At 45.9% G+C, this 262,808-nt stretch overlaps 2 protein-coding genes and 1 long non-coding RNA gene across 15 annotated transcripts; 1 reads left to right on the plus strand and 2 right to left on the minus strand.

The window, feature by feature from the left end:
• Positions 1 to 1,988: 1,988 nt before the first annotated feature.
• On the minus strand, positions 1,989 to 110,271 carry LOC143765743 (microtubule-associated protein tau-like). 11 transcript variants are annotated; one of them, XM_077252725.1, is made up of 15 exons: positions 97,186 to 97,390; positions 90,616 to 90,674; positions 55,845 to 56,015; positions 43,289 to 43,375; positions 40,140 to 40,205; positions 38,659 to 39,381; positions 30,391 to 30,437; positions 26,953 to 27,141; positions 25,290 to 25,398; positions 24,686 to 24,730; positions 23,955 to 24,226; positions 23,621 to 23,713; positions 21,474 to 21,555; positions 20,609 to 20,721; positions 1,989 to 3,504 (listed from the first exon to the last, which is right to left on the minus strand). In XM_077252725.1, the coding sequence occupies exons 3-15, from the start codon at positions 55,996 to 55,998 to the stop codon at positions 3,289 to 3,291; spliced, it is 2,196 nt and encodes a 731-aa protein (XP_077108840.1). In that variant the 5' UTR covers positions 55,999 to 56,015; positions 90,616 to 90,674; positions 97,186 to 97,390; the 3' UTR covers positions 1,989 to 3,288. The 11 variants fall into 11 exon arrangements, with proteins under 11 accessions (XP_077108840.1, XP_077108843.1, XP_077108842.1 ...); XM_077252730.1 differs by lacking the exon at positions 90,616 to 90,674 and adding an exon at positions 6,867 to 6,999 and having other exon boundaries at positions 3,367 to 3,504; positions 97,186 to 97,406; XM_077252728.1 differs by lacking the exons at positions 90,616 to 90,674; positions 97,186 to 97,390 and adding an exon at positions 110,154 to 110,271.
• LOC143765745 (uncharacterized) lies at positions 95,316 to 216,424 on the plus strand. 3 transcript variants are annotated; one of them, XR_013213454.1, is made up of 3 exons: positions 95,316 to 95,375; positions 215,837 to 215,976; positions 216,121 to 216,423. It is a non-coding gene; the product is annotated as an uncharacterized LOC143765745 (long non-coding RNA). The 3 variants fall into 3 exon arrangements; XR_013213453.1 differs by lacking the exon at positions 95,316 to 95,375 and adding an exon at positions 205,866 to 205,943 and having other exon boundaries at positions 216,121 to 216,422; XR_013213455.1 differs by lacking the exon at positions 95,316 to 95,375 and adding an exon at positions 213,958 to 213,987 and having other exon boundaries at positions 216,121 to 216,424.
• An 894-nt stretch (positions 216,425 to 217,318) lies between these two features.
• Positions 217,319 to 230,986, minus strand: MYL4 (myosin light chain 4). Its single transcript, XM_077252736.1, has 7 exons — positions 230,801 to 230,986; positions 226,401 to 226,428; positions 222,148 to 222,297; positions 218,346 to 218,519; positions 218,154 to 218,231; positions 217,846 to 217,884; positions 217,319 to 217,530 (listed from the first exon to the last, which is right to left on the minus strand). Exons 1-6 carry the CDS (start codon positions 230,918 to 230,920, stop codon positions 217,856 to 217,858), a joined length of 579 nt encoding a protein of 192 aa, XP_077108851.1. The 5' UTR covers positions 230,921 to 230,986; the 3' UTR covers positions 217,319 to 217,530; positions 217,846 to 217,855.
• Between the last annotated feature and the right edge of the window lie 31,822 nt (positions 230,987 to 262,808).

Genomic DNA, 262,808 nt, shown 5'->3' on the forward strand with positions numbered 1-262,808 from the left:
AGTGTATGGAGTGAGGCCACACCCATTAGATAGGCTCTGCCCGGGGAGTATGCATAAGGGCTTGTTTCCACTTGCGAGAAACACGTCCGTGTCTCGCATGTGGAAACCAAGCTCTGGCGCCGGCACTTTGGAGCGGAGCTGTGCAGCTCCATGTGTTCCTAAGCGGCCGCACGCTCCGCTCTGGAGTGTCGGCGCCACAGCTTGGTTTCCACATGCGAGACACGGACGTGTTTCTCGCAAGTGGAAACAAGCCCTAACCCATACGTACCTGCTGCTCTTTGGCTCAGAAACCGGCAAATCCTGGCAGCGCAGGCTGGGGGAACTCATAAGGCTGCAGTCACTCTGCAGTCACACAGACTTATCAGTTTACACAGGACAAACCCTTTTAACAGCAATAAATTTGCCCTAATAAATTGTATTTAATGTCTGTGCCCAAATGGAAGTAGGAGTCTAACAATAGCCCTAGTAGTCACCGTAAAAATGACAAGATCTTCAGTGGGTGATATATCACTAAAATCCCACATCCTAGATATCACTGAATAAAATATTCCAGGTGCAAATTTGTATTCGTTACATAGTGGAATGTGTTGAGAACAATAAAACATGAAATCATCATTATAAATCAAAATGAATATCCCATGGAGGTCTGGATTTGGAATGATACTCAAAATCAAAGTGTAAAATCAAATGACAGGCTGATCCAACTACAGTGGAAATGCCTCAAGACAAGGAAATGATGCTCAGTAGTGTGTGTGGCCTCCTTGTGCCTGTATGACCTCTCTACAACGCCTGAGCATGAGGAGGTGGTGGATGTTTTCCTGAAAGTGATCATGTTTTTCTAATCCTCTGCCTTCGGTCAGGCTGGAACTGTCTATATAGGAGAAAGGTTGTAGAGATAGATGGGGAGGAAAAAAAAAGTAGGTGGCAAGGTACACTGAACAGTTTGGCAACACAAACAGTGCATCAAACACAAATGTTTTGTTTGATCTGTCATTTGGTGCTGACAGACTCACTGAAGGTAATAGCTCTTTAAAATCTGCTACCAACTTCTTGGTGCCAGGTATCACAGGACACCTTCAGAAGACTTGTGGAGTTCCATGTCTTAACAGGTCAGAGCTGCTTTGACGACACATCGGGAACCTATGCCGTAACATGCATATAGTTTTAATATCGTCACTTATGAGGGTAAGTATATAGATAAACCAGAATAAAGGGAGTTTGTCATCTGAGAATGACCGTTCAAACCAAGCACCAACGCTTGGTCCAGCCTTGCCATGGCCAAGCATTTCACTGCACCTTCCTACAGTGTATACTTGTTTCCCATCTATTGTTATCCTCTGGCTCCTGTAAAGCCAGAGCTGTCAATCACGGAAGAAGAGGGTGGAGATAGATGGAAACTAAGTAGGTAGAAGGGTGCATGGCTGGCCTGTGCTTGGTTTGAAGAGTCATTTTCCAATGATGGACTTCTTTTCAGTAGCAGTACTATACTCCAGTTCCTGCTTTTGTCGACATCCAACGGGGTGGTCCCCAGCATTGCAAGGAACCATCAAACCGGCTGTGTTGATATGTTAAAGGCTATGTGCCCACATTGTGGATTCGTGTGCAGATTTTTCCACACCGTTTTTGAAAAATCCACAGGTAAAAAACATTTGCGGATTCCTATTGAGCAGGTGTAAAACGCTGCGGAATCTGCACAAAGAATTGGCATGCTGCGGAAAATACAACGCAACGTTTCCGCACAGTATTTTCCGCACCATGGCCACTGCGGATTTGGTTTTCCATAGGTTTACATGGTACTGTAAACCTGATGGAAAACTGCTGCGGATCCGAAGGCAAATCCGCAACGTGCTCACATAGCCAAAGGTTGTTTTTCCTAAAATGTGGAATTTCTGAAAATTCTGGAGATACCATATCTTTTTAGGCCAAGTCTATATGACTGTGAAGTGCCCTTTTCCTACCAGAATGAAAATGAAGCCCCGAGACCTATGTTGTATTAATAACTTTATTTCCAAATCCACTTATACAGCAACAGACCGTGCGAACCAGCTGGTCAGACACGACACAGAATATGGACAGCCACAGACACAATGGAGAGAAAAGGGGGTGTATATTGGGGGTCGTTACCGATGACGTTAACAGAGGGGAGAAAGGAAGGCAATACTGAAATTAGAAAGTGAAGGGGCTGCAGCGGAAGGACAGCATAAAAAACCCTCAAAAACCAGGATAGCAGCCACTGCGAATTCTTCAGTTCTGTTATAAATCACACATAAGAGTTCAGAGAGAACAAGCAAACTTCAGGGCAAGGTGGACGTGTATCGGAGGGATGGACAGAGGTCACCCGAAAAAGTGCACACAGGTTATAATGGTCTAAGGGTGGAATAACCTGTTCATTGCCGGAGGTGCTAAACACCTTATCATTCCTGCAGCATGCATGCCGGTGCTGGGGTGCTATCTTAAGGACATGAAACATGGGGAAGTCTTAAAGTCATACTACAGATTTGGCAGTGCTGACTATAAAAGGAAAAAGAAAAGCTTTTAGTACAGATTTGGCTTGTCCCTATAGTGTAAGTTGATTGAAGCCGAGACTATGGGAAAGCAAGTGTTTACTATAAACTGAACATTTCTATTTCATAGTCTGGGAGTTTGCAATCATGCAACCCATGTTCCCCTTAGATGAAAATTGTGTGTTAAAGCAATGTAATGTCTCGGAAACAATTATTATTTAAATGGGCTAATTCCAGAAATAGCGCCTCTCCGGTCTATTAGCTGGAATGAGCTGCAATACCAGACACAACCCATTTATAAGACTGGAGCTGTTTTTGTAAAAGCAGACCCTTTCTAATCCTGGACAACCCCCTAATGGTATTAGGAAGCAACTATTGCAGTGATGGCTCAAAATAATTAAAGACCCTCTAAGCCGGGGGGTGGTCTCTTCCTTATATGAACAGGATGGATGCTGAGTCCCCACCCATGCTTAAGACTCTGCTCTGTCCTAGGAACCCAATGTAAATGGCAGACAGATCTATATGGCACTCACCTTTATCGCCCCTTTGTGTCTTAGAATGAAAACCAAATATACATAACATCAATGAATACACCCGATTTCTCCCCTCTGCTACTAGTGAGTAGGTGGAGATGTTCCTCCAAAGATGGGACGTGTAATAAATAAGTATACAAGAGACAGTTTCATTATTCAATTGGGTGTGGGCAATTTTATGTAACTTTCCCTTTTTCTTAAATGTCGGCTACGTCTCTCGCACCAGCAGCTCCAATACAGAGATTAGCTCATCACAAGCCTTGCTTAGCGAGGGAGGCAGAGACTTGGTCAGCCAATGTGGAGAGTTGTGGGGAGTCAGACATGTTAATGCTGCCGGAAGAGGAGACATTGCTGAGACGCCGGGGGGACGTCTCTCCAGAACGGTCAGGAGACTTGTAAACAATCTCTGCTCCGTGGTCCGTCTTAGCTTTGGCATTCTCCCTGAAAGACAGTTTGTGGCTCTCAATCTGGAAAAGAGAGAGACAAATACAAATGAGTAAGTCATTTGTGTGATTGCAAGCTTTTGCTAACAGTCCAACTTTAGAAGTACATTGGGATAGAAAACCTTCTGATGAAGCCTGCCTGCGAAACGTCTCTCAAGTTTTGGTGGCTGCCTCAGCTCATACTCCTATTTGGTGATATACATTACTGTGAAATATTTAACTCTGTGTATATACATCCCTGCTAGTATTGGCGTGAATCGATTTGCAGGATCCGGTCCATTGGCTATGGCAGTAATCTGTGACAATTGCCATCTGTCTTCCTCCTGCCATCTGTGGCTCTTTATTTGATTAGCCGACCTGTCACAATGTAACATGTGCGTCATGCCACAATAATGACGTCATGCCAGGCCTGCAAATCAAAAGACGAGCTGGGATTCTTTTCGGTCAGCAGTAGTTCTCAGGAATCCTGTTCAGCGACCACAGATTACTAGCACCGTCAATGGAGTGGGTCCTATGAGTCGATTTGCACCAACTCGTATTTCTGTATTTGTGAGACGATGGTCACGATTCATCAAGACATGCATTTTTTATGCTGGTCTTGATGAGGGGGCAGGGTGGTGTGCAAGACTGGAGTAAGATCTGTGGTAAAAGAAACACCCCCACTCATGAATTTGACAAGTGGGTGTCGCCAAGCCTAATTCCTGCTCCGCTCACTTAGAGATAGGCAAAAATGGTGTGAAAATGCCAAGAGCCGTAAAATCTTTGCACAACGTCATCACCCACTTTTAAAGTGGTCTAAGAGGGGAGTAGAACATTTTTTTTTCCATAAACAGCATCACTCTTGTCCAGAGGTTGTATATGGTATTACAATTCCCATTCGCTTCAATAAGGCTGAGCTGCAATATCAGACACAACCCATTATTTCTTAAGTAACTGCACTTTATTTTTAGCTCCTCTTCACGCAAGGTACCAAAATTTTTACATATAAAAGTACATTCAAACTAACATATTTTTGGTCGGCATGGAGAATGGTTTGCACTCACCCCCAATGTCACCATATGTGCAACTGCATATGAACATTTTCCACACAGATCGCTGCCTGCATTAGTCTGGCCCAAATGTACAGACCAGACTAGTGCATGTACAGTGGGTATGGAAAGTATTCAAACCCCTTTAAATGTTTCACTCTGTTTTAATACAGCCATTTGGTAAATTCAAAAAAGTTAATTTTTTCTCATTAATGTACACTCTGCACCCCATCTTGACTGAAAGAAACAGAAATGTAGAACTTTTTGCAAATTTAATGAAAAAAGAAACTGAAATATCACATGGTCAATAGTGATGAGCGAGTGCACTCATTGCTCAGGTTTTCCCGAGCATGCTCGGGTGGTCTCTGAGTATTTATGACTGCTCGGAGATTTAGTTTTCCTCGCTACAGCTGGATGATTTGCGACTGTTAGTTTGATTACATGTGGGAATTCCCTAGCAACCAGGCAACCCCCACATGTACTCAGCCTAGCTAGTAGCTGTAAATCATTCAGCTGCGGCAAAGAAAAATAAATCTCCGAGCACTAAAAAATACTCAAGAGGTCACCCGAGAGTGCTTAGGAAAACCCGAGCAACGAGTACACTAATGGTCATAAGTATTCAGACCCTTTGCTCTGAGACTCATATTTAAGTCACATGCTGTCCATTTCCTTGTGATCCTCCTTGAGATGGTTTGAATCCTTCATTGGAGTCCAGCTGTGTTTAATTAAACTGATAGGACTTGATTTGGAAAGGCACACACCTGTCTATATAAGACCTCACATCTCACAGTGCATGTCAGACCAAATGAGAATCATGAGGTCAAAGGAACTGGCCAAGGAGCTCAGAGACAGAATTGTGGCAAGGCACAGATCTGGCCAAGGTTACAACAGAATTTCTGCAGTACTTAAGGTTCCTAAGAGCACAGTGGCCTCCATAATCCTTAACTGGAAGAAGTTTGGAAAAACCAGAAGTCTTCCTAGACCTGGCCGTCCAGTCAAACTGAGCAATTGTGGGAGAAAAGCCTTGGTGAGACACGTAAAGAAGAACCCCAAGATCACTGTGGCTGAGCTCCAGAGATGCAGTAGGGAGATGGGAAAAAGTTCCACAAAGTCAACTATCACTGCAGCCCTCCACCAGTCGGGTCTTTATGGCAGAGTGGCCCGACGGAAGCCTCTCCGCAGTGCAAGACATATGAAAGCCTGCACAGAGTTTGCTAAAAAAACACATGAAGGACTCCCAGACTATGAGAAATAAGATTCTCTGGTCTGATGAGATGAAGATAGACCTTTTTGGTGATAATTCTAAGCGATATGTGTGGAGAAAACCTCATCACCTACCCAATACAAACCCAACAGTGAAACAAGGTGGTGGCAGCATCATGCTATGGGGGTGTTTTTTAGCTGCAGGGACAAGACGACTGGTTGTCATTGAAGAAAATATGAATGCGGCCAAGTACAGAGATATCCTGGATGAAAACCTCTTCCAGAGTGCTTTGGACCTCAGACTTGGCCGAAGGTTCACCTTCCAACAAGACAATGACCCTAAGCTAAAGTAACAAAGGAGTGGCTTCAGAACAACTCTGTGACCATTCTTGACTGGCCCAGCCAGGGCCCTGACCTAAACCCAATTGAGCATCTCTGGAGAGGCCTGAAAATGGCTGTCCACCAACATTCACCATCCATCCTGACGGAACTGGAGAGGATCTGCAAGGAAGAATGGCAGAGGATCCCCAAATCTAGGTGTGAAAAACTTGTTCCATCATTCCCAAGAAGACTCATGGCTGTACTAGCTCAAAAGGGTGCTTCTACTCAATACTGAGCAAAGGGTCTGAATACTTATGACCATGTGATATTTCAGTTTGTCTTTTTTAATAAATTTGTAAAAATTACTACATTTCTGTTTTTTTTCAGTCAAGATGGGGTACAGAGTGTACATTAATGAGAAAAAATTAACTTTTTTGAATTTACCAAATGCCTGCAATGAAACAAAGAATGAAAAATGTAAAGGGGTCTAAAGACTTTCCGTACCCACTGTAAATGCAGGCAGCTCCGTGGTGACTGATCCAATAAATTCAGATGGTAGTGTGAAGGTAGCCCTATAAAGAGCCCAAACAAAGGCTGAAAGTACACAGTAACTCCACAAGGTGGCACTGTTTTAATTAACCATTTACTATTTATTTTACCTGGTTGGATGGATATACATGTAGATCATGTATTAGGTCTTATATGTAAGATGTATGCCAATATTTCACTTCCACATTTCCTTTATTGAATCATTCTCATATCTGAAGCATGTAGGGCGCTTGTAATATGTACACAGAGATACATTTACACCCCTCTCTGCTACATGGTACTTACCGCTCTTCAGCGCTTCACCCAATAAATCAGGCACCTCTAGTTCTTCTGGTGGAGGAGGAGGAGGAAGGCCCAGGTAGAGCCCATTTGTGGGGGAATCGCTTCCCCCTGACCTTTCATCGTTCCCTTTCTCTCTCTGAAGGTGATAAGATGATTTTGGGGAAGGATGAGGTGAGGACGGATTACATGTATATGAGGAGAGGAGGAGCAGTATGCCATGAGAAGTGCAGAGAAGGCAAAGGGTTAAGCGTGGAAGGCAGCAGGATAGGGACCTTAGAGATATGGAGGAATGTTGTGTGGCAGCAGTGATGGCCACATCCTGTTTATGATCCCAGACCTCCAGGGATGTGAGTATACAGCACAGTGGATATACACAAATGTGAAAGCGCGGACAGTGTGAAAGCGCGGACAGTGTGTAAGCACAACCACACGGTCCGGCCATCAGGCTTATGGATGTCTATAGCGAGCAGAACACAGATGAGATCTACAGCTGTGGATCAGCAGAGGCTTCTTCCCTCTGTTCCTAATGTAATGTTTTGTCTCAATGAAGTGAATGAAAAAATGTTATGGTTTTGATTTTTAAGTGACAATCAACCATTTAACCCCATTTGGTTATTAGTTCTAATGCTGATTAATTCCATTTTTATATGGGGTTGGAGTTTCAAATCCATTATAGCCCTAACTGTAGCTGCTCGTAGTGACCACTAGAGGGAGTGTAAGCACTCCACATACAGCGAGTTATTATACTCCCTCTAGTGGTGACAGTAGATAGTACCATCTGCGTTAGACAATGGGACTTGCTTCCCAAAATCCACAAATCTGGAAATCCAGGAAGACCAATTATTTCATGTGTGGGCACCCTTACTAAGCAGGTATCTGGATGGGTAGAGGGTATTATTAAACCACTGGTAAAGGATACACCCAGCTTCATTCAGGACACAACTGATAGCTTTTTGGACACCATCATTAAAGGGACTCTTGTCACCTGAATTTGGAGGGAACAATTTTAAGCCATAGGGGCAGTGTTTTCGGGTGTTTGATTCACCCTTTCCTTACCCGCTGGCTGCATGCTGGCTGCAATATTGGATTGAAGTTCATTCTCTGTCCTCCGTAGTATATGCCTGCACAAGGCAATCTTGCCTTACGCAGGCGTGTACTATGGAGGACAGAGAATGAACTTCAATCCAATATTGCAGCCAGCATGCAGCCAGCGGGTAAGGAAAGGGTGAATCAAACACCCGAAAACACCGCCCCTATGGCTTAAAATTGTTCCCTCCAAATTCAGGTGACAGAGTCCCTTTAAGCTGCAGAACAATGAAATAGAAACATCCCTGTATCCGAAGCCAATCGACCATCCAACATACCTTAAATGGGACACTTTCCATCCAAAACACAAACTCCATTGTCTACAGCCAAGCCATCAAATACAATCGTATATGTTCCAACCCCATGGATAGAGATGAACACCTTGGTCGCCTCAGAAAAACCTTTTTGAATCAGGGCTACCATCCAAGAACAATTCAAAACCAAATTACAAAAGCCACCAGAATATCAAGGAATCACCTACTACATTACAAAGCTAAAGAAGAAAACAACCGGGTGCCTCTAGTAGTTACCTACAATCCTAATCTGGAGGCACTAAGGGGAGCTGCACGGAAATTACAACCTTTACTACAAAAAGATGCCCGCTTACAATCCATTTTTCCAGATCCCCCACTACTGTGTTTTAGGCAGCCCCCAAATCTAAGAAGTATCATTGTCAAGAGCTCCCTGTCCTCTCCAACACCTGCAGGAACCTTTCCCTGCAATCAGAAAAAATGTAAAACCTGTCCATTTATAATGACCACGGACAAGATAAAGATCCCCAATTCACATCAGGACTACAAGATCCCAGGTACTTTCAGCTGCGTCACATCTAATGTGGTGTACCTAATCATTTGTACTAAATGTCCAACTGGGAGTCGGTATGTAGGGGAGACAGGGCAAAAGCTTAGAACAAGAATGAATTCTCACCGCCACACAATAAGAGAAAAAAGAATGGATCTACCTGTGGCAATACATTTCTGTCTCCCTGATCATAGCATTATGGACATGAAATTACTTGTATTTAAAGGTAACTTCAAAACTCAGAGAGACAGGAGAGTCTGGGAATATAAACTGATGACGACCTTTGACTGTCTTAGTGGTGGAATGAATGTGTCACATGGATTTATGACTTTTTACATCAATTAAGGAATTTGCCCCTCAGACCATGTGGGGTCATCACAACAGAACCAGACCCTAATCAGAGGACAATAAAACATTCTCACTCCTTATCTATGAACTGTTCCAATATTTATGAACACAACTGTTTATTACTTACATAATGGTAATTCTGCTTCACTTCACCGGTCTTATCTATAGCATTTTTCTGTGCTATGTTGTGCATAAATATGTGATTCTTCAGAATTTCTATTAGTCTATGCCTGATGAAGAGACCGGAGTAGTCTCGAAAGCTTGCAATTTGTTACCATCTTTTCAGATAGCCATTTAAAGGCATCAACCACTGAGGACTCTCAATATTTTTCTATCCACTGCTAACACAGTACCAAGATATATATCTTTCCTAGGTCACATACAGTGAGTTATTATACTCCCTCTAGTGGTGACTGTAGGTAAGTACCATCTGCATTAGACCATGTGTAGGTCACATACGGTGAGTTATTATACTCCCTCTAGTGGTGACTGTAGATAAGTACCATCTGCGTTAGACCATGTGTAGGTCACTTACAGTGAGTTATTATACTCCCTCTAGTGGTGATGACTGTAGATAAGTACCATCTGCGTTAGACCATGTGTAGGTCACATACGGTGAGTTATTATACTCCCTCTAGTGGTGACTGTAGATAAGTACCATCTGCATTAGACCATGTGTAGGTCACATACGGTGAGTTATTATACTCCCTCTAGTGGTGACTGTAGATAAGTACCATCTGCGTTAGACCATGTGTAGGTCACTTACAGTGAGTTATTATACTCCCTCTAGTGGTGATGACTGTAGATAAGTACCATCTGCGTTAGACCATGTATAGGTCACATACGGTGAGTTATTATACTCCCTCTAGTGGTGACTGTAGATAAGTACCATCTGTGTTAGACCATGTGTAGGTCACTTACAGTGAGTTATTATACTCCCTCTAGTGGTGATGACTGTAGATAAGTACCATCTGCGTTAGACCATGTGTAGGTCATATACGGTGAGTTATTATACTCCCTCTAGTGGTGACTGTAGATAAGTACCATCTGCATTAGACCATGTGTAGGTCATATACGGTGAGTTATTATACTCCCTCTAGTGGTGACTGTAGATAAGTACCATCTGCGTTAGACTATGTGTAGGTCATATACGGTGAGTTATTATACTCCCTCTAGTGGTGACTGTAGATAAGTACCATCTGCATTAGACCATGTGTAGGTCACATACGGTGAGTTATTATACTCCCTCTAGTGGTGACTGTAGATAAGTACCATCTGCGTTAGACTATGTGTAGGTCATATACGGTGAGTTATTATACTCCCTCTAGTGGTGACTGTAGATAAGTACCATCTGCATTAGACCATGTGTAGGTCACTTACAGTGAGTTATTATACTCCCTCTAGTGGTGACTGTAGATAAGTACCATCTGCGTTAGACCATGTGTAGGTCATATACGGTGAGTTATTATACTCCCTCTAGTGGTGACTGTAGATAAGTACCATCTGCATTAGACCATGTGTAGGTCATATACGGTGAGTTATTATACTCCCTCTAGTGGTGACTGTAGATAAGTACCATCTGCGTTAGACTATGTGTAGGTCATATACGGTGAGTTATTATACTCCCTCTAGTGGTGACTGTAGATAAGTACCATCTGCATTAGACCATGTGTAGGTCACATACGGTGAGTTATTATACTCCCTCTAGTGGTGACTGTAGATAAGTACCATCTGCATTAGACCATGTGTAGGTCACATACGGTGAGTTATTATACTCCCTCTAGTGGTGACTGTAGATAAGTACCATCTGCATTAGACCATGTGTAGGTCACATACGGTGAGTTATTATACTCCCTCTAGTGGTGACTGTAGATAAGTACCATCTGCGTTAGACCATGTGTAGGTCACTTACAGTGAGTTATTATACTCCCTCTAGTGGTGACTGTAGATAAGTACCATCTGCGTTAGACCATGTGTAGGTCACTTACAGTGAGTTATTATACTCCCTCTAGTGGTGACTGTAGATAAGTACCATCTGCGTTAGACCATGTGTAGGTCACTTACAGTGAGTTATTATACTCCCTCTAGTGGTGATGACTGTAGATAAGTACCATCTGCGTTAGACCATGTGTAGGTCACATACGGTGAGTTATTATACTCCCTCTAGTGGTGACTGTAGATAAGTACCATCTGCGTTAGACCATGTGTAGGTCACTTACAGTGAGTTATTATACTCCCTCTAGTGGTGATGACTGTAGATAAGTACCATCTGCGTTAGACCATGTGTAGGTCATATACGGTGAGTTATTATACTCCCTCTAGTGGTGACTGTAGATAAGTACCATCTGCATTAGACCATGTGTAGGTCACATACGGTGAGTTATTATACTCCCTCTAGTGGTGACTGTAGATAAGTACCATCTGTATTAGACCATGTGTAGGTCACATACGGTGAGTTATTATACTCCCTCTAGTGGTGACTGTAGATAAGTACCATCTGCGTTAGACTATGTGTAGGTCATATACGGTGAGTTATTATACTCCCTCTAGTGGTGACTGTAGATAAGTACCATCTGTATTAGACCATGTGTAGGTCACATACGGTGAGTTATTATACTCCCTCTAGTGGTGACTGTAGATAAGTACCATCTGCATTAGACCATGTGTAGGTCACATACGGTGAGTTATTATACTCCCTCTAGTGGTGACTGTAGATAAGTACCATCTGCATTAGACCATGTGTAGGTCACATACGGTGAGTTATTATACTCCCTCTAGTGGTGACTGTAGATAAGTACCATCTGCGTTAGACTATGTGTAGGTCATATACGGTGAGTTATTATTCTCCCTCTAGTGGTGACTGTAGATAAGTACCATCTGCGTTAGACCATGTGTAGGTCACATACGGTGAGTTATTATACTCCCTCTAGTGGTGACTGTAGATAAGTACCATCTGCATTAGACCATGTGTAGGTCACATACGGTGAGTTATTATACTCCCTCTAGTGGTGACTGTAGATAAGTACCATCTGCATTAGACCATGTGTAGGTCACATACGGTGAGTTATTATACTCCCTCTAGTGGTGACTGTAGATAAGTACCATCTGCATTAGACCATGTGTAGGTCACATACGGTGAGTTATTATTCTCCCTCTAGTGGTGACTGTAGATAAGTACCATCTGCGTTAGACTATGTGTAGGTCATATACGGTGAGTTATTATTCTCCCTCTAGTGGTGACTGTAGATAAGTACCATCTGCGTTAGACCATGTGTAGGTCACTTACAGTGAGTTATTATACTCCCTCTAGTGGTGACTGTAGATAAGTACCATCTGCGTTAGACCATGTGTAGGTCACTTACAGTGAGTTATTATACTCCCTCTAGTGGTGATGACTGTAGATAAGTACCATCTGCGTTAGACCATGTGTAGGTCACATACGGTGAGTTATTATACTCCCTCTAGTGGTGACTGTAGATAAGTACCATCTGCATTAGACCATGTGTAGGTCACTTACAGTGAGTTATTATACTCCCTCTAGTGGTGACTGTAGATAAGTACCATCTGCATTAGACCATGTGTAGGTCACATACGGTGAGTTATTATACTCCCTCTAGTGGTGACTGTAGATAAGTACCATCTGCGTTAGACCATGTGTAGGTCACTTACAGTGAGTTATTATACTCCCTCTAGTGGTGACTGTAGATAAGTACCATCTGCGTTAGACCATGTGTAGGTCACTTACAGTGAGTTATTATACTCCCTCTAGTGGTGATGACTGTAGATAAGTACCATCTGCGTTAGACCATGTGTAGGTCATATACGGTGAGTTATTATACTCCCTCTAGTGGTGACTGTAGATAAGTACCATCTGCATTAGACCATGTGTAGGTCACATACGGTGAGTTATTATACTCCCTCTAGTGGTGACTGTAGATAAGTACCATCTGCGTTAGACCATGTGTAGGTCACTTACAGTGAGTTATTATACTCCCTCTAGTGGTGATGACTGTAGATAAGTACCATCTGCGTTAGACCATGTGTAGGTCACATACGGTGAGTTATTATACTCCCTCTAGTGGTGACTGTAGATAAGTACCATCTGCGTTAGACCATGTGTAGGTCATATACGGTGAGTTATTATACTCCCTCTAGTGGTGACTGTAGATAAGTACCATCTGCATTAGACCATGTGTAGGTCACATACGGTGAGTTATTATACTCCCTCTAGTGGTGACTGTAGATAAGTACCATCTGCATTAGACCATGTGTAGGTCACATACGGTGAGTTATTATACTCCCTCTAGTGGTGACTGTAGATAAGTACCATCTGCGTTAGACCATGTGTAGGTCACATACGGTGAGTTATTATACTCCCTCTAGTGGTGACTGTAGATAAGTACCATCTGCGTTAGACCATGTGTAGGTCACTTACAGTGAGTTATTATACTCCCTCTAGTGGTGATGACTGTAGATAAGTACCATCTGCGTTAGACCATGTGTAGGTCATATACGGTGAGTTATTATACTCCCTCTAGTGGTGACTGTAGATAAGTACCATCTGCATTAGACCATGTGTAGGTCACATACGGTGAGTTATTATACTCCCTCTAGTGGTGACTGTAGATAAGTACCATCTGCATTAGACCATGTGTAGGTCACATACGGTGAGTTATTATACTCCCTCTAGTGGTGACTGTAGATAAGTACCATCTGCGTTAGACTATGTGTAGGTCATATACGGTGAGTTATTATACTCCCTCTAGTGGTGACTGTAGATAAGTACCATCTGCATTAGACCATGTGTAGGTCACTTACAGTGAGTTATTATACTCCCTCTAGTGGTGACTGTAGATAAGTACCATCTGCGTTAGACCATGTGTAGGTCACATACGGTGAGTTATTATACTCCCTCTAGTGGTGACTGTAGATAAGTACCATCTGCGTTAGACCATGTGTAGGTCACATACGGTGAGTTATTATACTCCCTCTAGTGGTGACTGTAGATAAGTACCATCTGCGTTAGACTATGTGTAGGTCACATACGGTGAGTTATTATACTCCCTCTAGTGGTGACTGTAGATAAGTACCATCTGCGTTAGACCATGTGTAGGTCACATACGGTGAGTTATTATACTCCCTCTAGTGGTGACTGTAGATAAGTACCATCTGCATTAGACCATGTGTAGGTCACATACGGTGAGTTATTATACTCCCTCTAGTGGTGACTGTAGATAAGTACCATCTGCATTAGACCATGTGTAGGTCACATACGGTGAGTTATTATACTCCCTCTAGTGGTGACTGTAGATAAGTACCATCTGCATTAGACCATGTGTAGGTCACATACGGTGAGTTATTATTCTCCCTCTAGTGGTGACTGTAGATAAGTACCATCTGCGTTAGACTATGTGTAGGTCATATACGGTGAGTTATTATTCTCCCTCTAGTGGTGACTGTAGATAAGTACCATCTGCGTTAGACCATGTGTAGGTCACTTACAGTGAGTTATTATACTCCCTCTAGTGGTGATGACTGTAGATAAGTACCATCTGCGTTAGACCATGTGTAGGTCACATACGGTGAGTTATTATACTCCCTCTAGTGGTGACTGTAGATAAGTACCATCTGCATTAGACCATGTGTAGGTCACATACGGTGAGTTATTATACTCCCTCTAGTGGTGACTGTAGATAAGTACCATCTGCGTTAGACCATGTGTAGGTCACTTACAGTGAGTTATTATACTCCCTCTAGTGGTGACTGTAGATAAGTACCATCTGCGTTAGACCATGTGTAGGTCACTTACAGTGAGTTATTATACTCCCTCTAGTGGTGATGACTGTAGATAAGTACCATCTGCGTTAGACCATGTGTAGGTCATATACGGTGAGTTATTATACTCCCTCTAGTGGTGACTGTAGATAAGTACCATCTGCATTAGACCATGTGTAGGTCACATACGGTGAGTTATTACACTCCCTCTAGTGGTGACTGTAGATAAGTACCATCTGCGTTAGACCATGTGTAGGTCACTTACAGTGAGTTATTATACTCCCTCTAGTGGTGATGACTGTAGATAAGTACCATCTGCGTTAGACCATGTGTAGGTCACATACGGTGAGTTATTATACTCCCTCTAGTGGTGACTGTAGATAAGTACCATCTGCGTTAGACCATGTGTAGGTCACTTACAGTGAGTTATTATACTCCCTCTAGTGGTGATGACTGTAGATAAGTACCATCTGCGTTAGACCATGTGTAGGTCATATACGGTGAGTTATTATACTCCCTCTAGTGGTGACTGTAGATAAGTACCATCTGCATTAGACCATGTGTAGGTCACATACGGTGAGTTATTATACTCCCTCTAGTGGTGACTGTAGATAAGTACCATCTGCATTAGACCATGTGTAGGTCACATACGGTGAGTTATTATACTCCCTCTAGTGGTGACTGTAGATAAGTACCATCTGCGTTAGACCATGTGTAGGTCACATACGGTGAGTTATTATACTCCCTCTAGTGGTGACTGTAGATAAGTACCATCTGCGTTAGACCATGTGTAGGTCACTTACAGTGAGTTATTATACTCCCTCTAGTGGTGATGACTGTAGATAAGTACCATCTGCGTTAGACCATGTGTAGGTCACATACGGTGAGTTATTATACTCCCTCTAGTGGTGACTGTAGATAAGTACCATCTGCATTAGACCATGTGTAGGTCACATACGGTGAGTTATTATACTCCCTCTAGTGGTGACTGTAGATAAGTACCATCTGCGTTAGACTATGTGTAGGTCACATACGGTGAGTTATTATACTCCCTCTAGTGGTGACTGTAGATAAGTACCATCTGCATTAGACCATGTGTAGGTCACTTACAGTGAGTTATTATACTCCCTCTAGTGGTGACTGTAGATAAGTACCATCTGCATTAGACCATGTGTAGGTCATATACGGTGAGTTATTATACTCCCTCTAGTGGTGACTGTAGATAAGTACCATCTGCATTAGACCATGTGTAGGTCACATACGGTGAGTTATTATACTCCCTCTAGTGGTGACTGTAGATAAGTACCATCTGCATTAGACCATGTGTAGGTCACATACGGTGAGTTATTATTCTCCCTCTAGTGGTGACTGTAGATAAGTACCATCTGCGTTAGACTATGTGTAGGTCATATACGGTGAGTTATTATTCTCCCTCTAGTGGTGACTGTAGATAAGTACCATCTGCGTTAGACCATGTGTAGGTCACTTACAGTGAGTTATTATACTCCCTCTAGTGGTGATGACTGTAGATAAGTACCATCTGCGTTAGACCATGTGTAGGTCACATACGGTGAGTTATTATACTCCCTCTAGTGGTGACTGTAGATAAGTACCATCTGCATTAGACCATGTGTAGGTCACATACGGTGAGTTATTATACTCCCTCTAGTGGTGACTGTAGATAAGTACCATCTGCGTTAGACCATGTGTAGGTCACTTACAGTGAGTTATTATACTCCCTCTAGTGGTGACTGTAGATAAGTACCATCTGCGTTAGACCATGTGTAGGTCACTTACAGTGAGTTATTATACTCCCTCTAGTGGTGACTGTAGATAAGTACCATCTGCGTTAGACCATGTGTAGGTCACTTACAGTGAGCTATTATACTCCCTCTAGTGGTGATGACTGTAGATAAGTACCATCTGCGTTAGACCATGTGTAGGTCATATACGGTGAGTTATTATACTCCCTCTAGTGGTGACTGTAGATAAGTACCATCTGCATTAGACCATGTGTAGGTCACATACGGTGAGTTATTATACTCCCTCTAGTGGTGACTGTAGATAAGTACCATCTGCATTAGACCATGTGTAGGTCACATACGGTGAGTTATTATACTCCCTCTAGTGGTGACTGTAGATAAGTACCATCTGCGTTAGACTATGTGTAGGTCACATACGGTGAGTCATTATACTCCCTCTAGTGGTGACTGTAGATAAGTACCATCTGCGTTAGACTATGTGTAGGTCACATACGGTGAGTTATTATACTCCCTCTAGTGGTGATGACTGTAGATAAGTACCATCTGCGTTAGACCATGTGTAGGTCACATACGGTGAGTTATTATACTCCCTCTAGTGGTGACTGTAGATAAGTACCATCTGCATTAGACCATGTGTAGGTCACATACGGTGAGTTATTATACTCCCTCTAGTGGTGACTGTAGATAAGTACCATCTGCGTTAGACCATGTGTAGGTCACTTACAGTGAGTTATTATACTCCCTCTAGTGGTGACTGTAGATAAGTACCATCTGCGTTAGACCATGTGTAGGTCACTTACAGTGAGTTATTATACTCCCTCTAGTGGTGATGACTGTAGATAAGTACCATCTGCGTTAGACCATGTGTAGGTCATATACGGTGAGTTATTATACTCCCTCTAGTGGTGACTGTAGATAAGTACCATCTGCATTAGACCATGTGTAGGTCACATACGGTGAGTTATTATACTCCCTCTAGTGGTGACTGTAGATAAGTACCATCTGCATTAGACCATGTGTAGGTCACATACGGTGAGTTATTATACTCCCTCTAGTGGTGACTGTAGATAAGTACCATCTGCGTTAGACCATGTGTAGGTCACTTACAGTGAGTTATTATACTCCCTCTAGTGGTGATGACTGTAGATAAGTACCATCTGCATTAGACCATGTGTAGGTCACATACGGTGAGTTATTATACTCCCTCTAGTGGTGACTGTAGATAAGTACCATCTGCGTTAGACCATGTGTAGGTCACATACGGTGAGTTATTATACTCCCTCTAGTGGTGACTGTAGATAAGTACCATCTGCGTTAGACCATGTGTAGGTCACTTACAGTGAGTTATTATACTCCCTCTAGTGGTGATGACTGTAGATAAGTACCATCTGCATTAGACCATGTGTAGGTCACATACGGTGAGTTATTATACTCCCTCTAGTGGTGACTGTAGATAAGTACCATCTGCATTAGACCATGTGTAGGTCACATACGGTGAGTTATTATACTCCCTCTAGTGGTGACTGTAGATAAGTACCATCTGCGTTAGACTATGTGTAGGTCACATACGGTGAGTTATTATACTCCCTCTAGTGGTGACTGTAGATAAGTACCATCTGCGTTAGACCATGTGTAGGTCACATACGGTGAGTTATTATACTCCCTCTAGTGGTGACTGTAGATAAGTACCATCTGCGTTAGACCATGTGTAGGTCACATACGGTCGGTGAGTTATTATACTCCCTCTAGTGGTGACTGTAGATAAGTACCATCTGCATTAGACCATGTGTAGGTCACATACGGTGAGTTATTATACTCCCTCTAGTGGTGACTGTAGATAAGTACTATCTGCGTTAGACCATGTGTAGGTCACATACGGTGAGTTATTATACTCCCTCTAGTGGTGACTGTAGATAAGTACCATCTGCGTTAGACCATGTGTAGGTCACTTACAGTGAGTTATTATACTCCCTCTAGTGGTGATGACTGTAGATAAGTACCATCTGCATTAGACCATGTGTAGGTCACATACGGTGAGTTATTATACTCCCTCTAGTGGTGACTGTAGATAAGTACCATCTGCATTAGACCATGTGTAGGTCACATACGGTGAGTTATTATACTCCCTCTAGTGGTGACTGTAGATAAGTACCATCTGCATTAGACCATGTGTAGGTCACATACGGTGAGTTATTATACTCCCTCTAGTGGTGACTGTAGATAAGTACCATCTGCATTAGACCATGTGTAGGTCACATACGGTGAGTTATTATACTCCCTCTAGTGGTGACTGTAGATAAGTACCATCTGCATTAGACCATGTGTAGGTCACATACGGTGAGTTATTATACTCCCTCTAGTGGTGACTGTAGATAAGTACCATCTGCGTTAGACCATGTGTAGGTCACATACGGTCGGTGAGTTATTATACTCCCTCTAGTGGTGACTGTAGATAAGTACCATCTGCATTAGACCATGTGTAGGTCACATACGGTGAGTTATTATACTCCCTCTAGTGGTGACTGTAGATAAGTACCATCTGCGTTAGACTATGTGTAGGTCACATACGGTGAGTTATTATACTCCCTCTAGTGGTGACTGTAGATAAGTACTATCTGCGTTAGACCATGTGTAGGTCACATACGGTGAGTTATTATACTCCCTCTAGTGGTGACTGTAGATAAGTACCATCTGCGTTAGACTATGTGTAGGTCACATACGGTGAGTTATTATACTCCCTCTAGTGGTGACTGTAGATAAGTACCATCTGCATTAGACCATGTGTAGGTCACATACGGTGAGTTATTATACTCCCTCTAGTGGTGACTGTAGATAAGTACCATCTGCGTTAGACTTGCCATCCATGAGGCAGTAAGAAGATCCCAAAAACTGACCATAAACTTGAAATGACCCAAATTAAGTTGATCTCACACAGTCAGCTCATAATCCTGCTGACCAATCAGTTCTGATCTGCTGAATCTTCACTGATCTGACAATTATTTATATCCTTAGGTAATATTTGATATTTATTTATCTTCGAAGAAATTGAAAATGATGGGAATGTTCTGGAGTGGTGCTATAATGGTGAGGGTAAAGGAGGACGGGTGTAAATGGGAGCGTCACTGCTTTTTACAAAGCAAAATATACTGCTGAGCTCAGTGCTTGAAAAATACATAGTCCCCACATGCCCCCATAGTTTGAAGGGTGGGGATAAGTGTGTGAGAGAGAAAGGCAACAGTCAGAAACGGGCTAAAGAATGGGAGGTCCAAGAAAAGTCCCACAGAGATGACAGGCTGAGGCAGCAGAAGTCCTGACTTGCAGGACATGTTGAAAATTGGAAAAAATGAAGCAGACACTCAGGAAATGTTCTCCAGAGAAAGTGCAGGAAACTGATCAGTGCGGTCGAGTGCGCAGCACACATCTGGCCGATCAATATTAAGAATAGGTGAAATAGGATCCAACTTATGGATCTAGAAGGAAAGCAGAGGTGTGGAGCAGAGCCGCAGGCCTGTACTTACAACAGCACAGCCTGCTCCACAAATCCAGAAGAAAACACTGGTAAGAAGCATTGGTGCCTGAAGAAGGGTTAGTCCTACAGAAACCTGGGCAGCAGCAAGAAGCGTCCATACCTGTCCCTCCAGTGACTACTTACCGAGTAACTCATCCATGGCACTATAAGAGATGCATTGTGAACCCGCTCCACCAGCACTGTCACAATACAATAATGGGGGTAGTGGTCTGCTCAGGCATTAGTGCACACAGTAATACGGTTCACATTTGGTGTAACCACCTAGGTTAGTGGTGGTGGTCATTGAGGCCCATAGGAGGCATACCTGTCTGCAAGGTGTGAGTTAACGCTCTGATTACCAGAGGGGGCAGCACGGAGTGCACAGTAGTCACAAATGGCCTGATATGGACATCCTTTTACTGCCCAGGTTTCCTAGTAAGCAGTATGAAGGTGACACTCTGTACCTTCTTGTTTCCTCCACCGGGTGTGTGAGTGACATTGTCCAGTGAGCCAATCTTGGATGAACCCTTTTCTTTAAAGTCCAGTTTTTCAGATTTCACTTCTACGTTTCCTCCACCTGTGTCAGAAAGAGGAAAGTCATTGGTTGGAAGATGCAATATGTATTAAAGGGAACCTGTCAGTAAATCTCAAACACAAGGAGCATGGATCAGACACAGGCTCCACGACTACAGCCATGTGTGTTTTACACTTCAGAGTAAATATATTTTGAAAAGTTGGCCAAGGACTATGCATCTCAGATGACTAGCTCAAGATAGGTCCCTGGCCAGCTTCTCCTCTTGCTGTTTATTTTGACTCCCAGGTATAGGCACACACATAGGGAGAGACCTGTCAGTCAACTGGAGCTGAGTGGAGTGAAACAGGCTGGGGTCCTGCCCATGGTTCATGGCAGCATGAATCTCATGACAGGATCCCTTTAACTTCCTTTTGGACTTGAACATATTAGTCAATCTAAACAAACAGATGTGCAGTGTAAGGATTGAGGGTGTGACAGAGTGGCAGCTTAGAGGACGTCTGTCTACACAGAATGATTGTTCAAACCAAGCACATGCACTCAGTGCACCCATGGTGTGCCCAAACCATTCAGTGCCCCTTTCCACCTACTTTTTTCCATCTATCTCCTCCCCTCTCATCCTTGATTGACAGTCCTGACCTTACAAGAGCGAGATAATGGTAGAGCTAGATGGGAAGGAACACTTAACTGTTTGGGCACACCAAAGGGGCACTGAGCGCCTGTGCTTGGCTTAGACAATCATTTTGTGCTGACAGAGTCCCTTTAAACTAGCATGCAGGTATTCCTGGGGGACGTACCTGGCCTGTGGTGGATGTTTTTCATGGATCCACATTTGGAAGTCACATGCTTGAGATCAACTGGCTTGTGTGTTATCAGCACCTGTAGAGTGGAAAACATGTCAGAGGCAGCAGTAGCACTTACACTTGTAGCAGTGGGTTAGGATTCAGCGGATAATGATTAAACAGCACATCAGGGGATGAAGTCATTTTTTAGAAAGAAGCAAAGGAAACGTAAGTACAGGAAGTTTTGTCGTTTAATTAGTATCCTAACAATCCATTACTTACAGTCCTGCATAAATGCAGAAATCAACTATATACAGCATTCTCCCTGTAAATCCCTATCAAGCGGTCTAATGGGAGGGTACAGACTAACCTTGGTGTTTGCCATGAGCCTTCTACCTCAGCCCATCAATTACAGGCAGAAGGATTGGGTTAGCATGCTCACAGCAGGCGCCGAGGTTGGTCCGTGCCTGCCCCATCGAGCCGTTCAGTGCTGATTACCAGGGAAAGGTTTACAGGAAGAGCAATGTATAAAGTTCATTAATACAGCTATGCATGGCTACAGGGCTGTAAGGAACGGATCGTTAGGCTCTGTCTATGCACTTAGCCTACAACAACATACAGTACATCAGGAGCATTTCCTGACGTATATCTTACGTAAGTTCTCATTCCCCAGGCAGAGGCCAATCAGATCTTTCGGTCTCCGACAGTGGACACAGATGTGGTGTGGACTGAGCCTAAGCAACGCAAAAGGTGGTGGCAGCAGTTTAAATCTGGGAAACTTCGCCACAGCTTCCCTTTCAACTGTATTTCAAAATCCATATTGGATGATGGTTAAAGATACCAGGACTACACACGTGGTCAAAATTGTTTGTACCCCTCGTTTAATGACAGAAAAACCCACAGTGGTCACAGAAATAACTTGAATCTGACAAAAGTAATAATAAATAAAAAAACTATGAAAATTAACAAATGAAAGTCAGACATTGCTCCAGGCAGGCTGGCTACAGTCCCATGGTTCTTACATTTCTGAATAATATGTGCAACTGTTGTCACAGGAACATCAAGCTGCTTGGAGATGGTCTTATAACTTTTACCTTTAAAGGGAACCTGTCACCCCCAAAATCGAGGGTGAGCTAAGCCCACCAGCATCAGGGGCTTATCTACAGCATTCTGGAATGCTGTGGAATGCTGTAGATGCAGTGCGCAGGCGCCGGGAAAGGTCAGAGAGGCCCGGCGCCTGTGCACTGCAGTACTTTGCTCTGCCCTCAACAGGGCAGACAAAGTACGCCTGCGCCGCAGCATGAAGACCAGAAGAGGACGTCATCTGATGAAGATGGGAGACGCCGGACCGGACCGCGACACCCATCGGACTGGACCGGGACCGCCCCTGGGTGAGTATAATATAACCTCTTTTTCTCATCTTTTAGGATACATCGAGGGCTTATCTACAGCATTACAGAATGCTGTAGATAAGCCCCTGATGCCGGTGGGCTTAGCTCACCCTCGATTTTGAGGGTGACAGGTTCCCTTTAACATGTTTGTCTATAATTTTCTTTCTAATCTCCTGAGACAACTCTTTCCTTCGCTTCCTCTGGTCCATGTTGAGTGTGATACACACCATGTCACCAAACAGCACAGTGAGTATCTGTAGCCCTATATACACAGGCCTGCTCACTGATTCCAAGATTGTAGACACCTGTGAGGCTAGTTAGTGGACACACCTTGGTTTAACGTGTCCCTTTTGTCACATTATTTTCAGGGGTACCATCATTTCTGTCCAGGCCTATTTCATGAATTTTATTCTTTTTTTTTAAATTCTGTGGAAGCATGGTTGAAAAGAAATGTCTGACTTTCATTTGATCATTTTCATAGATCTTATATTTATTATTACTTTTGTCAGATTCAAGTTATTTCTCTGACCATTGTGGGTTTTTCTGTCATTAAACGAGGGGTACCAACAATTTTGACCACGTGTGTATGTACTAGTGCTAATTTTCGGGAATTTATCAGCATAGTGTGAACATAGTCTTCACTGTGTGATGCGAGCAACTACATTGGGTAAATCAGTGTCCAGCGTGTGTTGTGCTCCGTCATAGGTGCTTGTATCTGGGTGTGTCCTTTATTGGGTGTTGGGGTCTTTGCACACAGAGGATGTCACTCACTGCGCCTCCCCCAGGAATATGCTTCATGTTGTCCTTGGATCCACACTTAGACTGGACATTGCTCAGATCCACTTTCTTGTGGACAATCTGCACCTGTGGGAGGAAAAAAAAGTGGGTCAGAAGATGAAATTTACCAGGTAAATGGACATATTTAATTAAGTGTTTGGAGAGGAGATGTAATTACAGATGTGGCACCATGAGACGTGGAGTCAGTGACAATCCTTGGCACATTGTATTTTTAATTCTCACCTGCCCCCTGTTTAATATTAATCTCCACCCTCATGCCCTTCCATGCTTCCACCCAACCCGCTTTCTTCTACTTTGATCAAGATACCTTGCCTCCTCCTGGCTGGTGCCGAATGTTGTCAATGGAACCAATCTTAGATTTTACGTTTTTCAGGTCCGGGATTGCTGCCGGGCTGGGGAGCGGCTGAAGACGGCTCTTGACCGAAGCAGGGGATTTGGGTGGTGTACGCACAACGGCAACCTTTTTGGGCTCCCGGTTGGGTGGCAAATTTGAAGAGGGTGTACGGGAACGGTTGGTTGGTGTACTTGGTGATCCAGGACTGCTGTATCCACTTCTTTCACCAGATTTTGGAGAGTCAGCTGGAAGTCAATTAAAAATCTTAAATAGGTTATCATTAAAAAGTGATCATAATGGTGGTGGATGGGAAAGATTTTAGCATTTTTATCCTTGCCAGCTGTCCCTGTTTTTCCCAGGACATGTGGGTCAAAACAGGAAAGGGTTCATCTAAACCTTACCCAAAAGTGGGCTGTCAAGGTAGGATCGGTTATACCAGGAGGGGTGGGGACATTACCATGAGGAACAGGAGCAGAGTTAGGAGAGGGCATAAACACCCAAAAAATGCAGGCAACTTGTGCTGAATGTATGGAACTGTATGCTGTCTAGGGAAAAGTGGTGAACCTGCAGGGACTTTTGGGGAAACAGGAGATGGGCGGTTATTGCTGGGAAAGTAATGGAAGGGCCTACTACGACTCCTAGGAAAGTGGACACGAGTCTGCACCATCACCTCTAATTAGTAATACCCATCATCATCCTCTTACCTCTATCACCTTTGTTTATAGACCTCTTCTGCTCCCTTCTCACTGCTGGGAAAAAAATGTTTCTTTTAATTTGAGAACAGTCAAACAATCAACAAATACCAAATGTAGTTTTTCATATGGGGGGGGGGAGAGAGTATTTGTGTCTATCCTTGTGGGGTGCACTTACAGTGGATGTAGAAAGTCAACACACCCCTGTTAAAATGGCAGGTTTTTGTTGAGTAAAGACTTTTTATATCCATTGTACATAGTTCTGGGCAGGCCACTTGATCTAATACTATGGCGTCACTAACAGGCTGTGAGCCGGCATGGTACACTACACGTATGTGTGTGACTGGCATCTTATACAAGCCTTATCTGTACTATAAAGTTCAGGACAAGTTCCATACCACTGGCCTGCATGTCTGTCAGCAGAATACAGGTCCCGCTCAATTGTCAGATCACACCATCTCACGTAGGTAGTGAAAACCAGATGTAAAGATTGTGCAGCACAGAATATCATTAAAAAAAATTTAATCAGTTTGTCTACTCCATTACTAAGCTATTCTGTGCAGAATAAGGCCATGTTACTGCGCACCGATTCTCACAAACAAATGAACTTCCTTACCACTAGGGGGAGTCTTAGGAACTGTGGGAGTCTTCGATGGGATTCTGGTTGTGTTGGCCGGGCTCCGGACTGGTGGCTGCTTAACCCCTGCACCATCATGAACTCCGTCCTGTTGTTATAAATAACACACAAAGCAATCAATGGCCGTAATCTATTTCTGACATTGTTCTACTGCTTGGTTTAGCTGGACGCCTCCATTCCCAATCAATATTTTACAGTTTTAACCCTTTCATTATAGACCTATCCATTTTGTTTTCCTTTTTCTAATTTTTACTTTTGTGCCCACTCATCTTCTCAGCACAACTGGACTAACAATTACTTTTTATGAAACGCCAAACTGCGCTGATCCAACTGCTCTGTAGTCGTGTCATAGAGCTGCAGATTGCAAGCTGGTCCTGACTCTAGGGTTAGGGTTCATACCAACCATAAAAATATATTCCAGTACCCAAAAACATAACAGAGAAGTGAAGATGATAGTGTTCATAAACTATATCTATTGTGGATTGAGCCCTAGTGATGTCTTGTCACCTTGCTGCTTTCCAAGAACCGTAAGAGGCCCACTTTATTAGTTAGAGTACGCAAGAATGATTGCCAAAACTTCCTTCACACCTACTATGTGAGCAAAATGATTTTTAGATACGTTTGTATACTTAACAAGATATATAATGTGTCTGATGTTTATAATGATCCATTTGTTTTGAAGACTTGATTCTCTGACATGTCTGCTTGTGCTTTGACAAGTTCAGAGCTCAGTGGGTGGTTCCTGCCAAACACTCTCCATCCCCTCTAAATACTGTCACTTGTGTTTCTCCTTCCTTCTGTTAGAGATAACAGTACAAGCAGTTATAGCTATCATGTTAATTACCTAATGGCTATGGGTCACGTAAGCCCAGTATGATTCTAGTATAATTCTACGACCGTCCTGTCTGACACCTGCTTTTTTTCTGATATGTCTGCTTGCGCTTTCACAAGTTCAGAGCTCAGTGGGTGTCGCCTCCTTTAAATTGTCACTTTAGTTTCTCCTTCCTTCTTTTAGAGATAAAAGTACAAGCAGAGATAGTTATCATGTTAATTACCTAGTGGCTATGGGTCATGTAAGCCCAGTATAATTCTACGACCATCTTGGCTGACGCCTGCTTTTGTCTGACATGTCTGCTTGTGCTTTGACAAGTTCAGAGCTCAGTGGATGGTTCCTGTAAAACACTCTTCCTTCTCTTAGAGATGACAGTACAAGCAGTGATATCAGCATGTGAATGACCTAGTCATGTAGGCCTACTGTAAGTCTATGACCCTTCTGTCAGACAACTGCATTTTTCTGACATGTTTGCTTGTGCATTTGCAAGTTCAGGGCTCAATTTATGTTAGGCATATTAACTCTCTCTACATTCTCAATATTGTAGCCTGGATTTCCGGCCACTTTGTTCTCTTAGACATGACTCAGAGATATTGGTCATGCAGGCCCCTAATCTATATAAAGTAAAATGTCTGATACTGTTCGTTCAATGCATCTGAAGACAATGAACTGAACAGAACCATAAAGAAGCTTTGATCTGGTCTTAATACTTTCCATTTATAAGGTAATATAGGTGGTCTCTGAATTGATGTAGACATTTACCAATGTGTTCCATAAAAACTAATGCACTTATTATGGTTTTCCCCTTACCTTAGCCCGTGGTGAAGGGCCCAGTGGGCGATACGTTGCAGGGGAAGGCCGCTGCGTAAGGCTCCGTGATGGAGGTACTGTCGGAGTGGAAGTTTTTTTCTGGGTGATTGTGCTAGCAGAAGGGGATCTTTTGGGGATAGTGGAAGTTCTGCTTGTTGTGAGTTTGACAATGGGTGGTGTAGAGGATTTCTTCCAAAAGTAAAACAAAATATTCAATGAACAGAAAAAGAAATTGTGGAAACGAAAATAAAAATGTTATGAAGAATGACACAGCTAGATGAATAATTAAAAGTGCAATCCTTGGGGTTTCATACAGTGACACCCTCCAGCCACCAAAAAAAAAAACAATGATTCAACAGATGGCAACAATCTGAATGCTTCTCGCCAATGGAAATCTGTTCTACCCATTAAAACATTCATGGGATGAGCCAGGAACCTAAGGGGTAACGTGTGGAGAGTGACAAGCCAGGCCTGGCATGTCAGAGTGAGGAGACTTTTACACCATGCATGCTCCTCTGGGAAATTAAATATACAAATTGCCTATTCAATTTGCCAGAAAGCCATTCTCACTATAACTACTGTAGCATCTATATCACTATGTGGTGCAAAACAAAGAAATGCCCCTTCACAATGGGCATACAAAATGTGCTTTTGCCTTTGTCTAAAGATAATGCGAAACTGTACTGGATTAACAATCTGCAAACAACTACTAATGAGACCATTATTAATAAGGCCACTGATATTCAGGAGTCCTTGCCCTTCCCTGTAGCCGGCTGGCATATGCACCCTGCCTGTGACATGCTATATCGGCACTGTGCACTGCCTCTCGCAGCAAATGCCAAGATTGGACCTGCATCTTTGGCACTGGTAGGGCATATCTACTGTAACACAACTGGACAGCAGAATCTACATTGCCAGCAATATTCAGATATACAAAAGAAGATGAACTTTGGCTTCCAGTATTGTTGATATCACTGGCTTAGACAAAGATACTATATACTAGTTCCTTCCACTTAATCACAACAAGGAGAAGTCCGGCTTTTGCTTTTGTAACCACAACTTTCCAGAAATTGAGCATTACAGCCATTATGTGAGGTATCTGCACATTCAGCCCCGTTCACACATTTGGATGCAGCTTCTGTTCCTATTTGTTTTGTGACCAACACAATAAGGGTATGTGCACACAGCGGCTTCCTAGTGCTTTTTCTGAAATGTCTTTTTGGGGGCAGCTTTTATTTTAACGGTGCATATAAACTGGTGAGCAGTCAGGTCACTTCTCTTAGCCGCTTCATGGCTTTTGAACATTGAAGTGGTTAAAAGAGGTCCAAAAAGACTAAACATGTGCAAATCAGGTCGTTTTTACATTGCAGTGTATATGTTAGTTTGTTTTAGCTGTTTTTAAGAGCTTTTTCAGGTGAAATCCACCTGAAAAAGATGTAGTGTGCACATACCCAAAGGGTGGAGTAGTGGATTTTTTCCCTGCTTTATGTCCAACACAGCATTAAACCAGGGAAAATAAAAATAAAAGGTTGATAGATCATGAAACTAAGCATAGTTATCTGGTTATTTTTTTTTATCTTCTGTGGATTGCAGTTTTAATATAAGTTCTAGCACAAATAAAGCAAGGAAGAAAAAAGCAAAAGTAAAGCAAAGTAAATGGAAAAAAATGTAATGAGTAGCGTAATCTGTGTTAGTAGGAATATTGTTATTGGGAATAATCTACAATCTATCAGCGGTCCTCAACAAGCTACTACAACGCCCAGCATAACCTAAGAGCTGCCGGTTGTAGAACACTGGTCGACCTCGATAACCCAAGATTTTCTTCTCCTTTGGCTCTTGCTAAACCATTATATTTCAGAAATTATACTTTCTGAGAGAATCAGGTCAATTTCAGACATGCATATTATTGGCACGTTTGTTTGTCCACATGATGGATGCAAGTCCTGGCCCAACCTCTACGATCCCTATTAAGCTGCCAGTTCAGGTTCTTAAATTATGCGGTCAGCCCAGGACCTGCACCCGTACGGGCACAGCCCTCCATTTGCCTCTGCTGTTGCTGCCTTATCACCTTCCAGACATATGAATTACCAGTATGTCCTACACTGGATGCGGTTAAATGTAATGTTTCAGCAGAAACTGAACTTGTCACCATTTGTAAGCTGTTTCCGACTGAGGAGCCATATTTTTTTTTAAATTCCTTCATTCATTTTATAGAGAGGAATCAGCAACTGAGCTTACTCCATACACAGCGGGTTTGCGCCGGTTATGTTAAACAGCCGGCACCTGTCTCCAACAGCAGCGATCGGAGATAGCTCTGATTGCTGCTGTTTAACCACCTAAATATCACTGTCAATCTCTGACACCTACATTTATGTGGTGTGGTGCAAGTAGGGACTCATTTGTGGCACCCATTAGTCTCCATGTGATGCAGTCAAGAGGTACCAATTGCTTCTCATGACAGCCCCGGACCTTCTGAGGTCCCTCATAGCCATAATCTTTGTACTCTCATTCATAGGACATTGTGATTTGTACTACATACTACAAAAATTAATTATTGCAGTATACAGTACAAGCAAACTAACAATTGCAGGTTCAAGTCTCCTTGGGTGACTAAACGATAAGTGAAAAGTAATTAAAAAAAATAATAATTTTCTTAACAAATTTGTTATTGAGGCATTCAAAGTCCAATCTATGAAAACATATTAAATAGCCCTTACAGTTAATGCTATAAAGAATAGGATCATAACACCACCCTCCAAAAACGCCATAAAAAGTGAACAAAATGCCATATGGTAACAATAAAACCTATAGCTTACCACGTAAAAATAAGACCTCATATATTGTCCGTCCATGGGAAAAATAAATCTTTTTTTACAAAATGAAAAATAAAAATGCTGACAAAATTTATTTAGAAAAGGTTCAGAATTTTTTTTTTCTACTAAATTACCCAAAGAATATTGAAAAATATGTATTGCCAGGTCAGTTTTACTGCATATGTTTCATCATAAAACATTGTGTTTTCCTTTTAACACCACTTGGAATTTTTTCCCATTTTTCATTACATTACTTCCTAAAATGAATGGAGTCATTTAAAACTAAAAATCTTCCCACAAAAAACACCCGTACAACAAAATAAAACAGTTCGGGGTCTTGGAAGAAGGCAAAGTAAAAACTAAAGCCCCAATATAAAAATTCACCCATTTGGGAAGGTTGTACAAAAGATGGCATGTTCTGTCCCTGCAGCAGCATTACAATATGGTAGGATAGGACTATGAGTGCAGAAAATACTAGATAGGCCGCTACAAAGGAAGATGCATGGGAGCCATGTGAGTAGTGTTAAAGGCTAAGAGGAGATAGTATATAAGTACTGTGCACAGAAGTAAGACTTTGTCTTCAAAAGAGTCCTCACAAAGTGGGAGTCAGGACTTTTACACTCACCTCTCCTTTCTCTGGGGCGTCACGTTCATGTTTCTCTTGATCATGTGCTGCAACAAAAAAAAATGTATTTGTATATATTTTATTTGGGGATTTCATACAGTACCAGTCCTCGGCCATGGTGGTGCGGCCATCTCCTACAGGCAGTGGTGGTAGTTCTTAAAAAATCAGCCTAAAACGCTTGGATCAAACCATATCCTGACAAGCAGACCTGCTCACTTTTCATGGGGTAAGCAGAAAGTCTTCTTTGACAGAGGTCCCTGCTGTACTTGTCCACAGCTTATTTGGTCCATCCTTCAAGTATGGCTAAAGGTTGCCTTCTGACCTCTCTTACACATATATACACAGTTTGGCCACTGATGAACTAACTTTTCTAATAACAAATGGATGGGATGTTAAGACTCAACATGCCCGATCCTTCTTTCTCCTGACACCATCTCTTTTGGTAGAGTCAGTAGACCTCTGTAGCTGGACAGTACCGTAAAGAAAAAAAGATGGTTCTGGCCGATTTTACTCTAATGGATATGTTAATAGGTATGATACTTTAGTCATCAACCCCCATACACAACTGTCAAAAATCAAAACCACCTTACCAAAGCTCCTTATCCATAAATATGATCCAGATCTGCTACTAAAACAATGCACAAGAAGGGTCCATGTGTGCCGTACCAGCCTTGTGAGTTGTACTATACGGCCGGGGTCACACTTGTGTGTGTAATGCGAGAAACTTGCACGTGTCTCTCGCATCAATACCTGGCACTGCCACCGGCACTAGTGACCGGAGCGTGAGGCTGTATGTATTTCTATGCAGCTGAATGCTCCGGGCGGCAGTGCCGGGTATTGATGCGAGAGACTCACGCGAGTTTCTCGCATTTCACATGCAAGTGTGACCCCGGCCTAACTCAGACATTTAGACACATAAGTCTTCAGAAAATTCACAGAAATCAATAATTTTTCTCAATAACTGAGTACTGGACTAATTAAAGAAGACCTCCATCAGATCAAACGTGACCAGTTTTTGCTCTTATTTTATTCCAGCTGCTCCCCTGAGTATGCAGTTTTGTTTTTTTTATTATTTTAATTCTCCAAAATGGTTCCAGAGATATTGGGTTTTTTTTTATTCGGTGCAAAATCTGGTCTTTATCAAATGGGCATGACTCACACGGTAACATTACATAGCAGCCTAAAACACACCCCTAGAGAATCCTGTGAGAAACGCCCCCTTGGTAAAGATAAAACAAATTAGCACTAAATGAAAAGGCCCATCCATTTGGAATCGTATAGGGATTTAAGAAAAAACAAACAAATGGACCATTCAATAAAATAAGAGCAAAAACTGGCTACTTTTGATGTGGTGAAGGGTTCTTTTTAATAATGTGAATGAATGTGTATGGTGTGTAGTGATGAGCGAGCATGCTCGCCACTTGAGTGAGCATCGGGGTGCTCGGGTACACATCGAATATTACTGGTGCTCGAGAGCCATGCTCAAGTCCCCATCCCAGGGACTGTTAGAGAGCCAAAAAAAAATGCAGGGATTGTCTGCCATACACAGGCAATCCCTACATGTTTATTGGCTGTCTAACAAACATGCAGGGCTGGGACTTGAGCATGGCGCTGAGCACCAGTGATATTCGATGAGTACCCGAGCACCTGGTGATCACTCAAGTGGCGTGTCGCTCATCACTAATGGCGAGGCCTGTCTATGGGATGTGGATGTGTTGGATAAGTGCTATGACTTGCTCCATTAATCCGTCTTACTGGAGTCTTGACATGACATAAGTGTCAACAGCAATATATAAATTTTAAAAAAATAGGAAGTCAATGCATTCGGAGCCTCAGAAAATAGGCACTCACACCAAAAAGACAAAGCCAGTGGGATCACTGCCAAAATAAAATAAAAGAAAGTTGCATTCTCCTCTGACATCACTACAAATGAGTCGACTTCAAAAACTGGAACAACGCAGGTGAATGCGCTTCCTCTTAACAGCACATTATGCGGTTTCTCGGATGCGCCTCATACAATTACCGTCATTGTCAATTGTCAATAGGATCTGTGCCTTCTGATACCAAGAATATGGCTCCAAGTACCAATCATTTTTCCATTTTTTATCATTGCATTTCAAGATTTTTTTTTCTTTCAATATAACTGTATGAGGACTTTTTTATTATTATACTTTTTCAGCAGTCGCCATTCATTTTGGCATCTAAGGCGTTACATGATCCTAGACCAACTTGGTCTCCCGATCATTGGTAATGCTCAAGGCTGCAAGCAACAGCCTGAGCAACTGTACAGTGCAGAACACAGCGCTGTAGTCTTCTTCTGAAGCATCATCCCGTAAAACTGGTGTGCTCATTAGAGGAACCCATATTGTTTTTACAGCAGTAATTAAGGGTCTAATGATCCTGAATTACAGCAAGTCTGGTTGTAGTACATTTCTGCTGATTGCCCCTAGAACAGCTTACAGTCTGTAGACAGACACATCCCTTGGTCCCTGGGTGGGCTAATCTAATGATGTCTTCTGCTCTGCATTCTGGGAGAGATTATGTCACGGGATGAAGACTAAACTGGGACATATATAAAACTTACCAGAAGGAGCTCGGTATTGACACAAGACAAGCAGATCTGAGCTAAGGAGAGTATATACAAGATATGCACATGATAAAATAATGTCCTTACAAGGTGACTTACAAGTGGGAATTTAGCATGAGATGAATTGAAGCTTGAAGTCAGTTTTTCTTCGAGCTGCATTATTGTCCTTTGCACCAAATTATCAGTGATGCACGAAACGCTACTAAATTGGTGATTTTTCTCTATGCCAGAAAACTGGAACAAAAGCCTCAATAAATTTCCAATGTTTCTTGTAAATTCTTTGTGTAAACTATAAAACTGTTCTTAAATGTGACCCTGCACTTGAGCTCAGTTTTAGGGCTATGTTAGCATCACGTTTGAGCCCTTCATTTAGTGTATAACCATTGGTATACTTTCATTTAACCTGTATAGAAAAGCAAAGTCAACTTCATTTTTCAATGCAGATGCATAACAATTAAAAAAATATATTTATTATGTGGATTAACTTTTATTTTTTTACATTAGCAGTCTAGTATGCTTTAAAGTTTATATTGGTCGACATCATCAGCAACTAGATGACCCATTAGAGACCATGCAAATGATCCACCTGACTTTGCAGCAAACTACCGTATATCTATAAACAGTCTTCATCTTAAAAGATAATTTTCCACAGGAGTGGTCATAACTTTGAGATTGGTGGGGGTCAGACAGATTGGATCCCTATAGATCTGGAGAACAGGACTCTGAAATGCCACGATGAAACAGTTGTGGCCTCCATCACGCAATTCTTTGCCTGGATGGCTGTAAAATGCATACAGCTGTATCTGGTTATCTGGCAATCCTATAGAGAATACAAGGAGCGATGGAACGCATGTACTGTCACCACTCCATTCTGATGGGTCATTGCAGAGCTCTGCTCTCAGTAGTCGGACCCCCACTGATCACAAAGTTATCATTAAGGGACACAAGTGGTCAAATGATAGCTTGAAGCGGTGGCGTACTGACCGTGCAGCCTCTATGGGACCCGCAAGTGTGGAGGGTAAGGGGTGTCAAGCAGCACTGCCCTCCCTGTGTTGGTTGTTAATTTTCAACAGTATCTGCATCAAAATCAAATACAGTTGAATTAAATTGTGGAATTGTTTTTCAGCCTGTGCACCTGAGTCTAGCGCAGAAGACACAATGATGAGAGTAGATGGCGCCTGCACAGACTGGTGCAGCGCATTGGGGGAATTGGGCTGAGAGAGAACATTTTTTTTAAACAATTTTGTCAGTCAATACTTTTGGAATGGAGCCAGCACACTGAGTGGGATCAATCATACTGTGTGTGCTGTGGAGGGATAGGTGGGGGTCATCATACTGTGTGCATAGTTATGGGGACATTATGCTGTGTTTGGGGGCCACAATTTTGTGGAGGGGACTGTGGGGTTAATCAAACTGTGTAGGGGACTGTAGGGGCCATCACACTGTATGTGAGAGGCAGTGGGGGGCCATCATACTATGTCTGGGACTTTGAGAGCCACCATACTGTGTATGGGGTACAATGGGGGCCTTCAGACTGTTTGTGGGGCTGTGGAGGCATCATACTGTGTAGGGGGGATGTAGAAGATTGTTATTGTGTAGGGGCCTCATAATGTATGTGGGTGAAGTCTGTTGGCATCATATGGTGTTGGGGAGCTGGGGTTTAATAATATTGTGTTAGGGGAAACATACCGTATTGGAGGGGGACTGTTGCAGTATCATAATGAATGGGGTATGCAGGGGTCACATTATACTGTGTTGGTGGCTGTGGGGACATCATACTTTGGTGTGGACACGGTTGCAGCATCATACTGTGTTGGTGTTTGTGGGGGCATCATTTATGGTGTGGACACAGCTGCAGCATCATATTGTGTTGGTGGCTGTGGGGGCATCATACTATGGTGTGGACATGGTTGCAGCATCATACTGTGTTGGTGGTTGTGGGTACATCATACTGTGGTGTGGACACGGTTGCAGCATCATACTGTGATGGTGGTTGTGGGGACATCATACTTTGGTGTGGACACGGTTGCAGCACCATACTGTGTTGGTGGCTGTGGGGGCATCATACTGTGGTGTGGACACAGTTGCAGCATCATACTGTGTTGGTGGCTGTGGGGACATCATACTTTGGTGTGGACACGGTTGCAGCATCATACTGTGTTGGTGGCTGTGGGGGCATCATACTGTGGTGTGGACACGGTTGCAGTATCGTATTGTGTTGGTGGTTGTGGGGACATCATACTGTGGTGTGGACACGGTTGCAGCATCATACTGTGATGGTGGTTGTGGGGACATCATACTTTGGTGTTGACACAGTTGCACCATCATACTGTGTTGGTGGCTGTGGGGGCATCATACTGTGGTGTGGACACGGTTGCAGCACCATACTGTGTTGGTGGCTGTGGGGGCATCATACTGTGGTGTGGACACGGTTGCAGCACCATACTGTGTTGGTGGCTGTGGGGACATCATACTTTGGTGTGGACACGGTTGCACCATCATACTGTGTTGGTGGCTGTGGGGGCATCATACTGTGGTGTGGACACGGTTGCAGCACCATACTGTGTTGGTGGCTGTGGGGGCATCATACTGTGGTGTGGACACGGTTGCAGCACCATACTGTGTTGGTGGCTGTGGGGACATCATACTTTGGTGTGGACACGGTTGCAGCACCATACTGTGTTGGTGGCTGTGGGGGCATCATACTATGGTGTGGACACGGTTGCAGCATCATACTGTGTTGGTGGTTGTGGGGACATCATACTTTGGTGTGGACACGGTTGCAGCATCATACTGTGTTGGTGGCTGTGGGGACATCATACTGTGGTGTGGACACGGTTGCAGCATCATACTGTGTTGGTGGTTGTGGGGACATCATACTGTGGTGTGGACACGGTTGCAGCATCATACTGTGTTGGTGGTTGTGGGGACATCATACTTTGGTGTGGACACAGTTGCAGCATCATACTGTGTTGGTGGTTGTGGGGACATCATACTGTGGTGTGGACACGGTTGCAGCATCATACTGTGTTGGTGGTTGTGGGGACATCATACTTTGGTGTGGACACAGTGGCAGCATCATACTGTGTTGGTGGCTGTGGAGGCATCATACTTTGGTGTGGACACTGTTGCAGCATCATACTGTGTTGGTGGTTGTGGGGACATCGTACTTTGGTGTGGACACAGTTGCTGCATCATACTGTGTTCGTGGTTGTGGGGGTATCATACTGTGGTGTGGACACAATTGTGGCATCATACGGTGTTGGTGATTGTGGAGGCATCATACTGTGGTGTGGACACGGTTGCAGAATCATATTGTGTTGGTGATTGTGGGGGCATCATACTGTGGTGTGGACACGGTTGCAGTATCGTATTGTGTTGGTGGCTGTGGGGGCATCATACTGTGGTGTGGACACAGTTGCAGCATCATGCTGTGTTAGGGACAATGCAGAGTCATGCTACTGTGCATGTGTTGGGTATTGTGGGGCCAAATTGTCTGAAGAGTTCCCTGAGGGGGAATTGTACTGTGTGGGGGGGAACAGGATTTTTGGGGAGAATTATACTCTATGTGGGCCATAGAAGGCACATTGTATGAATGAGAATAATAAAGGGCTACAGTAGGGGTACAATTTTTGTGTTTGTGTGAAATATATATCCCTTTCCCTGTTTTTAAAAGTTGAGAGGTATGCGCTCCTGCAACGGCACCTATAAGCTGGAACCCTTTTCATCAAATAGTTTTATTTTTTACAGACGAAGAAGGGGAACGCCCCTGTTAGAGCACACAACCTAGAAAATTGTGTCCAGACTTTGCCATCTGTACCCAAACACAAATGTGGGGGTGGCGCATGACACACAGACTCTGAGTACACCAAATGCTCTGCCTGCCCCTCAGCATAAAATAACACATATCAGTATCAGGTTTACTTGGCGTGTTCCCTTAACACATGTCAATAATCAGCTCTGTATACAGTACATCAGCGAGTGAGACAGAAGGGAAGCATCAGCATTATTGTGACTAAACTATTTGTGTATTCGGTCATTCAGGATTTCCATTCCTCGTGTTTATACCTAATGGCACGTCTACTTTCCCGACTGCTGGATATACGGTGCTGAAAATGCAGTGCAAAGGCGGCAGCCCCAAATGGCAAAAGTTTAAGTAGTGACATCATGGCAGAAGTCGGCATTAACCCACTCAGTACTGTACAGCTGCAACTACACATTTAATGCATGCAAACATAACAAAAAATGTGTACATTTGATATGAATATAGAGAGCAATATAAATAAATACCTATATGGATGTAGCAATTCAATAAACTAGTGTAACCCAAGAAAAACGAAAGTAAGTAGAGACATGACCACACGTATACGATCTAATAGAGCATGTGTCCACATAGTCCTTCTCCATGGGTAGTGTGGTCTCCTACTTTTCAGGTAAGGCATAATGTAATGTCTACAAAAAATACCATGTTCATGTGCACATGCAAAAAATTAAAATGTAAAGTGTTTGTGTAGTTCCTTTTATTTCTGCATTCTCCGTGGATGCTGCACGCAGGTAGTGACAGCTGCAGAGGCAACCGCCTGACACCCGACAGCCACCGTGCACATGTCCTAATAAGTTAGAATAGAACAGACCAATGCAAAATACGTGCAGCAAATCTCTGTGCCTATGGCAGAAATGAGGTATGCTGTACAACCACTTTAAAGGGAACCTATCAGGACGATTTTACTACTGTAACTAGTGGTATGACTGCCTAGCTCCTAATATAACAATAAAAATGATACCAGTCTTGTAGCAGTCCAATGTGTCAGTGCCAAGAAATCAAGCTTTGAAGCCACATGCAAATCACTGTTGAAGTGCATTGGGGGCGTGCCAGTGCATTGACACTCTAATGCACTTTCAGGCTAATTAACATATGGGTTCAAAGCTTGATTTCTAAGCACTGGCACATCGGATTACAACAAGACTGGTATCATTTTTATCATTGCTCTACAACCTATACAGTAATACCACTGGGTTCAGTTTTAAATTTGGCCCAATGGGTTCTCTTTAAAAGGTTTTAGTGTACCAACAAAAAAGCACCCGATCACCTGCACGCGAAATGTAGTATTACAAATAATTACATGGACAGGCTGAGTCTATCAGTGAAAGAAACATTCATTTATATAGCTACCTTCATAATGACCTCAGAGTCCAAATTTCTTTCCTCCACATGCTCCATTAGAACAATGAATCCAAAAGAAATCCTTATACAATTACCTTCAATGCAGTATTTTTCTGACATAATTTCTTTTACACATGAAATGTTGACGGCAACAAACAGAGATAAATATTAGACACAATTTCTGTATCCTTCTCACATCTTGGGTGTCCATCTTGTTGCTGTAAAGAATTTGTCATGCACATGTTTTCTAGGTGCCGCTTGCTGTTAGATGAGTATACGTGGAAAGACATGCAGTGAGGAGGGTGGAGATCATGCAAAGTGCGTCATGCGTTGGGAGACCACGGCAAACCAAACAATGATAACCATACGAGGAGGTGAAGAAAATTGGGACGGGTGATTGACGTGTGCTATTAATTATTTATGCCTCCTTCAAGCAAGTTAGGAAAGCAAAAGGCAGCCGAGGGAAATCGGAGACTTTAGTAGGCCGGTTACTAGTAGATAACAACTGGGAACACACCTTTCAGTACAGGAACCCTGCTGATGGGTATTCCAGATCCGAGTGGAGATACTCTTTTTTTAGGGATCCCACCAACCTCTCCAGGAGAAGGTAACTGTTTTTCTTCTGTGTCCTCACTCGGTGCATCAGCAGCTTCGGACGGTGACATCTGTTTGCCGTCTATTGGTTTGTTGGCATCAACCTCCACTTGGTAAACAGATACAGATGGACGTGGGCGAGGGAGCACTTCTTCCACAGACAACGAATCGGCTGCCATGTCATCATGGGGTTTCTGGTCATCATCTTCATGTTTGGAGATTGGTTCTGAGAAGACTGAGCCATCAAGGAGCTTGTCTGCCTCTTCTGCTCCCAACTCAAGACCATTTGTCTGGGGCTGTACACCAGGTGATGCTTCTGTAGATATTGTGCTATCATGCTCCACCTCCTCACCTTCATAACTGTGTTCTTCCAACCTATCATCATCATCATCGCGACTAACAATGCCGTTGGATTCTTGGGTAAAGACCTGTTTGCCTTGCAGATCAGATGGTTCTGTAAGTTCATTACTCAAAGTCGTCCATCCAGGGCTGACATCTTCGCATGTGTCTCCAGTGATGACACACAAATCATCCACGTCCCGTTCTGTTATAGATGTGTCTCCTTCCATACCCACTTCTGTTTCTGGTGTGCTACTTGAAGACTCCTGAATTTCCGTCTCTCCTGCGTTTGCCGGAAATCTTATCTCTAAGATTCAGGTGAAATTGTACAAATTTGGCATGAATAGATGAAATGAATATGCATTATCACAGAATACACAGAAAATGTGAGGCTAATACATGTAATAGAGAAAATGTACCCAACACAAAGAACGTCTTAACAGATGACATTGATATGTGTCATGGGGAAAAATGTAATGGCCAATTATATCTCCATATCCAAACTTTCATAATGGATGATCAATGGTTAGAATGTTTCTTTCAAGAATATTAACTTGTAAAACCCAATATACCGTAATGTTTTAATACACTTTTCTAATGACCACAGATCTTCTACCATCGCACATCAAAAGCCAAGCAAAGGCTGCTGACACGATTGAGCCCAGAGCAGATTTCTTACCACTGATAAACTATTAGGTTGCTCGAAGAACGCAATGGGTTGTATGGAGACCTTAGTGGAAACAAGTAGAAAAAAATACCACCTAAAGTCTTTTGTCAGTCTTTGAGGGGACCCACAAAATAGAAGGACAGTTCCAACCACAAAACCGTCTCTCTAAATGGAAAGGAATAGAGCAGGCATAAAAAGGGCATTTCAATAGAAGATTCCACCTTGGTCTACACAATTCACTTTTTTGCAATTTATTGGTGGGATAACCATTAGTGAATTGTTTGAAGGTGCTAGGTCTACCTCTGTACAGTAAAAAATGGCAAAATGCTCAGGAAAAGATTAGCATGCACTTAATAGTTTTTCTGTACATGTGCTGGGGTCTAAGAAGTGAGCTGTACCTTTCACTGCAATCTCTGCAGCCTGGTCCTCTTGATGGGGGGTATTACCGACGCCAGCTTCCTCGGCTGAAGGATATAAAGTAAAGATCAGTAAACAGTCGTCAGTAACTATGACTGACCTTGGACGTCCAAAAGGTAGCCAATGGGAAATGAGAACTAAGAGGGTGAAATTTCAGGTTCCTTTAGCCAACTGATTACATTTTGTTAGACCGATAGATCTAAGAAATAGTCACAAAATTGTCCATATTTTGCTCGATAATGTATGACCAGTTTGATCGAATTTAATGGACAATATGGACTAAAATGTGCATGGCTGTATCTGCATAATAATTGTTCACCAGACAATTACTTGGCAAATCGTTGTTTAACCATCAACCTACTTGTATCTAATGACTTCAGCCATCTTTACTATAGGAGAAGCGCAGAATGTGCAAAGTGCTTCATGATTGGTCTCTACATTAACTAAATGTGCCCATACACACTGGATGAAAATATGTTGTAAAGGACAATTTCATTGGTACCCTCCAATTATCTAATGTATATGGGGGTGTCCGGTCTCCCACAGTGGTATATGTCACAGGGATAAAGGATCAGACGTGTTCGAATTTAACATGCCCAATCTTCTGTTACCGTGGAGATATGCCACTGCCAGTCTGGTAGCGGCTTTCTCCCCTCTCCCATTCATGTATGTGGCGGAGTTCAGAGGAATAGCTGTCAAGTCAGATGGCTGACAACTATTTAAACAATACGTGTATTTTAATTAAAGGCATGTTGGCCTTAAATGGCAATAGACAATGATAGACACTGATGTTGGTGGGACTAACAGACCATCTGTTGTGTACAAGCCATTTTGCTACTCTTCCTTTTGGCAGAAGTAGGAGAGGAAAAGGATTGGACATGTTGAATTTTAACATGCCCGATCATGTTTTCTCATGGCAGGCAAGTCGTTGCCACAGATATCTAACAATGGCCTGTTATCCATTGACAATTTATGCACGCTCTGCAAAACCAAGTGTGTGTGTGAATGACGTAGCTGTGAGATAAAGCCTTCAGCCAGATGAGTGTTTGGCTGATGTCTATTGAATGTGCGTGACCGGGCTAATATTGCTTCTTATAATAAGGTACTGTTGGTTGTATCTTAGCTGCAGCTATTCTCGTATGGCTTCACGGTGTCATATTCAGATCTCAACCGGACAGAAATAAAACAGCAGCAGGCGAGAAAACCAAGAATAATAGCTGAAGAAGGAGACAGAAAGGGAAGACTACTTTCCAACAGCAAAAGTGCCAGAAAACACCACGAAGCGAACCAAACTGCAGAGCATGAGAAGAGTTAAAAGGTCCTCATGCTGAATAGAGGAGGGAAATACAGTTATAGATGAAGGGTTTCTCCACGTCTTATGTAAAATAATCACCTTGTAGAGGAAAGTTTTGCTACTTTCAAATATACTTTTTGATTTACTTCCTCATCAGTTTCTAAAATCTTTAATTGTTGTCAATGAATTAAAGATTGATGGGTTGGTGCAATTTAAATAATACATTTTACATAAAACCGAAACACCCTTTTAAAGGATTATTTGTCTGGTTTTTGCTAACCTATAGCAGCATAATGTAGGGGCAGAAACCCTGATTCCATCTAGATATTGCTTACTAAGCTGCTTGCTGTCATTTTGAAAAAAAATCCCTGTTTTCTGCTGCAGATCTAGCAGTTCTCTGAATGCTGAGCTGCGTATAACTCTGCCCACACCACAGATTGGCAGGTTCCTGTGTGGGGGAGGGGTTATAAAGAGCTCATGAATATGCAGGACTACCTGGCAGCAGGTTTACTAGTCCTCTAGTGATAATCTCCTGCTAATAAAAATGATTTATATTGAAACTACAGCAAGAAGTCCAGGAAATGACAGATTGCTAAAATTGGGGTCTCTGTGTCTACATCGTGCTGCTCTCAGATTAGGAGGCAAAAACCTGATGACAGATTCCCCCTTTAAGAAACTGTTAGCATCTAGTAAAAGGTACCAGTCAGCATAGTTAGTAGAAGCAGCAAGGCAAATGTGGTGTGTGATAAAAGAAGGTAATGGATCAAAATAGAATTGAAATTCCCGAAGTCATCTTTGCATCTGTATAAGTAAGGTGGCCATACCCTAGACATAGCTGTTCCTCCAGACCCCCTTCCCATACACATCCATGCTTGGCTTAACCCGGCCATGTGATCTGAATGTGGAAAGTGGGTGAAGGTGCTGTCACACACCTCTAACAGATGCTTATCTCCCATGGACAGGACATGTTGAAATTCAGAATACCTGACCCTTCCTCAGACATCTGCTGTCGAGGAAAGTTGAGACCCCCACAGACACAATTAGATGGTTGGCCATGTCAATAGGTAAAGTGGAGAAGTTTATCTACCCACCGTCTCTACAGCTAATTATACACGTTGGACTCATGTTGGCTGAACCTCTTGATTTCGACAGGGGCATACCAACATCGTCTGTCTGGGAAGGGAAGGATCAGGCAGTTGAATTTCAACATGCCCAAATCCTTTTATTGGGCATGCAAGGTCCCCGGACGGATTCTCAATGTATATTTTCTTAGAAACGCCAGGGAGTTTCAGATAATATGACAATTGGCTTTAAATGATGAAAAAGTGCAGCAGACTGTGTTTTCTGCATTGTGTAAAAATACGTATCGATACCAATATGTGTAAAAATGTATGTCAAACGCACAGCAATTTGACATATGTTTTCCCATTATATTCTATGGAAATACAAACGTATCTGTTTAAATATTTTGATACAATGCAAACGGATATGTCAAGTTACCCAGAAAAAACACGGCGTGATAGAGGCCCTATTGAGGGATGGTAATAAGATGTAATACCAGACACAGCCTATAGCCATAGTGGCGCTGTTGGTTTACTAAGAGAGCTCCTGTCACAGCCCCTGTCCTATATTTGAGTAGTAAACCCTTCTGGAGGCAAGGTTAATTGAATGATTTTGATCCAAAACCTACATCTATCACCCACACAAGGCACGCACTCCCTGCATCAAGAAACGCAAAATTCATGCATAGGCAAAAGGATGGCAGATGCAAAGGCAAAGCCGTACCAAGAGAAGTAGCGGCATGAGAGCGGTGAACCTGCCCATGTTCTGCCTTACCAGTGGTTGCCTCAGGGGTCTCTGTATGACCCTGTCCCTTTACTGCTTCACCATTAGTTAGATCGTCCTCTAGCACAGGGCTGCTGTCTGTAACAGGATGATAAAACAGTATGGGTTAAGCATGTGTAACGCCCGCACAGTAAAGATCTGGGGGGAATGTACTGTTCTCCGCCTCATTGCCACCATTGCCTCGTTCCCAGGGATATCGTACGCCAGGTTCTTTACTAACACGGAACCAATCTGTGGCGGGCGGCCCCGGGGCCAGAACATATAAAGACATTTAATGCTACTGGCATAACTGCGTGACATTACCTACGGCCTCCAACTGTCCACCTGGTGCGGATTACTGAGGATGTTAATGCCCCCATATGTCCATAAATAAAAAGCAAATGTAAGAGGAAAACAATGGAGGTGAATGAAGGCACATTATTGAGATTGCTAACAGTACCTAGAGGGGTCGTGCAGGGAGAGGCTTATGAGAGATCTTCACAGGCATGGTGGCTCAGTGGTTAGCACACTAAAGCCGCCCATAAATATGCAAGGTCCCCTGATTCCCCCATAAACAGGAACTTTCAGCTGAGCCGAGCGCTCCTGTGTTCTCAATGAGAGAGCCGCTACTAGATTCCATTAGCGGCAGCTTAACTCCCGGAAAACCAAAGGATCAGCAGTCTGAAATCTGACATCATTTGTCAGGGAAGGGTTAGGGGGCCCGATAGACCTTAGTCAAATATGTACGGGGGCTAAAAAGAGGTTTTCCGGTTTCAGAAAAAACACTGTGCCCTGGCTACAGTTTACTTTACATACATTAATGGGGTCCAGCGATGGCGTAACTGCCGATGCTTGCGGAGTCTGTTATTGTCTGCATCACGTCGACAGCGCTGCAGCCAATCAGTGACCTCAGCAGCTCTGCCAGAGTTGCCGCGCTGTCAACATGATGTCAGTGCTGCAGGCAATAAAAGACACCAGAGAATCAGCACTGGGCCTAAGGAGGGCGAGTAAAGAAAACTGCAGCCTGGGAAAAAGAATTTTTGAAAAACACAAAACCCACTTAGGGTATGTGACGTATGCAAACCCAACAACTTCTTCAGGAGGAAGACACTTCAGGCATGTTTTTCCTGAAGCAGCGTTTTCCAATGGATATGGAATAACTTTCAAATGTGAGACTACCCCTTTAAGAGATCAATTAGCTTCTAATGAAACTGACCCTAGTGTGTGACGTGTGGAGAGGGACTGATGTGAATGGTGACAATGTTTGTACAACACTGTGAATATGTTGGCGCTACAGGAAATCTGTGTATATTACTCTCTAAATCACCATACATCTGACCGTAGACCTATCTGTGCGATACTTACCAACACTAGACCAACACTGTAAGCCCCGACATAATTCAGCCTAGAACTCTTTCATACAGATTTTTTTTTTTTTTTATATAAATTCCATTAAAACTCCTTTTCCAACAATTTAGGCAATGGTTACTTTCTTTTAAAACAGCGCCACCTGTCGCAATAAATCATATTGCAACACAATCTATGAACAGGAGCGGTGCTGCCGCCTTGTTTGTCTAATCTTGGACCACCTAATTAAAGGGATTATATAAAGTTAAAAAAAAATGGCCGCTTTCCTCCTCAGCAACATTAATAGAACGTTCTCAATAAATTGGCCCCAATGTGTCAGTAGCAGATTGTCTTTCTCCAGGTAAACAGATTACTGTCCAGCAGCTCGCCTACATTCTGGCCCCTGTATGCATTCCTGATTGTCGGTCTGTAGTCTGCAGTGATCGCACGTGGAGGACTACAGTAAAGGGATCACGCTGCAATATTTGGATGACCAGGGAAGAGTCTCTAGAAGTTAACAATAAAGGTTGCCATCCAGAAATTGAGAAATTGATTCACTATTAAAATAAAAAGTCTAATGTTTTGATGAAACTTTGATTGTGGATATAGATTAAACGGAGACAGGATACGTCTGCCTTTGTCTGCAGCTGATTGTGAAGGGGCATTCATGCCGGAGCTGGGAACCTGGTTTTGGCATTCTGTGTCTTTCGATCTTCACGCCAGTCTCAAGCTGTGTCTTTCAGTATCCTAACAGAATGGGGTCAATCTAAAGAGAATCAATGGGGGCGAAATTCTCTGGATTTCCAACTTTTAGCAGTGTACTAGTGTTACACCGCCACCGGCCCTGGCTTTCTCATTAATATAGAGATGCTATAACTTATCTCCGCTACCTCTGGTTTGGGCATTGCTCAGTCCTAGTAATAAAAGTATTGAGGCAAGCATATTATATTTAGTACTAATCAGTAGCATGTCTCCCATATGGAGCCAAATCCAATATGCATAAAGGACTAATAAGGATCAGCTGCAATAATGCAACACAAAAGAACAAAGGAAAAACAGCCATAAAGATCCTATATGAATAATTTTATTACACAACCATAAAAAACCAGACATGAACAGGTAAAAGAGCATAGGGGAGGGGGGCACCCATTACACCATGACCAGGCTGAAACACAGGACCAGGTGTCCACTCACAACCGGATCACCAGCAGAGGTGCAACATTGCACCGGGTTGTTTAATGCAAATGCCCATTTAAATTAAGAGTCAATGCTTGTAGATAAATGTTTCTATCATGGGCAATGCAATACCAGAAAAAATCACCATGTCAGCATAGCTACATACCTAAACTGCAGGACCGGTGTGTGAATGGAACAGCTGGGCTGAACCCCAACGCGCGTTTCGGAGCCAACAAAACGCTCCTTCCTCAGGGGGTGAAAGAAACATCGACGAGGTGTGCTTTTTATATGTTGCCATAACAAGGCAAATAGTGTACGGGCTTGCCGCACCTGCGTATCCGCGGCACAGACGACATCCAACATGGCCGCCGGCAACAAGAGCACGCAGGGCCCCACGTGACTATGCGCCGGACGGCAAGTAGGAGCGTTCATACCGCAGAGCAACAGGCGCATGCGCATGAGCAAACTAGATATAAAGATGCCATATTGGAGAAGGGCAAGAATGAGAAAAGAACAAAACAAAAGGCAGGGGTATAATACAGGATGCTAAACAATAACAAAAGAATAACAAATAACAGATAATGACATTAATCAGTGCATGAACCCATGCCGGGGAGTTTACTAACACAGATAGAAAATCATACAGATGTAACGATATGCACAGACAGCACATATAAAATGCACATCAGAAATATAGAAATTATACATCATATGATATATACATTCATGTGGTAGAACACCCCAAAAAGAGCAAAATTATACACCGTACATAAAAATGTCCAATATAAACAATAACAGCAGCCAATGAAGATGTTGACACGTAGCCACGGAATCATACTTAATAGATGAATCCATAGATGTTCAGATGTTCAGAATGTTTCAATACTAGACAAGACAATATCATAAAATGAGCACAAAAAAAAGACACACACACACTATAAAAAACAAGACAATATAAAAACAATTAAAACCAAGAACCGGGACATGGCACAAGATGCCACATGATACACAGCAGAGTTATGGATCACAGAAATGGGGCAAAGGAGATGTTCTCATTCAGACCATCCGGATGGATGGTCCGTAGAGTCCACATCCACCTGGTTTCTAGTTGGGCAAGGCGTTTGGAGAGAGCACCCCCCCTGATATTAATATCAAGGAGGTCAATGCCTCTAACCCTCAGCAGTGCTGCATCGCATGAGTGGAAGTCCCTGAAATGCCTGGGCAATGTTTTTAGAGTGGTAATGTCTTCACATTCAATCACCGCCAGTATACCAAGAACGTGTTCTCTCACTCTAACTTTTAGCTGTCTCGTAGTTAGGCCAATGTATATCAGGCCACATGGGCACGTGGCATAATATATCACGTACCTAGAGGTACATGATATATATTTCTTAATAGTGTAGGTCTTAGTGCCATCAGAGCTAGAGAAAGAAGAGCATCGTTCAATATTGGGGCAGGCAACACACTTACCACAGGGGGAACATCCACTCCGCGTGGCAGCACTGCTGAGGAATGTAGTCAACGGCTGCCCAACATAGTGGCTACGTGTCAACATCTTCATTGGCTGCTGTTATTGTTTATATTGGACATTTTTATGTACGGTGTATAATTTTGCTCTTTTTGGGGTGTTCTACCACATGAATGTATATATCATATGATGTATAATTTCTGTATTTCTGATGTGCATTTTATATGTGCTGTCTGTGCATATCGTTACATCTGTATGATTTTCTATCTGTGTTAGTAAACTCCCCGGCATGGGTTCATGCACTGATTAATGTCATTATCTGTTATTTGTTATTCTTTTGTTATTGTTTAGCATCCTGTATTATACCCCTGCCTTTTGTTTTGTTCTTTTCTCATTCTTGCCCTTCTCCAATATGGCATCTTTATATCTAGTTTGCTCATGCGCATGCGCCTGTTGCTCTGCGGTATGAACGCTCCTACTTGCCGTCCGGCGCATAGTCACGTGGGGCCCTGCGTGCTCTTGTTGCCGGCGGCCATGTTGGATGTCGTCTGTGCCGCGGATACGCAGGTGCGGCAAGCCCGTACACTATTTGCCTTGTTATGGCAACATATAAAAAGCACACCTCGTCGATGTTTCTTTCACCCCCTGAGGAAGGAGCGTTTTGTTGGCTCCGAAACGCGCGTTGGGGTTCGGCCCAGCTGTTCCATTCACACACCGGTCCTGCAGTTTAGGTATGTAGCTATGCTGACATGGTAATTTTTTCTGGTATTGCATTGCCCATGATAGAAACATTTATCTACAAGCATTGACTCTTAATTTAAATGGGCATTTGCATTAAACAACCCGGTGCAATGTTGCACCTCTGCTGGTGATCCGGTTGTGAGTGGACACCTGGTCCTGTGTTTCAGCCTGGTCATGGTGTAATGGGTGCCCCCCTCCCCTATGCTCTTTTACCTGTTCATGTCTGGTTTTTTATGGTTGTGTAATAAAATTATTCATATAGGATCTTTATGGCTGTTTTTCCTTTGTTCTTTTCAGTCCTAGTAATGGAGAGTGCGACGAGAACATGGAATGTCAGTGCATCCGGTCAACTGCTGAAATGTGAACCTGATCCCCAAGGAAATGTGCTAGACCTGCGCTGGGGGGGGGATTCAGATTGGCATGAAGTCAGACAGGTCATGGTGAAAACAGAAAAAGAGGTTTATTTCTCTGAATATATTAATATTTAATACATTTAATAGGCCCTGTCTATATAGATCCTGTGCGTGCCGTTTTCCTTTGAATATAATTGGAATTATGTTGCGTTTTGGGGGTATAATATTTCAGAATTTTGGGGTGAATTTCTTTTATTAAGGCTTTTTTTAAGAATAACCATTGATAACTTATCGTTATAGGATATTGATATTTGCGCAGGGGGGTGAATCCTAATCAAGACCCTCCACAAATCAGCAGAATGAAGGTGCCATGGTACTCTCGAAAATGACGTTGTCCCTTCGATGCTTATCCAAGCCCTATTCACATTGCTCAGCTAATTCGGACGTTTGCCAAGCCTTAAAGATTTTGGATGGTTTACAACATCTTTTACTTTTTCTTAAACGAGTAGGCGTGACAGATGGGAGGTGTCAGTCGAAAAGAGGGATTTCTTGGTCAATGTTGGGTGTGTGAAAAGTGTCTCATCCCAAATGACCGATCTGCATCTGAGAAGTTCTGACCAAGCCACATATGGCAACAGAGATTGATCGGTGATTTGTCCTTTTAAAGGGGTATTCCCGTGTCATACGTTTATATGCCATCAACGTATAGTAGATGCAGATCACGCCACCAGGTCCTGCAACTATCTAAAAAACACGATGTTGCGCTGCTGTTAGGGGAGAGGTGGTGGAATTCCCATTCATTTGTATAGGAATTTTCCTGTACCTCTGTTGAACGCAGAGAACGATGAGGCCCTCAGAAATTATGTGGATTTTGCTGATGGGACCCACACCTTTTATCTTGAGGAACCTTGGATGACACCAACCATCACAGACCAACAAAGAGTCATTTGCAAGGGCATTAATATAGTAAGTGCACAGGTTGTAGTTGCACCCAGGCCCTGTAGCCTAGGAGGGCCCAAAAGGTCCCTGCATACCAATATTATTAAAGACCTGTGATAGTTGGGGGCCCCGCTAAAGATTTTGCACTGGGGCCCACAAGTATCAAGTTATGCCACTGGTCATTCAGTAAACATTTGTCTGAAATCCCTAATGCATGGCCAGCTTCTGGATAAACGATCATTGTAAACTCCCCCCCCCCCCCCCCGCCACCAAAAAAACCCAAAAACCTTTCATCTCTGAAAAATGAAAAGCTCTACAGCTTTTGAATACACCTCATGTATCAATACCTCACAGTCTGTGCGTGCAGTCAGTGAGTGGGGGATTAAAAGCTTATTTGACTATGTCCATCTGGCACACATATAGGGCTTGTTAGGGTGTAAAAAGTGCGCTACGCAGACAATAAATGGTTCAGTACGTTGCACAAGCCTCATGGGCAAAAAAAAAGAAAACATTCCCAAAACGTTGGCAATTTCCCATAAAATACTTTTTGCGCATTTATTGATCTCTAGGGGGCAAAGATTTTCTTAAAGTGTAAGGCTGCCGTCACACTATCAGTATTTGGTCAGTATTTTACCTCAGTATTTGTAAGCCAAAACCAGGAGTGGAACAATCAGAGGAAAAGTGTAATAGAAACACATCACCACTTCTGTATTTATCACCCACTCCTGGTTTTGGCTTACAAATACTGAGGTAAAATACTGACCAAATACTGAGGTAAAATACTGACCAAATACTGCCTTATTCTCACCTTCATAAATGAGCACTGTCGGATAATGCTTGTAAATACTAGCAATTTTGCAGTTTACTTCACATTAAATTTTCGGGCTGGTTTCTTTTTCTGCTTACAGCTCGTTGCCTTGAATACCGACCACCTCTGTTGGGACAGTGAAACGTGCGCTGTGCTCACAAGCTGTTTTCTACTGAGCTTGCAAACACTGTTTTAAAGCTGGTCAGGATCGCTGGAACAAGCCGTTACCTTTAGCGGCGGCGGTCGATCTCCTAGGCAATGAGCTGTATCCAATAGAAAAGTGCTAATTCCTTAAGAATGGCTGCAAACTTAAAGGGAACCTGTCACCCCCAAAATGGCTGGTGAGGTAAGCTCACCGGCATCAGGGGCTTATCTACAGCATTCTGTAATGCTGTAGATAAGCCCCCGATGTAACCTGGAAGATGAGAAAAAGACGTTAGATTATACTCACCCAGGGGCGGTCCTGCTGCGGTCCGGTCGGATGGGTGTCTCCGGTCCGCTCCGGCACCTCGCATCTTCATTCCATGACGTCCTCTTCGGGCCTTTACGCCGCGGCTCCGGCGCAGGCGTACTTTGTCTGCCCTGTTGAGGGCAGAGCAAAGTACTGCAGTGCGCAGGCGCCGGAAAGGTCAGAGAGGCTCGGCGCCTGCGCACTGCAGTACTTTGCTCTGCCCTCAACAGGGCAGACAAAGTACGCCTGCGCCGGAGCCGCGGCGTAAAGACCCGAAGAGGACGTCATCGTTTGAAGATGGGAGGCGCCGGAGCGGACCGGAGACACCCATCCGACCGGACCGCAGCGGGTCCGCCCCTGGGTGAGTATAATCTAACGTCTTGTTCTCCTCTTTCAGGTAACATCGGGGGCTTATCTACAGCACTACAGAATGCTGTAGATAAGCCCCTGATACCGGTGAGCTTACCTCACCAGCCATTTTGGGGGTGACAGGTTCCCTTTAATAAGCAGCAAACTGCAAAACCGCTTGCTTTTACAAGCACTATCTGACAATATCCATCTATGGAGATGGGAATAACCCTTTAAAAGAGACCTCCAAGCTGGCAAACGGAGACTTATAGGCCATGCAATGTTCCCTGGGAAATAAAATATGCAAATAGTCTCTTCATAGAGGAATAGAAACAGAATGTCTAATGCCACCTATTGGAAGCAGCAATCCTAGAAGTCAATATCAACCCTTTAAAGAGCCCAGAATCTCCATCTGCAGACAGAAGTTTCGGAGGTCTTGTCCCTCACCTGTTAGGGGATGACTTTGACTTGTAGTGTTGCTACTTCTAATAGGTGGCGCTAGAGATCTGGTTCTCTTACTTTGTGAACAGGTTGTTTGCATATTTTTTTGAATTGGCACAATACCTGCCTGCATGAATAAGCAAACTCTTGTACACTGAAGGAGACAATTATCAAGTCTATAGTGTAATATACACCTAATTCACCCCTTCATATTGGATTACTGAAGTGTAAATGAGGCCATATTGTGAAATCTTTGTGGCGCCTTCACACTGACTTTAGCGTCATGTCTACACAGAAACAGCAATTCTCCGATTCTCACCCAACCAAAAATATTTGTGTAACTTGCTGTGCGACAATTTTACACTTACAAAAAAAAATCATAGACAGGTTAATTATGAGTCATAAATCGCACACAATTTACTTGAGATCTGAAGGGTCAAAGCTGCATTTGTGTCTAGCAACTAAAAATCTTCGTGTTGGAATTTTTGCAATGATTGCATCACGGTACAACGCGACCACACTGACAATCGTTAGATGCAATGTCATAACGTGACACCGCCATCTGCATGTCACAAGACCAGTGTCGCCACTTAGCCTAGCCTACAACACCAGCAATCAGTGAGAGCTTGTCACAGTCAGGGAAGGCTGGGAGTTGTAGTTTCACAACAGCCAGAGCGCTGACGATTGCTGATCCCAGTCCTAGTTGGTTCAAACCAGCAGGCATACATAAGTGTCTTCTTGGTTTCCTCCGTCTGCAGTCCATAGTTGCAATCTCATATTAACCCCGCACTACAGTGCTATATGTGCCACACTATCAATATGCTATGCATCAAAAACTACATCCAGGTCATTGTCCAGCAATTCTTCATAAATACAGAGTAAATATGAACTTAATAAAGTAATAAAGAAATTAATATGCCTAAATTACAGTTGCGATCTAAGCTATTCACCCCCTATTGCAAGCTAGGTTTATTAGTAAAATTTATAAACGTTCTGCTGTTTGCAATAAATCAGTGAAATAGAACAATGTACTCTATATAGCTCAGCACAACTAATATAATAACGGTTTCTCCAAATTCAGCCCAAAATGTCACTTTTTCTGACTGCTGCAGCCTCATAATTATTCATCTCTTCATGATAAGTGTTTTTAGTACTTAGTAAAGCCCCTCTGGCTGTTAGGACATGCTGTGAACATAATGCATAGCCAGGCACCAGCTTCTGGCTGCATTTCCAAAGAATCTTAACTCATTTTTCATGGACAATGGTCTCCACATCACTAATATTCTTAGTTTGCGTCTTTCAACTGCAAAGCCAACCAAAGATTTTCTACAGATTTCAAGCCATGTGGCTGTGAGGGTCACTCCAGAATTTTTATTTTTTTTTTCCATTTGTTATATTTATTTCTTTTACATACATATATAGCACCATCATATTTCAGAGCGCTTTACAGACATTGTCATCACTGTTTTCATGGAGTCTCACAATTTAAATTCCCTATCAGTGTGGCTTGGAAAATCTTCCAGGACCTCTTTTGAAACCAAGCCTTATTAGACTTTGAGGTATGCTTGTGATCATTTTCCTGTAAGAAGGTCTAATGATGCCCAAGCTCCACTTTCCTCACAGAAGATAAGGTGTTTTCTCTCACGGTTTCCTGATTCTTGATTTACATTATCTTGTTCACCATATACTATAAGTTTCCAGTGCCAGTACAAGCACAATAGCCCAACAGAATCATTGAGCCACCACCATGCTTAATTGTAGGCATCATCGCAACACTACCGTGCTTCACTGTAGGCATCATCGAGCCACTGTAATACTTCATTGTAGGCATTGTCAAGCCACCACCATGCTTCACTGTAGGGATCTGGACGCCAACCCCATGTTTTTCAGAAGGCAGGGTGTTCTTTTAAGCATCTTATTTTTCCTCTTTCACACATACCAGTGATCCATGCATAAGAAAGGTTCATGTTTTCTTACATAACTACATTGAACAGAATCCTAAAACATCAGTGGCTTATTTATATGTTTTGAATATATTGGAGATGACTTTTCTTGGGTCATAAAGGTTTATGTCTTGGAGTTCGGACAAGGAGAACTTCAGTGTTTAATATGCACCTTATGGTGTGCTCACACTGAGTTTTTAGAGTGGAATCTCTCAAAGATCCTCCTCAAAAGACTCAGGGTGAGCACACCCTTAGGGTATGTTTCCACGTGCGGTGTTTGCTGCGGATTGGATGCTGGGTACAGCGGCAGCGTCCAATCCGCAGCGGCCAGATGTTACAGCATAATGGATGGGATTTTATGAAATCCCATCTCCACTATACGTGCAGGGATGCCACTGGCTTCCCTGCATAACTGGACATGGTGCGCGTCTTTCTAGACCACAGCGTCTCCGCAAAATAAATAACACAGTCCAATGTATAGGATGCATTGATTCCGTATGGTTCAATGAACACATGCGGAATCACTGCGCGTACAAAAGCCGGCAGCGCTTTGGACGGAGCTGCATCCAAAGCGCTTCCAATCCAGACCGTGGAAACATACCCTTAGAGTATGTGCATGCAGCATCTTCTAGACATAAGCACAGCTGATGAGTTTTCCCAGGGATAGTTGCTTTCCTGAGGCAATTTGCCACGGTTCTAGATGAGGGCGGGAGTAGGGCGTAGCTATACGAAAGCCCCCCATGACTGCGATTGGCTGGGGAGGTTTCAAACCTGGATGAGAAGGTGGACGTGATTGGTTGGGGGGATGGTAAGGGGAGGAGTTTTAAGGGGGGGCTGGAGGAGTAGTTGGCGGAAAGTGCGGGAAAACTGCCATTCCAGTCTGGGAACCAAGGCAAGAAGACCCACCCATCCTTCCCTTCCTGGTTTTGTATTTAGCGAGAGGGCACGGGTTAATTATAAAAAAAAAAATATTAGCATTGGGCATATATGCATTGCATATATATGTATATATTTGTGTTTCTCGTCACAGTGGCAAGGTTGGCGGTGGGTGGGGTTCTTGGAGTTGACGCTGATTGGTCGGGGGAAGGAATTGTAAATTAATTTCAGGCAGTTGGAAATTGTGTGGGGTTGATCTGACATTTGGTTATGGGCTCTGGACGGGATTTTACCCTGGGAGCTTTTGGTGGTTAGTCTTCCCGGAACGGGACATATGGTGCCCTCAAGATGGTGATGGACGGCTGAGAGTAACATGGTGGTCGAGGTTCGTTTGTGTTTTGCCAGATATAAAAGCCAGATCTTTTAGCTCCAAGAACTCTCCCCTCATATTTACATACAGATTGTATTAATATTTATGGTTATATGTTATTGTTTGTTAATCAAATTGTCCGCTGTGGCCAAAATGTATCCAAAGAATATAAATAGTAGTGTTTTTATTTAAAGTGGATGACATTTTAGAATGGATTGGTTTCAGGATGGGGGTTCCAGGGTAAGAAGCCGTATTCGCCATACGCAGTCATGCGACTGCTCTGCCACCACTGTCTGGACTCTGTACCGAGCAGTAAAGCAAATGAGCGGCTTCAGTGTGGAAACCGTCCAAAGAATAAGTACGTCACTTCACTTGCTGCAGTTCTTTTCCAGTAACTCACGGTTTTTAGACCACCTGCCTCCTCAGGATTTTGGTGACAGCCGGTGACCGCTTGCTCTTCTGCCACGTCCAGGTATTGTGGCCAATGTTCTTTTAGCTTTGAGCATGTGACACCTGCTTCTAACTACATCTCCAGGAATATTCAATGCCTTTTTGCATATTTTTCCTTGCTTGTGTAAAGCAATGGTCTCTTCTCTTAACTTTTTATTCCACTCTCTTGACATCCCAAGTATATTAGTGAAAGTTATTGGCCATGAGGCATGAGCTAAGATTCCTGGTATGTGAAGCTGGTGTGTGACTATGCCTCATGTTTGCATCAGGTCAAAATAGGTTGCTCTTCTGAGAACTGAACACTCTGATCATGAAAGAGCTGAATAACTTTGATTGCATCTGTGTATGACGTTATAAGCGTGTGTAAATTTCAGACTTCGTACAATGTTCTCTAAGATCTGGATACGTGTATATAAGCACATAATGAATCTAAGTCACCAGCAACACTGGAGGCCTTACCTGGAGCCCCACAAATATACTCCTCCCTGCCTTCAAAGGCATCAAAAACTTCTTCAATGCTGGAAAGAGGAGCCATTAGGATGTAGTTTAGTAAAAGGGGTATCAAGGTATCATTAGTAAGTGCTGCCATGAAACAGCAAGGGCGTCAGAAAAATCAAACTAGAAGGAGACATTCGTAAGGCTCAGAAGGATTATATATTAGGTTGGAAATGCAGAGTACCATTACAGTAAAACCCAAGAGATGTTGTAAGGATGCCTGTACACTAAACACACACAGGCGTTGACCAATTAGGTCACTGATATTAAAGGAGGAAACAAAGGCGATGTTCTCTTAGGTCTGCTTGTTTCCCCACAAGGATCACAAAAAAATCTATACATTGTGTAAATTCTCCACTTACCATCTCCATGTTGTGATGCAGTTGGCAGCCTGATGACACCCTCCTGTGTGTGACCGCCATCATTTCCACCAGTGCCTCCAGAATTGGTCTCGTGAGCGGAGCCATCACCGGCATGGTCCCCCAATGCATCATAGTCCTGATACTGATCAGTCATCCTGGATTATGATGAACCTAGGTAACACAAGAGGGTACACGTCAGACAAGTATCAGACAGCCACCAATGACGTGATGCAGTACTAACGCAGATGGAGTAATTGCTATAAAGCATTGAGCTTAAAACCTAGCTCTTATATTTTAGTTACAGAAGATGGCATCAGGAAAATCTCAAAGACCGTAATGTGCTTTTACAAGTTGGGCTCCAAACCCCTTAGGGGAACGTCAATTACTGTGCGGCTGCCAAGGACCAGAAGGAGCACAAGGGAGAAAGAGCAAAGACCGGATGCATTCCCAGTACCACCTAACACTGACATCAGGGTTGTTAATGAGGATACAGCAGCCAAATACACATATAAGTTATGCTGCTCTCATAGTCAATCAACACAGATGCAACTCCATGCTAAACCCCACTGCAAGCTATTCCCTAGACAATAATATGCAGATAAACTACAGTACCTATACCTGGCACCAGCCTAATATATGTGAATATTGCAAAAAGCAGCACTGCTTTACCCACATTGCACCTCATCAGCCAGGAATACAAAAAATGAAGGTTGCCATGGGATATAAAAGCATCATACTAGAAAGCCTATATCCTCCAACGTGTCCTCTGCAACCCCTTTGGTTGTTATGACAGTCCATTTACTGAGAAGAATGTATTTAATTACTGAGAATTTTTATTACTTTTTTCCTGCCTCAGGGATATCATATGCAATATACAATAACATAAGGGAACACAAGAGTGGAGGGGTGCAGTCTAGGGCCAGGAATGAAGTGTATCCACTCAATAGCAACATGTCTACACGGTCTGGCACAAGAATACACAATATTCAGACAAGATCAAGGCTTTCCGTACATTATTAAAACAAAATGAATACATTTAGGACTGCTCTACAAGTATAGCAGCTCCAGAAGGTTTCTGATAATGCAAGCTTCCTCCCACACTAAACATGACCCTTTTCTTATAGGGGTTTTCCCATGAACAAAGTACACTTTAATCAATAGATCTAGGTATAAAAATATGTTTCACAATTGGATGTGTTAAAAAAAAATGTATCCCTGTGCCGAGATAATCTTATAAATGTGCCCCTGCTGTGTACTGTGTAATGGCCGTGTCTGACCATTCAGGAACATGATCTGATCATACCACAGCTCCTGGGCAGTGGAGGAAGAAAAAGAGGATACAGACAGGACAGCACGGGATCACAGCTGTCGTTTTCTGTAAGGAAAAACATCTAAATGACTGTATAAAAACTTGTTTTATCTCACAGAAGGAATCAGCTGTGATCCCGTGCTGTCCTGTCTGTATACTCTCGTTTGCTTCCTTTTCTGCCCAGAAGCTGTGGTATCTCCATACATGTCCCTCCTCGGTCAGACACGGCCATTACACAGTATATAGCAGGGGCACATTTATAAGATTATCTTGGGACAGGATTTTTATTTTTAACACATCCAATTGTGGAACTTTTTTTTATTCTAAGGGTGCTTCACACTGTGTTCAGACACCAGTTCATGTGTCTCCGTCAGGGCTTACATCTGAAACCCTCACAAAATGGGATTCGGGGCCATAGACTATAATAGTGCCGACAGAGGGAACGTACATGAGGTGCATCATTTTCAGGCATGTACACCTACTGGAGACGGACACCTAGACACAATCTACCAAGTCTGCATGTCCGCCTCCTTTAAGTGTATTGTTTTATATGTTCTACCACTAGATGGGGATAAAAATGGCTTTATGCTAGCAAACATGTAGACAAGCTGAGGATTATAATTAAAGAAGTTGTCCACTACTTGGACAACTTCTTCTCATACCCCTTGCTTGGCCTCCATAAAATAATGAAACTTATACTCACCTCCTGTGCTGGTACCGTTCCCGCAGTGTTGCCACTCGTGGTCCCGAGCCTCCTGTGCTGTCACATCATGTGTCACAACCACCGCATGAGAGCCCCAGGACCACGAGTGCCAACAAAGTGGGAACAGCGCGGGAACATGTATAGCATCCGTTTTTATACATCAGTGGTTGACTATAAGACCAAATACTGTTTCCTATGTTAACAATGGCAATGCATCTATAAAAATCATGCTACACAGGTGACCCCATTTTTGTTTGTTTTTTGCTCACCAATACTTTAATAGGCGAGTCTTATCGAAAACACGGAAGAGAATAGTGCATGCTGATATTTTTTTCACATGGTCTATGTAAAAAAACTGTCCTCAGCACAGCCCTAATGAACAACATTGCTCCTAGTGCTGCCCCCGTGTGAGGTCAGGTTTTACATGGACAGCACTCAAATTTGTGGATAGCAGAAGATTGTCTTGCCGGAGACAAAAAGATTCACAATTTACAACAAAGGAATATTTGCATTAAAAAATTTGCTATTTTTTTGCACTGGGTCTGGCACTTTTCTAAAATGGGGCATGACCAACTACGAGCAATTAGCTATAAAGTGATGTAAATTGCAACCAAACTCTATGGTAAATCATCACTGCTGTAAATGACATTTTCTGATCCATGAACAGTCCAAAAAGGTGCCAGATGTATTAAAAGATATGTGTCTCATTAACATTTGGCACACCCCATTACAGTGGTCCAAGACTGTCATAAGAGAAGTCAACACCTCAGGTATTAGGTCGCACAACTCCTATGTTTGCTGCGGCTCACCTGACCACCATGAGTACCGTAAAGACCCTTTAAATACTTCAGGCTTCATTTTAAGGGTATATGCACACGTTGCGGATTCGTGTGCGGATTTTTCTTCGCAGATTCAGAAAAATTTGCAGGTAAAAATCCCTGCGGTTTTTGTATGGATTTCACCTGTGTTTTTACACCTGCGGATTCCTATTAAGGAATAGGTGTAAAACGCTGCGGAATCCGCACAAAGAATTTACATGCTGCAGAAAATAAACATCAGCAATTCTGCGCGGAATTTTCCGCAGCATGTGCACAGCGGATTTTGTTTTGCCATAGCTTTTCATGGTACTGTAAAACGCATGGAAACAGCTGCAGATCCACAGTGTCACATCCGCTGCGGATCCGCAGCCAAATCCGCAACGTGTGCACATACCCTTAGTATTTACGTAGGTCACGCTTGACACACTGAATGTAGTAGTATTCACACAACCATTTTCCTAGACCAGAAATATCCCAGATCTGCAGTCTGGCCATTATTCCCTTTCGATGCAGTAAAAAGCAAAGTTTTGCAGTCGCTGACAACATGGATCACTGATTCTGGTGAAAAATGTGCAAAATAAACAATAACATAAATAATAATGTTAAGATGATCCACAAACAGCATTAGTGCTGCAAATAACCAACTTTGTTAACCTATCAGTTACAGCCTGCCAAAAACTTATTAGGAGGCAGTGTGTATTTCTGAGCGGACTGACGCGACTCCCAGTAATCTGTGCAGTATTTATAGGCCCGAGAGAATTAAATACATTAGTCATGTGCTCCCAGCTTTTATGGGTTACATGGGGCTGTAAATATTATGTCTGCCGCTCCCGGTTATTGGATAGCTATTTTTATGAATGGCATTTTCTCAGAGAACAACATAAAAATGTGTGATGTCATCTGTTTGCGATGCCACTGCATGAAAGACTTTTCCCTCCAATGGACAAAACATGGATGGAGCAAGGCCTGGTATAGAAACTGAGGTAATAACACCCATGTGGCCACATGGTCTATTAAAAAGCACTTTATAATTTTGGATTTGGTGTGCTGCCTCAACTTTTTTGGATAAGTACGGTATTTACTAGGACTTGTATGTACCTGTGAGGCGTCTGCACCCTACCTCTTAACTGTGCTGTTTTTTTTCTATTTTTTTTTATTATCTATAGATATATCTATCTATCTATTATCTATCTTTCTATCTACGATCTATCTATCTATCTACAGATCTATCTATCTGTGTGTAAACATTCTTCAATGGAGTATGTAAATGAAGAGGTTGGACAAGAAATGACATCACAATTCTTTTTTTTTCTTCAATAAAAGATCTTTAGTTAGCTTTCAAAAACGCATACAAATCCACATGAAAAAAAAGCATAAAAAAGGCATCAAACCCGCACAAAAAAACGCATCAAAAACGCGCAGATTTTTGGCTGCGTTTTCTGGCAAGAGATGCAGATTCTGTGCTAAAAATCCACAGGCAAATCCGCAACGTGTGCACATAGCCTAAGCAATTTTTTTGTGGACGATTGGCTCACTTTTTTTTTTAAACTTCATAAAACAATGAATGCAATGCTAATGTTTGATGAGGTGAAATAACCTCAAAAAAGGTTGTATCCTTCCTGTTGATTTCTATTTTAAAGTAAGGAGGTGCTTTATAGCGAAAAATTCCTGAAAAATTGACAGGTCACTTCTTTTAAAGGCTTGGCGTCTTTGGAGACCTGAAGCTAATAAAAAGGAAAGATGAAAAGCCTGAATGTACGGAGAACAAAGTTGTTTTTCAATTTAAATGAATAAGTAGAGTCATTTACCGTAATTGTTTTTGAGTGCCTTTTCGGGCGTCTTTTGGAGCAGATCCACTCTAAAAGATTTCTCAAAAAAACAGTCTGAACATAAAAGATGCTGAGAAATCGCCTCAGTGGGAAATGGAGGAGAAGCAGCCATGATAGGACTGTATCACGGTTATTGCCATATTCCACTTTAGGGTATCAGAAAACCTGCGCCCGACAACGACATGTTCTGAGACTCCCATCACCAGCGGGGGACAGGCACAGAACGATGTATCTACCGCTGCTTTTCTTTGAAGTGCTAGAAACGCTTAAAGGGAAACTTTAGCTTTAGTTTATGACCCAGATTAGGTGAAATAGTGTACGGGGAGTGAGGTGTTTCAGTTTATTGGAGCACTTGCCTTCTCATAAGGAGTTAAGTGATACTTAGCCCAAATTGTGATTACCCTAGGGCTGGACTATGTCAAACATTGTAAAACAAGGACCCTGTCACCAGGGATCACTTTGGGTGGGTACTAACTACCACGTACCAGGAACACTCCACAAATCCCGCAGTTTTGGTAATGCTCTAACTCATACGTCAAACCATCAAGATTCATATATTTCTGGCTAAAAATCATTTTTGCTATTGGGTTGCCTTAAAAAATTGTCACCGTTTGGCTTTTACATGTTCTCTGATTCCCCGCACAGTCAACTTTATTCTGATCTGTGGTCATCAATCAGCTGAGAAGAGCTCGGAATAAGAGAGATAAAGGAGTTACAAACTCCCCATCAGACCATTATAGCTTGCTGACTGACAGGTTCTCAGTTAACTCATTCTAGACCCAGCAGCAGGCCGTACAACACTGACACCGCAGAAAACAAATGGTACAATTTTTAAAGACACTCAATGTCAAAAAATGATTTTCAGCCCCAGTTACATGCATTTGTATAAAAAAAAGTGGACAACCCCTTTAAGCTTGCCCATTTTTCTGCTTCCAACATATCAACTTACTTTTCACTAGCTGTTAAATATATACTACCCCTTCATATGTCTTCATTAGCTCTTTTGATACTGCAGGTGATCGATTTATTGCTAAATAAGTTGACAGAATATGTATGGATTGTAACTGGGGGCGCTGTTGCACTGGTTTCTATAGAAAACACCAGTTACTGATAATGGCTGTAAGTGGTACTGCAAGTGGCCTGCAGAGATAACGCACTACAAAGAGGACAGCTTAAATCAAAATGACCTAATGGAGAATATGTACAGTATAATAGCTAGAGAAAAGTGAATTTCATGGACTTGTGTCAGTTTTCAACCTACGTAACTATGATTGTAACAAAAATAACTATACTACATAATACCCGTCAGTCCACTCCAGCAGCAAACCCAACCTTCTAGTGATCCAGCAATAAGCACTTCTGTGGTCATTAACAGAATGCAACCCAAGCAGCAAGGATCCTGCGGCAAATCTCTGGCTCCTGAGAAATCTCCAGCCCTGAAGATATTACTCTGCATTTCAGAGTATGCGGACGACCAATTATACTATGTCAGATAAAGTGTATCGTCCATTATCAATTAGTCTGACAGATGCGGTGGAGTGATCACCGCTGCGGATCTGTGTATATGGTCATCTGTTATGCCACAACTTGGAAAACCAGAGTAAACAGTGCCAAATTCAAGTACGACCACATTTAAAGGGAATGTAATCACAGGCAAACCTTTAAAAGTATGTGTGTCTTTAAGACGAGCCTTCCCTGACGCCTTGTTCCTTATTCCAAGCAGATGCCACCCGCAGAATGGACTGGTCACCTCTTTTAGCCGCTTTGTGGCTTTTGTAGCCTGAACCGATCGAAAGAAGCAAAAAAAGACTAAACTTACGAACAACTTGCTATTCAGTTTTTGGCATGTGTTTTAAATACTTCAGGCTTACAAAAACGCCAAGCGTCTAAAAGAAGTGACGTCCATTCTGGCGTTTTCTGCTAAGAAGGCACTCCATACTTATAAAACAAGTTACCGGTAGTTAAGCTAAAAACAAATCTGTGCCTTTATTTTGTGTGTTTTTTAGCGCTTCTGCTAAAAACGTCAGCCTAACACGCTGCAGAAAAAAAAAACGCTTAGAAAACAACCAAGAACATGCTAGACATGTAGGGTCTTCTGCTTGGAGGATGGACACGCTGTGAACATACCCTAAGGCTTCAGTCAGACGTCCATGTTTCACATATCTAAGATTTCCACGGATAAAACATGCACCTAATATAAATATATGGGTGGGTTGATATGTCCATTTCTGGGGGGTGGACTGACCATCCCTAAAAAAAGACAGAAACAGGCCTGTTTTTATATCCAAATTCGCCCATTTAAGTGAATAGGTTTGTAAAAAAAAAAAAAAAAAACAGCAATCAGATGCCATCTCAATGTCATACGTTTTTTAACTTTTAATGGATGGGAACATTTTGGAAATGTTGTTTTTCTATTTGCATACATGAAAAACAGATGCTGCACTGATAGTAAGAACCAGACAGCCAAACCAAAAATGGATAAAGCTTGGATACGGTACACTCTTGCACGCAAACCAACCCCCCCTCAAAAAAAAAAAATAGGTGTCTGAAAGAGGCCTAATGCCCCAATACCTGTGTCAGGGGTGTCGCAGAGGCTTTGGTGTGGCAGGGTTTTCCCACTCTACAGTGTTTACACAACTCCCTACACTTCATAGTGGCCATGTTTGGTATTGCATCTCAATCACCTTCACTAACGCCAGGCATAGCTGCGACTGCAGGGCCCACTACTATGAGCCACTGCGAATAACGAAGAGGCCGCAGTGCTCTCCAATGCACCGTGACCCTTACAGCCACATAATTAGTAGAGGTACTGAGAGATGGAACCCCCCAGATACTAAGGGGAGTCCATCAATTTTAAAATCACCACCATAATAGCTGCTCTGTAGCATTTTTTTTTTTTGTCCTGCACCATTGAAAATAAAACGACCCATATCTAACCGGTTTTCGGGGCGCCATACAACTCCACATATCTCAGCTTCCAGGACCTATATTAGTGTGACCTAGCCATGCCCTTACCCTTGTAGTGATTCATTTTGCTGCCGAGCCCACCGTGAGAGATGCATACACTTTGCAGGACCTCCCTAAGAATGACTTAGCTCAAGTTTAACTTCATCAGCATTTATTTTTGTGCCAAGTAAATGTCAAACACCAGAAATAAAAGCCTCCAGTGGAGAATTTACAATAGGTGCCAGACCTAATATCAAATATTTGCTGCCTCAATACCAGCTACTACGCATCTTATACAGCCAAGATCATTACCCCCCCCCCAGTGCATTGCAATAGTAGCCCCCCCCCCAGTGCATTGCAATAGTAGCCCCCCCCCCCCCCCCCCCAGTGCATTGCAATAGTAGCCTGAAAGTGAAACCCGCAGACCTACCTTTTATATAGGGCCCCAGTGGAATTAGGCACTTGTGTGTCAATGGGCAATATCAGCCTGAGTGCAAAGGCTCGAGAAGAGACAGATAAATGCAAAGGGAGGACTCTGAAGTTTATCTCATCCAGCAGGGAATCCTCATGACATGGTGAATGCTTTATCTTCAGGCTGCAGACTCCCCCCTTCCCTGGAACACTTGAGAGAGTCAGCAGTTTATCTAGAGAAGCTGGCAGAATAGGGGCAATATGTACGAGCTCTGCCCGCGCAGCTCCTGGGTGTTTCATTTGGTCAGTGGCCGCAATTGAGGAATTGGAAACGCCATCAATGAAGGGGGGGGTATTACATCGAGACCCAATCTACATGCTAAAAACGCACAGGTAAAGAAACAGATAGTACTGGGATCTTATAACAGGCAATACTTCGCTATGGAAATAATTTAAAGATGAAACATCATTAGTACTGTTCTGTGTCTTCAGTTCCTGCAGATCTATGTGTCTCCATGGTAACAGACTACAAACAAACTGTTTATAATCTGACACTGCAGTCATACTCCTTTCTTCCATCTGTCCCGTACGTCTCGGCAAACTACCATATTGTACGCTAGCAATAAGCAGAAGCGGATGGAGAAGTAGTATTACAGCAAGGCCAGACTACACAGACTTTGTTTGTAGTCTGTAACCATGGATACGCATAGCTCTGCGTTGGAGCTGTAGAGACAAGTTGGTATTGGATTTTGCTAAAGTTGCAAAGTTGGTTCCTAATTAATTTAGATGATTTCATGAAGACAATACACACATAAATTGATTGCCTGTTAATATACACCAAGATTCTATTCTATTGAATTTTACTTTTCGCAACGCAGAGACTGAAAATTCCAAGAATGCCATATTCAAAAATCCATCCCTCTCAGAATATTCATCTGTGTTCTCTGCACAGCATTACCCATTGGCCATAGCTGATGGATGAGATGTGATCCATTCTTTGCCTCATTTGGCAGAGTCGTTTAGATGTTGTCTCAGTAACAGGATTTCATCTAATGCTAAGCACATAACAGGTTTCTCTAACACGCAGCTAGGGCCCAAACACAGAGGATGCTGCCAATTAGCTGGGAGCACAACGATCTATGAGGCAAGCGGGTTATAACTTCACCGCAAAGTGTCAAAACCAATTAAAATAGCAAGTCGGCAATTTTGGTTTCTTTTGCACATACAATGTATCTCCGCAGTAACAGTTTGGAGGTGTAATTGATTTTTTCCCAGTTCGATCATATCCATACACTCAATATTGTTTTATTATGAGCAGCTGTGTCATGTGATCTCCAGTCTGACTACCAGTCCAATACATGCTCTCCCGTGTAGACAGGAAGTCAGTCTCTGATTTCCTGTGAACAACTGGATGACATCATCACCTATGACAGCTCCCTATCCTGCTCCATCTTTGTTCCTCTGTATCTCCCTTATACACAGTCATGGCGACAACAATTCTATGTCACTGGTCTGTCACTGCTGTACTCAGATCATAGCAATTGCAAAGTGATGTGACTCCGCCCCCTTGGTAAAGTCAGAAGGGCCATGGAAAATGTAGTCTTCATTAGAGGAACCACATCAGGCCCGCACCCTAATTAATCATACCATATCTGCACAACCAAAAAACGTAACCAAGATTCCACCTGAGCTCTGCCTAATTCTTATTTATTCCAGGATCGCACGGCTTCTTACCTACTTGGGTACTCTCTACCATCAGAAAATAAATACAAAGCCTGCATTAAAAAAGGAACCTGGCTGTGGATACATGATTCTGGGAGCATGTATCAGACATTGGCAGTATGATTTCAGCCATATTTTGGAAGGGACCCATCACTCAAGGGCAGCAGGAAGAAAGAAGCCGTCATGGACCTGCCTTTTTGACTAGTCTCCTGTAGAGCTTGGTCTATGGCAGATTTCAAAGGCCGCAGCATTTCGGATTCCATCATACCTGGCTGAAATCATACCGCCATCGCCTGACACATGCTGCGCGCTGATCGGGCAGCATGTGTCAGCTGTCAGGTTCCCTTTAAACAGGCATAGGTTTGCCTCCAGATTTGTGGCATTTTCAGGCCTTCTTTTTATGAAACGTGAATACATCTTAGGAAACCACTGCCAATTTTCTTCTCCTTTTTCCAAGTTGGCTAGCAGCAAGAAAAGTCACCATATTTTACTACAGGTAATAAATAGACTGGTGTATATGTGTCAGGTGCCCACCTCCCAACCCCGGGTCATTTTGAGTTTCAGCATACTGTTCTGATTTATTTCTTATACAGCGATCTAAGTTCCATGCATAGTCATAGAACTAAATCATAAAGTTTGGGCTGCCAGCAGTCACCACTAGAGGGAGCTGTAATTATAGTAACATAATATGCAGTAGGATAAACTCCCTCTAGTGGCAGCAGTCATCAAAAAAAAAAAAGGTTATTTAAAGCGAACCTGTCGCTAGGTTTGATCTTTCTAAATAATTTTCACCATCCTTTTGGCTTGAAAATACCTTTCACATCTTTTAGTGCCTAGTAGTCGCACATTGCTTAAAAAATATAATCTGCAATTAGTTCACAATAGTTCAATGATTGAGTCTGGACAATGCAAGTCACCTCCTAGAGGGTTATTCCCAAGAAATTAAGGGATAGCTTAATGATCACTAATGGTCTAAACACTGGGAGCCCCAGACGACATGAAAATGGGACTCTGGACACCTGAGAAGGTGGCTCTGTAGAATCCCATCATGAATGGTGTAGAGGCACGCATGATCGACCTCTGCTCCATTCATTTTCTGTGGGACTGAACTGAAATAGCAGTATGCTTTACCTGGCTTTCTCCATTTGTGTTTCAAAAGACTGTTCTCGGAATCACTGGGGGTCCCCAGAGGTCAAACCCCCAGCGGCCACTGCGGATATTGCTCTGATGAAGGTGACAGGGAGAGGCACATTTCACCCTTAGCTTCTGCAAAAGGTGAAATTTGCACTGACGTCAGCAGCCTGATCAGGATCTAAAACCATAGCTCTTTCCACTTTACAGTATGCGTATTTTTCATAGCATGTGCATATTCTCTGAATATGTCGCTTTTTCGCAACGTACGACTGTACAATAAGATAGCGCCTCTTCTTTACAATGACGTGGATGATGTCCCCTTTGTCATCCCATGCTGCTGAAAACGCCTCAGCAAAGCATCGGACCGGCGCATGCGCAGTTTATTCTGCCCAGTTCTGTGCATGCGCCGCTCCTGATGTCACTAAGTTCCAGGTCATTATTTGCCTTATAAAGTGGTGCCCTCACTTTGGTGTGGATGCTGAAATACCATTGGAAGAGTGTAATACCTTTGGAAGTGTGTTTTTAAGCAAAAAAAGCGTGATACAAGGAATAAGGAAACCTGTACACATGCAGATATGAACAAAAAGGAGCGTCAGGGAAATGATTCTGCAACCAAAATAAGGCAAAAGTGAGAAGTACTGTGAGGAGGTATAATCTGAGTGAAGGGGTCTGTGAGGTTAATGTATATATAGGAGGGGGACACCACATGCATTTGGCACCAAGCTGTCTAGTCGTTTGCACTTTTCAAGCCTCATATAGAAAGCTGTAAACCGCACAGGATGCCCTTACCTGTCAGCTGCCCGGCTCCCTATACTCGCCTCAGCTATGGCTATGTGTATACTAGATGGCTCCCCACATGCAGGGCTCCCCGTGTTTTCTGTGTGTCATATGTGGGGTTACATGAGCCGGCGAGACGGCAGCTTGAGTTTCATCAATCCTTCCTGTGTCACATCTATAAATAACCATCAGCATGGAGGGGGGGAGACGACAAGCTTTACAGACAAGCCTACCAAACTGTCACTTCCTGAGGAGCAATACATGGCCTGCCAATCAGCCTAGTGCAGGCGAGACCAGGGGCGCAGCAGTGACAGCGAGGAGCTGTGACAAGCCGAGGTCACCATAAATCCATGGAGGATGAGCTCTGTCCTCCTGTCCTGGTCTGTACATGTCGCTCATTTCCTAGTGCTGCTATCTGGTAAAGAACCACTCTGCCCCCTACGGAGGAGGAGGAAAAACAGAAAAGGTCTGTAAGGCCTCATTCAGACATACGTGTTTTTCACATACCTGTCCTATCCATATTTTACATTAGTGCATTATCCGTATTTTGACATACCTTTTCTATCCGATTTTCACATACGTGTTCTGTGTATAACATGAGTGCATCATACGCATTTTTCACATGTGTTCCATCCATGTTGTTCACATACTTGTCCTATCTGCATTTCACAAACATGTGTCCTCTCTGTGTTTTCTTGTACAAGTTTTTGTGTTTCTCAGAGATTGAAAAAGTACTCATTATAAACAATATGGCTATTTACATGTACGTGTTGTTTTAGAACAATGTGTCTGCAAAAAATAGCGGAGACTTGTTTGTTTTTGCTCAGCATCACCAATCAAAATTACCCATAAAAGTCTATGGATCCATGAAAATCACAGACAGCAAACGGATGACAGTACATTTGCCTCTTTATCAATCCTACAAGCAGCTCTCACTGAAATTTTGCTTGGTCTTCCAAACCTTATCTTTACCTCCACTGTTTCTGTTAACTGTCATTTCTTAATTACATGTCAAACTGAGGAAAGGGCTTTGTTATCTTCTTGTAGCCATCTACTACTTTGTGGGCTTCCACCATTTTTATTTTCAGAGTGCTACGCAGCTGTTTAGAAGAACCCATGTCTAAGTTTTTTTGGCACGAAGTTGGAGGAGGCTGGGTTTTTATAAAACTGGGAAATTTGCATCACCTGGCCTTTCCTAACGCTGATAGTGAACAAGCCGTAACCCATCAGGCTAATTAAGGTCTGAAATCGTGGTCAAAGATATCTGAGCACACAAATCTCCAAAGGTGTCGAAACTTTTGCATTGACCCATTTTCCTTTTTGTAATTTTTAAAACATTTTAACATTTATAAAATGACAACATGTATATATTGGCCTAAAATACAAAGGAAATGTGTCATCTTTAACTTTAGCTCCTTTAGAGATCATTTTATGTTCAACTTGCTTAACTGTTCACAATAACAGTAATTTTGACTAGCTATGCGCAGGCGTTGAGAAAGGTCAGAGAGGCCCGGCACCTGCGCACTGCAGTACTTTGCTCTGCCCTCAACAGAACAGACAAAGTACGCCTGCGCCGGAGCTGCAGCGTGAAGACAAGAAGAGGACGTCATCGTAAGAAGATGGGAGGCCACGGACCAGACAGCGACACCCATCGGTCCAGAACCGGACCGGGACCGCCCCTGGGTGAGTATAATCTAACCTATTTTTCTCATTTTTCAGGATACATCGGGGGCTTATCCACAGCATTACAGAATGCTGTAGATAAGCCCCTGATGGAGGTGGGCTTAGCTCACCTTCGATTTTGGGGGTGACAGGTTCCCTTTAAAGTACCTATTTTTTCTTCATGACCTGTAGTTTTCAGTAGTATAATTTTGGGGTACAATTTTTACTTTTGGGTGCCAGCTATGTATGACAGACGACTCCAGCGTTTCACAGAGAAGGGCCAGCTCTTCAGGCCACTCCATATAAGCAGTGTGCACATGTACAGCACATATCTGTATGGGGTTAAAGGCGTTGTCCCATACACAACCTTCATCACGTTTCAAAAGGACATAATCGCTGGGTGTCTTATAGAAAACGAGGACAGTCCTGAAGTCCCCTGTGTGAATGGAGGTCACACTGGCCCACTTCTGCACTATTCACGCATGGGATTTTGGACTTCCTACTCCTAAGATCAGAGGGGGGAACCCCGGAGATCATGCTGCTTTCAGTCTATAGATAAAGAGGTTATCTGAAACCGATCTAAGTCAAACTGATTGTGGCGACAGGTTTTCTTTTAAAAACTCAAGAGTGATCTTTAGGACCACCGATGCACGTAAAGTAGTGCTTGCCAACCTTCTTTCTCACAAGGTCCTCAATGGACAAGAGGCATACAAGGATATGAAGTATGGGATAATGAACTGATAAAGGAATTTATCAGTGGTATCCATCAATAGTCTAGAATTCTGTGTACCTATGACCACCACTAGGGGGAGCTTAAGAGTTCACTGCATACTGGCTCACTAAACAGTTCAATATCAGTCGTACGTGCCCCCTTGTGGTGACTCCAGGATACTCAAGGCCAATAATATTAAAGTTGCTTTTGTTTTCTCGACAAAAAAAATGCAAAGAATAAAATGAGATATTAGATCATGTGTTATTTATAGACTCATCCTCCAGTATTGGTTCTCTGCATATGAAGCCTGATTTCCTTCTCAGGCCGGGTATGACATAATCTCATTCACCTTGTCTGTCCTAGGAAGTCAATCTGTCTCCACATCTGCTGAAGCTGGGCTGGCATTTATTACAGGCTGCGGTTGTATTTCATCACAAATGCATAATAACCACAGCAGAATATTTTTATGCAGCCCCTGCAGCGATTGTTTAAACTACCATTAAATCAGCAAAATGCAGCTGCCCAGCGGACGAAAATAATGTGGTGGTACTATCAATATTAATACACTGGTTTCATATAAAGTCATCATAAATCAATAATTCCATGCTGTGTGCCATCATTTTTTTAGCTAAATACAAATCTGTGCAATACCATCTGACCAATTTACAAAACCATAATTATTGAGGAGAGAGGCACAACTGCACCTCATAGTTCAGTGATGTTGATGCATGCTACGCACGCAAGTGTTGGCACCCTTGAAATTGTTCCAGAAAATGAAGTATTTTTCCCAGAACATTCTTGCAATTACACGTTTTGCTATACACATGTTCCCTTTGTGTGTATTGTAACACCACAAAAAATAAAAAATAAAAAAAAAATGAAAAAAAGGCAAATTGGATAGAATTTCACACAAAACCCCAAACATGGTCTGGACAAAATTGTTGGCACCCTCAACTTAATATTTGGTTGCACATCCTTTGTAATAAATAACTGCAATCCATCGCTTCCTATAACCATCAATAAGCTTCTTGTACCTCTCACCTGGAATTTTAGACCACTCTTCTTTTGCAAACTGTTCCACATCTCTCATATTTGAAAGGTGCCTTCTTCAAACAGCAAGTTTAAGATCTCTCCACAGGTGTTAAATGGTATTTAGATCTGGACTCAATTTTGGCCATTTCAGAACTCTGCAGTGCTTTGCTTCCATCCATTTCTGGGTGCTTATTGAAGTATGTTTTGGGGTCATTGCCCTGAGCTAGGACACAAACCCAGCTTTCTGACACTGGGCAGTACATTGCAATCCAAAATCAGTCAGCAGTCTTCAGATTTCATGATGCCTTACACACAGTCAAGGCACATAGTGCCAGAGGCAGCAGAACAACCCCAAAACATCTGTGAACCTCCACCATATTTTACTGTAAGTACTGTGTTCTTTCCTCTGTAGGCCTCATTCCATTTTCAGAAATGACGTGCTTTACCAAAAATCTCTATCTTGTCTCATCTGTCCACAAAATGCTTTCCCAGAAGGATTTTGGCTTACTCACATACGTTTCACTTAACTCAAATGTCGACAGATAGTTTGCGCTGACACTGATGCACCCTGAGCCTGCAGGACAGCTTGAATTTCTTTGGGACTTGATTGGGGCTACTTATCCACCATCCGGACTATCCTGCGTTGCAATCTTTCATCAATTTTTCTCTGCCGTCCATGTCTAGGGAGATTAGCTACAGTGCTATGGGTTGTAAACTTCTTGATTATGTTGTGCACCATGGACAAAGCAACATCAAGATCTCTGTAGATGGACTGGTAACCATGAGATTGTTGATATTGTTCAACAATTTTGGTTTTCAAGTCCTCAGACAGTTCTCTTCTTCTCTTTCTGTTCTCCATGCTTAGTGTGGCACACAAAAACCCAAAATGCAAAGATTGAGTCAACTTCTCCCCTTTTTATCTGGTTTCAGGTGATTTTTATAATGCCCACACCTGTTACTTGCTACAGGGGAGTTTGAACGAGCATCACATACTTTAAACAAAGTTGTTTACCCACAATTTTGGAAAGGTGCTAACAATTTTGTCTGAGGTTCTGTGTGAAATTATGTCCAATGTGCTTTTTTTCCTTTTGCATTTCTTTGTGTTGTTCAAAAAAAAAACAAAGGAAATAAACAGATGTATAACAAAACGTGATATTGCAATAATTTTCTGGGAAAAATACTTCAACTGACAGAACAATTTCAGGGTGACCACACTTTCGGCCATGTCTGGGTGTGTGTATGTATGTATGTATGTATGTGTGTACACATATATATATATATATATATATATATATATATATATATATATATATATACATGGAGCGGCCCCCAAACGCAGGGCAGCGGGGTACTCGGTACCGGGTCCCTCGGTCTCGGGGTGTCACAGTGGTCCGACCCGGTCCGTGGCCCTGCTAAGGCCCTGCTAAGGGGCGCCCAATTAAAGGTGTAGGTGAGAGCTTGTCAAGTGTTCGTGACGCCACCTGTGGTGTTCGGTCAGGGTGACCGACGCTGCTAGGGGTCCGCTGGGGTGATGCAATGGCAGCTAGATGGTGTAACTTCCCACAGGTGAAGTATGTCCTCAGGGCTTCCCTTGATGAGTAGATGGTGATGGTGTAGGTCGCAGTAAATGACGAGGACACAGAGTTGCAGTCTCTTTACCTTTTTACTGAAGGCTTCGGCATCCACAATCCAGAGCACTGCTAACAGGGCTGGCTGAGACCGGCCGGTCCGAAGGCACATCCAGATTTCCCTTTGCAGGTGGAAATCAGTGCCTACCTACTAGCGCCAGGGTGTTGTAGTACCTCCCTGCTGAGCACCACGGGATAGTCCTCACAACTGTCGTGTATGTTTCTGTTCTCTCTCTCCGTCCCCCAGATGGTATGGATAGGACGCACCCGTATGACGGGGTAGGCCTGGAGTTATTTTATAGGGACCCTAGAGATGCCCCTCTCCCACAATTGCCTCCATTGTCTTCATTAGGTGTAAAGGTGAGACAGCCAACCTAGAGTTAACTGCCCTGCTGTAGTTCAGAGTAATGCGTAGAGCCTATTACTTCCTCGGCGTTCCGGCCGCCGGCTACGCGCCTCAGAAGGATGTTGCCGATCTTGGGGCACGACTCCTCCTGGTTCTGTCTCCTTTGTGCTGTGATCTCGTTTCTCACTTCTCCACAATATACTTCGCTTCGTGGCCTTTCTTAGGATGCCGCCGCAATGAGGTGCAGGCACGGCTCCGTAACGATCTGTCTCGTGCTAGGCCACTGTCAGGATCCCACCCCTGACAGGGACCTCCCTGAGTCTTCCCAAGCAACGCTCTCTCTCACTAGATGTTACCTGGGCAAAACCCAGTCAGCTTCTCTCTCACTTCCTATCCGACTCCCAGTTTTACCAGAGTGTGAGGAGTGGCCTAATACATAGAACCTTTTGCTCCCCCTGGTGGCCGGAGTGTGAAGTGTAGTGTGTGACTGCGATACCTGGTCAGGTGAACTCCTATAGTGCCATCAGACGTACCATCACTCCCCCTTGTGGCAGAGTGACGTTACTGCAATGACCAGGTCTCTGGGGCGCTGCATATATATATTGTAAGATGTTGCTTACTGCATGTGTTGGGGGACACTCGCTTAGCAACGGGATTCAGTCACACAGGCACCTTTTTTTTTTTTCTTTTTTTTTTTTTACACAAATACAGTCCATGCGGTTTATTATAGCATCATACACCGGGTTATGCACAGTTCGTTATAAACTCCATAGAACACAACAAGGACCAATCGGTGACATTAAGTTGCAGCTTTGACTCAGATATTTCATGTACGGCTTTAACTCACAGTTCAGACACTACACCCGCCAGCCCTCCTTGACTAGTTCCCGGGGTTGTCCATACGCCGTCCGTGTCATATAGCACACACGACATTGGTTCGCCGTCTCTAAACACACTGGACGTCACTTCATCCAGTTACCGTGGGAAACCGCACAGTTCATCACTATCCATGGAACACAACAAGCACCAACCGTCTGTTCCACTGGCAGATACGTTTCTGCCGTTATGATAGCCCACCTTCCTGGGTGTTACCTTTCTGGAGTTCCTGCTCCACACGCTGACCTCCTGTCAGTCCTTTCTCTCTCTCAGGGAAGCTGCCTTACGGGGTTCACCAACTTGCCTGGTAGGCACACATCATTTAGTCCAGAGCCACCGAAGGTCGATAGCTTCCCCAACACAGACCGTCCAGGTCCACGGTCTCTCAGGTGCTCCAGGAAGACTCCACTCACAGGAGCTTTCAACACAGACCGTCCAGGACCACAGTCTCACTGTGCGCTATTCAAGACGTCCATCCCACCTGGGACCGTCTAACTCACTGGCATGTGCTCTTCAGGACTCCTACTCCCAGGACATCCAACACAGGTTGTGCTCTTCACGAAGCCTACTCCCAAGACTTCCAACACAGACTACTCAGTGTGCTATTCAGGACGTCCATCCCTACCGGGGACCGTCCAACACACAGGGTGTCCAACACCCCAGGCTAAAAGGTCCAAATCCCCACCACGTGCTCTTCAGGGAGACGACACTCCCAACACATAGGCTCTCCAGGACCTTCCAGCATAGACCATTCAGATTCACACTCAGAGACCATGTGACCCACACCCTGGTTACATTATGAAGCTGTAACCACTCCCACAGGTGGGAGTGTGTGTGTGGCTAGTTCAACCCGCCCATCTCTCATAACTAGCCCAGTAAGTCTCCCTTCACAACTATACAAACAACACAATTTACTTGTAGGGCTACAGGTCCCAGAACAACATTACTTCAGACTTACCGCGCAGACTCCCTCTGCGACACATATCGGCCACTTACAATTCTGCTAGTCGCTGTTTCACCACCATTATAACCACAGATACGCCTCCATGCATATCCCGAGGAGCACACACAGCACCCCCTAGCTGCCACAGGGGTCACTGCATCACAAATATATATATATATTTATATATATACATACACATGCACAAATATTCATAGCAACCAGAGTCTATGTAAAATCTTTCAACACATATAAAAGCTATTATTTCACTTCTGCCTCTTCCACTTCCAAAATTCAGCTTCTTGCCCTTTGATCGCCAACCCAGCTTGGATATTAAAGTGGATGCTCTGATGGGCCATTCAGGCACAAATTCAGCTCTACTACATGTGTAAATGGTAACTATTAGTCTACTGTAAAAGCAAGTGAGTAATAAAATTAGCTCCAGAGGCCCACTCTACTTACAGTCCTGGTTCATACATTTTTGATGAGCCTTTGCTCATAATAATCCATCCATTAAAGCATTAGCAAAGGGTTAACCAAGCTAAAAGTCATAATAAAAGTCATAATTCCAAGGACATACTGATAGGAAATTTAGATTGTGAGCCCAATTGGGGACAGCGATGATAATGTCTGTAAAGCGCTGCGGAATATGTTTGCGCTATATAAAAATAAAGATTATTATTATTATTATTAATCAGGATCCCAAATTGTTCATTTTAGGCAAAACTCACACATCTGTGAAAGACGGTCTGTGCTCTGATCGTGATACATGGGCCTGACCGGAGGGTCTCCTGATCTGAGCAAACTGTCCCAGATATTCCTATGAGACTGTTAACTGAGGTCATGAGATGCACCAGTCAGACCTGGTATTGCAATTGTATTATCTGGTCCATGCTACCTGGCCTGACCATGGATCTCTTAACCGAAAAGAACATCTCATATATGCCTATGAGGCTGTTAGGGCATGTCAGGATGACCACAGTTGGGCCGAGTATTATGGTCTAAGCACTGGCCTAAAGTGGGCTACAAAACGTGGTTGACTGTGTCTTGGAGTCTTCCTCAAATAGGCAGATACGGATGGAAATGATATCCAACAGAGCACACAGTGACTGCTTCATTACAGTCAATGGCCCTGTCAGCCCATACGACCGAATCCCGTTTTCACGAGCTTCAGACAAAGGCCCCAACGGAGCCACTGACATAGCAATATGAACATAACCTACATTGCTGTTTACACACAGTGCACATAGCTCCCAACCGTCCCTCATTGTGCGGGACTGTCCCGGTTTTGAGCCTTTGCCCCGCTATCCAGCACGGGACGCTCTGCTTCCCGCAGACAGCAGGACCGACACGCCCCCTTGTGTTAAGCCATGCCCCGGGCCCTTACCCTTCCGAATGGCTGCCTGCTTTCTGCGCACAGGATCTGTGATGAGGTCACAGGAGGGGAGGAGTCAGGGGTCACATGATCGGGACCTCCGTGGATTGCAGGACTCGGCTGTGCTAGTTGCCAACTTGCCACATGGTGCTGCAGGATGAGGTAAGTAATGCTTTGTGTGGGGTCAGGAGATGTACAGTGTGGATGTAGCAGAGCCATGTGTGTACAAGGTGTATGGAGGGGAGCCTTGTGTGTATGAGGTGTATGGAGCGGAGCCGTGTGTGCAAGGTGTATGGAGCAGAGCCGTGTGTGTATGAGGTGTATGGAGCGGAGCCGTGTGTGTACGAGGTGTATGGAGCGGAGCCGTGTGTGTACGAAGTGTATGGAGCGGAGCCATGTGTGTGCGAGGTGTATGGAGCGGAGCTGTGTGTGTATAAGGTGTATGGAGCGGAGCCGTATGTGTTAGAGGTGTATGGAGCGGAGCCGTGTGTGTATGAGGTGTATGGAGCGGAGCCGTGTGTGTATGAGGTGTATGGAGTGGAGCCGTGTGTGTATGAGGTGTATGGAGCGGAGCTAAATGTGTACGAGGTGTATGGAGCGGAGCTGAATGTGTACGAGGTGTATGGAGCAGAGCCGTGTGTGTATGAGGTGTATGGAGCGGAGCCGTGTGTGTATGAGGTGTATGGAGCGGAGCTAAATGTGTACGAGGTGTATGGAGCGGAGCCGCATGTGTACGAGGTGCATGGAGCGGAGCGCGTGTGTACGGAGCGGAGCCGTGTGTGCAAAGTGTACGGAGCGCAGCCGCGTGTGTAGGAGTAGCTATGTGTGGCCATTATATGGTACGAAGTATCATGTGCGGCCAATATACAGTATGGAGCATCATGTGCGGTCATTATACAGTAAGGAGCATCATGTGTGGTCATTATACAGAATGGAGCATCATGTGGGGCCATTATACAGTATGGAGCATCATGTGGGGTCATTATACAGTATGGAGCATCATGTGCGGTCATTACAGTATGGAGCATCATGTGGGGTCATTATACAGTATGGAACATCATGTGGGGCCATTATACAGTATGGAGCACTGTGTGGCCAATATACAGTATTGAGCATCATGTGGGGTCATTATACAGTATTGAGCATCATGTGGGGTCATTATACAGTATGGAGCATCATGTGCGGTCATTACAGTATGGAGCATCATGTGGGGTCATTATACAGTATTGAGCATCATGTGGGGTCATTACAGTATGGAGCATCATGTGCGGTCATTACAGTATGGAGCATCATGTGGGGTCATTATACAGTATGGAGCATCATGTGGGGCCATTATACAGTATGGAGCACTGTGTGGCCAATATACAGTATTGAGCATCATGAGGGGTCATTAGACAGTATGGAGCATCATGTGCGGTCATTACAGTATGGAGCATCATGTGGGGTCACTATACAGTATGGAGCATCATGTGGGGTCTTTATACAGTATGGAGCATCATGTGCAGCCAATATACAGTATGGAGCATCATGTGCAGTCATTATACAGTATGGAGCATCATGTGCGGTCATTATACAGTAAGGAGCATCATGTGCAGCCAGTATACAGTATGGAGCATCATGTGCAGTCATTATACAGTATGGAGCTTCATGTGCAGTCATTATACAGTATGGAGCATCATGTGCGGTCATCATACAGTATGGAGCATCATGTGCAGCCAGTATACAGTATGGAGCATCATGTGCAGTCATTATACAGTATGGAGCATCATGTGCGATCATTATACAGTATGGAGCATCATGTGTGGTCATTATACAGTATGGAGCATCATGTGCAGCCAGTATACAGCATGGAGCATCATGTGCCGTCATTATACAGTATGGAGCATCATGTGCCGTCATTATACAGTATGGAGCATCATGTGCGGTCATTATACAGTATGGAGCATCATGTGGGGTCATTATACAGTATGGAGCATCATGTGTGGTCATTATACAGTATGGAGAATCATGTGTGGTCATTATACAGTATGGAGCATCATGTGCAGCCAGTATACAGCATGGAGCATCATGTGCAGTCATTATACAGTATGGAGCATCATGTGCCGTCATTATACAGTATGGAGCATCATGTGCCGTCATTATACAGTATGGAGCATCATGTGGGGTCATTATACAGTATGGAGCATCATGTGCAGTCATTATACAGTATGGAGCATCATGTGTGGCCATTATACAGTATGGAGCATCATGTGTGGTCATCATACAGTATGGAGCATCATGTGTGGCCATTATACAGTATGGAGCACTGTGTGGCCATATTTTTTTGTTTATAATTATTATATATGAAACAGTGTGATCAGCAGTGCTAAATGGGTGTGGTTGGGACGTGGATATGGGTGTGACTAATTATGAACGGGTGTGGTCAGAGGTGTGGCCTAAAATTTGTGCGCCGCAAACTTTGTCCCTCTTTCCCATCTTCAAAAGTTGGGAGGTATGACAGTGCATCATATAGAAAAACTCCGCTTTGGAAATCCTTCAAACATGAAGGAGATGCTGTCGGCTCCCTCTTTCATCAGGATAACTGCCCTCGCAGTGCTACAAAAATCGCTCAGTAATGATGTGCGGAACATGAATACAACTTCAAGGTGATGACTTGTCCCTAAATTCCCCATATCTCAGTCTGACCAAGTAAGATTTGGAGAAAAAAAACATGTCCAATGCATGAAGACCGCACCTCACAACTTACAGGACATTATAAGATCTACTGCTCACATCCAAGTAGCAGATACCACAGGACACCATCAGAGATCCTGTGTGTTACCTCTCCCAACTGTTTTGGTGGCATGAGGAGAACTTACACAATATTAAGCAGGTGGTTTCAATGTTATGGCTGACTGGTGTTTGACAGGAATATAACATCCAGATTAATTTTTACAGACCCAGTTCTATATCGCAGGGTAAGGGTTAAGTGAACGTCTTATGAGGTTCGTGTGTCAGGATGTTTACGGTAAGTCATTCATGAAACACTAGTGAGAGTTTACTAATGGATCCTGATTTCCATAATGTGTCCTCTCTGAATGAACCGGATACATAAATCACACAATGGGCTCTGCTATTATACAAATTAGCACATGTGTTCAGTCCATGCAGAGAAGTATGGAATATATGACTAGGCTGACACCAGGGGAATAAATGTAGGCTTCTCACCAATATCTGAGGAAGCTCAGACTCAGGCCTCCATAATACAGAAGACATGGGGACTCCTCACGGCTCTGCTGAATTAAACAGAGATTGTCAAAGGCCTCTACAGTGATTTATGTTCTGTTCGGTGCCCATGATACAGCTACCTAAAATGTAGTCATATTAAATGAATTAAAAGGGTTGTCCACTACTTTTTTTGCTTAAAAAAATAGGCCAGCATGGTCTAAAAAGAAAAAATGATGTATATTTATCCACTTTTGGTGAAACCTAGGTCACCTGTAGATTTCCAAGCTTCATTTAGCCCTTCTACCTCACTTGCATATCAATTCAAACGCTGATTTCTCAGTATCAGAGGAATGGACTGACCATGTAAAAATATAGCTGGACTTGTCTTTGAAAGCGCTACAGGCACATATAAATAATTTGGGGTGTGAAATCCTGATGACAAAGTCGCTTTAGGCAGGATTTTATTGCTCTAATCCACGTTTCACTGCAGATATAATCTCTAAATCTAAATAACTGTCGAGATCACAATCATCATATCCGACCTGATGAAAATGTCTCGTTTTCCTGGAGTGGGCTGAAATCCTGATACAGTAATAGGTGCCCAAAATGTGACCCTAATACACAGTTTTAACAAATGCTTGAATTCTAAATAGTATTAATACAAATATAATGTACTGTGAAAATCTCATGTAAAAAAATGGAACAGCGATCCTGGCAGCCACACACTGCAGCCCATTACATTGGAGGCAAATAACCTACATTTATATTTCTGCCCTGGTCAGACAGACTCCAAGTCATTTCTGACTGGGTCAGCAGAATGTGCTATATTCGGCAGATTCTAATGTGCGGGTCTTCAGGGTATTAATAACTCAAATATATATATATATATATATATATATATATATATATATATATATATACATACATGAGATTCAAGACTCATATACATGGATGTATTATGGGTCTGTGTTTAAATGATACTCACTATAGATCCTGCACCTACTGTCCAAAATGTACCCTTCTGTACCTACTGTACCCCCAATGTACTCCCTACACCTACTGTTCCTCATGTAGCTACTGTACCCCAATGTAGTTCACCCCTGTACATACTGTACCCCTCTTTACCCCAATGTACCCCCTGTACACCAATATTCTTACTCTATGCGTGTACCTACTATGCCCAAATATACTTATTTTACTGTCTCCCAGCTCCTACAAATGTCCAGACCTGATTATCAAGTTGCTATTATTTTTCATTTTTGATTATTTTTTAATGATATTAAAAATGTAAACAAGATCTATCACTTGCCATAAATATGTAATTATTTTTTCCAAAGCGCTCTCGCTTATCTTTCAACCCTCCAGGTTTGTAGCTTTCATGTAAAATCCTCCTTTCTTCGAGTATCTTTCCATTAATATTTAATATCCTAGGACAGGCCTCGGAGGAATCTGATCACTTCCCGGAGGTGTGCAAACACTCACAGCCTCCAGCTAATAGCACAATTTATGGTGTAATTTGCCAGGGCCGATAAAGCTGCTGCTGAAGCATTACAGTATATACAGCATTCCCCTGCGTACAGGAAAACACTATAGCTTTTTTCATGCAATGGCCATCAAATGGACAAAAGAGAAGCACTAACTCAGCAAAAACCTGCAAAATAAGGGGCTCCTATGAGAAACAGCGCCACACTTGCCAGTGGTTCATGTCTGGTATTGCAGCTCAGCCCTATTTACTTAAAGTTATCCCATATGGAATATTTATCAACAGAGGGATCTATCTCGATCACGCTCTCAGGAATGGAGAGGTGAAAGCACACGTCTCTCTATTTCTATGGAAGCTTAGAAAAAATATTTCTGTGTGGGACAACCCAAGACTTCAATTACCTATCTGCAGTGGAGGTAGTAGGTGCCTAATTGTTGATGGTCCCCACCAATCACTAAAAAAAAAGGCCACATATCAGCACCTCCGCATCTATCCTTTTCTATGTAATTGACGGAGATAGCGGAGTACATAGACAGTGAATGGAGCTACGATTTCACCCAAATGGGGGGCAACGTACCACCCGCTCTACATGATCAGTATCGGACTCCTGTGGTTAGGTGATAAGTTGTGATCTTGAGATAACCCCTTTTATTGGCAATGAGTTGCAATTCTAAAAGCAACCAATGGCCTAGAGTGGCGCTGTTGATAGAAAAAACTCCTGCACAATTTCTTTATCAGACGTCCATTGCTTTTTTTAATCAATGTGCTGGATCTGATTTTCAAACTTATGTCCATCCATTTTTCTTGTATTAAAAAAAGAATTCCAAGGCCCTCCTGGAAAGTTAATATAAGAAAACCATGGACATGTGAACAGTCCCATAGACTATAATGCGTACGTGCTCTATCCATGGAAACCACAGATAGAACATGAAAGACGGATGTCTGAATGGGGACTAAGAAATGCCTTATGAAACGTCCCTACAATTGCAGGTAAAAAAATGTTCATGTTTCATACATACCCTTTACTATATGAAGGTGCTACCATTGAAAAGGGTATCGACATAAAACAGTGCCCACCACATTGCCCCCATTAATACCGCCTGCTTCTAATGAAAGTCCTATTCATCCTGCAGGTTCCCAGACAATCGGAGTGGCTTGGCAGAAAACTGTGCCAAGATCTAAAATCAAAAAAAAAAACTTGAGTTACAGCCGACATCAGCACTGCGGGGCACTACTAAATACATCTGACATTCAAGGTGACTGAATGTACAATAACAGCCTTACAATTGAACTAAGGAACAGATAAAAAACAAGGCACTTAGGGCCTGTTCACACATAGCGCTATTGCTATTATTCCAGATGGGGAAAAAAGCAGGAAAGCAATTGAATTATTTTTCTTCATCTGGCGAAAATTACCGTAATCTAACATTTTTTTTAGCGTTTTTAGTGTATGTGCACATGGCGGTGTTTTTCATGGAAGCATCTTCTTTGGACATTTTCTTGGCAGGTAGGCTGCCAACATTTTTTTTTCAACTGCATGTATAAAGTAGAGAGAAACTTCCAAATGGAAGAATGGACCGGCCTCTACTCTTAGCCGCTTTATGGCTTTCAAAGTCTGAAACGGTTAAAAGAAACTCAAATAAACGGAACACGTGCAAAGCAGTCATTTTGACGTTGCAATATATGTGTTCATTCTTTTTACAATTTTTTAAGCATTTTTTTTTTCATGAAGGTTCCTGAGCAGTCTCGCTTTAGGTCTCATTCACACTTCTGTGTTCTAAAATGTAGGAGAAAAAATTATACCGGTGTCACCAGTGTGGTTTTTACCATCAGTGTGTCATCCGGGTGACTGTTTTTACCATCAGTGCGTCATCGGTGTGACCGTTGTTACCATCAGTATGTCATCGGAGTGACCGTTTTCACCATCAATGTGTCATCCATGTGTCCGTTGTTACCATCGGTATGTCATCCGTGTGTCCGTTGTTACCATCGGTATGTCATCCGTGTGTCCGTTGTTACCATCGGTATGTCATCCGTGTGTCCGTTGTTACCATCAGTATGTCATCGGTGTGACCGTTGTTACCATCAGTATGTCATCGGTGTGACCGTTTTCACCATCAATGTGTCATCCGTGTGTCCGTTGTTACCATCGGTATGTCATCCGTGTGTCCATTGTTACCATCAGTGTCATCCGTGTGTCCGTTGTTACCATCGGTATGTCATCCGTGTGTCCGTTGTTACCATCAGTATGTCATCGGTGTGACCGTTGTTACCATCAGTATGTCATCGGAGTGACCGTTTTCACCATCAATGTATCATCCGTGTGTCCGTTGTTACCATCGGTATGTCATCCGTGTGTCCGTTGTTACCATCGGTATGTCATCCGTGTGTCCGTTGTTACCATCCGTATGTCATCCGTGTGTCCGTTGTTACCATCAGTATGTCATCGGTGTGACCGTTGTTACCATCAGTATGTCATCGGTGTGACCGTTTTTACCATCAGTATGTCATCGGAGTGACCGTTTTCACCATCAATGTGTCATCCATGTGTCCATTGTTACCATCGGTATGTCATCCGTGTGTCCGTTGTCACCATCGGTATGTCATCCGTGTGTCCGTTGTTACCATCAGTATGTCATCGGTGTGACCGTTGTTACCATCAGTATGTCATCGGTGTGACCGTTGTTACCATCAGTGTGTCATCCGTGTGTCCGTTGTTACCATCAGTGTGTCATCCGTGTGTCCGTTGTTACCATCAGTGTGTCATCCGTATGTCCGTTGTTACCATCAGTGTGTCATTCGTGTGTCCATTTTTACTATCAGTCATCAGTGTGTCATCCGTGTGTCCGTTGTTACCATCAGTGTGTCATCCGTGTGTCCGTTGTTACCATCAGTGTGTCATCCGTGTGTCCATTTTTACTATCAGTCATCAGTGTGTCATCCGCGTGTCCATTTTTACTATCAGTCATCAGTGTGTCATCCGTGTGTCCGTTGTTACTATCAGTGTGTCATCCATGTGTCCCTTTTTACCATCAGTCATCCGTGTGTCATCCGTGTGTCCGTTTTTACCATCAGTGTGTCATCCATGTAGCTGTTTTTACTATCAGCCATCAGTATTTTTATGGTATGGTTAAAGACATAAATAAAATTACAAAGCTTCTCCTATACTTTGTAATGTTTAACATGGATGGCAGACGGATTGTACACCGACGCATGTCTGTGTTATGTACGTGTTTTTCATGGACCCATAGACCCATAGACTTGTATTGGCCCTTTTCATCTTTTTCATCTGAGCTGCTGGTAAAAAATGGTTTGCGTAAATCATGGACATGTGAACAGCACTATACATTATAATGGGTGTGTGTTGTATCTGTGTAAAAAAAAACCCAGATACAACACATACGTGCAACATGGATGTCTGAATGAGGCCTTAGTAATGGTATGTCCACACAGCATCTCCATATGATAGCATTTTTACATACATCATTCACCAGACATAATCCTCATAAAAAATGCACTAAAAAAGTTTAATTTAAAGCAGAATTATTGAGATTTTCATTTTTTTGTTAATTGACCTGGAATGCTTTTTTTTTTTTAATCTTCATCTGCATGTCAATTCTTTTAGCAATTTTCCTCATGAGGTTTTCACATAGAAATGTGCAGTAAAAAAACATGATGAAGCAAGTTCATTTATATGAAGCGAAACGCGCGTAGAGGTCTCAAGATGGTTTCTTACAGGACTGCTCACCTTCAGCATTTATTACGTGGTATGTTTCACTGTGTTGAACCATGTCCCATCTACTTTGTGTAGACCTACCACATGTTGTGGCTGGAATACATGTATTTGATACATCTGATATTGCACATACAATTGCGCTCAAAAGTTTACATACCCTGGCAGAATTTTTGATTTCTTGGCCCTTTTTCAGAGAATATGAATGATAACACCAAAACTTTTTCTCCACTCATGGTTACTGGTTGGGTGAAGCCATTTATTTATTGTGTTTTCTCTTTTTAAATCATAATGGCAACCCAAAACATGCAAATGACCATGATCAAAAGTTTACATACCCCATTTCTTAATACCGTGTATTGCCCCCTCTAACATCAATGACAGCTTGAAGTTTTTTGTGGTAGTTGTGGATGAGGTTCTTTATTTTCTCAGATGGTAAAGCTGCCCACTCTTCTTGGCAAAAAGTCTCCAGTTCCTGTAAATTCCTGGGCAGTCTAGCATGAACGGTACGCTTGTGATCTCTGCAGAGTGGCTCAATGATATTGAGGTCAGGAGACTGAGATGGCCACTCCAGAACCTTCATTTTGTTCTGCTGTAGCCAATGACAGGTCGACTTGGCCTTCTGTTTTGGATCATTGTCATGTTGGAACGTCCAAGTTCGCCCCATGCGCAGCTTCCGTGTTGATGAGTGCAAATTTGCCTCCAGTATTTGCTGATAACATGCTGCATTCATCTTTCCTTCAAAGTCAACCAAGTTTCCTGTGCCTTTGTAGCTCACACATCCCCAAAACATCTGCAATTCACCTCCGTGCTTTACAGTAGGAATGGTGTTCCTTTCATCAAAGGCTTTGTTCACCTCTCTCCATATGTAACGTTTATGGTTGTGGCCAAAAATTACCTTGTTCCAGAAGTTTTGAGGCTTGTATCTGTGCTGTTTTGCGTATTGTAGGCGAGATACTTTGTGGCATTTACACAGTTATGGCTTTCTTCTGGCGACTCGACCATGCATCTTATTTTTCAAGTGCTAGCTACACCACTAGTTTTCAGTGAGTCCTGTATTTCAGCTGATGTTATTTGTGGGTTTTTCATTGCATCCCGAACAATTTTCCTGGCAGATGTGGATGACATTTTTGTTGGTCTACATGACAGTGGTTTTGTTTTTACAGAGCCCCTGATTTTCCATTTGTCAATCACAGTTTGAACACTGCTGACTGGCATTATCAATTCCTTGGATATCTTTTTCTATCCCTTTCCTGTTTTATACAGTTCAACTACCTTTTCCGTAGATCCGTTGACAATTCTTTTGCTTTCCCCATGACTCACAATCCAGAAATGTCAGTGGCTGGATGAAAGATGCAAGAGTCTGTCTGGATCCCAGAAACTCACTCAGCTTTTATGCACACACTGATTACAAGCAAACAGGTCACATGTGAGGATGTTACCTTTAGTAGCCATTCAAACCCATGTGTGTCAACTTCTGTGCAAGTTATCAGGCCAAAATCACCAGGGTATGTAAAATTTTTGTCAGGGTCATTTGGGTGTTTTGGGTTGTCATTATGATTTAAAAAGAGAAAACACAGTAGTTTGACAATAAATGGCTTCACCCACCACTAACCATGAGCGGAGAAAAAGTTTTGGTGTTATCATTCATATTCTGTGAAAAAAAGGCCAAGAAAGAAAAAATTCTGCTGGGGTATGTAAACTTTTGAGCACAACTGTATACATATAATACATATATTTAATAAAGTTTGTCATATTCTAAACTCCATGTGTTTTTTTCCCCCCAGTATCTAATATGTTTTTTTTAATGGAGTGGTTTTTCTGTGATCACTAAAGACACTACATTGACCTCTCCTGATCCAACTAATATGATTTGGTTGTACCTGGTGGATTTTGGTTAAAACATTACAACAATATGCGTGTCTTCAAGAAAGAACGTGGGCAGTATGTCCATCTCCTTACATACTTGTCCTTGGCCTTTATAAGCCTGTGAGCATGAGCCCCTATATTTACTGACGATGGTTTTATTTTAGGTGGCGATAATCTTGAATACATAGAACTTAGTTTTATCCTCTCACTCCGTTTATGACATAACCTCTATTATAGGCTCTTCTATCACACACTGGATAAAGCCGTAATCTTCAGCCCCATGAAATGAGGAGAATAAAGCTGCAAAAACTATAAAGCACAAGCTGTGCTGCTAAGGTCAGAGCCGTCCATCAGTCAGCGACAGCATTTTTAGGGTTGTGATTAGTCTAATTATCATATAATAAAGCAATTAATCCTTCCACATAAATCGCCAACACATGAATCACACTGAGCTCTTTTTTCCCCTCGCTGCGCTCTCCCGTGTCTATGAACGCCATTTATTTGCCATATGCAGACATACGCACAGAATACTGGAGCTGTCTTTGCACCATTTCTGATCTAGTAAACTAAACCATGTAATAAATGCTAACCAATAAATAACAATCTACAATTTGGCTAAATAGAACTAGCTAAGAGATTTTATTTCCATATTAGAGCATTTGACAGAATTAAGTGCTAAGAGTCTGTTGGCTGTCATGCATTAATTGGACTCCCTAACATCGGGCCTATGTGGGCTTATGATCTTTGCATTTCTGATGCTTCTCTTTAATGGCGGTCTGGTGCTTTTGCTGACCATTGGCGCCTAGGTAGCCCCAAGCATAGGGGGATGATTAGTATAAATAAGGCTAGGTACACATTCATGCACACATTGGTCTACAGCATTTGGGCTCACGCAGACATACGTGGATCTCGGACTGGTCACGGACCGCTATGCACAGACTGGCTGTGGGTCTCCCAACCAGAGCATGACAGTTTCATATATACCTACGTAAGTAGATAGACATACTGTCCACGTTCAACCTTGAATACATGAGTATTGTTATGATGTGTAATGTGTATTGTGACATGCGTTATTAGTGATTGTGTTGTGACTGACAGTAGGGAGAGTTAAGGTTAATGTTTTGAACTACCCCAGAGTAGGAGGGGGTAAGCGAAGGGACTGAGACAGTTTCCTCACAGGAAGTCAGATAGGGCCCAAAATGTAAGTGAAGCAGACCTATTGCCTGACTAGTTAGCAGAGCCACATGACGTGGGTGTCCTTGACGTGAGTGTAGACTGAGGCAGGAGATCCGAAATAGAAAAAGAAAAAGTGATAGAAGGACAGAACTGATGCACCGGAGACGGGTTCTGGGACAGGACGCCTAGCAGTACGGCCCTGAGTTTACAACTCAGAGAAGATATAGGCCAAGACGGGACAGGGAATGTGCGACAAAGAGAAATCACCGGTCTGGACCTCCAAGGCATCAGCAAGTAGAAAAGCTAAGTATCGGCCATATTAGCAAACTAGTTCCCCTAAGAGGAAAAGAGGACTCGGAACCACAGGTTGATGTATAGGACTCTCACTTACTATACTTACTAACATTGTGCTACGTTGTGATGAAGACAGAGGAACATGAGGCAGAAACAAGTAAGCTTGGAAGAAGTAGAGAGAGACTGTGTGTGAAGACGCTCCGTATTGTAAAGGAAATGTTCCTGAAGTTCTCCCCCCTATCTATTGTACATAGTTCCCACCAAGTTAATCTTAAGTAAAAGACTTTATTTTCAAGTGGTGGTCTCCCTCACTGAACTACTTAACATCCAGCGTCATGAGGTCTTGGAGGGAACAGCGCCCCCATTGACAAAGCCCACACACCCAATCATGACCCCCATCTTCATGTAACGTGCCGAGGCGTAAGACGAGGACCTCACCCATGGCTATCACCCCACGTTACGTTAGAGTCAGGAAAGCTGCAGGCAGTCCATGATCCAACCGAGATCCATGGATGTCTGCATGAGCCATAAGTCAGGAGCTGTAACACATATATACTTTAATGTGCCCTTAGGTGACATTCAACAGACGGGGGCCTATGTATATGGACCTGCATACTATTTGTTTAACAGTATAGGAAAGCGCAGAAGATTGTGCTTTCTTACACAGAGGGACATGGCAAAGAAACGTATACCAGTCGGTATTCGTGTCTTTACATTGGATCCCTATGGTCAACGGGTGCATGACTCTGCCCACTGTCGGGCACATACCTCATGAGAATATGCGCCTGACAGTGGGCACAAATGCAGTCTGGACCTAGATTAACAATGGCTTATTTCAGTTAAATTCTATTTGTATTCTTTTTTACTAGTAAAGGCAGGTTTCACAGGTCCATGGCCATATGTCTTCTGACTGGAGCTCAGCAGCCTCTGTGATGCAGTGACCCCTGTAACAGGTAGGGGGCGCTGCATGGTCTCCCCAGTATATGCACGGAGGCATGTTGAGGCCACAGGAATGCATGGCAATCGCAGGCATGACTGTGGTAATGTGACAGAGTCCGGCATTGTGGTGAATGGCCGATATGTGTGTCGCAGAGGAGAAGACTCTGCGTTGCCAGCCTGAAGCGATGTGGTGTTCTGGGACCTGTAGTCCTACAAGTAAATGTAGTTGTATAATAGTCATGGGAGGTTGGCAGGGCTAGTTATGTGAGATGGGCGGGACAAACTAGCCGCACACACACACTCCCACCTAGGGGAGTGGTTAAGATATATAATGTGACCAGGGTGTGGGTCACAGGTCCCTGTGTATGTTCCTCTGTGGTTCCAGTGTTTAGATCTGAAGGGTCCAAGTACAAGGTCCTGGAAGCCCATGTTGGAAGTCCTGGGAGTAGGATTCCTGAACAGCACGTGGTGGGGCTTTGGACTTGGTGGCCTGGGGTGTTGGACTAACGTCCTGAATAGCACCTGGACAGGCCACATGCTTGTGTGTTGGGAGGTCCTGGGAGTAGGACCGGATCCCTGAGCAGCGCACAGTGAAACTGTTGGGGAAGCTACCGTCCTTCGGTGGGTCTGGACCGACTAATGTGTGCCGCCCAGGCAAGTTGGTGATCCCCGTGAGGCAGCTTTCCCGGAAGAGAGGACTGACAAGGAGTCAGCAGGTGGAGCAGGAGCTCTCGAAAGGTACCTCAATAGACTGTTGGTGCTTATGGTGTTCCATGAACTGTGTGGTAACCCACGGCAACTGGTCAAAGGAGGACCAGCGTGTTTAGTTGCTGCAACCGTAATGTCGTATGTTGGTGCCTGTTGAGCTCCATGGGCGTTAATGAACTGTATGGCGTGCGGTCACCCACGATAACTGGACACAGTGGTTCAGCGTGTTTAGTGACCGTGTTTCAAAGCCATATACTATGATGTAAAGACTGTGTGCTTGCTGCTCATATTTCTGTGGCTTATGACTCCATAATAAACCACATGGACTGTTTAAGTGAAAATTTGTGCCCGTATGCTTGAATCCCGTGCCAAGCGAGCAATCCCCTACCCGTTAGTGAGTGCAATCTTACACCTCATATAAACCCATGAATTAAGATTCGGTCAGGAGACCCATGGCTGGACATCAAGGTCCGTACGCAGATCATGAATATTGGGCGTACAAAAACAGCCTAAACAGAAAACAGAAAGGGTTTTATCATGAAAGCAACATATATTTAAAAGGAAGTCGGTGTGGCTGCCAGCTTATTGAAGAACCCAATCCTGACCAAACTTTACAGGGAAAGTGGCCATTAAAAGGGTTGTCCAACATGTACATAATAAAATGACAACTGCAAGAAAGTCATGGAAATAATAAACAGAGCCATGCTACCTGCTCTGAGTCCAGATCGAGAGCAGGTGGTCCATCTGGTGCAAGCGCAGACCACCAAAGCGATTTGCCTTGGAGTCACATGTGTAAGACAAGGTAAGGATCGCTCAGTTTGCTACTTTAAAAGCGTCTCTGCGGTACAAATGTTCACCCAGCACCTGCGGCAACACCTACACGGGTACACCTCTGCCTATGGTTGACCCGGTATTTTACCATGTTGGACAACCCCTTTAATATAATCCATACATTGGATAGGGCAGCCAGACTGGATGAGCATCCAGAGTACATATGCATATATTAAGTAGTTAGAACTAGGCCTATCCTTTATTGGGGGGGGGGCGCAAAGATTCAGTTCACCGCCCTAGATGTGTATCTAAATTCCCTGGTCACGGCAGAATAGCTTATTACACCCCCCAGAAATTGGGCACATGCTCACCGTCTCCTCCTAGCTATGCACATTGGTTTCTCTTGCTCGCTTCTTTTCATCCTCTTGCTCTGGAAACAAATGAATGCAAACCTGAATGGTTAAGCAGAAGATTATGGCAGCATTTCTAATCCAGTGTGTGACCCCAGGGTACCTCGCTCTGAATACTCAGCCAATATCCTACATGTCTGGAAAAGCAGTGGCACGTAATCGGCCTCCAGAGCTGAGCTTGGGTTTTCCATGTTACCTTTCTCACTTAACATGCAGACCAGCCTGGCAATATCAGAAACGACATACACTAAAAGTCATAACGTCATTGCTGAAATGTCCTGATCTGACTCTCAATGAGGTCATCCACAAAAATCCTGTCTACGATTGATGGCTAAACCGGGGACTGAGCTTGCCATGTAGGCGCCTAGCGCTCACCAGTATCAGCACCTTGTCTGTCTGAAATGGGGCTGCCAGACATCACCCATGATCCCATTCTAAAAAGGTCTAGGGGTAATGTTCCTCCTTGTGGACACCTCTAAGCTAGCAATGCTCCCTGGGTAAAAGGTATGCAAATAAGCTCTCCTCCAAAAGGCTGATGAAAGACAAAGAGGATCAGGACTCGGCTAAGTACCCAAAATACGTGGCAAGAATTGTTAAAGTATTGAACACTGAAGTATAGGGTAGCTACCTCTAATGGGTGGCACTAGAAAGAGTGCTGTCTTCCTCTTGGGGAGAGCTAATTTGCATATCCTTTCTAATCAATGACAGCCTCCACAGAACGCAGGAGTATAAACAGTGATATACCCGCAGACCATTTTAATAAGGTATTGCGACTCCATTTCTGCAGTTCAGGAAGACAGCTAACAAGAAGCCACCCATGATCTCTCGCCAGGCTAGTAAAACGACCTAACGCTAACTTTGTCAAGGTTTATCAGACAAAAAGATGACGGGAGCAAAAGAGTTTCCCTGAGGGAAATCTAATGTACATAATGGAAATGATGTATTCCTGAATGTAAAACTGAGCGACAGTAACAAAGTAATGCAAAACAGAAGGCTTGGATAAGTGCCAGGCTGCAATTTGCCTGCAACATATTCCAGGGATAGACAGCATTCAGGAAAACAGGCTTCCTGTCCTCATTTACCATGCTTTGGCCACATGCCACTCTTCAAATCAGTAGTAGGAGAGTAAGAGGAGAAGATGGGTCCAAAAGCCCCTGTGCCAAGTGGTGAAGGCATGTGATGGCTGGTGGGGGACTTGCACCAATTTTTGTTGTAGCTCATAATGTCAAGGTGAGCCCCATAATGTACACAGGATAGAGAGGGCATCGTAAGGGCAATCAAAACGTGACGCCCTCTGCTGCCAAAAGGGCAGATAGTTGTTTGCTTCCTTACCCCCTTTCAATTCGTAGTTGTAGACAAGGGCAGTAGGGTCATCTGGATGGTTCTTCCCCCTTGTTAGACTCTTCTGCATAACCAATCTACGCAGGGCCCCAAAATAGCTGCATGGGCATCCTCTACGGTACCTTGGCTATGCCTTAAAGGGGTGTGTCAATGAAGAGAAGTTATAATACATCACTTATACATCAGTGGATGCCCAAACGCTCGGACCACTACCTATAAGCAGAACAAGGCACTTTTATCCCTGTTAGAATGGAGCAGAAGTTCGAATGTCATTCATTTTCTATGGGGCTGCCGGAAAATGCAGAGTGCCGTCCTCGACAGCCCCTTTGAGAATGAATAGAGTGGCATTTGGGCATGTGCACTGCGGCTCCATTCTAACGGGGATCAGAGTGCCTTGTTCTGACGATCTGTGGGGTCCCAGAGGTCTATAAGTTATCACCTATTCTGCAATAACTTCTCTTCATTAGACAACTCCTGCAAATATTGGTCATTTCCAGCATCATCCAACCAAAGCTTCACTTAGAATTAATGTCATGTTTTACATGACTTGGAAAATCACCAAAAATATTTAAGGAAAATCATCAAAAATATTTAACCAAACCATATTCTTTTTTTTTTAAAAAAAAGATGCCTGTTTTGGGTAAATAGTCTTGCTGATGGTACAAATCTCGTTTGAGGATGAGACACAGATAGGTGGCACCAGAGAGTCAGCTTCTTCCTGCTGCAGTAGAGCTAATTTGCATAACCCTTTCCCAGGAATCAATTGCTGATGCAGCCTGCACCTAGCAAAGGGGGTGGCACCGGCACAGGGAGCGGGTGCCATCTTGGATCCTGTGCTCCAGTGCGCACCTCCATTTGCCTCGGTTCAGCAACTTACAGCTGTTTGCCCTACCTAGACACCGTAGACACCCTCCAAGACACGAAGCTCGGTGCTAAAGGGGTGGAAGAGGCTGGCTATTATCTAACCTGGCACTAAAAGGACATCTTGGCCTTTTGCTGACCAAGTGGCGCACCATAACATCTCTGGTGGAACTATTTATCAGCACCCTATAAGGTACCTTCACCATGGAAGGTCGGCTGGGACTACTGCTATTCAAAGTGATAGAGGCACAGAGATCCGTCACCGATCTTTTTATATATTACATATTATTCACTTTTTCTTTGCTTTATGTGACAATTTCTGGCCAAAGGATTAAAAACTTAGCTACAATAAAAGAAAAGTGGAGTCCTCCAGCACTTATGAACAAGAACTAGTGCTTTCATCTCCATGGTTACGAAGCTGAGAACTTACACAGTGAGGAATAAGGGTGATCAATACTTCATTACTAACCTACACCGACAATCACAAAGACCACAATGGTGTACGGAGCCAACTATTAACCACAGCTATACCAAAGCGATGATTCTTACGTATGCAGCAAAAAAACGTCGTGACGTTGGCCCTAGCGACCTATCAGATTCTGTTTTTCATTTTCAAACCTGTACTACAAATATAAAAGCTGGAATCCGATTGGTTGCTATGGTGAATCCATCATACTTGAGGCCCAGTATATTCACATCCTTGTATAAATTAGAGAAATCTCACAAATGCTTGTTCTGCTCAGTCTTAGGCCTGATTTACTAGTCTGATACTCGATGTCTGAGTAAAGATGTCCGGTCTGGCTATGGGTCTCCAGACTCGATCTCAAAAGCCTCATGGCTGTTTAGAACTGTTCAGGTCAGGAGACCCACAGCCTATTCGCACAGTCCGCACACTGTGGTTCTCAAGTCTACCTATCCAATAATTATCGATTGATATCATATCTATTCATCTATCTCATATCTATACAGCTTAGCCCTCTCATCTCTATTAATCTATTTATCTACCTATCTCAGTGCTTGAGAAAGGTCCTCAATTGGACTGAAGCGTTGCCGTCACTATGGGCTATTACATTTTTTTTTCTCATTTTCTATTTTGCCTCTATCTATCTATCTATTATCTATTTATCATCTATATATCTGTCCATATCTATCTATCTTTTATCTGTCTATCTATCTATCAATCACATATCTATCAATCACATAGCTATCAATTTATCTATCCCATATCTATCAATTTATCTATCTATCCCATATCTATCTATCACATACAATGTCGGACTGGGGTGCCACCAGGGCCCACCAATAACATTGATTTTGGGGGCCCACTTTTCACCTGCACACAAATATTATACGACCCTGGTTCACAAATTTACCAATATCGCTATATAATAATAAACTGGGTAGTTTGGTTAATGAATGATGAGATGCTGCTTTTTTCTGTACAGAGTGAATCAAGAGAATTATGACAAGTACTGCACATACAATAAGGTTGGGGGCCCAGATCTGCACAGGGGCCCACCGATGGATTCCCCTGCTCCCCTGTGGGCCAGTCCAAGCCTGATCACATATATAGACATCTATATATCACACATCTATCTGTCTCATATCTATCTATCGATTATCTATCTATTGTCTATCATTATCTCTCTATCTATCAATCTCTCTAGCATTATCTCTCTATAATTATCTATCTATCTCATTGCTATCTATCATTATCTATCTATCATTATCTCTATCTATATATCTCATTGCTATCTATCATTATCTATCTATCATTATCTCTATCTATATATCTCATTTCTATCTATCATTATCTATCTATCATTATCTCTATCTATATATCTCATTTCTATCTATCATTATCTATCTATCTATCTATCTATCATCTATATATCATCTATCTATCTCATATCTATCTATCTATCTATCTATCTATCTATATATTTATCTATTATCTATCATTATCTCTCTATCTATCTACCATTATCTCTCTATCTTTCTATCATTATCTCTCTATCTTTCTATCATTATCTCTCTCTATTATCTATCAATCATATATCTATCCATTTATGCATTTATTTATCTATCTATCTAAAAACATAATATCTATCTATTTAATAATTTATTATCTATCTGCCTTTTTTCATACAGTTTTACCCTGATGAACAATGGCAAAATCTCCGCCAATAGGTCATTTTTAGCACATTCATTCAATTATTAAGCACGTTGAGTAAATGAAAATGAAAGAAAAAGAAATACTTTATATGCTGTGAATAATACCGTATGTCTAATACTACACTGTGTTCTTGGCCCCCCCTTGGTCACAGGGGCCTAAGGACCTTCACAGCAGCCCCTATAAGACTGCAGGCAGGGTACATCACTGCCATCCATCACCCAATATAAAATGATTGTTATAGATATAAATGACATCAGCTAAAACCGACACGTGTAACACAAGACGAGCGGCTGCAGGAAGCATGGGCAGAACAATGGGCTGCTACAAATGGCACGATGACCAGGTACGTTATGGGAAAACAGACACATAACATACAATCCAGCAATATCTAATATGTGACAGCAGGCCGTAATAATACAATGGAAATATTTAACAAAATGCATAATTTCTTTGCGGTTTTGTGTCATCCCAATGTCAATTTTACAGATTTTTTCAATCTGAGCTACAAATTACCATATTGAATTTCACTGCTTCTCCCGCAGCAAATCTGATGCTTTGATAACACGGATATAAAACCTATTATTAAACGCTTCGCCCGTTGTACTACACAAAGCCAGGCGAAAAAAAAAAAGGATAAGCATTGCCAAAGCTGGGGACAAGGAAGGAGACACAGACTGTCCCCTTGTGTATTCTCCGGAGGGGGGAGGGAGGCACAAAACACTACATGGGTAGGGAGAGTAAACTACCAACAGATGTGGCAGAGGGGGCTCTGTGGACCGAGCCTTTTGGGGCTGGGAGAGAAACAAAAGCCGGGATTGATAGAGCCAGGGAGGGCGCAGCCAGGGCTGATGTGTGGAGCGAGGGATGGAGGAACATCTGCAAAGCGTGGAGGACTGCGCTACCAGGGGTGTGACCAAGCCAGATGGAATGAGAAAATACCCCAAGAAAAACACGCCAGACCACCATTGTGTGTGTAATATGCCAGTAGTCATGATTCCGTAATGGGGGTGGGCACGGCGTGCATGGAAACCCATGGAGCAAGGAGCAGGATGGTGGCAATACATTCCCCTAATGTAGCCCTGGCACAAGGTTGGCATGTAGCATGCACAGCTCCATGTAAAATCCTTGTGTCCTACCTACTGCAGAGTGAGGGCATGCCATGCCAACGCCCCACGCTGATGCCAGATCATCAGGCATCTGCCTGCACCTCAGCCAAGGGATACCGGCGGCCATAGATGGCAGGGTATAATCCAGGCATTGTATGCTACACGTGAAAATCATGTGTGTGAGATCATTTTTCTGTTAGACCTCCGGTCACTCCCATAGCAGCAAAATGTGCAGACAATGCACAGGGTACAGCGGTATATGCAGGGAGAAGCCCCCTCCTGTCCATAGGATGCATCAGAGGGATGGACGTGCCACACCTCAGCCTGGCATGTGCCAGCAGCTCCATGCCCTATGCTGCCTTTATCACGGGCACTTCACTTGCTCCATGCCTCTATGGCAACAAAGAGGTTAATGCATGAGTCAGAAAAGACTCTCTAGTCTCTACCTTAAAATAATGCAGATGATGGGGAGGGGGGTGCACCACAGATCAGCCCTCTTTGTTCTGGCTCCCTGTACCTGCCTGCCAATTCATGAAATCCAACATTCTAGAAATAGATTAATATCGTATCCATAACCTATGAGGACAGATGATAGAGAGATGCAAAGCACATGGATGGAGATAGATAGATAGATAGATAGATAGATAGATAGATAGATAGATAGATAGATAGATAGATAGATAGATAGATGGATACGGGATACATAAAAGATAAATACATGGATAAAACAGAGGATTGATATATAGTATATATAGGGAAACTACCATAGAGACAATAGTATATATATATATATACACTATTACTATATACTATATATATATTGCTAGATATGGAACTATATACATAAATGTTTGGGGCGAGAGACATGCATGTATCTGCACACACGGATGGAGCATCCTCCTCCTGATGGTTTCCATAGGTGACATTATGCACATGTACAGTCATGCATACAGTGATGCAGGGTAATGAGAGCCGGCGCCGCGGGCTGCTACAGGGCGCAGTACACATGTCCCGGTATGCACAGTGCTGGGAGTGAGGGCTCGGTACCTGCCGGTGATATCCTGGCGCTGCTGGCCGGGCTGCTGTCTCCTTGGTCCGCAGAGCTAGAGGAAAGGGGACGAGCGCCGGCGGGGGCGAGCACAGGAGCTGTCAGGAGAGCTGGGTCACGTGAACAGAGATGGGGGGAGCGACTGTCACTAAGACCGGGGGAGAGGAGAATGAAGGGGCTGAGCCAGTGCAGGGATTACCGGACAGCTGGACACCTGCCAGGAGGAGGGAGAGGGGCTGTCACCATGTGCACACTACAGCCAGGAGGAGGGAGAGGGGCTGTCACCATGTGCACACTACAGCCAGGAGGAGGGAGAGGGGCTGTCACCATGTGCACACTGCAGCCAGGAGGAGGGAGAGAGGCTGTCACCATGTGCACACTACAGCCAGGAGGAGGGAGAGGGGCTGTCACCATGTGCACACTACAGCCAGGAGGAGGGAGAGGGGCTGTCACCATGTGCACACTGCTGCCAGGAGGAGGGAGAGGGGCTGTCACCATGTGCACACTGCTGCCAGGAGGAGGGAGAGGGGCTGTCACCATGTGCACACTACAGCCAGGAGGAGGGAGAGGGGCTGTCACCATGTGCACACTACAGCCAGGAGGAGGGAGAGGGGCTGTCACCATGTGCACCCTACAGCCAGGAGGAGGGAGAGGGGCTGTCACCATGTGCACACTTCTGCCAGGAGGAGGGAGAGGGGCTGTCACCATGTGCACACTACAGCTAGGAGGAGGGAGAGGGGCTGTCACCATGTGCACACTTCTGCCAGGAGGAGGGAGAGGGGCTGTCACCATGTGCACACTACAGCCAGGAGGAGGGAGAGGGGCTGTCACCATGTGCACACTGCTGCCAGGAGGAGGGAGAGGGGCTGTCACCATGTGCACACTACAGCCAGGAGGAGGGAGAGGGGCTGTCACCATGTGCACACTGCTGCCAGGAGGAGGGAGAGGGGCTGTCACCATGTGCACACTACAGCCAGGAGGAGGGAGAGGGGCTGTCACCATGTGCACACTGCTGCCAGGAGGAGGGAGAGGGGCTGTCACCATGTGCACACTACAGCCAGGAGGAGGGAGAGGGGCTGTCACCATGTGCACACTACAGCCAGGAGGAGGGAGAGGGGCTGTCACCATGTGCACACTGCTGCCAGGAGGAGGGAGAGAGGCTGTCACCATGTGCACACTTCTGCCAGGAGGAGGGAGAGGGGCTGTCACCATGTGCACACTACAGCCAGGAGGAGGGAGAGGGGCTGTCACCATGTGCACACTACAGCCAGGAGGAGGAGGGAGAGGGGCTGTCACCATGTGCACACTACTGACAGGAGGGAGAGGGGCTGTCACCATGTGCACACTGCTGCCAGGAGGAGGGAGAGGGGCTGTCACCATGTGCACACTGCTGCCAGGAGGAGGGACAGGGGCTGTCACCATGTGCACACTGCTGCCAGGAGGAGGGAGAGGGGCTGTCACCATGTGCACACTACAGCCAGGAGGAGGGAGAGGGGCTGTCACCATGTGCACACTGCTGCCAGGAGGAGGGAGAGGGGCTGTCACCATGTGCACACTACAGCCAGGAGGAGGGAGAGGGGCTGTCACCATGTGCACACTGCAGCCAGGAGGAGGGAGAGAGGCTGTCACCATGTGCACACTACAGCCAGGAGGAGGGAGAGGGGCTGTCACCATGTGCACACTGCTGCCAGGAGGAGGGAGAGGGGCTGTCACCATGTGCACACTGCTGCCAGGAGGAGGGAGAGGGGCTGTCACCATGTGCACACTACAGCCAGGAGGAGGGAGAGGGGCTGTCACCATGTGCACACTACAGCCAGGAGGAGGGAGAGGGGCTGTCACCATGTGCACCCTACAGCCAGGAGGAGGGAGAGGGGCTGTCACCATGTGCACACTTCTGCCAGGAGGAGGGAGAGGGGCTGTCACCATGTGCACACTACAGCTAGGAGGAGGGAGAGGGGCTGTCACCATGTGCACACTGCTGCCAGGAGGAGGGAGAGAGGCTGTCACCATGTGCACACTTCTGCCAGGAGGAGGGAGAGGGGCTGTCACCATGTGCACACTACAGCCAGGAGGAGGGAGAGGGGCTGTCACCATGTGCACACTGCTGCCAGGAGGAGGGAGAGGGGCTGTCACCATGTGCACACTACAGCCAGGAGGAGGGAGAGGGGCTGTCACCATGTGCACACTACAGCCAGGAGGAGGGAGAGGGGCTGCACACTACAGCCAGGAGGAGGGAGAGGGGCTGTCACCATGTGCACACTGCTGCCAGGAGGAGGGAGAGGGGCTGTCACCATGTGCACACTACAGCCAGGAGGAGGGAGAGGGGCTGTCACCATGTGCACACTGCTGCCAGGAGGAGGGAGAGGGGCTGTCACCATGTGCACACTACAGCCAGGAGGAGGGAGAGGGGCTGTCACCATGTGCACACTACAGCCAGGAGGAGGGAGAGGGGCTGTCACCATGTGCACACTGCTGCCAGGAGGAGGGAGAGGGGCTGTCACCATGTGCACACTACAGCCAGGAGGAGGGAGAGGGGCTGTCACCATGTGCACACTGCTGCCAGGAGGAGGGAGAGGGGCTGTCACCATGTGCACACTACAGCCAGGAGGAGGGAGAGGGGCTGTCACCATGTGCACACTACAGCCAGGAGGAGGGAGAGGGGCTGTCACCATGTGCACACTGCTGCCAGGAGGAGGGAGAGAGGCTGTCACCATGTGCACACTTCTGCCAGGAGGAGGGAGAGGGGCTGTCACCATGTGCACACTACAGCCAGGAGGAGGGAGAGGGGCTGTCACCATGTGCACACTACAGCAAGGAGGAGGGAGAGGGGCTGTCACCATGTGCACACTACAGCCAGGAGGAGGGAGAGGGGCTGTCACCATGTGCACACTGCTGCCAGGAGGAGGGAGAGGGGCTGTCACCATGTGCACACTACAGCCAGGAGGAGGGAGAGGGGCTGTCACCATGTGCACACTGCTGCCAGGAGGAGGGAGAGGGGCTGTCACCATGTGCACACTACAGCCAGGAGGAGGGAGAGGGGCTGTCACCATGTGCACACTACAGCCAGGAGGAGGGAGAGGGGATGTCACCATGTGCACACTGCTGCCAGGAGGAGGGAGAGGGGCTGTCACCATGTGCACACTGCTGCCAGGAGGAGGGAGAGGGGCTGTCACCATGTGCACACTACAGCCAGGAGGAGGGAGAGGGGCTGTCACCATGTGCACACTGCTGCCAGGAGGAGGGAGAGGGGCTATCACCATGTGCACCCTACAGCCAGGAGGAGGGAGAGGGGCTGTCACCATGTGCACACTACAGCCAGGAGGAGGGAGAGGGGCTGTCACCATGTGCACCCTACAGCCAGGAGGAGGGAGAGGGGCTGTCACCATGTGCACACTGCAGCCAGGAGGAGGGAGAGGGGCTGTCACCATGTGCACACTGCAGCCAGGAGGAGGGAGAGGGGCTGTCACCATGTGCACCCTACAGCCAGGAGGAGGGAGAGGGGCTGTCACCATGTGCACACTACAGCCAGGAGGAGGGAGAGGGGCTGTCACCATGTGCACCCTACAGCCAGGAGGAGGGAGAGGGGCTGTCACCATGTGCACACTACAGCCAGGAGGAGGGAGAGGGGCTGTCACCATGTGCACCCTACAGCCAGGAGGAGGGAGAGGGGCTGTCACCATGTGCACCCTACAGCCAGGAGGAGGGAGAGGGGCTGCACACTGCAGCCAGGAGGAGGGAGAGGGGCTGTCACCATGTGCACACTACAGCCAGGAGGAGGGAGAGGGGCTTTCACCTTCTGCACACTACAGCTAGGAGGAGGGAGAGGGGCTGTCACCATGTGCACACTGCTGCCAGGAGGAGGGAGAGAGGCTGTCACCATGTGCACACTTCTGCCAGGAGGAGGGAGAGGGGCTGTCACCATGTGCACACTACAGCCAGGAGGAGGGAGAGGGGCTGTCACCATGTGCACACTACAGCCAGGAGGAGGGAGAGGGGCTGTCACCATGTGCACCCTACAGCCAGGAGGAGGGAGAGGGGCTGTCACCATGTGCACACTACAGCCAGGAGGAGGGAGAGGGGCTGTCACCATGTGCACCCTACAGCCAGGAGGAGGGAGAGGGGCTGTCACCATGTGCACACTACAGCCAGGAGGAGGGAGAGGGGCTGTCACCATGTGCACACTGCTGCCAGGAGGAGGGAGAGGGGCTGTCACCATGTGCACACTGCTGCCAGGAGGAGGGAGAGGGGCTGTCACCATGTGCACACTACAGCCAGGAGGAGGGAGAGGGGCTGTCACCATGTGCACACTGCTGCCAGGAGGAGGGAGAGGGGCTGTCACCATGTGCACACTACAGCCAGGAGGAGGGAGAGGGGCTGTCACCATGTGCACACTGCTGCCAGGAGGAGGGAGAGGGGCTATCACCATGTGCACCCTACAGCCAGGAGGAGGGAGAGGGGCTGTCACCATGTGCACACTACAGCCAGGAGGAGGGAGAGGGGCTGTCACCATGTGCACCCTACAGCCAGGAGGAGGGAGAGGGGCTGTCACCATGTGCACACTGCAGCCAGGAGGAGGGAGAGGGGCTGTCACCATGTGCACCCTACAGCCAGGAGGAGGGAGAGGGGCTGTCACCATGTGCACACTACAGCCAGGAGGAGGGAGAGGGGCTGTCACCATGTGCACACTACAGCCAGGAGGAGGGAGAGGGGCTGTCACCATGTGCACCCTACAGCCAGGAGGAGGGAGAGGGGCTGTCACCATGTGCACACTTCTGCCAGGAGGAGGGAGAGGGGCTGTCACCATGTGCACACTACAGCCAGGAGGAGGGAGAGGGGCTGTCACCATGTGCACCCTACAGCCAGGAGGAGGGAGAGGGGCTGTCACCATGTGCACACTGCTGCCAGGAGGAGGGAGAGAGGCTGTCACCATGTGCACACTTCTGCCAGGAGGAGGGAGAGGGGCTGTCACCATGTGCACACTACAGCCAGGAGGAGGGAGAGGGGCTGTCACCATGTGCACACTACAGCCAGGAGGAGGGAGAGGGGCTGTCACCATGTGCACCCTACAGCCAGGAGGAGGGAGAGGGGCTGTCACCATGTGCACACTACAGCCAGGAGGAGGGAGAGGGGCTGTCACCATGTGCACACTGCTGCCAGGAGGAGGGAGAGGGGCTGTCACCATGTGCACACTGCTGCCAGGAGGAGGGAGAGGGGCTGTCACCATGTGCACACTACAGCCAGGAGGAGGGAGAGGGGCTGTCACCATGTGCACACTGCTGCCAGGAGGAGGGAGAGGGGCTGTCACCATGTGCACACTACAGCCAGGAGGAGGGAGAGGGGCTGTCACCATGTGCACACTACAGCCAGGAGGAGGGAGAGGGGCTGTCACCATGTGCACACTACAGCCAGGAGGAGGGAGAGGGGCTGTCACCATGTGCACCCTACAGCCAGGAGGAGGGAGAGGGGCTGTCACCATGTGCACACTACAGCCAGGAGGAGGGAGAGGGGCTGTCACCATGTGCACACTGCTGCCAGGAGGAGGGAGAGGGGCTATCACCATGTGCACACTACAGCCAGGAGGAGGGAGAGGGGCTGTCACCATGTGCACACTACAGCCAGGAGGAGGGAGAGGGGCTGTCACCATGTGCACCCTACAGCCAGGAGGAGGGAGAGGGGCTGTCACCATGTGCACACTACAGCCAGGAGGAGGGAGAGGGGCTGTCACCATGTGCACACTGCTGCCAGGAGGAGGGAGAGGGGCTGTCACTATGTGCACACTTCTGCCAGGAGGAGGGAGAGGGGCTGTCACCATGTGCACACTACAGCCAGGAGGAGGGAGAGGGGCTTTCACCTTCTGCACACTACAGCTAGGAGGAGGGAGAGGGGCTGTCACCATGTGCACACTGCTGCCAGGAGGAGGGAGAGAGGCTGTCACCATGTGCACACTTCTGCCAGGAGGAGGGAGAGGGGCTGTCACCATGTGCACACTACAGCCAGGAGGAGGGAGAGGGGCTGTCACCATGTGCACACTGCTGCCAGGAGGAGGGAGAGGGGCTGTCACCATGTGCACCCTACAGCCAGGAGGAGGGAGAGGGGCTTTCACCTTCTGCACACTACAGCTAGGAGGAGGGAGAGGGGCTGTCACCATGTGCACACTGCTGCCAGGAGGAGGGAGAGGGGCTGTCACCATGTGCACACTTCTGCCAGGAGGAGGGAGAGGGGCTGTCACCATGTGCACACTACAGCCAGGAGGAGGGAGAGGGGCTGTCACCATGTGCACACTGCTGCCAGGAGGAGGGAGAGAGGCTGTCACCATGTGCACACTTCTGCCAGGAGGAGGGAGAGGGGCTGTCACCATGTGCACACTTCTGCCAGGAGGAGGGAGAGGGGCTGTCACCATGTGCACACTACAGCCAGGAGGAGGGAGAGGGGCTGTCACCATGTGCACACTACAGCCAGGAGGAGGGAGAGGGGCTGTCACCATGTGCACACTACAGCCAGGAGGAGGGAGAGAGGGGCTGTCACCATGTGCACACTTCTGCCAGGAGGAGGGAGAGGGGCTGTCACCATGTGCATGCAGCGCCCCAGAGTCCTGGTCGTTGCAGTATCATGGCTCAGCCACTAAGGGGGGCCATGGTGCGTTCGATGGCACTGAAGGAGTTCTCTGAGCAGGTATCACAGTCACCAATACATTTCACAGCTGGGCCTCCGGGGGGAGCTAAGGGTGCTATTCATTAGGCCACTCCCCACCATAGTGGGTAAACTGGGGGTCAGGCAGGAAGTTAGAGAGAACGCTGACGGGATTGAACGGAGCAACACCCTGTGGCAGGGGGTGTTGTGAAGGGAGAGACTGTAGGGTCTCTGCCAGGGGTGGGATCCTGGCAGAGGCTTGGCATTGAAAGAACGTAACGGGTCCGCGCAGGCTCCTGGAAGCGGCGGGACTCAAGAAAGGACTAGAAGCGAGATAGATTGTGCTGAGTGAGAAACGAAGTCAAGCGAAAGGAGATACCAGTGAGGGTTGTGCTGAAAGAGGCAGCACCTTACTGAGGCGCACTACCGGTGGCCGGAACGCCGAGGAGGTAAAGAGTTTCAAGCCATACCTCAGACCTACGGCAGGGCAGTTAGCTTTAGGCGGACTGTCTCACGCATCACCCAGGAAGGCAAAGGGGGGTACCAACAGGAGAGGGGCGCAGATAGAGTCCCGGAAGATCTCCGAGCCTCCCCGTCATACGGGTGCGTTCCTACCATAGTATCTGGAGGGACGAGGAAGATCTTTGCGAATTAAGTTGTTGTGAGGGAACACGAGAAACAGACACAACAGTTGTGGGGTACTTTCCGTAAGCACAGCAGGGAAGGACTGCAACACATAGCGCTAGAAGGAAGGCACCGATTTCCACCTGCAAGGAGAGCTCTGGAAGTGCCATTGGACCGGCCGGACTTGCGCAGCCTGGTGAGCCGTATTCTGGACTGAGGACCCAGAGAGCTTCAGTAAAGAGGTAAAGAGACTGCAACCTGGTGTCCTCGTTATTTACCGCGACCTACACCCCACAACTGCACCGCTACACCGTTACTACACCACTTATTGCACCGGACGTCCCCCACTGACAGACAGGGCCACGGACCGGGTCTAGCCACCGTGACAACCCCAGGACTGAGACCTAGAGGCCCGGCTCCGGGTACCCCTCGGCCCTGCGGCGGTGTGGGGGCGCTCCAACTTGGCGTCACGAACAGGATCTACTTAAGCCTGAAGAATCAGGTCATGTGTGCCTAGAGACTGTGATTTGTTGTGCTTGGACTGTACTTTATTACAAAGACTGTGCTGCGCCATTAGCCGCCAAAAGTTCCCGCCAAAACCGCCGCCATTACAGCGCTGAGGAGAGCGCAGGAGAAGAAGAAGGGCGTGGAAGTGGGCGTGAACAAGCTGAAGAGCGCGAAAGACAATGGCCGCCCAGTCTAAATATCTCGGCCCCTTGAGGACGTGTCCGTCAGCAGCCGAGATCCGCCTCCTGATCCTTAATGGTGGGCAGAGACAGAGAAAGCGGAACCGCCCACGAAGGAGAGAGCGGGAAAAGGACCAGGAAGAAGAAGCGAGCAACATGGAGGACGCCATGGCCAGCCGCCCGGAGCCGGAGCGTGGGGTCGGAGCTGAGGACTCCCCCAGTTACCCGGAGAGGCACCGCAGCCAGACCTCCACAGTTGACGCTGACCTCCTGCAGACCGAAGCGGACGAGCTGATCCACCAACCCCGGCGGATGCAGCCGAGCACTGAGGCCGGGTGGAAGAAGACCATCATCGGGAGCCTTGTCAGACGTCTGTCGGCAGCCTCGCTTGGTCCGGAGCAGGGAAGAAGGACCGGCGCTCCGAAGCTGGAAAGCAAGGCCCTGCCGGAAAGTGAGGTGCTGCAAGCGGAGATGACAGCGTCGCAGCACAAGGCCCCGCAACCAGCGTTCCAGACCCCAGCGGAGACGGAGCAGACCGGCACCGGAGGAACCGCATCTGAAGCAGGTAGGAAGAACGACCCTGCCCTGATGATTGACACCACTCCGGTGACTGCTAGTGCCACCGCTACTGACTCCGTTCCAGTGACTGAACTTGCAGCAGCACTACCTGCTGCCCTGATTAAGACTACCTCTGAACCGACGAGTCCCAGCACTACTACTACAGAGTGCATTATCTCTATCACTGAATTTACTACCAAAATTGACATTCGAACCCAGATTATACCTGAAAGACCGATTAGTGACATTGATACCGCATCGGATGAGAAGTTGAACGCAGATCTTCCCAGGCCAGGAAGTGTTCACTACCAACTGATGCCTTGCAACCTACTACAAGAATAAACCTCGGAAACCTGAAAATGTAAATAGTTAACTGTTCATTCCTTTAACTGTTCCTGTTTGCTACTAAACCCGTCTAGGGTTAAAGGTGACCCCTTTGTTGACCCGGGGCCACTGTTGTTGTTCTCAAAGTTTTACACAAGTTTAAAGAACTGCAGAAATCATGGACTGTGCATGATTCAAACTCTCCCTTGTAAAAAGTTGCACCTTCTTAAGGGTGCTCCCTACTGGTTTTAGCCAAAGACACTTTGCGAAGATATTTGCCCTATTGGTTTGAGCCAAAAGACACTTTGCGAAGATTCCTTCTCTACTGGTTTTAGTTAAAGACACTTTGCGAAGAAACCTTTCCTACTAGTCCTAGTTAAAGACACTTTGTGAAGATCCCGGGCTGGAACTTTGCATAAGACTGGTAGGCTGAGAAGACGAGCTACCTCAGAAAGACTTGGTCCCCTCTTAAAGGGGATGTGACGAAGTAAATTTGAAAGAGATACTGTTACCGAACAGTAATGTGATAATGATGCCTTGAAAAAGAAAATGTAACTGTTTTACATGCCGAGTTATATGTGTTGAAGTTGTTGAAATGTGAAATCTGAATAATGTTTTGTAGAAAGGAAAGATGCAGAGAGCCCGTAGGGGTAGATGTAGAAGCCTGCATAGTTGAAAGAAAAAGAAGTAATAATGAAGGTGAGGATAGAAGGTAAACCCTGCGTCCCCATTGAAAAGTTACTTTGTTACTAAGGACAGAGAGTGAACCCGTAGGGGTTAGAGAGTGAGTCCTTAAAGGAGCCGAGTAGAGCGGGCTCAGAGTTCTTTAAATGAAAGGAATGTTATGTCTATACTGTGTATAGTAGCGAAAGGCAGTAGGCCCTGGCTGAACAGGGCGGTCCTGTAAAAGAAAGGAGAGGCAGTAGGCCTGGTGCCGTAGGGACAGGCGGTCCTGCAGGTTCACAAGAAGGAGAATGTAAAGTTGAAATGCCTTATAATGTGATTATAGGAAGGCCTTTGATAGACTAAGAGTGTGAGTTTCTTAAAGGCAATGTTAAGTTATTGTTCCAAAAATTGCACTAAGTAGAATACCCGGTTGGGTAACAGAAGTTATTTATGCTCTGTAATTTATAATGTTGATTATGTTTGTAACGTTAAAAGTGTCCTCACCTCCCATAAAGGGAAGCTTACTTAAGTATACTTACTGTTATTTGCACTCAACAAAATTGTATGTCTTTTTGCTAACCTGTATTGTTGTTTTTCTTCCCAGTCCCGGAGTACTGTGTTTAACCAGGGGGGAGTGCAGCGCCCCAGAGTCCTGGTCGTTGCAGTATCATGGCTCAGCCACTAAGGGGGGCCATGGTGCGTTCGATGGCACTGAAGGAGTTCTCTGAGCAGGTATCACAGTCACCAATACATTTCACAGCTGGGCCTCCGGGGGGAGCTAAGGGTGCTATTCATTAGGCCACTCCCCACCATAGTGGGTAAACTGGGGGTCAGGCAGGAAGTTAGAGAGAACGCTGACGGGATTGAACGGAGCAACACCCTGTGGCAGGGGGTGTTGTGAAGGGAGAGACTGTAGGGTCTCTGCCAGGGGTGGGATCCTGGCAGAGGCTTGGCATTGAAAGAACGTAACGGGTCCGCGCAGGCTCCTGGAAGCGGCGGGACTCAAGAAAGGACTAGAAGCGAGATAGATTGTGCTGAGTGAGAAACGAAGTCAAGCGAAAGGAGATACCAGTGAGGGTTGTGCTGAAAGAGGCAGCACCTTACTGAGGCGCACTACCGGTGGCCGGAACGCCGAGGAGGTAAAGAGTTTCAAGCCATACCTCAGACCTACGGCAGGGCAGTTAGCTTTAGGCGGACTGTCTCACGCATCACCCAGGAAGGCAAAGGGGGGTACCAACAGGAGAGGGGCGCAGATAGAGTCCCGGAAGATCTCCGAGCCTCCCCGTCATACGGGTGCGTTCCTACCATAGTATCTGGAGGGACGAGGAAGATCTTTGCGAATTAAGTTGTTGTGAGGGAACACGAGAAACAGACACAACAGTTGTGGGGTACTTTCCGTAAGCACAGCAGGGAAGGACTGCAACACATAGCGCTAGAAGGAAGGCACCGATTTCCACCTGCAAGGAGAGCTCTGGAAGTGCCATTGGACCGGCCGGACTTGCGCAGCCTGGTGAGCCGTATTCTGGACTGAGGACCCAGAGAGCTTCAGTAAAGAGGTAAAGAGACTGCAACCTGGTGTCCTCGTTATTTACCGCGACCTACACCCCACAACTGCACCGCTACACCGTTACTACACCACTTATTGCACCGGACGTCCCCCACTGACAGACAGGGCCACGGACCGGGTCTAGCCACCGTGACAACCCCAGGACTGAGACCTAGAGGCCCGGCTCCGGGTACCCCTCGGCCCTGCGGCGGTGTGGGGGCGCTCCATGCACACTTCTGCCAGGAGGAGGGAGAGGGAGAGTTGGGAGACATCTCTTTTTTGAACAATCAAACAAACCAGAGTTCAGCCAACATCTACTGTATCTATTGTGTATGGAGGTTTAGAAGGAATTGGTCACTAGTAGTGATGAGCGAGTGTACTCGTTGCTCGGGGGTCATCCGAGTATTTGTTAGTCTTCGGAGATTTAGTTTTCATCGCGGCAGCTGAATAATTTACAGCTATTAGCCAGGCTAAGTACATGTGGGGGTTGCCTGGTTGCTAGGGAATTCCCACATGTAATCAAGCCGGCTAATAGCTGTAAATCATGCTGCTGAGTCGATGAAAACTTAATCTCCAAGCAGTCATAAATACTCAGAGACCACCCGAGCGTGCTCGGGAAAACCCGAGCAAGGAGTACACTTGCTCATCACTAGTCACTAGGTTTTAGACTCCTAATCTGAAAGCAGCATAATGTAGAGACAGAGACCCTAATTCCAGCAATGTAACACTTACTGGGCTGCTTGCTGTAGTTTTGTTAAAATCATTGTTTTCCCAGCAGGAGATTATCACTAGATCACTAGAAGACTAGTAGTCTCATGCCATGTAGTCCCCAAATTCATGAGCTCAGAATATCCCTGCCCCCACCACTGATTGGCAACTTTCTGCCTATGCACAGTGCACACAGAAATCTGCCAATCAGCGGTGTGGGCGGGGTTATACAGAGCTTACAATTCAGAGAACTGCTAGAGTTGCAGAAGATAAAACAGTGATATTATAAAAACAACAGCACATGGCTGGAATCAGGGTCTCTTCGTGCATCCTGAATATCTCAGATGGGGTAACAAAAACCTGGTGACAGATTCCCTTTACCACTAGGACCACACAGTGCTATGTGCCATATGTCAGCCGTTCTCAGGCAAGTCATGGGACCAAACACTTTTGGGTACTTGTCTGTGACTTGTCATCTTAGCGCTGCAAAGAAAAACCGCAGCGGCAGCTGACATGTTACATGCGTGTTGTCTTTGGGCACTGCTGGAATTAAAGGGTTTTCCTGTTTCACAGAAACCCTGCCCCGTGGCTGCAATATGCATTCAAAAACAAAACCCCCCAAAAAATGTAAAAAGTGAGCATATACCCTGTAGTAAGTACGTGGCAATAGTAGATATAAATAATATAGGATACTTAGTTAAAGGGGTTGTCCACTATAAAACCAGAAAACCGCTTTAATAGTCCAGTGGAGGTCACAGGTCACACCGTGACCCAAATTAATTGCGCTTTTCGTATCACACTTTCAGCTGTAAGGTATCTGCAGACTGTCAGGGCATGCTGAGAGCTGTAGTTCTACCACAGATGGAGAAGACTGCAGTGGAGGACCACCCTGCAGTGTACACTATGGGCATGGAGCATTGCTGCACTTCATATGAGCAGGCAGAGAGAATCTGTACTGTAGGTCCTCGCTCACATATGTAGTCTTGATCTCAGCACTACAACCCCCAGCAATCCCTGTAACTCTCTCCACTGCCGGTAGATCCACCTTATGAAGTCAAATACTCCCGTTAGAAAACTACAACTCCCAGAATGCTCTGACAACTCGCGGATGTCACGGCATGCTGGGAGTTGTAGTTTCCTAACAGCTGTGGAGTCACAGGCTATAGAACACGGCCGCAAAACTACCCCACACAGCTCCCCCCAGCTCATGACAATGTCAACTCACCGTCCTGTACCGTAACACAGGCGGGGAGAAAACGTGACCGTCAGCTAAAAAACAGCCTTGTGATTGACAGCTTGTACTTCGCTTCGCACGGGAGAATGCGCGACCCTGTGGTGGGCGGGGTCATAGGCGAATGCGCATTTAACCACGCCCACTCGCGGCGATGCACCTCCCTGGTCCTGCTGCTGTTACTGCTGCGCCTGTTGGTTACCATGGAGACAGGATCAGCAGCAGCCGAAGTCTCCATCCCTCCCCCTACACGCTGACTCTTTGTGTGAGGGAGCTGTCTGAGGCGCCCACCCTGATGGGAGAGATTTTTTATATTTTTTTACCAGGGTGTGATGATAAAGCATGAAACACAGATAAATAATACAAAAGTGAACAGTTATAAAATCAAACCTTGTAATTATGTCAACCAAAAGGATGTGTACCACTATAGGCGGGAGACGTCATAGGACATCACAGGCGGGACACATTATAGGGCATCACAGGCAGGACACATTATGGGGCATCACAGGCAGGACACATTATAGGACATCACAGGCGGGAGACGTCATAGGGCATCACAGGCAGGACACATTATAGGGCATCACAGGCAGGACACATTATGGGGCATCACAGGCGGGACACATTATGGGGCATCACAGGCGGGACACATTATGGGGCATCACAGGCAGGACACATTATAGGGCATCACAGGCAGGACACATTATGGGGCATCACAGGCGGGACACATTATGGGGCATCACAGGCGGGACACATTATGGGGCATCACAGGCAGGACACATTATAGGGCATCACAGGCAGGACACATTATGGGGCATCACAGGCAGGACACATTATGGGGCATCACAGGCAGGACACATTATGGGGCATCACAGGCATGACACATTATGGGGCATCACAGGCGGGACACATTATAGGGCATCACAGGCAGGAGACGTCATAGGGCATCACAGGCAGGACACATTATGGGGCATCACAGGCGGGACACATTATGGGGCATCACAGGCGGGACACATTATGGGGCATCACAGGCGGGACACATTATGGGGCATCACAGGCAGGACACATTATGGGGCATCACAGGCGGGAGACGTCATAGGGCATCACAGGCAGGACACATTATGGGGCATCACAGGCAGGACACATTATAGGGCATCACAGGCATGACACATTATAGGGCATCACAGGCAGGACACATTATGGGGCATCACAGGCAGGAGACGTCATAGGGCATCACAGGCAGGACACATTATAGGGCATCACAGGCATGACACATTATAGGGCATCACAGGCAGGACACATTATAGGGCATCACAGGCAGGAGACGTCATAGGGCATCACAGGCAGGACACATTATAGGGCATCACAGGCAGGACACATTATGGGGCATCACAGGCGGGACACATTATGGGGCATCACAGGCGGGACACATTATGGGGCATCACAGGCAGGACACATTATGGGGCATCACAGGCGGGAGACGTCATAGGGCATCACAGGCAGGACACATTATGGGGCATCACAGGCAGGACACATTATAGGGCATCACAGGCATGACACATTATAGGGCATCACAGGCAGGACACATTATGGGGCATCACAGGCAGGACACATTATGGGGCATCACAGGCAGGACACATTATAGGGCATCACAGGCAGGACACATTATGGGGCATCACAGGCGGGAGACGTCATAGGGCATCACAGGCGGGACACATTATGGGGCATCACAGGCAGGACACATTATGGGGCATCACAGGCGGGACACATTATAGGGCATCACAGGCAGGACACATTATGGGGCATCACAGGCGGGACACATTATGGGGCATCACAGGCAGGACACATTATGGGGCATCACAGGCAGGGCACATTATGGGGCATCACAGGCAGGACACATTATGGGGCATCACAGGCGGGACACATTATAGGGCATCACAGGCAGGACACATTATGGGGCATCACAGGCGGGACACATTATGGGGCATCACAGGCAGGACACATTATGGGGCATCACAGGCAGGACACATTATGGGGCATCACAGGCATGACACATTATGGGGCATCACAGGCAGGACACATTATGGGGCATCACAGGCAGGACACATAATGGGGCATCACAGGCAGGACACATTATGGGGCATCACAGGCAGGACACATTATGGGGCATCACAGGCGGGACACATTATGGGGCATCACAGGCATGACACATTATGGGGCATCACAGGCAGGACACATTATGGGGCATCACAGGCATGACACATTATGGGGCATCACAGGCAGGACACATTATGGGGCATCACAGGCGGGACACATTATGGGGCATCACAGGCGGGACACATTATAGGGCATCACAGGCGGGAGACGTCATAGGACATCACAGGCAGGACACATTATAGGACATCACAGGCGGGACACATTATAGGGCATCACAGGCAGGACACATAATGGGGCATCACAGGCAGGACACATTATAGGGCATCACAGGCGGGACACATTATAGGGCATCACAGGCAGGACACATTATGGGGCATCACAGGCGGGACACATTATGGGGCATCACAGGCAGGACACATTATGGGGCATCACAGGCAGGACACATTATAGGGCATCACAGGCAGGACACATTATGGGGCATCACAGGCAGGACACATTATAAGGCATCACAGGCGGGACACATTATGGGGCATCACAGGCGGGACACATAATGGGGCATCACAGGCGGGACACATTATGGGGCATCACAATGGGGACACATTATGGGGCATCACAGGCAGAGATGGATCGCCCCCCAGGGCTAGGGGAACTCGGTACCGGGCCCTTCGGTTCTCGATGGGGATGTCACGGTGGCTGACCCGGTCCGTGGCCCTAGGGACGTCCGTGTTAAAAGGGGAAGTGTTCGTGATGCCACCTGTGGTATTTGGTCAGGGTGACCGACGCTGCTGTGAGGGGTCCGCTGGGGTGATGTTATGGCAGCTAGATGGTATACCTTCCCACAGGTGAAGTGTGTCCCCAGGGCTTCCCAGGAGTGTAGATGGTGGTGGAGGTTGCAAGGCGCAGGAAATAACGAGGACACAAGGTTGCAGTCTCTTTACCTTTACTGAAGGCTTCAGCATCCACAGTCCAGAGTACCGTTCACAGGGCAGGCTGAGTCCGGCCGGTCCGAAGGCAAATCCAGAGTCTCCTTATCCAAGTGGAAATCAGTAGCCTTCCTTCTAGCGCCTGTGTGTTGTAGTACCTCCCTGCTGAGCAACTCGGTAAGGTCCTCCCAACTTTCGTAGATGTTCTAGATGTCTTTCTCTCTGTCCCCCAGATGATATGGATAGGACAAACCCGTATGACTGATGGTGGCCTGAGGCTTGTTTATAGGGACCCTAGAGACGCCCCGACCCCCACAATTTGCCTCCGTGTCTTCATAGGTATTAAGGTCGGGCAGCCAACTTGGAATTGACTGTCCTGCCGGTCTCTGAAGTAAAGCGTAGAGTCAATTATTCCCTCGGTGTTCTGGCCACCGGCTACGCGCCTCAGAAGGAGGCAGCCTTTACAGGGCAGAACTCCTCCCGGTGTTTTCTCCTTGTGCTGTGACTTCGTTTTTCACCCTCTACAATACACTTCTCTTCGTGTCCTTTCTTAGGATGCTGCCGCACGTGGGGCAGGCGCAGCTCCGTAGCTTTCTGTCTCACTAGACCTCTGTCAGGATCCCACCCCTGACAGGGACCCTCTGTCTGCAGCTCAGATGTTCCTCCTTTCCCCCTGTCTGCCTGACAGGTCCTCTCTGGGTCAGAACCCAGACAGCGTCTGACTAACTTCCTATCCAAACCACCAGTTTTACCCTTCTGTGAGGAGTGCCCTACTAGATAGGAGCATAGCTCCCCCTGGTGGATTGGAGTGTGATGTGTGGTGTATGGTTTGTGATACCTGGAAAGATGAACTCCTTTATTACCTTCAGACGTAATATCACTCCCCCTGGTGGAGGAATGACATTACTGCAACAACCAGGACTCTGGGGCGCTGCAGAGACTTCATAGGACATCACAGGCGGGACCATTATGAGGCATCACAGGCAGGGCACATTATGGGGCATCACAGACGGGGCACATTTTAGGGCATCATGGTGGGACACATTATAGGGAATCACAGGCGGGAAACATTATAGGGCATCACAGGTGGGAAACATTATGGGGCATCACAGACGGGACACATTCTAGGGCATCACAGGCGGATCACATAATGGGGCATCACAGGCGGGACACATTATGAGGCATCACAGGCGGGACACATTATAGGGCATCACAGGCATGACACATTATGGGGCATCACAGGCGGGACACATTATGGGGCATCACAGGCGGGACACATTATGGGGCATCACAGGTGGGACACATTATGGGGCATCACAGGCAGGACACATTATGGGGCATCACAGGCGGGACACATTATAGGGCATCACAGGCAGGACACATTATGGGGCATCACAGGCATGACACATTATGGGGCATCACAGGCGGGACACATTATGGGGCATCACAGGCGGGACACATTATAGGACATCACAGGCAGGACGCATTATAGGGCATCACAGGCAGGACACATTATAGGACATCACAGGCAGGACGCATTATGGGGCATCACAGGCAGGACACATTATGGGGCATCACAGGTGGGACACATTATGGGGCATCACAGGCAGGACACATTATAGGGCATCACAGGTGGGACACATTATGGGGCATCACAGGCAGGACACATTATAGGGCATCACAGGTGGGACACATTATAGGGCATCACAGGTGGGACACATTATAGGGCATCACAGGTGGGACACATTATGGGGCATCACAATGGGGACAAATTATGGGGCATCACAGGCAGGACACATTATAAGGCATCACAGGCGGGACACATTATGGGGCATCACAGGCGGGACACATAATGGGGCATCACAGGCGGGAAACATAATGGGGCATCACAGGCAGGACACATTATAGGGCATCACAGGCGGGACACATTATGGGGCATCACAGGCGGGACACATAATGGGGCATCACAGGCAGGACACATTATAGGGCATCACAGGTGGGACACATTATGGGGCATCACAGGCGGGACACATAATGGGGCATCACAGGCAGGACACATAATGGGGCATCACAATGGGGACACATTATGGGGCATCACAGGCGGGACACATTATGGGTATCACAGGCGGGACACATAATGGGGCATCACAGGCGGGACACATTATGGGGCATCACAATGGGGACAAATTATGGGGCATCACAGGCAGGACACATTATAAGGCATCACAGGCGGGACACATTATGGGGCATCACAGGCGGGACACATAATGGGGCATCACAGGCGGGACACATTATGGGGCATCACAATGGGGACACATTATGGGGCATCACAGGCAGAGATGGATCGCCCCCCAGGGCTAGGGGAACTCGGTACCGGGCCCTTCGGTTCTCGATGGGGATGTCACGGTGGCTGACCCGGTCCGTGGCCCTAGGGACGTCCGTGTTAAAAGGGGAAGTGTTCGTGATGCCACCTGTGGTATTTGGTCAGGGTGACCGACGCTGCTGTGAGGGGTCCGCTGGGGTGATGTTATGGCAGCTAGATGGTATACCTTCCCACAGGTGAAGTGTGTCCCCAGGGCTTCCCAGGAGTGTAGATGGTGGTGGAGGTTGCAAGGCGCAGGAAATAACGAGGACACAAGGTTGCAGTCTCTTTACCTTTACTGAAGGCTTCAGCATCCACAGTCCAGAGTACCGTTCACAGGGCAGGCTGAGTCCGGCCGGTCCGAAGGCAAATCCAGAGTCTCCTTATCCAAGTGGAAATCAGTAGCCTTCCTTCTAGCGCCTGTGTGTTGTAGTACCTCCCTGCTGAGCAACTCGGTAAGGTCCTCCCAACTTTCGTAGATGTTCTAGATGTCTTTCTCTCTGTCCCCCAGATGATATGGATAGGACAAACCCGTATGACTGATGGTGGCCTGAGGCTTGTTTATAGGGACCCTAGAGACGCCCCGACCCCCACAATTTGCCTCCGTGTCTTCATAGGTATTAAGGTCGGGCAGCCAACTTGGAATTGACTGTCCTGCCGGTCTCTGAAGTAAAGCGTAGAGTCAATTATTCCCTCGGTGTTCTGGCCACCGGCTACGCGCCTCAGAAGGAGGCAGCCTTTACAGGGCAGAACTCCTCCCGGTGTTTTCTCCTTGTGCTGTGACTTCGTTTTTCACCCTCTACAATACACTTCTCTTCGTGTCCTTTCTTAGGATGCTGCCGCACGTGGGGCAGGCGCAGCTCCGTAGCTTTCTGTCTCACTAGACCTCTGTCAGGATCCCACCCCTGACAGGGACCCTCTGTCTGCAGCTCAGATGTTCCTCCTTTCCCCCTGTCTGCCTGACAGGTCCTCTCTGGGTCAGAACCCAGACAGCGTCTGACTAACTTCCTATCCAAACCACCAGTTTTACCCTTCTGTGAGGAGTGCCCTACTAGATAGGAGCATAGCTCCCCCTGGTGGATTGGAGTGTGATGTGTGGTGTATGGTTTGTGATACCTGGAAAGATGAACTCCTTTATTACCTTCAGACGTAATATCACTCCCCCTGGTGGAGGAATGACATTACTGCAACAACCAGGACTCTGGGGCGCTGCAGAGACTTCATAGGACATCACAGGCGGGACCATTATGAGGCATCACAGGCAGGGCACATTATGGGGCATCACAGACGGGGCACATTTTAGGGCATCATGGTGGGACACATTATAGGGAATCACAGGCGGGAAACATTATAGGGCATCACAGGTGGGAAACATTATGGGGCATCACAGACGGGACACATTCTAGGGCATCACAGGCGGATCACATAATGGGGCATCACAGGCGGGACACATTATGAGGCATCACAGGCGGGGCACATTATGGGGCATCACAGACAGGGCACATTTTAGGGCATCATGGTGGGACACATTATGGGGCATCACAGGCGGGACACATTATGGGGCATCACAGGCTGGACACATTATGGGGCATTACAGGCGGGACACATTATGGGGCATCACAGGCGGGACACATTATAGGGCATCACAGACGGTACACATTATAGGGCATCATAGGCGAGACGTGATAGGACATCCCAGATGAGGCACATTTGACATCCCAGGCGGGACACCTTTTAGCGCATCACAGGCGTGAGACGTCATAGCAGATCCCAGGTGAGAGACATTCAATCATAGAGCATTCCAGGGGGGAGACACATCAATGGACACCCCTGATGAGAACATCATATGGCATCCCAGACTAGACATATTATAGGGCATCCCAGACGAGATACATTATAGGGCATCATATGCAGGACACATAATAGGGCATCGCAGGCGGGAGTCGTCATAGGGCACATTCCAGGCACGACACGTGATAGGGCATCACAGGTGGGAGACGTCATAGCCCATCACAGGTGGGACACATTATAGGGCATCACTGCGTGAGTCGTCATAGCTCATCCCAGGCAGGACACATTATAATTATTATTATTATTATTATTATTATGTATTTATATAGCACCATTAATTCCATGGTGCTGTACATGAGACGGGGTTACATCAAAATATAAATATAACTTACAGTAAACATTATAGGGCATCACAGGCGGGAGACGTCATAGGGCATCCCAGGTGGGACACATTGTAGGGCATCCCAGAAGGAACACATGATAGAGCATCAAAGACGGGAGATGTCATAGGGCATCACATATGAGACACATTATAGAGCATCCCAAGAGAGACATATTATAGGGCTTCCCAGGTGGGACACATTATAGGGCATCACAGGCGGGAGTCGTCGTAGGGCATCCCAGGTGGGACACATTATAGGGCATCCCAGGAGGAACACATGATAGAGCATCACAGGCCTGAGGTGTCATAGGGCATCCCATATGAGACACATTATAGGACATCCCAAGTGAGACATATTATAGGGCTTCCCAGTCGGGACACATTATAGGGCATCACAGGTGAGAGGCATCATAGAGTTTCCCAGGAAGATGGATCTATGATCTCATTGGATCACATAGCACAATATACCCGGCAAAAACAGAGGCTAAATGAAATCATTGTGGAATTTATTGGGGATGTTTTTCAAAATCCTTCTATAAAAACCAACCTGTGTCCAGTGGCCCACTATGCTGTTATATTTTGCTACCAACCTTCAGGTCAGACATGCTTATCAGTGTCAATGGACTCATCACATATATTTTCCATGTTAAAAAGGAGTGGGATGAACGGGGGTGTACATAAAAATCATGGGGCCCCATGGCAGAATTCCTAATGCCCCCCCCCCACACACACACACACACACACACATACACAATAAAAAAAAAAATAATAATATTTGGCGGGATCACAGAAGAGCATTTTTCAGAACCATGCAGCTCTTTCAATGTAAATTTTCTCCTATTGTAGTAATTTAGTGAACAGCACCAATCACAGGTGTGAGACATAATAGCAGATCTCAGGCGTTGAGAAGTCATAGGGCATCTGCAGCGCCCCAGAGTCCTGGTCGTTGCAGTACTGGAGCTCCGCCGCTAAGGGGGGCTATGGTACATCTGATGGCACTGAAGGAGTTCATCTGACCAGGTATCACAGACACCAATACACTTCACAGTCTGGCCTCCAGGGGGAGCTAAGGGTTCTGTTCATTAGGCCACTCCTCACAATCTGGTAAAACTGGGGGTTAGGCAGGAAGTTAGATGAGAAAGCTGACTGGGTTGGAACCAGGCAACACCTTGTGGCAGAGGGTGTTGTAGGGGAAGATTCAGAGGGGTCCCTGTCAGGGGTGGGATCCTGACAGAGGCCTAGCAACCAGAAAGAACGTTACGGGACCGCGCCTGCACGATATAGCGGCGGTACCCTAAGAAAGGACAAGAAGCGGGGTTTATTGTGCTGAGTGAGAAACGAGATCAACGCAACAAGGAGAATACCAGTAGGAGTCGTGCTGTAAGACGAGGCAACATCCTACTGAGGCACATAACCGGTGGCCGGAACGCCGAGGAAGTATAGAGCTCCAAGCCAAACTTCAAACCTACGGCAGGACAGCCTGGTTAACCGTATTCCGGACTGAGGACCCTGAAGCCTTCAGTAAAGAGGTAAAGAGACTGCAACCTGGTGTCCTCGTTATTTGCTGCAACCGGCACTTCACTGCACCGCACTACCACCACCATCCACATCTATTATTTGGGCGCCCCTCAGCAGGGTCACGGACCGGGTCTAGCCACCGTGACAACCCCAGAGCAGAGACTCAGAGGCCCGGTACCGGGTACCCCTCGGCCCTGCGGCAGTGGGGGTGCTGCAAACTTGGCGTCACGAACAGGGTCTACTTAAGCCTGAAAAATCGGGTCATGTGTGCCTTGGAACTGTGATTTATTATACTTAGACTGTGACTTACTGCAAAGACTGTGTATTGCCACTTGCCGCCAAAAGTTCCCGCCAAAAGCCGCCGCCATTGCAGCGCCACAGGGAGCGCAGAGGAAGAAGAAGGGCGTGCCATGGGAGGAGACTACCAAAGCGGCGCCAGAAGTAGCGACCGCCCCCTCCGACTTCTGCTGCAAGATGACGACGTGCCCAGCAGCAGAGGAGAACCGCCCCCTGATTTGCAACGGCGGGAACGAGGCGAAGAAGGAGCTCGACCTTGGAGAAATGGCGGAGCCAGGTGCATGCGTTGCCGCCGCATGCCGGACAGCGATGATGAACAGCAAGTGCCCGAGCGACAGCGAGGTGATCCCGGCTTGCCCTCACCCACCAGAGGCGGACTCGCGTCCACCGCCGGTGAAGGATCTGAACTCCTTGGAGCCGCCGGTGGAGGACCCGAGCCTACCTATCCCAGCCACGGAGCCATGGAGGGCGGAGCCACATCAAGAAGCCATCTCGGAGGAGCCGCGGTCCAGGCTGCCGCCGATTCCAGTGTCCTCGTCAACGGAACAGATCGACATCGGTGGAATCACATCAGGCGCAGGTATGGACGGCGCCCCTACTCCCCCGGCCGATTCTGCTCCCCCGACCGATCCAGCTCTCCTGACCGATCCCGCTCCCGTGACCGTTCCTCACCCCAGCAATAACTGTTTCCTCTCGGTGGAGCGGGTGATCCTCACCCCCGACGCAATGGGGAAGCTGGTACCTCCACTACCGACCAAGATGGGAGAACCCATAGATGTGGGCCCAGACGGGGTGGTCCTCCGGTGGGACACCCCCTGGACCGGGCCAGATGGAGCCCGGGAAGACGGCCTCACCCTCGCTGTGCTCACTTGGGAACAATATAAACAATGCCTGATCCTACATTGGAAAAACCGAAAAGAGACCGAACAGACTGATCCACTAACAGTACGACGCCCAAAGCCTGCGCACGGCAGGAAAGACGCGGTAAAGCGGGGAACTGTGCTGGCCTTTCACCCAAAGCGGGGTTGGGGCTCCATACAGGAACCGGGACTACCGACTGACGTCTTCGTTACTAGTTACAATGTAAAAACTCCCTGCTGCAACCAATATGGTGACCCATTGCAAAGGGGGGATCAGGTGACCTACACCCGCCACCGGAGTGCGCAAGGGTGGTGCGCTCGGAACGTCTGACGCTGTGAGCCTGAGGGAGCGTCACCTGTTGCCCCGACCATGACTGATCCGGGCTTGACAGATCTTGTTACTATCACCACCGTCCGCCTTGTAGCGGCTACCGAACTTGCAAACAGGGTTAGCTTTCAACTCCAGACACCGGGTGATTTGACGGCACCTGAGAGATCAACCACCGGTACTGACATTGCATCGGCCGGGGCCCAAGGACTGCCCCCTGTACCGCCAGAAAACTGAGTAATGAGTAAGCAAAAATGCTTTATTGATTGTAAATAGTTCATTGTTTTTCTGCTGTTATGCTGCTAAAACCCGTCCAGGGTTAACTCTTAAAGGGATCCCTTTGTTGACCCGGGATCCCTATTGCCTTTTGTTTGTTTTCTACTTTTTGCCTCAGTTATCAAGAGACTGCCGAATCATGGACGGTGAATGATTCAAAAACTGATGTTGTAAATAGTTTGCACCTTCTTAAAGGTGCTCTCTACTGGTTTTATAAAAGAAAGGACTCTTTGCGAAGAAACTGTTCCTGGAAGTAGTACCGGAGTCCTTGCTGCATACGGACTTGCAGCTTGAGAAGTTGCACTACCTCATAGAGACTTGGTCCCCTCTTAAAGGGGATGTTCATCGATAGCACTTAAGGAATGATGATGCTTTAAAAGAAGAAGTAATAATGCTGATATGTAAAAGTTAAATGTAACAAGCTAGTTAATTGTAAGAAATGTTTAATAATGTTGATAGAAGAATGAGGACAGAAAGTGAACCCGAACGGGGTTAGTCAGTGAGTCCTCTCAGGAGCCATACAGAGATGGCTCAGTAATCCTGAACTGAAAGATGGATGATATGTTCTATACTGTGTATAGTAGTAGAAAGACAGTAGGCCCGGGCAGAAAGGGGCGGTCCTGTAACAGAAAGGAGAGGCAGTAGGCCTGGAGCAGTTAGGACAGGCGGTCCTGCAGACGTAAAGAAGGAGAATGCATAAAAGTTGATTAGCCTTATAATGTGTTATAAGAAGGTCTTTAGTGGATTTAGCGAGTACGTCCTTAAAGGCAAAGTTAAATTATTGTTCAAAGAATTTGCACTTAGTAGAATACCCGGTTGGGTAAGAAGTTATTTATAGTATGTTATTTAAAGTATTTAACCATGTTTGTAACGTTCAAGTGTCCTCACCTCCCATAAAGGGAAGCTCTGTTAAAAAAAAAAGTTTACTTGTACTTGCATTTTAAAAAATTGTATGTCTTTTTGCTGACATGTATTGTTGTTTTCTTCCCAGTCCAGGAGTACTGGATTTAACCGGGGGGGGGGAGTGCAGCGCCCCAGAGTCCTAGTCGTTGCAGTACTGGAGCTCCGCCGCTAAGGGGGGCTATGGTACGTCTGATGGCACTGAAGGAGTTCATCTGACCAGGTATAACAGACACCAATACACTTCACAGTCTGGCCTCCAGGGGGAGCTAAGGGTTCTGTTCATTAGGCCACTCCTCACAATCTGGTAAAACTGGGGGTTAGGCAGGAAGTTAGATGAGAAAGCTGACTGGGTTGGAACCAGGCAACACCTTGTGGCAGAGGGTGTTGTAGGGGAAGATTCAGAGGGGTCCCTGTCAGGGGTGGGATCCTGACAGAGGCCTAGCAACCAGAAAGAACGTTACGGGACCGCGCCTGCACGATATAGCGGCGGTACCCTAAGAAAGGACAAGAAGCGAGGTTTATTGTGCTGAGTGAGAAACGAGATCAACGCAACAAGGAGAATACCAGTAGGAGTCGTGCTGTAAGACGAGGCAACATCCTACTGAGGCGCATAACCGGTGGCCGGAACGCCGAGGAAGTATAGAGCTCCAAGCCAAACTTCAAACCTACGGCAGGACAGTCAGTTATAGGCGGGCTGTCTCACCCAATTGACCTAGGAAGACACAGGGGGGTAACAACAGGAGTGGGGCGACGCTAGAGTCCCGGAAGAGCTCCGAGCCTCCCCGTCTTACGGGTGCGTCCTAACCATAAGATCTGGGGGACGTGGAAGAACATCAGAATCGAGTTGTGAGGGAACACGAGAAACAGGCACAACAGTTGTGGGGTACTATCCCGTAAGCACAGCAGGGGAGGACCACAACACACAAGCGCTAGAAGGAAGGCACAGATTTCCACCTGCAAAGGGAACTCTGGAGGTACCATCGGACCGGCCGGACTTGCGCAGCCTGGTTAACCGTATTCCGGACTGAGGACCCTGAAGCCTTCAGTAAAGAGGTAAAGAGACTGCAACCTGGTGTCCTCGTTATTTGCTGCGACCGGCACTTCACTGCACCGCACTACCACCACCATCCACATCTATTATTTGGGCGCCCCTCAGCAGGGTCACGGACCGGGTCTAGCCACCGTGACAACCCCAGAGCAGAGACTCAGAGGCCTGGTACCGGGTACCCCTTGGCCCTGCGGCAGTGGGGGCGCTGCACATCTCATGAGGGAGACATCATAGGACACCCCAGATGAGAAACATCATATGGCATCCCATGCAGGAGACGTCATAGGGCATCCCAGGTGGGAAACATTATAGGGCATCAAAGGCAGAACATATTATAGGGCATCCCAGATGGGAAACTTCATAGGGTATCCCAGGCGGGACACATTATAGGGCATCCCAGGTGATATACTGTATATTATAGGGCATCCCAGGCAGGGCATATTATAGGGCATCACAGGCGGGAGGCGTCATAGGATATCCCAGGTGATACATATTATAGGGCATCCCAGGCAGGGCACATTATAGGGCATCACAGGCAAGAGATGTCATAGGGCATCCCAGACTAGACTTGTCAGAGGACATCCCAGGTGAGACACATTATAGGGCTTCCCTGGTGGGACACATTATAGGGCATCACAGGCGGGAGTTGTCATAGGGCTTCCCAGGCAGGATAAGTTATAGGCCATCACAGGTGGGAGACGTCATACACCATCACAGGTGGGACACATCTTAGGGTATCGCAGGCGGGACGTCTGGCGTTTCTCGTCCATCATGGCGGCGCCCGGCGCACACCATGTGTTTTTGAAGGTATGTGATCGTAGTGTTCTGTCCGGCATAGGATTTATTTTTTTCTTTTTTCAATTAATGATCCGTTGGTAGTGGTTTGGGGACCCTCTACGGGGATGGACGTATTGTTATCGATCGACACACATGAATCTATAATTGTGTTATACCCGGTGTTTACCGGAAACTCCAGGGAGAGGAGGGGCTCACAGTATCCTGCTGATTCGGTGGCAGGCGCTACATTGCAGTACATAAGCCCCCTCTCCTGTGATCTGACCAGGTCTGTTCCAGTATCAGGGCACCTGCATCATTGACCTCTGGTTCACCACATCTGTTTGTGCCCCCTGAGGAACCGTATGACGGGGAAACGCGTCGGGGCGTTCTAACTGAGAGCTAAGTGTTTTCACTTTGGGGAAAATATCCCCCCCACTGGCTGTCTCTAACACCGTCTTGGTCCACTGTACTATGAATGAGTACAGATAGTGAATGTTTGTCATTACTGCTCATGGGTGTTTGTTGCAATTTCATCTATTGTGCAATGTACGGGGTTATATGTTTATAGACCCGTGCTAGTATCCAGTATAACAACTGTTCACTAATATTAAATTATATGTTCATGCATAGCTTGCATTTGGACTGAACTGGGTCATTTTTATATATGTCTTTATCCTCCTATTTAAGTCTCAGTTTCTATGCACACTGATATATCTGTTTATAATTGTGCATAATGCTAACCTGTGTATGAGTATTAATGTTATATGCTCTTGCGATATTGTTTTTTTTGGGACTTCATTTAGGGAGGCTGGTAGCATATTTTTTGTGCACCTTATATTCCTCTACCCTGCTTTCTTTCATATCTTTGATTTGCTCATTGTTTTCCCGCCTTTAGCTGGTCAGTTACATATTAGGGCCAGCAGGCATTAGTCGTCGCGGAGTGGGGGCGCCAAATATCTATCAGGGTGCCAACCTCCACTGTTAGGTAGGGACAGCAGGCCAGTGCAGGGTTAGTTTATTAGGAACAGGTGCACATATTAGATCCTTTTCATTTTTGTCTTGTTTTTTGTATTCACTGGGAAGTGGTATTTTTAATACATATTTATTAAAGCTTATATTTTTAAGGGGTTTATATGTTACACGATTTTTGATTCTCCCCCTTTTGTTCAATTTTTCGTATGTTTCTACAGGGTATCGCAGGCGGGACACATTGTAGGGCATCACAGGTGGGAGTCGTCATAGACCATCACTTGTGAGACTCATTATAGGGCATCACAGGTGGAAGACATCACAGGACAACCCATACAGTACACATTATAGGACATCACAGGTGGGAGACGTCGTAGGACATCCCAGACGAGATACATCATAGAGCATCCCAGACGAGACACATCATAGGACATCACAAGCGGAAGACGTCATAGGTTATCCCAGTCAGGACACATTATAGGGCATCACACGTGAGAGGCATCATAGAGCTTCCCAGGAATATGGATCTATGATCTCATTGGATCACATAACAGAATCATCCCGGCAAAAACAAAGGCCAAATTAAATCATTGTGGATGTTTTTCAAGATCCTTCTATAAAAACCAACCTCTGGCCAGTGGTCCACTATGCTATTATATACTATACTGGCGTACATAAAAATCATGGGACCCCACAGCAGAATTCCTAATTGCCCCCCTTCCTCCATACCCACCAAAAAATAATAATATTCGTCAGGGTCACAGAAGAGCATTTCTCAGTAGGGTTGAGCAAAACGGATCGGACAAATTCAAAAATCGCCAAGTTTTGGCAAAGTCGGGTTTCATGACACTTGACCCGATCCTAGTGTGGGATCGGCCATGAGGTCGCGGATCTGCGCGCAAAAGTCGCGTTTCATATGACGCTTTCAGCGCCATTTTTCAGCTAATGAAGGAGGACGCAGAGTGTGGGCAGCGTGATGACATAGCTCTCGGTCCCCACCATCTTAGAGAAGGGCATGACAGTGATTGGCTTGCTTTCTGCGGCGTCACAGGGGCTATAAAGGGGTGTGCACGCCGACCGCCATCTTACTTCTGCCGATCGTAGCATAGGGAGAGGTTGCTGCAGCTTCATCAGAAGAAGGGATATTGTTAGGGAGTGAAGATTAACCCCCAAACTGCTTGTGCTGTAGTGATTTCAACTGTCTAACACCACCTTTTCTTCGCAGGGACAATGGAGGCTATATTTTTGTGCATCAGCTCTGTAGCTTATTAGGCTGCCTTATAAGGCTCCCTGATAGCTGCATTGCTGTTTGCACGCTGCTGTGCAAACCAACTGCTTTTTTAAAAGCAAAAATCCTGTTGCTCCTTTCTGCACAGTTATCTTGTTTATTTGTCCACACTTTGTGTGCAGCAGTCCTTTTTATTGCTGCCATACTTGTCCTGAGATCATTGTAGGGAGATTGAAATTGTACTACAGTCCTTGTATTTTTTCATATATCTTCCAGCCACTTTCTGCCACTTACATTGTGTTGTGTTATACACTGGGCCTGAGTTTTGGTTCAGTCTCCCAAAAAAAAAAGTGAGATTCAAATTCTCACAAAGTGGATATACTTCAGTCCTGTTAGGGTATGTGTCCACGTTCAGGATGGCTGGCGGTTTGGACGGAGCGGCAAACTTGCTCCGCCCCCTTCTGGAGACGCGATGATGCCGGATGTGTTCACTGCACACATCCGGCATCATTGCACCCCACACATAGGGCCCTGTGATTTACCTTGCGGCGGTGCAGCGTCGCCGCAAGGTAAACGGACATGCTGCGATCTAAAAAGACGCGCAGCATTTCCGGAATCACAGGGCTGCCAGGTGCGTGATACCACGCATAGTGGAGACGGGATTTCATAAAATCCCCTCCACTATGCTGTAACATCTAGACGCTGCGGATTGAACGCTGCGGCTCCACGCAGCGTTCAATCCGCTGCTATTCCGGATGTAATACGGCCTGTGGACACATACCCTTAGTTTGTCGTATGTCAGCCAGCCACTTTCTGCCACTTAGATTGCGTTGTTATATACACTGGGCCTAAGTTTTGGTTCAGTCTCCCCCCAAAAAAAGTGAGATTCAAATTCTCACAAAGTGGATATACTTCAGTCCTGTTAGTTTGTCGTATATCAGCCAGCCACTTTCTGCCACTTACATTGTGTTGTTTTATGCACAAGGCCTGAGTTTTGGTTCAGTCTCCCAAAAAAAGGGAGATTTAAATTCTCAACAAGTTTATATACACCTTCTACCTTGTTTTACAGTACCATATACCATACCTTCCCCTGCTGACACGTAGCTTGCCTGAAAAATGTCTTGCTTTAGACCTCCTCTTACTGACTTCTCCAATTCCTCCATTTGCAGCTGCTGAATGTCCACCATAGGCCATTTTTATACCTCCCTAAATGGGCTGACTCCCTCCACAGGGCCGTGGCAACCAACGTCAGACACACCATCGTAATATGAGGGGCCCTGTGCCAGTACCGCTGCCCACGAGAGAGTGTTCCCCCCAGCTCGAACAGTGCTCTACCACTTGCAATACTTACCTCTCCCTGCTCCACCACTGTGTAGTCTGTGCTGTTAAATCGTTCAATGGCACTGCCAATACAAATTTGTTGAAATGATAGATGATAGTTAAAATATACAGGGGCCCTGGCCTCCAAATAGACCAGTTAATACTTTGCGCCTACTACCACTGTCTGCTACTCAGCAGAGGAGCCCACCCCTGTACCTAGCTATGCCACCTGTTTATTTATGAACAATTTTGGGGCAGACATTTAGCCTACTTTATTATTTGGGCCTACTAACTGTGTCTGCCACTCATTACAGTTTTTCTCCACTGAACAAAGCAATGCCGCCTGTTTAGTCCTGTTACCACATTTGAACTGCATTTAGCCTACTTTATTATTTGGGCCTATATCTGTGTTTCCTCCTCATCCTGCCCATTGTCCAGCCACTGCTAGATGAGTCTGCTGGTACATTGACCTAGACCACTACATTCCCCTTGCACTCTACACAGCCAGAATCTGACCCTGCTGAAAGTCAGGTTCCCCTTCCCGCATACTATACCACCTTACACGAGGACAAAGAGGAAGGTGCAGATGAAAGTGCAGGTTCCTTCATCAGGTGGGGGGGGGCATACTCGTTGGCGACGTCACTGGCACAGGGCCCCTCATAGTATGCAAAAGTGTCTCTGCCAGTGGGAGGCACCACCCGCCGTCAAACGCACCGCCGTACTATGAGGGGCCCTGTGCCAGTGCCAACGAGTGGGCCCCCCCTGCTTGCTCAGGATCACAGCACTTGCAAAGTTGAAATACTTACCTCTCCCTGCTCCACCGCCGTGACGTATTCCGCGTTTCCTGGGCCCACGAAAATCTTGAGCCAGCCCTACCCCCCCCACAACTTTAGCCAAATGACCCCCAGTTTACAGTGCATAACTATTATTATAAAGTAAATTAAGATTGACAAGCTTAAGTAATAAGAATTGATGTTTTTGGCATTAAAATGGGCACTGTAGGTGTTTTCCTGTCCTCCACTCACTGCCGACTTTGATTCACCATTAACTTGCATTGGGTTTCGTGTTTCAGTCGGCCCCCGACTTTTCGCAATAATCGGCCGATTTCACCCGACCCGACTTTTGACAAAGTCGGGTTTCGCGAAACCCGACTCGATCCGAAAAAAGTAAAAGTCGCTCAGCTCTATTTCTCAGAACTTTGCAGCTCTTTCAATGTAATTTTGCTCCTATGGTAGTCACTTAGTGTTCCCAAGCACTAAGATACTCCTTTCATGGCTTCCATAATGTATGATGCCAACAAAAATGCCCCTAAAACTCACTGATACCTCCACAGTGAATTCCATTACAGTTCCCTCCACACACATAGTATGATGACCCTAGAGTACCCCCCTGCAAAGTATGATTGCCCCTACAGTGACCCAAACACAGTATGATCCATGATGAAGCTGCACCTGGTGGCAGCATAATGTGCTGTGTTTCTCCATCCCAGCAGCCCTCTGATCTCCATTTTCTCTTAAGTATCTGTTTTCTATCATGTGTTATTGTTTGTTGATTTTTATCTACATTCACATTGATTGTATATATTTTTTATTCTTATTTTAGTGCAAGTTGTTATCACAACACATATTAGGATACCTTACATCAGGGCCACATACTGGCAAAATTTTCAGGCCTCCTTTAGACTCAGGCTCCACCCCAGCTCCGCCTCCACCCAGCAAACCTTCCACAGTCGCAACAACCTACCCTTTGAAAAACTCCACTTCTGCACCACGTCCTCAAAAAATTACACATAGCAATTCCCATTGAACACTATATCACATGCATAGCCAGCAGCTTTTGTTTTAGCTAAAATATTTTTCAAGCTTCCACCACGACAAGGCAGACTCTTTTGTCAGGGCCCTAATCTACTCTAACCCATTAAACATTTGTAAAAATACCCAATACTCTTTTTAGGTATATTTTTATTTATTTTTCTTTAAGGGAATGTGTCACATACATTTTTTTAAATTACCAAAAATACCACATACAAGCGACAAATACCGTGACACCATAGCCGAACCACATATTACCACCACATAGTGACCGAATAATACCACATAAAATGAACAAATACTATCACACCATTACCAGACCACATATTACCACCACATAGTGACTGAATACTACAATACTGATTAATTAAAAAAAAAACACAATACTAATGTTACTGTAAGTGTCATTATACACAGGAGCTCTGTACATAGTTTACAGTGTATAGTGTAAGTGTACAGGTCATACAGGGATCACCAACGACATTATATACAGGAGCTCTGTATATAGTGTCAGTGTACACATAATACAGGGATCACCAGTGACATTATACACAGGAGCTCTGTATATATTACATAGTGTATAGTGTCAGTGTACTGGTAACACACTGACTCACCAGTGACGTCTCTATTTGAAGATATTCATCTTTGCTTTTCTTCATCAAGTGCAGACCGCCATCACTTCTCCCAGCCAGGTCTCGTCTCTGCAGATCACACCGTTATCTAGAGCACATTCCCAATTTTTTCCACAACTTCTACACACCGCCAGATGAGGGAAAAAAGCAACAGTGTCGCCATGCACAGTAACAGGACCCCCACTGAAAACAGTATCCTAAAAAATAAAATAGATCACAGCAGTAATAATATCCTTTAATTAGCCCCTGCAGTAATAATGTCCTACATCCTGGCACCTTCCGTAATAACGTCTTCCATCATGGCCCCATGTATCTCCATCCTGTCCCCATATGGTCTCCCATCCTGGCCCCAGATATGTCCTCCCATCCTGACCCCATAGATCTCCATCCTGACTCCCATATGTCTCCATCCTGCCCTAATATGTCTCCATCCTGCCCGCCCATATCTCTCTATCCTATCCCCATATATGTCCTCTAAACCTGGCCCCATATGTCTCCACCCTGCCCCCATATATGTCCTCTCATCCTGGCCCCACAAGTCTCCATCCTGCCCCTATATGTCTCCATCCTACCCCATATGTCTCCATCCTGCGCCTCCATATCTCCATCCTGTGTACCCATATGTCTCCATCTTGCCCCCATATGTCTCCATCCTGCTCCCCCATATGTCTCCATCCTGCCCCCTTATGTCTCCATCCTGCCCCTCATATGTTCTCCCATCCTGTCCCCCACGTGTCTCCCCATATTGCAGATTTCAGGGGAAAAAAAGTTTCTCCTTACCTGGCCACGGTCCAGCAGCTTCCTGTTCCTCAAACATTTGAAGCACGAACGCGTTGGTGTATGATTGCAATATATATTGCAATGCAGTAAGCGGGTCCTGCATGGCATTAGATTGCAACTGCATGTGTGTCCGAAGATGCTCGTTCAGTTACTGAGCGAACGGCTGAAACCTGTCCCTGGGGCCCAGCAAGGAGCAGCCACTCCCCACTGGATTGGCCGACTTATGGGACCTCCTGCCGTCCCCCTCAACAGTTTGTGCAAAGGTGCCGTAGTCTTCTCAAAATCCTTTATGAACTTTCTATTTACACTGACAAACCCAGGAATAGTCATCCTGGTGTATATATATGTCTTCCATTTGGGTCCATCCTGGTACATAGGTCTCCCATCTGGATCCATCCTGGTGTGTACATCCCCCATTTGGACCCACCCTGGTATATATTAACCCTGTATGGGACAATTCTGGTATATATGCCTCCTATCTGGGCCCATCCTGGAATCTATATATATAATTGTCTAAGGGTTTTTCCGTCTGTCTGTCTGTCTGTCTTTCTGTCTGTCTGTCTGTCCTGGAAATCCCGCGTCTCTGATTGGTCGAGGCCGCCAGGCCTCGACCAATCAGAGACGGGCACAGCATGGCGACGATGATGTCACAAAGGTTGCCTCGAACCAATCAGCGACGAGCACAGTATCGCCGTAGATGTCATAATGGTTGCCATGGCGACGATTATGTCATAAAGGTTGCCTCGACCAATCAGCGACGGGCACAGTCTGCCGCGAATTCTGGAATCATCATTGTCCATATACTACGGGGACATGCATATTCTAGAATACCCGATGCGTTAGAATCAGGCCACAATCTAGTATATACATATCTCCCATATATATTTACATTTTCCCCATCTGGGTCCATACTGGAATATATGTCCCTGATCTGGGCCCATCCTGGTATGTACCAATAAAGGAGAACAACTGGAGTGTTTAAGATTTGAAAGTTTATTACAAAAATACATTAAAAATGACACACTAAAAGACACCAATAGAAAACACCAGAAAATAGACTCAGTACCGGTATTCTTAGTTGGCCACAATTGCCACAGTTAATAGTTATACAACATATAAAATTTCGCCAATATTAAGGATCCGTGACCATTAGAAACCCACACAAAGGACCAAAAAGACAAAGTCAGCCTATGTATTTATTTGCTGGAACATACCGCCAAGTAAGGCTTCAAACAGTAAAAGTCTGGCCATATTTTAGTCCAAAATGAGGGTAAATACAGAGAGTGTCCATAGGGCAAGAATAAGTGAAAAGCCCACCGGCATGAAAAAAGCCCCCACCAGAACACCGACCATATTACTTGCTTTTTAAAAAAGCAAGCGAGACAGCAGCGAAACGCGCGTCGGGGGTAGCGCCCAATCCAGGTACCTCAGTGCTGGGTAAGATAGTAATATGGTCGGTGGGCTTTTCACTTATTCTTGCCCTATGGACACTCTTTGTATTTACCCTCATTTTGGACTAAAATATGGCCAGACTGTTACTGTTTGAAGCCTTACTTGGCGGTATGTTCCAGCAAATAAATACATAGGCTGACTTTGTCTTTTTGGTCCTTTATGTGGGTTTCTAATGGTCACGGATCCTTAATGTTGGCGAAATTTTATATGTTATATAACTATTAACTGTGGCAATTGTGGCCAACTAAGGATACCGGCACTGAGTCTATTTTCTGGTGTTTTCTATTGGTGTCTTTTAGTGTGTCATTTTTAATGTATTTTTGTAGTAAACTTTCAAATCTTAAACACTCCAGTTGTTCTCCTTTATTGGTACATGTCTTATAGGGAGTGGTATATATAGGGGCTGAAATATGATCTCGAGCCACCTTTTCACTATGAGTCTGGGTTTATGTGCAGCCCATCCTGGTATATAGGTCTCCCATCTGGGCCCATTCTTGTATATAGGTCTCCCATCTGGACTCATCCTGGTATATATGTTCCCCATTTGGGCCCATCGTGTGTATAGGTCTCCCATCTGGGCCCAACCTGGTATATATGTCCCCCACCTGGGCCCATCCAGGTATATGTGCCCCCATCTGGTCCTATCTTGATATATATATGTTCCCCATCCTTTTATATAAGTCTCCTATCCTGGGACCTTCCTGGCATACATGTCGCCCATTCTGCCACTGTTCTTTAGTGCGTAGAAAATAAACAAAACAATTCTACTCAAGGTCCCCCCGCTCCCGATGCGGTGTCCTCTTCTGAAGCCGGCAGTTGACTTCAGGGTTCCATCAACAGGAGCGCATGAAGTCACTGCCATGTGCCCGCAGTCACAAGCATGCTGACGTCAGCTGCCAGCCTCTGATTGGCCGGCAGTGTTTATTGCAGCACAGGTCTCTGTGCCGCAATACACTTCAGCTGAATATGAGGCCGAGGATGCACATCTAGCTAAAGCATGCGTTGGCGTCGTCGCCCCCCCCCACACCTTTACGAACCCGGATGCGACCTCTGCGACCACGATCATTACGTCCCTGATCTGCTGTTATAGAGTAGGACAAACTCATCGGATTGATATACATTTTTTTGGGAAAAGTTTGAGTAAACCTTGAATTTTATTCATGGAAATCCTTTGTGTTTGTATAGGAGTCCAGTGGGGGTTACTATTCAGTGATTGACAGTCGTCCCTGCATAACTGTGCAGGCAGAGATGGGCAGTACTATTCAGTGATTGACAGTCGTCCCTGTATAACTGTGCAGGCAGAGATGGGCAGTACTATTCAGTGATTGACAGTCGTCCCTGTATAACTGTGCAGGCAGAGATTGCTGTCAATCACTGAGTAGGACAGCCCACCAGACTCATATGCATAGAGATACCAGGGATTTCAATGAGTAAAATCTAAGTTATGGTATACTGAATCTTTACCGACCAGCGACCAATCTATATATCATTCTGCTCCTTCTCTATACAGTGCTGTCCACAGATTGGACCGCATGGGTATGCCCAATGTGACAGTTTCCCTTTATATTGTAACGAGGTCAATTCTTTAAAGGGCCATCAGCGATCTGTGATAATACACAAGAGTATACATCAGGGTTTAAAAAAGCGCAGATACATGGTGAAATGAGGGAAAGGGGGTTTCTGGCAGAAGTAATTTTCTTTTTTTTTTTTTTTTTTTTTTACAAAAATCAGTGTACACCAGCTTAAAAAAATACTTATCTATGGATCACTTTTTCCAATTCTACTCTATTGGCCGATGTCTAAGTGCCCAGTCTGGTATGCCTTGTGACTATATTGTTACAAGCTTTCAAGCCCTTCCCTTTGGAGCATGTATAAAATTGGCTTAAGCGGTAACGTTACTCCTTGTGAAGAGCGCCAAGTTGGAGTTGGGAGACTTTTAGGCCATGCAATGGTCCTGGGAATTTACATATGGAAACAGACTCTTCAGCGACAATGCAGTAAGAAACTCTAGTGCCACCTATTGGAGGTAGTAATCCTAAAAGTCAATAGGTTACACTACAGTTCCAGTCTTCATCCTCTTTGCAGCTGCTATTTGCATATTAAAATTGGCATGGCTCATTCCTCTGATTTTCTAGGACCCTAGCTTTGCCTCTGACAAAAGAGACATGATGACAATATAACTATGACCATGTTATACTTTGATAATTTTGAGATTGTATACAGGGATGGACATACTGTATAGCCGATGCACCCGGGGTCCATAGGGAGGGGACTGTGTATATGTGGTATATATGCCTGTGCAGGGTCGGACACAAAGAGCAAAGAGCCTCTGTGCAAGAACTGTGCATGGCCCCCCCATGCCACCCCTTAACCCCCAAGAGTGGTTTGCACATTAATGACCGGGCCAATTCTTACAATTCTGACCACTGTCCCTTAAAGAGGTTATAACTCTGGAACGCTTCAACAGATCCTGATGATTCTGACATTGTTTCCTCGAGACATATTGTACTTCATGATCGTGGTAACATTTCTTTGGTATTACCTGCGTTTATTTGTGGAAAAAAAACGGAAATTTGGCAATTTTCCAACTTTGAATTTTTATGCCAATAAATCACAGAGATACGGTATGTCACACAAAATACTTAATAAGTAACATTTCCCACATATCTACTTTACATCAGCACAATTTTGGAACCAAAATTTTTTTTTGTTAGGGAGTTATAAGGGTTAAAATTTGACCAGCAATTTCTCATTTTTACAACACCATTTTTTTTAGGGACTACATCACATTTGAAGTAACTTTGAGGTGTCTATATGATAGAAAATACCCAAGTGTGACACCATTCTAAAAACTGCACCCCTCAAGGTGCTCAAAACCACATTCAAGAAGTTTATTAACCCTTCAGGTGTTTCACAGGAATTTTTGGAATGTTTAAAAAAAAAAAAATTTACTTCAGCTCCAATTTGTTTTATTTTACCAAGGATAACAGAAGAAATTGGACCCCAAAAGTTGTTGTACAAATTGTCCTAAGTACGCTGATACCCCATATATGGGGGTAAACCGCTGTTTGGGCGCATGGCAGACCTCGTAAGGGAAGGAGCGCCGTTTGACTTTTCAATGAAAAATTGACTGGAATTGAGATAGGACACCATGTTAGGAGAACCTTGATGTCCCTAAACATTAAAATCCCCCACAAGTGACAACATTTTGGAAAGCAGACCCCCTAAGGAACTTATCTAAATGTGTGGTGAGCACTTTGACCCACCAAGTGCTTCACAGAAGTTTATAATGTAGAGCCGTAAAAATAAAAAATCAGATTTTTTCACAAAAATGATCTTTTCGCCCCAATTTGTTATTTTCTCAAGGGTAACAGAAGAAATTGGACCCCAAAAGTTGTTGTGCAATTTATCCTGAGTATGCTGATACCCCATATGTGGGGGGGACCACCGTTTGGGCGCATGACAGAGCTCAGAAGGGAAGGAGCGCCATTTGGAATGCAGACTTAGATGGATTGTCTGCAGGCGTCACTTTGCATTTGCAGAGCCCCTGATGTACCTAAACAGTAGAAACCCCCCACAAGTGACACCAGATTGGAAACTAGACCCCCAAGAAACTTATCTAGATGTGTTTTGAGAACTTTGAACCTCCAAGTATTTCACTATAACGCAGAGCCGTGAAAATAAAAATAATTTTTTCCCACAAAAATGATTTTTTAGCCCCCAATTTTTTATTTTCCCAAGGGTACCAAGAGAAATTGGACCCCAAAAGTTGTTGTCCAAATTGTCCTGAGTACGCTGATACTCCATATGTTGGGGTAAACCCCTGTTTGGGCGCACGGGAGAGCTCGGAAGGGAAGGAGCACTGTTTTTCTTTTTCAACGCAGAATTGGCTGGAATTGAGATTGGACACCATGTCGCGTTTGGAGAGCCCCTGATGTGCCTAAACAGTGGAAACCCCCAATTCTAACTCCAACCCTAACCCGAACATACCCCTAATCCCAACCCTAACCATAACCCTAACCACACCCCTTACTCGAACATGCCCCTAACCCTAATCCCAACCCTAACCACACCCCTAACTCCAACACACCCCTAATCCCAACCCTAACCACACCCCTAACTCCAACACACCCCTAACCCTAATCCCAACCATAACCCTAACCATACCCCTAACCCTGACACACCCCTAACCCTAATCCCAACCGTAAATTTAATCCAAACCCTAACCCTAACTTTAGCCCCAACCCTAACCCTAATTTTAGCCCCGACCCTAAGCCTAACTTTAGCCCCAACCCTAACTTTAGCCCCAACCCTCACTGTAGCCCTAACCCTAACTTTAGCCCCAACCCTAACCCAAACTTTAGCCCCAACCCTAACCCTAACTTTAGCACCAACCCTAACTTTAGCCCCAACCCTAACTTTAGCCCCAACCCTCACTGTAGCCCTAACCCTAACTTTAGCCCCAACCCTAACCCTAACTTTAGCCCCAACCCTAACCCTAAATTTATCCCCAACCCTAACCCTAACTTTAGCCCCAACCCTCACTGTAGCCCTAACCCTAACTTTAGCCCCAACCCTAACTTTAGCCCCAACCCTAATTGTAGCCCTAACCCTAACTTTAGCCCCAACCCTAACTTTAGCCCTAACCCTAACTTTAGCCCCAACCCTAACTCTAACTTTAGCCCGAACCCTAACCCTAATGAAGGTTGGTTTGATTTACTATTTATAGCAGGTTTTTTAGCGGATTTTTATGATTGGCAGCTGTCACACACTAAAAAATGCTTTTTATTGCAAAAAATATTTTTTGCGTCTCCACATTTTGAGAGCTATAATTTTTCCATATTTTGGTCAACAGAGTCATTTGCGGTCTTGTTTTTTGTGGGACGAGTTGACGTTTGTATTGGTACCATTTTCGGGCACATGAAATATTTTGATCGCTTTTTATTCTGATTATTGTGAGGCAGAATGGCCAAAAACCAGCAATTCATGAATTTCTTTTGGGGGGGGCGTTTATACCGTTCCGCGTTTGGTAAAATTAATAAAGTAGTTTTATTCTTCGGGTTAGTACGATTACAGTGATACCTCATTTATGTCATTTTTTTTTTTTGAAAATCTTTTTATTAGAGTTTATAATATAATATAATACACATCATACATTTCCAATGATAATAATACAGTAATGTGGCAATATTAACGATAATGTATCACAGAACCCTCCCACCCCTACCTAAACCAAAAACATAAACCTCTAGACTCTGCGTACACCCAACCATAAAGGTACCTCAAGGAATTGGTGATTCACCACCTATCCGCTGCAATAAGTACCATTGGGTATTTTCAAACTGTGCTCTCAGTTTCTCCCTAGTCTCCAAAGGGAGCGATGGAATAAAAGTAACCCATGTAGAAAAGAATTTGCTTACTTGTTTTTCTTTGTTAGTCAGTGCGTCCAGCCACTCCATTCTAAATATAAACTGTATTTTTGTGCGAATGAAAGGGAGTGAAGGGACTAAAGGACTCAACCACTGATGCAAAATACTCTTTCTAGTTGCTGAAGCCCATATCATAAGTGTTGCCTTGATGTGTTTGGGTAATTTTCGAGATGTTTCATCTAGGATATTAAAAATAGCCCATTGTGGGGTAAGTGTGAAACCCGTTCCACAAATTTTTTGCAGTTCTTTGTGTACCTCTCCCCAAAGTTCCCGGATTTGCGGACAACTCCATAAGTGATGGTATATGTCAGTATTACGGGCTTTACATTTGGAGCATAAGTAGACAATGGATGGGGACATTTTAGATTGCATGCAAGGTGTGATATAGGCTCTATGTAATATTAGAAGTGCCATGTCAGTATAGCTGCTATATGGTAGAATTTTTCTTTGTGTCATGGTAGCCTCAAAAAGGTCACTCACCTCCAAGTCAGGCATATCCCTCAGCCATCTCGCCACACCCGTGGTTTTCCCTTCCCCCACCCATTTTCTACGCAATATTGAATAGATGTTACTTATAGAAGCCGGGTTAGATTTTGCATTCCGAATAAACCTATCTAAGTTGGCCTTCCCCTCTGACGTCTCCCCCAGTGTCTGACATTTCTGTACCAGGCTACGCGCTTGAAGAAATAAAAACGGTTTGTTGTTAAATAATGGGTATTGTTGTGATGCCTTTTCGAAAGATATTATTGAGAAATTAAGATCCAAGAGGTCTACCACCTGCCTGCAACCCTGAGAAGCCAGAATCTTATAAAAAGACGGTGTGGAGCCCTCCATGAATTTCGGGTTTCCCAAAAAGGTCTGGAATGGAGATAAATTATATCTCAATCCACCAATCTTCCTACATTGTCGCCAAGTCTGCATCGTTTGCCAAAGTGATGGGTGGTCATGTACTCCCACTGGGAGTTCCTCCCCACCTACATGTAATAAAGATGGTAGTGAAATGTGTGGGTAAAATTGTTGCTCTATTTCAACGTTTGCAAAATGAGAAAGACCCCTAATCCAATCAATTGCATATCTGAGGTTAGCCGCTAAGTTATATCTTCCCAAATCAGGAAAGTTAACACCACCCTCCAATTTAGTCGCCTGTAGTTTTGCGAGACTTATGCGTGATCTACCTCCAATCCCCCAAATGAATTTTCGGAAGTTTAGGTTCAACAGATCCTGATCTGATTGAGTCAGGAGAAGGGGCAGAGTCTGAAAGGCGTATAGCAGTTTGGGAAAAACTATCATTTTAATTAAATAGCATCTACCAGAGAATGACAGTGAGAAGTGTTTCCAGGAGTGGAGAAGATCAATTATGGAGGAGACCAGTGGCCTATAATTAGCTCTATATAAAATAGATGGGTCTGCAGGCAGCCGTATCCCCAGGTATTTAATGGATTCCTGGCACCAGTGGAATGGGAATGTGGGGTCACTCAACCTCCCGGATCTGAAAACTGCCAGTGCTTCAGATTTACTGTAGTTGACCTTGAAACCAGAGCATTTACCAAAACTCTCTAAAATAAGCATGATGGCCGGGATTGCCTTAACTGGGTTGGCAATAAATAAAAGAACATCATCAGCAAAGGCCGAGATTTTTACCGATGTAGTTCCCACCTTCACCCCCTCAAATGCCGCCTCGTTTTGTAACCTTCTCAGAAATGGGTCTAATGCTATGTTGAACAATAGTGGAGACAAGGGGCATCCCTGTCGGGTTCCCCTCTGAATCTCAAAGGGTCTGGATAGAACATTGTTCACGGACATCCTGGATAATGGCTTCCTATAAATTGTTTTGACCGCTTCACTAAACCACGGACCAAACTCTCGGAATGATAACAGATCATACAGATAGTTCCAGGCTACTCTATCAAACGCCTTGTCCGCGTCTAGGCTTACCACAATGGTTTTCATATGTTTATTTGCTCTACTATAAGATATGGCACTCACCGCTGTCCTAATGTTGAATGTAATGGATTTCCGGTGAATAAAACCAGTTTGTTGTGGTGATATCAATTTTGGCATTATTTTCTGTAATCTGTCTGCCAGAATTTTTGTGAAAATTTTAAAATCTGAATTTAATAATGAAATAGGTCTATAACCTTCGACCTGAGCATGATCTTTACCTGGTTTTGGGAGAACAATAACCACCGCCTCATTGAAATAGTCCGGCATGTGACCAAGTCCAACTATCTTATTAAATAATTCACTCAAATAGGGAGCTATACATGAACCTAAGATCTTATAGTGCTCGTTGCTGAACCCATCTGGGCCGGGTGCTTTAGATACTTTAAGTTTAGTTATAGTCTGTACAATTTCTGATGGTGTTATTGGGGAATTAATGGTCTCTCTCTCTTCCTCTGTAAGCGCTGGGGCAAGGTTGTCTGTGAGGAATTCCCCGCTTCCTCCCCCTGTTTCTGACCTATACAACTCACTGAAAAAAGAACGGAACTCCTCCACTATCTCTTCATTTTTAATTAGGGTGTGACCTGTCATGGTTCTCAATGGCAAGAGACCGTAGTAAAGCATACAAAAGGACTAGCTCTTGGAAGATGGGAACTCGAGCTGACTGTGAGCTAAACCTACCGCACAACTAACAGTGGCCGGGTAGCGTGCCTACGTTTTATCCCTAGACGCCCAGCGCCAGCCGGAGGACTGACTGACCCTAGCAGAGGAAAATACAGACCTGGCTTACCTCTAGAGAAATTTTCCCCAAAAGGCAGACAGTAGCCCCCACATATATTGTCGGTGATTTTAGAGGAAAATGACATACGAAGTATGAAGATAGGTTTAGCAAATTGAGGTCCGCTTACTAGATAGTAGGAAGACAGAAAAGGGAACTTCACAGTCAGCTGAAAACCCTTTCAAAACACCATCCTGAAATTACTTTAAGACTCTAATATCAACTCATGACACCAGAGTGGCAATTTCAGCTCACAAGAGCTTCCAGCCTCAGAAATATTCAAAAACAGAGAACTGGAACAAAAATGCAAAACAATCTTAGGACTACAAGTCCAACTTAGCTGATAGTAGTCTAGGAGCAGGAACATGCAACAGAAAGGCTTCTGGTAACATTGTTGGCCGGCATAGAAATGACTGAGGAGCAAGGCTAAATAGAAACTCCCACATCCTGATGGAAACAGGTGAACAGAGGAGATGAAGCACACAAGTTCAGTACCACCAGTAACCACCGGGGGAGCCCAGAAACCAAATTCACAACAGTACCCCCCCCTCAAGGAGGGGGCACCGAACCCTCACCAGAACCACCAGGGCGATCAGGATGAGCCCTATGAAAGGCACGGACCAAATCGGAGGCATGAACATCAGAGGCTGTCACCCAAGAATTATCCTCCTGACCGTAGCCCTTCCACTTGACCAAATACTGAAGTCTCCGTCTGGAAACACGGGAGTCCAAGATCTTCTCGACAACGTACTCCAACTCACCCTCAACCAACACCGGAGCAGGAGGCTCAACGGAAGGCACAACCGGTACCTCATACCTGCGCAACAATGACCGATGGAAGACATTATGAATAGAAAAAGATGCAGGGAGGTCCAAACGAAAGGACACAGGGTTAAGAATCTCCAATATCTTGTACGGGCCGATGAACCGAGGCTTAAACTTAGGAGAAGAAACCTTCATAGGGACAAAACGAGAAGACAACCACACCAAGTCCCCAACACAAAGACGAGGACCAGCACGACGACGGCGGTTGGCAAACTGCTGAGTCTTCTCCTGGGACAACCTCAAATTGTCCACCACATGCCCCCAAATCTGATGCAACCTCTCCACCACAGCATCCACTCCAGGACAATCCGAAGACTCCACCTGACCGGAAGAGAAACGAGGATGAAACCCCGAATTACAGAAGAAAGGAGAAACCAAGGTGGCAGAACTAGCCCGGTTATTGAGGGCAAACTCCACCAAGGGCAAAAAGGCAACCCAATCATCCTGATCCGCAGACACAAAACACCTCAAATACGTCTCCAAGGTCTGATTAGTTCGCTCGGTCTGGCCATTAGTCTGAGGATGGAAAGCAGACGAAAAAGACAAATCAATGCCCATCCTAGCACAGAACGCTCGCCAAAATCTAGACACGAATTGGGTTCCCCTGTCAGAAACGATATTCTCCGGAATACCATGCAAGCGAACCACATTTTGAAAAAACAGAGGAACCAGCTCGGATGAGGAAGGCAATTTAGGCAAGGGGACCAAATGGACCATCTTAGAGAAACGGTCACACACCACCCAGATGACAGACATCTTCTGAGAAACAGGGAGATCAGAAATAAAATCCATGGAGATGTGAGTCCAAGGCCTCTTCGGAATAGGCAAAGATAACAACAATCCACTAGCCCGAGAACAACAAGGCTTGGCCCGAGCACAAACATCACAAGACTGCACAAAACAACGCACATCTCGCGACAGGGAAGGCCACCAGAAGGACCTAGCCACCAAATCCCTGGTACCAAAGATTCCAGGATGACCAGCTAACGCAGAAGAATGGACCTCCGAGATGACTCTACTGGTCCAATCATCCGGAACAAACAGTCTACCAGGCGGGCAACGATCAGGTCTATCCGCCTGAAACTCCTGCAAGACCCGTCGCAAGTCTGGGGAAACAGCAGATAATATCACTCCATCCTTAAGGATACCTGTAGGTTCAGAATTACCAGGGGAATCAGGCTCAAAACTCCTAGAAAGGGCATCCGCCTTAACATTTTTAGAACCCGGTAGGAAAGAAACCACAAAATTAAACCGAGAGAAAAATAACGACCAGCGCGCCTGTCTAGGATTCAGGCGCCTGGCAGACTCAAGATAAATCAAATTCTTGTGGTCGGTCAATACCACCACCTGATGTCTAGCCCCCTCAAGCCAATGACGCCACTCCTCAAAAGCCCACTTCATAGCCAAGAGCTCCCGATTACCAATATCATAATTTCGCTCAGCGGGCGAAAATTTACGAGAAAAGAACGCGCAAGGTCTCATCACGGAGCAGTTGGAACTTTTCTGCGACAAAACCGCCCCAGCTCCGATTTCTGAAGCGTCGACCTCAACCTGAAAAGGAAGAGTAACATCAGGCTGACGCAATACAGGGGTGGAAGAAAAGCGGCGCTTAAGCTCCCGAAAGGCCTCCACAGCAGCAGGGGACCAATCAGCAACATCAGCACCCTTCTTAGTCAAATCAGTCAACGGCTTAGCAACATCAGAAAAACCAGTTATAAATCGACGATAAAAATTAGCAAAGCCCAAAAACTTCTGAAGGCTCTTAAGAGAAGAGGGTTGCGTCCAATCACAAATAGCCTGAACCTTGACAGGGTCCATCTCAATGGAAGAGGGGGAAAAAATGTACCCCAAAAACGAAATCTTTTGAACCCCAAAAACACACTTAGAACCCTTTACACACAAGGAATTAGAGCGCAAAACCTGAAAAACCCTCCTGACCTGTTGGACATGAGAGTCCCAGTCATCCGAAAAAATCAAAATATCATCCAGATACACAATCATAAATTTATCCAAATATTCACGGAAAATGTCATGCATAAAAGACTGAAAGACTGAAGGGGCATTTGAAAGACCAAAAGGCATTACTAAATACTCAAAATGGCCCTCAGGCGTGTTAAATGCGGTTTTCCACTCATCCCCCTGCTTAATTCGCACTAAATTATACGCCCCACGAAGATCAATCTTAGAGAACCACTTGGCCCCCTTTATTCGAGCAAACAAATCAGTAAGCAGTGGCAAAGGATACTGATATTTAACCGTGATTTTATTCAAAAGCCGATAATCAATACACGGCCTCAAAGAGCCATCTTTTTTAGATACAAAGAAAAAACCGGCTCCTAAGGGAGATGACGAAGGACGAATATGTCCCTTTTCCAAGGACTCCTTAATATATTCCCGCATAGCAGCATGTTCAGGCACAGATAGATTAAATAAACGACCCTTTGGAAACTTACTGCCCGGAATCAGATCTATAGTACAATCGCAATCTCTGTGCAGAGGTAGTGAACCAAGTTTAGGCTCCTCAAAAACGTCACGATAATCAGATAAAAATTCCGGAATCTCAGAGGGAATAGATGACGAAATGGAAACCAAAGGTACGTCCCATGAGTCCCCTGACATCCCCAGCTTAACACAGACATTGCTTTCCAGTCGAGGACTGGGTTATGAGATTGCAGCCATGGCAATCCAAGCACCAACACATCATGTAGATTATACAACACAAGGAAGCGAATAATCTCCTGGTGATCCGGATTAATACGCATAGTTACTTGTGTCCAGTATTGTGGTTTATTACTAGCCAATGGCGTGGAGTCAATACCCTTCAGAGGTATAGGAACTTCCAGAGGCTCTAAATTAAACCCACAGCGTTTGGCAAAGGACCAATCCATAAGACTCAAAGCGGCACCAGAGTCGACATAGGCGTCCGCGGTAATAGACGATAAAGAGCAAATCAGGGTCACAGATAGAATAAACTTAGACTGTAAAGTGCCAATTGAAACAGACTTATCAACCTTCTTAGTACGTTTAGAGCATGCTGATATAACATGAGTTGAATCACCACAATAGAAGCATAACCCATTTTTTCGCCTAAAATTCTGTCGTTCGCTTCTGGACAGAATTCTATCACATTGCATAATCTCTGGCGCCTTCTCAGTAGACACCGCCAAATGGTGCACAGGTTTGCGCTCCCGCAAACGCCGATCAATCTGAATAGCCATTGTCATGGACTCATTCAGACCTGTAGGCACAGGGAACCCCACCATAACATCTTTAATGGCATCAGAGAGACCCTCTCTGAAATTCGCCGCCAGGGCGCACTCATTCCACTGAGTAAGCACAGACCACTTACGAAATTTTTGGCAGTATATTTCAACCTCATCTTGCCCTTGAGACAGGGCCATCAAGGCTTTTTCAGCCTGAATCTCTAAATGAGGTTCCTCATAAAGCAACCCCAAAGCCAGGAAAAACGCATCCACATTGAGCAACGCAGGATCCCCTGGTGCCAAAGCAAATGCCCAATCCTGAGGGTCGCCCCGGAGCAAGGAAATTACAATCCTGACCTGCTGTGCAGGATCTCCAGCGGAGCGAGATCTCAGAGACAAAAATAATTTACAATTATGTTTGAAATTCTGGAAGCGAGATCTATCCCCGGAGAAAAATTCAGGTAAAGGAATTCTAGGTTCAGATATAGGAGCATGAATTACAAAATCCTGTAAACTTTGAACCTTCATAGCGAGATTATCCAAACCAATAGCTAAACTCTGAGGATCCATTTTAATCAGGTGAAATCAGAACCATTCAAGGATTAGAAGGAGAGAGAGACGAAGGCTGCAGTAAGCAGAGATGCAAGTGAATCAACTAATGAGCAAACTCAGAAAAAAAAAAAAAATTCTCTGCAGACTTCTTTTCTCTCCTTTCTTCTGCCAATTATTTTAACTCTTGGCCGGCCAAACTGTCATGGTTCTCAATGGCAAGAGACCGTAGTAAAGCATACAAAAGGACTAGCTCTTGGAAGATGGGAACTCGAGCTGACTGTGAGCTAAACCTACCGCACAACTAACAGTGGCCGGGTAGCGTGCCTACGTTTTATCCCTAGACGCCCAGCGCCAGCCGGAGGACTGACTGACCCTAGCAGAGGAAAATACAGACCTGGCTTACCTCTAGAGAAATTTTCCCCAAAAGGCAGACAGTAGCCCCCACATATATTGTCGGTGATTTTAGAGGAAAATGACATACGAAGTATGAAGATAGGTTTAGCAAATTGAGGTCCGCTTACTAGATAGTAGGAAGACAGAAAAGGGAACTTCATAGTCAGCTGAAAACCCTTTCAAAACACCATCCTGAAATTACTTTAAGACTCTAATATCAACTCATGACACCAGAGTGGCAATTTCAGCTCACAAGAGCTTCCAGCCTCAGAAATATTCAAAAACAGAGAACTGGAACAAAAATGCAAAACAATCTTAGGACTACAAGTCCAACTTAGCTGATAGTAGTCTAGGAGCAGGAACATGCAACAGAAAGGCTTCTGGTAACATTGTTGGCCGGCATAGAAATGACTGAGGAGCAAGGCTAAATAGAAACTCCCACATCCTGATGGAAACAGGTGAACAGAGGAGATGAAGCACACAAGTTCAGTACCACCAGTAACCACCGGGGGAGCCCAGAAACCAAATTCACAACAGTGACCGCTGCGTTGTTGTATTTTGTGTATTCTCGTCTGTTTCCTATATGGTCTTGTGAGAGATGCCAACACCTTCCCTGGCTTGTTACCCCATTTAAAATATTTTTGTTTTTGGTAGTCTAAGTTGAATAAAGCCAATTCATGGGCTAAAGTGTCTGCCTCTTCCTTTGCCCTCAAATATTTTTCCTTTGTCAAAGGAGTGTTATTTAGTTTGAAATCTTTGTATGCTTGGGTTACTGATTTTTGTGTATCCCTAGCTTTATTCATTATGTCTTTTTTTTATGACTGACATAAGAAATGATTTGACCTCTTAACACGGCCTTAGAGGCCATCCAGAACAGGTGTGGGTTATCACAGTGGACCTGGTTATCATTTTTATATACTTCCCATGACATTTGTAGGTATTTTCTAAAATCGTCTGATTGGTATAGGTATGAAGGAAAGCGCCACCTCCGTTCCTGGTGAATTGGGGATACTAATTTGGACTGAAACGTCACCGGGGCGTGATCCGAAATATGAATGTTTTGTATGTTTGATTGTGTTACTAAGGGTAACAAAGATTCGTGTAACAACCAGCAATCAATCCTGGCATGTGTATCGTGTACATGGGAGTAATGAGAGTAGTCCCTCTCCAAAGGATGTTGTAGCCTCCATATGTCAATCAAATCAAAGTGATCTATTAGTGATTGGATGCCACTATCCTGCATTGAACGATGAGTTTCTTTAGGGTTAGATCTATCCATGGATATGTCTGCTACCTCATTGAAGTCACCTCCCATGACCACCCGTGACGTATCCCATCCCGCCAGTCTCTCTCGTAGTTTAACTTGAAACTGAACCTCAGGTGCATTTGGGGCGTAAATGTTGACTAGATTGAAACACATTCCCTCAATCATGATTTTGACTAGCAGAAATCTGCCTTGAGGATCTTCTAGAGTGTCTAGTATCTCATAGTTGAGGCCATTATATATCAGTATGGCTACTCCTCGTTGTTTTTTTGTATATGAGGCCTCAGCACAAAGTGTATATTTTCTGCTTAACATAGAAGGGTGTTTACCCTTAACCCAATGTGTCTCCTGAAGAAAAATAATGTGGAAATTCTGTTTTTGCAGGAAGTGTATAACCTTCTTCCTCTTGACCGGGGAGTTAAGTCCATTGACATTCCATGAGCACCATTGTAAAGAACGGATAGTGGTATCTTTGGTGCCTGCCTGATCAGTCATTAACCTATCCCTTTTCGGGTGACCACCAGACCCACCTGTATAAGTTGTAAGTGAGATCCCCACCCATCCCAGCGAGTGAGCGTAAGATCTCCTTGGACCCAAGATTTAAGTGTACATAAGCAGAGCCCATCCCCCCCTCCCAAATTCTCTCCCCAATTTAACTCTATAACAATAACAGGTGTACTCAACCTTAAAGTGAACATAACATAAAAAGTAAACATGCCGCTTAAGGGCACAAAAATGTTAGTACAAGCAAGATATCACTTAATAATGACATATTAAAGTAGCTTTCTTATCAGGATTTAACAGAATTAGAGTGAGCCCGGGGTGCTTCATGAAGGAATTCCAGAGCCTTTCCTGGATCACTGAAGGACCAGTTTTTCCCCTCCATAACAAAGCGCAGAATCGAAGGATACTGCAGATTGAAGCGAATATTTTTATCCACCAATATTTTACAAGCAGGATTGAAGGCTTTGCGTTTAGCTGCCATGGCGGCCGAGTAGTCCTGGAATAGTAATAGGTTGTGGTTTTCATACAACAGAGTACGTTGTTTCCTGAATGCTGCCAAGATACGAATTTTATCCTGGAAGTCCAGGATTTTGAAAATGACCGGACGCGGCCTGACCCCTTCTCCTCCTCTTGGAGGTCCTAGTCTATGTGCTCTTTCAATGGCCACGACGCCTGATGTTGGCAATACTCCAAGAGCTCTAGGCAGCCACTCAGATGTGATTTTTACTAGTTCTGAGGAAGGGATCGACTCTGGTAGGCCTATAAGTCTCAGATTGTTACGACGGGACCTGTTTTCAAGGTCATCTACTTTGTCTATTAAATCCGAAATAATCTTTATTTTATCATCTAGTTTGTTTGTGAGAGTTATGGTAGAGTCCTCCAGGTCTGATATTCTTTGTTCCGCATCTGTTATGCGTGCTCCCTGGGTATTAACTTGTGAGACTATTGTGTCCAATGAAGTTTGAAAAGCTGCCAAACGATTGTCTATCTCAGGCATCAGCCGTTCTATGATAGCGGTTGCTATTGACTGTGGGTTGTCTGTGTTGGTGTCCGCAATTGATGATACCGGAGATGTGCCTGCCTGGTTACGTGTAGAACTTCTGCCGGCCTTGGTACCCTTGCCCACAAATTTGTCCATGGTGAGATGGGAGCCTGAGATATTTGTTAAGTTGTTAGTGATATCTTTGTGCTTGATAGCTACATCTGAGGATGAATCTAAATGTCCTTTATATTATCACATCAGGTGAGCTTTCACCTAAAACTCTGTGACATCCAAATATGTTGCAATGACACTGTGGTTACTATAAAGCTATGATGAAAGCCAGTTCCGAACTCTTGCTATGCAGATTGTGCAAATCACCCTGTAACAGGTGTGCCTCCTTGCAGAAATGTCTCTCTCCTTGTGACTGACTTAGATCAGGGGCGCTGCATCCACTCTCCTACACCAGCGCTGCTGCTTGCTACAAGTCTCCACCGGTCAGTGCCCACAATATGGGGGGGGGTCTAGTGCGCCTTCCTCTTGGGGTCTTCAGGTCTCGCTACTTTCACCAGCTCCCCTTGTGCCAGGATAATATATAAGTCCCCTGCGCTGCTCACCTTGTCCTTGTAGCAACTGTTATAGTTGCGGTTCAGCTCACCTCTCTTCTCTGGCTGTGCGCAACGGGCTGTGAGGGCTGGCGCGCTTTCTAGCAAGATGGCGCCGGCTCACCTCCTATTCCCGCGCTGATCTTCTGCGCCTCTCCGGAGCTGCTCACCGTTCCTGCACGCCTCTGGTCCTCCTCAGCGGCTCCTGTTCTCCTCACCAACCTAGGTTAGTGCCTCTGCGTGCCGCTCACTCTCTTCCTCCGGTCTCCTAGCCGCCTCCGCCGCCGACGACCCTGCTGGCCGGGACTGGTGCAGAGTACTGTGCTGTATGTGGCGCTGAATGCGCCTCTTGACTCCCGGGGGATCCGGAGAGCTGGGACTATCGTCGGTACCCCTTGTCCGGTCCTTATCCTGGTCTCTGGGTGAAAGAAAACGGTGCTTTAGATAAAATTAGCGCCCTTAACCCAGGAGCTCTGCTAAGAAGCGGCCATTCACTAGCTCCGCCTCCCGGAAGTCGCATGTCATTTTTTTATGTTTTGGCACTTTTATATGATAAAAACCATTTTATGTAAAAAATAAATATTTTTGCATTGCTTTATTCTGAGGACTATAACTGTTTTATTTTTTTGCTGATGATGCTGTATGGTGGCTCGTTTTTTGCGGGACAAGATGGCGTGTTTAGCGGTACCATGTTTATTTAAATCAGACTTTTTGATCGCTTGTTATTCCACTTTCTGTTCGGCAGTATGATAATAAAGCGTTGTTTTTTACCTCGTTTTTTTTTAACGGTGTTCACTGAAGGGGTTAACTAGTGGGACAGTTTTATAGGTCGGGTCGTTACGGACGTGGCGATACTAAATATGTGTACTTTTATTGTTTTTTTTAATTTAGATAAAGAAATGTATTTATTGGAACAATATTTTTTTTTTTCTTTATTTAGGATTTTTTCTTTTTTTACACATATAAATATTTTTTTTTTAAACTTTTTTACTATGTCCCAGGGTGGAACATTATGCTATAGTGTCAGATCAGCGATCTGACAGGCAGTGCAGGAGGCTTGCCGGCGCCTGCTCTCAGCTTTCAAGCCACCTCCCTGCAGGACCCGGAAGGAGCCCCGCGGCCATTTTGGATCCGGGGCCTGCAGGGAGGAGACGCTCGGAACAACGTGATCACATTGCGTTGTTCCAAGGGTCTCAGGGAAGCACACACAGAGCCCCCTTCCTGCGTGATGCTTCCCTATGCCGCCAGAATGCTGCCATCATGTTTGATCGCAGTGTTCCGGAGGTTATTGTGCCAGGAGCAGTAAGTGAAAGCTCATGCCAGATGTCAGCTGTAATAATCAGCTGACACCCGGCGGCGATCGGCCGCGCTCCCCCCGTGAGTACGGCCAATCGCCTATGATGTACTAATCCGCCCCTGGGAATTAAGTCCCAGGTCACCTCGATGGGATAGTACGTCATATGGGATTAAGAGGTTAAAAGGGTCTTCTGTCTAATTTTTTTGTGCTCATCTGCTTGCGCTAGGGAAAAATAATAATATTAAAGTTACTGTATTCATTTACATCTGGTCCAGTGATGTCTCTCTGCTACTACTCCATCTATGTTTATGGATCTCCCCCACGGCAAGGGCAATGGGGTACTCGGTACCGGGTCTTTCGGTTCGGGGAATGTCACGGTGGCCCGACCCCGTCCGTGGCCCTTTTGAGGGGCGTCCAATGAAAGAAAGAGTTTTTATGGATTTGGGAAAGGTCTTTAAAGGGATAGTTCGTGACCCTACCTGTGGTATTCAGTCAGGGTGACCAACGCTGCTTAGGGGTCCACTGGGGTGATGTGATGGTAGCTAGAAGGTATACCTTCCCACAGGTGAAGTGTATCCCCAGGGCTTCCCAGAGTGTAGATGGTGATGGTGAATGATGTAAGGCGCAGTGAAGAACGAGGACACAAGGTTGCAGTCTCTTTACCTTTACTGAAGACTTCAGCATCTGTAGCGCCCCCACTGCCGCAGGGCCGAGGGGTACCCGGTACCGGGCCTCTGAGTCTCTGTTCTGGGGTTGTCACGGTGGCTAGGCCCGGTCCGTGACCCTGCTGAGGGGCGTACAATGAAGGTGGAGGTATGGTGATGATGTTGTGGTGGTGCGGTGCAGGTCGCAGTAAATAACGAGGACACCAGGTTGCAGTCTCTTTACCTCTTTACTGAAGACTACAGGATCCTCAATCCGGAATACGGTTAACCAGGCTGCGCAAGCCTGGCCGGTCCGATGGCACCTCCAGAGTTCCCCTTGCAGGTGGAAATCTGTGCCTACCGTCTAGCGCTTGTGTGTTGTGGTCCTCCCCTGCTGTGCTCTCGGGATAGTCCCCACAACTGTTGTGTCTGTTTCTCGTGTTCCCTCACAACTCGATTCTGATGTTCTTCCACGTCCCCCAGATCTTATGGTTAGGATGCACCCGTATGACGGGGAGGCTCGGAGCTCTTCCGGGACTCTAGCGTCGCCCCACTCCTGTTGTTACCCCCCCTGTGTCTTCCTGGGTCAATTGGATGAGACAGCCCGCCTATAACTGACTGTCCTGCCGTAGGTTTGAAGTTTGGCCTGGAGCTCTATACTTCCTCGGCGTTCCGGCCACCGGTTATGCGCCTCAATAGGATGTTGCCTCGTCTTACAGCACGACTCCTACTGGTATTCTCCTTGTTGCGTTGATCTCGTTTCTCACTCAGCACAATGAACCTCGCTTCTTATCCTTTCTTGGGGTACCGCCGCTATATCGTGCAGGTGTGGTCCTGTAACGTTCTCTCTGTGTGCTAGGCCTCTGTCAGGATCCCACCCCTGACAGGGACCCCTCTGAATCTTCCCCTACAACACCCTCTGCCACAAGGTGTTGCAGTCAGCTTTCTGAACTAACTTTCTGCCTAACCCCCAGTTTTACCAAATTGTGAGGAGTGGCCTACTACATAGAACCCTTAGCTCCCCCTGGAGGCCAGACTGTGAAGTGTATTGGTGACTGTGATACCTGGTCAGAAGAACTCCTTCAGTGCCATCAGACGTACCATAGCCTGTTATGGATCCCAATGGCTAGGGGATCGCACTGGACAAGCAAAAAATAACTCAAATAACGGACGAGCTCTAGGGTGATGGAACCTGGGCTGACCGCTGCCCTACTCCTGACAAACACAACTAGAAATAGCCAGGGAGCGTGCCTACGTTGATTCTAGACGCCTCGCGCCAGCCTAAGAGCTAACTAGCACTGCAGAGAAAATAAAGACCTAACTTGCCTCCAGAGAAATAAACCCCAAAGGTATAGTTGCCCCCCACATGTATTGACGGTGAAAATGAGAGGAAGGCACGCACATAGATATGAAAATAGAGTTAGCAAAACGAGGCCCGCTATAACTAGAAAGCAGAAGGATACAAAAGGGGTCTGAGCGGTCAGCAAAAAACCCTAATCAAAAACCATCCTGAGATTACAAGCACCCATGTGCCAACTCATGGCACATGGGGAGCACCTCAGCCCACTAGAGCTTCCAACTAGCATAGAGTAATATTTAGCAAGCTGGACAAAAATCAAAACAACTGAAAATCATAACTTAGCTTATCCTGAGAGATCTGGAAGCAGGTAGTCAGAACCAAACTGAGCACATCTGAATACATTGATAGCCGGCAAGGGAATGACAGGAAAGCCAGGTTAAATAGGAAACACCCAGCCTCAGATGGACAGGTGGAAACCAGAGACCGCAACCCACCAAAGTCACCCAGTACCAGTTGTAACCACCAGAGGGAGCCCAAAAACAGAATCCACAACAGTACCCCCCCCTTGAGGAGGGGTCACCGAACCCTCACGAGAACCCCCAGGGCGATCAGGATGAGCTCTATGGAAGGCGCAGACCAAATCAGTCGCATGAACATCAGAGGCGACCACCCAGGAATTATCCTCCTGACCATAACCCTTCCACTTAACCAAATACTGGAGTTTACGTCTGGAAACACGAGAATCCAAGATCTTCTCAACAACATACTCCAATTCTCCCTCCACCAGCACCGGAGCAGGAGGCTCAACCGAAGGAACAACGGGCACCTCATACCTCCGCAATAACGACCGATGGAACACGTTATGAATAGCAAACGATGCTGGGAGATCCAAACGAAAAGATACAGGGTTAAGAATCTCCAAGATCTTATAAGGACCGATGAACCGAGGCTTGAACTTGGGAGAAGAGACCTTCATAGGGACAAAACGAGAAGACAACCACACCAAGTCCCCAACACGAAGTCGGGGACCCACGCGGCGACGGCGATTAGCAAACTGCTGAGCCTTCTCCTGAGACAACTTCAAATTGTCCACCACCTGATTCCAAATCTGATGTAGCCTGTCCACCACCACGTCCACTCCAGGACAATCCGAAGGCTCCACCTGACCAGAGGAAAAACGAGGATGAAACCCCGAATTACAAAAGAAAGGAGAAACCAAAGTAGCAGAACTAGCCCGATTATTAAGGGCAAATTCGGCCAGTGGCAAAAAGGCAACCCAGTCATCTTGATCAGCAGAAACAAAACACCTTAAATAAGTTTCCAAGGTCTGATTAGTTCGCTCTGTCTGGCCATTCGTCTGAGGATGGAATGCAGACGAGAAAGACAAATTAATGCCCATCTTAGCACAAAACGTCCGCCAAAATCTAGACACAAACTGGGATCCCCTGTCAGAAACGATATTCTCCGGAATCCCATGCAAACGAACCACGTTCTGAAAAAATAAAGGGACCAACTCAGAGGAGGAAGGCAACTTAGGCAAGGGTACCAAATGAACCATCTTAGAAAAGCGGTCACACACAACCCAGATAACGGACATTTTCTGTGAGACAGGGAGATCTGAAATAAAATCCATGGAAATGTGCGTCCAAGGCCTCTTCGGGATAGGCAAGGATAACAACAACCCACTGGCCCGAGAACAGCAAGGCTTAGCCCGAGCACACACTTCACAAGACTGCACGAAGGTGCGCACATCCCTTGACAAGGAAGGCCACCAAAAAGACCTGGCCACCAAGTCTCTAGTACCAAATATTCCCGGATGACCAGCCAACACAGAAGAATGGACCTCGGAGATGACTCTACTGGTCCAATCATCCGGAACAAACAGTCTTTCTGGTGGACAACGATCAGGTTTATCTGCCTGAAACTCCTGCAATGCACGACGCAAGTCTGGGGAGACGGCGGACAATATTACCCCATCCCTAAGGATACCAGTAGGCCCAGAGTCTCCAGGAGAGTCAGGCACAAAACTCCTGGAAAGAGCATCTGCCTTCACATTCTTTGAACCTGGCAGGTATAAAACCACAAAATTGAAACGAGAAAAAAACAACGACCAACGAGCCTGTCTAGGATTCAGACGCCTGGCAGACTCAAGGTAAATCAGATTTTTGTGATCAGTCAAGACCACAACACGATGTCTAGCACCCTCAAGCCAATGACGCCACTCCTCAAATGCCCACTTCATGGCCAAAAGCTCCCGATTACCCACATCATAATTGCGCTCAGCGGGCGAGAATTTTCTAGAAAAGAACGCACATGGCTTCATCACCGAGCCATCGGAACTTCTCTGTGACAAAACCGCCCCCGCTCCAATCTCGGAAGCATCAACCTCAACCTGAAAAGGAAGTGAAACATCTGGTTGACATAACACAGGAGCAGAAGAAAACCGGCGCTTAAGTTCCTGAAAGGCCTCCACAGCCGTAGGAGACCAATTAGCAACATCAGCACCCTTTTTAGTCAAATCAGTCAAAGGTTTAACAACACTGGAAAAATTAGCAATGAACCGACGATAAAAATTAGCAAAACCCAAGAACCTCTGAAGACTCTTAACAGATGTAGGTTGTGTCCAGTCACAAATCGCCTGAACCTTGACGGGATCCATCTCAATAGTAGAAGGAGAAAAAATGTACCCCAAAAAAGAAATCTTCTGGACTCCGAAGAGACACTTCGAGCCCTTCACAACCAGAGAATTGGCCCGCAGGACTTGAAACACCTTCCTGACCTGTAGAACATGAGACTCCCAGTCATCAGAAAACACCAAAATATCATCCAAATACACAATCATAAACTTATCCAGATATTCACGGAAAATATTGTGCATAAAGGACTGAAAGACTGAAGGAGCATTAGAAAGTCCAAAAGGCATTACCAAATACTCAAAATGGCCCTCAGGCGTATTAAATGCGGTTTTCCACTCATCACCCTGCTTTATCCGCACAAGATTATACGCACCGCGAAGATCTATCTTAGTGAACCACCTAGCCCCCTTAATGCGAGCAAACAAATCAGTCAATAATGGCAATGGATACTGATATTTGACTGTAATCTTATTCAGAAGGCGATAATCTATACAAGGCCTCAAGGAACCATCTTTTTTAGCCACGAAAAAAAAACCTGCTCCCAGAGGGGACAAAGATGGACGAATATGTCCCTTTTCCAAGGACTCCTTAATATAATTCCGCATAGCAGTATGCTCTGGCACTGACAGATTAAATAAACGACCCTTAGGGAACTTACTGCCAGAAATTAATTCTATAGCACAGTCACAATCCCTATGAGGAGGGAGCGAATTGAGCTTAGGCTCCTCAAAAACATCCCGATAGTCAGACAAAAACGCAGGGACCTCAGAAGGAGTAGATGAAGCGATTGAAATCAGAGGTGCATAATCATGAACCCCCTGACATCCCCAGCTTAACACAGACATTGTTTTCCAATCCAGGACTGGATTATGAGTTTGTAACCATGGCAGACCAAGCACTAGTACATCATGTAAATTATACAGTACAAGGAAGCGAATCACCTCCTGATGAACGGGAGTCATGCGCATGGTCACTTGTGTCCAGTACTGCGGTTTATTCATAGCCAGTGGTGTAGAGTCAATTCCCTTCAAAGGAATAGGAACTTCCAGAGGCTCCAGACTAAAACCGCAGCGTTTGGCAAATGACCAATCCATAAGACTCAGGGCAGCGCCCGAATCCACATAAGCATCGACGGAAATGGATGACAGTGAACAAATCAGAGTTACAGACAAAATGAACTTAGACTGCAGAGTACTAATGGCAAAAGATTTATCAACCTTTTTTGTGCGTTTAGAGCATGCTGATATAACATGAGCTGAATCACCACAATAAAAACACAATCCGTTTTTCCGCCTATAATTTTGCCGTTCACTTCTGGACTGAATTCTATCACATTGCATAGTCTCAGGTGCCTGTTCAGAAGACACCGCCAACTGGTGCACAGGTTTGCGCTCCCGCAAACGCCGATCAATCTGAATGGCCATAGTCATAGACTCATTCAGACCTGTAGGCGCAGGGAACCCCACCATAATATCCTTAATGGCCTCAGAAAGACCATCTCTGAAGTTTGCAGCCAGGGCGCACTCATTCCACTGAGTAAGTACCGACCATTTCCGAAATTTTTGACAATATACTTCCGCTTCATCATGCCCCTGAGAGAGGGCTAATAAAGCCTTTTCAGCCTGAATCTCCAGGTTAGGTTCCTCATAGAGCAATCCCAGTGCCAGAAAAAACGCATCCACACTGAGCAATGCAGGATCCCCTGGTGCCAATGCAAATGCCCAATTCTGAGGGTCGCCCCGCAGGAAAGATATTACAATCTTGACCTGCTGAGCAGGGTCTCCAGAGGAGCGAGATTTTAAAGAAAGAAACAATTTGCAATTGTTCCTGAAATTCAGGAAGGTAGATCTATCTCCAGAAAAAAACTCTGGAATAGGAATTCTAGGTTCAGACATAGGAGTGTGAACAACAAAATCCTGTATGTTTTGAACTTTTGCAGCGAGATTATTCAGGCTGGAAGCCAAACTCTGGACATCCATATTAAACAGCTAAGGTCAGAGCCATTCAAGGGTTAAGAGGAGGTAAGAAGCAGCTAGACAGCAATTAAAGGCTAGGCAGCAAAACTCTGAGGGAAAAAAAAAATAATAATAATTTCCCTTCAACACTTCTTTTTCTCCTGCTTCAGCCCAAACAATTAACACTTTGTGGGCCGGCTATACTGTTATGGATCCCAATGGCTAGGGGATCGCACTGGACAAGCAAAAAATAACTCAAATAACGGACGAGCTCTAGGGTGATGGAACCTGGGCTGACCGCTGCCCTACTCCTGACAAACACAACTAGAAATAGCCAGGGAGCGTGCCTACGTTGATTCTAGATGCCTCGCGCCAGCCTAAGAGCTAACTAGCACTGCAGAGAAAATAAAGACCTAACTTGCCTCCAGAGAAATAAACCCCAAAGGTATAGTTGCCCCCCACATGTATTGACGGTGAAAATGAGAGGAAGGCACGCACATAGATATGAAAATAGAGTTAGCAAAACGAGGCCCGCTATAACTAGAAAGCAGAAGGATACAAAAGGGGTCTGAGCGGTCAGCAAAAAACCCTAATCAAAAACCATCCTGAGATTACAAGCACCCATGTGCCAACTCATGGCACATGGGGAGCACCTCAGCCCACTAGAGCTTCCAACTAGCATAGAGTAATATTTAGCAAGCTGGACAAAAATCAAAACAACTGAAAATCATAACTTAGCTTATCCTGAGAGATCTGGAAGCAGGTAGTCAGAACCAAACTGAGCACATCTGAATACATTGATAGCCGGCAAGGGAATGACAGGAAAGCCAGGTTAAATAGGAAACACCCAGCCTCAGATGGACAGGTGGAAACCAGAGACCGCAACCCACCAAAGTCACCCAGTACCAGTTGTAACCACCAGAGGGAGCCCAAAAACAGAATCCACAACAATAGCCCCCTTTAGCGGCGGAGCTCCAGTACTGCAACGACCAGGACTCTGGGGCGCTGCACTCCCCCCCGGTTATATCCAGTACTCCTGGACTGGGAAGAAAACAACAATACATGTGAGCAAAAAGACATACAATTTTGAAAATGCAAGTACAAGTAAACTTTTTAACAGAGCTTCCCTTTATGGGAGGTGAGGACACTTGAACGTTACAAACATGGTTAACTACTTTAAATAACATACTATAAATAACTTTTCTTACCCAACCGGGTATTCTACTAAGTGCAAAATTTTTGAACAATAATTTAACATTGCCTTTAAGGACGTACTCGCTGAATCCACTAAAGACCCTCTTATAAAACATTATAAGGCTAATCAACTTTTCTGCATTCTCCTTCTTTACATCTGCAGGACCGCCTGTCCTATCTGCTCCAGGCCTACTGCCTCTCCTTTCTGTTACAGGACCGCCCCTTTCTGCCCGGGCCTACTGTCTTTCTACTACTATACACAGTATAGAACTTATCATCCATCTTTCAGTTCAGGATTACTGAGCCATCTCTGTATGGCTCTTAGGAGGACTCACTGACTAACCCCGTACGGGTTCACTTTCTGTCCTCATTCTTCTATCAACATCATTAAACATTTCTCACAATCAACTAGTTAGTTACATTTAACTTTTACATATCAGCATTATTAGTACTTTCTTTCAAAACATCATCATTCTTTAAGTGCTTTTGATGAACATCCCCTTTAAGAAGGGACTAAGTCTCTAAGAGGTAGTGCAACTTCTCAAGCTGCAAGTCTGTTCGCAGTAAGGACTCCGGTGCTGGTTCCAAGACCAGTGTCTTCGCAAAGAGTCCTTTCCTTGTGTAAAACCAGTAGAGGGCACCTTTAAGAAGGTGCAAACTATGTACAAAAAGTTTGTAATCATGCATTGTTCATGATTCAGCAGTTCTTGATAACTTGTGCAAACAGGTAGAAAACAAACAAAAAATAAAAAGCAATAGGGATCCCGGGTAAACAAAGGGATCCCTTTAAGAGTTAACCCTGATCGGGTTGTAGCAGCAAAACAGCAAAAAGACAATCAGTTAACTATTTACATAATGAAGCATTCTTTCTTACTCTGTTTCTGGCTGCGCAGGGGGCGGTCTCCTTCCTGCGGCTGAGGTGGTATCAGTGTCAAGGGTTGGTCTCTCGGGTGCAGTCAGGTCACCCGGTGTCTGGATTCGAAGGCTAACCCTGGCTGCAAGCTCGGTAGCCGCAACAAGGCGTACAGTAGCAATAGTAACAAGATCTGTCAGGTCCGGATCAGTCAGGGTCGGGACAACAGGTGACACCCCCTCAGGCCCACATCGCTGGACGTTCCGAGCGCACCATCCTTGCGCACTCCGGTGGCGGGTGTATGTCACCTGGTCCCCCCTTTGCAATAGTGGGTCTCCATATTGATCGCGGCAGGGAGTCTTCACGTTATAACTGGTAACGAAGATGTCAGTCGGTAGTCCCGGTTCCTGTATGGAGCCCCAACCCCGCTTTGGGTGAAAGGCCAGCACAGTTCCCCGCTTTACCGCGTCCTTCCTGCCGTGCGCAGGCTTTGGGCGCCGTACGGTTAGTGGATCAGTCTGTCAGGTCTCTTTTCGGTTTTTCCAATGTAGGATCAGACATTGTTTATATTGTTCCCAGGTGAGCACAGCAAGGGTGAAGCCTTCCTCCCGAGATCCTCCTGGCCCGGTCCAGGGGGTGTCCCAATGGAGGATCACCCCGTCTGGGCTCACATCCATGGGTTCCCCCATCGTGGTCGGTAGTGGAGGTACCAGCTTCCCCATCGTGTCGGGGGTAAGGATCACCCGCTCCACCGAGAGGAAACAGTTATTGCTGGGGTGAGGAGCGGTCACGGGAGCGGGATCGGTCAGGGGAGCCGGATCGGTCGGGGGAGCAGAATCGGCCGGGGGAGTAGGGGCGCTTTCCATACCTGCGCCTGATGTGATTCCACCGGTGTTAATCCGTTCCGCTGACAAGGACACTGGAATCGGCTGCAGCCCGGACCGCGGCTCCTCCGAGATGGCCTCTTGATGTGGCTCCGCCCTCCATGGCTCCGTGGTTGGGATAGGTAGGCTCGGCTCCTCCGTCGGCGGCTCCAAGGAGTTCAGATCCTTCACCGGCGGTGGACGCGAGTCCGCCTCTGGTGGGTGAGGGCAAGCCGGGATCACTTCGCCGTCGCTCAGGCACTTGCTGCTCATCGTCGCTGCCTGGCATTCGGCGGCAACGCATGCACCTGGCTCCGCCATTTCTCCTAGGTCGAGCTCCTTCTTCGGCTCGTTCCTGCCGTTGCAAATCAGGTGGTGGTTCTCCTCTGCTGCTGGGCAGGTCGTCATCTCGCAGCAGAAGTCGGAGGGGACGGTCGCTACTTTTGGCGCCGCTTTGGTGGACTCCTCCCATGGCACGCCCCTCTTCTTCCTCTGCGCTTCCTGTGGTACTGCAATGGCGGCGGATCTTGGCGGGAACTTTTGGCGGCAAGTGTCAATACACAGTCTTTGCAATAAGTCACAGTCCAAGTATAATAAATCACAGTTCCAAGGCACACATGACCCGATTCTTCAGGCTTAAGTAGATCCTGTTCGTGACGCCAAGTTGTAGCGCCCCCACTGCCGCAGGGCCGAGGGGTACCCGGTACCGGGCCTCTGAGTCTCTGTTCTGGGGTTGTCACGGTGGCTAGGCCCGGTCGGTGACCCTGCTGAGGGGCGTACAATGAAGGTGGAGGTATGGTGATGATGTTGTGGTGGTGCGGTGCAGGTCGCAGTAAATAACGAGGACACCAGGTTGCAGTCTCTTTACCTCTTTACTGAAGACTTCAGGATCCTCAATCCGGAATACGGTTAACCAGGCTGCGCAGGCCTGGCCGGTCCGATGGCACCTCCAGAGTTCCCTTTGCAGGTGGAAATCTGTGCCTACCGTCTAGCGCTTGTGTATTGTGGTCCTCCCCTGCTGTGCTCTCGGGATAGTCCCCACAACTGTTGTGTCTGTTTCTCGTGTTCCCTCACAACTCGATTCTGATGTTCTTCCACGTCCCCCAGATCTTATGGTTAGGACGCACCCGTATGATGGGGAGGCTCGGAGCTCTTCCGGGACTCTAGCGTCGCCCCACTCCTGTTGTTACCCCCCCTAACTGACTGTCCTGCCGTAGGTTTGAAGTTTGGCCTGGAGCTCTATACTTCCTCGGCGTTCCGGCCACCGGTTATGCGCCTCAATAGGATGTTGCCTCGTCTTACAGCACGACTCCTACTGGTATTCTCCTTGTTGCGTTGATCTCGTTTCTCACTCAGCACAATGAACCTCGCTTCTTATCCTTTCTTGGGGTACCGCCGCTATATCGTGCAGGCGCGGTCCTGTAACGTTCTCTCTGTGTGCTAGGCCTCTGTCAGGATCCCACCCCTGACAGGGACCCCTCTGAATCTTCCCCTACAACACCCTCTGCCACAAGGTGTTGCCTGGTTCCAACCCAGTCAGCTTTCTGAACTAACTTTCTGCCTAACCCCCAGTTTTACCAAATTGTGAGGAGTGGCCTACTACATAGAACCCTTAGCTCCCCCTGGAGGCCAGACTGTGAAGTGTATTGGTGACTGTGATACCTGGTCAGAAGAACTCCTTCAGTGCCATCAGACGTACCATAGCCCCCTTTAGCAGCGGAGCTCCAGTACTGCAACGACCAGGACTCTGGGGCGCTGCACATCCACAGTCCAGGGTACAGACCACAGGGTAGGCAGAGTCCGGCCGGTCCGAAGGCAAATCCAGAGTCCCCTTATCCAGGTTGAAATCAGTAGCCTTCCTACTAGCGCCTGTGTGTTGTAGTACCTCCCTGCTGAGCTTCCCGGTAAGGTCCTCACAACTCTTGTAGATGTTCTAGATGTTATTTCTTCCTCTCTGTCCCCCAGATAGTGTGGATAGGACAAACCCGTATGACTGATGGCCTGAGGCTTGTTTATAGGGACCCTAGAGACGCCCCGACCCCCACAATTTGCCACTGTGTCTTCTTAGGTATTAAGGTCGGGCAGCCAACTTGGAATTGACTGTCCTGCCGGTCTCTGAAGTAAAGGGTAGAGACAATGACTCCTTCGGTGTTCCGGCCACCGGGTACGCGCCTCAGAAGGAGGCAGCCTATTTCAGGGCAGAACTCCTCCTGGTGTTTTCTCCTTGTGCTATGACTTTGTTTCTCACCCTCTACAACACAGTTCTCTTCATGTCCGTTCTTAGGATGCTGCCGCACGTGGGGCAGGCGCAGCTCCGTAGCTTTCTGTCTAGCTAGGCCTCTGACAGGATCCCACCCCTGTCAGGGACCCTCTGTCTGCAGCTCCGATGTTCTTCCTTTCCCCCCTGTCTGCCTGACAGGTGTTGCCTGGGCAAAGCCCAGCCAGCTTCTCTCTAACTTTCTATCCAGCTCACCAGTTTTACCCTTCTGTCAGGAGTGCCCTAGTAGATAGGAGCAAGGCTCCCCCTGGTGGTCTGGAGTGTGAAGTGTGGTGTATGGCTTGTGATACCTGGTAGGAAGATCTCCTTTATTGCCATCAGACGTAATATCACTCACCCTGGTGGAAGAATGGCATTACTGCAACGACCAGGACTCTGGGGCGCTGCATTTACACGTTGCAGTGGTAAAGGCACACGTGACCACTGTAGCCAATCACGGGGCTCAGCAGCTTGTTTCATCTACTTTGGGATGACTGCTGAGCTCAGTGATTAGTTCTAGTACTCACGTGTTTTAGTCATGACATCAAGGCTGCAGCATGAAATCAAAGACAAGTACAGTAGGAAAAAGGAATTGCTGACCCCGACGAGGATGAGTATCCCTGATTTTATTATCTTTATTATATAATATATACACTGCTCAAAAAAATAAAAGGAAATATTCCAGTTGTAAATATTTATTCATTACATAGTGGAATGTGTTGAGAACAATAAAACTATCAACGTAAATCACAGCTAATATCCCACGGAGGTCTTGATTTGGAATGATGCTCAAAATCAAAGTGGAAAATTAAGTTAAGGGCTGATCCAACTTCAGTGGAGATGCCTCAAGATAAGGAAATGATGCTCAGTAGTGTGTGTGGCCTCCACTTGCCTGTATCATCTCCCTACAACGCCTGGGCATGCTCCTGATGAGGCGGCCGGTGGTCTCCTGAGGGATCTCCTTCCAGACCTGGACTAAAGCATCCGCCAACTCCTGGACAGTCTGTGGTGCAACGTGACATTGGTGGATGGTGCGAGACATGATGTCCCAGATGTGTTCAATCAGATTCAGGTCCGGGGAACGGGTGGGCCAGTCCATAGCTTCAATGCCTTCATCTTGCAGGAACTGTTGACACACTCCAGCCACATGAGGTATGACATTGCCCTGAATTAGGAGGAACCCAGGGCCAACTGCACCAGCATATGGTCACACAAGGGGTCTGAGGATCTCATCTTGGTACCTAATGGCAGTCAGGCTACCTCTGGTGAGCACATGGAGGGCTGTGTGGCCCTCCACAGAAATGCCACCCCACGCCATTACTGACCCACTGCCAAACCGGTCATGCTGAAGGATGTTGCAGGCAGCAGATCGCTCTCCACGGCATCTCCAGACTCTGTCATGTCTGTCAGATGTGCTCAGTGTGAACCAGCTTTCATCTGTGAAGAGCACAGGGCGCCAGTGGCGAATTTGCCAATCCTGGTGTTCTGTGGCAAATGCCAAGCATCCTGCACGGTGTTGGGCTGTGAGCACAACCCCCATCTGTGGACGTCGGGCACGCATACCATCCTCATGGAATCGGTTTCTAACCGTTTGTGCAGTCACATGCACATTTGTTGCCTGCTGCAGGTCATTTTGCAGGGCTATGGCAATGCTCCTCCTGTTCCTCCTTGCAAAAAAGGCTGTGGTAGCAGTCCTGCTGCTGGGTTGTTGCCCTCCTATGGCCCCCTCCACATCTTTTGGTAGCGCCTTCAGCCTCTGGACACTACGCTAACAGACACAGCAAACCTTCTTGCCACAGCTCACATTGATGTGCCATCCTAGATGAGCTGCACTACCTGAGCCACTTATGTGGGTTGTAGAGTCCGTCTCATGCTACCACGAGTGTGAAAGCACAACCAACATTCAAAAGTCACCAAAACATCAGCCAGAAAGCATTAGTACTGAGATGTCGTCGGCTGTCCCCACCTGCAGAACCACTCCTTTATTGAGTGTGTCTTGATAATTGCCAATAATTTCCATCTGTTGTCTATGCACAACAGCATGTGAAATTTATTGTCAATCAGTGTTGTTTCCAGTGATGAGTCTCAACACATCCTAATCTGCAAGGACAGTTCCAGTCTAAAAAGTTTTTCCAAAAGTAGCTTTTTTGGCATTGCTATTTATGGTTGACAGAGATCCCACAAATCCCAAGAATAGCGATAATCTCCAATCTGAAGCTGCTTAGCCATTGGAAACTAAAACTTCCATCATTCCCTGACAACTGCGGGCCTGAAGATCACTGCCAGAACGTGTAGCTGATGTTTGCGTTATATTAGTCAGTAACTTTAGACTTTGTTTCTGCCTCATATTCTGTATTTCTGTAGAATCATATTGACTTTCTCTAAGTTTATTAGCCATTTCTTCCCATCTAACTCTTTATTTCCATGATATCACATTTAATGACCTTTACTTCTATATTGGGCCTTGCTCCCTTGAATAGTCTCCTTTGTTCCTTCAGTCTCCTTCATCTCATGTTGCTCATATGGTCTCACTGAGCTTTATTATGAATGAGAATGAAAAGCGTTACAGAGTATTAGTAGTGATGGTGAGTAGTGGCGGTTAGAGTTGAGCGACTTTTACTTTTTTGGGATCGAGTCGGGTTTCGCGAAACCCGACTTTGTCAAAAGTCGGGTCGGGTGAAATCGGCCGACTGAAACACGAAACCCAATGCAAGTCAATGGGGAATCAAAGTCGGCAGTGAGTGGAGGACAGGAAAACACCTACAGTGCCCATTTTAATGCCAAAAACATCAATTCTTATTACTGAAGCTTGTCAATCTTAATTTACTTTATTATAATAGTTAGGCATTGAAAACTGGGGGTCATTTGGCTAAAGTTGTGGGGGGGTAGGGCTGGCTCAAGATTTTCGTGGGCCCAGGAAACGCGGAATACGTCACGGCGGTGGATCAGGGAGAGGTAAGTATTTCAACTTTGCAAGTGCTGTGATCCTGAGCAAGCAGGGGGGGGGGCACACGTTGGCATTGGCTCTGGCACAGGGCCCCTCATAGTACGGCGGTGTGTTTGACGGCGGGTGGCGCCTCCCACCGGCAGAGACACTTTTGCATACTATGAGGGGCCCTGTGCCAGTGACGTCGCCAATGAGTATGGCCCCCCCACTTGATGAAGGAACCTGCACTTTCATCTGCACCTTCCTCTTTGTCCTGACTTTCAGCAGGGTCAGATTCTGGCTGTGTAGAGTGCAAGGAGAATGTAGTGGTCTGGGTCAATGTACCAGCAGACTCATCTAGCAGTGGCTGGGCAATGGGCAGGATGATGAGGAAACACAGTAGTAGGCCCAAATAATAAAGTGGGCTAAATGCAGTTCAAAATTGGAACCAGGACTAAACAGGCGGCATTGCTTTGTTCAGTGGAGGACAACTGTAATGAGCGGCAGACAAAGTTAGTAGGCCCAAATAATCAAGTAGGTTAAATGCAGTTCAAAATTGGAACGAGGACTAAAAAGGCGGCATTGCTTTGTTCAGTGGAGAACAACTGTAATGAGCGGCAGACAAAGTTAGTAGGCCCAAATAATAAAGTGGGCTAAATGCAGTTCAAAATTGGAACCAGGACTAAACAGGCGGCATTGCTTTGTTCAGTGGAGGACAACTGTAATGAGCGGCAGACAAAGTTAGTAGGCCGAAATAATAAAGTGGGCTAAATGCAGTTCAAAATTGGTAACAGTGCTAAACAGGCAGCATTGCTTTGTTCAGTGGAGGACAACTGCAATGAGCGGCAGACAAAGTTAGTAGGCCCAAATAATAAAGTGGGCTAAATGCAGTTCAAAATTGGAACCAGGACTAAACAGGAGGCATTGCTTTGGCCCAAATAATAAAGTGGGCAAAATGTCTGCCCAAAAATGTATCATAAATAAACAGGTGGCATAGCTAGGTACAGGGGGGGGGGCTCCTCTGCTGAGTAGCAGACAGTGGTAATAGGCGCAAAGTATTAACTGGTCTAAATGGAGGCCAGGTCCTCTATATATTTTAACTATCATCTATCATTACAACCAATTTGTATTGGCAGTGCCATTGAAGGATTTAACAGCACAGACTACCCAGTGGTGCAGCAGGGAGAGGTAAGTATTGCAAGTGGTAGAGCACTGTTCGAGCTGGGGGGAACACTCTCTCGTGGGCGGCGGTACTGGCACAGGGCCCCTCATATTACGACGGTGTGTCTGACGTTGGTTGTGCACCACCACCGTCAGAGACACTTCATTGTACTATGAGGGACTCTGTGCCAGTGCCGTCGCCCAAGAGTGGGCACACCCACCTGTCCAGGCAAACGGCACTCGCACGGGTGCTTGCGCCAGGTGGTGACCACGGCCCTGTGGAGGGAGTCAGCCCATTTAGGGAGTTATAAAAATGGCCTATGGTGGACATTCAGCAGCTGCAAATGGAGGAATTGGAGAAGTCAGTAAGAGGAGCCAAAAGCAAGACATTTTTCAGGCAAGTTACGTGTCAGCAGGGGAAGGTGGGGCAAAATTTTTTTAAATCCATGATTGGTTCATTTTAATGAAGGTTAGATCATCAACATTTCAGGTAGCCAGACGTGTTCTTTTTTCGGTCAGTATTGAACCAGCAGCACTGAAGACTCTTTCGGATAGCACACTAGCTGCTGGGCAAGCGAGCTCCTGTAATGCATATTCTGCAAATTCAGGCCAGGTGTCTATTTTAGATGCCCAGTAATCAAAGGGGAATGACCTGTGAGGGAGAACATTGATAAGGGAGGAAAAGTAGTTTGTAACCATACTGGACAAATGCTGTCTCCTGTCACTTTGAATCGATGCAGCAGTACCTGTCGCGTCAGCGGTCATTGCAAAATCACTCCACAACCTGGTCATAAAACCCCTCTGTCCAATGCCACTTCGGATTTGTGCACCTCTAACACCTCTGCCATGTTGCCCACTACGGCTCGTGTGAGAACCATCACCGCCGCTGTGTGCTGGGAATGCCTAAACCAAACGGTCTACAAGAGTTGCTTGTTTGGTAGCCAATATTTGCTCAAGGTTCTCATGTGGCATGATATTTTGTAATTTTCCTTTATATCGTGGATCCAGGAGGCAGGCCAACCAGTAGTCGTCATCGGTCATCATTTTGATAATGCGGGGGTCCCTTTTTTAGGATACGCAAGGCATACTCAGCCATGTGGGCCAATGTTCCAGGTGTCAATTCACTGCTTGTGCTGGGTAGAGGAGCACTTTCTTGCAAATCAACATTATTATTTTATTATTATTATTTATTTATATAGCACCATTAATTCCATGGTGCTGTACATGAGAAAGGGGTTACATACAGAGTTACAGATATAGTTTACAGTAAACACATTTACAGTGACAGACTGGTACAGAGGGGAGAGGACCCTGTCCTTGCGGACTTACATTCTATGGGACATCACTTGTGTCCCGCAAAAACCCTGTACCTGACCTTGCAACACCACCAGTTTCTATTTCCCCCTGAGAAGCATCTTCCTCCCATAAATATTCATCCCCATCATCCTCCTCCTCCTCCTCTTTGTCCGCCACCTCGTCCAGGAGAGTTCCCTGAGCAGACAATGGCTGACTGTCATCAAGGTTTCCCTCCTCCTCGGCTGCAGACGCCTGCTCCTTAATGTGCGTCAAACTTTGCATCAGCAGACGCATTAGTGGGATGCTCATGTGTTGTGGATTCTGTTTGCGGGCTCCCTCTGGTGGTTACTGCTGGTACTGGGTGACTTTGGTGGGTTGCGGCTTTTGGTTTCCATCTGTCCATCAGAGGCTGGGTGTTTCCTATTTTACCTGGCCTTTCTGTCATTTCCCTTGCCGGCTATCAATGTGTTCAGATGTGCTCTGTTTGGTTCCTGCCTACCTGCTCCCAGATCTTTCAGGATAAGCTAAGTGCTGCTTTTCAGTTGTTTGGTTTTTTGTCCAGCTTGCTTAGAATGTCTCTTTGTTAGCTGGTTGCTCTAGTGGACTGAGGTTCTCCCCATGTGCCATGAGTTGGCACATGGGTTCTTGTAATCTCAGGATGGTTTTTTTGATTAGGGTTTTTTGCTGACCGCTCAGTCCCCTTTTGTGTCATTCTGCTTTCTAGTTTTCAGCGGGCCTCTATTTGCTAAAGCTATATACATCATCTCTATGTGTGTGCCTTCCTCTCATTTCACCGTCAATACATGTGGGGGGCAACTAAATCTTTGGGGTTAATTCCTCTGGAGGCAAGTGAGGTCTTTGTTTTCTCTGCAGTACTAGTTAGCTCTTAGGCTGGTGCGTGGCATCTAGAACCAACGTAGGCACGCTCCCTGGCTATCTCTAGTTGCGTTTGTCAGGCGTAGGGCAGCGGTCAGCCCAGGTTCCATCACCCTAGAGCTCGTCCGATATTTATTATACTTTGCTTATCCTGTGCTATCCCTAGCCATTGGGGATTCATGACACTCATGCTTATGATGGTGTCGTCTGCACTTACCAGCCGTGTGCATTCCTCAAAACACTGAAGGACTTGACACAGGTCTTGTAGCTTCGACCACTGCACACCTGACAACTCCATGTCTGCCATCCAACTGCCTGCCCGTGTATGTGTATCCTCCCACAAATTAATTACAGCATGCCTCTGTTCGCACAGCCTCTGAACCATGTGCAGTGTGGAGTGCCACCTTTTTGCAACGTCGATTATTAGGCGGTGCTGGGGAAGATTCAGCGATCGCTGATGGTTCAGCATACAGCTGGAGTGTACGGGCGACCGGCGGATGTGCGAGCAAAGTCTTCGCAGGAGAGCAGGGCTGGTAACTCCGGATAAGTTTTGAGGAAGCACTGCACCACCAGGTTCAAGGTGTGAGCCAGGCAAGGTATGTGTTTCAGTTCTGAAAGGGCTATGGCAGCCATAAAATTCCTTCCGTTATCACTGACTACCTTGCCTGCCTCAAGATGTACACTGCCCAGCCATGACTGAGTTTGTTGCTGCAAGTACTCGGCCAGTACTTCCGCAGTGTGTCTGTTGTCGCCCAAACACTTCATTTGTAACACAGCCTGCTGACGCTTACCACTAGCTGTTCGATAATGCGACACCTCGTGTGCAACACTGGCAGCTGCGGATGGAGTTGTCGTGCGACTGCGCTGTGTGGATGAGCTTTCGCTTAAAAATGAGGAGGAGGGGTGGTGAACGCCTACAGCCAACTGTTTCCTAGACCGTGGGCTAGGCAGAACTGTCCTACTATGGCTGTCCCCTGTGGACCCTGCATCCACATTAACCCAGTGCGCCGTAATGGACACGTAACGTCCCTGGCCATGCCTACTGGTCCATGCATCTGTTGTGAGGTGCACCTTCCCACTGACTGATTGCCTCAGTGCATGGACAATGCGGTCTTTGACATGCTGGTGGAGGGCTGGGATGGCTTTTCTCGCAAAGAAGTGCCGACTGGGTAGGTCATAGTGTAGTACTGCGTAGGCCATCAGGTCTTTGAAAGCTTCACTTTCAACCAACCGGTAGGGCATAATCTCTAACGAGATTAGTATAGCAACGTGGGCGTTCAAACCCTGTGAACGCGGATGAGAGGATGAGTACTTTCTTTTCCTAACGAGAGTCTCTTGTAGGGTGAGCTGGACCGGAGAGCTGCATATGGTGGAACTAGCGGTGGGGGTGGTGCACATGGCGGATTGAGAGAGGGTTGGTGATGGTATTCTTGATGTTGGCCTACATACAGTGTTTCCTACCAAGAACCTTGTGATTCCCTGACTGCTTTGGCCTTGCGACGATACCTCCACATTTGCTGCTGGTGGTATCCAAACCAGTGGGCTTACAGTGAGGGAAGCAATGTATCGTTGCTGACTACCTTCATTCAGAGCAGGTGCACCAACGGTACGAGACGTTTGGTAGTTAGTCCAGGCTTGCAAGTGCATGCTGGTTAAATGTCTAAGCATGCACGTTGTATTTAAATTTTGAAGATTCTTCCCTCTGCTAAAGGTCTTTGAGCATTTCTTACAGATAACTTTGCACTGATCATTCGGATCTTGGCTAAAAAATTGCCACACTACACTCTTCCTACTATGGAATACCTTTTCAGGCGTTGCATGCTGTGCTACTTTCACCGGATGGCCACGCTGTCCTAAAACTGTTTTTGTTTTTGACAAACGTTTTTGGCCTGATACGGGCCTGCCAGATGACAGCTGTTGCGATGTAGATGGCTGCTGCGGATCATCCTCCTCCTTCTGAGCTACAGGCAGCGGCACCCTCTTCCCCCAATGGCTGCCAATCTGGGTCAACAACTGGGTCATCTATCACCTCCTCTTCAATGTCATGTGCACCTTCCTCCGTGTCACCGTGTAATGTGCTATTTTACCTATTGTGCATTACTGCCCTCTTCCAAGATGGCGTCTTTGTTCTCATGTGCACTGTGTCTTCCTGCTACAAAACTCCACCCCAGCCTTCAGTCTGTGCTAGAGTATTCTGCCTTGCATCCAGCTCCTGACCTCTGATTACTCCCTGGCTATACACCTGCTCCTGTGAACCTGTGTGGTGATCCTGCTACTCTGCTCTGAGTTCCTGCTGCATACACAAGTTTCCAGTAATCCTCCTTCATCTGCTGCTCGTGTTTACTTCCATCTGCATTTGCTGGACATGTAAGCTGCTGCTGCTTTGCATTAACCTGAGACTATTAACCAGGCCTCCCTGGTTGAGCTAAGATATGATTTGAACTGCCTATAAGCATATCTATCTGTGTCTGGACTAAGACAAGGATTTATTCGTGTCAAGTATCCTCAAGAATAACTGTAGACTTTCTGCTTGATTGCATTTTCCTCTGAAGTTTCCTATAGACTGCTGAGCTGCGTTTATTATTTGCACCAAGTGTTGTGGACTTGAGTTTCTCTCTGCACCTGTTTGAATCACCGTGTGATAATATAGACTTTACAACTTATAAAACTGTGTCCTGTAGTTGTCTTTTTCCACGCAAAGAGTCTCCTGAGTTATCCCCTATAATTATTACACACAACTGAGGCCCAGTTTATTAAACAACGCAATGTAAGTGGCAGAAAGTGGCTGGCTGATATACGACAAACTAACAGGACTGAAATATATCCACTTTGTGAGAATTTCAATCTCCCTTTTTTTTGGGGGGGGGGGGCTGAACTACAACTGAGGCCCAGTGTATAAAACAACGCAATGTAAGTGGCAGAAAGTGGCTGGCTGATATACGACAAACTAACAGGACTGAAATATATCAACTTTGTGAGAATTTCAATCTCCCTTTTTTTTTTGGGGGGGGGGGGACTGAACCACAACTGAGGCCCAGTGTATAAAACAACGCAATGTAAGTGGCAGAAAGTGGCTGGCTGATATACGACAAACTAACAGGACTGAAATATATCCACTTTGTGGGAATTTCAATCTCCCTTTTTTTGGGAGGGGCTGAACCACAACTGAGGCTCAGTGTATAAAACAACGCAATGTAAGTGGCAGAAAGTGGCTGGCTGATATACGACAAACTAACAGGACTGAAATATATCAACTTTGTGAGAATTTCAATCTCCCTTTTTTTTTTTTGGGGGGGGGGGGACTGAACCACAACTGAGGCCCAGTGTATAAAACAACGCAATGTAAGTGCCAGAAAGTGGCTGGCTGATATACGACAAACTAACAGGACTGAAATATATCCACTTTGTGAGAATTTCAATCTCCCTTTTTTTTGGGGGGGGGCTGAACTACAACTGAGGCCCAGTGTATAAAACAACGCAATGTAAGTGGCAGAAAGTGGCTGGCTGATATACGACAAACTAACAGGACTGAAATATATCAACTTTGTGAGAATTTCAATCTCCCTTTTTTTTGGGGGGGGGACTGAACCACAACTGAGGCCCAGTGTATAAAACAACGCAATGTAAGTGGCAGAAAGTGGCTGGCTGATATACGACAAACTAACAGGACTGAAATATATCCACTTTGTGAGAATTTCAATCTCCCTTTTTTTGGGAGGGGCTGAACCACAACTGAGGCTCAGTGTATAAAACAACGCAATGTAAGTGGCAGAAAGTGGCTGGCTGATAAACGACAAACTAACAGGACTGAAATATATCCACTTTGTGAGAATTTCAATCTCCCTTTTTTTTGGGGGGGGGACTGAACCACAACTGAGGCCCAGTGTATAAAACAACGCAATGTAAGTGGCAGAAAGTGGCTGGCTGATATACGACAAACTAACAGGACTGAAATATATCAACTTTGTGAGAATTTCAATCTCCCTTTTTTTGGGGGGGGGGGGGACTGAACCACAACTGAGGCCCAGTGTATAAAACAACGCAATGTAAGTGGCAGAAAGTGGCTGGCTGATATACGACAAACTAACAGGACTGAAATATATCCACTTTGTGAGAATTTCAATCTCCCTTTTTTTGGGGGAGGGGCTGAACCACAACTGAGGCCCAGTGTATAAAACAACGCAATGTAAGTGGAAGAAAGTGCCTGGCTGATATACGACAAACTAACAGGACTGAAGTATATCCACTTTGTGAGAATTTCAATCTCCCTTTTTTTGGGGGGGGGGACTGAACCACAACTGAGGCCCAGTTTATTAAACAACGCAATGTAAGTGGCAGAAAGTGGCTGGCTGATATACGACAAACTAACAGGACTGAAATATATCCACTTTGTGAGAATTTCAATCTCCCTTTTTTTTTTGGGGGGGGGGCTGAACCACAACTGAGGCCCAGTGTATAAAACAACGCAATGTACGTGGCAGTGGCAGAAAGTGGCTGGAAGATATATGAAAAAATACAAGGACTGTAGTACAATTTCAATCTCCCTACAATGATCTCAGGACAAGTATGGCAGCAATTAAAAAGGACTGCTGCACACAAAAGTGTGGACAAATAAACAAGATAACTGTGCAGAAAGGAGCAACAGGATTTTTGCTTTTAAAAAAGCTGTTGGTTTGCACAGTAGCAGTGCAAACAGCAATGCAGCTATCAGAGAGCCTTATAAGGCAGCCTCAGGGCCGCCATCAGGGCATTACAGCCGTGACTGGCGTATGGGGCCCGGTGGGCAGAGGGGGCCCGCATCGGGCCCCGTCTCATCTGCTCACCGGGCCCCTACCGGCAGCCGCAGGCTGAACCGTGCCCTTAGCGGCGGCCGGCGCTGCAGCTGTTTAAAGCTATTGACGTGCGGGCCCGCACTCGCACGTCAATAGTTAACAGCCGCCAGCCAATCTGAGGCTGGCAGCTGACGTCAGCTGCAGCGTGCATGTCGCCGGCGTCTGACGTCATTGTCAGTGGCCGGCGAGTGCACGCTTCAACTGCGTGGAGAGAGCAGGAGAGCGGCAGGTAAGCAGAACTTTTTTTTTTTTTTCTATTGAGAGCGGCGATCCGGGGGGCCCAGGGCAGGAAGCTGGACACAGGGGCAGAACGCTGGACACGGGCAGAACGCTGGACACGGGGGCAGAACGCTGGACACGGGGGCAGAACGCTGGACACAGGGGGCAGAAAGCTGGACACAGGGGGCAGAAAGCTGGACACAGGGGGCAGAAAGCTGGACACGGGCAGAAAGCTGGACACAGGGGGCAGAAAGCTGGACACGGGCAGAGCGCTGGACACAGGGGCAGAGCACTGGACACTGGGGCAGAGCGCTGGACACTGGGGCAGAAAGCTGGACACTGGGGCAGAAAGCTGGATACTGTGGCAGAATGCTTGACACGGGGCAGAATGGAGAAACGGGGCATGATTGGAGACACAGGGGGCAGGATGACAGACATGGCGGCATGACTGGAGACAGATGGGGCAGGATTGGAAACAGATGGGGCAGAATGGAGACACAGGGGGCATGATTGCAGAAATGGGGGCATGATTGCAGAAATGGGGGCATGATTGGAGATGGGGCAGAATGGAGATACAGGCATGATTGGAGACACTGGAGGCAGGATTGGAGACAGATGGGGCAGGATCATGGGGCAGGATGATATACGACAAACTAACAGGACTGAAATATATCCACTTTGTGAGAATTTCAATCTCCCTTTTTTTGGGGGGGGGGACTGAACCACAACTGAGGCCCAGTTTATTAAACAACGCAATGTAAGTGGCAGAAAGTGGCTGGCTGATATACGACAAACTAACAGGACTGAAATATATCCACTTTGTGAGAATTTCAATCTCCCTTTTTTTTTGGGGGGGGGGCTGAACCACAACTGAGGCCCAGTGTATAAAACAACGCAATGTACGTGGCAGTGGCAGAAAGTGGCTGGAAGATATATGAAAAAATACAAGGACTGTAGTACAATTTCAATCTCCCTACAATGATCTCAGGACAAGTATGGCAGCAATTAAAAAGGACTGCTGCACACAAAAGTGTGGACAAATAAACAAGATAACTGTGCAGAAAGGAGCAACAGGATTTTTGCTTTTAAAAAAGCTGTTGGTTTGCACAGTAGCGGTGCAAACAGCAATGCAGCTATCAGAGAGCCTTATAAGGCAGCCTCAGGGCCGCCATCAGGGCATTACAGCCGTGACTGGCGTATGGGGCCCGGTGGGCAGAGGGGGCCCGCATCGGGCCCCGTCTCATCTGCTCACCGGGCCCCTACCGGCAGCCGCAGGCTGAACCGTGCCCTTAGCGGCGGCCGGCGCTGCAGCTGTTTAAAGCTATTGACGTGCGGGCCCGCACTCGCACGTCAATAGTTAACAGCCGCCAGCCAATCTGAGGCTGGCAGCTGACGTCAGCTGCAGCGTGCATGTCGCCGGCGTCTGACGTCATTGTCAGTGGCCGGCGAGTGCACGCTTCAACTGCGTGGAGAGAGCAGGAGCGCGGCAGGTAAGCAGAACTTTTTTTTTTTTTTCTATTGAGAGCGGCGATCCGGGGGGCCCAGGGCAGGAAGCTGGACACAGGGGCAGAACGCTGGACACGGGCAGAACGCTGGACACGGGGGCAGAACGCTGGACACGGGGGCAGAACGCTGGACACAGGGGGCAGAAAGCTGGACACAGGGGGCAGAAAGCTGGACACAGGGGGCAGAAAGCTGGACACGGGCAGAAAGCTGGACACAGGGGGCAGAAAGCTGGACACGGGCAGAGCGCTGGACACAGGGGCAGAGCACTGGACACTGGGGCAGAGCGCTGGACACTGGGGCAGAAAGCTGGACACTGGGGCAGAAAGCTGGATACTGTGGCAGAATGCTTGACACGGGGCAGAAAGGAGAAACGGGGCATGATTGGAGACACAGGGGGCAGGATGACAGACATGGCGGCATGACTGGAGACAGATGGGGCAGGATTGGAAACAGATGGGGCAGAATGGAGACACAGGGGGCATGATTGCAGAAATGGGGGCATGATTGCAGAAATGGGGGCATGATTGGAGATGGGGCAGAATGGAGATACAGGCATGATTGGAGACACTGGAGGCAGGATTGGAGACAGATGGGGCAGGATCATGGGGCAGGATGATATACGACAAACTAACAGGACTGAAATATATCCACTTTGTGAGAATTTCAATCTCCCTTTTTTTGGGAGGGGCTGAACCACAACTGAGGCTCAGTGTATAAAACAACGCAATGTAAGTGGCAGAAAGTGGCTGGCTGATAAACGACAAACTAACAGGACTGAAATATATCCACTTTGTGAGAATTTCAATCTCCCTTTTTTTTGGGGGGGGGGACTGAACCACAACTGAGGCCCAGTTTATTAAACAACGCAATGTAAGTGGCAGAAAGTGGCAGGCTGATATACGACAAACTAACAGGACTGAAATATATCCACTTTGTGAGAATTTCAATCTCCCTTTTTTTTGGGGGGGGGGCTGAACCACAACTGAGGCCCAGTGTATAAAACAACGCAATGTACGTGGCAGTGGCAGAAAGTGGCTGGAAGATATATGAAAAAATACAAGGACTGTAGTACAATTTCAATCTCCCTACAATGATCTCAGGACAAGTATGGCAGCAATTAAAAAGGACTGCTGCACACAAAAGTGTGGACAAATAAACAAGATAACTGTGCAGAAAGGAGCAACAGGATTTTTGCTTTTAAAAAAGCTGTTGGTTTGCACAGTAGCGGTGCAAACAGCAATGCAGCTATCAGAGAGCCTTATAAGGCAGCCTCAGGGCCGCCATCAGGGCATTACAGCCGTGACTGGCGTATGGGGCCCGGTGGGCAGAGGGGGCCCGCATCGGGCCCCGTCTCATCTGCTCACCGGGCCCCTACCGGCAGCCGCAGGCTGAACCGTGCCCTTAGCGGCGGCCGGCGCTGCAGCTGTTTAAAGCTATTGACGTGCGGGCCCGCACTCGCACGTCAATAGTTAACAGCCGCCAGCCAATCTGAGGCTGGCAGCTGACGTCAGCTGCAGCGTGCATGTCGCCGGCGTCTGACGTCATTGTCAGTGGCCGGCGAGTGCACGCTTCAACTGCGTGGAGAGAGCAGGAGCGCGGCAGGTAAGCAGAACTTTTTTTTTTTTTTCTATTGAGAGCGGCGATCCGGGGGGCCCAGGGCAGGAAGCTGGACACAGGGGCAGAACGCTGGACACGGGCAGAACGCTGGACACGGGGGCAGAACGCTGGACACGGGGGCAGAACGCTGGACACAGGGGGCAGAAAGCTGGACACAGGGGGCAGAAAGCTGGACACAGGGGGCAGAAAGCTGGACACGGGCAGAAAGCTGGACACAGGGGGCAGAAAGCTGGACACGGGCAGAGCGCTGGACACAGGGGCAGAGCACTGGACACTGGGGCAGAGCGCTGGACACTGGGGCAGAAAGCTGGACACTGGGGCAGAAAGCTGGATACTGTGGCAGAATGCTTGACACGGGGCAGAATGGAGAAACGGGGCATGATTGGAGACACAGGGGGCAGGATGACAGACATGGCGGCATGACTGGAGACAGATGGGGCAGGATTGGAAACAGATGGGGCAGAATGGAGACACAGGGGGCATGATTGCAGAAATGGGGGCATGATTGCAGAAATGGGGGCATGATTGGAGACGGGGCAGAATGGAGATACAGGCATGATTGGAGACACTGGAGGCAGGATTGGAGACAGATGGGGCAGGATCATGGGGCAGGATGATATACGACAAACTAACAGGACTGAAATATATCCACTTTGTGAGAATTTCAATCTCCCTTTTTTTGGGAGGGGCTGAACCACAACTGAGGCTCAGTGTATAAAACAACGCAATGTAAGTGGCAGAAAGTGGCTGGCTGATAAACGACAAACTAACAGGACTGAAATATATCCACTTTGTGAGAATTACAATCTCCCTTTTTTTTGGGGGGGGGGGACTGAACCACAACTGAGGCCCAGTGTATAAAACAACGCAATGTAAGTGGCAGAAAGTGGCTGGCTGATATACGACAAACTAACAGGACTGAAATATATCAACTTTGTGAGAATTTCAATCTCCCTTTTTTTTTTGGGGGGGGGGGGACTGAACCACAACTGAGGCCCAGTGTATAAAACAACGCAATGTAAGTGGCAGAAAGTGGCTGGCTGATATACGACAAACTAACAGGACTGAAATATATCCACTTTGTGAGAATTTCAATCTCCCTTTTTTTGGGGGAGGGGCTGAACCACAACTGAGGCCCAGTGTATAAAACAACGCAATGTAAGTGGCAGAAAGTGCCTGGCTGATATACGACAAACTAACAGGACTGAAGTATATCCACTTTGTGAGAATTTCAATCTCCCTTTTTTTTGGGGGGGGGACTGAACCACAACTGAGGCCCAGTGTATAAAACAACGCAATGTAAGTGGCAGAAAGTGGCTGGCTGATATACGACAAACTAACAGGACTGAAATATATCCACTTTGTGGGAATTTCAATTTCCCTTTTTTTGGGAGGGGCTGAACCACAACTGAGGCTCAGTGTATAAAACAACGCAATGTAAGTGGCAGAAAGTGGCTGGCTGATATACGACAAACTAACAGGACTGAAATATATCAACTTTGTGAGAATTTCAATCTCCCTTTTTTTTTGGGGGGGGGGGGACTGAACCACAACTGAGGCCCAGTGTATAAAACAACGCAATGTAAGTGGCAGAAAGTGGCTGGCTGATATACGACAAACTAACAGGACTGAAATATATCAACTTTGTGAGAATTTCAATCTCCCTTTTTTTTGGGGGGGGGGGGGACTGAACCACAACTGAGGCCCAGTGTATAAAACAACGCAATGTAAGTGGCAGAAAGTGGCTGGCTGATATACGACAAACTAACAGGACTGAAATATATCCACTTTGTGAGAATTTCAATCTCCCTTTTTTTGGGGGAGGGGCTGAACCACAACTGAGGCCCAGTGTATAAAACAACGCAATGTAAGTGGCAGAAAGTGCCTGGCTGATATACGACAAACTAACAGGACTGAAGTATATCCACTTTGTGAGAATTTCAATCTCCCTTTTTTTTGGGGGGGGGACTGAACCACAACTGAGGCCCAGTGTATAAAACAACGCAATGTAAGTGGCAGAAAGTGGCTGGCTGATATACGACAAACTAACAGGACTGAAATATATCCACTTTGTGGGAATTTCAATTTCCCTTTTTTTGGGAGGGGCTGAACCACGACTGAGGCTCAGTGTATAAAACAACGCAATGTAAGTGGCAGAAAGTGGCTGGCTGATATACGACAAACTAACAGGACTGAAATATATCAACTTTGTGAGAATTTCAATCTCCCTTTTTTTTTTGGGGGGGGGGGGACTGAACCACAACTGAGGCCCAGTGTATAAAACAACGCAATGTAAGTGGCAGAAAGTGGCTGGCTGATATACGACAAACTAACAGGACTGAAATATATCCACTTTGTGAGAATTTCAATCTCCCTTTTTTTGGGGGAGGGGCTGAACCACAACTGAGGCCCAGTGTATAAAACAACGCAATGTAAGTGGCAGAAAGTGCCTGGCTGATATACGACAAACTAACAGGACTGAAGTATATCCACTTTGTGAGAATTTCAATCTCCCTTTTTTTTTGGGGGGGGACTGAACCACAACTGAGGCCCAGTGTATAAAACAACGCAATGTAAGTGGCAGAAAGTGGCTGGCTGATATACGACAAACTAACAGGACTGAAATATATCCACTTTGTGGGAATTTCAATTTCCCTTTTTTTGGGAGGGGCTGAACCACGACTGAGGCTCAGTGTATAAAACAACGCAATGTAAGTGGCAGAAAGTGGCTGGCTGATATACGACAAACTAACAGGACTGAAATATATCAACTTTGTGAGAATTTCAATCTCCCTTTTTTTTGGGGGGGGGGGGGACTGAACCACAACTGAGGCCCAGTGTATAAAACAACGCAATGTAAGTGGCAGAAAGTGGCTGGCTGATATACGACAAACTAACAGGACTGAAATATATCCACTTTGTGAGAATTTCAATCTCCCTTTTTTTGGGAGGGGCTGAACCACAACTGAGGCTCAGTGTATAAAACAACGCAATGTAAGTGGCAGAAAGTGGCTGGCTGATATACGACAAACTAAAAGGACTGAAATATATCAACTTTGTGAGAATTTCAATCTCCCTTTTTTTTTGGGGGGGGGGGACTGAACCACAACTGAGGCCCAGTGTATAAAACAACGCAATGTAAGTGGCAGAAAGTGGCTGGCTGATATACGACAAACTAACAGGACTGAAATATATCCACTTTGTGAGAATTTCAATCTCCCTTTTTTTGGGGGAGGGGCTGAACCACAACTGAGGCCCAGTGTATAAAACAACGCAATGTAAGTGGCAGAAAGTGCCTGGCTGATATACGACAAACTAACAGGACTGAAGTATATCCACTTTGTGAGAATTTCAATCTCCCTTTTTTTTGGGGGGGGGGACTGAACCACAACTGAGGCCCAGTTTATTAAACAACGCAATGTAAGTGGCAGAAAGTGGCAGGCTGATATACGACAAACTAACAGGACTGAAATATATCCACTTTGTGAGAATTTCAATCTCCCTTTTTTTGGGGGGGGGGGCTGAACCACAACTGAGGCCCAGTGTATAAAACAACGCAATGTACGTGGCAGTGGCAGAAAGTGGCTGGAAGATATATGAAAAAATACAAGGACTGTAGTACAATTTCAATCTCCCTACAATGATCTCAGGACAAGTATGGCAGCAATTAAAAAGGACTGCTGCACACAAAAGTGTGGACAAATAGACAAGATAACTGTGCAGAAAGGAGCAACAGGATTTTTGCTTTTAAAAAAGCTGTTGGTTTGCACAGTAGCGGTGCAAACAGCAATGCAGCTATCAGAGAGCCTTATAAGGCAGCCTCAGGGCCGCCATCAGGGCATTACAGCCGTGACTGGCGTATGGGGCCCGGTGGGCAGAGGGGGCTCGCATCGGGCCCCGTCTCATCTGCTCACCGGGCCCCTACCGGCAGCCGCAGGCTGAACCGTGCCCTTAGCGGTGGCCGGCGCTGCAGCTGTTTAAAGCTATTGACGTGCGGGCCCGCACTCGCACGTCAATAGTTAACAGCCGCCAGCCAATCTGAGGCTGGCAGCTGACGTCAGCTGCAGCGTGCATGTCGCCGGCGTCTGACGTCATTGTCAGTGGCCGGCGAGTGCACGCTTCAACTGCGTGGAGAGAGCAGGAGCGCGGCAGGTAAGCAGAACTTTTTTTTTTTTTTCTATTGAGAGCGGCGATCCGGGGGGCCCAGGGCAGGAAGCTGGACACAGGGGCAGAACGCTGGACACGGGCAGAACGCTGGACACGGGGGCAGAACGCTGGACACGGGGGCAGAACGCTGGACACAGGGGGCAGAAAGCTGGACACAGGGGGCAGAAAGCTGGACACAGGGGGCAGAAAGCTGGACACGGGCAGAAAGCTGGACACAGGGGGCAGAAAGCTGGACACGGGCAGAGCGCTGGACACAGGGGCAGAGCACTGGACACTGGGGCAGAGCGCTGGACACTGGGGCAGAAAGCTGGACACTGGGGCAGAAAGCTGGATACTGTGGCAGAATGCTTGACACGGGGCAGAATGGAGAAACGGGGCATGATTGGAGACACAGGGGGCAGGATGACAGACATGGCGGCATGACTGGAGACAGATGGGGCAGGATTGGAAACAGATGGGGCAGAATGGAGACACAGGGGGCATGATTGCAGAAATGGGGGCATGATTGCAGAAATGGGGGCATGATTGGAGACGGGGCAGAATGGAGATACAGGCATGATTGGAGACACTGGAGGCAGGATTGGAGACAGATGGGGCAGGATCATGGGGCAGGATGGATACGATGGAGACAGATGGGGCAGGGTGGGGAGATCACATGGGGCAGAATGGATACTCATGAGGGCAGGATGGGAGAACATATGGGCAGGAATGAGACACACGGGGGCTAGATGGCGAATATTATTACCATAGGGACTAATTTAGGGATATTATTACTGCAGTGATGTATTTATTTTATTTTTTGAGTACACTGTTTTAAATGAGGGGGCGGTCCTGTTACTGTGTAGAGTGATACTATGTCGCCTTCTTCATGTGGTGTAATGTGGAAGTTGGGAAAATTAAGTAATGTGTTCTGCAAGTGGAACTCGAGATAACGGTGTTATTTCCTGCAGAGACGAGTCCTGGCTGGATGAAGTGATGGCAGTCTGTGCTGGATGAAAGATGAAGGACTTCACCTAGAGACGTCACTGGTGAGTCAGTGTGTTACCTATACACTGACACTATACACTGTATACTATATACACCGGTCCTGTGTATAATGTCACCAGTGATCACTGGATTACCTATACACTATATACAGAGGTCCTGTGTATAATGTCACCAGTGATCGCTGTATTATCTGTACACAGACACTGCATACTAAGTACAGATCACCTGTGTATAATGGCACTTATGGTGATGGTATTGTGGTTTTTTTTATTATTGATCAGTATTGTAGTATTCAGTCACTATGTGGTGGTAATATGTGGTCTGGTCATGGTGTTGTGGTATTTGTTCCTTGTATTTGATATTATTCGATCACTGTGGTGGTATTATGTCATCTGGTCATGGTGTGGCGGTATTTGTGCCTTGTAGATAGTATTATAGGTCACTGTGGTGATAATATGGTGTCTGGTCATGGTGTTGTGGTATTTGTTCCTTGTATGTGGTATTATAGGTCATTTTAAAAATTTAAAAATAAATAAAAATATACCTAAATTGTATTGCATATTTTAACAAATATTTAATAGGTTACAGTAGAGTAGGGCCCAGCCAAAAGTGTCTACCTTGTCATTTTGGTGGCTTAAAAAATCTTTTGGCCAAAACAAAAGCTGCCGGCTATATGTGTGATCTGGTGATGGGAACTGTCAATGTGTGATAGGTGAGAAGTGTAATTTTTCCAAGAGAGAGCGGTGGGACTGTGGACAGTTTGAGGGGTGGAGCGTGGAGGCAGGGCTGGGGTGGAGCCTGGGCGGAGTCTCAAGGGGGCCCCGAAAATTTTGCCAGTATGGGGCCCCGAAATTTCTAGTGGCAGCCCTGGGCAGCCTAATAAGCTACAGAGCTGATGCACAGAAATCTAGCCTCCACTGTCCCTGCAAAAAAACGGTTGTGTTGGACAGTGGAAATCGCTACAGCACAAGCAGTTTGGGGGTTAATCTTCCCTCCCTAACTATGTCCCTTCTTCTGACGAAGCTGCAGCAACCTCTCCCTATGCTAACATCGGCAGAAGTAAGATGGCGGTCGGCGTGCACGCCCCTTTATAGCCCCTGTGACACCGCAGAAAGCAAGTCAATCACTGTCATGCCCTTCTCTAAGATGGTGGGGACCGAGACCTATGTCATCACGCTGCCCACACTCTGCGTCCTCCTTCATTGGCTGAAAAATGGCGCTGAACGCGTCATACGAAATGCGACTTTGGCGCGCTGATCGGCGACCTCATGGCCGATCCCACACTAGGATCGGGTCGGGTTTCATGAGACCCGACTTTGCGGAAAGTCGGTGATTTTTGAATTTGTCCTATCCGTTTCGCTCAACCCTAGTGGCGGTAGTAGCAGCAATTGTAGAAGTGGTAGTATTAACCTGTTTGGCAAGGGCATAGCGTGAGGTGGAGGGGATGCCAAAGTTTATGGGGGCTCAAAATGTCACCCCTCCATCCAGTGTCGGACTGGGGTGCTAAGGGCCCACCAGTGACACTGATTGTGGGGGGGGGGCACTTTTCACCTGCATACAAATATTACACTACCCTCATTCACAAATTTACTTATACCTCTATATAATAATAAACTGGGTAGTTTGGTTAATGAATGATGAGATGCTGCTTTTTTCAGTACAGAGTGAATCAAGTGAATTATGCCAAATACTGCCCATGCAGATCTGGACGGGGCCCACCGGGGGATTCCCCTGTTCCCCTATAGGCCAGTCCGAGCCTGCTTCCATCACACTGTCCTCACTGTTGAGTGATTGATGCTTGCAGGCTCAGTAACGTCTTGGGAATGAAGCAGCAAGTGCTTGCCCAGAGCTGCTTATGCAGAGCGCAACAGGCAAGATGAGTTTGCTGCGCTCTACATAGGCAGCAATCAAACTTACAAAACTCAGCATTATGAAGTGAACTTTGTCATCTCGGATGCTGCCTTTTTAGAGCGCAACAGACGATGACCAAGTGATCTTCACTGCTGCGCACTGCATAAGCAGCAACGAAGATGACAGAAGGTGAGCAGGTAATGAATGAATAGTGACCACATCAAAATGCAAACGATTCAATATTGTTTTCATTCATTGCTAGGCCGCACATTTACAGGGGTTGTCCACTACTAGAATAACCCATTCTTAATCTACATGATTCCCCCAACACCTTCATGTAAACCCCAGGAAAGCGAGTGTCAACAATGCAGGAACTGCGCCTGCACAGGAAGTAAGTATAGGCTTTTTTATTTTAACGGGGGTAAAAATTTAGATTGAGAAAGGGGTTCTCCTGATAATGTGCCCCCATTGCATGCCCCCAGTGAAAACACCCTCTTGGACTTAACTAAACTTAACTCATAAGGTGGCAAACACTTTGATTGCTAATATCTCCGCAGTGGAGAGACTGAAAAACAAACAAGCAAAAAAATGTTTTATTCCACCCTGCAACAACTATTGCATCATATGTAGAATTCAACCTGTAGAATTTGGTGAAAGGTTCTCTTTAGCGTTATGAACAGGGCAAGATTGTAAAATAAAAAAAAAAAAAGAACAACATTTTTCAGTTTTAAAATTTTAGCAAAAAGCAGAAATAAACTAGGAAGTCAAAGTGCAAACTATAATCACATTAGTATTTTTCTCAAATGACCTCAAATTGGAATTGTGGAACTTGGGGACTGTTACGTTTCATAGCCCAATACTTGCCTTGCCCTGGGCGCTGGCAGCCAACCCTATGCCACTTCCTTTAGGACTGGGTGATTTTCCATATTTGCGTTTTAGCTCTTTTCCTCTTCTTCTTCCAGGAGTTTTTTTTTCCTAGACATAACCATACAAGGGCTTGTTTTTTACAAGACGAGTTTTACTTTTGATTACCACTATTTAATTTACTATACAGTATACTGAAAAACGGGGAAAAAAGTGGCATGAATTGGTGGAAAAAAAGGAATTTCCAACATTGATTTTTCGGTCTCGTTTTTACGGCGTTCATTGTATGGTAAAAGTGACCTGGCAATATGATTTTTCAGGTCGGTATAAATATGGTGACACCAAGCTTGAATAGGGTTTATTACTTTAGTTGTTAAAGGAAATCTGTTAGCAGTTTTTCTATATTTAATCTGAGAGCAGCATAATGTAGAGAAAAGGCCTGATTCCAGTGATGTATCACTTACTCTCATATGTGTAGTAGTTTCAATACAATCAGTGTTTTATCAGCAGGAGATTATCACTGCCTGACTAGGTCTCATGTGCCAGGCAGTCAGGCTAATCTGTGTAACCCCACCCCCACCACTGATTGGCAGCTTGATAATAATGTACACTGTACACCAGAAGCTGCCAATCAGGGGTGGGGGCAGGGGAGGAGCGGTCTGGGCCGGGTGGTAGAGAGGCAAATACCCCCCAGCAGCTGTACAGGGCCGGCCGCACAGCAAATTGCGTGCGGCCATGTCCACTGAACAGTCTGTGATGCGTCCGGCAGCAGACAGAGCCGCCCGCATCACAGTCCTATCACGCCAGGGCCGGGAGCTGTGCCTGGCCATCTAACATTGACGGCTGCGCAGCTCCAGCTCCCTCCATGTACAGAGAGTCCTTCCGGGTCAGGTGTTGGGGGTGTGTGATTACGTCATTGCGCACTCGCCAACATGTACCGGACACTGGAAGCAGAGAGGCGCTGCTGGGAAGCGACTGTGAGATAGGTATGGAAAACTTTTTTGTTTTCTTTATAAAATTAATTCAATGGGTGAGGGTAACTGCAAGTTTAGAAGTGACGGGGTGTATTGGAGACTGTACATGATGGCGTTTGGTTTGGGGGATAAAGGAGCCTGCACATGATACGTGTTGGGGTAAGTGGGGCTGCACATGATGAAATGGCGGGAGTGTGGAGCTTATCATGATGGAGTGGGGCTGCACATGATGAAGTGGAGGGAGTGGGGGCTGCACATGATGGAGTGGTGCTGCCTGCACATGATGAAGTTGGGCTGCACATGATGGAGTGGGGGGAGTGGGGCTGCCCATGATGGAGTGGGGCTGGAGAGAGTTGGGTTGTACATGATGATGTCAGTATTCCGGGTTTTCTAAGTCACCTTGTGAATGATTTTGCCCTTTGTTAAGATGGAGTTTGCTGTTTTTGTCTGCCCTACTTCCTGTTCGTTTGTTTAAAACCCGTGTCAGGTGTCAGCCTCTTTGCTGGAGTATGCTGATTCAGTTCTCCTTCAGCTCAGCTGCTGGTTCTGAGTGTGTCTCTACCTCTGGCTCTGGACATTTCCTGCATTTGTAAGCTACACTCTCTATGTTATCATTAGTCTGCTGACTTGGAACTTAACCCTCGGTTCACTCCTTCTGGTAAGAACTGTGTTTTTGGAACTTTGTTTCGGGACTTGTTTCAGGACTGTGTGTTGCTACTTAATCCTTCATTTACTCCCCCCGGTGGGAGCTGTTGGAAACAACACCAGTATAATACTTTAAGGTGAACCTGTTTCTGAACTTACCCGTGTTTATGCCACATCTGGGATCAACTTGTGAACTAGTTTCTGGACTTACCCATGTTCATGCCACACCTGGGATGAACTTGTGGACTTGTTCTGGACTTCCCTGTGTTTACTTCATACCTGGATTTGACTCTTTCTGTGCCGACAGTGTTTGGATCTGCACCACATCACCTATCACATTCACCTTGCTGAGGACTCTGTATTAAAAACTCTGCCGATTTGCTGTATATGTTTCAAGGACTCATTGACTCGTTTCATTTCAGGACACTGTGGGTTATCAGTATATTGTTTTGGGTGTTATTGCTGTTGTACAAATACACTATTTGCTCTAAAGAAACCCATCTCTGTCTGTTCATTGCCCCATGCTATCAGAATCCTTGAGTTTCTACAATAGTATTACAGGATACTCCAGCCCAAAAAAAAGGATTCTGCTGGAGCAATGACAGAGACACGGGTAGACAAGATATTTACTATGATTAACTCCTTGCAGCAGGAGGTGGCGGCTAAAATAAGATTAGAGACAAGGACTCCCGGGCTAACCACAATGCGCAGGTGTTTGGTCAGGCTCTCCAAGATTTACGTACCTTGGTAGAAGCTCAGCATACACCACCTGTTCAGCATACACAACCTGTTCAGCATACACCACCCACCAGCCTAAATTGCCTCCTTTCCGGTTAAATGGTGACTGAAGTCAATTCTGCGGCTTTGTTAATCAATGCATATTATTTTTTGATGTACATGCCTCCTACTATCAGTCAGATAGATCTAAGGTGCTATGTATTATTATGTTGTTGACTTCACGGGCACTGGCTTGGGCAAATTCTATGGTTGAAAGTCGTGATGTCCGTCTAAATAATTTGGATGATTTTCTGGCAGCTATGGCGCAAATGTTTGATGATCCCAACCGCCGTGCCTCCGCTGAAAAATCCTTGCTTTCCTTACACCAGGGGAAACGTTCAGTCATAGAGTATATTACTGAATTTAAGAGGTTAGTAGTGGATACCAACTGGGATAATAATGCTTTATTACCAACTCCCTCCACAAAGACCTTATGACTGCCCCATAGAGCTGCTTCCTTGGGCAGCAATTCCTTTCGGCCATGTTTACCCGTTGTCAGCTCCAGAATTAAAGACATTACGAGAATACATGATGAGAATTTAGCCAAGGGGTTTATTCGACCATCCTCTTCACCAGCGGGAGCCCCCATATTCTTTGTAAAGAAGAAAGATGGCACTCTAAGACCTTGTATTGACTACCGGGAGCTAAACAAGGTAACCATTCGTAACAGGTACCCGTTGCCTTTAATTCCTGAATTGTTGGAGAGAGTTCGCCAAGCTAAAATATTTACCAAATTAGATCTTCGCGGGGCATATAATTTACTCCGTATACGTCCCAGAGACGAATGGAAGACAGCTTTCAGATGTCGGTATGGACATTTTGAATATTTAGTGATGCTATTCGGATTCTGTAACATTCCTGCTGCTTTCCAACACTTAGCCAACGATATCTTCAGGGATTTACTGGATCATTATGTAGTAATTTACCTGGATGACATCTTGACATGCATTGACTAAGATCGGGTACGATCGAAATGCGTCGCATGTACTCTGTACTTGGACTTTTGCGCTAAGGCAAGGACTGTTTGTACTACACCAATTTTTAATGGAGAAATAAAGCATTTGAATTTTATGGAGCTGGAACGCCTTCCTTACTTGATCATAGATTAGCCGGTATCAGGAAACATCAAAGAGGTACAACGATTAATTGGTTTTGCTAACTTTTATAAACGTTTTATCCGGAATTTTTCAGAAATTGTCCGTCCCATCACTCTCCTCACTAAGAAGGGGAAGAAGTTTGTATGGTCTTTGCAAGCCCAGGAAGCCTTTGATCGCCTCAAGGTTTGTTTTACCACGGCTCCGATATTGACGCACCCGGATCCTGCACTGCCTTTTGTCGTGGAGGTGGATGCTTCTGACTGTGCACTGGGAGCAATCCTCTCACACTGAACCGGAGACAAAGGTTTGTTGCACCCGTGTGCCTTCTTTTCTCGCAGGTTATCATCTGCTGAACTGAACTATGATATTGCAGATAAGGAACTTTTGGCAATCATTTCTGCCTTTAAGGAATGGAGACACATTTGCAGGGAGCAACTCAACAGGTAGTGGTGCTCACAGATCACCGTAATTTGGAATTCCTTAAGTCCCCCAGATGTCTTTCTCCTCGACAAGCTAGGTGGAGTTTGTTCTTCAACCAGTTTGATTTTATCATCTCGTACCGCCCAGGTTCACGTAATGGAAAAGCTGATGCACTATCCCGAATCCACACGATGGACTCCGTGCCTGGGACCCCGTCTAAGACCATCTTGTCTGATGCCAATTTCATAAGAGTGCTCCAGGACCGGGACTTGTGGGAGGAGATCAAGCTGGCCTATGATGGTAACGTATTTCTTGCTGCCCCACCTGACAATGTGAATCTTGTCTTTCAGAATGGTGTATGGCTTAGAGATCGCTGTATTTGTCCCTGAGGCTGTGAGACTTCGAATTCTCAAATTGGTCCATGACTCCGTATTGGCTGGTCATCGGGGGGTACAGAAGACACAGGAATTTTTAAGTCGTTTTTTCTGGTGCCCTACCTGCTTGAAGGATGTGAATGACTATGTCCGCTCTTGTGAGGTTTGTGCCCGGTACAAGGTTCCTCGTGTTTCACCTACTAGCTTTCTTAAGCCACTACCCGTGCCATCTCCCCCTTGGGGGTCTATTTCAATGGACTTTATTGTGGAGTTACCCACCTCTGGCGGTAAAAATACTATTTTGGTGGTAGTGGACCATTTAACGAAGGCTGCTCATTTTATTCCTTGCACCGGTCTTCCCTCAGCTACAGAGACAGTGGATCTGGTTATCCAGAATGTTTTCCGGCTGCATGGGGTACCAGATGAGATCATCTCTGATCGGGGAATACAATTTACCTCCAGGTTTTGGAAAGGATTTTGTTCTGCGCTCCACATTAATGTTTGCTTGTCTTCTGCATACCACCCTCAGACCAACGGGCAGACTGAACAGACCAATCAAACCTTGGAGCAATATCTACGCTGCTACGTCAGTCATTTGCAGGATGATTGGCTGAAGCTACTTCCACTAGCGGAATTTTCGTATAACAACTCACAGAGCAGTTCCACAAAGGTAACGCCTTTTTTCGCCAATCTGGGATATCATCCAAATATTTTGCCTAGGTCTCCGGTTGCTACTTTGGTGTTGCAACGTAATCTTGAAGTTTTGAAAGACTCCCTGACCACAGCACAGGAGCGTTACAAGAAGTCGGCTGATAGATTCCTACCCATGTATAAGGTAGGAGACTCGGTTTGGTTGTCCACCAAGAATCTAAAATTGGGTGTTCCTTCGCAGAAACTGGGACAGAAGTTCATCAGTCCATTCAAGATCACCGGAATTGTGAGCTCTGTTGCTTGTCGGCTGAAGCTGCCACGAACTCTAAAGGTACACCCAGTATGTTTCTTTATTAAAACCGGTCTCTCTTAACACATTTCAGGGACGTATCGTACCTCCTCCTCCACCAGTGTTGGTTGATGGCGAAGAACAATTTGTGGTACAGGACATTATCGATTCAAGACTTCATAGGAACTGGCTTCAGTATCTAGTTAGATGGCAGGGTTACTCTCCTGAAAACGATTCTTGGGAACCAGTAAGTAACATCAATGCTCCCCTGAAGGTTGCCCAATTTCATCGTAGATACCCAGACAAGCCTGGTCCAGGTTCGTCCTGAGGCCGTTTCTAGGGGGGGAGTAATGTCAGTATTCCGGGTTTTCTAAGTCACCTTGTGAATGATTTTGCCCTTTGTTAAGATGGAGTTTGCTGTTTTTGTCTGCCCTACTTCCTGTTCGTTTGTTTAAAACCCGGGTCAGGTGTCAGCCTCTTTGCTGGAGTATTCTGATTCTGTTCTCCTTAAGCTCAGCTGCTGGTTTTGAGTGTGTCTCTACCTCTGGCTCTGGACATTTCCTGCATTTGTAAGCTACACTCTCTATGTTATCATTAGTCTGCTGACTTGGAACTTAAAGGAAACCTGTCACCCCGTTTTTTCAACTTGAGGTAAAAATAGTGTTCAATAGGGCCTGAGCTGTGCTGGACAATAGTGTCTTTATTATCCCCTGATTCCCCACCTTTGCTGCCAAAATACCTTAGTAAAGTCGCTGTTTTCGGCTGTCAATCACGCAGGTCTGGTCAAAAGGGCGTGGTGAAATGGCTGTTTCTCCCCCACCTCTTGCTTATCTTCCCGGCGTTGGCGTAGTGTTTTGCGCATGCGCAACAGCCGAATGCACTGCGCAACGGCAAAAAAAGTGCGCGATCTGTGTTATTCAGAGGTTTATCGTGGGGCGGCCATCTTCCTGAGGCCATGCATGCGCAGATGGAGTGCTCTGCTTCCCGGGGCTTCAGGAAAATGGCCGTGGGATGCCGCGCGTGCGCAGATGGAGATCTCGGCGGCCATTTTCCTGAAGCCGAGTTCGCATCTCGGCTTCAGGAAAATGGCCGCCGCGATCTCCATCTGCCATTTTCCTGAAGCCCCAGGAAGCAGAGCACTCCATCTGCGCACACGCGGCCTCAGGAAGATGGCCGCCCCCACCGATAAACCTCTGAATAACACAGATTGCGCACTTTTTTTGCCGTTGCGCAGTGCATTCGGCTGTTGCGCATGCGCAAAACACTACGCCATCGACGGGAAGATAAGCAAGAGGTGGGGGAGAAACAGCCATTTCACCACGCCCTTTTGACTAGACCTGCGTGATTGACAGCCGAAAACGGCGACTTTACTAAGGTATTTTGGCAGCAAAGGTGGGGAATCAGGGGATAATAAAGACACTATTGTCCAGCACAGCTCAGGCCCTATTGAACACTATTTTTACCTCATATTGAAAAAACGGGGTGACAGGTTCCCTTTAACCCTCGGTTCACTCCTTCTGGTAAGAACTGTGTTTTTGGAACTTTGTTTCAGGACTGTGTGTTGCTACTTAATCCTTCATTTACTCCCCCCGGTGGGAGCTGTTGGAAACAACACCAGTATAATACTTTAAGGTGAACCTGTTTCTGAACTTACCCGTGTTTATGCCACATCTGGGATCAACTTGTGAACTAGTTTCTGGACTTACCCGTGTTCATGCCACACCTGGGATGAACTTGTGGACTTGTTCTGGACTTCCCTGTATTTACTTCATACCTGGATTTGACTCTTTCTGTGCCGACAGTGTTTGGATCTGCACCACGTCACCTATCACATTCACCTTGCTGAGGACTCTGCCTTAAGAACTCTGCCGATTTGCTGTATATGTTTCAAGGACTCATTTCATTTCAGGACACTGTGGGTTATCAGTAGTGTTGAGCATTTCGAGATCCGATACTTTTGTGGTATCGGGAATCGGTATCGGGATTAATATCAATGTGTAAAACAAAGAATTAAAATAAAAAATAGGGATATACTCACCTCTCCGACGCAGCCTGGACTTTACCGCCGTAACCGGGAGCCGTTGTACCTAAAAATGCGCGCTTGAAAGACCTTAGGTGACGTCACGGCTTTGTGATTGGTCGCGTAGCGGTCACGCGACCGCTACGGAGCAATCAGAGCGCCGTGATGTCATCTAAGGCCCTTCAAGCGCGCATTCTTAGGTACAACAGCTCCCGGTTACGGCAGTAAAGTCCAGGGCGCGTCAGAGGGTGAGTATATCCCTATTTTTTATTTTAATTCTTTCTTTTACACATTGATATGGATCCCAGGGCCTGAAGGAGAGTTTCCTCTCCTTCAGACCCTGAGAACCATACAGGATACCGTCCGATACTTGGTGTCCCATTAACTTGTATTGGTATCGGGTATCGGTATCGGATTAGATCCGATACTTTGCCGGTATCGGGCGATACTTTCCGATACCGATACTTTCAAGTATCGGACGGTATCGCTCAACACTAGTTATCAGTATATTGTTTTGGGTGTTATTGTTGTTGTACAAATACACTATTTGCACTAAAGAAACCTGTCCCTGTCTGTTCATTGCCCCATGCTATCAGAATCCTTGAGTTCCTACAATAGTATTACAGATGAAGGGGGAGTGGGGCTGCACATGAAGTGTGGGGTAAAGGGGACTGCACATGATGAAGGGGAGTGGGGATGCACATGAAGTGGGGGCTAAGGGGGACTGCACATGATGAAGTGGGGGAGTAAGGGGGATTGCACATGATGAATTGGGAGGAGTGGGGCTGCACATGATGGAGTGGGGGGAGTGGGGCTGCACATGATGGAGTGGGGCTGCACATGATTAAGTGGAGAGAGTTGGGTCGTACATGATGAAAGAGGAGTAGGGCTGCACATGAAGTGTGGGGTAAAGGGGGCTGCACATGAAGTGGGTGGTAAGGGGGACTGCACATGATGAAGTGGTGGGAGTAAGGGGGATTGCACATGGGGGAGTGGGGCTACACATTATGAAGTGGGGGGAGTGTGCTGCACATCATGAAGTGGAGGGAGTTGGGCTGCACATGATGAAGTGGGGGTAAGGGCGACTGCACATGATGAAGTGGGGGTAAGGGAGACTGCATATAATGAAGTGGGGGGTAAGGGGGACTGTACATGAAGTGGGGGTAAGGAGGACTGTACATGAAGTGGGGGTAAGGGGGACTGCACATGATGTGGGGGTAAGGGGCACTGCACATGCTGACTTTGGGGTAAGGTGGACTGGACATGTTGAAGGGGAGTGGGGCTGCACAAGAAAGTGGGGGGTAAGGGGGACTGCACTTGATAAAGCGGGTTAGTAAGAGTGACTGCACATGATAAAGTGGGGGGAAGGGGACTGCACATGATAAAGTGTCTGAGGGGGGTACTGCACATGATGAAATGGAAAGGGGATAGGGGGCTGCAAATGATGAAGGTGCACTGCAGATGAAGTGAAGTGGTGATAGGGGACTGCAATGGATAAAGTAAGGGGACTTAAAATTAAACTGTGGGGACTGCAAATGATGATGAAGTGGGGGAGAGGACAGGACACTGCAAATGATGAGTTCAGTGATGGGGCACAGTAATTTAATTGAAGGTGGGGGGTGGGGAGAGCAAATGATGAATTGAAGGTGGGGGCTGGGGAAAGCAAATGATGATCTAGGGGGAGAACAAATAAGGAAATTTGAGGGTAAAGCGATGGCTGGGGGACCACCACGGTGCAGGAAGACTACCGTACACAAGATGAAGTGCAAACAACAAAGGGTAGATTTATTGGAAGGCAAGGAATGAAGTGGATAAGGAAGATGCAAACAGGGGTATGTGGAGCGCCCCCACACCGCCGCAGGGCCGAGGGGTACCCGGAGCCGGGCCTCTGGGATCTCAGTCCTGGGGTTGTCACGGTGGCTAGACCCGGTCCGTGGCCCTGTCTGTCAGTGGGGGACGTCCGGTGCAATAAGTGGTGTTGTAACGGTGCAGTTGTGGGGTGCAGGTCGCGATAAATAATGAGGACACCAGGTTGCAGTCTCTTTACCTCTTTACTGAAGATCTCTGGGTCCTCAATCCAGAATACGGCTCACCAGGCTGCGCAAGTCCGGCCGGTCCAATGACACTTCCAGAGTTCTCTTCACAGGAGGAAATCTGTGCCTTCCCCCTAGCGCTATGTGTTGTAGTCCTTCCCTGCTGTGCTTACGGAAAGTACCCCACAACTGTTGTGTCTGTTTCTGATGTTCCCTCACAACTCGACTAGATGATGTTCTGCTAATCCTCCGTCCCTCCCTGAGGTTCGGGTAGGAACGGCACCCGTTTGACGGGTAGGCCTGGAGTTCTTCCGGGACCCTAGAGACGCCCCTCTCCCACAATTGCCTCCCAAGACTTCATAGGTGATTTGAGTTAGACAGCCTGCCTGAGACTGACTGTCCTGCCGCTGTTTGGAGTATTGCTTGAAGCTGAATGTTATTCTACTCCCTCGGCGTTCCGGCCACCGGTAGTGCGCCTCAGTAGGATGTTGCTTCGGTCTTACAGCACGACTCCTACTGGTATTTCTCCTTTGCGTGATCCCGTTTCTCACTCAGCACAATCTATCTCTCTTCTAATCCTTTCTTGGGCACCGCCGCTACCCAGAGCAGGCACGGTCCCGTTACGTTCGTTCTCGTTGCCAAGCCTCTGTCAGGATCCCACCCCTGACAGAGACCCTACTGTATCTTCCCCTACAACACCCTCTGCCACAAGGTGTTGCCTGGTTCCAACCCAGTCAGCTTTCTGATCTAACTTCCTGCCTGACCCCCAGTTTACCCACTATGGTGGGGAGTGGCCTAATGAATAGCACCCTTAGCTCCCCCCGGAGGCCCGGCTGTGAAATGTATTGGTGTCTGTGATACCTGATCAGATGAACTCCTTCAGTGCCATCGGACGCACCATAGCTCCCCATAGTGGCGGAGCCACAGTACTGCAACGACCAGGACTCTGGGGCGCTGCACTCCCCCCTGGTTAAACACAGTACTCCGGGACTGAGAAGAAAACAACAAGTTTAGCAAAAAGACATACAATTTTTGTTGAGTGCAAATAACAATACGTATACTTGAACAAGCTTCCCTTTATGGGAGGTGAGAATACTTGAACGTTACAAAACATGGTTAAACATTAAACATTATAAATTACAGGCTATAAATAACTCCTGTTACCCAACCGGGTATTCTACTAAGTGCAAAAATTGCTGAACAATACTTTAACATTGCCTTTAAGGACATACACTCTGTATCCACCAAAGACCTTCCTATAATCACATTATAAGGTAAATTAACTTTTTTTTTCATTCTCGTTCTTTGAATCTGCAGGACCGCCTGTCCTATCGGCACCAGACCTACTGCCTCTCCTTTCTGTTACAGGACCGCCCCGTTCAGCCAGGGCCTACTGCCTTTTCAACTTCTATACACAGTATAGATCATAACATTACTTTCAGTTTTAGAAGCACTGAGCCGTCTACGTATGGCTCCTAGGAGGACTCACTACCCAACCCCTACGGGTTCACTTTCTGTCTTCTGTAACACATTATTAACTCTTTCTTTACAATAACTAACTTACTATGGAGGACTCAGGGTTTACCTTCTATCCCTAGTTTCTTATCAACATTCTCAACTATCCCCTTATAACATCAATCTTCATTACTATTTTCTTTCTGGAAACATCATCTGCATTTCTCTACATTTAACCAATCAAATACATATAACTTTTACATGTAAGAATTATCATCACTTTCGCTCATCAAGACATTATTGCTATCCATCAATCTTAAAGCAATACGATTCTTCAAATATACACGTGGATGTCCCCTTTAAGAAGGGACCAAGTCTTCAGGAGGTAGCATTTGTTCTCTAGCTACCAGTCCATACTCAGCAAAGGCTCCGGTGCGGTATCTTCGCAAAGAGTCTCTTTCTAAGTAAAACCAGTAGGAAACACCCTTAAGAAGGTGTGAACTATGTACAAGAAGTTTGTATCATGCACTGTTCATGATTGCGGCAGTTTTTAAATAACATAGAAAAAATAGAAAATAACCAAAAACAATAGGGATCCTGGGTCAACAAAGAGATCCCTTTTAGAGTTAACCCTGGACGGGTTTTAGCAGCAACATAAAAGCAATAAAACAGTAACTATTTACAAGTAAGAAAGTACAGTAAAATCTTACTGTGGTGGTCTCCGATCTGGCCTCACCAGGCCAACGGATCGCACTGGTGAGCCAGGAAGCGGTTCCGGTCCCAGCAGCGATAAGATCCCTCGCCGGGAGGCCCTTCTCACTGGCAGGTGCACATGTTCCTCCGGGGCACGGCGAGGCCGGGCTTCTCGAGGTTCCGCGGGGCCGGGCTCTGCTGCTTTCCCCATGGGATCATCTTCTTCCGGTGTTCCGGCAGCAGCCTGGAGGGCAATGCATCGCTGCACGCCTCGCGCCATCCAGCCAGCCTCTCCCGTAGCCCTCCTCCATCTGGTGTAAGTCACCGCATCACCTGGCTCCAGGTCGTGGGGAAATCTTCCGCTGCAGGGCTCCACTTCCTCCCGATCCACGTGGATTTGTAGCGGCTCCCCAATTTCCTGGATAACCCCGCGTCCATATCGGGGGTTGAAGGAGACCACTACACCCCAGTGTGATGGCGGGATCTCCGGGGCTCTGACCAAGTCAATCGGCGCTGCAGGCTGGGGCCGGCTCCGCCACGCTGCCATCAGACGCCGTAGATGCTCGGCGTCCGGCATGATCTTTAGGTCCGGCGTCGGTAGCGTACTTCCAGCCGCGGCCAAGTGGGAGGGAACAGGGGACACTGGGGACAAACGGATCTCCGTGGGCTGGCCTAGCCGAGTAAGCACGCGGGCATCGGCCTCCAGCCGGCGGGCTAGCTGTCGGGCCTCGGCTGCAGCCACACATTCCTCAGACAGCGGCAAAGGGGGTCGGCCTATCGGTGGCTCTGTGAGGGTCAGACCCCGCAGCGTTGGCGCCTCTGGGACTATGTCAGGTTGCGCAGCCTCAGGCCGGACCGGGTCAGCCCCACGTGGTGTTCCTGGTGTCGCCATCTTTGCCTTTTCTCCAATGTCCTCTTCCCGCGGTCTCTTTCGTGGGCGTCCCCGTCTCCATGGTCTCCACCCTCCAAACAGGATCAGGAGGCGGACCTCAGCTGTTGACGGACACGTCCTCAGGACACAGAAATATTTGGACTGGGCGGCCATTGCTGTTCGCGCTCTCCAGCTTGCCTACGCCCACTTCACGCCCCTTTTCACTTCCTGCGCTCTCCTCAGCGCTGCAATGGCGGCGGATTTTGGCGGCAAATGGCGCAGCACACAGTCTCTCAATAAAGTACAGTCCAAGCACAGTAAATCACAGTTCCAAGGCACACATGACCTGATTCTTCAGGCTTAAGTAGATCCTGTTCGTGACGCCAAGTTTGGAGCGCCCCCACACCGCCGCAGGGCCGAGGGGTACCCGGAGCCGGGCCTCTGGGATCTCAGTCCTGGGGTTGTCACGGTGGCTAGACCCGGTCCGTGGCCCTGTCTGTCAGTGGGGGACGTCCGGTGCAATAAGTGGTGTTGTAACGGTGCAGTTGTGGGGTGCAGGTCGCGATAAATAATGAGGACACCAGGTTGCAGTCTCTTTACCTCTTTACTGAAGATCTCTGGGTCCTCAATCCAGAATACGGCTCACCAGGCTGCGCAAGTCCGGCCGGTCCAATGACACTTCCAGAGTTCTCTTCACAGGAGGAAATCTGTGCCTTCCCCCTAGCGCTATGTGTTGTAGTCCTTCCCTGCTGTGCTTACGGAAAGTACCCCACAACTGTTGTGTCTGTTTCTGATGTTCCCTCACAACTCGACTAGATGATGTTCTGCTAATCCTCCGTCCCTCCCTGAGGTTCGGGTAGGAACGGCACCCGTTTGACGGGTAGGCCTGGAGTTCTTCCGGGACCCTAGAGACGCCCCTCTCCCACAATTGCCTCCCAAGACTTCATAGGTGATTTGAGTTAGACAGCCCGCCTGAGACTGACTGTCCTGCCGCTGTTTGGAGTATTGCTTGAAGCTGAATGTTATTCTACTCCCTCGGCGTTCCGGCCACCGGTAGTGCGCCTCAGTAGGATGTTGCTTCGGTCTTACAGCACGACTCCTACTGGTATTTCTCCTTTGCGTGATCCCGTTTCTCACTCAGCACAATCTATCTCTCTTCTAATCCTTTCTTGGGCACCGCCGCTACCCAGAGCAGGCACGGTCCCGTTACGTTCGTTCTCGTTGCCAAGCCTCTGTCAGGATCCCACCCCTGACAGAGACCCTACTGTATCTTCCCCTACAACACCCTCTGCCACAAGGTGTTGCCTGGTTCCAACCCAGTCAGCTTTCTGATCTAACTTCCTGCCTGACCCCCAGTTTACCCACTATGGTGGGGAGTGGCCTAATGAATAGCACCCTTAGCTCCCCCCGGAGGCCCGGCTGTGAAATGTATTGGTGTCTGTGATACCTGATCAGATGAACTCCTTCAGTGCCATCGGACGCACCATAGCTCCCCATAGTGGCGGAGCCACAGTACTGCAACGACCAGGACTCTGGGGCGCTGCACATGCAATGGCAAAAGATAATTTACAAGTTATATTCTTTAGCTTGTCCGTAAAATAGCACGGTGCTCCAACTATTACAGAATCAACATACGTCAGACAAGTAAATGCAAACAATAAACAAATAATTATGCTATTCTACGTATAACTTCCCTGGCCTTTACTAAGCAGGCCACACGGCTCCCGTGTACTGACTACTGAAGCCTACACTAGGCTCTAACATGTGCACAAAACAGGAACAAACTCACGGTGATGTTAGGGACTCAGATCCAGTCCCGGGGGGGCCCCCAACAGTCTAGTACGGGGTGCGCACGGCTTCCTGCCAGCTACGTGAAATGTGGTCTTCTCCTTGTTTCTGGGTCCTGGAGGTGTTCCTGGAAACTGTAAATCCCTTTCTCGGTATCTTCGTGGCTTCTCAAACTCACACAGGACAGCCACTCTCGCTGCACCCAGAAAAGTCTGTCAAATTTCACATGTCCACTCTGTCACAGGCTGTGGGTCCTCTCTTGCAGAAAACAGCACAAAGTTCTCTCTGCAGCAGCTTCAGCTCACACAGGCTGTTCAGGCTCTACCCCTGCCATCTGCACAGTCCAGCTCATTCACACAATCTATTGCAGGGGAGAAGCAGAACATTCCATCACACCAGACAAGGGGGTGCAGTCTCTTAAAGTGACAGCGTGTTCCTTACTGTCCATAACAGCACCACCCTCTTACAAGGGTGGGGAAGTAAATGATGTATTGAATGTGGGGTAGAGCAGTCGATAATGAATAGAGCGTGGGAGAGAAAGACATGACAATGAATTGGGGCGGGAGGGGAATGTAAATATAATGAATCGGGGTTAGGGTTAGAGTGGGAGGTACATAGTGGGAGGTGTTGAGTATGAAGTGACTGGTAATGAATTGGGAGAAAGAGTACAGGGGCAAATTAATTTATGTATTAAATGAGGAAAAGTGGCTATTTATAGTTAGTGGGTGCACAGTGGTGGATTATAATTTATATTTGGAATGGTGGGTTGCATAATAACCAATTATATAGTGACTAGATGATAGCCCGATTCTAACGCATCAGGTATTCTAGAATATGTATGTAGTTTATTTATGAAGATTTTAGAATAATGCAATGAATACACAGGATTCGGCCAACCGCGACCGATTAGCGAAGCGTGGTTCAAATCCCACGCCAATTCGTGGCCGGACTGCGCCTGTCGCTGATTGTTCACGGCCGGCCACAAAGTATATAGCACAGCCACGTAGTAAATAGCACAGCCACGTAGTACATAGCACAGCCACGTAGTATATTGCACAGCCACGTACTATATAGCACAGCCACGCAGTATATAGCACAGCCCATGGAGTATATAGCACAGCCATGTAGTATATAACACAGCCCACAGAGTATATAGCACAGCCCACGGAGTGTATAACAGCCCACATAGCATATAACAGAGCCACGCAGTTTATAACAGCCCACGTAGCATATAACACAGCTCACGTAGTACATAACATGCCACGCACGCAGTATATAACACAGCCCACGTAGTGTATATCACAGCCCACGTTGTGTATAACACAGCCCACGTAGTGTATCACACAGCCCACGTAGTATATAGCACAGCCCACGTAGTATATAACAGCCCATGTAGTGTATAACACAGCCATGTAGCATATAGCACAGCCCACATAGTATATAGCACAGCCACGTAATATATATTGCACAGCCCACGTAGTATATTGCACAGCCCACATAGCATATTGCACAGCCCACGTAGTATATTGCACAGCCCACGTAGTATATTGCACAGCCACGTAGTATATTGCACAGCCACGTAGTATATTGCACAGCCCACGTAGTATATTGCACAGCCCACGCAGTATATTGCACTGCCCATGTAGTATATTGCACAGCCCACGTAGTATATTGCACAGCCCACGTAGTATATAGCACAGCCCACGTAGTATATTGCACAGCCCACGTAGTATATAGCACAGCCCACATAGTATATTGCACAGCCCACGTAGTATATAGCACAGTCATGTAGTATGTAGCACAGCCCACGTAGTATATTGCACAGCCCACGTAGTACATTGCACTGCCCACGTAGTATATTGCACAGCCACGTAGTATATTGCACAGCCCACATAGTATATTGCACTGCCCACGTAGTATATTGCACAGCCCACGTAGTATATAGCAATGTGGGCATCATATCCCTGTAAAAAAAAAAAGGATTAAAATAAAAAATAGTTATATACTCACCTTCCGTTGGCCCCCGGATCCAGGCGAAGCGTTTACCGATGCTCCTCACGCGCTCCGGTCCCAAGAGTGCATTGCGGTCTCGCGAGATGATGACGTAGCGGAAAGGCCTGTTCTGGATCCAAGGGGCCGACGGATGGTGAGTATATAACTATTTTTTATTTTTTTTATTATTTTAACAGATCTTTTTACTATTGATGCTGCATAGGCAGCATCAATAGTAAAAAGTTGGTCACACAGGGTTAATAGCAGCGTTAATGGAGTGCGTTACACCGCGGCATAACGCGGTCCGTTAACGCTGCCATTAACCCTGTGTGAGCGGTGACTGGAGGGGAGTATGGAGCGGGCACTGACTGCGGGGAGTAAGGAGTGGCCATTTTGCCGCCGGACTGTGCCCGTCGCTGATTGGTCGTGGCTGTTTTGCCGCGACCAATCAGCGACTTGGGATTTCCATGACAGACAGACAGGAGGACAGACAGAAAGACGGAAGTGACCCTTAGACAATTATATAGTAGATTTGGCAATATATTAAACCTTTTATGTTAGTTTTCTGGCATAAAAGCTTTGATGAATGGTGCCCTAAATCGTTCTTTTATTTATTCCCGTAAAACTTTACTGAGCTGGTTCTGCTCACACAGCTGATGGGTGCAATAATCTATGACTTTTAGACTTTGATCATAAACCATTTGTCATCTACATTTGTTGAATGTTTCCATAGGCCCCCATTATCCTTTCCAAAATAGTGTTCTGGCTAATGTTGTAGGGGTATGTGTTCCTTCCTATACTTTTATTTTACAGTAATGACTAGCCTACATGACTTGGCTGTACAATACAGAGACTTCCTGCTACAAAATGATAAAAACAAACAAAAGAACTATTCAGGGCGTCCCATCTTCTTTTATATTGATATACCCTAATTGGTTTAGACAGACAGCGGCGAGATCAAACATTGTCCTACAGGGAAACCGTCTGCTGGTGGCGCTGGAGAGATATTTTCTTCCTTTTCCAGGACAGCTTTATTTTCAGTTATGCAACTGTGTGTGTATGTATCAGCAGCCAGCAGAGGGCAGGAGACACTAATCCTGATGCCCCAGCATTGCTTACTGCAGTATTATGTAGATCTTCAATAAGGCCACATTCACAGGTTAAGGATCTGAAGTCACTCCACATCCAAACCGAATGAATTATTATATATTTATATAGCACCATTAATTCCAGGGTGCTGTACTTGAGAAGGTGTTACATGCAAAATACAGATATTGCTTACAGTAAACAAACTAACAATGACCGACTGTTGCGGTCCTTTGCAGGCTTACATTCTATATGCATTCTGCACAAAAAAACTGCAGATTACCCCTATTAAATGGCAATAGGGCTAATCCTTGTGTGGATCCGCGGGCATACCCTTTGCCAAAAACAAGTGTCAATCTTATATTTTTGCTGCAGATCCTCTTACGAAGATGTGAGAGGGTAGAGGATGGCGTTCCATTTCCATAAAGCCGCTGATGTTTTATATGTAGGAAAATATATTTCTCTGTATTCTATTGTTACCCTTCTGCATGCTGCAGTCCCTGTTAGGTAGGACAGGGTTAACTGTATGACCGGTCCATAATGGGGAGAAGGGTTAAGAATCTGTGGGTTAGTTGCAGGGTTAGAGAGTTAGTTAAGAAAAAGGTAGGAAGATGAAAGGACACCCTATAGTTAAGGTGATTATCAGCTGGGGTGTGTGGATGAAGAGATCGGAAAAGCAGAGAGTGAGAGGAAGCGTATAAGAAGAACTCCATTGGTGGCAGCAAAATACTTTTAGCAGGCTAGTTAGGGAAGGACAGGAATTTTGTTTTGAGTCCTTAAAGGTTTCTGGGGAACAGAAAAGTGTCAGCCATTTCTTGGGAGCTGCGAGTCCAAGAAGAGATGAGAAAGCAAGAGTGGGGGCACACTCAGTAAGGTGGCTTCATTACATGGCCTGAAGGGTAGTGGTCACTGGAAAAACTCAGCTAAAATGTCTCTATGTTTGGAAAGGTTGTAGTCTCTAGAACTTGTTCTGCATTCCACCAACTGTGCCACTGAAAATAGTTTACTGAAGACACGCCACTGTATTGTAACCATGGGAAAGACATCTGAATCTCCTGCTGTTCTTTGTGTACAAGTCAAACTGTCAGTAAAATGGATTTTGTTTTTATGGACTGGCGTGGTTTCCCGTTCGTGAGATCGTGGGGAATCGGAGCCGTGCAATGCGTGACAGACTAGAAAAGCTGGGAGGTGTCCATTATGGTAACAGGTCCACAAACACGTCCCAAAACAAGATCCTGTTTATCTGTAGCAGGCCGGAGCATTTTGCATAGTCGGTAGGATCATTTATGTGGGGAAAAGACCTGTGGCGCAGATGACAGGGCGCCTGAAATTGAACGGCCAGAAGCATGGACTCTTACATGGCAACAGCTGGTGAGATGAGAAGAAATGTAATGCTACAAAGTTGTTGTGTATGTGCCTTTAAGATGCAGCAGGGCTGACAGCTACCTCATTATGCTTGTACTGTGGTGCCCCAGGGTCCTGGTCGTCACAGTAGCATTGCTTTCCTCACAGGTGAGGGTGATGTTACGTTTGGAAGCGATGAAGGATATCTTTTATCAGGTAACCACAATGCATACAACATGTTCACACTCCAGACCAGAAGGGGGAGCTCTAAACCTGTTTAAGCTGAACTCCCCTATAAATACATTCTGATCTGGAGGGAAATGGTCAGAGAGTTTAGTTCCTGTCAGAGAGACAGACGACAGGGGAGACCGACATAGGGTGTCAGAAGGTCTGAAGGGGCCGTGTAGTCTACTACAGCTCCTGGAAAGAGACATACAGAAAGCCGAACATTGTTCAGTGAGCATGAAGGAGAGCGAAGCACAGGAGAGTAACATCAGGGGAGACCAGCTACAAGCAGGCTATCTCCCTCTGAAGCGCAGATCACCGGTAGCCGGACGACCGAGGTTGTAAGGGACTCTACGACTTACAGCAGAGACTGGCAGGACAGCTGAACTGCAAGTTACCTGTCCGCCACACACACCTGAGACACAGTAACACATAGAGCCCGGGGCGTGCTAGAGTCCCTGTAAAAAGGCTCGAGTTACCTGTCATGTAGGCATGTAGGTATTGTCCTATCCTATAAGGGGGACAGAGAGAAGAACTGTGAGAACCTTATCTGAAGCCATAGGCAGTAAGGGACTACAACACCACCGCGCTAGAGGAAGTCTTTTAACTCCTCCTGGTAAAGGGGACTTTGGATTCGCTTCCAAGCCGGCCGGACCCTGCCTGCCCTGTGATCTGGTACCCTGGACTGTGGCTGCCTGAAGTCTTCAGTAAACCAGGTAAAGAGACTGCACACCTGTGTCCTCGTTCTTTACTGCGCCATTCAACATCTTCCATTCACCATGAGCTCTGGGGATACACTTCACCTGTGGGAAGCTATACCATCTAGCTGCCATAACATCACCCCAGATGACCCCTTAAAGCAGCGTCGGTCACCACTGACCGAATACCGCAGGTGGCGTCACGAACATAAAGTCTATTCACCAAATCCCTTTAAAGACTTTCTCCTTTTACATGGGCGCCCAGGGCCACGGACCAGGTCACCACCGTGATATCCCCCTGTGAACACCGGACCCAGTACCGGGTACCCCACGGCCCTGGCGGGCGACTCATCTCGGCGTCACGAACAGGATGGACTGACCCAGCAAATCGGGTCATGTGCGCCTTAGAGACTGTGTTGTGCCTAACTGTGATTTATTAAGAGACGGTGCATTGTGAAATACCGCCAAAATTGCCGCCAAAACTGCCGACATTATAGCGCCAAAAGAAGCGCTGGAAAAGACAACTGCGCCATCGTGGGTGGGAACTAGCTGTGGAGCGCGAAAATAATGGTCGCCCAATCCAAGTATTACTGTACCATGCGGACATGTCCATCAGCTACAGAGATCCGCCTCCTGATCCTGAATGGCAGAAGGAAAAGAAAAAAGAAGTTCCGCCCCCGAAGGAGAGAGTGGGAGAGAGACCTGGACGCGGAGAGCAATGTGGAGGACGCCATGGCAAGCAGCCTGGAGCCAGAGCGTGGGGTGGAAGCGGAGGACTCCCCCAGCAACCCGGAAAGAAGCCACGGTGAGCCAGCACCTGCCATCCCTGAACTCCTGCAGACCGGAGTGGAGGATTTAATCAACCAGCCCCTGCGGATGCAACTGAACGCCGGCGCCAGTGAGAGCTGCAGGAACCACATCCCGTCCAACAGCCCCCGACACCAACGGAGGAGACCGGCACCGGAGACACCACAGCGGCAGGTAGGCTCAACAACCCTGCCCCGGTAGCCGAGGAACTTTTAGTGGGTCCAGTCTCTGCCCCGCCCCGCCATGGATCCGTGCGACTCCAGATCCTGGGGGAATGGGACCAGGCCACGGGGATGGAGCACTTTATGAAGGCCCCGATCCAGCCCACCAGCCTGCCGGGTGAGATCTACACGGAACGAACAGTGTACCGCTGGGTGAATCCTGGGACAGACCTCATGGGGTTCCCCGGGGTGGAGAAGAAGGAAGGGGAGACCCTAGAAGTCTTAAGCTGGGATGAATATCAGCAGCAACTAGCCCGCAAATGGGAGGCTAAGGAGGAGGAATACCAGGCCCGGCGCAAAGCCTTTGACCAGAGAGACTTATGTGCCAAGGCCCAGGGCCACGGACCGGGTCACCACCATGACATCCCCCTGTGAATACCGGACCCGGTACCGGGTACCCCACGGCCCTGGCGGGTGACTCAGTACTATGCTAAAATTTCTTTTTGCAGATAATGTACATGAGGATTCAGTACACAGGAGTGGTTTATATATGCACAAAGTGATGTACTTATTAGGTTCTGCATTTAGAAGGTTGTTAAGAGTTCAAGGTCACATAGCTAAATGAACAGGTCCTGGGTAGTGATGAGCGAGTGTACTCGTTGCTCGGCTGACCTCCGAGTATTTATGACTGCTCGGAGATTTAGTTTTCATCACGGCACCTGAATGATTTACAGCTACTAGCCTGTTTGATTACATGTGGGGATTCCCTAGCAACCAGGCAACCCTCACATGTACGCAGCCTGGCTAGTAGCTGTAAATCATTCAGCTGCCGCAATGAAAACTAAATCTCCGAGCAGTCATAAATACTCAGAGGTCACCCGAGCATGCTTGGGAAAACCCAAGCAACGAGTACACTCGCTCATCACTAGTCCTGGGTCATGCAGTGAAGAAGAAGGAGACATTGTGTGCATGTGTGAGTTGTCCTAGAGAAGCTGAAGGAGCGGGAACGGGAGCAGCCTTAGCTCTAGTACATAAGTCACAGCCTCAGCTTTAACTGCTGTGTGATCAGGACTGTGCTTATAGGCAGAAATTGAAGCTCAGAAATCACTGCACCATTTATATATCTGCATTACCATACTGGAAAGTAACTGTGATTGCTGTATAGAAATTGAATCTCTGTTCAATAATCGTTTATCTGGATGTACCTGTGTATTCGTACAAGTAAAAGTTATCAACAGCACCTCTGGCCTCCCTATTTTCTGGACTATTTGGAGTACACCACATTACGTCACACTACCAGGAAGCAGAGGTTAATGAAGTGCACTCTTGCATCATAAACTTTCTTTTATTTTCTTTGCCACTGCTATGGCAGAATGGTAACGTCCGCACACCACATGACATATTGCAGAAGAACCGCCTATCGTGGGTGTGGATGGCACCATAATGTGAGAATGTGTCTCCAGCCTGCAGGATTGTTGGTCCGGAAGAAGGTATGCCCTGCAGCCAAGGCCCAGCTCAAGATGGGAGGTGTGTGTTCCGGAGGAAGGCACGGTTCTAAATTAAGTATGGCCCATAGGGTGGAGAACGTTGAGTGCAGGAGGCGTGGCAAAGGTGGAGTCACCGAGAGAGATGTGTGACGTATCTGGCATGTTAGAAGTCCGGCCCAGAAAGTGTTGGAGTCGAAGGAACAGGAAGCGCTCAGTGAGTCAGAGACAGATGCCATTTTCTCTGCAGTGCGTGTGGTGGGAGAAGCTAAAGAGAAGAGCTCGTACGAAGATGGCTCGCAGCAACAGAGACAAGTTGAGTACTACTCTCCATCCAGCAACCAGACTCTAAAAGAGGCCATTCTTGAAGAATTTAAAAAAGAAAGCTGTTACTGTAACGTGGCACTGGGCGGTAGCTGTGGGCGAAGCTCTCGTCACCAATGCCCCAGCTTGTTACATTAAGGCCATGTTCACACTTTGCGGGTTTTACCGCGGATCCGCAGCTTTTTTGCAGCTGCGGGTCCGCAGCAGTTTCTATTGCGTTTACATTTACATGTAAACCCTATGGAAACAGCAATCCACTGTGCACATGCTGCGGGAAAAACCGCGCAGAAACGCAGCGGTTTACAACCCGCAGTATGTCACTTCTTTGTGCAGAATCGCTGCGATTCTGCACCCATAGGAATGCATTGATCCGCTAACTTCCCGCATAGGGCTGTGCCCACGATGCGGGAAGTAAGCGGATAATGTGCAGATGGTACCCGGGGTGGAGGAGAGGAGACTCTCCTCCAGGCCCTGGGAACCATATTAGTGTAAAAAAAAAAAGAATTAAAATAAAAAATAATGATATACTCACCTCTCAGCGCTGCACGCGGCTGTCCGGTCTCAGGGTTGCTGTGCGAGCAGGACCTGCGGTGACGTCGCGGTCACATGACCGTTATGACGCCGCGGTCACATAACCGTGACGTCACGAAGGTCCTTCTCGCACAGCATCTTTGGAACCGGATCGCCGCGTGCAGCGCCGAGGAGATCGGGACGTCAGAGGGTGAGTATAAACCATTTTTTATTATTTTTAACATTACTATTGATGCTGCATATTGCTGCATCAATAGTATAGGAGTAAAACCCGCAGCGAAAACAGGAAGACAAATCGCGATAAATCTGCAGGGATAACCGCAGCGGTTTTGCCCTGCAGATTTATCAAATCCGCTGCGGGAGAACCCGCAGAGCACACCGCAGAGTGTGCACATAGCCTAAAGTGGAGCTCCTGGCTGGGTGTGCAGACTTGTGCTGTGAGGTCATTACGCCCGTGCAGGCTGCATTTAACCGATGTTGCTGGTTTGCCATGACCAGATGTTTCACAGTTCAATGAGAGAGACCACCATTCAAAAATTAACTCTTTACTGAACAGCGACTTGATAAGGGTTATATACAAGGGATAGCGGGTACAAAGTCTTATGAAAGTTTTTTTAGCAACTCGATACATTTTTCCACAATATCCTTCTTTAGTAGTTTACTGCAAGGTTTTCTATATCTACTGTTTCTCCCGACTTCACCACAATGCAGCTTTAACTCTACAGTCCTCATCAACAAGTCTAGTTTATTTTCTCTGCGGTTCTGCGCACTCTTTCCCACTACTGGCACACTAGAACTCCCACTCGAGACCCTTCACTAGTCCCAGTCACTCAGTCCTGTTTAATAAATAAGGCAGCACACTGTGGCGCCAAAACCTGCAAACATGAAACATGAAAACTGAATTGCATTACTGCACTAGAAATATGAAAAATTTAGAAAGTTTAGCGCATAAATTTGCCAATTTTATTCGACTTTATTCTCAGAGAGGAAAGGCATTGCTAGAACCTTGTATACGAGAAATGCCTTAACGTGGCTACAAGGTACACATAAATTGGCCAATTTATGAGCTAAACTTTCTCAATTTTTCATATTTCTAGTGCAGTAATGCAATTCAATTTTCATGTTTCATGTTTGCATGTTTTGGCGCCACAGTGTGCTGCCTTATTTATTTGACTGTATACGAGTTGGTGACTCTAGGTTCAGCACCTGTTCACACTTAGTCTATGTTTGGATGTGACGGTCAGTTTTTTGAAGTTTGTACTAAGTCCTGTTTAGGCCTATTACCTTCCAGCGTTACATGCTTGGAGTCTCGTGGCTAGGTGTCTTCTCCTAGGACCCGTCTCCAGAAGGCCTCTCTGTCTCTTATGCTCAGTATCTCTCTATCCCTTCTGTTCAGTCTTCCCTCATTTAGGGTCACCCTCGAATGTGGCACTGTTCACTAAGCACTCCAGGACCTGTCTGTCTTCCTAGCAGGAAACAGGCATTTTCTTTTACACTAGCCTCTCCCACTCAGGGCTAGTCACAACTCTTAACTCTAACTGTTCCTATAGTAAACTAAGCACATGTCCAACATCATTAACACTTATCACATTACACAACGCAGTTAAAATTACAGAGTATTTACAAAGAGACACACACACATGGCAAGACACAATTCACATAATACTACAATAACGCAATTAGTGACTTTGTAGTATGGCACATTACATGAAAGTGGAGGTCCTGGCTGGGTGTGTGGTATGCCTGTCCTGGTCGCATGTAACCATTGACGCTGGTATGCCAGGACCACATGCTAACCAGTTTATGAAAGGATGCTTTACTAAACAGCCATTGTATGGCAACTATGTTAGAACAACGCTGGTGCCCCTGCATGCGTCCACTTCCTCTTCCCAGCAGGGAAGCTGGCGTGTTCACTTACCACCTGCGCTCCCTTGGTGTCTGTTTCCTCCCAGGACCTGCGCATGGCACGCAGGTCTCCTGGAAGGGTGTTTAGGGCCTGCATTCTCCCTGCCTCTTAAAGGGGCAGCGTTCGTGCTTCTGAAAATTTCCCCCGCCAATAGCTGGGAGATGCCTGACATTTAAGGCAGCCTCCCCTATTGGGACGTTCCTTAGCAACTATAGTTATCCATGTCTATCCTGCTACCTAGTTGTGAGGTCCCTGTACTTGTGCTTCCTGAACCTGATCCTGTCTGCATCTGATCCTGTTCGTCCTGTGTGAACTTGATCCTGTCCGTCCTGCTATAACCTGCTCCTGAATCCGTCCTGCCGTTACCCAGTCCTGAGCATGATCCGCCTTGTCTGCACCTATACCGTTATCCCCACCTGTCCAGTCTGAGCCTGCACCTGTGATCCTGCACACGAGTCCGCCCTGTGTTCCTGAACCTATCCTGTCCATTCTTGATCCAGAATCAGTTCTGTCTACCAGCCACACGTCCTCCTATTAACCATTCACTGGACGATCCTGCTTCCCTGCGCGTTTGGGGGTCAGCTGCTGTAGCTTTGGGGTCTGCCCTGGAGTAGCACCTGGCACCCACCTGGGTTCAATCACACCATCAGAGCCTCTAGTGAAGAACCAATTGGTCGCTTAGTTACGCCCCTAATGGCTCTCTCTGGACCGTGGCACAGTGGTTCCACAACCACATGCGTAAGAAACTATATACACAGGATAGCGAGTACACACCTTCTTGCTTGTTTCTTCATTAATACAGAGCATCTCAATACACAGTCTCGTTACTTCCTCGGTCTCACACATTTCTGCCTCCACTGATCTCATCTCCTTCACCATCATCCAGCTTAGCACCACAGTACAGTCCGTGAAAATCATTTCCTCTTCCTGTGGTTCAACGTTTGATTCTCCACGTAGAGGAGAGGGTAAAAGCATAAAGCATACATCACCTCTGTTCGCTGCTCAGAACCCGGCTCAGAATCCTCACAGAGCACAGTGCGTGTGCTGGGGGGATTCATAGGTCTACAGTCACATACAGTGACTAGAAATCAGGGCTGGACAGATGGGCTGCTCCGACTGTGGGTCACAAAGGTTGCAACTAATTTAACAGTATCAGCATCCTCCAAATGCCGGTACTGTTAACAGATGTTTAGGAGCATGGAGCCGTCGGCTCTGTACTCTGTCATTTACTCCTGCAGGCCGCAGAATGCTTCCTGCCTGCAGCCTGCTGGACACCAATGCCATGCCGATGACGTTGTGCGACGCAATGTCGTCACTGCATCATTACACTTACAGGGTCCACTGCAAGACAGAATTGGAGAGTGGCTGCGATGGACGTGAAGGCTGGATTTTTTTTTGTGGTCTGTGGTGCCAATAATTCTGCATGGGGGCCAACACACTGTATAGGGTCCTGTGGTGGATCATCAAACTATATAGGGGACTGTGTGTGACCATCATGGTGTATTGAGGCTATCAGGGATCACCATACTGTGTGGGGCTGTGGAGGGCCATCATACTATATGGAAGGCTGTGGTGGAACTATCATACTGTATTGGAGCTGTGTAAGACTATCCTGCCATACAGGTGTCTGTGAGGGGACCATCATACTATAGAGGGGCCTGTGAGGAACAATCATACTATGTAGGGGCCTTTGGCGGACCATCATACTATATAAGGGCCTGTGGTGGGCCCATCAAACTATATGGAAAGATGTGTGGGACAATTTACTATACAGGAGCTTATGGGAGGACTACCATACTGTATTGGGGCTGTTGGGGCACGTCATATTTTGTAGTGGAGCAGCATACTGTTTTGGGGGACCATGAGACTGTTTTGGAGTTGTTTTGGGAATGTTTGTGGGCCATCGTACTATATAGGGTCCTGTGGAGGGGGTCACCATACTATACAGGGGACTGTGGGGGGAACATGATACTGTAGGGGGGACTATGGGGAACTATCATTCTGTATTGGGACAGTGGAGGACCTTCATGCTATATAGGAGCCTGTGAGGGGACTATCATAGTATATGGGGGGCTGAGGGAATCATCATACTGCATTGGGACTGTAGAGGATCAATATACTGTGTGGGTGTACCATGATACTATATGGGTTGCTGTGGATGGACCATCATACTGAATTGGGGCTGTGAGAGACCATCATACTGTTTAGTGGACAATCATACTGTATTCGGGATGTGGGCGAGCATCATACTGTATTAGGGCTGTGTGGAGGTACCATCATACTATGTGTATGGCTGTGTGGAGACCAAAATACTATATGAGAGGTCGTTTGAGGACCATCATACTATATAGGGGGTGGGTTGTCGAGCATACTGTGTGTGGTGACCATTATACTGTGTGGGGGGCTGTGGAGACTATCATGCTGTGTAGGGACCATTATACTGTGTGGGGGCCTGTGGTGACCATCATAATGTGTGTGTGGAGGCTGTGGTGGACATTATACTGTATGGTGAGGCTGTGATGATTATCAACTGTGCGGCGGAATGCTGGGGTGGCCATCATACTGTGTGTGGGTACGGGGTGATCATCTTGCTGTGTGGAGTTTGTGAGGCCATCATGATGTGTAGGTGAAGGAATGTGGGAATATCATTCAGTGTTCTGGCATTTTCTTGGGAATCATACTCTATGGACGCCATGGAAGGGGGTATCATAGTGGGTGAAAACACTAAGGGGCCTCAGTAGTGACAAAATAACTGTGTAAGAGCCACAATACATATCCACCTCTGTGTCTTAAAGTTGGGAAGTATGCCCTTCTGTGACTATGTGTCATGAAAGGACTTTTGCAAAGGGGTCCTATGATTATGATTTCTATGTGCACCCCTGCTCAAGGGCATTATTATAAGGAGGCAAACTGGAGAATTATCATTATAGGGAAAGCACAGGTGACAATATTATAAGAATGTGTAGTGTTTGTATTATAAGTAGGTTCAGAGTAATTATTATAAGGGATCAATGGTAATTATTATAAGGAGGCACAGGGGAACATTATTACTATAGGGTGCTGTATAACTGTAAGGAGGCACAGGGGAGCATTGTTACTATAAGGATGTACAGATGGAATTTTATTACTGTGTAGAGACTCTGCTATTAGGTGGGGCACAAAAGAAGGGTAATATTACTGTACAGGGCACATGGGGGCATTATTATTGTCTCGTGCACTGGTTATAGCGCTACATGAATTGTATAGAGGTGGGGAAAGTGAAGAGGGGGCTGGAAAAGCAGTAACATGTTATATCTTGAATTATGGATGGAAGAAATGGTCATTGAGGTTTGAGCCAAATAAAAAAGAAAAGGGAAAATGAATGAGAACAGAATGAATGAGAACAGTCAGCCAGAACGTCACTGGTGAGAACCTGCACAATACACCCATATATGGTCTGCAGAGCACTGGTGCAGAACTGATATTAATAATATATGGTCATTGTATCATGATAATATAATTCCTAGTACAGAGGTTTTGAATAATGGTCAGTATGGCGGTATTATCACTACTGTATATCTGGTGATATTTGTCTGTTATATTGCAATATTATTATATCTTACATAGCAGTGTTATTGAAAATATAGGAAATAGTCTTGATTTCCTGTTGGGAGGGTAATATAAGATATGACCCCAATCTGGGGAAGGGGATGGGTACAGCATAGGTCTGTGTGCTTTCAAATGCCAGGGCTGAATTGTAGTCCCAGTCCATCCCTGCTGCAGACTTATCAATTTAGACCAGACAACCCCTTTAACTCTATTGCACCCTACTTACTGTCTGTTGCTGGGCAGAACACAGTTTTCTCATAGTACAGTGCAGAACGCTACAATGCATCATAACACAATTCACATTACACATCACCATCACAATAACGCCTGACATTATACACATTACACTTTAGATTATATGCAGCGCTGATGTCTTCGATATGCCCGTCTCCTCACATCTTCAGGGAAAGGAGTGCAACAGCAACAGTCCACCTCCTTTCATTACAATATGTCGCCCATTTGTTCATTCCATGTCTAGAAGACTTGGTGCTGTCCTTAAAAATCCTGGCGGTCATACAAATACTAGATGTAGTAGTTTTTGATGTGGGGTGTACTCATCTTTACATCAACTAATTTGAGTAAAACTGAAGATTTTGTAAAGTAAGTTATATTATTGACCTTACTTTCATTTTATTGGTTAAGACTCAGTCTTGACAAAATTTTGGAATCTGTTCTTGTGTTCAGTGAAATATTGATTAAAATCTTACTTTTCAAAGGTGGTGTACTCATTTATGATAAGCATGGCATATGAAGGCAGCACTATGAGGCTTCTCAATATTAAAAAAAGGAAAAATCATGCTATGGTGTGCCAATAGATAGATAGATATGAGATGGATATAACTGATAGTGTTTGATATAAATTCTATATAATATATGATAATAAGGTTTCCGGATATAGTGTCCTGCTGTGGATAGGGTGAGGAATATGTTGAGCCAGTTGAGGATGATTGTGGCAGTGCTGCGGTCAATAGAAATTTCCAGGAGTGTTGTGGATGCGTCCTGACACTACGTGTCCATCATGGTGCTCAACATCCTCTACTATTATATTACACTCTATATATAACTAATCTGCTCTTTGCTAGGGTCTTTTTTATCAATCTACTTTGCTATTTTGATCTAGTTACCGGCACATCTGATCAGGATATATGAGAAAACTGAGCACATTCCTGACTAGAATAGATCAGACCCTCCTTCCTACATAAGGCATTTGTCTTTTTCGTGGCAAGATATATATTGGTCTTGTGGATTAGGATTCCAGCTAAAATTATCTCACCACTTTGACAATGTCCCTTTATTTTCCAAAGAGCAGACCTGTCCCCTGGGCAGGGGGCTTAGTCATGGAGTTGTGTCGTTATCAGACGCGTCTGGTGGGACGATGCAGACACAAAGCCTTCTTTGGTATGAAAAATATTCCTTATCTAACAAATGGGGATGCTCTTCCGAATTTTCCAGCAATGTACAGCTATTTTTACCAGATTGATGGGGCCCTAAAGGGGAATTTCTAGAGTCTAATGAGAGGATGGCAGATAGTGTTAAGGTACCTTCACACGAAACGACATTATAACGATATCGCTAGCAATCCGTGACGTTGCAGCGTCCTGGCTAGCGATATCGTTTCGTTTGACACGCAGCAGCGATCAGGATCCTGCTGTGATGTCGCTGGTCGCTGAATAAAGTCCAGAACTTTATTTGGTCGTCCGATCGCTGTGTATCGTTGTGTTTGAAAGCAAAAGCAACGATACCAGCGATATTTTACACTGGTAACCAGGGTAAACATCGGGTTACTAAGCGCAGGGCCGCGCTTAGTTACCCGATGTTTACCCTGGTTACTAGCGTAAAATGTAAAAAAAACAAACAGCACATACTCACATTGCGTCCCCTGCAGTCTGCTTCCTCCTCTGACTCAGCGCCGCAAAGTGAAAGTGAAAGCAGCACAGCGGTGACGTCACCGCTCTGCTCTCACTGTACGGCGCTCAGTCAGTCAGGAAGTGGACGCAGGGGGGCGTGAATGTAAGTATGTGCTGTTTGTTTTTTTTAGATTTTACGCTGGTAACCAGGGTAAACATTGGGTTACTAAGCGCGGCCCTGCGCTTAGTTACCCGATGTTTACCCTGGTTACCAGGGGACCTCGGCATAGTTGATCGCTGGAGAGCGGTCTGTGTGACAGCTCTCCAGCGACCAAACAGCGACGCTGCAGCGATCGACATCGTTGTCGCTATCGCTGCAGCGTCGCTTCGTGTGAAGGTACCTTTAGAGTTAACATGAATAATGAACTTTATTGTTTGAAGTGTTACCAATAGAAGGTTATGGTCGAGTATACAAAGCTGATATTTTAGGTCAGAATTAAGGTCCATCTAGAACACACATGTCAAACTCTGGCCCGCAAGTTGAGTATATTTGGCCTGCAACGTCGGGCGGGTCCTCCGAGTATATTTGGCCCACAATGCCGAGCGGGTCACTTGCCCCGACTTCGCACTTTCACCCGCCATCACACTTTCAACTATATCAGCATCCTAGTTGCCAATACAGTTGAAAGCAATGACCGAGCTGATGCTCCCTTTCCCAACATTCGTCCTCTGTGTCTGATGTCTCAATGCAGCGGGCGCAATTACATCATTACAACGCTCCTGCTGTACCGAGATGTGCAGAGCATCTGAAAACACCATGAAGAGACCGGAGCAGGGGAAAATGGCAAAGGTGAGTGCATATTCGTGTTTTTTTTAATATCGGATCTATTATATTGTATGAAGCATCAAGTGAGGCCTTTATATTCTATGGAGCACTAAGTGAGACCATTATACTCTATGGTGCACTAAGTGAGGTCATTATACTCCATGGAGCACTAAGTGAGGCCATTATACTCTATGGAGCCCTATGTTATTATTATTATTATTATTATTATTATTTATTGTTATAGCGCCATTTATTCCATGGCGCTTTACAAGTGAGGAGGGGTATACATAATAAAAACAAGTACAATAGTCTTGAACAATACAAGTCATAACTGGTACAGGAGGAGTGAGGACCCTGCCCGCGAGGGCTCACAATCTACAAGGGATGGGTGAGAATACACTATGTGGGGCCCATTATACTGTTTGGATGACTATGTGGGGCCCATTATACTGTATGAAGCACTATGTGGGGCCATTATACTGTATGGAAGGCAATGCAGAGCCCCGTTACACTATATGGAGGACTATGTGTGGCCCATTTGACTGTATGGAGGGCTGTGTGGGGAATACAGTTGGAGAATCATACTGTGATGTGGTCAGCATTTTTTGCCGGGGGGAATGAGGAGGGGTACAGTTGTGTCATCATACCGTGCATATGGGGGGTACTGTGGAGGAATTTACCGTAGTGATATCATAATGTGTTTGGGAGCACTTTCATTTGCATCATACTTTATTATCTGTATTATTCAAGGTTTTTTATCCTTTTTTTATTGCATATTTAAATTAGATCATTGGGCCATATGCTTATATGCTTTTTACTGCTCTTACATAACATATTATAGTATTCCAATATTTTATTCTAAGATCTAGTAATTAAAATGTACTTTGTTTGTGGAACAACCCCTTTAAGTTTAAAAGTTCATCAATTATATTTGATGATAAGTCGGCCCGCGACTTTGTCAAAGCTTTTAATTTTAGCCCTCTGTGTATTTGAGCTTGACATCCCTGATCTAGAACCTACTCTGTAAATCAAACTTCTGCAATGCTGCTCGTGTAATGGCTAGTAGTATGGTATAGTATAAAGGCAGATAACAAAAAATGCATAGACAAAGCACAGTGGCAAATTAGGAACTATTTTTTTTTTAAGTGTAGGAAAACTTTAAAGGGGTTGACTACTTTTTTTTCAGAAGTTTCCTCTAACAATTAACTGATCACCATGGAATCCCAAGGTATGAGCTGTAATCTGTTGGGGAATTCAGCAGCAACTGTTCATTTTCCCAGCAGCTCCACCACAGAGGACATTAAGCATTACCCAGTTTTAATTGAGGTTAGTAGTCTTTTTAGATTTTCCAGTTTGATAGTCATTTTCCATTCTACTAGGGTATTTATAAATGTTCTTAAACCAGATAAACTCAATAATGGCTTGTTCACACATTGCGTTTTTGTCGTTTTTTCTTCTCTTTTTCTCAAGGATAAAAGACATTGCACCTTACAGTACCAGCAAAGTGAATGAGATTTCTGAAATCCCATGTTTCTTATTTTTTTCTTTGAAGATTACTTATCCTGGCAACTCTCTGGTTTTTGGTGCAGAAAAATCCCGCTGCAGATACTCAACATGCGCACATAACCTAAAACTACCAAACATATTTTATTGAATAAAATTTTGCCAAAATCTTCTGTTATTAAGACAATTCTCTATGGTCTATCACCAAATAAAGCTGATCTATAACCTTGGTGTACCTCCATTGCTTTGGGTCACTAGTTCCAGCATTTTTTGGATTTCTGTTATTTTTGTACTGTGCATAAATCACTAAGTATCACCATATAGACCAGTGCGTTTGTACCTGTGTAGACAACATCAAAGTCACCATCTCATTTTGAGGTCTAAATATTTCCTTTCAAGTACTTCCATTTGGATTTTTTCCTTTTGAATCTACTTCATTTTTACCGTGAGATTCATGGGTCATTGGGTTCCATTAGGTATCTCTCAAACATTGAATGCAAAACATATGACCTTGGTCAAATCTTTACTTCTTTTTTTGTATTGGTTGAAAGGTCTATAATAAAGAACTTTCTATACAGTTCCTAATTTTGGGGTCGGCAGACACTCTGTACATAATGGTTGATAGTGTAGGTTTAATGGTATACAAGAGCAGAGACGCCAACTATCCTTTCAGACGAACCTCATATTAGTATAGTTCCAGGATGAGATTCAAAGTAGTTTCCTTTAAAGTTGTATACTATTTTTATGATGTGAGGTTTAAGACTTATATTAATTCATAAATGGGATCGTTTCATCATCAGTGAGTGCCGATCCTACACAAGCAGTTTGGCTCATAGAGTAGTCCTGAGCAAGGGACACCCCTTTATGACTTCTGTATACACTAAAAGGGATTATCTTCATTACAAAAAGTTAATTTTGGAGATGTAAGGCTCTACCCTAAAAAATATATCAGCTAAAAATGTTGGTGGCGCATTTGAACACTCACCACCAGACCATCTACTGAATGAGATAGCCTATTAAATATGAGTCTTACCATTCTGAAGAATTCCGGAGAATCTCCAGACTTTTCCATGAGGAATCCATGAAAAAAATATGGTTGGCTCAACGTTTTTTTTTAAATCTTGATGTAATAATAAAATGTACAAACAATCATACAGGACACAACTTCCATAATTTTTTTTGTGAAATTTATTTCACCAGAGGAAAAAATCCTCAAAAATTTACAATCGCACATGGTATTTCAGTAGGGGTCAAGAGTCTGAAGGAGAAGTCCAGGACATTCACATTTCAAAGATGACTTTTGGACCATGTTGAGTTGTTAAGTTCTTCATAAGCAAGTCCGATAAAGTGGTTGGGGGGGAGAGAGCTCACAGAGATCTAAAAACATAGATTGTAATTTAACGATTGAAATTTAGTCATTCATCCTTTATATACAAACACATGTGGGTAAAGGAGGTGGGATGGCATTAGAAAGGGAAAAGTTGTTGACTGAGGACAACGGAATGAAACCTCAGTACTCAAAATGTATCTGTATTAGAAAACGTTTGTCTTAAAGAAAATTCATGTGTATAATATTAACTTGTGCCACATATGGATTGAAGTATTTATGTCTTTGGACCAATTTTTACAAACATAATCACATGTACAAAAATTATAATCACTTTATAAGACTCAGGAAGGATAAACACACACCAGATTATCTTCAACCAGCCATGATGTGCTTGACAAAAGCTGAAAAAAAGAAAGACATGAATGGGAGGATATGCACAAATAAGTTTCATAACTAGTCTGCTGGCCTGATTGATTTAATAGTCACTGTGTAATACTTTTTCCTCCCCTGTGACAACACTGCAGGGAAATTGAACGCCTACAGCCAGGTTCCTTCAGCTTAGCAGCTATCGGCTAGGAATGCTAGCAACAGGACACTTTATGACCTGCACATCAATCATGGAAAATGCTAGCTTAAAATAATTGCATAAAGATGACATGCCCTTTAGTACCTTCATAGTTAATGCATCCATTGGCATCTTCTTGTCCTGCAAGCAACTGTTCTACTTCATTTTCTTGCAGCTTCTCACCTGTATGTGATAGAGACGTGCTATAAGTGACATGCTCAACACTTATTTATTGGCTCCTATCCATCTTACATAGTGGTCAACACCAATATAATACTATGCAGCAGTGCTATTCACCTAAAGTGGCCAAAACATGGCGCAATTCAGCTCCCATCACAGTTCCGTTGCTCTCTTTGTCAAAAACACGCAGTCCTTCTACAAAGTCCTCAAAGGAACCTTGGTCCTTATTTTTGGAGATATGTTGAAGCATCGGAAGGAAGGTATCAAAGTCAATGAGTTTGGTGTTTAGTTCTGAAACAAGGAAAATAATCTTTTATTATTAATTTTTAGCAAACAAGTGAGTAGGGTACTGCCATGGGGTCACTAAGTGACCCTATCATGATGTTATCAATGATACGTTAAAATTGTGCTTTCATGTATGTAATGAATATAGATCCAAACATTTGGCAGAGTATTGGGTTTTAAGCCACCAGATCTGAAGTCTTTGAGACAACCAGCTTCTAAGATACAGCATACTCTTGCATTAATTGCATGTAATGAATAACAAAACATACACCACTGCTCAGTGAAATGTCAATGGCCCTCCCATGAGTTAGCTCTAGGAATGTGAATTTCAATGTAGGCATCTGGACTGCTAATGGCATGGCCATGAGCTGACCTTGTTTGTCATTTCATTACTAGGAATTAAATGATCTAGATCTCCCACAAATAGACTGGGTGGAATAGTTACAATCCTTCTGAGCTGCCTGTAGCCTTTATGTTCTCATCCACCCTTTTTTCATAGCTCAGGGCTTGAGGGGGTTTAATGCCTCATGCATAAATAGAACAAGACATGATGCCAGGTGTGAGGGTCTCTGTGTATGTACCAAATGGAAGGTATGTGGTATACAGCCAGAAAATCTTGGGACTTGCATATCAGTTTACCAAAGCAATACTATTTATAAGTGGGATTGTCTTATTCTGGCTGGCTGTCCTATGTCTGGAGATTTGCCATTCTCTTTCTTGATTCTATACTGCATAATACAGCTATGTCATCATTTTCTTACTTTGGCCATTATGTTGTGATGGCAATGGACAACGGGTGCTTTCATACTGCGCTTTGTCTAACGTTTGTTGGTCCCATTGGGGCTTATGTCCAAACCCTCCGCAAATCATTATTCGCGTATGCCCCGTCATGGCCATTGACTATAATGGTGCCCACAAAGTCAACATATGCTCTATTGTGCATTATTTTCTTGCATATGCACCTATTGGAGGTGGACACTCAGACGTGGTAGACTACTAAGTCTGAGTATCCACCTACAGTAGGAGTACTTGCCCGAAAATGATCACACGTTGACTGTCGACACTATTATAGTCTAAGGCCCCATACCCCCGAATACCATTTTGCGGGGGGGTTCTGACATAAGCCCTGATGTTATCAACGAAGGTCAGACAAAGCACAGTGTGAAAGTGGCCTTACTTTTTCACATCAGTGTAATAGAGTAGGTCTTCCATATAATTCAGAACCAACTTTTTGACTCTAGTTATCAAAGTTCTTTACCACACTCAAACAGAGCAACAGGTATCATTTTTTTATGGGTGACACCTGGTATTCATATATAGGAGAATGAATGATAAGTTTTCACATCTTTTCTTAAAGGGAGTTTATTACCACCAATATTCAAATTAATCAATTTATACATTCACATATGTGCATTAGTCCCTATAAAAACAATTATACTGGTTCAGGTTTTAAATGCATTTGTTTTAGGCAAAAACAGTTTTATTACGTATAAAAATGTGGAGGTTTAGGTGCACCCTTAGCGTGGCCACGTTCTAATTGAACCGTTCTTCCCACTTAATTAACATCCTCCGCCCCTCTCCCTTAGTGATCCAATGAGCACTGCCTGTATTGCATACTCGAGATAAACTTGGCACACACGTGGTAAGATGCAGTGAAAATTTAATGGAGAAGAGTACATACAGCAGACGTTTCGGTCAAAACTAGACCTTCATCAATGTACCTCTCTTAGAGCTTATGGAATTTTATAGGGTCACAAAGGGTAAATTTAGCCACATTAGTAGTCAGAAGTCAGTCTTTGTTAAGGCCGTATCCGGCACAAACGAAAGAGGTGTCCACCGCTAGTCCAGTGTGTCTACTGTATGTACTCTTCTCCATTAAATTTTCACTGCATCTTACCACGTGTGTGCCAAGTTTATCTCTAATATTGTACGGCTTGGGCACCTACTTGAGCACCACAATATATAGTAGTGCCTACGGTCTTATTTCTAATGTAATGCATACTCAGCCCTGCATGTACTGACATTGCAGGAGCAGAGAGCTCACACAGTGTCAGTGTGTGTGGTGCCCTCCGATGTCCCTGTCCTGTATGCAGTGGTTGCTTGCTGCACACAGATCCGCACATCAGCAGGTGGACAATGCTGACAGAAGGGGATGAATTCACGTTCTGACAATGCAGGAGCCAAGTGCACACAGTATCAATGTTCGTGCTCCCATCCACCTCTCCTTTCTTCAGTGGCCACCCGATACACTACCATTCTGTGTGCAGCGAGCAACCGCTGCAGACTGGACAGGTGGATCAGAAGGCTGCTATTCACGCTGACATTGTAAGAGCTCTCGGTTCCTGCAATGTGAATATGTGCAGAACTCAAAATTCAATACAGTCAGTGCTCCTTGGAGTGCTGACAATCACCAAGGGAGAGGTGGAGGATTGTTATTGAGTTGGTACAACGATGCACGAAGCACTTGGCCACACAAATGGTGCGCAGAAGCCCCCTCATTTACACCAATGGTGCGCAGAAGCCCCCTCATTTACATATGTATTAAAACGGTTTTTACATCAAATAAAGTCATTAAAATCTGTACCACAAGTATGATTTTTATGGTCCACTATATGAATGCATAAATGGTTTACTCTTACTATTTAGGATGACAGGCCTTCTTTTAAAGGGATTGGCTCAGAAACAAAAAAAAATCCCCATGGCGTATGATTTTTTAGGACATCATACAGGAGATTACCCACTCAAGACCCCTTATGAGTGGAGATTCATCTACAAAGAACAATCACTGGCATGGTGAAAAAATCTGTATGGAGGCCCCATTTAATTTAGACCAGCAGCAGCAGGTTCACAAAATGGAAAACGTATGACTATTATGCTCTTGATTTCTCCCACTTTGCAGAGATGAGGGGATCCTACCAAACTTTACTCCAAAGTTCGGTTCGTGTACCAGAACTGTACCCGCACTTCAACCAGAACTTGAACTGCATTGAAATCAATGGAAACGCGAACTTTGGAGCTGGAAAATCTCTCTCCCTCTTTCTCGCCTCTCTGGCCTCCCAAACTGTAAAACAGACTTCCAGGAGAAGTTTGTGTTCGGAGTTTAGCACTGGTACATGGGTTCACTCATCAATACCCATGTGTCTTTTCCTCTTTTATGTTCTCCGAGCATAACAGCTCTTATTTTGACTGTCTCTTGCTTCTTCTACAACCAGAGGGACTTTGCTTTCCATACACTTAAGCCGTAGCTAATAACCATTTTCGAGGCTTCCTTTCACCCAGGGCCAAAGTTTCAGTTTTCTGCCCTAGCCCTGTATCTAAATACCCTGACCGAGGCAAAATAGCTTGTAGGTGCCACCTGGCTCTCAGCACCCAAACACATGCAATTGGTTAATCTCCCACCTGTGCCACAGAGTTACTCCAATGTCTTCAGGGCTACAAGGTTTTTTAAATTCATGATTATTATAAGACAGAACTATTGGAAACTGCACTGTCTGAATATTAATAGTTCTTATGGGTCTCTATGGAGTTAATGTAACCATCAACTAATCAACTAACCTACTGGTACTAATGAAAAAAAATAATGGGAAATAAAATCTGCAAGAACAACTCATCTAGAGTTTCATTTAGGTCTTACCTTCTGGTTTGGGTCTTCCTAGGACCTTCAATACTTCTGAATTTGTGGGATTCTGTCCCAAAGCCCTCAAGACATCTCCACACTGACCATATGTGATTTTCATCTCCCCACCTGGAGTTCGGTCAAATAGCTGGAAGGCCTCTTTAAATTCTGGGAGTAAATAAGAAGAAAGATTTGAATTATTTTTTAATTAGTATTATATAAAACATAAGCTTTTAGAAAAACTGTACTACTGTATACCGATAACTGGGTATATTGTCATCATTATCATTAGATGCCCATACACTCATCTCAGCTGAAGACTTTGCCTCATTCTTCAAGCAGAAGATTGATAATATCAGAGAAAGCTTTGGCCTGCAGTCCTTCCAGACCCTCCACATAACTGCTCAGTCCTCCTCCTCCAAAACCAACTTCTCCACCATTACAGAAGACCAATTTTCCGCCCTACTCTCAAGATCACATCTCACCACCCGTGCACTTGACCTGAACCCATCCCACTTCATCCCAAACCTCACCACAGTAATCATCCCAACCCTAGCCCATCTCTTCAACCTGTCACTAACAACTGGTGTTTTCCCCTCATGCTTCAAACATGCCTCAGTCACACCCATCCTCAAAAAGCCCTCTCTTGACTCATCCTCTGTATCTACCTATCGCCTCATATCACTTCTCCCCTATGCCTCAAAACTACTGGAACAACACGTCCATCTTGAACTGTCCTCCCACCTCTCTTCCTGCTCCCTCCTCGACTGCTTACAATCTGGCTTCCGACCGCATCACTACACTGAAACTGCCTTAACTAAAGTCACCAATGACCTACTAACTGCCAAAACAAAGCAACACTATTCTGTTTCTCTCCTCCTCCTGGACCTGGCATCTGCCTTTGACACAGTGGACCATTTCCTATTACTACAGACCCTCTCATCTCTTGGCATTACAGACTTGGCCCTATATTGGTTCTCGTCATACCTAACCGACAGGATATTCAGCGTCTCCCACTCACACACCACCTCCTCACCTCGCCCCTATCTGTAGGAGTCCCGCAAGGTTCAGTCCTAGGGCCCCTGCTCTTCTCCATTTACACCTTCGGCCGGGGACAGCTCACAGAATCTCACAGCTTGCAGTATCACCTCTATGCTGGTGACACACATATCTACCTATCTGGACCAGATATCTCTCGACTAACCAAAATCTCACAATGTCTGTCTGCTATTTCATCCTTCTTATCCGCTAGATTTCTAAAACTTAATATGGACAAAACAGAATTCAGCATCTTTCCCCCATCTCACGCGACCCCCCCAACAGACCTATCCATTACAGTAAATGGCTGCTCACTCTCCCCAGTCCCAAAAGCTGTGCACAGTGTAATCCTTGACTCTGATCTCTCCTTCAAACCACATATCCAAGTCCTTTCCACTTCCTGCCGACATCAACTCAAAAATATTTCCCGGATCTGTACATTCCTCAACCAAGAATCCGCAAAAACCCTAGTCCCTGCACTCATCATCTCCCACCTCGACTACTGCAACCCCTTGCTTTGTGGCCTCCCCTCTAACATTCTCGCACCCCTCAATCTATTCTAAACTCTGCTCTTAACGATAGTATAGGTAATAACTTACTGATTGCTTGGGGTCTGACCGCTGATCCCTAGAAATATTGATAGGAAATAGGTTTTATAATTGGTAGAACCCATTTAATGGGTATGGGGACTTACAGAAAGGGTACTTGGCAAATTTCCCACTTAGTTTTCTTTGGCTTTTGAAACCCATTTAATATCAAAGGGGGAATTGGTTCACATATTATTTCTAAATTACTCTGTGGCACTGGGGTTTATTTTTATGCACTTATATAATCAATCTAACATTTGAAGAAATGGAAAACAGATATTTGGTACCTGTTTTAAATGAGCAAAAAAATATTGTGCCCTGATAGTCAAACATACTTAAAAGAAAAGGGGGACGATTTATTTTATTTTCTTTAAGTTTCTGTTTTGAATTTTTTGCGCCAAATTCATCAAAATGATGCAAGTACTTCATTATTTTTACGTAAAGTCCCAAATTGTATTTATGACTTTTTAGTGGGAAAAGTTGCATGTTTCACAAAAAAATGCTCCAAAACAAGTGTCATACATAAAATGTCTCCAGGGGAGGGGGATGCATTAGAATTGCACCAAGTTTTGAGACTTTTTAAAAAAAAAGTTGCATTCCATCAATTAAAAACAACACTGACGAAAAAATCAGGGCTGTGGAGTCGGTGCCATGGAAACTGAGGAGTCGGAGTCGAAGGTTTGGTTTACTGTCTCCACAGCCCTTGTAAAAATTAGAAAACGAACTAAAGCACAAAAGGGAAAATTGAGGTATTCACTAAAAAAAACCTGGTGGAAATGCAATAATGAACTGGGCACAAGGATTGAGATTGGAGAATGTTTTTTTTCTTTGCCGCCCTGGCCCAACTGACTTTGAGCTTGACTAATCACTGCATTTTTAGTATTTTATGTCTTTTTTTTGTTTTCACCACATTCATTTTTCTATTTGTGCCTTTTTCAAGAGTTTTCCAGATGTTGTCTCCTAATTCATAATTTTCAACTTTACGAAAAGTCCCAAAATGTGTCACAGAACATATGTACTCCACTCCTGTCTTACCTCCCCTACTCTGTGATTAGATCTAGGCCTGAAACTTTGGAGAATTTTTACAGCATTTTAACAAAATAAGTGACATTTTGTGCTAAAAATTAGCAAAACAAATCGCATAAAAATAAAAAAACAGTTTTGATTTTGTGTAAAATTTTGATAAATTTGCCGAAAAGAATTTCAGCAAATACCGCAAGACAAAAAATTAAGTAGCTTAAGAAAATTGCGTTGCTGTTTATTTATTTTTTTTTAGTTTTTTATATATAGTTTAACAGGAACACAGGGTGAAGAAATTAAATACTATTATCTAGTATTTCAACAGAGGAATATCAGAAGCAGCTGAACAATCTCACTTACTGCAGCAGTTAGGCTCGACGGATATCAGGTTCCCATTATATATGTTGGATCTAAGCTAGAGCGATTCCTCCGTCCTTTCCTTTGGGCATTCCCTTCATTCCAAATGCTGCCAGTTTAATCCCCTGACATTGCGCAAAGGCTTTGTTCTCCACCAGAGTTTCAATATCCCCCCTCCTTTTCTATAACTTCAAACCAATCATAGACAAAAAGTAAAAAAAAAAACTTTTGGCGGTACCATCTTGATGTCCGATATCTCTATTTCAATGACCACACATGCATGGAGGTAGAATGGGTGAAGGTCGGCCAGTCCCCTCCTTATTAGGCTAAAGCAATTGAATTAGAGTTAAAAAAAATGAACTATTAAATATAATATTTTAATTATTACTTTTCATATACAATGAAGTCTGGATTTAAGAGTTTTCACACTGACCACTAAAGGGCACATGGTAGATTAACCTTTCATATGTGAACATCTCGCTTTTCAGCAGTGCTGTGTTAATATCAATGATCCAACTTAGGCTACGTTCACATTAGCGTCTTTGGGCGCAGCGTCGTCGACGTCCCTATCTTTAACATGGGGGACGCATGGATATGCGCCAGTATGCGTTTTCAAACGTTGTACGACGCATGCGTCATTTGAGCGCACCAAACGGCGCAGCCGACGCTACATGTTGCATTTTTCCAGCGTCATATTATTTTAGAAAAACGCATGTGGCGCACTTGCGTCGTATATGCACCTTAGTGTCTATGGAAAACGCATGGGGCGCAGGTGTCTGTGTCGACCCGCGTTGTTCGACGCATGCACCTTTTCAGTAAAAAACAAGTGATGAAGTGTCTAGACAGTGACAAGACCATATAAACATTTTAGCACAACGCATGCGTCAAAAAACGCTGCATTGTGTATTGCGTTTTGGGTTGCGTCGACGACGCTGCGCCCAAAGACGCAAATGTGAACGTAGCCTAAGCAGAGTGTTCATGTGTTTTCTATGGCAAGAGTGGGGAAAGCCACCGTCAGACAGCCCTGGCGGCAGCTTATCTCTACTGAAAAAAAAATAAAAAGGACAGGGAGCTGAAATCCCAAATGCCCAATTTTTCTTTCCCTTACATTATTTATTGTGTGTGAGTATGGAGCCCACACTTGCATTAGATGGTGACCAGTCCCATCAATATCGTCAGGATTGTCCAATCTAGATACAGATCTTTAGATGTGCCTTTAATTCACTTGTCATTACTATGTTTCAAGTAAAAAATGATGCAGAACATTACCTTCAATCTGATCCGCGCTGTATTCAAGCTGTGGACAAATAAAAATACTATTAGGTTATAATCAGTAAGACATGCATATAACTGCAAATCTTGGCAAACATTGAATAATACAGATTAGTATACACAGTTCCTCCTCATCCCCCAACAGCTATTTCTCCCTTTCCCCCCCGGACATACACATGCATGCTGAGCTCTGCTGCGTGTGCATGTGTTCTCAATGGGCAACATGCCACGGTGGGTTTCATAAAGGGAGACACCAGTATATGGGCAGCTTCAGAGTGAAAAATTAGGCAATAGATAACTATGAAAATAAAACGGCATACATTGAAAACTGGATATCTTAGACCCAATGAGACTGGTGTACTTACTTGGAAAATCCACAAAAGAGTGTCTGTATAATATATAAGAAGCATAGCCTTTAAAGGAAAAATTTGGAAAATTATACCCTCCATTGCATGAATGGAAAGTAAAATAGGGGAGTTTCCATACTATATCAGTATTGGGATACCATCTCCTTACGTACAGTTACTAGTAGGCTCTTAAAGACGAATGCATAAGAAAACTCAGACTTTTTTTCCCTAATTTTCATCCTTTTTTTATGCGCTTGTTCGATTTTACATCTGTGTGATGTCCGAGTGTGATCTGTTTTAATACAATCTATGCTAAAAATTGTACATGATCACATCCAGTTTCCAATGTTTATAATAGAAATGAATCTGTAATAATCGGATGTTCCATGTGGGATCTGATTTTTTTTTAACGCACCCATAGACTTGAGTGGGTGAGTCTCATCCGATACTCGGAAGAAAGTAGTGCGTGCTGTGATTTCTTTATCACGGAAGGTCGGACTGAAAAAACAAGTTTATCTGAACAGCCCTAGTGAATGTGTCTATGTTCCTCCTGATCAAAAATCGGACAGCGCACATCCAATTCATACGCTTGTCTGCATGATCCCTAAAGTGGCCATACACACGAGATAGTAGTCCGCTGGACGTTCTTTTGGCAGATGGCTATCTCTTGATTCACTCACAAACACAAGTACTCGGCTAAGCATTCATGTGTTTTCGATGGGGAGAGACGAAAAAGCCGCTGTCACGCTCATCTGGCAGCTGCCTTATCTCTCTTAAAAAAAAAAATGTCCGACTGTCCGATCCTCCTCTCTCCCAACATCCATTAGCGGAAAGTTGGGAGGCCCCGATACAGATCCGATGGTTAGCTGCCGATATCGGCGTGTTCGGACGACTTTATCTAATGTGTATGGGGGTCTTAACATACACAAGACTGACGGACAATAGGAAGAAAAGAGAAAGCAGGTAAAAACAGGGCGAGGTGAGTAGAAGTGTAGGTGCCTGTGAGCGGCTGCTGTACCATTAGTGGGCCACCTTCTCCACGTTGTAGGTGGGTCATCACCTTTATCTCGTGCACTGTATAACCATGAATATCCCTAATCAGTGCCATCATTATCACACTGGCTGTTGGAGCTGGCGGAGGGTTTGGATCGGGGCATGAATACTTGGCACTATTATTTCTACAAGGTGCGGACAGAGTAATGTGTTCCTGATGATTACTTGTCATCCCGACATCATGTTTCTCTAACGCTAGCCAATGTCTCTATGTAATAAGATTTTCACCGACGGGTTGCCCTATCTTATACATGGGTCACAACGTCCCATCACAAATAGCATGAGTTATTAAGCCAGCCCTTTATATGCGCCAAGTACTATATTCAGAGCGATACGTTGCAAATTTATCGTTACCTAATAGTGAGGAATGTGGTTTTCAGTTGTAAGGGTGCTAGGGTACAGCTGACTGTAAAGTCTGATGCCACCAAAGTATAATAACTGGCAAGACGTACATAGGATTTCAGTTACTCCAATGCGGTGCATTCAACTGTATAGTGGATATTTTACCAGATTTTACAATGCCAACTGCATACATCATAAATTAGATATTTTGGACCTGGTGAGACTGGTTTACTTGCTATGAAAATCCAAAACAGAGTGTCTATATGATCCCTGATATTAAAATGAGCAATTTATGAGTCTTGATGAAAAGTGAGAGAGCTCATGTGTCTATTCAGTCTCCGTCCCCACCCAGCCCGATTGACACCTGCAGCTGGTACTGAGCGGTGTGAGATCTCAGCAGCAACAGGGAGGAGGGACACTGAGGAGGTGTCAATCAGTCTAGGTAGACGGAGACTGAATTCATACTGTCAAAAAAGCATTACACAGCCATTTTGAAATGGATTTTCAAAGGGAGTACACCAACCTTATCAGGTATAAGAGATCTGCCCAATAATAATGAAGTTTAGATTATGGAATTTGGTGACCGATCTAAAGAGGATTTCCCATCACATTTCATACTACAAATGGCATATATTGATAGCTAGCTCACTTAGACCTGATGATGCTAGAGTATTTGCTCTGAAAATATAATCCTGATAAAAAGATCATCAGCTACCTCGCCGGCATAAAATGTAGCAAGCTTGTATTGTGAAATAAGGGGACAGATCTGCTTTTCTTAAAAGTGTTATTACTTTTCTTTCCTTAAATCCATCTGGAAATTGATATATATTAATAGATATTTTCCACATAATGAACAGGTTTCCCCTTTAACGACTTTGGAGCCCGACAATATGTCATGGTGTGCGATATTATCTCAGTGACGCAAGCAAGACAGAGACTAATGGTGTGCGTTATGGAAGCCCCCTCATTACTCTGCAGGAACTGTGGACCATCTAAGGCAGTCGCACACAGACGGATGAGGGCCCCTGTGCAAGAACAGTATATGGGCCCTTCGCGATCCAATAGTAGTGGCCCCATATCTCTTTGGGCCCCTATGCAGTTGCACAGGTTGCACCAATAGTATGTCCGCACCTGCGCTTTTTTCATTTTGCAGCTAAATGTAATGATTTTCAGCTGCACAATTCTGCAGTAGAACAGAGGTATTGCCCCCAAAATCTTGGTGCTGTTGGCACAATGCGGGCAGAGGTTGCACACACATGGCAGCGGCACCGAGAAAACAGGCTTTTATTAATATATTGTAATATTAGGTTGTAGTTTTACATAGGACTGCAAGTAAACCATAGCGAGCTGTCATTAAAGAATATTTCAGTTTTTTCCCCCTAAATTAAAGGGGTCAGAGTGATCAGTGTCAGCATAGCGTGAGCTGATTCTTTCACGTGAGAGAATCAGAGTACACTGAGGAGAAGATGGAGAACAAAACTTCTCCATCTTCTCCATTGTGTCAGTGCTCGGAATTTATACTGTACTCAGATGTCATCCAAGTGCAGTCCGATGTTTTCCATGCACTCATTTACTTGCATGGATGAGTGCTTTATGAAAATCGTATCAAACTCGAACATAAGGTGATCTTGTCCTTGAACAGTCTCTGTCCGAGGAAAATATCGGACATGTGCATGGCCCTATAGACTAACATTGATCAAAGTTTGATCCGATGTTTTGTCGGATTTCACATAGACTGTAACATGGTTGTTTGCACATTACCAAAGACAGATGAAATAGAAAATCTCCTATTGGACCTTGAAATTGAGCTCACTGACCGATTCTTAGATAACTCATTCTGCAGTCAACAACAGACAGCACCGCACAGGGACTATAGAAGGCAAATGGTGCAACTACAAAATAATATATGCATTTAAGGAAGAAAAAGAGTTCCCAAAGGGTGGACAACCCATCAGCGCTCTCTAATAGAGGGAGATTTGCCTCACAGAGGATTGTCACTGGATACAATTGTAGCAAATGCTGAGAATCAGATCTCTAAAAGTTTTCAATGGCTTCCATTATTGACAGCAAGCAGTGATGCTGACAAGTATTAAATGGATTTCCCATTTCCAAGATTATATCAAAATATGTAGTAGTTGTGATAATAAAATTAGCAAATACTACCAATAAGAAATATAGTATAGTTCTTCTGATTAGCTATATTGCTTACCCCATGTGCAGGGCATCGCATGAGTTTAGATATTCATGGTTACGGCCACTCATAAAGTGACAGTTAGTTAGTTGTTAGTTGTCGCAACCTTGGATTTCTAAGCTACTGCAATGCCCTGCACATGGGGTAAGTGACATATGTTGCATAGTTCTTCTGATTTGCAATGCTGCTTACCCCATGTGCAGGGCATTGTAGTAGTTAAGATATTCATGGTTATGGTCACTCATATAGTGACAGATAGTTAGCTGTCGTAAACTTGGGATAAGCAACCTTGCGAATCAGAAGAACTATACTACATTTCTAATTGGAGGTATTTGCTAATATTATTATTATTACATCGACTAAATATTGGGATAGGATCTTAGAGATGGCCATACCCCTCTAAGCATACTCTGGCACATTGTATTGGACATACTTAATAAATTCCCATGTTTTTGAATACTCACTGTGATACTTTGTGGATCAAATGGGACCTCCTTTGGGGGCTCAGGTGCAGCCGCCGGTGCTGGTGCAGCAGCGGGCTTGGGGGCATCCTTCTTGGGTGGCTCTGGCTTCTTGGGGGGCATGCTGTGTGTGTAAGGGCTTCTTCTTGGGATGCAATGAATGAGATGGGAGGAATGACAGAGCCAGGGTGGTCACGCAGCCCCCTCTTATATCCAGGGAGAGGGAGCAGCACTACTATAAAAGGAAGAGTGACAGACAGAGATGTCCCACTCCACAAGTATTCATTGTTATCAGCCCCGACATACCCTGTGATATTAACACTTCTCCTGCCAAGTCGGCTCGGTGCTCAGGACAATCTCTGCTTTTTACTTAGCCATTTCTTAAAACCCCCTATGGTGGCTGTAATGGTGGGGACAATCGTCATTACCCAGCTTTCCCAGAGTACTGCACTTCCTATAAGTGAGGCACAAACCAATGATGATAATTACAGTCAAAATTATCTGTATAGGTTTCTTCAGCCTCAATAAAAATCATTGACGCCTCAATTCTTTTTTTACGGGCAGGGTCCCATTTTGCGGAGTGTCCATGAATTTGTGGCCAGTTGGCGGCCCCCATTGGTTGTCACTCAGCTTTACTAAGACCCCAAATCTCGTAGAACAGGCAGACCTTCAATCAGAGTCTACAAGAGAACGGACAATTGGCGAACTACACATCCCAGCCTGCTGGTTTCATGACAGGATGGTTGGACATGCTGGATAGTACAGGTACCAGAATATAGAGCCTAGGGATAAAGGGGGGCACAGCTGGGTACTGCCAGTGTGGCATTGTCAGGCTCACAAGGTCATACGGCCCGAACAGCTGCGTCCATGAGCTCGCTTATATAAATATAATATCAGTTCACCATTACATATCTGTGCGGCCCGGCGAGGAGGGGGTTAGTCGGACCGGCCCGTGTCTATTCTTAGAGGTGGGATGTAAAGCATTGTCATTAGATGCATGGGCATGTTAAGCTTAAGAGCTGGACTCGGCCCCCCATAGACTGAAATATCACTAACTGAAGGGAGGGGGTGACGTTCTTCAGCTCAGTGTGACAATGTGACAAAGCAGGGACCACTTAAGTGACAAATGACAACAGATTAGATGTGACCGTGCCTGAGCATTAGGCGCTAATTATTTGGGCAAGGCAAATAAGGAAAAGGCCAGTGAAAAGTCCTGAGCTGGCCATTATTGTTTGCCAGCAGGATAAGGGTAGGTGGTATACTATTATAGGATCGCAGGGGAGTTCAGGGGGCACTAAGGGCCTGTTCACGTCAAGCTTTTGCCCTATCATCTGTGTTCACAGAGGGAACGCTCCCAGCCTACACATAGGCCACTACTGCTGGCAGAGGAGGAACGCCATTTTTGTCTCCATCTGAAAGGTAAAAAAAGGTAGAGAATAGAATAATGGAGTATACTGCAACATCCTGTGGAGTCCAGGAGAACATGAGAATACTTTTCTTGTCATGGAAGCCTATAAGCGATGATGGATCATGGATGGCACTGTACGGTATCGTCTGCAGGCATCCATTATTTGTTTCACAATATGAACCCTGTCTTATCTCCTGTACTTTTATAAATATAGATATGTATGACCAAGATACTAGAAATGGGAAGTGCATCTATCAGAGATTTCTAGGGCATTGGCATAGCATGTGGTAAAGCCATAAATGTTCAAGTTCGGGATAGCTTTGGTTGCCGTACAGCCGGGGCTCTGGCCGACCGTTGATGTAACTATGTATGTCCATACAATAATGTCATATATCGAGGCACATTTTCCATTTTGATTGCTGGAGGATGACGACTCTCTTGAAGGTTAAAGTGGCAGCTATATTTGTTGTCTCCCAGCTATTGCATAAAAATGTTTGTCAATGTTTGTTTTACCTCTTATATTACAATCTGTATTAAAAATAAAAATGTGAAATCGTCTAATTTTCACACCAGTCATTGGGGCTGTTTTTGGACTCTAACTTTCTGGTGTTTCAGGAAACAACACATGTACACAGTCATAATGGTCAGACCCTGATGCTATAATTTATATTGATGCATTGAATGAGCCTGTGTAAAGGTCATTGTGAAGGGAGGTGATTGGTGGATTCTGTCTTATCAGCTGTGTATAGACGCGTCACCTGTCATTGTAATCCTGCCACTGCTGATAAGGAGCATGCTGACAACTGTTCCTGAAAGTAGAAGAAGTATGAGTGCGAAAATTGCAAGATTAATAAATCTATTGTGTTTTTTTTTTCATTTTTATTTTTAAAATAAAGAACGTGATATGAAACAAAACACATTGCCATTCTTTTAAATACATGTAACGTAAAAAGCTGATTTAAAACACAAGTCATTTTCTGATGATGGCTTCCTTTTAAAAGTTCCCAAGCACCTCCACCTGCACCGCTCCAAATGCGGTCTGTCTAATTTTACTATCCGTCTTAGGCCGGTGTCACACTTGCGAGTTCAATGCGAGAAACTCGCTCGAGTCTCTCGCATCAAGTCCTGGCACTGCCGCCGGTACTCGGGAGCAGAGCGTTCAGCTGCATAGAAATGCATGCATCCGCATGCTCCGGTACCGAGTGTCGGCGGCAGTCCCGGGACTTGATCCAAGAGACTCGAGTGAGTTTCTCGCATTGAACTCACAAGTGTGACCCCGACCTAATAGGACACCCCATTTAAGTAAATTCAATAGCATCATCAGGTCCAGGAGATTTATAGTTTATGCAGGTTGAATTGCGAAATTCGCTTTAAAGGGAACATGTCACCCCGGTTTTTCACTCGGAGATAAAAATACCGCTACATAGGGCATGAGCTGTGCTTTACAAAAGTGTTTTTTTTTCTACCCTGATTCCCCACCTAAGCTGCCGAAATTACTTACCAAAGTCGCCGTTTTCGCTTGTCAATCATGCTGGTCTGGTCTGATGGGCGTGGTGACAAAGCTGTTTCTTCCCCCAGATCTTGCTTAGGTTTCCGTTGGTGGCGTAGTGGTTTGCGACTGCGCAGGTGACGAAAAACAGCGCGCTCTGCGCTATATCCCTGGTGATCGGTGGGGGCGGCCATCTTCCTGTGGCTGCACGTGCGCAGTTGGAGCGCTCTGCTGCCCGGGGCTTCAGGAAACTGGCCGCGGGCTGCCGCGCGTGCGCAGATGGGGATCGCGGCGGCCATTTTCCTGAAGCAGAGTTAACATCTCGTCTTCAGGAAAATGGCCGCCGCGATCTCCATCTGCACACGCGTGGCAGCCCGCAGCCATTTTCCTGAAGCCCCGGGCAGCAGAGTGCTCCAAATGCGCACGCGCGGCCACAGGAAGATGGCCGCCCCCACCGATCACCAGGGATATAGCGCAGAGCGCGCTGTTTTTCGTCACCTGCGCAGTCGCAAACCACTACGCCACCAACGGAAACCTAAGCAAGATCTGGGGGAAGAAACAGCTTTGTCACCACGCCCCTATGACCAGACCAGCATGATTGACAAGCGAAAACGGCGACTTTGGTAAGTAATTTCGGCAGCTTAGGTGCGGAATCAGGGTAGAAAAAAAACACTTTTGTAAAGCACAGCTCATGCCCTATGTAGCGGTATTTTTATCTCCGAATGAAAAACCGGGGTGACAGGTTCCCTTTAAGGAATGAGCCTTTCTGGCCTAATGGGCATTACAACCATTCAACAGATTTAAATCTGAGGACAATAAAACTTGTACATTGTCTATGAAGAGCATACAGTAAATATTCACTGTTACAAATGTTTACCCCCCTCTTTATATTAAGGGTGCTGCTTCACATCACCCATCTTATGCACCTCAGTATTCCTATGTTCTTCAGAAGGGACGCATGTAGTCACAGAAGCGTCCTTAAATTGCTCAAGGAGAGGGCTTCTTAGTATGAGGGACAGAAACCTGACCCCTAGATCAAACTATTTCTCGGTTAGTTTGACCTCTGCTTGGAGGGCATTGCTGTGGGATATCTCTGTCATCTCCTTACTGCAGACTCTACTTTCCTTATTCCTTCTTCTGTCTCTACCGTATTAGTTCCTTTGTTCCTTGAGTGGAAAATGTTCAGTTTGGAGTTCATGTCTAAAAAGAAAAAAATTAAAGATCAATTGGCAATTTTTCTATAGGACTTTAACTAATTCCAAAGTTTACATTAATTCCATTCTGATCAGTTTTGTTTTGGTTTTCTTTTAACCATTTATGTCAATAGACTACAACCCCCCAAAAAAACTGCAGGATACTCATGTGTTTGTGTTGCCCCTTTGTTCTCTATGAGTGAGCGGTGTCCAACATCTCATACTGCAGGTTATCTTTAGGGAGATCAAATGGGTCAGCTGTCGGGGGAGAGTTGGGAGGTCCCCATGTAAGGAGGAAAGACCAGGCTGCAAGTACCTGTATTGAGCCGGGTCCAGAACTGCTAAGGCTGCATCCTGTTTTCTAGGGGAGAGAATAGGGGACAGGACAGGCCCCATGACCCAGGAAGAGGGGGCGTGTTTAGAGTAGTGATGGGCAGTCCGGCTCTTTTTGGTGATCTGGCTCTCATGGCCCCGCTCACCAAAAAGAGCCATCTCTTGAATCCTAAATGGATCCTGTTGTGAATTCTGCTCTTGGGTTCCCTCCGGTGGTTGTTGGTGGTAGTGCAGTTGTCTCTGGGTTGCAATCCTGGGCAGGTGTCCCAGCTGATTGCAGCTCTGACTGGGGTATTTAGGTGTGCAGGATTCATTAGCCCTTGCCAGTTGTCCATTGTTCTTGGAGGTTTTGCATCTCTGTCTGGTTCCTCCTGCCCTGCTGCCAAATTAACAAAGATAAGTGTCTGGTTTTTGTTTCTACAGCACACATGCTGTGTGCTTTACTATTCAGTGCTATTCATTGTTTTTTCTTGTCCAGCTTAGACTGTGTTTGGATATTTCAGTCAAGTTGGATTCTCAGGAGATGCAGCTATACCTTCCATGTCTTTAGTTAGATGGTGGAATTTTTGTATTATCTGCTGTGGATATTTTTAGGGTTTTAATACTGACCGCTTAGTATTCTGTCCTATCCTTTCCTATTTAGCTAGCGTGGCCTCTTTTGCTAAATCCTGATTTCTGCCTGCGTGTGTCTTTCCTCTAATACTCACAGTCAATATTTGTGGGGGGCTGCCTATTCTTTGGGGTTCTGCTCTGAGGCAAGATAGAATTCCCATTTCCATCTATAGGGGTATTTAGTCCTCCGGCTGTGTCGAGGTGTCTAGGATATGTTAGGTACACCCCACGGCTACTTCTAGTTGCGGTGTCAGTTAGGGTTTGCGGTCAGTACAGGTTCCACCTTCTCCTGAGAAAGTCTCATGCGGCTCCAAGGTCACAGGATCATAACAGGATCCCTATTAAATATGTGTTCAGCACTGCGACGGACTGCAGCAGACAGACCCGGTGGCCTAGAGAGAGACTTGGCGGGAACAGACAGTGCGCAGCAGGGGGACGTGAGTGCTCCAGCCCTCGAGCATCAATATAGTGCAGACCCGCGCTTGACCTTTCCCGCCAGCCGTGAGAGGAGCAAGGTGCGTGCGCAGCCTACTCTGCAAGGTGCGCAGCCAAAGCACGTTGCCGCAGTGACAGGGAGATGGCCAGGAGCCCTGTTCAGCTGAGCGCCGCACGTAAGCTTAAGAGCCACATTGCCGTTCAACCAGGATCCTGACAGTATTGCGGCCTTGCCTGCACGTTGGCCGCAGCCACTTATGGACTAGGGGCCCAGTGGAAGGTAGCGGACACCGACCACTGCCGCCAGAAGACAGACCACCGTTACCAGCAGGACCTTCTTGGACAAGAACCGCACCAGCTGTTGTCGGTGATACTGACTTTCAAGCAGCATCTAGTGTCGGTGAAACTTCTGACACGATAAGTGTACAAAGGAACTGCAGTTACTGAATCTACTGTTTTTCAACCTGCATATCCTTTTGCCATTGAATCGTTCATTCTGCCATTTACCGGTAACTGGTTATTTCCATGTTTAAACTGTGTGCCTCCCTGCAGTGGAGTATCACCCTGTTCAAGTAAAATCGTTAACCCTTGCTCTGCCTCCTGTCTGTCACTACATCCCACAACCTGCTTACATCCATACACATTAGACAGTCGGCCGATCCCATCATAATCAGGAGGTTGATCCAACTTTAGTCTAATGTTTTGGGGCCATTACACTTCCCACTTGTTCTAGGTGGATGTCTCCTAGGGATTGACCACTTTATAACATGACTTTTTTGTTAGAAGAGTCTCCTGAAAATAAGCTGAAACCAACTGCTGGGAATCACAGCAGTCACTTGTAAAAGAACCCAGCAAAGTGTGCTGAGTTCACCTACAGCACCACCACAGGGCAAATGAAGCATTACATGGAAACCAGTGAGATTGTCTTGCCCCAAACTGCATAAGGACGGTGCGACAGAATGTAAAAGAGGGCTTTCAGGGAGTTAATGGGGTCGACAAATCAATGGACAAGGTTGGCTTGAAATGTATAGGATGAAAGGTGTGTGGGGATATATCAGGTTGGTACAGGTGGTTCCTTACCTTCGACCATTTTGGTTGAAAAGAACACCTTGAAAGAAAATTTTCATTGCTTTAATCTATAGGAAATGCGTAAAGGTGTCGGTTTTGTTGTTATGGCTGTTCTTCTCATTGCAGATGTCACAGCTCAGCAATTTTTCTCTCCTTCTGTGCCCTACTATAAAGGGGTATGGTCCACAGTCCAGCTGGTAGGTCTTTTCAGACAATAAGTTAAAGGGAACCTGTCACCACGTTTTTGGAAGATGGGATAAAAATAGCGTTAAATAGGGGCAGAGGTGGGCGTTACATTAGTGTGTGTGTTATGCGTTTATTACCCACCTAAGTTGCCGAAATAACTTTGCAAAGTCTCCGTTTTCGCCTGTCAATCAGGCTGGTCAGGTCACATGGGCGTGGTGTCTTCACCCAGATTTGGCGTAGTTTTCCGTTGGTGGCGTAGTGGTGTGCGCATGCCCAAAGTCCGGAATCCTCTTCCAGGGGATTTAAAATAGCGCGGTGTTCGTTATTGCATTGGTGATCGGTGGGCGCGGCCATCTTCCTTTGGCCGCGCGTGCGCAGAAGCGGCGCTCTGCTGGCCGCGGCTTCAGGAAAATGGCCGCGGGATGCCGCGCGTGCGCAGATGGATATCGCGGCGGCCATTTTCCTGAAGCCGCGGCCAGCAGAGCGCCGCTTCTGCGCACGCGCGGCCAAAGGAAGATGGCCGCGCCCACCGATCACCAATGCAATAACGAACACCGCGCTATTTTAAATCCCCTGGAAGAGGATTCCGGACTTTGGGCATGCGCACACCACTACGCCACCAACGGAAAACTACGCCAAATCTGGGTGAAGACACCACGCCCATGCGACCTGACCAGCCTGATTGACAGGCGAAAACGGAGACTTTGCAAAGTTATTTCGGCAACTTAGGTGGGTAATAAACGCATAACACACACACTAATGTAACGCCCACCTCTGCCCCTATTTAACACTATTTTTATCCCATCTTCCAAAAACGTGGTGACAGGTTCCCTTTAATTTTCATCATCAAGATATTGGGCATGGACAATTTTTAATGATAAGTCTTTTATCTTTTACACACTACTTAATGACAAGTCCCTTTAACAAACTAGTCCTAGTGGCCAAGGTAGGTCATGGAATATTCCTGGTGGGCCCATAAATCTTGAGTATATCCAGGCCCAGATCAGCCGCTGTCATTCTCCATTACAAGGTGTCATCTCACCATACCTCCCAACTTTAGGGGAAGGGTAAGAGGGACAAAGTCAGCGGCGCGCGTAGCGCGCCGCGGCAAATTTTAGGCCACACCCATTTCACAACTAGCCACGCCCCAACCACACCCATTTAGCACTTCTGATCACAATGTTTCGTTAACAATAATTATGAACAAAAAAATATGGCCACACACGACGCTCCATACTGTACAATGGCCATTGGCCACATTATGCTCCATACTGTATAATGGCCCCACATGATGCTGCGTACAGTATACTTGCCCCACGTGATGGTCCATACAGTATAATGGCGCCACATGATGCTTTGTACAGTATAATGGCCCCACACGATGCTGGGTATAGTATAATGGCCACACAATGCTGGGTACAGTATAATGGCCCCACACAATGCTGGGTGCAGTATAATGGCCACACATGGTTACCCCACCCCCATCATTGCCTTCTCCATCAGTACACACAAACACCTTTCACCGCGCTCCCTCGCAGCAGCCGGCAGCTTCCACTCCCACGGCGCTGAATGGTGTCATCCAGCTGCGCCGCTGACTGCTGTATCCAGCATTACAGCTCAGTCCCCATAGAATGTAATACAGCACAGCCCCCATAGAATGTAATACAGCACAGCCCCCATAGAATATAATGCAGCACAGCCCCATAGAATATAATGCAGCACAGCCCCATAGAATATAATGCAGCACAGCCCCATTGAATATAATGCAGCACAGCCCCATAGAATATAATGCAGCACAGCCCCATAGAATATAATGCTGCACAGCCCCCATAGAATGTAACGCAGGCAGGTGGCAGCCCCCATAGAATGTAACGCAGGCAGGTGGCAGCCCCCATAGAATGTAAGGGGTGCTGCACCAGGTTGGTGGAGAATCCGATGGATGGGTACCAGGGGGAGAGTGGGAGCGGGGTGCGCGCACCATGGGGAGACAAAGTTTAGTTTGTCAGTCCTCCTATGCTGTCAGAGTCTCTGCTGTAACCGCAGCAGGGCAGCGCTGCATGGAGAGGGGGAGAGACACATACATTCACTTACAGTCTGGAGATCCGCTCGCTGCTCCCGCGGTCACACAGACACGGAGTGTCTCACAACTCTGCCCCCGTGCCAGAAACCAGTCCGGGTGCTGCCGCTCTGTCCTCAGAGTCCGCCCACGTCTATAGTTGAGGAGGAAGCCGGAGGCGGGCGGTGAGGCAACTCAAGGGGGCGTGGCTACAACGCAGTCCCAGGGAACGGAACGAACAGCGGGTACTAATCGGGCTCTCTCTACGTCCCGGAAGTGGGCGGGGCTTCACCGGCGGCCGCAAATTCGGGATTTTAAATGCCCGAAGCGGGACAGCGGGACCCCGGTGCCAAAGCGGGACTGTCACGCTGAAATCGGGACGGTTGGGAGGTATGATCTCACTACTTAATCTGATCTGATCCCTGAGTATAACATGCTTCTTCTGCTCTGGCCATGCACATCTCATTGTGTCAGTACATTTGGCAGCTTCATCTATGGAAGACAGACTAATTTCCCCTTAGTTTGACCTCCCAGGAATTCACACCCATGTCAGGAGGCTCTCCAAAACGTCTTGTACCACCCTCCCCTTCCAGAGCTACCTTCAGGACTCAGTCACGAGAGAGAAGTAACTAGATCCACAGGGGTGACTGTAGTGTCCTCATTTGTTACTTTTAGACACCGTGAAGGACACAGGTAGCATTACACTTTCATTAAGAGCCTCAGTCGAGCAATAAAAGGGGCATATCTATATCAATAAATAATGGCATAATGTAAGTAGATGGGCATATTGCCCAATGTTTTCCCTTGAAGCACAAATGTAATATTATGTTGTGTAATGTGAATTATGACTTGTGTTAATGATGTTAATGTTGTGTGCTTCCTGACAGTAGGGAAAGCAAGAGTTAATGTTGGGTCTAGCCTAGCCTTGGACTGGCTAAGCTGAAGGGACAGAGGTAGTTTCCTGTCAGAATGTCAGAAGGGGTCCAGAGTGTCAGAAAGCGGATCCGATGTGAACAGTGCTGCATGACATGGGTGTCCCGAACAAGAGAGAAGACAGAGATAAAGAATAGCGAGATCCTAGTGTAGATAAAGAGAGAAAAGTTACTGAAAGAACAGTCATCGATCAGGATGGGTCCTCAGTCAGGACGCCTAGAAGGGCTGGACTGGGACTAAAATTCAGCCCTGGCATTTGAAGTTACACAGGCCCACTTGTCACATGGTGACTGTATAATATCTTTGTACACTTGTAGGCAGGGCTGGTTTTAGGCAAAGTGGGGCCCTAGGCAAAGTTTATAATGGGGGCCCCAAATGCTAACATATTGCACATCACACAAAAGCATTTCGGTTGTATTTACATGCGCTGAGTTCAGGCCGCTAAATGAGTGTGATTGACAATACTGAAGTTGTTCAACGCTTGTTTCCCGGCCTCTTTCCACCAGCTGAGGAATAATGATGGGACAGAACGATCACTAATAGATCACTAACAGATCACCATACAGTATCATTTTATCAGCAGCACATCTACAGTTTACACCAGCGATGTGCTGCTGAGAACAATGATTTTTGTTCCGGCAAAAACAATCTGAATATGCAGCATTTTACTTGTTTAGTAAAATACACCCATAGTCCTCCATATATTATAATGTGCACCACAGTCCTCCATATAGTATAATACACTCCCTATAGTCCTCCATATATTAAAATACACTGCCCAGTCCTCCACATAGTATAATACACTCCTCATAGTCATCCATATAACATAATACACTCCTCATAGTGCTCCATATAGTATTATGCCCCACCATAGTCATCCATGTAGTACAATTCACTTACCATAGTGTAATGCACCCCATAGTTCTTCATATAGTATAACGTATTCCCCATAGTCCTCGATACAGTATAATGCAGCCCACATATAGTGTAATGCAGCCACCACCCCACAGAGTATAAGGCAGCCACCCCACAGAGTATAATGTAACTCCCATAGAAAATAATGCAGCCCCCTCATAGTTTAATGCAGCCACCTCAGAGTATGATGCAATCACCCCTCATAGAATATAAATATAATACAGCCCCACATAGAATATAATGTAGCCCCAAATAGAATATAATACAGCCCACCTCCCCATAGAATATAATGCAGCCCCATCTAAGAGTATGATGCAATCATCCCTCATAAAATTTAATACAGGACCCTATAAAATATAATACAGCCCACCTCCCCATAATATATAATGTAGCCCCCCATAGTATATAACACAGCCTCCGCCATAGAATATAATATACTCCCACAATAGTATATAACACAGCCTCCCCCATAGACTATAATATACCCCCCATAGTATATAGCAAAGCCCGCATAGTATATAGCACAACCCGCATATTATATAGCACAACCCGCATAGTATATAGCACAACCCACATAGTATATAGCACAGCCTGCATAATATAGCACAGCCCACGTAGTATACAGCACAGCCCACAGAGTAGTATACAGCACACACAGCCCTTACAGTAGTATGCAGCACACACAGCCCACGCAGTAGTATACAGCACACACAGCCCACGCAGTAGTATACAGTCCACACAGTAGTATACAGCAGACACAGCCCACGTATTAGTATACAGCCCACACAGTAGTATACAGCACACACAGCCCACGTAGTAGTATACAGCCTGCACAGTAGTATACAGCACACACAGCCCACGCAGTAGTATACAGCCCACACAGTAGTATACAGCACACACAGTCCACGCAGTAGTATACAGCACACACAGCCCACGTAGTAGTATACAGCCCACGCAGTAGTATACAGCACACAGCCCACGTAGTAGTATACAGCCCACACAGTAGTATACAGCACTCACAGCCCACGTAGTAGTATACAGCCCACACAGTAGTATACAGCACACACAGCCCAAGTAGTAGTATTCAGCCCACACAGTAGTATACAGCACACACACAGCCCACATAGTAGTATACAGCACACACAGCCCACGTAGTAGTATACAGCCCACACAGTAGTATACAGCACACACAGCCCACATAGTAGTATACTGCCCACACAGTAGTATACAGCACACACAGCCCACATTGTAGTATACAGCCCACACAGTAGTATACAGCACACACAGCCCACGTAGTAGTATACAGCCCACGCAGTAGTATAGAGCACACACAGCCCACGCAGTAGTATACAGCCCACAAAGTAGTATACCGCACACACATACCATACAGTAGTATACAGCACACACAGCCCACGTAGTAGTATACAGCACACACAGGTATACAGCACACATAGCCCACACTGTAGTATACAGCACCCACAGCCCACGTAGTAGTATACAGCCCACACAGTAGTATACAGCACACACAGCCCACATAGTATACAGCCCATACAGTAGTATACAGCACACACAGCCCATGTAGTAGTATACAGCCCACACAGTAGTATACAGCACACACAGCCCACGTAGTGGTATACAGCCCGCACAGTAGTATACAGCACACACAGCCCATGTAGTAGTATACAGCACAGCCTCCCCCCCCCCCGAGAATGGCCCCACAGTCCAGTTAAAAAATAAAAAACACTCCTCACCTCTCCTCGTGCCCGCGGTGCTCCCTGCTCCGGTCTCGGCGGCTGCCGCTTCACTTCCCGGCCACACAGCAGGTGCGCGATGATATGACGTCATAGAGCACCCGCAGTGTCAGCGCGAGGCAGAGCGGGGAATGATGGGAGAGTGAGCATCGTTAGGCATTCTCTCCTCCATCATTGCATTCAACTGTACCGGTGTCATAGACGCCGGTATAGTTGAATGCGGCGGCGCTGGCCGGGGGGGGCGAGTCGGCGCTGGCGTCGCTGACATCGGCACAGTGTGCAGCGGCCCACTACTGGCACCGGCCCTTCTGGCATTTACCAGAACTGCCCGATGACCAGTCCAGCAGGAGATCCAGCAGTGTGACCACTCTGCTGGAATGCCCAGCTAGTGTGAGGACCTGCAGAGCAGTCACAGACAGGTCACAGAGCGGCGGTCATACCGCTGCTGTGACCTGTCATTGGTGTGATCGATGACATTAATCACAGCAATCAGAGCTGGCCCTGGTGACGCCGGTGTTGCTAGGAACTGGCCTAGGATCGGAGCTCAAAGCTCCGATCCTAGGCAGGTCACCAGCAGGGCACAGAGCGTCACACCGCGGCTGTGCCCTGTGATTGGTGAGATCGATGTAATCGTCAATCGCGCCAATCAGTGGCTCCAGGCCATGCTTAGGATCGGAGCTCACAGCTGTGCATCCAGAATATTTATCCCCCACCCCAGTAATGTGCAAACTGTGCATCCAGAATATTTATCCCTCACCCCCTGTAATGTGCAAACTGTGCATCCAGAATATTTATCCCCCACCCATTGTAATGTGCAAACTGTGCATCCAGAATATTTATCCCTCACCCCTGTAATGTGCATACTGTGCATCCAGAATATTTCTCCCCCACCCCCTGTAATGTGCAAACTGTGCAACCAGAATATTTATCCCCACCCCTGTAATGTGCAAACTGTGCATCCAGAATATTTATCCCATCCCAAGTAACTGGATCAGCATTTTTTTCTGGAACACAAAAAAGTAGGAAGGTGGCAAGGGGGGACACATTAAAAAGTAAAGCTAATTTTAGTACCACTGCTGGGCTCGGCTCACAGTCTTGCATTTCCACAGGCAGTGCTCCCCGTTCATCACATGTGCAAATTGCAACTAATGGCTTCCAGGCCCTGCGTACAGCCCCTCTCTGGCTGTAAAGCTATGCCAGACCGGAGGCATGGTGTGCTTATGCGAATACCTCCCAACCGTCCCAGATCAAGCGGGACAGTCCCGATTTTGAGCCCGCTGTCTCGGCCGGGATTTTTTCATGCACTGCACTGAGAATCAGCCGCTACGCCCCCTCTGTACCGATCACTATACAATTCACGAGGCTGAAGTTGGTTTCTTATTCATCAGTTTTTTATTTGGAACAATTTTTCTTTTCTCTTTTTTATGGGTTTAACAACAAAAAATAAGCATCACAATAAAATCATACAATGCAGAAAGGAGCCCTGATGTGAATACACTTAAAATCCGCTACAAAAATTATAAAACTGGCACAAAAATGTGCATCAAAGTGGGCACCAAAGGGCGTTAATCAAAGGGTTAAATGACTTAGAGCCACTGATATCACACTGCAGACATATAGAACAAGGAGCCCCACATCAAAACCAGGTATCTCCAGCCTGGCCCAAATGTGTTCTAGGCATCAGAACTGGCATCAAAGTGGGCAGACAGACGATTTTGACCATTTGAATAAGTAACTGATGTTTTTAAGGGGTTAAATGACTTTGGGCCACTGATCTCACACTAAGAATACATAGATGTAATTTAACTCCTTAAAAACACCAGTTACTTATTCAAATCTGTGAAAATGGGCTGTTTGCCCACTTTGATGCCAGTTCTGATGCCCAGAACCCATTTGGGCCAGACTGGAGAGACCTGTTTTTGTTGTGGGGCTCCCTGTTCTATATGTATGCACTGGGGTATCAGTGGCCCAAAGGCATTTAACCCCTTAAAAAAACATCAGTTACTTATTCAAATCTGTGAAAATGGTCCGTTTGCCCACTTTGATGCCAGTTCTGGTGCCCAGAAACCATTTGGGCCAGGCTGAAGGGACATGGGATTAATGCAGGGCATCACTATCTGTGTATTTTAAGTGTCAGATCAGTGGCCCAAAGTCATTTAACCCCTTGAAAACATCAGTTACTTATTCAAATCAGTGAAAATGGGCTGCTTGCCCACTTTGATGCCAATTCTGGTGCCCAGAACCAATTTGGGCCAGGCTGAAGGGACCTGGGTTTGATGCAGAGCATCACTATCTGTGTATTTTCAGTGTCGGATCAGTGGCCCAAAGTCATCTAACCCCTTAAAACCATCAGTTACTTATTCAAATCTGTGAAAATGGGCTCATTGCCCAATTTGATGCCAGTTCTGGTGCCCAGAACCCATTTAGGCCAGGCAGAAGGGACATGGGTTTAATGCAGGGCATCACTATCTGTGTATTTTAAGTGTCAGATCAGTGGCCCAAAGTCATTTAACCCCTTGAAAACATCAGGTACTTATTCAAATCAGTGAAAATGGGCTGTTTGCCCATTTTGATGCCAGTTCTGGTGCCCAGAACCCATTTTTGCCAGGCTGAAGGGACCTGGGTTTGATGCAGGGCATCACTATCTGTGTATTTTAAGTGTCAGATCAGTGGCCCAAATGCATTTAACCCCTTAAAAACATCAGTTACTTATTCAAATCTGTGAAAATGGGCCGTTTGCCCACTTTAATGCCAATTCTGGTGCCCAGAACCATTTTGGGCCAGGCTGGAGGGACATGAATTTGATGCAGGGCATCACTATCTGTGTATTTTAAGTGTCAGATCAGTGGCCCAAAGGCATTTAACCCCTTAAAAACATCAGTTACTTATTCAAATATGTGAAAATGGGCTGTTTGCCCACTTTGATGCCAGTTCTGATGCCCAGAACCCATTTGGGCTAGGCTGGGGGGACCTGTTTTTGATGTGGGGCTCCATGTTCTATATGTATGCACTGTGCTATCAGTGGCCCAAAGGCATTTAACCCCTTAAAAACATCAGTTACTTATTAAAATGTGTGAAATTGGGCTGTTTGCCCAATTTGATGCCAATTCTGGTGCCCAGAATCCATTTGGGCCAGGCTGAAGGGACCTGGGTTTGATGCAGGGCATCACTGTCTGTGTATTTTAAGTGTCAGATCAGTGGCCCAAAGTCATTTAACCCCTTGAAAACATCAGTTACTTATTCAAATCAGTGAAAATGGGCTGTTTGCCCACTTTGATGCCAGTTCCGGTGCCCAGAACCCATTTGGGCCAGGCTGGAGGAACCTGGTTTTGATGTAGGCCATCACTATCTGTGTATTTTAAGTGTCAGATCAGTGGCCAAAAGTCATTTAACTCCTTAAAAACATCAGTTACTTATTCAAATGACCAAAATTGACTGTCTGCCCATTTTGATGCCAGTTCTGATGCCCAGAACCCATTTGGGCCAGGCTGGAGATAGCTGGTTTTGATGTGGGGTGCCCTGTTCTATATGTCTGCAGTGTGAGATCAGTGGCCCAAAGGCATTTAACCCTTTCTTCAGCGCTCTTTGGTGCCCACTTTGATGCCCATGTTTGTGCCAGTTGTATTGTTTTTGTAGCCGTTTTTAAGTGTATTCACATTAGGGCACCTCACTGCATTGTCTTTTATTATTGTGATGCTTATTTTTTGTTGTTAAACCTATAAAAAACAGAAAAGAAAAAAATGCTGATTAAGAAACTGACGAATAAGAAACCAACTTCAGATCCGAATAAGAAACTGAACGAATAAGAAACCAACTTCAGCCTCGTCACGAAGGGGGTGTGTGTGTAGGTGCTGAAATCTTTGCCTGCATTGTAAGCAGAGCTGCTGGGAGTGGGACACATCTACAGCCGGGAGCCCCGCCTGTACACTGGCATTTAACACCAGGGCTCTTACCTGCCGGACACAGCCTGGGCATCAATGTAAGCAGCAGTGGCGCTAATGCCTGGCTTATCCTTCGTGCAATGAGTGGGGCTGAGCATGGTGGGATGGACACTGACAGCCTCCTCTGTTACTGGCCTCTGCTGCTGTGATTGCAGATCGACGTATCAGGTATGGAGAAGTCTGTGCAGTTAGCCGTGTGTGTACGAGGTGTATGGAGCGGAGCTGAATGTGTACGAGGTGTATGGAGTGGAGCTGAATGTGTACGAGGTGTATGGAGTGGAGCTGAATGTGTACGAGGTGTATGGAGGGGAGCTGAATGTGTACGAGGTGTATGGAGCGGAGCTGAATGTGTACGAGGTGTATGGAGTGGAGCTGAATGTGTACGAGGTGTTCGGAGCAGAGCCGTGTGTGTATGAGGTGTATGGAGCGGAGCTAAATGTGTACGAGGTGTATGGAGCGGAGCTGTGTGTGTATGAGGTGTATGGAGTGGAGCTGAATGTGCATGAGGTGTATGGAGCGGAGCTGAATGTGTACGGGGTGTATGGAGCGGAGCCGTGTGTGTATGAGGTGTATGGAGTGGAGCTAAATGTGTACGAGGTGTATGGAGTGGAGCTGAATGTGTACAAAGTGTACGGAGCGGAGCTGAATGTGTACGAGGTGTACGGAGCGGAGCCGTGTGTGTATGAGGTGTATGGAGTGGAGCCGTGTGTACGGAGCGGAGCTGTGTGTGCAAAGTGTACAGAGCGCAGCCACGTGTGTAGGAGTAGATGTGTGGCCATTATACGGTACGAAGTATCATGTGCGGCCAATATACAGTACGGAGCATCATGTGCGGTCATTATACAGTATGGAGCATCATCTGCGGCCAATATACAGTATGGAGCATCATGTGTGGCCATTATATAGTATGGAGCATCATGTGTGGCCATTATACAGTATGGAGCCTCATGTGCAGTCATTATACAGTATGGAGCATCATGTGGGGTCATTATACAGTATGGAGCATCATGTGTGGCCATTATACAGTAAGGAGCATCATGTGCGGTTATTATACAGTATGGAGCATCATGTGCAGCCATTATACAGTATGGAGCATCATGTGTGGTCATTATACAGTATGGAGCATCATGTGCAGCCATTATACAGTATGGAGCATCATGTGTGGCCATTATACAGTATGGAGCATCATGTGCAGTCATTATACAGTATGGAGCATCATGTGTGGTCATTATACAGTATGGAGCATCATGTGTGGCCTTTATACAGTATGGAGCATCATGTGCGGTCATTATACAGTATGGAGCATCATGTGCAGCCAATATACAGTATGGAGCATCATGTGCAGTCATTATACAGTATGGAGCATCATGTGTGGTCATTATACAATATGGAGCATCATGTGTGGCCATTATACAGTTTGGAGCATCATGTGGGGCCATTATACAGTATGGAGCAACATGTGTGGTCATTATACAGTAAGAAGCATTGTGGGGCCATTATACAGTATGGAGCACTGTGTGGCCATTATACAGTATTGAGCATCATGTGTGGCCATTATACAGTATGGAGCACTGTGTGGCCATTATACAGTATTGAGCATCATATGTGGCCATTATACAGTATGGAGCTCTGTGTGGCCATATTTTTTTGTTTATAATTATTCTTTATGAAACAGTGTGATCAGCAGTGCTAAATGGGTGTGGTTGGGACGTGGATATGGGTGTGACTAGTTATGAATGGGTGTGGTCAGAGGCGTGGCCTAAAATTCTCCGCGGTGCGCGTTGCGCGCTGCAAACTTTGTCCCTCTTTCCCATCTTCAAAAGTTGGGAGGTATGCATTAACCCCCGGCACACTGTGATCAAACAAGATCACAGCATTCCGGCAGTATAGGAAAGCATCACACAGGGAGGGGGCTCCCTGCGTGCTTCCCTGAGACCCTCTGTTACTGGCCTCTGCTGCTGTGATTGCAGATCGACGTATCAGGTATGGAGAAGTCTGTGCAGTTAGCCGTGTGTGTACGAGGTGTATGGAGCGGAGCTGAATGTGTACGAGGTGTATGGAGTGGAGCTGAATGTGTACGAGGTGTATGGAGTGGAGCTGAATATGTACGAGGTGTATGGAGCGGAGCTGAATGTGTACGAGGTGTATGGAGCGGAGCTGAATGTGTACGAGGTGTTCGGAGCAGAGCCGTGTGTGTATGAGGTGTATGGAGCGGAGCTAAATGTGTACGAGGTGTATGGAGCGGAGCCGTGTGTGTATGAGGTGTATGGAGTGGAGCTGAATGTGTATGAGGTGTATGGAGCGGAGCTGAATGTGTATGGGGTGTATGGAATGGAGCCGTGTGTGTATGAGGTGTATGGAGTGGAGCTAAATGTGTACGAGGTGTATGGAGCGGAGCTGAATGTGTACAAAGTGTACGGAGCGGAGCTGAATGTGTACGAGGTGTACGGAGCGGAGCCGTGTGTGTATGAGGTGTATGGAGTGGAGCCGTGTGTACGGAGCGGAGCTGTGTGTGCAAAGTGTACAGAGCGCAGCCACATGTGTAGGAGTAGATGTGTGGCCATTATACGGTACGAAGTATCATGTGCGGCCAATATACAGTACGGAGCATCATGTGCGGTCATTATACAGTATGGAGCATCATGTGCGGCCATTATATAGTATGGAGCATCATGTGTGGCCATTATACAGCATGCAGCCTCATGTGCAGTCATTATACAGAATGGAGCATCATGTGGGGTCATTATACAGTATGGAGCATCATGTGTGGCCATTATACAGTAAGGAGCATCATGTGCGGTCATTATACAGTATGGAGCATCATGTGCAGCCATTATACAGTATGGAGCATCATGTGTGGTCATTATACAGTATGGAGCATAATGTGCAGCCATTATACAGTATGGAGCATCATGTGTGGCCATTATACAGTATGGAGCATCAAGTGCAGTCATTATACAGTATGGAGCATCATGTGTGGTCATTATACAGTATGGAGCATCATGTGTGGCCTTTATACAGTATGGAGCATCATGTGCGGTCATTATACAGTATGGAGCATCATGTGCAGCCAATATACAGTATGGAGCATCATGTGCAGTCATTATACAGTATGGAGCATCATGTGTGGTCATTATACAATATGGAGCATCATGTGTGGCCATTATACAGTTTGGAGCATCATGTGGGGCCATTATACAGTATGGAGCAACATGTGTGGTCATTATACAGTATGAAGCATTGTGGGGCCATTATACAGTATGGAGCACTGTGGGGCCATTATACAGTATGGAGCACTGTGTGGCCATTATACAGTATTGAGCATCATGTGTGGCCATTATACAGTATGGAGCACTGTGTGGCCATTATACAGTATGGAGCATCATGTGTGGCCATTATACAGTATGGAGCACTGTGTGGCCATTATACAGTATGGAGCACTGTGTGGCCATATTTTTTTGTTTATAATTATTCTTTATGAAACAGTGTGATCAGCAGTGCTAAATGGGTGTGGTTGGGACATGGATATGAGTGTGACTAGTTATGAATGGGTGTGGTCAGAGGCGTGGCCTAAAATTCTCCGCGGCGCGCGTTGCGCGCTGCAAACTTTGTCCCTCTTTCCCATGTTCAAAAGTTGGGAGGTATGCATTAACCCCCGGCACACTGTGATCAAACATGATCACAGCGTTCCGGCAGTATAGGAAAGCAGCACACAGGGAGGGGGCTCCCTGCGTGCTTCCCTGAGACCCTCGGAGCAACGCGATGTGATCGCGTTGCTGCAAGGGTCTCTTACCTCCTCCTCAAAGCAGGCGCCGGGAAGCCTCCCTGCTGTGCATGTCAGATCGCTGATCTGACACAGTGCACAGCAAAGTGTCAGATCAGCGATCTGTCACTTTACTGTGATGTCCCCCCCTGGGGCAAAGTAAAAAAGTGAAAAAAAAAAATTACATTTGTGGAAAAATAAATAAATTCCTAAATAAATAATAAAAAAAAATATATTGTTCCAATAAAAACAATAAAAGTACACATATTTAGTATCGCCGCGTCAGTAACGACCCGACCTATAAAACTGTCCCACTAGTTAACCCCTTCAGTGAACACCGTTAAAAAAAAAGAAAACAAGTCAAAAAACAACACTTTATTATCATACCGCCGAACAAAAAGTGGAATAACACGCGATCAAAAAGATGGATATAAATAACCATGGTACCGCTGAAAACGACATCTTGTCCCGCAATAAACGAGCCGCCATACAGCATCATCAGCGAAAAAATAAAAAAGTTATAGTCCTCAGAATAAAGTGATGCAAAAATAATTATTTTTTCTATAAAATAGTTTTTATCGTATAAAAGCGCCAAAACATAAAAACATGATATAAATGAGGTATCGCTGTAATCATACTGACCCGAAGAATAAAACTGCTTTATCCATATTACCAAACGTGGAATGGTATAAACGCCCCCCCCAAAAAAAATTAATGAATAGCTGGTTTTTGGTCATTCTGCCTCATAAAAAATCGGAATAAAAAGCAATCAAAAAATGTTACGTGCCCGAAAATGTTACCAATAAAAACGTCAACTCGTCCCGCAAAAAACAAAACCTCATATGACTCTGTGGACCAAAATATGGAAAAATTATAGCTCTCAAAATGTAGTAACGCAAAAAATGTTTTTTGCAATAAAAAGCGTCTTATAGTGTGTGACGGCTGCCAATTATAAATACCCGCTATAAAAGTAAATCAAACTCCCCTTCATCACCCGCTTAGTTAGGGAAAAATTACAAAATTAAAAAAATGTATATATTTCCATTTTCCCATTAGGGTTAGGGCTAGGGTTAGGGCTAGAGTTAGGCTATGTGTACACGTAGCAGATTTTTCGCATTTTTTTCGCGTTTTTTTCGCTATAAAAACGCTATAAAACCGCGAAAAAAACGCTCACCTTAAGCGTCCTATTTAATAGAATGCAATCCGCATTTTTTGTGCACATGCTGCATTTTTTTCCTGAGCGGAATCGCATTCCAGAAAAAAATGCAGCATGTTCATTAAATTTGCGGAATCACGGGGATTCCGCACACCTAGGAATGCATTGATCTGCTTACTTCCCGCATGGGGCTATGCCCACCATGCGGGAAGTAAGCAGATCATGTGCGGTTGGTACCCAGGGTGGAGGAGAGGAGACTCTCCTCCACGTCCTGGGCACCATATAATTGGTAAAAAAAAAAAGAATTAAAATAAAAAATTGTGATATACTCACCCTCTGATGGCCCCGGAGCTGTCAGGACTCCTTTTGTGCATTACTGCCCTTTTTCAAGATGGCGTCTTTGGTCTCATGTGCACTTGTCTTCCTGCTATATAACTCCACCCCAGCCTTCAGTCTGTGCTAGAGTATTCTGCTTTGCATCCAGCTCCTGATTACTCTCTGGCCTTGCACCTGCATCTGCTCCTATGAACCTGTGTTGGAGATCCTGCCACTCTGCTCTGAGTTCCTGCTGCATACACCAGTGTTCAGTATCCTCCTTCATCTGCTGCTCGTGTTACTTCCATCTGCATTTGCTGGACATGTAAGCTGTTTGCTGCTCTGCAAAACCTGAGACTATTAATCAGGCCTCCCTGGTTGAGCTAAGATATGATTTGAACTTCCTTATAAGCATATCTATCTGTGTCTGGACTAACGACAAGGATTTATTCGTATCAAGTATCCTCAAGAATAACTGTGCTTCATAGACTTTCTGCTTGTTTGCATTTTCCTCTGAAGTTTCCTATTGCTACTACTGCTCCTACTGCTAAACTGCGTTTAATATTTACACCAAGTGTTGTGGACTTGAGTTTCTCTCTGCACCTGTTTGAATGACCGTGTTATAATATAAACTTTAACACTTATAAACTGTGTCCTGTTGTCTTCTTCCACGCAGAGTCTCCTGAGTTATCCCCTATAATTATTACAGGAGCCTTCCCGCCTCTCAGCGCTGCACGTGGCCGCTTCCGTTCCTATAGATGGTGTGTTTGAAGGACCTGCGATGACGTCGCGGTCACATGACCGCGATGACGTCGCGGTCACGTGACCGCGACGTCATCGAAGGTCCTGCACACACACCATCTATAGGAACGGAAGCCACTGAGGAGATCGGCTGTTTGCAAAAGGTGAGTATAACCATTTTTTTTATTATTTTTAACATTCTATCTTTTACTATTGATGCTGCATAGGCAGCATTAATAGTAAAAAGTTGGTCACACTTGTCAAACACTATGTTTGACAAGTGTGACCAACCTGTCAATCAGTTTTCCAAGCGATGCTACAGATCGCTTGGAAAATGCTAGCATTCTGCAAGCTAATTATGCTTGCAAACCGCTAGTTTTCTGTGGGAATATGCATGCCAATTCCGCATGCGATATACCCGCGGCAGGAGCTGCAGAATTGCCACGGAAATTTCTGCGGCAATTCTGCAGCGTTTGCACTTAGCCTTAGGGTTGGGGCTAAAGTTAGGGTTAGGATTGGGGCTAGGGTTAGGGTTGGGGCTAAAGTTAGGGTTTGGATTACATTTACGGTTGGAATAGGGTTGGGATTAGGGTTAGGGTTGTGTCAGGGTTAGGGGTGTTGGTCACACTTGTCAAACACTATGTTTGACAAGTGTGACCAACCTGTCAATCAGTTTTCCAAGCGATGCTACAGATCGCTTGGAAAATGCTAGCATTCTGCAAGCTAATTATGCTTGCAAACCGCTAGTTTTCTGTGGGAATACGCATGCCAATTCCGCATGCGATATACCCGCGGCAGGAGCTGCAGAATTGCCACGGAAATTTCTGCGGCAATTCTGCAGCGTTTGCACTTAGCCTTAGGGTTGGGGCTAAAGTTAGGGTTAGGATTGGGGCTAGGGTTAGGGTTGGGGCTAAAGTTAGGGTTTGGATTACATTTACGGTTGGAATAGGGTTGGGATTAGGGTTAGGGTTGTGTCAGGGTTAGGGGTGTGATTACGGTTACCGTTGAGATTAGGGTTAGGGGTGTGTTTGGATTAGGGTTTCAGTTATAATTGGGGGGTTTCCACTGTTTAGGCACATCAGGGGCTCTCCAAACGCGACATGGCATCCGTTCTCAATTCCAGCCAATTTTGCGTTGAAAAAGTAAAACAGTGCTCCTTCACTTCCGAGCTCTCCCGTGTGCCCAAACAGGGGTTTACCCCAACATATGGGGTATCAGCATACTCAGAACACATTGGACAACAACTTTTGGGGTCCAATTTCTCCTGTTACCCTTGGGAAAATACAAAACTGGGGGCTAAAAATAATTTGTGTGGAAAAAAAAGATTTTCTGTGTTATAAACTGTAGTGAAACACTTGGGGGTTCAAAGTTCTCACAACACATCTAGATAAGTTCCTTGGGGGGTCTAGTTTCCAATATGGGGTCACTTGTGGGGGGTTTCTACTGTTAGATACATCAGGGGCTCTGCAAATGCAATGTGATGCCTGCAGACCAATCCATCTAAGTCTGCATTCCAAATGGCGCTCCTTCCCTTACGAGCTCTGCCATGCGCCCAAACGGTGGTTCCCCCCCCACATATTGGGTATCAGCGTACTCAGGACAAATTGGACAACAAATTTTGGGGTTCAATTTCAACTGTTACCCTTGGAAAAATATAAAACTGGGGGCTAAAATATATTTTTTGCGGAAAAAATTTTTTTTCACGGCTCTGCGTTATAAACTGTAGTGAAACACTTGGGGGTTCAAAGTTTTCACAACACATCTAGATAAGTTCCTTGGGGGGTCTAGTTTCCAATATGGGGTCACTTGTGGGGGGTTTCTGTTATGATCCGGTGGTAGGATCACCAAACTGACCTGATAGGTAAACCTGAATAGTAGGACAAGCTCCAGGGATGTGGGAACTATACCGACCGCAATCCTGATCCTATCCACACACACTAAAGGCAGCCGTGGAGCGTTACCTAAAAACCTAGACGCCTCTTCACAGCCTGAGACACTGGCTACCCCTAGAGAGAAAGCAAAGCCTCACTTGCCTCAGAGAAATAACCCCAAAGTTTAGGCAGCCCCCCACAAATAATAACGGTGAGTTAAGGGGAAAATACAAACGTAGGAATGAAAAACAGGTTTAAGCAAATGAGGCCCGCTAACGCTAAATAGACAGAAGATAGCAGGGATCTGTGCGGTCGGTACAAAAACTATCAAAAACTATCCACGCAGAAAGTACAAGAACCCCCACACCGACTCACGATGTGAGGGGCGCACTCTGCTCCCCAGAGCTACCAGCAAGCGAAAAATCACATATAAGCAAGCTGGACTGAACACATCATATACTGAGAAACATTTTCAAGGAAACAATGAGCAAAAAGAAGTAGCAAGACTTAGCTTCTCAGAAATAGACAGGTCACCAGGAAAATCCAGGAGAGGTCAGAACCAGTACTGAATACAACGACAGCAGGCAACAAGTAAAGGTCCAGGTGGAGTTAAATAGGAACCAGCATAGCAGGAAATGAGGCAGCTGAGCCCAGCTCCAGACCCGCAGTATCGCTAAAGGCCACCAGAGGGAGCCCAGATGGAATTCACAACAGTACCCCCCCCCTTGAGGAGGGGTCACCGAACCCTCACCAGAGCCCCCAGGCCGATCAGTACGAGCCGAATGAAAGGCACGAACCAAATCGGCCACATGGACATCAGAGGCGACAACCCAGGAATTATCCTCCTGACCATAGCCCTTCCATTTAACCAAGTACTGAAGCTTCCGTCTCGAAACACGAGAATCCAAGATCTTCTCCACCACATACTCTAATTCTCCCTCGACCAAGACCGGAGCAGGAGGGTCAACAGAAGGAACCACAGGCACCACATATCTCCGCAACAATGACCTATGGAACACATTGTGAATGGCAAATGATGCTGGGAGGTCCAAACGAAATGACACAGGGTTGAGGATTTCCAAAATCTTATAAGGACCGATGAAACGAGGCTTGAACTTAGGAGAGGAAACCTTCATCGGAACATAACGAGAAGACAACCATACCAAATCCCCCACACGAAGTCGGGGACCCACACAGCGACGGCGGTTAGCAAAGCGCTGAGCCTTCTCTTGTGACAATGTCAAATTGTCCACCACGTGGTTCCAAATCTGCTGCAACCTATCCACCACAGAATCCACCCCAGGACAGTCAGAAGGCTCAACCTGACCTGAGGAAAAACGAGGATGAAAACCAGAATTGCAATAAAAAGGCGAAACCAAAGTAGCAGAACTAGCCCGATTATTGGGGGCGAACTCAGCCAATGGCAAAAAAGTCACCCAATCATCCTGATCCGCAGAAACAAAACATCTCAGATAAGTCTCCAAGGTCTGATTAGTTCGTTCGGTTTGGCCATTCGTCTGAGGATGGAAGGCCGATGAAAAAGATAATTCAATGCCCATCTTAGCACAAAAGGACCGCCAAAATCTGGACACAAACTGGGATCCTCTGTCAGACACAATATTCTCAGGAATACCATGCAAACGAACCACATTCTGAAAAAACAGTGGAACCAAATCGGAGGAGGAAAGCAGCTTAGGCAAGGGCACCAAATGGACCATTTTAGAAAAACGATCACAAACCACCCAGATAACAGACATCTTCTGAGAGACAGGAAGATCCGAAATAAAATCCATGGAAATATGCGTCCAGGGCCTCTTCGGGACAAGCAAAGGCAAAAGCAATCTACTGGCACGAGAACAGCAAGGCTTGGCCCGAGCACAAATCCCACAGGACGGCACAAAGGAACGCACATCCCGCGACAAGGAAGGCCACCAAAAGGACCTAGCCACCAAATCCCTGGTACCAAAAATCCCAGGATGACCCGCCAACACCGAAGAATGAACCTCGGAAATGACTCTACTGGTCCATCTATCCGGGACAAACAGTCTCCGGTGGACAACGGTCAGGTCTATTGGCCTGAAATTCCTGCAGTACCCGTCGTAAATCAGGGGAGATGGCAGACAAAATCACCCCTTCTCTGAGGACACCAACCGGTTCAGAAACTCCCGGAGAGTCAGGCACAAAGCTCCTAGAAAGAGCATCAGCCTTCACGTTCTTCGAACCCGGAAGGTATGAAACCACGAAATCGAAATGGGAGAAAAACAGCGACCATCGAGCCTGTCTAGGATTTAGCCGTTTAGCAGACTCGAGATAAGTCAAATTCTTGTGATCCGTCAAGACCACCACACGATGTTTGGCTCCCTCAAGCCAATGTCGCCACTCCTCAAATGCCCATTTCATTGCCAACAACTCCCGATTACCAACATCATAATTCCGCTCGGCAGGCGAAAACTTTCTTGAAAAGAAAGCACATGGCCTCATCACAGAGCCATCAGAGCTTCTCTGTGACAAGACAGCCCCAGCTCCAATCTCAGAAGCATCGACTTCGACCTGGAAGGGCAGAGAGACATCCGGCTGACGCAAGACAGGAGCCGAAGAGAACCGACGTTTGAGCTCCTGAAAGGCCTCCACGGCCGCAGGAGACCAATTCGTCACATCAGAACCCTTCTTGGTCAAATCCGTCAAAGGCTTAACCACACTGGAAAAATTAGTGATGAAGCGACGGTAAAAATTAGCAAAACCCAAGAACTTCTGAAGACTCTTCACCGATGTAGGTTGAGTCCAGTCATAAATAGCCTGGACCTTGACTGGATCCATCTCAATGGTGGAAGGAGAAAAAATAAAGCCCAAAAAGGAAACCTTCTGGACTCCGAAGAGACATTTAGAGCCCTTCACAAACAAGGCATTGGCTCGCAGGACCTGAAATACCATCCTGACCTGCTTTACATGAGATTCCCAATCATCAGAAAAGACCAAAATAGTATCTAGGTACACAATCATAAACCTATCCAGATATTCTCGGAAGATATCGTGCATGAAGGACTGGAACACAGAAGGGGCATTAGAAAGCCCGAAAGGCATCACCAAGTACTCAAAATGGCCTTCGGGCGTATTGAATGCTGTTTTCCATTCATCGCCCTGCTTTATACGCACAAGATTATACGCTCCACGAAGATCTATCTTGGTGAACCAACTGGCCCCCCTAATCCGAGCAAACAGATCGGACAACAGTGGCAAAGGATACTGAAATTTGACCGTGATGTTATTTAGAAGGCGAGAATCTATACAGGGTCTCAGAGAACCATCCTTCTTGGCCACAAAAAAGAACCCCGCACCCAAAGGGGACGAGGACGGACGAATATACCCCTTCTCCAAAGACTCCTTGATATAACTCCGCATAGCGGCATGTTCTGGTACAGACAAATTAAAAAGTCGTCTCTTAGGGAACTTACTACCAGGAATCAAATTTATAGCGCAATCACAATCCCTATGAGGAGGTAGGGCACTGGACTTGGGCTCATCAAATACATCCTGGTAGTCCGACAAAAATTCAGGGACTTCAGAAGGAGTAGAAGAAGCAATAGACACCAAAGGAGCATCGCCATGAATCCCCTGGCAACCCCAACTTGACACAGACATTGCTTTCCAATCCAGGACTGGATTATGAGCCTGCAGCCATGGCAGACCTAACACGACAACATCATGCAAATTATGTAACACAAGAAAGCGAATCACCTCCTGATGTGCAGGAGTCATGCACATGGTCACTTGAGCCCAGTACTGAGGTTTATTCTTGGCCAATGGCGTGGCATCAATTCCCTTTAGTGGAATAGGGAATTGCAAAGGCTCCAAGATAAAACCACAGCGCCTGGCAAAAGACAAATCCATCAAATTTAGGGCAGCACCTGAATCCACAAAAGCCATAACTGAGTAGGATGACAGAGAGCAAATCAAAGTAACAGACAAAATGAATTTAGGCTGTACAGTACCAATGGTGACAGACTTAGCGAAGTTTTTTATGCGCTTAGAACAATCTGAGATAACATGAGCAGAATCACCACAGTAAAAGCACAACCCATTCTGACGTCTGTGATCTTGCCGTTCAATTCTGGTCAGAATCCTGTCACATTGCATAGACTCAGGCTTCTGCTCAGAAAATACCGCACTGGTTTGCGCTCCCGTAAGCGCCGATCAATCTGAATGGCCAAAGACATTGACTCATTCAGACCCGCAGGCGTGGGGAACCCCACCATAACATCCTTAATGGCTTCAGAAAGACCCTTTCTGAAAATCGCTGCCAGGGCACACTCATTCCATTGAGTGAGCACAGACCATTTCCTAAACTTCTGACAGAAAACCTCTGCTTAATCCTGACCCTGGGAGAGAGCCAGCAAAACCTTTTCTGCTTGGTCTACCAGATTAGGTTCCTCATAAAGCACTCCAAGCGCCAGAAAAAACGCATCCACATTTTGCAATGCAGGATCTCCCGGCGCCAGAGAGAATGCCCAATCTTGAGGGTCACCACGCAACAAAGAAATAACAATTTTAACTTGCTGAACCGGATCACCAGAGGAACAAGGTCTCAGAGAAAGGAATAATTTGCAATTATTTTTAAAGTTCAAAAACCTAGATCTGTCTCCGGAGAACAGCTCAGGAATAGGTATCTTAGGCTCTGACATAGGACTGCGAACTACATAATCCTGAATGCCTTGTACCCTAGCAGTGAGATGATCCACACTAGAAGACAGACTCTGAAGGACCATAACTGCAGCTGAATTCTGAACCACCCAGAGATTAAGGGGAGGAGAGAGGCTAGACACACTGCAGAGGAAAAAAAAAAATGAACTCAGGATTTCTCTTATCCCTCTTTTGCGATGCATTAACTCTTTACAGTCCTGCTGTACTGTTATGATCCGGTGGTAGGATCACCAAACTGACCTGATAGGTAAACCTGAATAGTAGGACAAGCTCCGGGGATGTGGGAACTATACCGACCGCAATCCTGATCCTATCCACACACACTAAAGGCAGCCGTGGAGCGTTACCTAAAAACCTAGACGCCTCTTCACAGCCTGAGAAACTGGCTACCCCTAGAGAGAAAGCAAAGCCTCACTTGCCTCAGAGAAATAACCCCAAAGTTTAGGCAGCCCCCCACAAATAATAACGGTGAGTTAAGGGGAAAATACAAACGTAGGAATGAAAAACAGGTTTAAGCAAATGAGGCCCGCTAACGCTAAATAGACAGAAGATAGCAGGGATCTGTGCGGTCGGTACAAAAACTATCAAAAACTATCCACGCAGAAAGTACAAGAACCCCCACACCGACTCACGATGTGAGGGGCGCACTCTGCTCCCCAGAGCTACCAGCAAGCGAAAAATCACATATAAGCAAGCTGGACTGAACACATCATATACTGAGAAACATTTTCAAGGAAACAATGAGCAAAAAGAAGTAGCAAGACTTAGCTTCTCAGAAATAGACAGGTCACCAGGAAAATCCAGGAGAGGTCAGAACCAGTACTGAATACAACGACAGCAGGCAACAAGTAAAGGTCCAGGTGGAGTTAAATAGAAACCAGCATAGCAGGAAATGAGGCAGCTGAGCCCAGCTCCAGACCCGCAGTATCGCTAAAGGCCACCAGAGGGAGCCCAGACGGAATTCACAACAGGTTTCTACTGTTTAGGTACATCAGGGCCTCTGCAAATGCAACGTGACGCCTGCAGACCAATCCATCTAAGTCTGCATTCCAAATGGCGCTCCTTCCCTTCCGAGCTCTGCCATGCGCCCAAACGGTGGTTCCCCCTCACATAGTGGGTATCAGCGTACTCAGGACAAATTGGACAACACATTTTGGGGTTCAATTTCAACTGTTACCCTTGGAAAAATCCAAAACTGGGGGCTAAAAAAGATTTTTTGCGGAAAAAAAGGATTTTTTATTTTCACGGCTCTGTGTTATAAACTGTAGTGAAACACTTCTAGATAAGTTCCTTGGGGGGCCTAGATTCCAATATGGTGTCACTTGTGGGGGGTTTCTACTGTTTAGGTACATTAGGGGCTCTGCAAACGCATTGTGATGCCTGCAGACCATTCCATCTAAGTCTGCATTCCAAATGGCACTCCTTCCCTTCCGAGCTCTCCCATGCGCCCAAACGGTGGTTCCCCCCACATATGGGGTATCAACGTACTCAGGACAAATTGGACAACAACTTTTGGGGTCCAATTTCTCCTGTTTCCCTTGGGAAAATACAAAACTGGGGGCTAAGAAATAATTTTTGTGGGAATTTTTATTTTTATGGCTCTACATTATAAACTTCTGTGAAGCACTTGGTGGGTCAAAGTGCTCACCACACATCTAGATAAGTTCCTTAGGGGGTCTACTTTCCAAAATGGTGTCACTTGTGGGGGTTTCAATGTTTAGGCACATCAGTGGCTCTCCAAACGCATCATGGCGTCCCATCTCAATTCCTGTCAATTTTGCATTGAAAAGTCAAACGGCGCTCCTTCCCTTCCGAGCTTTCCCTTGCACCCAAACAGTGGTTTACCCCCACATATGGGGTATCAGCGTACTAGGACAAATTGTACAACAACATTTGGGGTCCAATTTTTTCTCTTACCCTTGGGAAAATAAAAAATTTGGGGCAAAAAGATCATTTTTGTGAAAAAATATGATTTTTTATTTTTACGGCTCTGCATTGTAAACTTCTGTGAAGCACTTGGTGGGTCAAAGTGCTCACCACACATCTAGATAAGTTCCTTAGTGGGTCTACTTTCCAAAATGGTGTCACTTGTGGGGGGTTTCAATGTTTAGGCACATCAGGGGCTCTCCAAACGCAACATGGCGTCCCATCTCAATTCCAGTCAATTTTGTACTGAAAAGTCAAATGGTGCTCCTTCACTTCCGAGCTCTGCCATGTGCCCAAACAGTGGTTTACCCCCACATATGAGGTATCGGCGTACTCAGGACAAATTGTACAACAACTTTTGGGGTCCATTTTCTCCTGTTACCCTTGGTAAAATAAAACAAATTGGAGCTGAAGTAAATTTTTTGTGAAAAAAAGTTAAATGTTCATTTTTATGTAAACATTCCAAAAATTCCTGTGAAACACCTGAAGGGTTAATAAACTTCTTGAATGTGGTTTTGAGCACCTTGAGGGGTGCAGGTTTTAGAATGGTGTCACACTTGGGTATTTTCTATCATATAGAAAAATGACTTCAAATGAGATGTGGTCCCTAAAAAAAATGGTGTTGTAAAAATGAGAAATTGCTTGTCAACTTTTAACCCTTATAACTCCCTAACAAAACAAAAAAATTTGGTTCCAAAATTGTGCTGATGTAAAGTAAACATGTGGGAAATGTTACTTATTAAGTATTTTGTGTGGCGTATCTGTGATTTAATTGCATAAAAATTCAAAGTTGGAAAATTGAGAAATTTTCAAAATTTTCACCAAATTTCCGTTTTTTTCATAAATAAGCGCAGGTAATATCAAAGAAATTTTACCACTAACATGAAGTACAATATGTCACGAGAAACAGTGTCAGAATCACCGGGATCCGTTGAAGCGTTCCAGAGTTATAACCTCATAAAGGGACAGTGGTCAGAATTGTAAGAATTGGCCTGGTCATTAACGTGCAAACCACCCTTGGGGGTGAAGGGGTTAAAAACATCAGTTACTTGTTCAAGTGGCCAATATTGACTGCCCAATTTGATGCCAGTTCTGATGCCCAGAACGCATTTGGGCCAGGCTGGAGATAACTGGTTTTGATGTGGGGCTCCTTGTTCTATATGTCTGCAGTGTGATATCAGTGGCCTAAAGTCATTTAACCCTTTGATTAACGCCCTTCGG

The sequence above is a fragment of the Ranitomeya variabilis genome, chromosome 4 (genome assembly GCF_051348905.1).
Source record: "Ranitomeya variabilis isolate aRanVar5 chromosome 4, aRanVar5.hap1, whole genome shotgun sequence".
NCBI lineage: Eukaryota > Metazoa > Chordata > Amphibia > Anura > Dendrobatidae > Ranitomeya > Ranitomeya variabilis.

Coding starts and splice junctions, on each gene's coding strand:
- MYL4 (XM_077252736.1), bottom strand. CDS start 230,920: ATGCCCCCCAAGAAGCCAGAGCCACCCAAGAAGGATGCCCCCAAGCCC. Junction 222,298..226,400: donor CAGCGCGGATCAGATTGAAG/GTAATGTTCTGC, acceptor ATTTACTCCCAG/AATTTAAAGAGGCCTTCCAG. Junction 218,520..222,147: donor AGGAAGACCCAAACCAGAAG/GTAAGACCTAAA, acceptor TCCTTGTTTCAG/AACTAAACACCAAACTCATT.
- LOC143765743 (XM_077252728.1), bottom strand. CDS start 55,998: ATGACTGATCAGTATCAGGACTATGATGCATTGGGGGACCATGCCGGT. Junction 40,206..43,288: donor GACCCCTGAGGCAACCACTG/GTAAGGCAGAAC, acceptor TATATCCTTCAG/CCGAGGAAGCTGGCGTCGGT. Junction 20,722..21,473: donor AAACATCCACCACAGGCCAG/GTACGTCCCCCA, acceptor TTTCTGACACAG/GTGGAGGAAACGTAGAAGTG.